Raw genomic sequence first — 263,164 nt, forward strand, 5'->3', positions numbered from 1 at the left:
ATCTAAAGAATTGTATAAATTCTGTCTCGAAGGCCACAGGCGGAGAATTGTCTAGGAGCTGAATCGATAAAGCGTACTTAAACTTGTAACACAATGACCACACGATACTTATTAGACATTATAATTTTGAATGCGTCTGAGCGGCTGTTACTGTTACGCGTTATAATAAAATGTAGCATACAGTTTCGTTATCTGGCCACGGCGTCGCCACTGGCTACGTGTAAACTAAATACGCTTTATCGATAAGCTGAGCCCGCGCGGGGCGTCCACGAGTGTGACTACGATTACAGTAACCTGACGGACACACAAAACGTCACACCGAATATATTTATACTATACTAGGGCCGCTTGCTTCTAAGTCGTCCTGTCACGGTCGCCAAAACTGGCTTATATTATTATTACCGCTTTTACCCGGCAAAATAACGTCCATTGAAAAGTAAACTTTAAAGTGTACTATTTAGACATACTTTACATTGACAACGTATTGCCGACCTGCTGCGAACTGCTCGTTGCCAACTCTTGTCTTGTCAATATAAATAATGTCTACAAAGAACGCTTTAAAGCTCAAAAGGTGAGGTAGAAAAGGAACTAAAACAGCATTTAAGATATCCTGTTCTAGATTTTTTTATTTATCCATCGCTTTACAATCTTCACATATAAAAATGGAGTCCTTATCACAATTACCCTCATAGTCCATTCAAATCGTTCAAACAGTACACGCTCTAAAACTATGCTCACCTAATAGTACAAGCGAAAAACGACTTTACTGCGATGGATATTATAATCATAATAGAACGACTGAGACGAAAACAGCATGATTATAACATATTTATAGACACCGCATTATATAATATTAACGTTGACTTCAGTCGTCGCCCGTCAAGTTAACATAAGAGGTTGTTGCCCTCCAACAATAAGGACTACACTACCGCCGAAATTATATTACAGTATAGGTATGATTGGATCGCTTAAAGAAATAGATTGTATTCTTGAAATTACACTTACACTTAAGATACCTCATGTTTTTAATAATCCTATTGAAATGCACTCTTGGCCTATTCGTCTCACTTAGAAAAGACTGAATAAACTAAACACTAAGCGATATTAAAAATATGTTCTGTCTGTTTTATAAATTTAACAGTTACAGAACTGTATAATCTATATATTTATTTATATTTGTTTTGAAATCTGTTTTAAGTTTTCGTCAGTATTATTATATTATATATTGATGAATAAGTCTAACATTAAACATCATACATACCTGATGCTCAAATTAATCACACATTTTACCTGCGATACTAAATTTACTTTTAAAAAGGAAACTAGGATAAAAATTGTGTGAACTTGTAATGTCGATAATATTGTGCAAAATGCGGACCTTGGTTTCCGACGCTCATTGTCAGCGGAAGCAACCAGGACAACCGCTCGGGCGTGAGACAGAATATTGTGCGATAGAGAAGCACAATTACCAATCCATTTCTTTAAGTTATATATACCTTTAATCTATTAAATGCATATTACCGAATATATTTATTGTACTAATAACAGAGTGGCCAATGATGCAATATTGAAAACATAACACTAAGAAAGTAAACTTGTACTCACATAAATTGATTTGATCAAAATACCAACTATTAAAATAATTCTTCACATACAATATACATTGAATAATATAAAATTCTGCATTTTAATGTGTCATCGCGCACACTCATTGGATCCTGAATGTTTTGAATAATTCTTTTTATGACTGTCAACTTCGTATCCGAAAAGTGACGAATGCTATGTCCACACCGAGCCAAAAAAGGCTAACGAATATGTTTCTTTCTCTTTTAGCATCAATTAGTGCTAAAAAGACATAGGAATACTTTCAGCACAATATAATTTTATCATTTAAGATAGAAAGAAGTTCGATTTTATTCAGTATACAGCTACACCTGTTTTTATAGAACAATTAGCCCCCGTTGTAGTACATACGATTTGTTCTATTAGTAGAACAAACAGGATTCAAAATACCATATTTTTTCTACTGACGCCCTTAGTAAGTAGTACAATAGGGTTTTTTTTTTTCAAAACAAAAGGGTCCAATAAGATAACGCGAATCACGCTGAAGTCAAATCCTCTCCACAAAATACAACACGGGACCATACCGGGAGACCTCGCATTTTATACTTATGAAATTGTTCTTTTGATCACAGCTCTAGCGCGTAACTGAGGATTGTTGAAACTTTTATATTGAGCCTCCGTTGTCTGTGGAACCTTTGCAGCGTTTGCGTCGAAAGATAATAAAGACTAATTCGTCCATATTGACAGTATAACAATGTCAAGCTATAATACTTTTACAACAAATTAAAAAATAAACTTAAAGTTACACATCAGCTTGTCTAGTTTAATATGACGAGCGCTACTATATTTTTTCTAATATGATAATTTTTCTAAACATTTTAACTTAGACTAACAAATTTCTGTTGAAGTTTCATAAAATTGTTCTAGAATGTTCCCGAAGACGCAAACGCTTCAAAAAAGACAAACGCGCATCGATCAATCAAATACCTCTACTACGAGACCGCTGACTGTCACGGTCGCTATCGTTGTCGTTAGCGATTCCTCCGGGAGTAGCGACAGCGAAGCGATACGGTGGTACGTGGTAGCGCGCGCTCAGGCGTCAGTTTCGGCACCTTTAAGCCGTAGCCGCGCGAAGTCTTCAAAGATTATATCGTCGTCCTGCTCTTGACCGTTTTCGTCTCTGCAACCATATGAATTTATAATTTAAATTCTCTGCTTTAGTAAACTCAAGGCTATGACAGTCAATAATACATTTAGTAATAAAATATCGTGACAAATTGAGAACGTCCTTCTTGTTTCTGAAGTCAGTTAAAAATATACGTATGATAACAGTAATGTTGGACCTTCAGTCAGTAACTACAGAAATTTATAAGTAAAATGGTAAAAAAACGCAATGATCGAGATGTAATTGAGTTCCAGATCAAGTTAGCTCGATTCGGATGCTGGTAGGCCTGCTGTTCTCGTGATAAATACAAAAACCAGTGTGCGTAGTGCGACATTGTTATTTAGCTGAAATTGCAACACGTAAAAACTACTGGATGGAATTTGATGCGGTTTTCATAGTTATATAGCGTTTGTGAGTTTGTATGTTAGAGGCTCTTCAATCTTCGAAATTACAGAGTCGATTTCAAAAATTCTTTCATCATTAGAAAGGTACATTATCCAAGATTGTTATAGGCTATTAGTATAGTATAGTACGCACGGCACGGGGTCGAGCTGGATGAGGTCGGCCAGAGCGCGAGCAGGCGGGTCCGCGCGAGGCTCGGGCTCCGGCTTGGGGTGCATCAGCACGAACGGCAGCTCCGCGCTCAGCTCGCTGCAACACACGCGTGCTGTGCCAGTGCTTGTCTTACCATCGATGTGACGACAGCGTGGAGCTGGCGCCGTCTCACAATTGCATTAATGCCTTCAAACTTTTTAGTTGCCGATAAACTTTTTGAATGCAGATCTTTAGCTTGTTTCGATCGTTGTTGCTTGCCATTGATGAATCTGTCGGCCCTTGCGCCCCGACCGAATCACACCTCAGTCCCTTTAACTTTTTAGTACACTTACGTATTTTGTTGATTTCGTTGTTAAAATTTCACTATGCCACTTAATACTAAAAAAATATATGTATTTTGAATATTGTTATCTCAACAAAAACATCTTTCAATACCTACTGTTACAATACATACATAATAAATAAAAATACATAATTATTTGTGCTTATTTTTGCACGCAAGTGTACGAGAGCAAACTAAACCCCACTACGTCACTCAATGCTTAAGAAGTTTGCCGGCAACTAAAGATTTTTTTAGCTATTATGACAGTTTGTTTTGTGAAAAAGAATACTACTGACATTTGTTAAAATCAAATAAAATAATTTTTACGAACACCTTTTAAACCAAGCCTTGATCTAATTCATAAAAATCTATCACTTGCTGGTATTTCAAGTTAAAACCATTAAAAAATTGGGCAGCATTGAACTTGGCACTTAATTAGTCGCATTTGAAATCTATTTTGTTGGAAATAAATCTTAAAAATCACGAAGAACTGTAGATGTTACAACATTACTCACCCTCCCAACGGCCCAAGACACAGTTTCACCTTGACTTTGTATTGAACTATGATTCCTAGGTTTTCACGTTGCGACGGGTCTGCAATACTGAAAAAATAAACAAAACATTCAACAAATGACGCAAAATGTCGACATTTCGAGACTAATAAACATAATTATTATGAAATAAAAATATTTCAACCAAAGGAATTTAAATATAGGTAAACAATCTTGATGCCTTTTTGTTGAAAATAAATTTTATTTTATTAGCCAGTTGTGGACAATCCTCTTGGACAAAAGCCAAAAATTTATTATAAAAATTAAATTATTGTAGAAATTTATACATGTAATGTGCAAAAATATCGAATTAATGTTTATATATTTCGATAAAAATATTTATATAAGCGGATTTCGTATAGCTTGTTTCAGTCCCTAAACAAATGGCGTATATGTATGTCTCAAAACTAGAACAGGGTAAGTAATTTTGGTTGTCACTATAATTTTTTCCACATTGCGCTAGTGGAACCTGTAATCCACACAACTGTGAGATAGTCGTGATATTGATGAAGTCAAGTGTCATATCTTTGCCAATGGCCTGACAACTAACGACATGCGAACTGGAGTAAATAGTAAGTTCAGATGAGAGAGAGTGAGAGAAAGAATCGTGATATGGTCCAATGACAACACAGCAAAGTAACGGTAGTCTAGTTGATGCAGCAATATACTAACAGGGTACTGGAGGCGAGGTTAGTGTCCTCATGCTTGAGCTGTCCGTCCAGAGCCAGCCCCCACTTGTCCTTGTTGTTGGCCAGCAGTGGGGTCAGGGAGAACACTTTGCTCAATGTGAACCCTGGGCCCACGGGGCAGCCTTCCCTGGAAATCAATTGATTATTATAAAGATCTTCATTAATTTGTAAAACTAATTATTAAATAATCAACTTCATAACAAGCATGTAGCTGAGGCTCGCAATAATTATGAAAACCTGTAGCCTGCGAGTACGAGAATTACCTCAAAATAACAGTATGTTATATATAGTTTATAGTCATATGAACAAAGCAAGGAAATCTACAACAGTGAAAAACACGCCGTGCCTTGAGACACACAATTTGAACCCATTTTGAAATAGGCATTTTTTGTTTTTTTTTTTTTCATGTAAAATCCCAGACCTCGACTTTGTTTTCCATCAGACTAGATTGATATCACACGCTCCCAAATTAGAAATTTAAAAAATATCTCACGGCCGAAACACGATCGTATCGACTATAGATATATAAAAACCTTTGCCTAAGACCTAACAAATTCATCAAATTTTTGAATATACTTATTAAAACAAATGTAGTTTAACTTTTACAAGTAATAGAATCAAAAAGTAAAATTTATTTTTAAAATTAGTTCAGCTATTGAGATAATGTGTTGCTAAATATAATAATGATAATACATTATATTATGTCAGAATATAAATGATTTCTTTTTATTAATAAAAAAAGTAAATCAGTGAAAAATATGTTAAACTCCCAAATATTGTTATATTTTTATTCAGGCCAAGTAAAAATTTTTTGGTTGAATCTTACTTTGATCTCTAACGTCAATAAAAAACACTTATTAGCGACAAAGCAGACAGCCCACTTGACGGTAAGCGATTACTGTCACTAGGATTGTAGTTCATTTACATCTACCTACTATGACGTAGAAATTTGTTTGGTTTCTTCAATTTATACCACGAGGTCACATATACGTGTACACGTTTATGCTGAAATATTGGTCTACTAAGGCAATCAAACTCCAATGCTATTGAAAGGGAGGCAAACTTGGGACAAATGTAAAAATGCATGCGAATTCACACGCAAAGATTACTTACGGAGACTGTACTTTATTTTTTTTACGGGACACCCCAATGACGGGGAATCTACACAATTTCTTCAAACTCCATTTGTGTTTCCTGAATAAAATTTCTCAATTTTATGACTGTGTGTTACAAATTTTGAAAATAAATTTTTGTTTTTGTGTATAGGAATTTCTATTTACTGTTTCTTGTTTATAGATAAATTAATATATCGTTGTTCTATTAATTGTTAGGTATCATCAGGTGGGATGTTGTATATTAAAAAAATATTGTGATATTGTGAAATTTAGTGGATGAAAATAAATTTACATTTATTAATATTAATTATTAACTACTCAGTTCCATAAATCAATCGGATTGCGATTCAATTGTTGATCGATTGTCTTTATTATATTATGATTATATTATTATTATGACTCGAAGGGTTAATTTTTTTTGTCGTTATCATTAATTCTCAACTAGAACTCACTCGCTCTCAGCTTCGGCGACGGTGCACTTGTACTGCGCGGTGGAGAACAGACAGATGTCGGCGAACTGTCTCACCGACACCTTGATGCGTTTCACCGACCGGTTCGAGTTGTTCGCGATGTGGACGTTCACTGCTATGTTCTCGCCGTGGTGGTACAGCTCCTGGGTAATAAAAAACAAATAAATTATATTTTGTATTCATATTACGTACCAACTGAGAACAGCTGAGAACTTATCTACTTCTTGTGGTCACACTAGATGATTTTATTGGGTTATTTATAGTTTCCAAATGAAATGTGATACTTTTTTTAAATGTCAAAAACAAATAAATACAGGGTCACTTTTTATACATTGGCAATATTTTGTCTACATGCTCAGTCCTACAACTTTTTGTATGAGAGTAACTCCAAAATCTCGAAAAAAAAAAATCATCGGTTCTATACAAAATTTAATACCTTACTTGTGGAAAGTGTTTTCACGATTTCAAGATTGCTTGTAGATAAAATTATGCCAATGTATAACAAATCACCCTGTATATACGGGACAAGAAGAACTGGTAATAGGACACATTTCTTGGTGTCAAAGAGCGTTTCAATTATACTTTAATGGATAAAAAGAAAATACTAAAAAACTAAAAAATACTAAAATATACAATAAATAAAATCAATGAATTAAAGCTATTTATTAAAGCTTATTTATTGAGGCTATTTTGTAAAGCATTATGTGGGTGCATTTTACATTTTATTTTTTATCCAGGCAACTATCCGTAGACAGAGAAAACCACAGATTTATATATTACTTAGACGAGAAAACTAACTTTCGTTCAAGTGCCCGGCTTCCAACGCCTCTATGTATTAGATGGGCCGGAAAGTTGTATAGAAATTATCTACCCAAATTGGCTACGCTAACTTGTCTTTAATTTTCAATGTTGGATATATTTATTAACAGTTAGTTTTATTTGTATAAATTATTACATAATTAGTTGCTACATGCTTCGTCGAAACGTATACAGAAAAGTATCCGCAAGAAGCTTCGACAAAATGTTTACATGAAGAAATCTGCAACATGCTTCGTCAAAAAGTTAATCTATGAGACCACTCCGTGCCCAACCCTGTCCCAAGGTCCCCATAATACTAGCTGCATTCCCATATATTATTGTTATTATTATTTGTATCTCTAAATTAACACACTAGCAGCTTAAAGCTGATGCGTGTGCACTTGTGTCTTTAAATGTTCATAAAGTCTATTTTTAAAAGTGTTTATATATTAGGATCACTTATCACAGTTTCTGGTAGAGAATTCCACAAACCCACAACACGGTTTGGCAGAAAGTGTTTTTTAGGGTTAATATCAAAATCAAATCATTTATTCAGTAATTAGGCCTTCACAGGCACTTTTTCACGTCATATTCTAAATTAAATAATGTTTACCAAAGCTACAAACTACTATCATTTCGGAACGACCACTGAGAAGACATGCCGAAAGAAACCCATTCAAACAATGTTGGTCCCTATTATGCTAGAAAGACTTACAATTGTTTAAAAATAAATGTATGTATAATTTTTTATCAGTAATATAACAATGGAAATACACAAAGTACACGTTCAAAAGGTATACTGAAACATATTATGATTACTAGCACACGGAAGCTTGCTTAGTTTCATAGAATGTCCTCTCAGTTGTCATATATATTTTTTCAGTGTCATTGCAACAATTATATTCGACAAAGAAAATCCAATACTGAAAGAAAGTGTACCTTATCGAGCGAGGCTTCCAGATACAACTTGTTGGGGCTCATCATGAACTCCTTGGAGACCTCCACCGACGGCTGTTCGCCCTGCTTGCTCGGCGCGTACATGATCTTGCGGATCGCCAGCCGGACAGAATTCCTGACAAATCAAATGTATTTATTCACTTATCGTCGTCAAAAATTTACTACTTCCTCTAGTTTGCGTGCCGACAACGACATCTAAATTAGAAAATTTCTCCCGAAGAAATTTACTTCAATTTAAAGCCAAGTTTTACAGACACTTCCAAAAATGAAATATAAAGTATTCAACTCTCTCTCGTTTGACCGTGGTCCCGGTATCATACAGGGCTGTGATGTTCCGGGTCCGTTTAAAAATATGCCCTAACATTTTAAAGTATAAAAATAAATTTATTCAACTCAAATACTTACAAATACAAGCTTGTAAGTCATTTTGTGGGGATTAAAGATGGGGCAATGATTTTATGACCGGCCGCCTGCATGACGGCAATAATAGTCTCGGACGGCTCTATTCCAGGACAGAAACCACACGTCACATGGAAGGAGGTTAATGTATTCCATGTTCTGATAATCTGAAAATTTTGCTGGTGCTTAAAAAAGCATTTAAATATGACTTCCAGCTCCAAAGTCAGCACTCAACTAGGATGTATGGACCAAATAAGTGGTCGAATCTTAAAACTTGTTGTTTTCAGCATCTTCTGAGCACTAATGAAAGAGTAGCCAACGTATCGTAGAGCTACTGAGGAAGAGAGATATACATACAAACTTGTTGTGTGGCTCTTCAGTCCAAACCACTTTGAGCTTGTAGTCCATAATAAGATCGTATCCCAGTTTATTTTCCTAACTTCATTTGCAGGCGTAGACGTGAACAAACTTATGGTCTGACCTCTTCTGACCTTCAGCTCATAGTCTACTCGACAAGGGTTTCCAGTATCGCCTGCAGCTGGTCTAGATGACGTCATAGGTAGCTAGAGGCAGCTCGGAGATGCTACCCTTACCACGCACACAGCTACAACAAATCAATTGTCTTACCTCTTACGAAGCTTGTAATCCTGAGTCTGCTGCCTTCAGCTCATAGTCCACTCCACAAGGGGTTTCCAGTGTCGTCTGTCACTGCTTGTGATGATGTCAAGGTAGCTAGAGGCATCTTTAAGAAGCCATCACTACCATGCACACAGCTACAAACAAACCTATTGTCTGACCTCTTATGAGGCTTGTCATCCTGAGTGTCGGCTACGAACGCCTTCAGCTCGTAGTCCACTCCGCAAGGTTTCCCGGTATCTCCCGGCGCAGGTTGTAGCGTAACAGAGGCGGGGCAGTGTGGGGGGAGTTCGAAGTAGAAGGGATGAGCCGCAGGACCCAGTTTTCGGACCAGTCGCTCTTGAAGTCGCGTGAGTGGCCTCTTCGTCGTCGACATCGGGGGGTATATCTGAAATGACGGAGACAAAGTTGACACATTTGTTTTTATACATATATTGCTTCGTCAGGAAGTCTTCTTTATTAAAACGTTTTACATGGATTTAAAAGACATTGTAATAACATATAAATTTATTTTCAACACAAAAAAATTGTTTTTGAAGCCTATTCCTATAAAACTAGCGAATTCTTTTCCATCTGTTTATTAATTCTAGAAGCTTATAAAATCCGTTCTAAGCACACGGTAATGCAGACCATCTACTAAAATTAAACAATTTAGCGTTCACAGTTGCTTATCAATCTTTGCATTTCAACAACAAATTGTCAATCATACTATGGTATGTATACCATATACATTATGCTCTACATGTCTCCCTTATGGTTACGACATTTAATTATTATAACGTCCTTAACCTCGGCTGATTTCAACCATGCATGAAATTCATACGTCAAAGCCGCAAAATGTCTCCCACTCGCAAAATGTAACGATCTCAAATATTTGTACCGGATCAGGGCCCTCGCAGCCAGACGTAACTTCAAATTGCTAAACTTGCATCTTAGGAGTAAGTAACAAATAAACACTTTACATGAATTGGTTAGGGCCTAGCAGTGGGTTTATGCTGAGTATTTGCCCAGATTGATCTGAAAAAGTCCGGCGCAGACTGGTCTAATCGTTTTTTTTTGCGCTCAACTATTTAGGAAGAATTTTGAAAAATATTGGGCCACATCACATCTCATTTAACGAAATATTTTTTTTCCGAGACTTTTGAATAAACTTATTTAAAATTTCTATTCTATTCTACTTTAATATTTACACAATATTGCCGAACTAAGAAAAAATGCTAATTCATTGCACAGTTTCTATGAGAGCTTTTATTTACGGCAAAGAAAACTGACAATGTATGCTGTATCCGCCAAAGTTTGGCGTACTGTTTGCCGTTAATGTATAGTCGGCATAACGTTTATATATTCTTTGGCGCATTTTCAGGGATTTCAGTAATATGTATGTAATTAGAATAATTGATTCTCATAGAAGCCAAGCACGAAACATGCTTGTTAATAGCATGACAAATGTTGCATTCATTTACTGATTTCAACCATCACAAAATGAGAAATGGAAACAGGCGAACTAAGTGTAAAGATTAGGAATTTCATTCCAGGAAAAATAATATAAGATGCACAGAGACAGATTTTAATTAGTTGAAAATTAATGCTACCAAATTATAAAATAAATAAACAGAGTGTACGTAATGAATCAATAGCTCTTTATATAACTGAAATAAAATTAATATATTAAAAAAACAAATAACACCTAAATTGATAGCCCTATCAACGAGCTACGAGTATTACCTAAAAATAGACACATCTAAAATCTAATTCAAAAATTAATAAAAAGTTAAAATCTAATCTAGTTAAAAAACTAAGAGAGTAAACAACTTAAGACATCTAAATTGTCAATCAAAAACCATCCATGACCCACAACCAAAAGTCGAAAGCTAAAAAATCCTAAAACATAAACGCAATCAAAGTTAATCAATCAATGCAAGAAAAAGTAACCATAAACCATAACCAAAACGCCAAAAGCCTATAAAGAAGAAGACACATGTAACAAATTACCGTTTTCTTGGTTACCTGTTCAGCGGCCAGGTAGAGGTCCTTCCTAAAGGTCAGACCGAGCACGTCCAGGTCCTCGCGCCCGTAGCGGAACGCCGCCAGCACGTGGCCGAACACTTTGCGGTCCTTTACGTACTCCGGGTCTATTAGGACCACCCCGTCTGGAATTCATAAGAAATATAATTACTTGTTAGCACTATCCACTGTGGAAGTTTTTAGGAGAGGCCTATGTCCAGCAGTGGACTTCTTGTGGCTGAGATGATGATGATGATGACTATCCAATGTCGAGAGGTGCCCAGGGCGCAGTGGTTCGCTTGGTGATTCTTGTCCTGTCTTGCGCAATGGTCGGTCATTGGATGAGTAACATGTATGTATGAGATTTTCCCCGTGCTTCGGAAGCCACGTTATATTATACAATAGTCGTTGACCAAAGCTAGCTGTGTAGCTAGTATTATCTAAAAAATATTAAATCTGAAATACTTGTTGTATTTTACAGGGTAATTAATTTACATTTATTTATTTATTTTGGAAGTTGTAGTATTTAATTGTTTGTACTGAGTTAAATTAGTTGTTCGCCACGAACTTAAGACCTCGCGAACACAATATTTTTTTTATGAAATTGTGAATATTTCAAAAACGACTTAGCCGATTTTGATGCCCCACGAACATAAAATTCTATTGACCGATCCTACTTACCTTTTAAATTTCATCAAAATCAGACCAACAACAATTCGAAATTTATCGCCTTACAAACATACACACAAAATGTATTTTTGCTCCAAGTAGAATTGCAAAAAAAAACTTATATTATATTTAAATATATTATATGTATATTTATATTATATCTAACATTTACTTTAGGCAAAATATACACAAAGAGCATCGTACGTACCAATCGGGTCTACATGTGTGATGTGATCGACGAAGTCCCTCTTCCCTAAATACACTGTTATCTGAAAAAAAAAAACATTACTATTTAATTTTCCGTATTCAGTTTCATAAAAAAGAAAACCCAACAACTGTACAAATACAAATCATAGCGTGCCTAATAAATGTGAAACGCGAGGAAAGAATATCGATTCCAATCAACATATTAAATATACAACGTTTCGTGTAATATCTAATATTCTTCTCTGTAAGTCCAATTAAGTTCTTCGTCCGCGTTGTTAATAAATATTACGTTCCAAATAATGGAAAATGAGGAAAGTAGCTTGAGGTTCGAATGTCGTTGAGCTAATTTTGAGCTTTGACAGGCGACTCCCGCGGTCGTGAAAATTAGGGCTCACGCGCGCAATAGAGGCTCCGCACAAGCCTCCTTTTCATTTGATTTCATGTCTCAAAGAAAATCTCCTTTTAAAGCATGAAAATAGACATTGGGTATTATTTCTATAAATAAAAGCCTTATTCTATTCTTGATGTCGTGTCTTGTACCTTCAAACAGCTGACGATATTTTCGTATATTTTTCCGTTGAATCTCAAGATCTTTTGAATTGAAACCTAGGTAACAAATCGGTACCTCGTATCTAGTACATATTAGGACTTCACTTTTAAAAATTGAATTTTATAGCCCCGATTCAGCAATACGATGATGTTGGCAACGACAATGTTGATGACAACACAAAGATAACACACAATTTAAAATTTGTGGTCTAAGAAAGAATTGTGGCTGAATTCTCCCGGAACAGTCTAAGATGAGAGAAAGAGAAGGAAAGCTCTGGAAGCTCACCTTTCCATTTGGCGAGCTCTTCTTGAACACTCGCGTGGCTTGCCGCTGCTTGTTGCTGCCGGCGTCGTCCATTCTGCCGCCGCGCCCTCCGGAACACTGCACAAGAAGCTTATATATTTAATTTATTTAATAATCAAATATATATTTGTATATCACCGAAACTCCTAAACATATCTTGACATTGTACATTGTGTGTAAAGTGATCATTGAAAGATTATTCTTAATCATTGCTCAACAAGGAGAAGGTGAGACGAAATAGACAAAATTTATTTAAGTTGACGCACACGTTAAAAAAAAAAAGGAAACATTTGGAAAGTTTTACTCATTATTTCAGCAACACAACAAACGGCCGGAACGCACATATCTGTAATGAGCTAATGAAAAACTATTGAGATCAAAAATAAGAAACCCAGGAACGTCACATATGGTAGGTATACTGGCTGAGGCCCGGGGCTTCACTCCCGTGAGTATTTTGTGGTGAAAAGTCCCCTATGTGTTATTACAGGTTATATTCTACCCGTGTACCAAATTTCTTAACAATCGGTCATATAGATTTTGCGTAAAAGAGTAACAAACATACATACACACATCCTCGCAAACTTTCGCATTTATAATATTAGTAGGACCACAGATATATAATACCCCAATAGGACATGTTGGTACTCACATGGACCCTTTTGCGGCTCCAGGTTGCGCGCTACCCAAAACGGCAATGTTGCGCAGCCACGCCGCCCTGTAACAAAGCAAGAAATAATTAAACATATATAAAATCATACTCAATCATTATATGTAGTGTCAAAGGCTTTATGATAATCCAAAAGGGAAGCGCTACCAGCATAATGGATACTTTTGGCTCTGGGTACGATTCGGGGATTAATTTCGATAGAGGGTTATTTATTGCTCATTTTGATGATGAAAAATCTGCAGACACCGATAAGTAAAAATATGACATTGACCATATGCCGAATATATTTTTCCTGTTTATTACCGTTACTCCTCATTCATATTTAACCTTCTTGTGCATGACTATGACTGACAGTCCCACCAAGTAGTGGAACCACGAACCTTATTTTATACCTGTGACTGGTAGGCCCACTAGGTTGTGGGACCACGAACCCTAGGTGTTTAAGATTCGTGGGACCATGAGTCAAAAATCTAATTTCTGTAAAAAAAGGTTTTGACAAAACATGTTGTTCATTTTCAATCTGTTAATTTTGGATGAGGCATGCGCTGGTGAAGATTTTTGATAAATTTGATGATATATTTGTGAAGATTCTGATCAATTATATTAATAGTCCACCGATTTCTGAAAAATATGCAAAATCATTATTTATTTACTCGTATACATTTTGAAGCACAAACATACCTACATTCCAAAGTTATGTAAAGCTACATGACTTTATTCTTTATTTCAAAAACAATGCTAGCATTATAATGTTAAGAACCGAGTGGAACTCCCAACAGACTTAATAGAGTTAAATTGTTAAAGCGACCAGTTCTCCGAATACTAAGTGATTTAAAATTTCAACTTCAAAGTAGTGTATTCAGAACTACTCATTGTAATAACGCTAATGGTCAAACTTTTACAACTGACATAATAACTGCCGTAAAGCTCCACTGAGACTTCGTGCTATTACGATAATAATATTTTTACGGCGTTTTGCGAAATCTTTTTTACGAATTGAGTTGTGTCTTCGTAAAATTATCTACCAAATTCTGTCTATCTGTCAAATTCGAACATAACATTATCAGTCACTGACGTCCGACTTGTTATAAAATAAATGTAGATGATGGACAAAATCATATAGGAACAAAGAACTCAACAGGTACAAATATAATAAAAAACAACATTATTTTAATAATGGAAAACAAAACACATTCCGATAGGAATTTAATGTCAAACAATATATAATAACAGCCACTTGTAAAAAATTGTCGTTTTAAAATTATACTTTTTTTATATGTAATAGAGTAAGAGTAGGTGATATTGATGTCTAAATAAATCTGAAACTTTACATGTCTCAATAAAGCATAATCTGCTGAAAGGGTTTCAATGGCAATTCCGAAGGAAATAGCACACAATCCTATATCCCGAAATTTCTTCGGGAGGGTTAGGTAGAGTAAATGTAAAATATTTTTTTTATTATCGTCCTTAGAAACTACAAAACAAGTCCTTTGTCGCGTGTCTGTGTGTTCGCGATAAACACAAAAACTACTGCGCGAGTTTTCAAACCGTTTTCACCAGTAGACAGTGTATACAAGATATACACTGTCTTGACTGGAAGGGTTACGTGTATAATTTATTATGATTTAACCCAAGCGAAGCCGAGACGAACCGCTAGTACAGAAATAAAAGCAACATAAAGTTTAGCGAATATGAAAGCAAACAGGAAAATAAATTAGATATATCATTTTCTACTTGGCAGGTCATTTTATGCATGAGAGCTATTGTTTTAATGGAACTCTTCGTTTTATTTTCATACGTCTTCCCCCGGATACGGAAAGGCGAACGTTGTTATTTGTATGATTGGATGAAAAATCTCTATATTTACAAAATAAACGTTTTTTAAATTGTCTAAAGTGTTCCGACTGCTGGGCAAACGGCTTACAACAGACCAGATTTTTGTTTGATTAAAAATAAAATGTTTAAAAATTTATGTTACTATATGACTAATCGGATGACTATAACTAATTGGACAGATAAGAAAACAAATGAAGAAGTTCTAGACAAGATCAAAGAAAGAAGAACGTTATTGAAAGCAATAGAGGCAAGAAGGGGAAAGATGTTTGGCCACCTTATACGACACGAAAACTTTATGAAATACCTGATTGAAGGAAACATCGAAGCAAGAAGAGGAAAAGGAAAGCCAAGAAGGGCATTCCTAGATGAAATAAAAGAGAAGGCAAAGGTCGTGTCGTATAGGAAGGTGAAATCGATGGTTGAGGACAGAATTAGATGGAAAATGCTCCACCGACAAGAACAAAGTTCTTAAATTAATTGATGATGATGGTGATGACATAACTAAAAATGAAATAATAACGTACAGAGGAACGTGGTTTCCTAGCATCGAGTATGCGTGTCATGTCAATTTGTCATAACTCCGGCCGTGTCACACATTTCAAGAATAGGGTTACAGTTATCCGACCTGACGTTTTTTACGCGTCACCACGTATCATTAAGTTATGAATTTTTTTCGATTTACTTACCATTTTTCTTGTAAAAATATTACGCTTTTCATTGTATTATATTTTATGTTTCAACTCAAATTGTATCGTTCATTTTGTTTCACCCAATAATGTTAGAATATCATCCATACAAATATTATAGAGAGATAACAATTGTATTTTCGTTTGGCATGAACAAATCCAAAAACGACTGAAGCGATTTTGATGAAATTTTACACAGAGACAGGTGAAACATTCTGGAGTAACATAGCCCACCCGAGCGAAACCGAGACAGGCCGTTAGTTATATTTAAATCTAAGACTATCTAGAACACCTTTTACGTGATATTAAAATCGATCCGATCCATACAATGGACGTTGTCAAGGATACAGAAAAGGAAATATCTCTGATCATGAAAAAAGCTTTAACCCTAGATTAACTCAGATTTATCAAATGTGATTTTTAATTGAAAATATATGAGCATTCAGTAAAAATGAAATATTACATAGTTATCCCTTAGTTGCGAGATAGACAAACCCGCAAACTAGGTATATTCATATATATTAGTTTACAGACAAAACTTCTTTACAGTTTCCCAAATTTATGCTCTAACTTAGTCTTAAGCCCATAATTAACATAGGAATACTTATAATTTCCATTTATAATCTAAAGGCGACTTCTGTGAATTTCTGCAGTCCGCACGAAAATACTATGATATAATTGTGAAAACCCAGGATTGTAATATATAGTTCAATTTATTTAGCAATACAACAATAAAGTGCCTTCCACTTAATAGAGACATTAAGAAAAGTGCTGATTGAATGATATTTATTAAACTAAGTTAAAATAATATAAGAAACTAGACTAGATTGTAACAGTCTTAACGCACTCTATAATTTATTTAAATAAAGTACGCTAACAAAAAACGTATATATTTAGTGAAACATATGTATGTATACGTACCATAAGCAGACGACAAGTATAGATCTAAGAATAAAACAGATAGTCGCATAGGCACGCATTGACTGAACAAACGATTTTCATTGATTTCGTTATCTCATTAACTCGAATCCCGATAACCCTAATCGAGATTTCGCGTAATAAATTAATTATGATACATTCGACGAGCTTAAAAATGTATGCTCACGGCTGCTGCAGGCTAATTTGTAACAAGTGCAACCATGTATAGTATGTTATGTTACATCGAATTTGGAATAAATAAATGGACAAAACTCAACGGCTCACACTAAGCACTAAATTTGTATCGCGGATCCGAAAGCACCCATAGTCGCAGACAAATATCTGTGATCACGAAGTACAAATATTTCGTCACGCTGTGAATCGAACCTAGGACCTAGGTGTGGTAGCCATTAAGCCATGGCCGTCGAGGAGGAATGGGCGAAAGCGCCATCTTTCGCATTTTTTAAATGAATATACTATAGTGGCATCCTGCCGCGTCGCTCCCGTGGTAATTTCGGGATCCAAGTTTAATTCTAGGTGTATACAAAATTACATCGCGATCCGTTAAGTAATTTTTGTGTGAAACAGTAATAAACATCCTCGGTCACTCACATAGAAACTTATGTGACAAAATAACACTACTTTTTATTTGACTTATTATTCCAAATTCTGTACTGGCATGAAATTAACGATACAACTTCAACGTACTCGATTTCATTAGAGAGCATAATTAATCTATTTATAAAGTGCCCCTTATACCGTCGTAAGTTGCTTAGCTCCGAATCAAAGCGAATTAACTGATCATTATTCTAAATCAGGCGAAACTCTAAAAATATTAAAGATCTAAATTGCGTCAATTCAAATTCAAAATTCTTTATTCAATTTAGGATGATGTATATCACTTATTGACGTAAAAAATTACTTAAGTACATAATTTTTAGTTACTGCCGACTTCCAAAGCACCGGTGAAGAAGAAGCGGCGCAACAAACTTCACCGCAAGCCTTTTCTCTAAAGACGTCAATTAACAAATGTAGGTATTATATTAAAAACCAAGAGGACGAATTTACATCATCATTAAAAATGACAAAATTTAGATAAATGAAAAAAGAAATTACTACTTTCAATAAAATTAATGAAAATGGTCAAAAAATATATAAATAAAAAGTGAAATGTAGAAAACGTACGTAATCATGTCAACGTAAAAAAAAGTTGTTAGTATACACGAGTATTTAGTATTGATTGGCATACAAACTTATGCGACACGAGCTTAGATCATTTAACGAGTGTAATACTTCTCACAATGGCATCGACAATTATCAATACATATAATATTCATTTATTTTTTGAAATCAGCGCCTATCATTTCTTTCATTTATGGATCAAATTGAATCCAAAGTACAAAGAAGGATCAAGTCTTGATGGAGCCCAGATGGAGCAGTTGCCCCTAGGCCTTTGCATATCTAGCTACGCCACTGCTTTCACCTAACCTAGCTTTAATTTAAACTTCACCTGTCTATCTTGCACCCCGTCTATCACGTTCTCCAAGTGTCTCAAAGGAAAACTAGCAGACAATGCTTATCAATTCTACATATAATATTATAACATCAAATACAATTTGAGTGCTATTAAAATGTACATAAATATAGAATAAAAATGTAACATGAATCTGTAAAGTATTAGTTTCATTCCGTATGTAATGTTTATTATAGACATTAATGTCAATTAACTGACAAGTCGAGCTCGGGAATGTGAGCGGATGGAATGGCTGCCATGAATACTTAAATAATACAGAAATTACACGATAAATTGTACTTTATTAAATTCATTAAAGAGAAAATTAAAAAAAAAACACGACTTTGCATTATTTCTAGTGTGACAGGGCATTTACGTCAGTAATAACTCGAAGTTAATTAAACATTTATAAAATAAACTATGTATTACATACATGAATACCACAACAATTGTTATCGAAAGTAAGGTTGTTTGTTACTCTTCACGCATATAGTTTCGAGTATGGAAAAATACTTTTCATTCCGGAATAAATATTTTTTAATAAAAATGAAGATATTTCATGGATTAATAATATTTCATGGATTTTTGTCCGGGTGATAATGAATATTATCAAAGTCACCCGGACAAAAATCCAAAGTAACCGAATGAAAACCATAAAACTAATATGTTCTGATATATATATAAATTCATATCAGGAGGTTTATGTTTTTTGAATTTGACTGTACCCTGAAATTGCATATAATGGAGCGAAATTAAAATACACGATCGTAAAATAAACTTGGAGGATTAGATTTCATCTTCCATGATATTGTTCTAGAAAAGAAAATGTTCCCACTTCAAAGCGAAATAGCTGCATATTTATGAAAATTGAAAATATATTTTATATCAAGTAATTTATTTAAAAAACGAACTATCTTCTGTAAAATTGTTGAAGAGATTGCGTATTACGGCAGTCTAGAGCTATTTCAGAGTGCATTGTAAGCGCTCAACTCTACAATAATCTCATAAACTTCTGTAAACTTTTGTTTATTGGATCAACCAAATTAATGAAAGACTATTTCATAAAAATTACAATATCTAAAAACCTTTACTACTAAATTGGTAACCATTTTCCAACTATTTAAACCATATACCAATGTCTAAAACAAAAAATATAATGAAGCTTGTATGACAGTGATGTGCTATGACGTCACGAGTTTTGGAGTCAAATTTCATTCCTAATATATTTTAATGAGACCAAAGAATAGTATATCACTTAACTAGCGACCCGCCCCGACTTCGCACGGGTGCAATATTATGCATACTATTTACATACAAATCACTCCATGTATTAGAAAAATCCGCATGATCTAAGCATACATAGGGACAGACAGCGGGAAGTGACTTTGTTTTATCAATCACTTCATCAAAGTGATAATTAATTATTGTGTTTGGTTATTACTTAAACTTATTTTCATGCCCAGCCAAGGGGCCAATTGGGTTTTATTCGACATTCTCGATCTTCATGGAGCAAACAAGATAGCCAATGACGATCAAGGAGACTACCAATATATTCAATAGAATATAGTAACTCAATCCAGACACCCCGACACCTTAATAACCTTAGCCTTCTTCAAGGCGCGTATGTTGAATCTGATAAAGGTTGGTAACTCAATTCTCTCATCACACAAATGTATAAGATATGTCGGGTTTAGATCATAGATAAAAGAAAAAATATTTAACTATGGTTTAGATCTTTATAGAGCAGTTAACTTTAAATCTGTTTCAAATAATAAATCTCTTTCATTTTATCACTTCATCATCATTATCACTGACCGCCTTCTTTCCCCCACTGTTGGGAATAGGCCTCCCTTAATCAACGCCATTCTTCTCCGTGTTTAAATTCTATTTTTATGATTTTTAGAAGTGTTCCCATTTTACACAAAAATCCGCAATCGATTTATGTTTTTATACTCTTATATCGGCTTGATTCAGGATAAGAAAGATAATATTACAGTACAGTGTCTATTTTTTCATCAAAAAGATCATGGACCTGTGGCATATCACCACGTTTCAAGATAACATGTTATCGCTCATCTCAGAACGTGGTGATCTGCCACAGACATCTCGATATCCTAAATGGAATCAAACGTGGACGTTTTTTGGCGTGAAAAATAAAAAAAAATGTGTAATAAAAAAAATAAAAAAACAATTGGCGTCGAAGTAAAAGCGCTCAGCAGCGTCATAAATAACCGTGGAGTAAATAACCGACGTTGATAATATCCAGACAGCGTTGAAACGAGATAAAAGAAAAATGCTATGGTAAACAGATGGCGAAAACTCGGGACGATTCGTCCGGCCGGGTCGCGAGATATTTTACTGATTGATAATCAGTATCCGGTATTAGGTAAAAAGGTCGGAGATTTTTCGAAGGAACTTCTTTAGGTCACAGTATAACCAGTATTGATAAAACGATCTCGTTATTATACGTTTGTGCGTACCATATTTGTGCGAGTGAGATAAGACACTAGGATTGCCGCCATTATTCGCAGTGCGTTCGGGAACTTTTGAGGCGGTAGGGTTGAACGTAATAATACCTACTAGGTAATTGTAGGTAACGTAGATAGTTTTACGATGACTGAATATAAGCGTATTATACAAGACCACAAAGACCGACCGACTGGTTTGGAGTTTAGGATCGGGACGGGATGGCCACATACGTTGACAGAGCCGTAAATAGGAGCGTGTGGCAGCCCTACTGATTAGCAAAATCGGTGACGGTTCGACTGCTGTACATCCGGGAAGCCATTGTTGATTTTCCTCTTTTAGAAATTGATAGACATCGATCGACCTATATCCTATAACTATATTGTTGATCGGTGTTGATAGACGATTTTGTGAACGTTGACTTTCTATTCGTTTATGTTCAAATAAGCGGAGACTGAGATAGAATTACATTAAAATGTTGATTTATTTATTCAGTAAGAAATAGTAATATCTATCTATGTACTTGTTATACAATTCTGTAAATGTCGTTAAAGCGAATGATTATTAGCTTAAATTTACGGTAATATACAGTCTATTGACTGTCTATTCGTTTACGTAGATGATTTATTTATTCAGTAAGAAATAGTAATATCTATCTATGTACTTGTTATACGATTATGTAAATGTCGTTAAAGCGAATGATTATTAGCTTAAATTTACGGTATATATACAGTCTATTGACTGTCTTACGTAGATGACATGAAACTGAAGTTTATTTTCATAACTCTTTATAGTAAAAGTATGTCATAAAACTGCCATCTCCCATCACTGACCCTGATTTAATGGTTAAACTTAAAGAGTAAAGTTTATCCGCTCTTTTTACAAAGTGGAATACATTTCAATGTGTAATATGTTCCATATATTTATCTTCTTATTTTAACGTTTTCCCGGGTGCTTTCGCCGGCGTTGAGTGTCCGAGTCCAGGGTTTGCTTACTTTCAATACTATGCATTGTAATCCGTATTAATCCACTTCCAAAATACTTCTATATACTTATGTCCAGGATTTGCTTACTTTCAATACTATGCATTGTAATCCGTATTAATCCACTTCCAAAGTACTACTATATACTTAAATATGAAAGTGTTTTTTGTCTTTCTTTCACAGTGGTTTTTGATGTGGAGTAGTCGAGAGCTGGATAGTGACAAAGGCAAATTTTTACTACGCGGACAAACTAGTATGTAATATTATAAAGATTAATAGATTTTTAGGTTTGATTATTGTATTTTTGTATGTAACCGATAACGAATTTTAACTGTAAATGGACAAAAAAACACAATAGCAATGACCCAAAAAAATGCTCGACAGATATGTCGATTTAGAATGGGTCAACAAAGACGCAGAAATTGACATGTTTTCATTAAACAACACCCCTGTGCAGAATAAGACGTGACAGCTTCACCGAGGGGCAATATTACACGTCAATATTCGACGGCGAGGGGTCCTATCTCGACCAAGTAATTGATTTTACCTCGTAATTGACAATACCTGTAAACAACTATAACAAGTTGCGATAGCTGATTAAATATATCTTACAACATCAGTTATAATTTGATACGTGAAAGAACCAATCTTTCTTCAAGATTGATATACCTCTTAAATGTCATTTTCCTATGACGTGGCATGAATTAAAAATAAAGAATACTGAATTACGCTAATTGCAACAAATCTTAAAATATAATTTTTAAAATTTAGATTTCAAGCTTATAAATATCGTCTTCTAATATAACAAATAATATCATAATATGGCAGGTAACCGAACTCTTTGCAATAGCCCATTCTCAGTCCATCCAAATTTCATTCTATAGACCAGTACTTCTATCCATTATTCTGCAATAGTTCACACTCATTGGTATATCCGCGAGCGGGTCTTGGCGGGAGACCTACACAACATCAAAACTCTCCAAAGGGCCTCTACGTGTTGGATCCATATCCCCACGCAAGCCTCTCAAAGGACCGGACTTAGTGCCGTGAATTTATAAAAGGAGATACATATAATATTATCTACTAATATTACAAATGTGAAATTTGTCCATATTTTGCGACAAAACAGAGCATTGGTTTGAGGTGATTCTTGGTGGGAGATACATAGTTGTAAACTGACATACCAACAGCTATGAATATATAATTTAGGATGAGGCATTATTGAGAAATAAAATTTACCTCAATGCCGAAAAAGAACGTACACAAATCAAACTATTAACCTAACTAAAATATCAAATATTAGTTTTATTTTAATACAAATGCGCATCACTTAATTAAATTGAAAATAAAATCTTTCCGTAGGAGTAACAGCTTGCTCACAATCACATCCCACTTTACGACAACGTTTCATAGCTCCTCATAACACGGGACGCGTCACGTGGCGCGTAAAAATATTTGCTTCCAGACATTGTGTACGTTACGCAAATGACTGGGCTAAAACTAGACTTTTACAAAAAAAATCGCTATAATTGAAAGCCCGCCCTGGCGGCGTATGATTCGCGCATTCGCGCATTAAACACGCATTACCAAAGAGAGCTAAGTAGTCCGGTCTACTAGCATTCTATCCACATAGTTCAAGCCAACTAGCCCTTCTTGGCAATAATTCAATAGCCGTCCGTTTGTAACGTACGTTACGTTACGTTAACGCAACGGTACGTTAAGAGATCTCCACAGATACTGTCATCTCACATTTAAATAAAATTTCGCCAATGAGCCTGCAGCTTAAAAAGCATACCAACATAATAACAAGTCCAGTTAACCTAACAAAGCAAACAATATTGATTTACATGTTAATTATTAGCCCAAACAATAAGCTTAAATATTGGGGCAGAGATTTTACATCGTCGAAAAAATCCATTTTTAGTCCAAGCACAATTATGGCGGTATTTAATAACACAAATTGGCTGTGTATTGTTCACTTAGAGCGGCGAGGCAGCGGCACTTAGCTTATAATTAGATTTGTACGTAATGCCTTCAGGATGTTATTTCAAATTACCATCAATTACTATAAAAATAACGTGTATTTACAAATAAAACAATCTTGTATTGTGATAAATATTTAATACTTCTATCTTATTATCTTGATAGCACAATCATGAATTTTGTTACAAATTTAGAATTTGTGACAAATCAATGTGAAGACAATAAAGCCAGAAAATTGAAGCAAATTTAATTGAACAACATCGTTCGTTAGACACATCAACATTCGTTTCTTCTTCAAATTTATAGAATTTAATATTATATAGTAAGAAATAAAATTAGACGATAATAATGAAATGAACCTGTTGACATACTTAAATACTGAATACTTGAATACACATAGGGAAGTCTATGACCTACTTAACCTCCGTCCAAGATTATACCATTGTTAACATCATTACTTTGGAAAAGTTCCGTGCTGCTTTGTCGTCTGAACCTTTGTGAACTCTCAACGTCACGTCTAAAAAGATCGCCTAATGTTGTTCTATCCCAGTGTTGAGTTTCTTTTGAAACATTATGCTTTACCATAGTGGTCTTTCTGCTAAGTAAATATAATGTTCAAACTTTTCCTGGTCGTATGGCGTAAAAGTCTGTGAGGCAGGTGTCGAAATATTGTATAGTTTTGTATTCTAATATCATCATGGCATCGTCTGTAAACTTTCATATTGTTCTATAGAGTTGAAATTTTCCACTTTGCTTATCATAATAATGCACTATCATGGATACTGACCCGATGGTGCACCCAGAATCAACTCCAAAAGAGGGAACTTCTCAACGGATTACTGCACGGATATGACATTGATACGTATTGAATGCTACGAGATCTCTCAGACGACAAAGAAGCGTGTGTCAAAAATTACATTCTTGTAAAAAAAAACGTAACGATTCTAATCCTATACCTATAAACAATAAATACGTTATTCATACGTTATCTGTATCAGAAATTGCTGAAGAATGGGTAATTCGTTGACTGTCCGTATGCGTCTTGAAAAGATCAGAGTGACAAATATCCTTTGGTTTGGTCGAACACGCAGAGATAGAACGTATAATACAACAATTGCCATTCAACTGCGATCTTACGGTTTATGACACAGGAAGTCCATTTCAAAGGGAAAATACGGTCGCCTTTGAAGATAAGCCCAGTGTACTCCAGGTTCATAAAAATATATAGCTATAAAGTTTTATAAGGTTATTGCTTGAGCACAAAACTTTATTTACTGAGATGAATTAGGTCACCAGATTGTTACGTTTGAAATTGAAGTCGAGTCATCAAAATATACATTAATTATCTTCACATTAACTGTAGATATGGTACAATGTATTAGACACTAATGCTCATGCTTCGTACCACGAATAGTTTGTTATGAATACTGACCATCAATCTGCTTAGAGCCCGCGTGGTGTATCATGTTCTCATGGTCTCATGGGCTCTCATCTTCATCCATCCATAACGAATGCTAGTAGTGCTCCAATAGCGCGGACATTAAAATGGCTATGATAATGATGAAGGAATTATAAAAACCATTACATATGATGGGACTTGAAGAATATTCAATAGTAGAAACTACATGGTATAAATGTCATCCTGCGCGTCTATCTGTTTCTAAGCTTAGTTCTTTTAAACCACGCATCGGACTTTTTATCAAACATTTAATTCACGAAAGTTTATTACAGACATAGTCCGAAGGCGGGCCGGGTCGCTAGTATATATGTTAAATATTTTTAGAGAAATAATTTTGACCAATTTTTGTATGCCTGTGCCTGACAGAAAACAGAAAGCTATATAATAACATTATACTATCTATATGTACCTCTTCTCACAAATAAACGATTTGATTGACTGAGTATATAGAAAGAAGCTAACTCTGGCCACAAGCATAACCCTGCAACAGACACTGCCACTACATGATAAATATACCAAATTTTATTTGAAACGGTGTGAAGAATAGCAGAAGATTTATTTTTTTCTGTCCATGCGAGCTATCGCTGACAGGTGAAGTGTTAAGTCACGTACGTGTAGACGATGGGAGTTGATTGTACGTGCGTGCACCAACAATGAGCTATTTTTTACGCTTCACGCGTGATTAGATTACAATACAACAGATCAAATGAACATATATGATAGTGTATTTCTTGGCAATCTTTTGAAATATATTTTTATTTTATCATTTGGACCACAGCGCTAGAGGGTACGAAAAGATTCTACGCAGTTACTGTAGACTCGAATTGGCCCAGTCAGTCACCCAATGATATTTTAAATTCATAATTAGTAATCAACGTGTCACAGTTATATTTATATCTTACGGTGTGGACAGAACCAAAAGTTATACTACTAGCCACTATTATAGCGGGGCCGATTGGTAGAACTGAAATTTTAAAAGGAAGATAAAACTATCGGAATAACGAATAAGAAAAAAGTATTTCTGCAGGATCCAAAACAATTCAACATGCAATATTCTTCTCCATATCAATACATAATAAAACAGTAAATAAAGTTTGTCCGTGCATTTACCTATTATATTAAAAAAAAAAATAGGGCGATAAAGAAACAATAAGACTTGTAGATTAAGAATTAAAACTTGGGGGAGTACATCCACGTGGCGGTGAAGGCGGTAACAGTTTAGGCCAAATTTTCGATGACGATAGAACATATAATCTTTTATTCAATATGTCCAGCTGGTTTGGCACATCTAAGTAACAAACATCCGCACTTTCTCCGTATTTATAATTCACTGCAGTCATAGAGTCCACGCGAACGAAGTCGTGGACATCAGCTAGTATGATATACGCATTACACATTCATGATTACAATGAACAGATAGAATAAGGGTTGCCATGACAGGTCCAAAACATAAACTTCGGACTCTGCACTCAATTTGGCCGGACATTTTACCAACATGGAAATTTAACACGTTCGGCTTTTTATTGGCGAGTCCAGCCTTTAGTGTGTTTTTTAAAGCTGGACGAGATAAATGTTGATAATAAAGCTGGATACTCGGAACCCTAAAGGTGTATTCAACAATGTTTACTCATCAACAAATCAGTTTACCAAAATTCATTGCAAAATTCTCGTCTATTACCACCGTATAGAAGTCCACAGAGGGTGCCTTCACATGCAGTAGACTGTCCGTAATAATGTATCCCCGTTTCCCCACGAGGTTTAATATCGTGCGACCTTCGTGCGTGACGTCATTGCTCCCTTTATGGACCGTAAAATTGTGACAATGTGGCCATTGTTATATTTAAGCTTTACACATTAATTTTGAGGTGAAAATTCGCATCTCATCTGAGCGGTTGAACAAAAAAATTCTCTCTAAAAGGCACAAAAGACTGTCACCTTAACAAAATGATTTATATAGCGAATATAAACAGGTCTTGATCGATCCTCTGGGCTTTCCAAGAAAGCTCATGAAAATTCAGATGTTTTCGCGATACACAAAGATAAAAATATGAGAAGTTTACTATCTATACGTAAATCTTTCAGGTTTATAGTTTATATCTAAAAAGATTCGCCTGGTAGTTTATTTTATGAACACCTGGAAACATCAGTAAATTATTTATAGAACAGCATTTTAGTGAAATTTATCATTACAACAGATTCCTTGCGGAAATGGTGAGACTATTATAATGTGGCATCAGAAAATATTCGCCAGATTGACGATGACCATCGACAGAAGAAAGAGTAATAAAATATAAACCGTACCATTTAAAAGAACAGCTTGGTTTTAAAAGGTCGCAGACTGCGACCGTTCAACTAAAATATCAAATATTAGTTTTGGCTTTCTCGACCGAATTAATCTGGGGAATTAATTCAGTCTTTAATCTTAACTGCGAACAGTATTGTCATTACTCTGTATAATTATGTACCCTGTTAGCGGCTTTGACTTTGCTGCGAGTCGCAGCTTGGTTTTGAATTTTCGTCATTTACAGAAAAACTGAAATTATTCTTCTTAAGTTCCGTAAAATTTCAGTTTTTCTTTCACTCCACATATTTTACAATTTGGATGGTGATAATGGATTGGTTTCCGAAGATATCAATGTCAAAAAATGACGAAAATGTTTAGTTCTCGTTTTTGTATTCGATATACTGAACATGTTTACAAATTTTCATTACATTACATTACATAAATAAATAAAATGTAAAACGTAATGACCACAATTAAACATGCTCAACAAGATATTTCCCCGTCTTTGCAAGCGTAACGACAAACGATCTGAAGCCAACAATACATCGGAAATAGGAAGAGGAGACCGGACCTGCGTGTCATCCAGGTTCTGGTACGTGACAACACAATACAGAGCTCTTCCCGTCGATTTGTCTGTCAGTTCTGTTTCCTGTCGTGATAATGCCGCTCATTTTGTAACAGATTGTGTGGCAAATTCACCTGATAAAAAGGTGATTGGTTAGATAAAATATATGGAAAGTTATTGAGAGTACGACATGATATCAGCTGTTTATAGAGTACTTCACATAATTTGTTGCTTCATTCAAACCACAAAATTGTTTAAAAGTGTTAACAATAAAACGAAAAATATGACATGTCAAAAAATCTATATTAAATTGCCTATTGTTTTCACCAACGCAATCTCCAAATTGTGTTATTACTGCAGATAATATTGATAAACAAATGGAGAAACAAAAATACTCGTACGCTGCTGATAAGCTTATCAAAACACATAGTTGAATGACATTAGTATCAATAATAAATAAAATAAACTCAAATCGAGCTCCACTATAAACGGCCCGTATTTACAATAATAGTGACTTTTGAAGCTACAAAAAGCTATGCTAATTGCTAAATTTACGTTACCTTGCATAATTTGTTGTCGAGTGCACAAGAACCTAATATAATCTTCGATATTGCTACATTAATGTCTTAATTATTTTTCAAAGTTTATGTAAATATAAACTATTGAAAAATCATTGAGACAGCACACTAACTCAAACTTATCAGAATTAACACCCAGTTCGCGACACAGTTGAAACAAACTGTGTTATCTCAGCAATTCAGCAAACTCGATTGAGTAAATTTGAGTAATTCACGTTGTTGACGTTGCGACAACCGTGTTTGATGCGAGTACGCACAAATACATAATAAAACCATACTAATATTATAAAGAGAAAATATTTGTATTTGTTTGTAAAGAATAAACTCAAAAACTACTGGACCGATTTTGATGAAATTTGGCATAGAGATAGACGAAACCTTCGGAAGTAACATAAGACTACTTTGTTATTATAGTTTTACCAGAGCGAAACCGGGGGTTTCTCTAGTAATTTATAAAAACGTTTAATCTTATACTAACAAGCATGCTATACTGATTACATACCTAATATCTACCCACACGATTGTAACTCTGTGAAGAGAGAAGTGTATTACAGGTAACTGACATTCGTGAGAATAACATATATAATATTTAGTGATTCATGTTGTCAATACCAAAAATAAAACATATTGTGAAAAAGCAACTAATAATAAAAGACAAACGTTTAAAAATCCATTGTCCATTCATATTTTATTAATAAATGTCAGCGCATTGTAATATTCATTATCCCATCGTCCATTATCATAATTTTAGGCAATATCTGACCGCTGTTGAGCAGAGCGTAGGCCCCGCTTCGTGTGTAATGTGTATACTCACTCGTGGCTGTGCAACTTGATCCACGTCAAATAAGCTTTTCAACTTTTATTTTTAATTATTTAACCCAAACATTAGCGAATAATTAAACCCGACAAACTCTAAATTTGCAAGGTTTTAAAGGGTCGACAATGTCGACATGGGCGGTATCATTCGAAACGAACAGGGACAGGGCGGCGTTCCGGTGCTAGTTCAACCATTAATCGCAAAACTCCACCGCTGTATACAGTCCACAGCACATCAACCTATCCATGATCATTGCACATTTACCTCAATTACCATGACATAGACCGCACTCACATTTAGCAGCACATCACACATGTTTCCAAATGTAGCGATGGATGACTTCTTCGCGATCATGCGCAAGAACTTTCTATCATTTATACGCAGGGTTAGGGGAAGCCAGAACAGAGTCTTGACGATGTCAGCGGCCTACGTGATTGATCAATCGGCTAATTGTCAAAAAATACACGTGAGATGGATGATTTTTTAAAGGACAAGCTCTAATGTGATTTATTACTGACCTTTAATTTTTGACCTGTTAAATTGTATTTTTTCTTTTATATTTGTACGCCGCTGTGGCAGAATACAGAGCACTTTTAAATGTTCATTTTTATCATGTATACCTGTATTTATAAATAAATATTTTTGATTTGAGATCCAAAATATAAACTTCAGAATTGTGACAACCGTGCAATAAATTAAATTGTGACAACCGTGTAATAAATTAAAAAGTTAAGCCAAAAAATTTTTACACATTTCAAAGCACTATATAATTTCTTGAGCGACACACGATAGCGCGTTCTAAAAGTAGATATCGCCATCTAGTGACATAAATATTCAATTTTAATATTGGCGATTAAACACATATCATCCATGTGATGAAGTGACCTTTTGAAAATCTTACCTAATTTCAATATTTAATGTAATATTTTAAAAATCTAATAACATTTTTGTGTAATTACTAGCGCCCCGTCCCGGTTTCGCCCGGGTAAAACCACAACAAATAATACACCTAAACCATACTCAGGAATCATACTATCTATTTGTGAAAATAGGACAAAAAAAACCCTCTGGATATTTTCGAATTTCTCGCGTTCATATACAGACGCGACATGGCTACTATTTGTAATATGTAAGGATATTTTTATAAAGGCCTAGTCAGGGTAACTTGACATGCAGTTGACTGTACTTTATCCGCTGTTTAGATTCCGTTCCCACGATCCGCACATGTAGTGTAGATCAATATACAACATTCTGCTATGCCTCCATGTGTCTGCTAGAACTCATTCCTAAATAGGAATAAAATTAGGTATGAGCTCAGTTTATAGTACCAAAATATAAACAAATACATATGCACAAACAATTACAGTTATTTTAAGGTACAAACCAAACGCAAGGCAAGATATTCTGCATGGAACTCTGTGCGACTGTTGTTAACTGTGAGTACCAATAACATAATACAGTAATATTTAATTGATAAGAATATATCAATTCCCTTTTTGTACATACTTATCAATTATAAACATTTTACAAAATATATATACATTACATATAATAAAACTGTAAGTGGGCTACATAGCAGATATTTATGTCTTTGTGGGACTAAATAGAGGACAAAACATTCGCTTGTTCACGCAAATTGTTCGCACATAACCCAAAAACTACTAGATGGTTGAATTTGACGCGGTGTTCACAGTTCTTTGGCGGATGGTCTAACTTAAAATCTGGTATAATTTTCATCACGATACGTTGCTTAGAACCCAAGATATTGTTTACAATAATAAATTATGATCTGACGCGCGAAAAAAACGCGGGCGAAGCCGCGGGGCAAAAGTTGTAAAACAACAATAAAAACATTTCTGTTTTCGACAAAAGTGATTTGGGTACCTAATTGATACTGATATTGATTGACTGATATTTATAGAATCTGACGTTAAAATCAAGCGTTTATAGATTCTGCTATTCACAGTAGGCGTTTAAATCGTCTGTATTATATATAATCTGCCAATCTTTATGATACCGTAATTTGGCTTTAAAAAAAGACATTTAGGATAAGCGAGGGACTTCAACTGATTTTGTACATTTTCTTCATCCTTTCCGAATTTCCTGAATTTACATACATACACCTAAACATTTCATAACAGAACTATCGTTACATTTCTGGAATTATTCAAATTTGCACACATATAATCCGCATTAGCGGAGTGGAATATGGAAATAGTCACGTTTCACCGCGAGCAAATAATGTACCGAGGATTTGGGATTTTCGGGATCAAGGGGATCGGTAAACGTAACCTCAGAAAGCCTAATAATATTATGTAATGCTAAGGAGGTTTTACAATGAATCCAGTATTGCTGAGGCGGCGGAAAGGGAAAGGAAGCTGCTACAAAGAAAAGTAAATCTTTTTACACATTTGATATCTTCTTTGGAATTAATATTTTAAAGTCCAATTGTTAAAAACAAAAAATTTAAACATTAAAATAAAATATTGTTTCACAGCTTGCTGATAAACTATATGATAGTCTATATACAACATACTAGATGTTGCCCGGGGTTTCGCTCCCGTGGATATTTTGAAATAAAATATAGCCTATAGCAATATTGGATAAAGTACCTTTCTAATGATGAATGAATTTTTGAAATAGGTTCGGTAGCTTCGGAGATTACACGCCTCAAACATACAAACACACTCTTTATAATAATCGTATAGATAGAACAGAAAGCGTGGAAAGGGCCAACTGACCAATCACTTCAGGCAGATATGTCTAGCAGTTTATCTGTCATTTATAACATGATAATTTATAGGAAAATGGTGAAACAGATTATACATAGATTCCGTTTCATTCGAAATGAGAACCCAAAGCAATATAGCGTGATAATCAAAAGGATTAAACATTTTCCATCCAATGACTGGTGGCTCACAACTCTCACAAGTCGACAGCCGAAACGTCAAGAGTTCAAAGTTACCTTTCTCAACTTTAATGAAAACGTTTGTAAATTATTAATTTCCATTCGTAAGCTTATTGGGTGCGGTGAGGTTCAGATGGCTTACGAGGGTAATTACCATCACGTTATATACTCGATTTCATAAATGGTAAAGATGCGCGTGGGCTTCTTTTTTGTATGGAATTCTAAAAATTCCATAGAATTTCCCGGTTCCTTCCTCGACCATAAAAGCGTCGAACCCAAGACCTGCTTTCCTACATTTTGTTTACGTCTCACGGTCCTTGGCATCAGTGCAAAGGCAACAACTAAGTAATGGTAATCCAAAACGCCAAAGTTTTCAACGGGATCTAATTGGGAGAACGTTTATCTTGTGCTATAAGCACTTAAGTGTCTGTAAAACAGTGTTTATCCAAATTTAAGTGAGAAGTATATCATAATAACGGGATAAAAAGCGTTTGTAGAACTTGTATTATGGGATATTTCTCTTAGTTGATCTAGATTAGATGATTGTTTTTCTTCACGGTATACAGATTTTTTTCTTCAGAGTAACACTATCACATTTTAAGTATTATACTTTAACTGGTCACTAATAATTTCCATGTCACGCCATGACGTGTATGTTTCTATGTGCTTATTTATTTTTTGCTGTATGCTGTTTCATTGTACGCGTGTCTTAATCTTAACCTATTAACGAAATAGGAGGAATAATAGGATGCCACATCCACAAATACATAACGTACTTTTTACTATTTGTTAAATCCCCATCCTAACTGATATTATACACGCTAAAGTAAGTTTGTTTATTTGTTACCTCTTCACGCTCTATAGCTAAACCAGTTTTCCAAAAATTGTGCATACAGTGAGTAGCTCAGAGTAGAGAGAAGGAGGATAGATTCATCCCGGAAAAAAGAACTGATTCCGTTGGAAATCCTCGTGGGCTCAGTCGCGGTTTACAGCTAATCGATAATAAAACACAGACGTGCAAACATTTACAGTTATGACTCATCAAGTTTACGTAACAAACAACTAGGCAGGTAGTCAATAAAATACGGATACTAAAAAGCTGAAAATAAATATAACAGAGCATCAGGGTTTTGGCGAATTGAACACAGTCGTATAATTCATCGTTAACCGACCAAACTGGCGGCGTTCGCAAAAAGATATTCTAGAAATTGCCAATGACTACGCACTGTATTCTATTTCGTCGGTTAGCAACTGGATATTTTGATATCCTCCACTTTCTAAATGGCTTGTACACCTGGCTGTCTACTTTTGTATGAAGAAATAAAGGTACGTTACTTATAAAGAGTGTTTATTTAATTTTGAAAAGTCGCTCATGGAACTGAAACTTACGAAAGTCGAATTTACCACACGATCGTGCTCGTGCGAACCTGCCAGTTGAGTGTAATAAAAAAAAACGGGTAGCACTCCGGGAGTGCCGGCAGAAGTGAAAACTTGAATAATATTAACGCTGTTCATTTTTGACGTCTTACGAATTTTCGATTAGGGTCACGTGCCCTGACGCGACTTGAACATTTTCGACCCATCACAAAAATACACAATGCCGCTAAAGAAGTTTTCACTTCAAAAATAAAAAAAAACAGGTTGCACCCGGGGGTGCCGGCAGAAGTGAAAATTTGAATATTAACGTTGTGCATTTTTGACGTCTTACGAATTTTCGATCAGGTCACGTGTCCTGACGGAAGTTTAACAATTTTTACCCATCACAAAAAGTGCACAAAGCCACTAAGAAGTTTTCTCTTCAAAAATCCATGACGCTTTTATAAATAACTGAAGTATATTGTTTTCATAGAGGCGAAGTACGAGTAAGAAGCTTCAGCAAGCGAATTATCATTTATTTCATAACACTCAGTCTCTGATATTGAAAGTTACGACACTTTCAAAATTTTACGACACACTGACGCATATGGACAACGGTTATTTACATTTAGTGGGTATATAAAACCGTATTTATGCTAGTGCGTCTGGCGACCGAACAAACAATTTTACGACTTTCAGACCAAAACTATGGCTTTAAATACAACTCTATGACAACACGACAGGGTCAAGTTTTATCCTTAACTTTTACTGACTAAATTTAAAATAAATAAAGAGACAACGTTCATAAATCATTTTATACTAAAGCAAATTCTTCTTATCTCTTACCAAATCCCATTTGAAATGGGTTCGGCGCGTAATGATTTTCCTTTCACAATATACTATAGCCAATACCGCAAAAATATGTTATCACTTGCTGCAGAATACTGCAGCAAATGTAATAAATAATTACACTACTTTTTTTGATTTATTCACTCTTGATCATATACAGGTTTACGGCCATTTTAATCCGATAAAGTCAGACAAATCTATCAATTAGTTGGTTTTGCGACGGACTTTTTTGGAAGAAATCGATGATAATCAAAAAATATATTGATGTTACATTCCGACTCCGAGTCTTGTTATGTAAAATCCAACAAAATAACTACTACAGAGTGGTAACCATACACGCGTAGTCGTCGGAAATTTATTGCGTAAAGAAAATGTATCCTACAAGTGACACGAGTCACGTGGGAACTGTAAATGGCTACGGCGTAGCAAACAGCTACGACGCGTAGCTCTCGTAGCGCTCGTAGCACCCGCTCAAGTGGGTCAAACTGCGTTTACTTATTTATTTGTGTTGTTACAATTAATTGGTTGAACAAAAGTTAATTCGTTTTTGTTATAATTACGTTTGATATGTAGATTGTAGAGTGGTTGAATAGAATAGTTAAGTAATTGGTAGCTAAGACGTTTATTACCGGTACCGCGCGATGAAATATCGCAGTGTGGACATAGCTTTAGTGTTGATACTTTTAAATAGTTGCATTTAATAAGATGATAGAAAAATCATACGCTCTCCAACAGGTTATATTCAGAAAAACTGCAGATAGAGACGGCACAACCACTTAATAAACATTTAATAAACTCCCTCTAAGAATTGTAGTGCTGGAGCAAACAGCATTAGATTGCAGATATTTCATATCGACGTTGATTGCGTTCTGCAGTTGGCAGTTGGAGATATCGATCAGATTATGAGCGATCGTTTTAATTGAGACATCGCATCGGTTGCCGATCTCTCGGACATAAAACAACGCGAATACGGAAGTGAAGCTTTATATCTAAACTTGCTTATTGCTTCGCGTACCGTAACCTCAGGTTTGGTTATGTAAGTATTTTTTGTCTTCGATACACTTGAGTTATCTTCTAACTATCGAGTGTATTATTAAGAAACGATTTCATTCATTCAAGTCACACAAAGTTAAACCTTTGTCATAATTAGGTAAAAAGAGACAAAAAAATTAAATTAAGTTCTTAGGATCGCTGTTTGGGCAGATCGAGATAGCTGACGGTTAAAAAAGCGCCGTGTTCACTCGTATAAACAAATACAAATTATTGTCTAAAAGCGATCGTCGCCTTTTATTGTACAGTCATATTACTAACCTGTGCATAATGTACGTCCAGTCCATTACACTAAACTATATATCTATACTCTCACGTTCTGTGCCATGTATAATTGAGTGTGACGTCCCGACTGCCTCGAGGTACTGCCTCGTTCCTCCGCAGTCCATGGATTGCCATAATTTAATCGTTGATGATTGAGAATGCCACTATATTCAATTTCCTTGTCTCTCTGTGCATTCTCAGTATTATCCGTGAATCTATAGGTAACACTGGTGTCCACAATGTTAAAACCACTGTTAAAGAACTTTTTGATACAAAATATTTACATATATTGCGGTTACATTTGGAGCTGTGACTCCACAAAGCCCAATGTAACACGTAAAAAATATCTGTGATTTTACAACCGGCAGCCTGCATGATGTCAACTCTCTTTGGGAATGCTATTGTATATGTTAGGGCTATGTATCCCATAGTTGCCTCGTACGACATCCACGGGAAAATATGGAGTAGTCCTATTCTAGGGCGGAGCCACATGACTCAAGTACATATATTGCTATTTTTCTTTCATTGTTCTTATAAGTGCAGGCTCCTGTAGCTTAACGGTATTATACAGTAGACCGAGCTACTTGGTTTATACAGTCATTTATCGAATACCTCTATGTGAGGGAATCGTGGGGAGTCTGAAAGGTGACGTCGGGTGGGGCGCTCCCGACATACCATACTAATAAACGTACTTATTGGAACCTCGGGAGCTGCTGGACAGGTCAGTGTCAGACTTGTCTACTACTGGCGGTTGCCACGTCTATATAAAGTCCGATGGAACTGAAGGCTTAGTGCTACTTTGCTATATACATCTCACCATCGAGTTGTTTTGAAGGGAGACGCCGCTAACCAATCACAGTGCGCCACGCAATGACAACAACACCGCTATGTGATTGGTTCGCTGCGTCTCACTTCGAATCGATTCGATAGTGAGAAGTGAAATGCAAGCCCGCACTAAGCCTAAGGTATGAATTATTAAACTATGGTACCATGTTGGTAACATTTCCTCTCCTTTCCTTAATTTTTCATCCAAGCAATGAACACCACACATTCCTAGATATGGCTGTGTTCGTGCACTTTCAGGGTTTTTATTTATTTCTTACAAGCTTATGCCCGCGGCTTCGCCCTCGCAACTCGGGCTCTAATAGCAATATATCGCGATGAAACCTATACAATATTTTAAGTTGCACCATCCGCTATACAATTAAGAAAATAACATCAAATTCTATACAGTATTTTTTTACGTCGTGCGCGAACAAACATAGCCCACTTCGACTCGAACACTTTGCTTCACCAAATCTCACTTTCAAATACACTATTACGTAAAACTTAAGCAAAATTGAAAGAACAACATCGTAATTGTTTCCGACGCTGCCGCGTCTATGATAGAATGAAAAAGGACGTCGCTCCAAGGAAATTTGATTTTGCGCCGGTACAAGAGCAATATCCGGCTGTTAAAAGCGGTTTATTACGTAGGGTGGGAGCCGTGTGGGGGAGGGGGGGTCAAGCAGTGACGGGTGTCCCTAAGTCTGCAACTTACCGGACGCCTCGCCATGTGTTAATTGTGTGACCCAATTTTGAGCTGTTATAACTAAGTTTTGATTTCCGTACGGTGCAATTGCAGTTTCGGAGGTGTCGATTTTAGATGATGATTATTTGAATTTAATTTGATGTTTATGGCCTCGATGCCACACACAAACGTGTACTTGTGTGTGAGTGAGTAACTGTAATGCTAAGTTTACATGATCGCCTAGTCGAAACATACGATGCACAGTTTTAATATGAGGTATTTAAGCCACTAGCTTTATAGTCTTGCTCTTATTGTTTAAGATCTCTCTGACGCGATCTTGTGGAACATCACGCCTGACAAAAATCCCATGTCCGTGATGCAAGCGGTTGAGGAGTTCCTTCGTTGGGAGCCGATCTTGTGTACACTATCAGGTCATACTTATCATAATAATGCCTTATCATGGAAACTGAAGCGACGTTTTTAACTTTTAACTATGTAGGACAACTGGAAGCAGGAGAAATCAAACTTGCAAGATTTGATTACAGACAGACAAGCAAACATCGGATGAAATTAAACAAATATTGTAAAAATTGCTGCTCTGTGCACATGAGCATAACATACAAAGTTAAAATTTTGTTTGAAAACTAACTTTTCGCTACACCCGCGCCCCTAGTGGGGAATTTGCTTGCGTAAACACATACGGTCTACAGCACCTCAACCTACCCAAATTTATTGCAAACTAACCTCTATCACCGCACCATATAGGTTCATGCAGGGTAATTTGATGTGCTGATTAAAAACTTTTTTTAGTAGCGGTCAAGTAATGCCACGTTTCGCTACGAAATCTACGATGTTTGCAAAAGTTTTGATGCAAAGTACCAACAGCAAGCTAGTATCGTGTTGGCAAAAAAAGAAATCTATACTATTATTATAAAGAGGTAATCGTTTGTGATTTTGTATGTTTGAGGCGGGTAATTTCCGATACTACCGAACCAATTTCAAAAATTCCTTCACCATTTGAAAGGTATTTACATTATCCAAGATTACTATAGACTATGTTTTATCTTAAGATTCCCACGGGAGCGAAGCCCCGGGAAACATCTAGTATTAAATGAAGTATATAAATGGCATAACGGCAGAAATAAATAACAATAAAATACAATCTATATAGTAATAAATATAACCGTTTAAAATTAATTTCGATGTAAATTCAGACAAATTAATAGCTACGCCAAGCTATGAATGGCAAAGCAAATTTAATGAACATTTAAATGACTTCCATCAAATTACTCACAAAAACGTTCCATAAACGTCTTAATTAGGTCAATTGAAGAGGCGAAGGATTGGAAGACTTTCATGTGTTCCAATTTGCAATCAAGGGAGAAATCAATATTTTAACGAATAAAATCAGAATATGGCGTATATTCTGATCCACTACAATTATAGAACTAGTATCATAGACGGGCTCATACACCTGCGATCAATTGCCTGAGATCCAGAAGAGTTAATTTTGTTCTTGTCAAAACACTGTAGATTTGTGAGTGGTAAAAATAAATAAATATATTAGGACAAATCACACAGATTGAGCTAGCCCCAAAGTAAGTTCGAGACTTGTGTTATGGATACTTTCTCAACGATACTATATTTTATAACAAATACATGTATAGATAAACATCCAAGACCCCGGCCAATCAGAAAAAGATCATTTTCCATCATGACCCGACCGGGGATCGCACCCGGGACCTCTCAGTTCAGAGACAAGCACTTTACTTCTGCGCCACCGAGGTCGTCAAAATAAAAACAGATATTTAAATGCTTGTTATATTACGTTCTAATATAATAAGGAAATTTTCAATTAAACATCATTAACGTGAAGGAAACAATAAATGTTTTACCAATAATCTGTGATTTTTAAATGTACGTCAAAATAGGCTTTCCGTTTTAGTTTCTAATGAATTGTAAAAAATCTTACTAAAATACAGTCTAGAAAACATGCATTTTTCGGTTTGAATCGAACACTATAGGTATTATCATGATTAACATTTATCCTCTAGAGAGCAACAGCTAGAGAAAAATTACAATAATTTGGCTTCGTGCCAGGCCGTCCGCATACAACAAATGGTCACAAAACGTTTATAACTTTTAAAATTAATCAGAATACGCAAATGCAAATGTAGTTATTAAAAACGGGAACATTGAAAAACGACGTGATTAAAAAATGACAAATATTTTTAACCTGAATATTTCTGCCTGAATTTGTTTTCAAAATTGCAACGATAGTTTTCCTTTAAGGAAAGAAATTTATTTTTTTCAACAAAGGGTGTTAATCGCTTCTTTTCTTCGAAAGTAACAGACAGTTTATTAAAAATTGAGAGCGTTTTGAACCCTGGCTTTTAATTTGCAGAATAATTTGCTAATGTAATATTAAATATTACAGCTAACTCAAGTAATAAAAACTAAATTAAAAATTTAAGAAACTACGGAGGTAGTTGCTATCTTCATCTCATTTGCTAGAAAAGAGCTGACAGGTTCCAAACAAGCACACAAGCACTAAGCTTATATCGATGGTCCGATGGCTACAAACAGAAATGGACACAATACACCTACAACACACATCGCGGACCAGTTCGCCCAAATTTGGCGGGTTCGGCATACATTGCTGGTTTCTCAATACGGTAAATAAAAGCACTCATACAAACTACGCCATTTTCATGAATTCGCGTCGATAACTGTCAGACTTCAGCGGCTAGTATTTAGCGGGTTGGATTATTGGAGAAAGTTTTCAGGACCAACTTCAAGAGGCGGATTGCCAGCCAGGAATGAGGTTACATCAAAAGATATATCCTAACACAAATATCTAACTCAAAAATTCTCAGTAAGTAATATTAAAATGTTCCAATTGGAACGCTTTCCCGGTTTTGTGGCTTAGCCAGACATTTGTTCCCTATTTGTTTATTTATCTAAAGGTCAAAAACACATAGGATTATTTGTACTTAAATGTTGCATAAAGTAATCTTTTCCAATAAACCCGAGAGTTAAGTGAATTTTCCGGGTGTTAATGATATCACAATACTGTAACTTCACGAACTTTGAAGTCTCGGTAAGTAAGCGTGATATAATTTACTAGTGTATAAAAGAGCAAAGTTTTACAAGAAGATAGCGTAAAATCCTACGATTGCGTAAGTCGTCGTCGAGAGAGCAGTACCTGTGGTGTTAATTGTGACATCCGTGGTACAGAGTCCACCGAAAAGAAACATCTCGTATTACTGACGACGTGACGATTACTGAAATAATTTTACGCTTGCACGTCTTCGAAAGGACCTCGATCAAGAAGTGATATGCTCCATTCCATGAAATTTGTCATGTATACAGCTTATTCTCGACACTATGACCTTGACTGAACAATGTGAACATATATATTAAGATACTTCGTATATAGCAACTCCTACTGGACGGAACTAATCTCTTTAGAAACGGGTTATCCTTAAGATTATTAAATTATACATTTAGTAATACATAATACCACACACAGATTACTCTAAAACCAAGATTCAAGTACGAAATATGAGAAAACTTCCTCTGGGAGTTCACAACGACCACACATTCTTTGGAGCTCCCCTCGGTCGGTCCATTTTATGTATAATCTGTAGCACATCAACCTACGGAAATTAAATGCCAATTCAAGGGTATCAACGTTGCATGGAGGTCCATACACGGTACTTAACTGGACATACTGTTGACTGTATGTAACAATATTGCTCGTAAATAAAACAGACCCGAAAGATTAATGAAAGGAAAAGTTATGAATAGGTATCTGATGAGTTCCAACAGGAAAGTAGGTCGGCTCTTTTATTTAAAGAATAATGATAAATACTGAAAATATATCTCAAGTCATGGTAGAAAAAGGGATGCCTTGTCTAAAGAGCAAGTCAGATTCAAGTGGCTAAAAAAGTGGATAAACAAAAGCAAATTCTAAATGGTACTTATTACTTTAAAGTCCTCACTGTTTTAGAAGACATTTTGATAGTTTTGAAATCGCCTCCCAAATATGGCGAATATTTCAACAAAATTGTGCGAATCGTGTTAACACGGCGACAATCGGTCATGTAGCTGTGAGATATTTACAAACAACAACACGACACAGAGAGTACTCGTACGTAGTGTAATAGCTTCGATGCGTACAAAGAGGATGTCACATTTGATGGATGGCCAATGTTGCACGGTGGATGACTACATTTTATTTACAAGTGGTTCTGTTATAAAGATTATAAAGAATACAGATAGATTTAACATGACAGTCTCTTTCTTTGGCCGAGCGTCGGAGCCCAAGGCCCGCTTTCCTACTTTAACTTCTAAACTTCGCATGGTTTTCGGTATTTAGTTGTCACACAAATCATCCTTGACGATCTCAAGATATATTGCCTCTTCTGCCAGTACCAAGAGAAAGGGTAGGTAGTCAAGTACGATATAAACCTGTATTCTTCACAAAATTATCATTTATAAGAGCTATATATAGTAAGTAAATAAATATAATGTAGAAACGAATTATCCTGTTGAGAAGACCGATCGAGGACGCGTCCCGCGGGATTCCGGTTCAAGAAATAAATTCTGTCGGTGACTTTCGTTTATTCTCATCACAATTTAAAGAAAGGTACAGGTAGAACACTCCGCATGGCAACACTTTTAAATTTGTTGATGTCCATAATATTGAAGTAAGCCTTGAGAATAAAGAGATTGCTAACGTAATAGCAATCTACCCAACTAGTACTTTGTGTCTTTGAGTCTACAGCTAAATGTAGGGCCAACATTTTAGTGCATTAGTGCTTGTCAATACTTGATGTACAAAAATGTGCATCAGTGTATTTGTCTAATTAGGTAATGAAGTAATTAGCGTGACATTTAACTGGTCTTTTTTTATACTACTGAAAAAGCAAATAGGCATGCGGCGCTGATGGGAAGTGGTCACCACAATCTGTGATCAAATCCTGTTAAGATCATGACTTAATTAAAAGCCTTCTAAACTAAACGACCTATACTTCTGAAAATAATAATGTGATCAAAAAATTCTGGAATCGAGCGGGAATTGAACCCGTTCAATTTCAATTTCGGGTCCAATTCCCGCTCGATTCCAGATTTTCTTCATCTCAACATTATTTACAAAAAATAATTAAAAAGCATGTGTGACATGTATAAAAAATCAATTTAGACCTATACTTCTGTACCACTCTGGTCATTTTTTGTCTCTATCTATACACTTTTAATGGGATTATCCTCAGAGGTGTTTGCGGACAACTCCTCGAGATAAAGGTAAATAAATATTTTCGATTTGTAGTACGCGTATTGCCTCTCGTCTCTCTCATACTTTAATACTCTCATACTCTCCACTCTCGTCATACTTTAGATAGATTTTTACTCTTTTTAGCATGATTTCCTTATTGATACTGTATACGTTTCGAATTTTTAAAGGATTATGAGAGGACAGTAATGATAAACACTTTGACATAAATTATGACAACAGGAAACAAAATAGCTCAATAGACATGGTGGCATTTTTAGAAATCTATAACAATAAATGAGCAAAGCTAATTAAAACACTTAATAATCTCATCACAATTTGCCATGGAGCTTCTCGTCCGTCTAATTTCAATTTCATACAAAGAACTTATTGAACTACTCTAAAATTGATGTAACATTTCAGAGCCCAGAATGGCTGAGAAAATTAGACGTTGTAGAGCACTAAACGTGTCACTGCGTTAAATTGATCGCAGGCAATCTTTAGTGGAGGTCTGGTCTCTTAAATAAAATTTAATATTGAACGTAGCTGTACTTTAATGACGATATTAAAACCTAAACAACTGAAACCTAAACCTAAAACACTTCGAAACAAAAGTGATTACTGTAATAGGTTCGTAGAGTTTCATACATTTAACAATTTTAAAGGTGATACAGTGGCTACTTGGGTCCCGACTGATGGGAAAAAATCGCAAGGCAAGCCGAAGGTGCGATGGTCCGACGAACTGTCGGCCTTCGATAAGGAATGGCAACAACTGGCGGGGAATAGAAGTAGTTGGAAACAAAAAGGGGAGGCTTTTTCCCAGCAGTGAGACTTGAGAGCTACATAAAAAAAGGTGATACATGCTTATTCAGCCTGTATCACCTTTTTTTATGTTGCCAATTAATGAAAGTAAAATAATATTACATACATTTCATCATGTAGCTATAGTTACAATTAGGTGGTCTGATGATGTTGTCACAGAAATACGAAAGGGATATATATAAGGCTACTAAATAAATCTATCTACTAGTAACTTACGAGTTTTTGGCGGCTAGGCAGCGCAGCGAAACCGCGGGTCACTCCCGCGCAGTCGGTGCATCCAACTGCAACAGAAATACAAGTTAAAACTATATGTTATTACTTCAATATATTATTTGTAAATTGGAACGTTTTCTTGAGTGTCAATTGTATGATAAATGAGAGTATGTGAAAAATCATGTGCCTATATCTATGCCGCAGTAATAGATGCAAATTTTCAATGAATTTGGGTAGTTCAATGTGTCGTTGTTGTACATCCAAGCGCTGATTAGTTACATTTCCTGTTATTCAATTATTATACACAGCATAAGTCATATTGCAAAACTCTTCCTCAAAAAGGGAAATTTAGATATTAATTTAATTTAATTAAATGAGATTTATTATATTTTTATCACGACAGTTCTATGCTATTTTTATTATCTGTCTCCATACTAACACTGACACGCACACAAAAAATTGATAACATGATTGGCATTGACACAAATTGGCTACATGTAAATATCAAATAACGTAAACAGACGGATCGTACTACAAATATTTATTTCCTGTACGTATACTAAACAAGCTCTTTTTGTTTCAGAGAGGAATCTCAAAGTTACGGTTATGACAATATTGTATAATAAGATAATAGCTTGTTATATTATCATATTATTATCTTTAAATAATTATAGATATAATAATTATAGATTTAGTATTCGACAGGAAAAAAAGAATATCATAAACTAACCACAAAATTTTCACGCAGAAGCATGTTGAAGACAATGATTTCATTAAAGTTTCACGTTTTTTTTCACAGAGATAGACAAAGACCAAAGATTTCCAACATCTAAGACCATATCACATCTCTATGGCTCATTCATACTAAGTGTCTTTCAATTTAATAAAAAATTCTAATGAAAATCCACTCAGTTGTGGATCAATATCAGCATTTTTTATTAGCGACGTATGTATGTAAATACATTATGCAAATTACTCGAACATTGATAGGCGACGTGGAGGATCAGATGATAAATTCCATTATTCCCCCTCAACTCTTGAGTTTTCGTCTTGCTCCGGTGATTTCGTTTCCCTGTATATTGACATGAAATACATGTTTGATTGATATTGATCGTTCGAAGTAAATGGGATTCTGTTCTGTCGTCTGTTTCTATATACTATACATAATATGTTTTGGAATTAATAGGTCGTTTTTTTTCACATATATTATCTGTAATAACGATGGCACAAAACCGTAACTGAAGCGACGCCTCACGAAAAGATGAGCCATAAATCTGGGTTTATTGCAAGAAACCTAATTTCGCCAACAAAAGGTTATTCTTGAGTGTTATCTACGGCTATAATGAAACTAAATAGCGAGTATATTCTAGTTATTGAAAAGGTACCTATAGGTAAAGACATACGCTTACGACCACGTGTCTTTCATACTTAGTTTGTCTGTCAAGTTTTCAGAGCTCATTTCATTCGGTATACGATACGAATATAAAGGTTCCAAGTCAAAGTCGACTACGTTCTGTTCTTTTCAAATTGCCTCCCAAATGGCTGCAAAAAGTACACATTAACATAATGTATTTTGCGTGCGGTGTCCCAGGCTACCACTAGTCTCAGATAGTTATTAGATTTCCTCGACATCAATACTGGCGGGAAAACCAATAATGTGCTCCCATTGGACGTCTCAATATGCCGCACGGAGTCTGCGTTTATTTTTCTAAAGCCGGTGGATACGATACTATATATTGTGTTTTCTTTTACCTGACCGTATTATGTCGATTTTTCAGTGTTCTTTATATACAATGCCACTTGGGCATAAGTAGCTTGTAACGATTGCTTTTATTTTTCTGTATGTTGTCTGCTTTTGCTTCGTTACATATGCAATTTTCACGATATTAACAGTTACGAAACTATTTTTGAAACCTTACAATTCCACAATCTCGCGTGATATTTTTCGAAATATGTAATTATAATGAGAAAGTGAGTAAAACAAATAATATTTAGTCATTCGCGTTTTATTTATTTATTCAAGACGCCTCAACTGTAGAGCCTCTATAACCTAAAGGGCTGTAACCGCAACGCACCGTGGTAACCACAAACGTACACTCCGGCCGATAATGCGGTGGCTACGTCGAGGTAGCCATAGCTCAGAAACCCGACCCGACCAAACATTGGATTCAGGTGCTTTAGTTTCAGGTCATTTTGTGAATTGCATTGTTTCTTTATAATCCATCACAGAATATTACATTTAGTAATAAAAAAGCGTACAAGCTTTTGGGTTGACTATATTCGATGATTGTATGCAAAATTTAGTTTCTGAATAAATATTTGCGAGCTCACATAACTCTTCTAACTTAAAATAACTTATTACTATCACATGCACACAAATATCCTGAAGTATGTCTAAAGTTAAGAAGCCATGTAGAATAGAATACATTAAAACTTTCAGACAGTAATTTCTTGGCATGATGATTAATGAAATGATGTGAGCAAAACACGCGGGTGAAATTTATAAAATTTAATTATCATTTACGAGATTAACAATCTTGTCTTATCTCGTTATTGAATTTATCTAAATTGTTGTTGATAACGTCACAACCACACCTTTAGTTAAATATATTCTGATCGGTTCCTTTGGCGCTATGAGAATCACCGGATATGTATCGTAGACCCCAGCAGTTGATGCGTAACCAACCTTAACAAGGGATACCGTGTATTACCGTTGGAATAATAATATTGTTACAAATGTACTATTATTTTAAACGAACTACACTATTAACTAACTAAAATAGTCTTTTTGTAAAATAGTCTACAGCCTATATAGTGAGAGTCTGTTACATAGAGATCGTGTCACAATGATTTTAATCCCTTTTTTGGCCTTGTTTGTTGGTTTACCAATAAATTTGTTTCATTAAAGAAGATGTCATCAACGATTGCCCTGGCCAGAAAAAGACACGCGTTGAGGTGTCGAAAAAAATCACTTACTTGGTAACGACGAATATGTGACAATATATAAACGAATAAATGCAACAAAATGCAGCGACATGACGACGTGCTGAGTGCAATGTCGCGTTGCATTAAAATTCAGCATAGTTAAACTTACACAAAGACGGTTTTTTGTTGTTTACTGCTAGAAATATTACGACCCACGGGCATTAACGCCACCATTTTTCATCGCGTTTGTATGGAGATTTTTTTTTGTATTTTTTAATACGGGTACTTGCATATAACACCTTCATTCTGTTTACCTTGTATTCCAGTTATTTATAAACCACGGTCTTGGTGCCCTTTAGGGCTGTTGTTTCACTCACTTTGCGAATTTTTAATCACCCAACTGAAATATTAAAGCCTTATCACAGCATCCCATCCCTTGACGCCTATTTAGCCCTTAGTCTTTTACACAAATTACTGCTGACATAATACCATTTTCAGATGAGGTAACGTATATCTATACGTTATATCGATATATGGTTAAGTGTTAGGCATACCATATACCCAACTAAAAAGTGATTTAGTACGCATGATACAAACTATTTGGATAAAAGTACCCACAGAAATCAGAATAATTTGTTAAGAAACCTTGCTCTCTCTCCCAACACGACCTACGCAGATTCTGAAAGCCTGACTGGAGGTTCAACCTATCACGATTTGATCTGAATTCCACCAATAACTCCGCCGTGCAGTTAAAGGAGGCTTTAATAGTCAAAGACGTGATAATTTATCCATACATGTACTAACTAATCAATAAACGATTTCTCAATGCTTACAATCCGTGTGTTTGAAGGTACCAAGTTAGCGCACAAAAACAAGTAGGTGTCACTGTCGTTGTTACGGCCGTCCTACGCACAGATGCATCAGATAGCCTTGCAATAAGCAGCTGACGTCAACCTCCCGCTGCAGCTGCGAGCCCTGCATGCTTATGACAGTTTTTATAGCGGCCTTATGCCATGAACAACCTAGATCTGTTGTCATCTACGTATAAAGTTGATCGATACTGACAAACGAAATACAATTACAAGTATTTACGAATATTCTGTATTCATTAAATAATTCTGACTGTACTTTACTTAACTTATATCGCACACAGCACAAGGTCCACACCGCTGCCTCTTGTTTGTTCTAGAAACGTCTCGTTTGTTTTTGTTTGTATGCCAACGTTTTTGTACAATTTGAAAGCGAACGTGATGCTAAAACACAACGCTCCAATGGCGCTTCGGTACAGCCAACAACGAAAACATGTAAACACGACTGTTCTTAAGTCTGTGCGATAGGGTTGAAACTGAATGTAGTTCTACGAGTATCGCTGTTGATCGTACGCTCAATAGCTCCATTATGGAAATTGGACATAAATATTTAACTGAAATTCAAAACAACACAAGTATGTCACATTATATGGGCATCTATTTGTGATAGCACTTTGTTATACGACCTCGTTATACTTATTTTTAATTCTGTTACGATCTAAGCTACATTCATAGATTTCATTCGTGCTATAAAATAATCGTAGAATTTATGAGTCAGAACATAAATTTAGATTGCCTATTAAAAAAATGGAGCATTTGTACCACTCTTCTTTCAAGAACACTGAACATCTGAGGATGATGAATTACGAGTACTCCGTCTATTTCGGTTAACATAAATATGATTTTTTTAACAAGCGAATCATTGGTCCTGTATTGTTTAAGGAATACAAGTTCAATCAGAATTCGGAAAAGAAACCATGAAATTTCTTTGTCAACATATACAGAATGTATCTTTCGAACAGGCGAATACGGAATAGATAAATCGTGTAAAAGAAATGCTTGTAAAAGATTCTATCGCCAAAGTCGAATATAAGAAAAATCCTTTTTCAGCGACAAAACAATGCATACTTTACGTAACATTTCTCTCACTTTCTCACAATTATATCGTATCATTTGTATCGAATTTTGCATGAATGATATTGAGAATTCAATGTATGAATTCCGATAAATTCGATATCCTACAAATACCAGTTGTATAATAATATGTTGTAGCACTTGCATTTATCCCGAAAAATAGATTTCGCTGCGGATTTGTTTTACCTGATAGCTTAAAACGTTTTAACGCTATCAGGTAAAACAAATCCGCAGGGAAATCTATTTTTCGGGATAAATGCAAGTTAGTAGTTTTTTCAAGAGAAGAATCACGACATTCATTGTCGTGATTCTTCTCTTGAAAACACAATGAATGAAAAATCTTTTCAGAAATTACCGACTAGAGACATTGTGCGAAATACCTTATATAATTACCAAGTCTAATAGGATCAAATATTCAATGACTACATTTGCACAGAGCGGCTGCGTCATTGCGAATAACTTGAAACATGACGCTCGATACTATTTATGTTTTAGAATCACGTTCGTCGCTGGAAGTTGTTTAACAAGAAGTAAAGTAAAACAATGGAGTGACGCCATTCAAAGAGTTGACAAAACCGCACAGGGCTGGTACATTTTTATCCTAGCTAGTCAGCTGAGCGATCTACTATGTATGGTTATGGTTGCTAGGAGGAAAAGTTAAGGATGGATTATTGAAAATGTAAAACTCAATGGGAGGACAATGAACTGTATTATTTGACAATGGGTATATGACATTCGTGAATTGGCAAGTTGATCTAAAGAAAAACGAGTTTCTATTTATCTTTATCGCACCACCTTGCTAGATCTCTGTTTGGTCTTTTGGTTGACTAGTAGAAAATGTCATATTTTTTGTGATGGTGTGCAAAAACCTTTTTGAACAAAATAAACATTTAGATTAAAGAAGGGGTAGCATTTGTTCCACATTAGACTAGCAACGATATCATGTTGAATTAGATATGAAATACGGTCGCGTACAAAGATTTAATATAACTAAATCAGCATAAGACTCTAAGTAAAAATAGGAGACAAATGCTTTTTAAATTTTGGCAGGATTTTGATGTTTCGGATTTAAGTAGAATGATCTCCTTACAAAGGTTTTCTCGTATTCGTGTATTAATCCGTCCACTTGTGTCTCGAATTTGGGGACTTGAACAAAAACCTTATTGTATTAATGGCTTGAAGCATCATCCACGTTTAATTGGAAGGCTATAAGTAGTCGTCAGCGCATTGTTCAGATTATTCGAATATTCGCGCGAGTCTATACACTGCTTTGTTTCAATGGCTATTGTTTCTGTGCTTTATACATTACATTGTTTTATTGGATTCGATTAATTAATTTATTTTTTTATATATTCTATCACAATTATGAACATCAGTGCATTAGTCGTTGATTTTGTCGCTGCAACAGTTTTTTTTTTTGGTTAGACTGTACTTGGACGAATGCTTGTAATTGCTAAATACTGGTGGAACAATCAAGTAAGATAAAAAGTAGGAAAGCCGACCATGGACTCTAATGCTCTAAACCTGGGAAAGGTACCTGGAATACGCTCTAATGAGAGAGAGACACGTGCAACCTCAAAACCAACCGATCAAACGCAAGGAAAAAGTGTAATCACAAGTACTTGGTCGAGTTTCTAGCTAGCAGAAGAAAATCATTTATACGTATAAGTGATTTTCTTCTGCTAGCTAGATGCAGTGTGAATCAGCGTTTATGATATGGGATGACCGCATCAGAAATCGAATTAGGTCCCAGACCGAGGGCAGAATAATGCACACGTAACTTGAAGCAATGTTATCTCTAGCAGCACTTGTACATTTCAAGCGCAGCTGTTAAAATGCCAAAAAGCACTATTAACAGACACACAATTGAACAGTCAGAACGCCTCGTTGTGACTAGCACCATCAATAGTTCCATGATTACTACTCCCATCAGAACATAACACGTCTAGATATAGGATTTTGTTTTTGTGTATGTACACACTTAAGAAGAAACGTTACTTCTAGAAGCAGACCTGTAAAAGATATAAGAACTTAGCGGTAAAAGTGCATGACAAAAAGCAATCACGGTCGCACAATTCAACAAAACTATAAACAGACAGATACGCGAGCCAAGTCCGTTAATGGTGCACTATCGCTGACGTCAAGCATTACATTGCGCATATCTCCCGCTACAACAATCAGAATTATACCGCATGTAAAGCGAGTCGATATCGACAGGCGATTTTGCATTTCGGACGATATCCGAATGAATGCGTGATGGTAATTTATAATTGGATGATTGTAAATGCGCGGTATTTGCATGACAAATTTTAATAACAAATTGTTTAAAAAAATTAACGATCTACTCTACGATACAGAGATAGAGATTAAATCTTATATAATTTATTCAATCATCTTATATAACTTATAGCATTTATATATATATATATATATATATATATATATATATATATATATATATATATATATATATATATATGTTTTAGAATTTATAGTTAATAAATCTCCCACGCCCAAGACTTTCTTCTAAGAATTCTAAATCCGTGCTTTCGAAGAAAAAGTATATTATTCAGGTTAAGATGTGTTTCGTTTCAGACTACTCTTGAAGAACGAAATGGAAATTAAATTGGGAATTTAAGACATTTTTATCTTTGCCTTTAACTTGACATTATTTCGAAATGTCGAAATAATTTTCACGATTTTCATTTATATAGAAACACTAGGTTAGCCGCGGGGCTTCGCTCCCGTGGGAATCAGTTTTGCATACAAACTCATGTGGCACGAGTGGGATTCAAACCTGGGACCTTTCGGTTCACAGGCGTGGGCTAGGGCCTCTTATCTATTACACCACCACCGCTATAATTATAATTATGGGAGCTGCAAACATGAAGTGAAACCCGAAATCCTTTATCTAAGCCTATTACAATCTGTGGCCTCGACGGGAAGTTTTAATGATCAGCAAGCTGGAATAGATGGATCGTTATATATTGTACAACATCAAGCTATATAATCTATACAGTCCAACAGTAGTTCTAAGAATCGCGGAATAGACAACAATTATGGAAACAAAAAATAATTAATGCAATAGGTTAAGGCAAGGAAAAGTAAGCAAATCAATTTTCCTGCAGTGTTCAATTTAATTATAAATCTTATCTCGCGTTGAGTTGGAAGTGTACATTTTTACAGCTTCAGGGAATTGTAAATGATAGAATCAATTTTGACTTGATGTCCAAGCGATGTTTTATTGTTGACCCACACTCGTCAAAATTGTGTCTCAATCGTCTCAATGGATTTTCAATCCTGTTTCGATACTTATTAATATCGTTTACAGGGCAATAGGAAAATCGACACTCTATAAGTTGCGGTTCCCATTTCCAACGTAGTCGAATATATTGTATTTACTGTCGCATTTTTTTATTATATTTGCTTTTTGAGACATATATAGAATCGAATAAATATGTAACGTTATAATGAAGTACAAGCTACTGAATGCCATGAAAACGATCCACTTTGTGACTCCAGCCGCGTCACCGGCCCAGTCCCTTTGATCTACATCATACGAGCTCGTCAATTTGCGATATTAGTACCTGTTGCCCTGGGGTTCAGCGAACGCTATTATTTATTCAGAATACAAATAATATATCCTTCGGAGCTGGCTACAATAAACCTTGTGTACCAACATGAGAAAATTCGGGTTTTAAAAGGTTTTGCTTAGGATGTAGGATTAGGTGGTCAGGCTGAAATAGGACTGGGCGGGACGTGGTTGTAACATGAGGCCAGAAGTGTTGAATACATTCTTCAGGTTGGTACCCAAATAGTTATTTGGGTACCAACCAGAAGAATGTAGAAGCGGGACAGTGAGGAGACAGCGGGACGAGCTTATTATCAAAAGAATGGCCAGACTTTGCCTTGTGAGCTGGAGAGCTCTATTTGATAAGACCTATATTTGACCTATATTGCCGTCCTTGGAAAAAGGCTGCGGTGAAGTTTGTTGCGCCCTTCTTCTTCACCGGCGCTTTGGAAGTCGGCAGTAGACTTAGTTTAAGTAATTTTTTGACGTCAATAAGTGATGTATATCATCCTAAATTGAATAAAGAATTTTGATTTTGAGCTGGAGAGCGACGTAGGTTACTTATTGCCATAGACGGAGCTACGGACAACAGCTAGTAATTGAATAAGTCTTGGAATAGTTTAAGCTCAGCTGGCGTCAAGCAGGTGGCCGGCCCGTGTCAAGGTCTGGTTTTATGGCCAAGGCTGCATCAAGCATGTTCGTTAATGAACTATGTGGTTTGCAACGTGTTTCCTAAATACGTAATAACACCTGTCACTGGCACAGATGATATAATGAACGAAGGTGCGCTTGCGCATATGCCATTTTTTAAATAGTCCATCTATTTCTGACTCGAAAATACGTAAATAACTTATCGACCCTATCTTTTCTGTGCTCAATCATGAGCATGACCTCTACTCTTTTTGTATCTATATCCTTGCTTTGTGCTCCTCATAATGCTGAATTATTAGAACACCATCAATCTCGCCAATATAAAATAATATTTACCAATTTTAAATAACTATTACCAGCTAAATAAGCAAATAATAACTACTCTAGCAGCAAGTCCGATTTTTTTTTAAATCCATGAGATACACCTCAATGTTGTATGCTACCACCTTAATGTAGACCTTTTTAAAAATCGAATGTAGTCAGTCGGGTATGTGAGAATAACTACTCGCTACCCATTCAGGCGACTCTAGTTTCGTCAAATTTAACCGCCTTCTTTCGGTTATTCACTTTTTGGGAGAACGATTTCTGCTTCGTTGACTAATATCAAAGGAGTCTTTCGGCCTCAATTCTGCATAATTCGCACGAAAGCCCAGTCGAGCAAAATCGACTCTTATATTTGTGTTTTGTGTTTCCATGCGATCTTGATAAGGTTGGAACTTGTGGTTTTCGCCATAGAGTAGGACCACTCTATAACCTCTCTGGAAGTCGTTCGAGGCGACTAAATGATATAAAGCCTGATATGCTACAAAAGTATTCCATCAACAGGCTGGTAAGCAGAAGGAGAGATCATAAAATCATTGCCTATCCTTGAAAAAACTTTGTTCTTCTTCGCCTTGCAGTAGATTTTATAAACTCCAATAAAATCTCTAATCAATAACAAATGAATAATGTCAATCTTTGGATTCATGGGATCTTGTTAATTGTGAAATTTGACTATTCACAGACTGCTAATCAAAAAATGCCAAAGCATTAGACGTAACAGCAGTGTCTAGACAATGTCTAAATATTTACGGGTATTGCGATGAATAAAGAGTTATAGAGAATGTTTAGCATGAAGAATTGATGAACTTACTGTCGTGCTCGCAAAAGCACATCAAATACAATCCGATTTTAAGACTGTTGTTTGGTACCGTGAAAAAGTATGTCTATAATTTTGAACGCTTGGTTCCGGTCTAATCTATCTGTCGAATGAATACAGGTGTTATTAGTTTAAAAAATAAATAATTTCGGTAAATCAGAATTTTTCTTCTTTCCTCAAGCAATAATTAGAACTTGCATAATAAATACGGACGATCTAAAAATAAATAGGCTACATTTGTTGGAAACAATTGGATAAAATGTTATAACCTTAAGAAATCATAAGGCCACCATGGTACATGTACCTTAGTAGTTAACAGATTTTCAGTACAAGAGGCAAAGAAAACCGTTGTGCACAGTCACAACAATAGCAAGGGTGAAAGAAAATGTACAACGGTTTTTCGAAAAATGGTCCGTAAATACTTATATTCCTGGCGAATCTTTGGACAGGTAGATAGTGTCATAGATAGATATTATCATAGATCACGACGTCTTTATCTTTAAAGAGGTAAACAGAGCCACGATTCACGAGATTGAAACCACCATCGGTACGATTCAAAATACATAGAGTATTAAACGGAATACCTGTAATCACGTTTAGCTAGAAATCAATCTTTTTATAGGAATTGAGTATAAAGTTCATTTCATATATGAGAAGAATCCATAATTAACTTGAATACTTACAAATATCTGATTAAATACGATATTGATTCCTTTAAAACTTTCAGCTCTTAATCGTCTTATCTAAATTGCGTAATTATTTGTGCCATAATTAGACAACCGTAGATCGATCAAAGAACACGACATTAGCGTATCATCCAAGTAGATAGAAGCAATTCATCAAACCATCCCCGCCGAAAACATCAAGGAAAACGATCTGTTATCTCTCAGTTTGTTTGTTTATAATAACTTTAACGAAGTACATACATAAAAAATTCTACAAGTTAGATACACGTACAATGACAGACTTATCCCATGTAGGGATCTCTTACAGCCACCGGCGATAGTTTTGCCTGGTTCGACGCAATGCGTCTTGTGTTAAACGTAATCTAGTTATATCCATCAGTTTCAAAATTTGTTCCCTTGAATCATTAAAGATTTTCAAGCATGTGGTATGGCATTTTGATGTCTGTGAAGAGAATTATGGTCAAAACTTCCAACGTTGAAAACAGCTATTGTTTCGGACGCATGCATGGTAGAAAATCACATTGTCTTTATTATCCACAATAAAACTGAGCTTTTGAACGTGCTGTCTAGTCTCTAAACAATTCTCAGTTTGTCTTTGGCGTCACTTAAACATTTTCTGTTTAACTGTCTGTCGTCTGATACTTTAACTGAGCCGTTTGACGTCACCGGCCATATTGAGTCGAGTACTCCTGCTTATCTGTTTTCGGTTGAAGGCACATTCTTCGCTGTAACCACAGATTTGTGTACCGCTAGATATATGACATCAAGATCAGGATTTTATGAAGTGGCTTGTATTCATTTCACTGCGTTTGAAATAGAAGATAAATCATGCCGAAATCTGATTTGTAAACCAAATCGAAGAGTTTATTTACTTGTTGGTATAACAAATAATTTATGCTCCTTTCTATAGCATATGCTGTCTTTTTCTCTTATCGGTTTACCATACAATTGTATATAATTATATTGATGTACAAACTCTAGGCACGTCTATGAGTGTAACCTGGGACGTATAACCGCAGTACTGCCACTTGCGGACGTCTTAACCACGCCACTATAACCACAAACGAATACGATATCTAGTCTAATATAAGTCTGTGGAAGTTCTCCCTATACGATATTTATAGTTTACGCTATCGAGAAACTATGTGGAACAGATAAACACACTGGATATAGACTGCTTGGGCTCCACTGCGTGGGTAAAGGTATTAATTGAGAGCGCACTCCCGAACTATTTCGATTTCAGGCGAAATATTAGGTTCAGTTTCTGAACTTTAGATACACGTTCTCAGCCATGTTGTGATCAGTTTACTGTTTCGAGAACAGTAGGGTCAACAGTAAATAAGGTACTCAATTTGATTTGCAAATTCGCCTCTGTTGCTGTAACACATACGTCAATGCAATGCCAAATTCAGATTCAAGACAAAAATAAATTCAAGCAAATAATAACTTTAACGAAAGACAGTAACCAGAATAGCGTCATAGCAGCTGATACATACATTATTTTGACGTACATATATCTTTACTTACAAAATGAGAATCTTCTCATTTAAAAATAATGATATCTACGGTAATGGTAAAAACAGGCGAGGTTAGAACAAGCTTAAAATTTTCGTCGAATAAAGATAAGAAAGCCGTAGTACCTGAAACTTTAAATCCTAAGGATTACGCGTCAAATCTGCAAGACAGGATAAATAAAACCAAAGTACTTTTTGGAAAATAGAAACAAAATATTGGTGAATAACATTTTCCTGTAATCTATCAAGAGAACGAATAGATGGGATTGCTCCCGCAATATATCAAGCGTTGAATTTGACAAAATCAGGTGGCGCGTAGTAGAATTTATTTATTTAGTTGCGATCGGAGGCGAGCAGACGGAAAACGTCGCTCATGCATACTTGATGGGCCACGGTTGACGCTCCCCTCTTTCCGACACTGACGAATGAGTTGTCCATAAAACGGGTGACGACACACAATATTCCATTTGATAACATTCTTCACAATACATAGATCATGATCTAGTTGGGAGAAAGCGTGTTAGTAATAAGATGGGCGGATGACAAGGATAGCAATATAGCTCTGGCGTCTAGAGTTCCATGTTCGGCAGAAAACGACTATGGGTGATGATGCTCTAGCTACAATAAATTAATAAAAAAAAAATTTCAAATACTATATCAGGCTTTATACAAAATATTGAGAACTAGCTTTTGCACGTAACGTAATTTCGCCTGTATAAATTTCCCTTGGTAGCATTACGCTTTTTCTGGATGGTACCTTATGTCTTCTGTACTCCAACTATACGTATGCCAAATTTCAAGAAGATTGGTCGAGTAGATAAAGCGTGAAGGGGTAAAAACCAAACTTACTTTCGCATTTCTAATATTAATTAGGAGTAGGACAAAGTGTACAGCTTCACGATAACCAACGCCTATCATAAAATTCTTGATTACAATTTTTTTTTTGTATAGAGTAGGCAAATGTTGTTTCGGGTAATAAATAGGGTTTAAATGGGATGAAATGTTGAAGCTCACAACTTTTTATTAGATTGAGAGTGCGAAAGTGCGAGTCAAGTTAAAGGACCGTAAACCAAACTTGAAGGAGTAAATTAATTTACCCAACACAATTCATCCCAAAATTTCTCATTTCCTTAATGTTGAATAGAATAGCTTCGTCCTTTAACTTGTTTAATTCCAGTAAACTGCTTGTATGGAAAATAATTGAAGTGAAGTTATTTCGGTACTTTATTAACATTTACGAAGTATTATTTTCATTAGGTCGAGTAGTGGCTCTAATGACTAACTTATTAAATATCCAAAAAGCTTATGCTCACCTCGAAAAAAAGAACCCAAAATGACTAGAATTACAGTGAGATATTGTGGCAACATATCGTTCATCATGAAACAAAAACAGTCTTTGTGTGGTGGCGCTACGTGCCTAAAGATCAAAGGTGCCTCCACAATGGAATGACGACAAGCACTGGAGTACTGGAGACAAAGGCCACCGGGTCACTTGGCTTATTTTGACTACTTTTACCTGAAACGTCGCATTTTACTCCCATTGTGCACTTTTGTCTAACAGTTTAATGTCCACTTCAGGTAGAAAATCTAGGTAGTACCTACGTAATTGCAAATAAAAGTGTATTGTAATATTAAACTATCTGAACGTATTTCTGGTGTCATACTAAGCTACCACTTTCCCAAGTTTCATTTCGCAGTACATTTGACATAATTTGAAACATCTCTGACGATGTCAAGCCATCGTTTCTTGCGTCTACTACACTTAGGTTTTCAAGGTTTATTTCTCGCAATTCTGAGAAATATCACAGTGCGGACAGGGCCTTACCACTGAAGAGGTAACGATTTCACTTCTTATAAAACCTGACAACAAGCTATTTGTATCATAAAGAAAACAAGGCCCTCCATATTAACAAAATAAAGACACAATCCCATACTTGTAACGAGCGTATCTTGTAACTTGGCAAATAAACCGAAGCAAAATTGTTGCGGTCACTAGCGGTTCGTCGAACGGAACAATGAATAAGGCAATCTGGCCCCACACGTGGAGATAATAAGGTCGTGATTGCCATATCCTGAACGCAGCCCGTGGGAAATATCCGAGATGATCAGGTTGGCAGGAATGATGACGTAGCGCTCTATCCTCGTAGATAATTATGTTAACTCTTTGTTTTGTTGTGTTAGCGATACTAATCCAGGAGATGACGTGACTGTTTCATACCATTAGAAAAACTAATTAACTTCTGCGTTTGAAAAGACAGCTCTTTAGTCAACTCATCCCATTCGAACTTAGGTTGGGACCATAGGTTGAGTTTACCCTTATATTTAATCGGACGTGTTGACTCATTCATTACATTAAATTTGAACTGCAGCAATCATATCCAATTTTTCTAAATTTTTCGACTAATCCAATATTTGAATTTTATTTTTATGTAGGCTGAGTTATTTGAGCTGATAAATAATTTTAATTGGTCAACTTATCCGATAGTAAACATTTTCTGAAAAGACTGGTTTATTTATCGGCTTCGTCTCGAACTTGTAAACTTACAAATTCGACGAGGTAACTCGAAACGTAGCTTCAAGTTATCAAATAACTGTTGAATCGAAATGGTTATTTAATTAAACCATTTGAAACTATGAAGGTGGAAGGGTGGTTCAATTAGAACAAAACTTTTCTATGATATATACAGGATTGAAACACAGATTATTGCCTAAAGATAATTTAAATCAAGTAATAATCTAACTAGACAATTTTTACTTTAGAATGCATATTTTTGAAATATCTAATTACTATCTACTATTAAGTGTTGAGTTTTTTTTAAGTAAATCAGATTTACCGGCCAAATGCGCGTCGTGTAGTGTTCGATATTTTCCATGGAGTTTTATAGTGTACTAGATATCCATACCTCCATACTCTCATCTGAGCGTATTCCTGGTTCCTTCCTAGCCATTGAGCCTTCCATACTAATACTAATAATATTATAAAGAGAAAATACTTGTATATGTTTTCAATGAATAAACTCAAAAACTACTGGGCCGATTTTAAATGACAATCAGAAAACGGTGTGCCTCCATGATGGCACGACTGCGTGGCGGCTCCAACAGTATCCTGAAAGTATTTGTTGAACCAAAGCGGTATTCCCCCTTTGATTCAGCGCTTTGGTTCAGCGGTGGTTTCAGAATCCAAGATCAGTTTTTGTTAGTATTTTATAAATCATGCTCTAACCGAAAGGAAGTCGCATGCCATTGCAAATAAAAGATGAAGATATCAAACCAATACCTAGATCATAAAAGTGCTTTCTCATAAAAATATTTACAACTAGACACTAAAATCACGTATAAATGTGCATTAAAACTTGATTTATTATTGCCGTCATTCTAATTGCTGCGGTGTCAATGACTGCGTAATTTATACCCAATCCAATTGCAATATTCTACAAGCTATTAAAAATGATATCGAATTGGGGCCCTTTAATATTACAATGAGGTAGATAAGGGACTACTATCAGCTCTACCTACCGGTGATGTTGATAAGTAATGCAAATATTGCAATGTATTGGAAACAAGAGCACTCTGTACGAGTCTTTATCTATACACGTGAATGTATCCAAGTGGACCCCGAGGATGTAATGGAATCCACTCAAATCAAACGATAAATCCGTAGTGTTTTAAAAATACAGATACAGTATAACCTCTATCCCCTTAAAGGGGTAGACAGAGTCAAGAGATGATGGTCTAGCAGCTTGGGATTCCAACGACTGTGCGCAGTGAAGACAAAAAAGTTGAAAAGAGGACCCTGGGTTTGCGGAAGAAACCGGTAGAACGCTCAGAGAGAGAAAATTAAGAGTTTTGCAACTTGCAGATTACGATTAGCTGTATGGTGGACAAACATTGAGGTGGCACAGGTGCAGGTGGTAGGACACGCAGGGCAAGACAGCAAGTGTGCCATGGGTTAGGGAGAGTCACCACACAGACCAGGAGTTTTTATTTACTTTGTGTCTCCTTTATTGCATTTGCTGAGCGAAAGGCATTTTAGTACAATATGTAATACTATTTATTACATGTACAGTGAGATTTATGTCATGTCTGTAGTGCTAAATAAACGTTTTTTTCTTTCTTTAAATTTCGTGCATCCCCATTTGAACATAATTTTCTTTGCTTCGGCCGACTTGTGTCCGGAACCTGTTTAATGAATTCCATATCGGAAAAGAGAAATTGAATCCAGGGGGAAGGTGCTTTGATGGGTTAAGGGACGACACGCTAAGAAGAAGATTAGGACATGTGAAACTAAGAGCCTGTATCACCGCTTGCTGATAAAGTATCTGATATGATAGTCCATATGTAACATATAGTGTTAAAAATGTATTTGATAAGGTGTTGATGAAGGTGTTGGCTAACTGGCCAATTACATCAAGCAGATTTATGCAGCAGGTAAGTTTATCTCTCCGGTGAAGGAAAACATCGTGAGAAAACCTGCACACTGGTTGATTATTATTAACTTGTGTGTGAAATGGAGATGGAGAGGCAATGGCAAACGACTCCATTAATAATGCCAAGAAAGTTGTTGTGTGTGTTTCATTCCACGTAATGACCACGACCCTCAGCCATGAGGAATACGACTATGAAGAAGAAGTTTATCTGTCAGATTACAATATGATATTTTATCAGAAACTAAACAGACCCTAAAGCTTGTTAAAAAGTCACAAAATAATTGAAACGGTAACAATGTTACGAGGTAAAATAACTATCCGTATTATTCCGGTTTGCTCAGTTTTAGTTTAGAGTAAATTGCAAAATGTTAGCCATAGAATTTATTCTCACGATTCACGCATCGTGACATGATGTTTAGAATGTTATGAAAATTGCGTCATAAATAAATTGTTAAAAACTCACAATGAATAATTTACGTATTATGGATCATGCTCAGGAGATTACTTATCTTTCCTCTTCTATGAATTTCACAGAAGAAAACTGGTAGAGTTAGAAAATCGACATGTTTGTTTGCTTGCTCAATCAGTTGTACAAAAAAATTGATAAAACTGACTTGAGTCAAGAATTAAACTTAAGTGTTACAAAAATTCTTTTGGTGTTACTAAGAAACATGAATATGAAAAATTAAAGATAACATACATCAAAGACACAGGATTTCATCCAGCCCTGCCGGACTATGGGCGTGTGTATGAGTAATCACTTAAGGATTTAATCTCGGAATGGTGCTTGAACGGCGCTTGATGAGTCACGGAACAGATATATAGGTAACTTGGACTCGTCATGCGCTAATCAATTCTATCATTTCGATAGAAACAGACGATACGATTAATGTAATTAGTGACAGATAAACATTTTCTTTAATATGGGACATAGATACCTAGAACATAGAACTCTTTTGGAAACTGTTTTATGACGTGAAAAATGCCTGTGTAGGCCTAATTTAATGTCTTTCTCAACATTGATATAGGCCATAAGGATAGAGTTGAACATTGAAGTCCGAAACATGGCTTTATAGCGTTTTAAAGAAGACACGACGAATCCTAATCACCTAATAATAGACTCGATTTTAGCCCTTGTCCTTCACAAGGATGTCTAATATAGAAAGTGGTATTGGAAATGTGGCTATAATTATTATTTTTCCATACTCGTATGCCTAAGAAACTTATTTTTGTCTTTAGAACAAATACATTTTACGGAACCCTCGGTGCGCAAGTTCAGCTGGACGTATGACGTTTTTTCTCATTAATAATCCATTATACCTAATGGGTATGAAGGTTATTAAGCATGTATTAATTAAACAAGTGTGTCATACATAGATAGACGCGTCCATTAATAGTTAGGTACAAGGAAATTGAGATGAACTATTCACGATCATTAAATAGGTACCACCGCATTGACGTTATTGAGATAAAAAGTCATGACCACATGTTTACGTTAAATTAGAAAAAAAAAACGAATGACGATAACTATATTGTGAATGTTTCTTTAAATGTACCAAGTACTCTCTATGTCTTCCAGTTCAACATATTTTTTTTAAACATTTAAGCAAACAGTAGTTTAAACAGCAGTGTGTTTTACGATGTTGCTGGCGTACCTAGGTACCTACCTAACATGGTGTCACGCGAGCGTTGTCGTCCTGAATGAATCCTTTCACAGAATTAGGTAGTTCTAAATGGTTTCACTAACATGAGGAAGGCTCAAAAAATATATGTATTTTTACTATTCTTCCAAACTGCATTTAAGAGAAAATATTGCTGTCCTCTCACACATATTGTAAATGTCAAAGGGGAAACTGGAAATTCATCAAAAAATATATTAATTTAATTTGTATTTTTACAAGTGTGTGGCCATGAATGTAATCTGTCTACTTCAAGTGGGGAGAGGCTGATGATCTGAGATACAAGCATCTGATTAGTTTGGATCGGACATCAGTCTCTCACAATCGAATTGTGCCTGTGCATTGTTATATAGCTTTAATTGTGTACTAGATTTAAGGATTTGTGAGAGAGAATAAATAATTATTTTCGGCGCGTATTTCTCATGGCTGACGGGTCAGGATCGTTACATGGAATTAAAAACACACAACAAATTTCTTGCCATTAATGGAGTGGCCCGCCATTGCCTTCTCAAACAACAGCGTGTGTCTAAAGTTTATCTCAATCGATATCGTGGTGATGCATCCTGACGCGTCGCATATCCTGTCACAAAAACACCACATAATCGTAGTCGAAACAACAACTGATACGGGCCCAATGTGAATTTACCTAGAAAGAATTTATGATAGGAATCGAGATTCGCGTCACGGAGGGCGTTGTGAGTAACAGACTGGTAATGCGTTGAGGCGCGCCGGGCCGAATGCGCCGTAAATATTAATTACCCACGACAAGGCAGCCCCTACTTATGTGTACCCCCTAGTGAACAATTAACAGCAATATTTAACGATTTTTCATGTCCAGAAGCATGAACCTGATGATGGACAGATGAATTATTTATTGCAACATTTACAGAAGAAATGTATAGGTATGTTAAACAAGATTAAATGCAAATAATGTTCATATAATGAAAAGTATGGAGCAAGTAATAGCTATTCTAATATCTATTAATATATAATAGCAATAGGTATTCTTCATTTATTTTCCTGGATACCTGGAAAACCTGTCACGGGCACCTGAAAAGTCGGACGAGATATTGCTATTCTCCAAAATTGTTTGATTACAACTGATTTGGTTTAAGCAAGGTTTGCAATTCATCAACTTTATAGTTTAACCCAGGCTCTTGATTGGCTGAAGCCTGGATCCCACCCAGACCCTCATTCCGCACTGAGTGCTAGTAACTATGTTAGGGCTTAGGAAAATTGGATTCTAGTGTATTGATTGGTCAGTGAAAAGTTATTAAAATCAATTATTGGCAACAACAATAAATAAAAAATAAAAAAAAGTTTGTATGAACACACCATACACTCATTTACTCTTGTTTTGTAAACCTTGATAACCAACAGCAAAGGAATATGATTATGCTAAGAATGGCTCTTGCTGTGACATTTTACTCAATATGAAACAACACAGATAAACAAAGTTTTGTGCATATAATGTATTACCTATGGTTTTTTCTTTTAGGGTTTTTGTAGATTTTATCATATATCTTTAGCACAACTTTAAATATTATATTATAAATCTGAAATGGCAGAAACTACCACAGTTAGAGCAGGGAAGATAGGAATAAATATCCCATTCCATGTATGCATGTCCAGTAAATGTTAATGAAAAGAGATGAAAGAATGCCAACGTCATGATTGTTGCTTAGTATTTCAATGATCTCTCTATTTATGGTGAGTTTTTAATAAACTAAATAAACACTAGCATGCAACTATATAATTTACAAGTATTTTAGATAAATACCTATTTGAATATAATGAAAAAATATACCAGTTGACACAAGACAAGATAGAATAGGTACCTATATCTGTGTGGAATTTATATTTTAGTATCAGCAGGTAGGCGCCTCATTAGCATACATATACATACATGCGTGTTGGACAGTGTGATTGCCATTCAAGGCCCTTGTGACGTTCTGTTATATATCACCGCATCACGGCTATAACAAGTTTTAAACAAATTCGCACATCATATGAAGAAAGAACACTGAATATCGTTAATCCACTCATAAAATAGACCATCTTCGACATACTATTATGACACAATAACAAACGGACAACACGTTTTTGATACAATATTACTTACGGTTAAAAGACTGCGGACAGTATATAGGTGCACTTTATTTAATTATCACTGGAAGTCCACCATTGACCACATAGCATTGTACAAGCAAAGTACAGTGAATTACCGATTGCTCACAGCTAAATAAAATGTGTACCGAACTGTGTCGAGTCGCTATAGAAAAGGGTACAAAAACTACACTATGTTTTTGAATGCAGACATCCAAATGTTTTGATCAGTCACACAAAAATAAACTGTTTAATAACCAACTGAAATATCTAAAATCAACACTCGACACAGCACACAACCACCACACATTAATTGCGCACGCAGCAGGCAAGGCAGGAGGCAGTTGCTGGACTCACTGGTGCTTGCTATTCGTTCGTTCGTACAATCAACCTGTCTGTCGAATCCGTATCGTCGCCGCCGCGCCGCCTGTCTACTGACATTTCAACATGACAATGTTGCCATGACGTGAAGTTGCTTTTTTCAGGGCATATTACGCAAAGCTCAGCGCAGATGGCGCTACTGGCACAACTAAGGTACACAAACATTGCCAATGTAGGCAAAAAGAGCCAATTTTCAATATTGTTGCAGATTTACGATCAAAAATACCTTCTACGCAATCGTGGTGCGATTTCAAAGGAAAAATAATAAAAAATAATAAATATATTAGGACAAATCACACAGATTGAGCTAGCCCTAAAGTAAGTTCGAGACTTGTGTAATGGTACTAACTCAACAATACTATATTTTATAACAAAGTGTGTATAAAGTTTTGAACGTAAAATCAAATGTCTGCTCAATAATTTCAGTCAGTGTCAGTCAAGGCCAAGTCAACTGCCAAACCAAACATAATGTCAACAAAACTGACGTGTACTTGTACTTGTAAATACTCTGAGAAAATTATGTGAAAAAGTTAATTTTATCATCCCATGTAGCATCTTAGTAAAATCTCTACATAATGTCAGATGCTGATAGACGGCAACCCGACGGAGAAACATCTGGAGAGGGTCCAGAGCGGCGAGGAGAGGGTGACGCGCCACCAACTGTTTCAGAACGCGAAGCGTATTTCCAGGCTCTTCGGCTATGGATGCAACAAGCGCAGATGTTTCAGAACCTGTCGACATGTTTTCCGTATTATATGATGACCTTTCAGGGCCTTCAGAACACGGCTACAAACGTGCCTTTACTGAATAATAACTATCAGTTCCAAGGGCAACAATTCCCCTTTCAAGTACCAAATCCACCCAGAAACGCACCAGATCCGCAGCCACCGGCTGAGACTGTGACTCCAGCTGAAGGTAAGTTTCTAAAGACATAAATTAACTAGTTGCTTTTAAAATAAATATGTATAGGCAATATTAAAACAATAATAAGACTAATCAAAAAAAAAAGGACAGGAATCTGTAAAAAGTCTTATTTTTCTAGGCTGGCTATATTTATATTATTGCTACTAAGTTTAAAACTTTTTGTGTAATTTTAATTCGTTACTGTATTATTTTCAGCTATTGCTAGACATGGGGGTTATGAGTATGTGATACCACCATTGTACAAGAGACTAGCTGCCGAGTTCATTGACTTCATGTTGCTGTTTATTTTGAAACTCATTGTCACTTTTATTGCTGTTGACATGTTTGAATTGATGTAAGTTATGACTCAATGGTTCTGTTTGCACCTCCCCATAAAAATGAAAAAATAATTTTATTGTGTCAAGGTGTAACAAAAAACAATGAACATTTTTTGGTGATTTACAACTCATACCTATATGTAAAGGCATGATACATATTCTATCATGTTATTGAATATTTTTGAATATTCTTGTCTTTCGTCAACGCACATAAAGATATTGCAATTAATAAGATGCTAATTAATGAATTTTGGCCTCCTAACTTAGCATAAAAGAAATGTAAATGATTAAACAATATTCTTAATTTGAGTAGTAAGTTACATGTAGATCCAGATTAATTTTTATTTCTCATTTCAGTGATTTGGATAAATTTGATTTCTACAAGTTCAGTGAGCATTATGATGACTATAAGTATGCAATGGAGCTGACATCTGAAATATTGTTCTTGGAGATTATCTATCGGATTCTTGTGTGCATATTTGAGGTTAGCACGACTTGTTTTAAATACTTTGATCGCTCTGAATCGAGACACAATAGTTGGCACCAGTTTGTATGGTGCATATTTTTCTTTAATTCTAGTTGCATTTTGACCCTTTATACTGGTGATCATACTAAATTATAATTGAACTTTGAAAATATTATTTTCAGGCTGTTTGCTTGAGTGGCAGCATTGGTCGCACTGGCGGTGCTACTCCTGGAAAAGCACTGTTAGGTCTCCGTGTAGTGACTGCTTCCGCCGTTCTTCCCGTTGAAGGGAGACGTAAAGAAACTGTGTTACTCTACCCAGGGAAACCCCTCAGTTTTGCTATAGCTTTACTTAGGTCTGTAATGAAAAATTTCCTCATTTCTTTGCTTTTCCCTTTGTGTGTTGTCCTTTTTGTGTTTAGACACAATCGCACTGGCTATGATTTGTTGTGTGGCGTTATTGTCGTCGAAGAAAACATGTACCCCCCTCGGAGACATGTTCCTTGAAAATCAGTTTTTAATTATGAGGTAAAACTTATTAGTGCAAATATTTATAAGTAATTTTGTGGTTCATATTTGTTAGGATTTTGGCAATTATAAGCAGAAGAAGATAAAAAAGGTTGGTTACTTTTAAAATTAAAATTTAATAAAGTTAATCAAATATCAATGGAGATCTTTAGTTAAGTTGTATTTATTTTTTTGGTATACCAAAAATTTTATTTGTTTGTATAAATTGGTTAGCATTTTTAATTTTAACAAATTCATAAGTCTACCTAAAACAGTTTTACTTAGTGGGTGGGTGTTCAGTGATTTTATGCATGTGATTTAGTTCGTTAGTAGGTTTTGTTACAGTTATATATGGAAAGCCCTGTTTGGTATTTTATTATACTTACTTTGTAAAATTGTAAATATTTAAAGAATAAAAAGTGTACAACTGAAATTCTATTTATTAATACGATATATCCTATAAAATAGAATGACCAACTCAGAAAATATTTGGGCTGGCAGAGGATATCTGATATTATATAGGTACTACTTAACATGTAGACCCTGGTTAATGTATATATTGCACGTCTGAAATTAAATCCAGACAAAAAATCTTTTATGAACGCGTCTTGTTCTTCCCATGGTTCAGAGCCATAAATTAACAGCATTCCACGGAATTTTAAATACGCCGCAAACAAAATCTAGTATACTCTGCTTAATCCTCTTCTGTCCTGTGTCTTTCGTAAACGTAAACCATGGATTTAGTAAGTACTTCGTACAAGGAATACCTACTAATTCCATGTATAAAATAGACGCGCGCGGGGCCGTTCTAAATGTATGGTATAAAAGAAACACAAATATAAAAACATGTTTGTAAAACTATGAAAAGAAATTACATTACCGTACATGTGCCATTAAAGATTTTTAATCACCAACCAACAAAACTGGACAGCCTGCGCTGTGTGTCTCTGCTGATTCAGAAACAGTAATGTTGAGCAGGACAAGAGTTGTCAAAGTCACTGTCTGTAGACGCTTAGGAAAGTCACTCTAGTCGAGTGACGAAAAATTATTAAAGATTCTGCAAACAAAAATTGAATATTTGCCAATGTTTTATTTTAACGTGATTTATTTATTTTAAGACCAAATTCCTCGTATGTAATTTAAATTTAATAAATGTTCAATTAAATTAGTGCGAAGGTTGGTTAGATGAGAACAAAATCCGCAAACGGTAGCAGCCAAATCAATGCAATTAGGCCGCTAAATTATTTTGTTTGAGGCTAATCTAAAAGAACACCATGAGTTCTCGAGGGTTATCCAAGAGGGAGTTGGAGGAATTGCGGAAGAAGGAGGAGGAGGAAGCCGCAGCTCATGTAAGTAAATATTGAGGTTGGAATGTGTACCTTCACCTTGTTTTGTAATCTTCCCAATTCCACTTTTATGTGGGGTTGTCAATGTACCTCATGCTTAGTACATAAATATTAGAAAAATGCAAATCTCTACTAATTCTATCTTCATTATGCAGGAGTGTATATTGAAAATACATGGCCCTTGTGTTATCATAGTAGTTTTAATTCAACATTGTTATGTGTTTCCCAAAAATTTTGTTCAAGTTTTCGTTTATTTGGAAAATCTCCTGTTTATGGTTGTAGTATTTAGACCACTAAAATTGAAATATCACATACAAAAACAGCAAACAATTCATAATGCTTTATGTGAAATACAATTATTTTAATCTTTTAATTTCTATTATTTCTACAAAGCACCTCTACCGCCAATAAAATATTTGGCTCCAATATCTCAAAAACTTACTGTGTGGGTAAGGCATGTGACCGAACTGTGTCAACCAAATGTATCAAGTAATGTTTTCTGTTTATTCCATAGGTATTCAAAGAATTTGTTGAAACATTTCAAGAGGTGCCAACCCCTACCTCCAAAGTGTGGGTGAAGGCTGGCACTTATGATGCAGGAGCTAGAAGTGAGTAACATCAGTGAAGTGAATCTAATAATACTTTACGGTCATTAAAAACTGTTTTTATTTATTAAATAAATATTTATTTCAATAAAACTAACATAGTGGGAACATTTTACATACCATTATTTTTATGAATATATTACATGTCTGTCAGTAATCTGTGTTTTACATGTTTGGCCCCAATGTTGAACAATTTATGGGTATTAAACAATGCAGTGGTAAATATAAAATATAGCCTATTATTATTTTTTCATGGAACCGAAAAAATACAGCAAAAAAAATTGATAGAAAGAGATATAGATTAAGTAACATTTTTAAGTAACTTATGTATATGAGTTTATTTCTTTTTATTTGGTTGAATGTTTCTCAAAATAGCTGAAAATTGTATTAGTAGTTCCCTTCCGAGCTTTATTGTTTTATCAACCATTATAATTATGAAAGTGAAAATTATTGTGGAAGCTGAATTTGCGCAACAATGCAACATAAACTAGAAACGAATAAAAATGCGAAAGTATTGGTACCTCTTTTTTTATGTTTTATTTAGTCAAACTAAGTGGACCAAAAGTGATAATTTTATAACCAATCACATGTGGTGTGACTGTTGTTGCAATCAACTCTGTTAACTGACTCGATAGTTACGAATTGCAAACCCATACTAAGCCTAGCTGCAACACACAGGCAAAGATATGTGCTCAAAGCAAAGCAAATATTTAAATTTCCTCATCAGAGGAGGACACATCGGAGCGAGGCAAGCTGTACAAGCCGGTGTCCCGGCTGGAGGACAAGCGCAGCGTGGAGCTGGAGCTGGCCCGGCCGGAGCCCGCCGGCCGCCCGCGCGCCAAGCTGAAGGGGCAGGATAAAAAGAAGAGCAATCTGGAGCTGTTCAAGGAGGAGCTCAGACAGTGAGTCGTTTATTATTTCATTAAACTTTATTTTCGTCAAGACTGCAACGGTCAAGTGGAATTGGGCGGGTCATATTTGCCGCATGCCGCCAGATAGATGGCATGGATCACCATAGCTTGGGTTCCCGAAGGACATAGGCGTCGAAGTAGACCACGAACAAGATGGCGAGAATATCTAGACAAGTTTCGTCTCAGTTGGCAAGAAAAGTTTGATCCAAGTAAAAGGTACTTGTGTTATGGGATACTAACTCAATGATACTATATTTCATAATATATACTTATAAATATGTTGTTTATTGGGACGGAAATATAATTTCTATTAACCTATCAATTCCCGCGCGGTCTGATCTGACGCGATCCTATTGTTGTTCAATTGTTTTTATTATCTCCAGGATCGAAGGTTAATTAATCACCTAGACGCCTGTTCTGTTAGCAATAACCCACTTGAAAATATTGATATATTTACTTTTCCCAGGATTCAGGAGGAGAGGTCAGAACGTCACAAGTACAAGAATGTACTGCGCGAGCGAGGAGTGGTGGGGGTTGAGCCTGTGGTCGACGTTATTCCCGATATCGGCTCTTACGACACCGGGGACCCGAACACTACTAATTTATATTTAGGAAATCTCAATCCAAAGGTATTTTTAACTAATTTTAGATGGATACAATATTATTTTGTATATGTAGTTGCGAACATGACTGTTTTTGTATGCAAAAAGATCCCATGGACAACAAAATTAAAATTTTGTATAATTTTTTTTTTAATTACTAGTTTTGGGTATTGATTATATTTAAATAGCCAATTCTGAATTCAAATTAAAGGAAGAACACGTAATTTTTATGTTTGGCCCAGGATGACTGTTAGATCATGCTTAACGTGCGATTACATTTTATTTTGTACAATAAAGTTCAAATAAATAAAAAGATGGAGAAATAACAATAAATAAAATAATAAATATTTTTTTATTATTATCAGCTTATTTGTTCTTACAATGCTATTCTATGCTATTCCCCAATACAGATAACAGAGCAACAACTGATGGAGATATTTGGTCGGTATGGCCCACTAGCCAGCATCAAGATCATGTGGCCGCGGTCTGATGAGGAGAAGGCTCGAGGCAGAAACTGCGGATTTGTGGCTTTCATGTCCAGGAGGGATGGGGAGCGGGCACTCGCTAGGATCAATGGTGAGTTTTTTTTCTTATTAGCAAGTCAGATCTGTCAAGACTAATAAGATGCCTCCGTCACTATCAACGGCTTTATATTACGTATTTGACGATCTTCGTGGCATAGTAGTCACCAACCAGCAGGCCTACCATTAAATTTTAGGCAGCGATTCCAATGCAATTCAGTTTAATTTAGGAACTTAAACTAAATCACATAATAAAAAAAAAATTAACTCGAAGGTACGGCGATGCAGATCAGTTTAGGTCGCAAAGTGGATCGCGTCGGTGTGCGCTATCTGGAGCTCCTGGGTTCGATTCTTAGCGCGGGCAAATATTTGTACTTGTAATCACAAATATTTGTCTACGGTTCTGGGTGTGTAGTGCCGGTTTTTGTGTTTGTGACCATCGGACCCGCAATACAGGGTTTAATAGTAAAAGTATACATACATTGGGTGAAATGGTTCCAGTATGTAAGGACTGATCATCCGTTTGGTGGCTTGCACTGGCGTCTCTAACTGGAAAATTAATGGCGTCGTACAGGTTCTTCAGCGCGTGTGGTAGGACACGCAGGGCAAGACAGTTTGGGTGCCAGGGTTGGGGGGAGGTACCAATATTTCCCAAATTTTAATCATAATAACTTGGCACCCGAAGGAAAGACCTCCAAAATAGTATACAAAGATTATTTTTAAACTCTAATAATTTTGACTCCTTATCAAAAATTGTTCGGCCGCGCGAACGAAGTCGTGGGCATCATCAGCATCAGTATAAAAATAAAGTACGAGCTCGATAATATCCTGAAAATCGTATCGATGGCACAAATGCACTCTTCAACCAGGCAAAGAGATAATGAACTATGAGATGAAGTTGGGCTGGGGCAAGGCGGTGGTGATCCCGCCCGTGCCGATCTACATCCCGCCGTCGCTGCAGCAGCCGAGCCAGCCGCCGCCGCGCTCCGGGTTGCCCTTCAACGCGCAGCCGCCCAAACACCTCGCCAACAAGGTTATATCATAACTTCCCTACACTACGTTCCATACTGATATTGTATCCTACTAATGTTGTAAATGCGAAAGTTTGGGTGGATGTGTATGTGTGTATGTTTGTTACTCTTTCACGCAAAATCTACTGGGCGGATTGTTATGAAATTTGGTATATTAGTAGAATTTAACCTGGAATAACACATAGGGTGGAATAACACTTTTTATCTCGAAATTCCCACGGGAGCGAAGCTAGTATATTAGGAATGCCTTCGCGTGTCGATGACACGAGAATAAGTCAGATCATATCTTTTCATAGAAAATGGGCTATTTCAATGATTTTCGTGTGCTGAGGAGAGCTAGAAAGTGACAAAGGTCTTTTTGTTGCGAACAAAGCCACGGCAACTGCTAGTCGGCAGCAAGGACAAGTTTCATTTTCATATAAATCACTAAGTAGACACTTATATGTAAACTTTCTGTTCAAACTATCAACTGAAAATTAATCTTATGTTAGTGAACTTAAGACTGGTTTTTATATGCGCATTTTTTTTAGAGTAAAACGGTTACCATGTCGATAGCAAGAATTTTCGTGCTTACGTCTCATGTTTTGTGATGCGTGACTCGAATTTTGGCTATATATTATTTTATCAATTTCAGATACCACGCGTAAGACCTGGAGAATATTATCCTAGTGATCCCGAGGACAAAGAAAATTATGAACAGATATTGTCACAGTCTATTGTCAAAGTGGTGGTGCCTACAGAAAGGTAACATTCGGTAATTTGTTAAAGTAATACATCCATAGAAATTATTTATTTATTATTTATTAGTTCATTATTTACAAGTGTGCAAATTTTGAAGAAATGTAGATAATTTGCTTTGAAATAAATTAAAATGTGATAGGCAACAACAGCATTCACAAAGATTGTTACCGTCAGGCCGGCGGCCGGTCATAAGAATGGTCGAATTTTAATTTAGGATAATTATATTTATAATAATAAGGTTTAATTTTACGCGGGCTTCGGGCGCCATAGCCAACTAGTAGCAAATGAGTATGACAGCGCATTAATCATAAAAATAACCATCGTTCTAGAAACATCCTAATGCTGATTCATCGAATGGTGGAGTTCGTGATCCGCGAGGGTCCCATGTTCGAAGCCATCATCATGAACAAGGAGATGAACAACCCCTTCTTCCGGTTCCTGTTTGAGAACCAGTCGCCGGCGCACGTCTACTATAGATGGAAACTGTTCTCATTATTACAAGGAGATTCTCCTAAACAATGGTCGTTGGAAGACTTTAGGATGTTCAAAGGTAAGTCTCATTGCATCAGATAATTTAAATAGTCTCAAATCGCATTTACGTTTGGTCCTTCGAGCCGGATCCGGTAGCCGGTAATATCGATAAGCAAACCGGAACCGGCTGAGGGTCGTGGTCATTACGTGGAATTATACACACACAACAATTTTCTTGGCATTAGTTATGGAGTGGTTTGCCATTGCTTTCTCCATTTCACACACAAGTTAATATAATCAACCAGTGTGCAGGTCTCCTCACGATGTTTTCCTTCACCGGAAGCAAGTGGTGGTCGATGAAAACAACTATACATGAGTCAGATTGGTATACAAACTCATGTGGTACGAGTAGGATTCGAACCTGGGACCTTTCGATCCAAAGGCGTCTTAACTATTACACCACCACCGCTTCGCATAGATACCAAATAATAATAATAATATACGCTTCTAGATACCAAAGCCCTGTATAAATCTCCCCAGGTGGGTCCGTGTGGCGGCCGCCTGTGATGAACCTGTACACCGCTGGTATGCCTGAAGAGCTGGTGGAGGAAGACGATGCCAAAGACAACATTCGGGGCACGCTGTCCAATAAGTAAGTGACATTTCGATCTTTTTCACTACTAATTATAACATACGTACATAACGTGTCAATCTCAACCTTGACGTTGGCAAAATCATCGTTTTGGCGAACGATGGAGCCATGACACAAAAAAAAAGTCGGAAATCAGTTGTCAAACTTGTAATAGAGATGTTACATAATTATTGTGCGCAATTCAACTAAGGATGTGCGGCGTGTGGTTCCGCCCTAAAATCCATATCCTCCCGTGGATGTCGTACGAGGCGACTAAGAGAGACAAAGCATTAAAACATGATAGGCAACGAAAGCATTCCCGAAGAGGGTTGATATCAGGTGGGCGGCCGGTTCGAAATATCATTGCCAAATCTTCAAAATTTAATGGCAATTTTTTTACGCTAAATTTGGGGCGTCACAGTTCCGAATGAAACCGTGAACACGCGAAGAAGAGAGAGAGAGAGATGCCGAAGACCGTGCCAAGTGAGAAGAAAAATAGAAGCGGTATTTGGGCTTCGACGGTTAACGGCTAAGGAAGAAACCGGCAATACGGTCAGATGACAGAAATTTTGTCTGTTCGGTTGAATTTTACTTCGATTGCTCATCTTGTCAATGGACCGATAGGAATTCATTAAATTCTCCTATAACTATTTAAACATCTAAAAAATCTCGTCTTGTTTTGGTTACGAGTGGGTTCAATAAAGTTGGGTACTGTCCTTATTTTAATTTTGTTAATGTCTTAACTTTTCGAACTTCCAAAACCAAAATACGTCCATGAAAAATATGAAAAAATGTTCCTTAACTTTTTTAATTAAAAAAAAAGCTCACGAAAATAAAACGTATATTTTATTACAGCCAACGCGATCGTTTAGAAGAACTAATTCGCGGCTTGACGTGCAGCCGGGAGAGTATCGGCACCGCCATGGCGTGGTGCCTGGAGCACGCGGAGGCCGCGGGCGAGGTCGCCGGCTGCCTGGCCGAGAGCCTCAGCGGGGACCACACCGCGCCGCACAAGCGCGTCGCCCGGCTTTACCTGCTGTCGGACATACTGCACAACGCCGGCGCCAAATTGACTAACGCGAGCGCTTTCAGATCCGCGTAAGTATAGTTGGGTGAATTTTCGAGCATTTTGGTCATTACCTTCCTTAAAAAATAAAGAACCTTTCTAAAATCTTAAAAATCTAATATTGATAAAATTTCACACTACCCACCAACACAGATTTATAAATTAGGGTTGTAAAAGATTATTGTCTTTGTTGAAATTTGAAGGAGGGTAATAACCGTGATCGAAATGCTCAAAAAATATATAGATAGGTATACTAATAGCTCAAATTATTGAGAATCATATAATTGTTCGACGGCCTAAAAAAATACTTTATACGGGTAAAAAAGCCATTTCGATCAGAAGGCTATTTATATCTTACCATCGAGTCGATTCGAAGTGAATCGCAGCGAATCAATCACATTGCGCCATTGTGACGCCACGACAATCACACTGCAATGCGATTGGTCCGCTGCGTCTCACTTCATAGTGGGAAATGAAAAGCATACCCGCACTAAGCCTTCAGTTGTGATATGACGATGGTCTTTCTCGCTACAGGTTCCAGCAGAGGCTGGTGGAGATCATGCGCGCGTGCCACGTGTCGTGGGCGGGGATGACGTCACGCCTGCAGCGCGAGGGGTTCAGGGCGCGGGTCACACGCACGCTGCAGGCCTGGGCCGACTGGGCCGTCTACCCCACTGACTTCCTCATGCACATCAATGACGTCTTCCTCGGACAAGATAAGGTGAATTTTTCGATTTAATTTTTGTAATGTCCGATTGTTTAGTTTCTATCTATAATGATTTTTGTTATCGTTATCAACGCCCCTGGTGTGGCAGGCGCTGATAGGCTGTGGTGATCACTTACTATGAAGTGGGCCGCTTGTCTGTTTGCTTGCTTGGTGGCATAAAAAAAACAAATAATACATGTATGTTTACAACAAAATCTCCATTGATTTTGTTGCGTCAAAAAAAATTATTGGAAAATATGTTGCGATGATTTTGTTTAGTTTCAGCGTTCTGAAATGTAACGCCACAAAACCAAAAAATAAATTATACAATTTTGAAGATTGATCTATCAGCTGCCGAGGCTGTGTCCCGCAGTCAACTCGTGCGACATCTACTTTGCACGACCTTCTTTATCTATATTCGTCTAACTTAAACGAGCACTTTATTATTTAAAAATGAACCATCTTGTTCCGGGGTTCTCACAGAAGAGGAAGAGAATATTTTAATAGTTGCCATGTACAAAAATATGTTGCCATATGCAAATCTTATCAAAAACAACTTTTGTTGTCTATGGTGAATTTTAATTGAACACTAGTTATAAGTGCAGATACATTTTGAAATGTTTTATTTTTATTTATTTTTTAATTAATTGAATGTGTTTGTTTGTTAGTTATATGTATATTTGTGAATGGCAGGAGTCCGTAGCCCGCTCGGGTTCGGGGTCGGAGTCGGGCGCGGAGGAGGAGGAGGCCGGCAACGCCTCCCCGCGGTCCTCCTCCTCCGGGGAGTGGGGCGGAGGCGCGGGCGGAGGCCCGCTGGACGGCGCCGCGCTGCGTCGGCTGGCGGCCGGGAGGAGGCACGGCGCTGACAACGTCACTGATTTCAATATGGACATCGACGGTATTCCCGGTGAGAATTGTGTTTTATTATTTGAGAATTTAATGAATGAATGAAATGTTGATTCACTTGAAACGTCGAATAGAAGATTATTATATAGTTTAAGTTCACAACGGATTAGAAATTCTGGGGTCGTTGGTGTTTATAGAGGACTTGTACTCGAGACTGATCTGAATAAGTGTATTTTGTTACAAGGTATATTCTTGTTTTACTAGTTGCACGAAATTCAAAGTAAAATGTATCGCATGTAGTACAATTGATTCTGCTTTACCTGGGAAAGACATTTCGATAAAAGAGAGAGAGGAAGTTATTCGTGCCACGTAAAAATTTGTTGGCGAACGTAATAGCAGAAATTATTGCTAGGATACGATATGCGTGCTAATAGTCTCTTTGGATGCCGAAGACTGTGTTTCCATTGCTTTATCGTGCTTTGTTGCGACGACGCAGCACGTTGGAGCTCCGTTGCGCTCCGTTGTTTTTTATAGTTGTTGTTGCATGCGTCGAAACGTCATAAGATTTCTAGGTTCTTCATTGATACCTCCTAATACGAAGAAAGTAAGAAAGTTAAGCTGCTGCTTAAGGTCTCAGGAATCGGTCGAGACAATGGTAAAATATAATAATAAATATATTAGGACAAATCACACAGATTGAGCTGGCCCCGAGTAGAATAAGTTCGAGACTTGTGTTATGGTATGGCATACTAATTCAACGATATTATATTTTATAACAAATACATATATTTATCTATATGTATTTTTTATAAAATATAATATCGTTACATCCAAGACCCGGACCAATCAGAAAAATATCATTTTTCATCATGACCCGACCGGGGATCTCGGTTCAGAGGCAAGCACTTTACCACCGCGTCACGAGTCTATAAATGAGAGAGATATATGTCAATATATTCTTCAGTGGACGAAGACATAGACGGCGTGCCGTTAGAAGCCGAGGCGGACTCGGAAGGCAAGGAGGCGCGGCCGGCGGCGGGCGCCTTCGTGCCCTCGCGCTGGGAGAGCGTGGAGCTCGGCGCCCCCGCGCCCTCCCCCACCGCGTGCCCCTCCCCCGGCGGCGCCCCCGCGCCCGGCGCCCCCGCGTCCGCCGCCACGCCCGAGCGCCGCCAGGGCTCCGCATCGCCGCCCGTCGCCTCGGCCACGCCGCTCAACGACGGGTAACTATCAACACAAACACTATGATACATACATTATCCTACAGATGATAAGAACAGAATTATAATTTAATTAACGACTCCATTGCAATGGGTAACACTGTAATGATAGGGCTAGTTATTAATAAATAAATAAAAATAAAATAAATAAAACACTGACTAAATATTATGTTATTTTCTGATTAAATGGTAGATAAATCTCTGCAGTGTTTGACTAGTTAGCCCTAACCGACACATCTGTTTGATATTTTACATATAGACTATCTGTTGCATACCGCGGTGTTACCCGTAAAATTATCGAAGATTTCAGCACGCGACTTAGCTTTTTTAACTTAGCTCCTAGATTGCAACTTTTCGAAAAATTAACTACGTTCAGACTATTAACTACATTAAATGCATTCCGTTTTACTTTTTGCGATTATACATATATTCATTTTTCGTAAAACATGACACATAAATATAACCTAGTTAAATTATATCGTTTAAAGTTTTTGCGTGATGAAGATTATAAATATACAAACACATAGACGGACAAAAAATTGTTTTCTTCTATGAGTCCCATAAGACCCCAATTACATTTATATAATATATATATATATTATATAAATGTATATATATATATATATATATATATATATATATATATATATATATATATATATAATGTATTCCGCAGCGAAGAACAGCAGCTGAAGCGGTCGACCCTCCGCGACATCGAAGTGAGAGTGCTGAAGTACGCGGACGAGCTGGAAGCGGGCGTCCGGCAGCGGAGGCCGACGCTGACGGCGCACCAGCAGATACAGCACTACAGGCGGAAACTTATCAAGAAGGTGAGCTAAAAGCTCAGCTCAATCTATGTATATAAAAGAACTTAAACTTTAGTACGTAGTTTCCTTATGTGGTCTAGGGAGGGGTGCACTAAGAAAGGATTTTTCAAAATTCATCCTCTAAGGGAGTTCAAAGTTTGTATAGGAAACCAGATTAGTTAGAATTTCAATATTACACTGAACCAAACCAACCAATCCTGAAATTTTGCATACATATAGTTTGAAGTATGGAGAAGGACATAGGGCACCTTTCATCCCAGAAAATTTTACACGTAAATTCACGCGGGCAAAAGTTAGTATTTTTATAAATCCCAACTAATATTATAAATTTGAAAGTAAGTTTGTTTGTTACACGCATTATCTATTGGACCGATCATATAGAAATTATTGCATCGATAGAAATAACCTGAACAACTTTTATCCCGAAATTCCCACGGGAGCGAAGCCCCGGGGCGCAGCTAGTATTTATATGAACAAGTTATGGTTGTTGTATAAAGTGTAGACAATGTGTGCAGGCGGCGCGCGAGGCGCGCGAGGCCGCGGACGCGCGGGAGTCGCCCGCAGACGACGACGCCTACTCCACGTCAGTACAGCTCCCACGCACATACACATACTTATATTATGATATCATACATGCGAAAATGTCTATCTGTCTGTCTGTCTGTTCCGCTTTCACGGCTGAACCGCTAGACCGATTTTGAAGAAACTTGGTATGCGTGTAGTTAAAGATCCCCGTTCAGACATATACTACTTTTTCTTTTCTTCAAAAATCAACCCCCATATGATTATTACGTGTCTGTTCCGCTTTTGCAGAGAAATTCACGCTGACGAAGCCGCGGTCAAGAGCTAGTACACACATACACATGCTAATAGCACAGTTTCATGAGATTCATATAGTTCGGCGGCCTTGCTGAGCCAAAACCGCCAGAATTGTTACAAAATATTTTCATATTAAGTTAAGGAACGTGATATTGTACTTATAAGTTTTTTCAGAACTATTCTGTGTTCCACTGCTGGGCAAAAATGTCAAAGTGTTTCAGGCAGAGTCCATATAAATACGAAATTTGCATGCCCACGTGTGTAAAACATACACGCAAACATCAAAATTATGTTGATTATTTCAGATCATCCAAAAAATCTAAGAAATCTCGAGACGCCTCACAATCGCCGCCCGCCAAACGACGCTATACGTAAGTTAGAAATTTTAAATCCATAATTTCATTTGTGTGGAGGTAGTTGGAAGGGTGAGAAAGGAAAACAACTAAAGGGTGGAGTGTGACGTAAATAAATAAATAATTTATATTTAAAAATATTTCGAGGGTGATATAAAAGCTAAATAGAGGAAAGCCATAGACAAAATAAAGGACGCATATTGGTGTGTTGTGGAAAAATCAAAAAATAAATTATTGAAGTAAACCAATAAATAAGTTATATTTATTGGTATAAGCTCTTAAAATATCGATACGATCATAAATATCGTATGATCATTTATAGTTTATGAAAATTTCTGCAAAATTGATTGTTTTCAGTGATCGCAAATCTCGGTCGCGATCACGTTCCCGCGAGCGCGAACGAGAACGAGAAAGAGAGCGCGAACGCGAGCGAGAACGGGAGCGGGAGAGGGAGAGGGAGAGGGAACGCGAGAGGGAGAGAGACAGGGAGACGCGGCGGCGACGCTCGCCCGCCACACCGCCGCATCACCATCGCAAACACAAGCATGGGAAATACAAGTACTGATGGACTATGTAAATAAATTTATTTATAAGACGACCATATTGTTTTATATTTTCTCATTTCCCTTTAAAATATTCTTAACCAAGGAATAGTAATTCTTGTTGTCTTGTTAAAAGAGAGAAAGAGACAAAATTAAGAATTTTATAAAATAGGAATAAAATAGGAACTACAATAACACAATCAAGTTTATACCGCACTTTTGTGATATTGTTTTCCTTCAAAAAAATCGCAACATCTAAATTAAATTATGCTTTTATTTTAACATTTTCGGCTTTTAGGGTAAAATCCATTAGGTATAAAATATGTTGAAAAATTATATAATTCTAAATAAAATCGTTACCAATTGAGTTACATTTAGATACATAGGTATATAAAATCATGAAATTATTACAAATAAAAAAATAATTACATACAATAAAAAAAATCGAACTAAATATTAAATCTAAATATAAAAATGGTATTCATAAAAATACAGCTGCAAATAATACGCAATCCAATCTTCTACAACCAAGTAATTTCAATTAAAGAGCTACTTACTAACTCTATAACTTCGTTTCATGTAATACTACTTGCAAGAAAATAACTTCAAGAGACAAAAATTATCCTCATCGATAAATTAAATTTACAGATATATCAAAAATATAGATGTAAAGTAGGTAACACAAAATTATCTATGACCCTATATATATACGATACTAAGGGCGTATATCTCCCTCTTGCTAATAAAGGATCTGATTGTACACTGCGCAAGTTTTAATTTGTTCTTTATTTGATCTAGCTATACGCAAATATATTGAGCTAAATCTTAAAAAAAAACCACTCGACACTAATCCACCAGCAGCAAAAATGACTAGCTACTAGCGATGTGAATAAAATATAAAAACATAGCTTTGTTTCAGAGGCCAAGCATAACATTATATACATATATTAGTAACAACACGAATATATCCTTTAATAAAGCTAGCATACTCATAGCCTCAACTCTGCAGCTACAGGGAAACTAGGAGAGATCAATTTCCAAACTCTAATGTTTACTTTAATGACGACATGGGACGCTTTTAAAAAATATTTTCTTACAATTAAAATACTAAACAAAAAAATCTCTAAGTATTGAGTATAAATAAAAAAAAAATACTGAAATCAAATATATTTTCACATAAACGTCATTGATATTTGACGAAAATAATAAATTCGATAATCGATCTATGTCTTCTAGTATATGAGTGTATAAAAAGTAATACTCAACGCTAGACGCTGAATACGTCACACCCGTAGCGTAGGAATGTATTAAAATATCTAAATCCCTAATCACAGATACATACAATTGATGTTCTAATCTAGGACATATTAAAATTTTAATTAAATAGAGGAATACAATAATTGCAAATACATGCCTTAAATAAGTTTAATTTAAATAATATTTTCCTTAGAAACATTATAACTTCGTATTTCGTTTGAAGTTAATATAATACTTGTGCGGAGAATTTGGCAAAATGCATTGGCTTTAAAATATTAATTTACATATTCATATAAAAAGAAATTATGATATACATATAAACATGAGAGGTATGAGTCATGTTATATCTTTACTAATAATGAAATAAAAAATAACAAACCAAGCAAAATACAATTTTTAATGGTTCTTTTATAAGATACCTATCTACGCCTATGTATTCCATTTGGAAACATAACTTATTATCTTTATGAAGGCCATTGTTGTGAACTAGCAGTATACTTGTGATCATGATTACATCAAGATTAATGCTTAACTAACGTTACTACTTCTATGCACTACGATACACTAATAGCTAATAGTTAACTTATATTTTAGGCCATAAGAATGTCCAGTCTACTTATTAAAATTGATACAAGGAATTGCTTTATGTAGTCTTTTTGTTGTGTATTATACAGGGTTACTGTATCTAACGCATAACCTTCCAAAGGCGAATACCTTATGAGCCTTTGGAAGGTTGTGCGTAAGCGTAAGAGACTAACATACCAATACAAAAAAATCATTTTTTTAGTTCTAATGTCGTTTCTATAAAACGTTAGATTCATGTTCGATTATGCTACATAACGCTACTGTACTGTCTCGTGTTGCTTGACTATTACATAAAGTTAAGATGTGTATAATCGCAAATTAGATTGTATTTTTTATATGAAAAAAAAATACGAATCACGAAAAGTCGTAGAATCAAAGTTGCTTGTTTTTGCGTTTGATACCAACCAGAAACCCTGTATAATGGCGTTTTCTCCATTTCACTGTAGTAATATTTTTTATTATGAAAATATCTTTCGACATTAAAAAAAAGTAATTTTTCATTTCATGCATCTCATTAGATCAGTTTGATAACTAGTCAATTAATTCATTAAAATGTTTTAGAAAATGCTATCACACTATTTTTAAGATCACCTAATAAAATTAGTGTCTTTTTGGTCCTAAAGGCCCTTATTATTATGAATAACTGGGACGGTAGGTAATCGACTATTTGAGCTTATCGTGATGTCTTTTGGATGGCAAACACCTGACAAATATTCCAGAATTTTAGGTAAATTTAGAACAACTACCTAATTATAACAAACCCATTCAAAGAAGTATTTAGTTAGTTGATTTATGAAATTGCCAAAAATTGCTGCACAATTTCTATTTTAACTATACCACCTTCTAAATCCACCTACGCACAAAAACACGTCTTCCAAATACACAAAATCGTGCGTCCCTTTCATTTGAATCATATTTAGAGCGACAATACTGTCACCTCCAAGCTCTGCGGTTGCGTGGCGTCGCGTCGCGCGTCGTTATGAGTCTTGACATCGTCCCCGGGCTGATGCTTGAAGCTAGCGGCGTTCCCGAGTTGATGCGTGACGCAAGCGGCGTTCCCGAGCTGACGCGCGGTATCCGCGCCGGCGGTGACGTCACGCCCGCAGGTGATTGTCATCTGCCTGAGCGTAGCACGTAACATTTGATGCGGCCATCGCTATTGGATAAATATATTGTTATATTGGTATATACATGTCACACATGCTTTTTAAACTTAATTAAAAATAACGAGATTACAAAATTCAGGACTCGAGCGGGAAACCAACAAACAACCAACAACATATGGATGTTTGTTGGATGCCTATCCGGGACAATATAACTTGAGTGAGTCCAATTTCCGATCGAAACCTGATTTTTTTTAGCTGAATTGCTTCAAATATTGTTACGTTATCACAGCAATATCAACTGTTTATTAAGTCAGTTCCTTGAATTTTAACATGTACGACTTGTGTCTGATTAAACACAAAGCTTTTTTCAAATCAAATGATAGGTAGCTACTTATAGTTCGATTAAAAAACTCAGCAAAACATTAGATAAAACAAATTAGATTGAAAATATCTTCTTAACTATCTACGACAAAAAATATTTAAATAATGTTACATATCAAAAATATTTTACAAGTGTTAATAGTGTATTAAAATAAATTTCTAAAACGAACAATCAAAGCTAAACAGGTTAGTGACAACTACGATGAAGGTTAGTGACGCTTGAAGGGTACAGTAAAGTTTGGAAAAAACAACTTTATGGCTTTGCTCCAAGGAAGAAAATAGCTACGCACGCTTGTTCGTTGTGTGAAGCGACGGCGACAATGCCTGCAAGCTGAAATCTCACCACCGATGTCGTCATGTGAGTAAATATACACTATGATAAATGACAGAAGCCCAAATCCGTTGGTCACAGCGTTCGGACGGGTTCTGTCCGTCTCAGTCACAAATGTTACGTGCGAAAGAGATAAACAATCCGCGACGGATTTGTTCATCATGTAGTCTGATAAATTCTCTTTCGCACGTTTGATTTGTGTCTGAGACGAATAGAACCCGTCCAAGGATGAACTCGTAAATTAATTTCAAGCCTAATGCATCTTCCCCTCATTTAACGACACGATACCGCCTGCGCATGCGATTCTTGAAACCTATTGAAATCGCCTCTTATATCTGGTACATTTTGCCGGGGCGTGCTGTACTAAATTTAAGTGGGGAGAAATCAACAAGGTTCAAAGTCGCATGCTACGTGCGAGTTGGGGCTGTGTTGTTAAATGAGCTATGTTATATAAAGTATAAAAAGTGATATGAAGATATTTTAGTGAAAATGCCAACACCGTATTTTATCAGGAAATAAAGTCAATATTGATTGTTCCTGACAGAGTTCCTGAATACTTTCTTGAGTGAATATATGGGATTAATTAAAAAGCGAAATGATGACGTGCGTCTGTGGGATGGCGTTGCGTCAAAATGCGTGATTGCTGTTGGTTTGCTATTATATACCTTATTGCGTGTGTAATAAAGTCCACCTTTCTCACTTTATGTGTGTACACAGGCTGTATGGTGGAAGGCCTTTTCTGTTTTTTAAAAACATTGAAATTTTACCACAGTAGTATATTTTCGACGTTTTACGAGTAGTCGATTTCAAGTGTTAAAAAACGACGGCTTTATTATCGCGCTTCTCTTGCCGTTGTGCGAAAATTCCGTCAACAATTGTCCGTGTAGGTACGTCATAATGCATATTATTGAGTTGAACTTTGTAACAAAATACTACGAGTAACTATGCTTTCTGTGAAATTGTTACTAAGTTTATGTAACTTCAAAACTGTTTGTATAAAATAGCAAAAGGTGTATGAAAATGTTCTGCAATTTCCAGTTCTATCTACATGTTATCCTACAATCCAAAATCAGAAACAACTTTATTACTGAAGCAATAAGGTCTACAATTGGCTACCCTAACCTGAGCTCACTGGTCGCGGACGAGCCGCCACGCGCGCACATCGCCGCCGCTGCAACACATGTTACGTCACTTCCACTTCAAACAACAATAAACATACGGCGATTTACACACGATTTAATTTTGTGAGGCACTGCCCTGAATTGTACAAGTACGCAGACCTAATGTTGTACACAATATGACAGCTGTTATGTACTGTAATTCTATTCAAGCCACAGATATAAGAAAATTACATCGAAGATGTTCTTATATCTGTCTAATAAACTTCTCCGATAAATAGATTGCTGTATCGGTGGCATCTTCTTCGACGATTCGACACGCTAAGAAGAACTTTGGTTGATTATATCATATGGCTCCATCGTTCGCCAAAACGATGATTTTGCCAACGTCAAGGTTGCGATTGACACGGTATATAATATATTATAATGATATATGAAATACTGATCAGTGTGTAACCTAAAATATAAAAGTATATAAATATATTATAGATACATACATACGGATAAAGTAAATAAAAATTATAAGTAGATATTATTATTTTTGACGATTGGAATCGCCCGATATCTTGGGTACTAAAAAGGACACTTGATGCAAATGACCGTTGGACGCGTCTTTAATAATTTTTGTGACATTTTGTGTGAATCGTGAAACACTTTGTGCATTTTTTCTGTTTGTTTTGACATTTTTATCATACGATTATTCGTATTTTGTGCATTTAGCTATCAAAATATTAGTTCCATGGACGCTCGGCTTTCAGTTGAGCGCTAAAATGGCGAAAATCAAATGGATAATTTAGGCATAATCAATATGATGTCTAAGGTACTTGTATTATTCACGTCAGTGATGTAAGGTCAATGCGACATGAGTTGCGCTTCACCGTCTACCGATGCAGTGCGCTGCTGTGTGTAAATCGCCTACACCATGGCCAGCCTAAGAAAGATGAGAGGCCGTAGTGAGTTTGCAGTTCCTCAATGGCTGTCGAAACTTCTAATTAAAACCAGAATGAAGGAATGAATGTTTCCCATTGTACAATATGGCCAGACTAACTTCTGTCTAAGCTCTGGTGCGGTGTGCGAAACGAGTAAATAAAATATCACCCGATCCGGATTCTCACGCAATCAAAGTTTATTCGATCAATTTTCTCTAATTTCTATCGAAGGTTGGATTTATGTTTTTCGATAATGATTTTCTGTTAGAATGGTCGAAAAAATTGTAGAAAATTGGTGAAAATTTCGATTGCCACTTGGCAAGAGTCAATTTGGCCGTATTAAATACTCGTATGTGTGTAACCATGAGAGACATTAATATAGCCATGATGGTGATGGAATTAATAAGGAATCTGATCAGCCCCCAGCTTATACCGACTGTGACACAAATTTGGAGAACTCTACGTCGACAAATTTTTGGAAATTCGGTAATTTATAATAGTCACTTAAGTATATTTATCACTTATCTTTTCGTTTTAATAATACAACGTAAGGACGTTTTTTTTTCATCTTCTGTTTAGTCCGTAGGTATGTCTGGCATATGCCAGGCATGATGTCATGCCTTACGGTATAATTCCACAAAGCTTCAATATATTTTTTGACGATGCTTTTTACGGATTTATTTCAGTGATTTTTTTATCGATAGCGGATTTTATAAATACACCTTCTACATAATTATTCGTAAATAGATTCAATACTACATAAATACTCACTTTCCGGCAGTGTACAGCGTCATTCTCCTAGGATCGGGGTGCGACTTGAGCGCATGCGCAGCATCGGTCATGGGCGCGGTGGCCAGCGGGCGGAGGGCGGCGCTCCACACGCGCAGGGTGCCGTCGCGGCCGCACGAGGCCAGCGCGGGGGCGCCCGGGGGCGCGGGGGCGCCCGGGGGCGCTCCCACGGCGCACACGCCCGTCACCCAGCCTTTGTGTGCGTTCATCGCAGTCTACACAACGGAAATACCATTTTTAATGGCGGCTCCATACTATCGGCAGTTTTTCCGGTTTCGACGTACATTGCTGGTTTTCCTTGCGGTAAATATAGCAGTTCTCATACAAACTGCGCAATCTTAGTCCATTTGCCGGATAACGTCTGTCTAAGACGATAGTATGTAGCCGGCATTAGACTACGCAAAACCATCAGATCAAACACTCAGATGAGACAGAGATTAGTATCGTAACGATAATTAGGTCTAAACTGAAGTCAGACACTAGTACTCTCATCATCTTTAGTCACACTCGTCCGTCATCTCCAGCAGGCGGCGGCCGCTGAGCTCGCAGCCACCTGGATACAACAATGGTGTCATGGTACACACGTGTGTCAGCGTGTAGTCCCGCAGCCCCCAGCGCTTGATGCTGGTGTCGCGCGAGGCGCTGTACAGCACGTCGCCGGCCAGCGCCAGCGCCTGCACGCCGTCGTAGTGCGGCGGCTCCAGCAGCCGTCGCCCGCTCGCCTCGCACCCACCTGCAACGGTGAGAAGAGTTCAGTCACATATCTTCCATTTCGCTTGCACAAGTATGTCATATGCCTATTAGAAATACACATGGAAATAGTAAGTACTTCGTGGAGTACCTACTAATTCCATGGAAACATGGCGGTACGCGACGAGTCTGAAACGGTTCTCCGACAATTGCTTCGTCTACGAACGTTTCGTCGACAGAATGTTTCGACATTGGGCGTTTGAACGACAGAATCCTTCATCTACGAACGATTCGCCGACAGAATAGAGGACATTCTTCGTTCGTAGACGAAGCAATTGTCGGAGAACCGTTTCAGACTCGTACGAGACAGAGCGTTGACCTCTTTTGTCTTATCACTTGTCAGTTTTGCCGCTATACACTTGTCAGTTACGCTATACTCTTATATATATTTGGTTACACTCGATACGATACACCTGGATACAAAAACATAGGATGCTTGCTCGAATATACTCATTCATTGGCTTCTTTCCAATTAGTCAAATCAGACACTTTTTTCCAATGTCAAAAACAAATTAAGCTTGTAAGAGCTTGTCTTTAGTTACATGTTACCTATTAATGCGGGATCAGGTGCGTTTAGAATCAAATTAGGTAACGAACACAATCACCTGTGTCTAAGGTATGCAGATCCAGTGTCCTGACGTAGTGGTCCTTGGAGCCAGTGACCACCAGGTCGCCGGCGCCCGCTTGGCCCAGGGCCAGGCACATCACAGCTGCCGCGTGCCCCGACCACACTTTACACACACATTCTAACCTGAAATTTATAGTCTATTTTACCTCAAGGCAAGTCAGATACTTAGTCCAAATGACAAAAATCAAAATGGCTTGCTTATGTGTAAAAGAGGACAGTTTATGTCAGATCTCATGAAGTTAAACAGTGTAAAAATGCCGCCAAATATATTTTAAGACTGGGCCAACCAGCACCTATCATGTTTTCATACATTTCTTTGATTTCTTAGCGATAACTAAAAACAGGTACTACAATATAGGAATAAATAACACAAATTTTAAAGTGACATTTAATTATCGTTATTCAGTGAATGCATTATTTTAATTATTACCCAAGCAATTATTATTATTATTGTTCGTGGGAAGAATATGCAAATTATATCGCGGGTCAGATGGCATCTTCAGAGTCGTCGATGTTATGACGAACAAGGGAAGAGCAGTCTCCAATTTGTGCCCTTTACCAGTGTTTTATTCTTAATCTTGAAAGCCATGCATTTCAAGGGGGGCAGCATGTTAACAACCTCGGCCTTCTTCGTGTGCATCTTTGCATCGGTTGCTAGGTAACACGACAGTTGACATAAATAAACAACGTTGAGTCGTAATGTTTTTAAGTACATACATTCTCAAATCCCACAGTCTCAGCTTGTCCCCGGCGGCGGTGAACAAGCGGTGCGGGGGGGAGGCGAGGGCGAGTGCAGTGACCGCCACCTCGCCCCCCGCCCCGCGGCTGGCCGGGCACGCCCCTGTGGCGCCTGAAGACCTGCGAATACGGTTCAAAATCGTTTATTCGGAAAAGTCAGGTTATTTGTCACTTTGAAAATTTATTATATTCGTATATATATACGAATTTTAAAATTTAAAATATGAACGTAATTGTTTCTTAGATTTAATTAATTTTAAATATAATGATTTTTCAAAGGCACGAGCATTTCGCAACACAACTACAGCTACAATTATTTTAAACCTGCACGCTGTTTATTTTTCCTGTGTGTACGCGACTTGCCACTAGATGGCGGTATGGGGCCAAAAAAGTCATGTCAGTTGCCTTGAATTAAATCTCATACCAGTTTTAGAAATAACGCTCTTGATGATGATATTTATACAATATTTTATACCCGGAATTATTTTTGCAAGTCATAATTTCAAAGTTTAATTTAATGATTACTACCATGAACATCAAATTTAAAATAAACTCCTACCATAAAGTGGTCAGCGGAGCTCTGGTCCTGGTGTCGAACAGGCGTACGGCCCCTCCCGCGGCCGCCAGTAGAAGTCGTCCGTCTTCCGGGTCAGAAGTCCCGACCCCCCCGGCCGCCAGCGCAGACACAGCTCCACCACACCACCCGCGCCACACTTCGCGACCCGCTGATAGATCCCAACCTCGGACTGTACGATCTAGAAGAAGTTTATATCCAAAATTTTAAGATGAAATAGACACGTATTTGGCAATCTGATTTGTTATACCAATAATATTAAATTTGACTTTTTGTACCAATCTGACACTTGCCCTTTTCTTTCGATGAAGGAAAACATCGTCAGGAAATCCTAGGCTTATATTAGTAATCAACATTCAAACTTTATTTACATAATTGGTACAAAAAGATGGATTTAATGCTAAATGCATTTTCTACGACTCTATTTTTGGGAAAACTTCCAAAGTCTTCTTGGCATCACAGCCGGAATGGCATACGAGGTCGAGAAAGAGACGGCATATATTTACCGACTCCGCCGCTGTACAACATGTGTGAAGTGGCGGCCAGCGACAACGCCGCGCCTGCGTGGCCCTCCGCCACGTGCGTACACTGCAGCCACACGCCGCTGCCGCACCCGGCTCGCTACAAATATATACAATTTTGAAATAAAAAGATAATTAAAATGCAGCAGGAATTGAACCTCTGCCTAACCGGAACAGTGTTCTTAACACAGGTGTCCAGGCTCCTGACGTGAAAATCTCATCTGAAATCGTTGGAGAGCGTTGATACACAAAGAAGAATGGAAATACATTTGCAGCGACCGTTATGAATCAGCGCTATCAATCGAACGTGATTGGTATAAGGAAATATAAATTATATCAATAATAGTTTGTCTACTATTTCAAGGTAACGGAAACAGATTATTTTACAAAATAAGAAGTAATTTCACAAAATATTCTTCAGTGTTCACTCGACTCTCTGGCATCATTTACCAAGGACAACCAAGTGGTTTGCCTCACAGTGGTGAAAACACATTGGTGACACCCGCAAATGAATATGATATTAATTTACCTTAGCGGCCATTTCCTTGACGGTCCCCTGCGGGGAGTTCTCGTGCGCGGCGCCAGCCAGCCTCAGGAAGACGTCATCATCTCTCGCGCGTCGCATAGCGCCCGGGGACGCGGGGGGAGTCCCCGCCACTACACCACTCGCCTCTCTGCACCATACCAGATTGAACAATGCTTGTGATTTGTTAGGAAGCTTGGCATGTTTTAGTTTCGTTCTTATGAGATATGAAAGGCTAAGCTCTGCATGAAAGGGGAAAGAATGCTGTCCATTTGAATTTTATTTTTAACGCTTGTACCTAATTCCTATTCCGAATATAATAAGGGTCGGTACCCTTAAGCAAAATAACGGTTTATTTTGCTCATTTCACACCACTGTTGAGCAAGGTCTTCACTACGAATGATAATTGAGATTACTAAACAACTTAACCTGGTGTGAAGGCTAAGTGTGAAGATGGGTAATTAGTGAAAAAACCAAGTCCCTACATATGCATGTATAAAAACCTCACTGTACACCAGCGCTCCTAGCGGAAAATTCAATTACATTAGCCCTTATTATGTAGAATCATGTAAGAAACCTTTTCGTGCATATAGCATAACAGCATTTGACAGTCTTTTACAGAAATAGGGATTTTTTGGAACAAAAGATAATCTTCGTAAGACAGAGTTTGTCGGACACTATTGTTAATTAGGTCACATATAAAATTGATTGGACAACAACCCACAATATAAAGACATATGAAAACACAACCCGTCAGTATGAAGCTACAATGGTAAGCGTTTATTTACACGGAGAAGCAGTACAATGGACGGCACGAAAACAAAAATAATAATATATACTTACTGGGAAAAAATGCACTATCTTAAATATTTTGGAAAAACGTTTGTTTTTGATATATATATTGCTGATTCAAGATCACTTTGGAAAAAAACATCTTTTTCATAATATGGGTAGTAGTTGATTAGGTGCTAGCTGCGTCTCGGGGCCTTTTTTATTCTTATAATAATTCCCACGAAGGAGGGAACCTTCGTGGGTATTATTATAAGAATAAAAAAGGTTTTCTATTCCAGGACATATTCCACCCAATTTTCCGTACAAATTTCATCGAAATTAGTCCAGTAGAATTTTTGTAATTGAGTAACAATCACACTTCGATCACATCAAAATTTTCATTTAATAGTGGGACATAGCCTAAAACATTTTATATGCCAATAAATCAGTCGTGGCACACTATATGTAACATGTTTGGAAAATTATTTTAACAGCAATCTCATAGCTATACTATTCACGATTTTCTACTGGCATAGCATTATTTAATATGGAATATCCTACAAAATGCACTTATGTACAAAAGCGGAGGCATTATAAGGCATGCACGCACTACACAAACCACTACTTTGCCGCTGTATGGGCTGGTATATTGTATATTTTTAGACTACGGTGCATACATAGTTCCGCGTTTGTACTACCATGCAATAACGACCATATTCACAAACAAAACATTTACATTATTATTTTTTATTTATAAATAAAACTTATTAAAGATATACCAATATTAAAATATTCAGCGCCACCTCAATTTTCTGGGCGCATGTAATTATGAACTTTATTCAAAATCGCATGCAAAATAGCTATGGGGCGATGACACGCGAAAAAATTAATGAACAAGTCATATATATATTTATGTTATTTTCTAAATTACATTGCCAAACACAGATTTTGCTATTCAGTTATGATTATGTTTGTGAATATGGACGTATCTAGCGGCGAAAAAGGGGTGCGGCATGCAGGTTTGAGACAAACACAGGCTTCTTTACCAAAACTTTATTCTTTACACATTTATATACAACTCATATTGATTGACTGTTTACTTAAAAGCAACTTACCTTCCCATAAAAATATATTACTTTGTAAGTTAATTGATTTACCTCTAAATTATACAAGTTGGCAATGATTTATTAATAAATGACTTAGAATATGTTATTTAGGTACTTATTCATATTGGTCGACTCATAAGTACACAGATGTCAATTAAAGCTTACGTTATACATTGTGACAATGGTGTTATACTACAAATTATACTAATCTACGTTTAGTGATTAGAAACATAGAAAGACTCCCAAAATCGAATTACATTATTTAAGAATAGGAAAGAAGTAGTCCAAAAGCCTTAACTTTTACGGACAATTATTTTAAATCGAAAGTCATATCACATACATTAACACAGAATACGATTTATTGTTATATCTGCTATAGCAGTTTGTGTCGCCAGTGTTAAGTTTAACTTTGTGAAAAAACTTATACTTATAACTAGTGCATTAGTAACTTGAAATTAAACAAGTAAATAAATGGTAAAGTTACTAAATTGTCGAAATTTTCTATATAATTTCACTGTGTTTCTGGTTTCATTTTGTCGATATCGCTTATGAAAAATGGTTTTATAATTATGATATTATTTCTGCTTAGAAAGATAATAAATGCGTCGAACTACAACTTTTTATTTATTTCTTATACAAGACTTATTCTATTCTTAAATAATTTATTCCAAAGTAGCCGCTTCTATGTTTGTAATCATCTTTCCATATTTACTTGGCGTGTAGCTTAGCTATATAGAATGCCTTTGGCTCATTAGTATTTGGATTAGTTATATAAAGTTACAAGTATTAAAAAAATGTAACGTGGATTTGCTTGTAGAAATTTGATTTCGTAACAAGAATATTTTAAGTACTGAGATACTATCTATTACTTACTTTTATGAACTACAACTTTGGATATGAGGTAGGGATAGACATTAGTAATTACTATTTTAGTTAGATTAATAAGTAAAATCCCCATTGGAATATTGATTAATTACGGTGAGAAAACATAAAAGACCGTACCGACACCCGAGGTGAGCAGACGTGTCATTTGTTAATTTCGAGATTGTAATTACGCTGTCACACGATTCTGAACTATAATTAAAAATCATAAAGTGCATTATACCTATCGAGTTCATATAACTAGTGGGCACTGAGCAACCTACGGTGCGAAAAGGACAACCTACAGTTCGGCCTTATCCCGCCTATTACCTGAGAATCATCCGAGCGACGCCCCGTATGCAGCGTGCGTATAAGGTACGTACACAGTGACGAACTGAGCGTTTTAACAATAGTCCGCTTTGGAAATAAGTTTTATGGAAGGCAATAGCAGCTCGCAACCTGACTTATCGAAAATGGGCGATAGAGACTTAGAATCAAAAAATATCTCTTATCGAAAGAGAAAAGTACCAGATGATAGCTTTTCATTCCAATTCATCGAATTTAAAAAAGAAATTTTGGGTATCTTAAAGGATTCTGCCAAATCTCATAATGAAAAAATTGATTCTATTAATATGAATGTTTCTTCGATAAAAGACCAATTAACTGAGATTAAAAACACAACCCAGCACTTGATTGCGGAAAACGCCAATTTCAAAGTTCAAATCTCTAGTTTGACAAATAGCATTGATGCCACAAATGAAAAGGTAAAATCCCTAGAAAATGATTTTCAACAGATCAAATCAAGTACACCGACAGCACCGCTGGCACAAAAAGCTATTCAAACCATGTGCAACGATCTAATTGCTGAACTCCAAGAGCGTGAAGAGCGGAAAAAGAATATAATAATAGTCGGTATTCCTGAACCTCACTGTGAAGATATGTCCGAAAAAAGAAAAGCTGATAGAGAGAAAGTACACGAAATTACATCTTCCATATATGCAGAGTGTCCAAAGTCAGACAAAATTATACGACTAGGCAAATATGATCCTAATAAAATGCGCCCATTGAAAGTTTGCTTTGCATCCCCTGATGTAACACTATCGATATTAAAGAACAAAGTAAACAATAAAGATGAAACAGTGAAAATTTACTCAGATAAGACTCCTTACGAACAAGAATGTATGAAAAATCTCAGATACGAGTTACAAGAGCGTGAAAAAAATGGAGAGAAAAATCTTATCATAAAATATATAAAAGGTATACCTAAAATCATAAAATCCCAGCCAAAAAACTAATTACAAGAGAAAATACATTAAGCTTCACCAAAAAAGGTGAAAATTCAATAACCTATGAAGTCGTCGACAACTATTCTAAAATAACGACTAAAGATAAGTCATTAAAATTTTTATACGCAAACGCATGCAGTCTTGTTAAGGAAGGAAAATTGGATGAGATTAGATGTATTATAGATTCATTTAAATCAACTATGCATGTATTAGTGGTAGCAGAAACATGGATAAAAACTGAACAGGATGCACAAAAGCTAAAAATACCAAACTATACACATTATTATAATTATAGAGCAAAAAATATGGGAGATGGTGGAGGTGGAGGAATTTCTATATATGTGCACAATGATCTAAAGCATGAAGTACTAGATGATCAACATGAAAATGGCAATCATTATCTATGGATACGCTTGAAGAAGTTTTCTTTGGACATTGGAGCTATATATAAACCACCTTCTGCCAACACAACCAATTTCTTAGAAACATATGCAAATCATCTATCAAAAAGGAAAAGAGTTCTTATATTTGGTGACTTCAATTTTAACTTGCTAAGCAACAAGGGATGTGTCAAAGAGTATAAAATGCTTCTACGAGAAAATGGAATACAAGTACTAAACAAAATACATAAGAACTATTGCACTCGTGTAACAGACAAAACAGCAACAATTGTAGATCACATTTGCACAAGCCTACAAAATAACACATTTCATGTCGCAATTATTGAGAATGCTTTATCGGACCACAGGCAAATTTACTTTGAGATGAGTATTAATAAACCTGAACGACCAAAACGAATGAAATACGAAGCAATCGACTATGTTAATTTGCGTGAAACAATTAAGGAGACCATGTCCTCAAATTTAGATTATAATTACGAAAAATTAGAAAGTGATATCATTGAAGCAATTTCGAAAAATAAAGTAACCAAGATGAAGGTACAAAACCAACCAAGAAAGGATTGGATTAACAAAACCCTAATAGCATCGATTAATGAAAGAAATATGCTTGGACATAAACTAAAACTTGCTCCTAATGACGATTCACTAAAAAATGATTTTGTAAAACATAGAAACAAAGTACATGAAAATATCCAATCAGCTAAGAATCTGTATTACTACCAAGAATTCAAAAATTGTAAGAGATCTCCTTTAAAAATGTGGCAACTCATAAATGATTTAGCAACCAATAGAAGTAAAAATCAATGTGCCCCCTTGAAACTAAACTCATCGGAAGGTGAGATTACAAATATTGAAGAAATATGTAACTGTTTTAATGTATTCTTTTCTACCATAGGGTCGGAACTTGCTGAAAAAATACCCAAACATTATCACAACGATCAAACTTCTTCTAGCACAGTTACCATAGATCATGCAGGATTAACTGAGCTAAGGCCAGCTACAATTGATGAAGTAATCCAAATAATAAATAATTTAAAAGCAAACACAAGTTGTGGGTTAGACGGAATAAGCACTAAAGTTATTAAATGTATTAAGGACTTAATCGCTGATAAATTAACATCATGTATTAATAAGTGTCTCTGTATAGGTTATTTTCCGAATTCTTTGAAAACAGCCAAAGTAACTCCTATTTTCAAATCAGGAGATAAGAAAGATCCCGGTAACTATCGTCCAGTATCTGTATTGCCTATTATATCCAAAATATTTGAAAAAATAATATACAACCGTCTTGATAAATATCTCACTTCTTTAGATTTCATATTTAAAAAGCAATATGGTTTCAGACCTAAATCCAACACGCTGTCAGCCTGTGTTGATCTAGTTACCAACATAAAATATAATATTGATAACAAAAACATAGCACTAGGTATTTTCATAGACTTAAAGAAAGCCTTTGACACAGTCAGTCATAAAAAGCTTCTTAATAAATTAAAAGACTTGGGTATAACGGGAACAGCCTATAAAATATTTGAATCGTATCTGACGAATAGATATCAAATCGTTAAAATTGAAAACACACTTAGTAAACCTCAATTAATAACGTGTGGTGTCCCTCAGGGATCGATTTTGGGCCCATTATTGTTTTTAATCTATATAAACAGTATGCACGATATTGGATTGAAAGGTGATATTACTTTATATGCGGATGATACTAGTCTTTTTTACTTTGGACAGTCCATAGACACATTAGTTGAACACGCACAACATGATTTAAATATCTTGCATACTTGGCTCCAGACAAACCTACTAACTATAAATACTACAAAGACCAAATATATAATCTTTGCTGCCAAAAATAAACCGATAGGCACGTATGATGAGTTACAAATAAATGGTGAAATAATACAAAGAGTAAAGAAAGAAAAGTATCTTGGTCTAGTTATGGACAGTCAACTTACATGGAGACCACATATTGATAAAATCCGGGCAAAGCTCTCATCCTTGACAGGGGCCCTGCGAGGTATAACAAAATGCCTTCCAAAGTATGTACGGTACACAATTTATAATTCTTTAATAAAATCTCAAATAAACTATTTAATTGAAATATGGGGAACAGCGAGTAAAACAGTCTTAGAAAAACTTCAAAGATCGCAAAATAAAATAATAAAACGTTTATTTAAATATGCCTATTTAACACCAACAATGACAATTTATAAAGAAACGAAGCTGCTCAATCTCCGGCAACTGTATAAATATAGCACATGTGTTTTAATAAGAAAGATTCTCACCAAAGATATACACTCGCACATAAACTTCACAAAAAAGATACAAATCCAAAAACGTATTACTAGACAAGCCAATAACATATATTTAAGAACTCCCAGGACTAACTATGGAAAAAAGAATATTATGTATGAAGGTGCACAGTTTTATAACAAATTGCCAAAGGATATAAAAGAATCGAAATCACTTTTCACATTTAAAAAGTTGCTAAAAAGTCACATATTAAAGGACCTCTCATAATAATGTGTATAAATATAGTATATATATATGTAAAATAAGTATAAAAAGCAAATTCTTATAATATATGTTAAATATTTATACTTGCATTTATATAAGTATGTAACGTTTTACTAATAAATAATATATTGTGATAGGGATATTGAGATTGATATTGATACGTATAATTATAGTGATTTGAATTATGTTATAAACTAATTATAGATCACTGTTAAATTTGCAAAAATATATCACTCGTTATAGAAATATGCTATTCCGCTACAGCTTATACACTAATGTACACGCCTTAATAAACAAGTGTAAGTAGTTGTCTTTAGAACACGAATGCAGTCTACCCTCTTTGTTACTTGCTCATTGATTTTAAGAGTATTTTATGTTCAGATGCTTGCTTCACATAAAAAGAAAAAGAAAAAAAAAAAATAATGAAATGTTTCGTTTAAAAGTTAATACCGAAATCCTAATTTTTAGCTGCATTGCATTTTATTTTGTTTATTGTTAAGTGATGTGTCATCAGTGATAGTTTATATAGTGCAAATATGTCCAGATGGCACGAAAGATATGTAAAATCTTATTGATTAGGTACGTACAATAGTTTAATTATATCTTTGTATTTTCTCGGTAAGTGAATTATGTAATTCTTTTGAGAAAATAAATTCTTTAAACCTTAAACCTTAAAAGACCTTGAAGCTTTAATTGTGAGTTAATTTTCCTTTTTGACATCAATATTATTTAGTACGAGAAACTGGTGAGAAACATACTTTATTTAAGCTGGAAATTATAAATTAAATTGTCTTTTTATTAGATTATTTACTAGAGAGTTTAAAGTTCATTTGCTGGAAGCATATTAAATGTTCTAAGCACTTCATGCATCGCTTGTTTCCCCACTGTATATACAAGTCGTCTTCACCCGGCGTTGCTCAGTCCTCGACTATGAACAGGTCAGTCAGGAGGCTGCAACCAACAGTGCCAGTGAGCCCTGGCCCACACCTACCACATCACAGGTACCAGGTCCCATACGAGGGGCTATCGCGCATGCTAAATTTTAACGATTGCAAAGCGTGAACGTATTAGTTTTAACTTTAAAAGAAAGAGTTGCACAGCGACGTTTTTCTATAGTATTTGAAGTGGTGAATTTTAACACAATTTTGCAAATCAACGTATTAATTATTAAAGAAGTCAGATAATATATGGTTTTGTAATATTTATATAATATTATAAATAATTAATGCGTTTAAATGTAATTGCAAACAAACTGTGTGGCGAATAAAAAATGAAGTGCTTGAAATATTTTCGTAAAACTATTAGCATGTGCGATAACTATACTCGTAACACATATAACATAAAAAATAACCCATAAAGCGTCTTCATATTCAAAGGGGGGACCCTTTACTACATTTACGAAACTGTTTGTGAAATTTAATACTGTTCATGTTAAATCTTGTAGCCTCTAAAATGCAAATTAAAAATATTATATACATACGTAATAAAATCAGCGTTTGGGTTTCCAATAATGGCTCAAAGCTGATCTGCAATCCTTTTTGGTATAGATCTTATTCGTTTATAGGCAAATGTATTTTTTTTTTGCCAACTAGAGTATATTTTTCAAATTTTTATTGCTTTCACAAACAATTTGGCAAAGAACATTCACCTCTAATTCCATCTAATTTCAAGTAGCACATATACCCAAGCGTATTGTTCATGCAAACTATAATACGGGTAAAATAGAGATAGTCGACTACGCAGGCACTAGAGCATTGAATGGTGGACACTGTAATTGTTTTGTATCTTTAAAGTTGTTTTTTTATGTAATTTCTAAGAACGTTTTGGAATAAATGAAATCTAATTTGTAAATAAATTATAGAAGAGCGTAAATTCAACAATAATATGTACCTCTATATAGTTATATATACCATAGTAAGTACGATCATTGTCAAATATGAACCGCACTTTTATTGAACAAAAAGTTAGCAAGATTTTGCAGAACATAACAAACAAATTGTATATTTTACATTTGTTTATATTCTGTTTAAAAATACTTCCTAGAATTATAAGAAAAATACTTTAGAACTGGTCTTTCGAGGGTGATATTATTGCCTCTAAACGAGTCAGTATTAAAATGGAAATTGTTTGAAATACAATGTAATAATAATGCAGTTATAAGTCAATATCAAAATAAGATAAAACTTCATAATCCTCAAAGTCCACTAAAGTTGTTTCTGGACGAAAATTAATTCATTTATTCTGCCGTATACAAGAACTCTGAAATGTGCATTCCACACACGAGCCCAAGGCAATGTTTATACCAAACTCTTACATTTGAGCCAATTTAAATTTATATTTCATTATAACGTTTGATATGAACATAGCCTAAAGCCGTGTACGCAAGGAGGAACAATCTTGAACTAACGAACGCATTTTATACAAAAGTAAATAAACCAACATCTATTGTCCACTTGAAGGAAAGCGATCACCGCATCTTCACACTCGATCAAAGTTAATCACGTCAATTTGTTTAACAGATTCTCCGTCCGTGCGTACTCGTCTAAGTGTGTACTCTTTCGCACAACCGTCTCATGCGCATAGGAGTGTGTACGTACAAGGAAGCGGGCGCGGGTTTGCTGCCGCTGAGCTGGCGGCGCGCGGGCCGCGGGCTGGCGGGCGCCGCGCGACGCGGCGTCAGCGGCGACGCCAGCCCCAGCGGCTGGAGGCCTCTGCGCGGGAGTACGTTGCTGGTGTCAACTTTGGTTTTTTCTTACAAGTATTATTTTGTAATTAATTTTACTATGCCTTTTCATGCTTTTACACCATATACGGAATATATTTTTTAGGAAATCAATTTCGCTGTCAATAAAGTTTAACTTTAAAATATTTATTTGATTCTTTTTGAACAAAATTCAACAATAAATATTATGAAGATACTTGTTAGGACTCGTAAGAAAAAACTAATTATAGATACTGCATGTGATTGCTAAGTGAACAATTCGTACAATTTAACTACTTTACTTCTAAGGACATTTTACAGAATACAGATACTACTCAACAAATTATTAAGATAATTACTTATTAAAATTTAAATTTGATGCATTTCTATGATTTAGCAACTTAATATTATTGAACACAAATTTTGTGAGAATTTGGACAAATATTACAACAGTACATATTTAGCTAAATATGGAAGTAAAAAATTGTGTGACAATACTTTAATAGACCATTAAGATATACGACAAGAATAACACATTAATATAATATTAATTACATTTTGCAACTTCTAAAGCATTCCATAATTTCTTGCATGTTTCTCGTAAAGATTAGCCAAATAGACTCATGCGCGGATTCACGGCGGCGCGAGAAAGATAGAGAGAGATAGGTCGTGAGTCAAATAGTTTATAATTCGATTTAACAACCTATGGTCATTATTTAAATTTATGGTCATTATAGAAATTTTTATCGATAAGAATGTATTTAATTATATTTTCTATTTATTGATTATTACGATGTACTAAATGAAGGTATGATAGGAAACAGACAGTCGTGGAAGGAAAATACCTCTTGCGCGGTCCCCATATACAATGGGATTTAATAAGGGACAAGACGACTACCTGCCACTAGATGGCGTGGTAAGTAAGGCGATGTGTTAGCAATAACACACTCTCGATATGATGATGATGAGGGACAAGAACAAGAATGATACAATAAAGAGATCATTCATTCAACAAAGACAAATAGATATAACGAAGACTCAAATCTAAATTCGCGTTTCGAGCTCGAGTATCTTTGGTATTGTAATGATCTTTCAAACTTGTTCACTCGATAACATCAATGACAGTTGGTATACCCCATACCTGAGGCTGCCGGGCGCGGAGGGCACGCGGCTGAGGGGCGCGGGACGCGGGGAGGAGGGCTCCATCAGCGACTGCGTCATGGGGTCCTCGTCGGAGGGCAACACGCCTAAATCGCGGAGGCGCACGGACCCGCGCCGGACACTGAATAAGTTTAAAATCACAATTTTGAAAACATATTTTTGTATGCTTGTTCAATTTTCCCCCAAACTAGCCTGGAAGAGATTGCGTATTGAAAGTTTTTAATTATTCTGTTGTGTTTTGTGGGTGCAATAAAGTGTTTACGAGCATTCGGGTTGCCAAACACCGCACAAACTTTATTTAAGTCTCAACATTACATTAATTTTAGTATAGTAAATCACTGTAAATAAGCTTGATAATACATCTCAAACTGACGGAATAAATATAACCCGCCAACTACCTTTGATTGTTTCAAAAGTCAGTCCTAATTTTCCTCCAGCTGTTTCACAACCAGTTGTTAAACAATAATGAAATATGTGATTACACAACTATTTATTCAAAAATCAAGTGATTTTTGAATAAATAGTTGTGTAATAACAAGAATATTTTTATGAGAAACCGGTCAATATCTAACAAATAAATAGAAGGAAAGTACTCACGTGTTTCGTTGGAATGGTGAGTTGACGATGTCATCTGGCGGGGAAGTAGGTGCAGTGTTCACTTCTCTCACGCCATTTGGCGGCAGTCTGTCCAATAACGAGCTGAAAGTTTACAAATAATAATAATAATGTTATTTGCCAACTGTCTGCTAGTTCGCGTTAAACTCAAAAACTACTTCACGGATTTTCATGTGGTTTTAACCAATAGATAGTGTGACTTCTTTATAATTTATTACGTTTTTACTTGAGTGAAGTCGGGGCGACCCACTAGTTTTACATTTTGTGGTAATTTCTCAAAAAATTACATTACAAAATTACTAGCATTTCGGAACGGCCACTGCTGAGAAGTAATGCCAAAAGAAATTGGATAATCAAGCCAGAAGGGCTAACCATTATTGTTGCCTATACTATAAACTAAAAATTAAAATAAAATTTTAGGTAGCCTCCTTCCGAAATTGCAGGCATCATCCGTCAGAAAAGAGTTTACATTTTCCAAACACAGCTATGATCATTCTCGATTAAATTTTCTTTCAAATAAAAAAATACTAGATCAAAATCAGTTCATCCATTGATCTGGTACGACGCCCCAGGCAGGCATAGATAAATATGATAGACCTAAAGTAAGTTCGAGACTTGTGTTATATGATACTAACACAACGATACTATATTTTATATCATATACATATATAGTTAAACATCAAAGACCCGAGTCAAGTAGCGCCTCCCCCCCCAGCACTGACCTGTCGGTGGGGGACACGCAGCGGGTGGAGGTGCCGGAGGACACGTGCGCGAGCAGCGCGCCGAGCGCGTGCGCGGACACGCCCCACGCGCCCGGGCTCTGCGAGTCCGCCGCGCGCAGTGCGCTCGCTGCGCGCTCCGTGCTCTCCTCCATCTGGAGACACCCACCACTTACTACTATGGATAGTAGATTAGTAACCAAGGGCTGTAAGGCATCAATTGCAGCCCGAGATATTTAGCTAGTATAGTTCGAGGGTGCAATTGATGCTTACGCCCGAGCTAACTACTCTGCTCTATATCTCGATTGTGAGGTGTGAAGTAAGTAGAAAAAAAACTGGCACTACAAGAATAAAATATTTTAAAGTAAAAGTTTTCTATTCCCACCTTTTTTATTTAAAAACAACCAAGTAAACCCACCAACCAACCAAGTAAAACCAATATCACGCCATCAAAAACACGCTGTAAAAAACCCAAGTCTCGCAAGCTCAGTTTTTCTACCGTAAAAATTTGTGAGGTCCATGCTACCAAGTCGATTAATTTATTTAGTCCTTACTTAAGAGACCTTCTGTCTTAAGTTATTACGCAAGTTATTATCATATCAATATTAAAAATCTTAAATAAATAGCTGCGAGACTTGGGTTTTTTTACAGCATGTTTTGATGGCATCTCACTTCTTTTTGTAGTCATAAGTCGAATTTGTATGAAAAGTATCTTTTTTCATATTTCAACATATTTTCCTATGGGAATGTTGTTCAATTCCATGGGCCGAATACACCCTTTCCATTATACAATGATTCATTAACTGCAAATGTAACTTTGTAATTTCCTATGTTTATATGGGATTACAATTTATTAATGCAGTTGGTGTATCTAGAAAACTGGACCGAAATTCCAAAATTTTTAGGTTTTCCCTTGATTTAGACACTTAACACTAATTGTATTCTAAATTGGAAGCTTCTATGTCTGCTAGAAATGCCTTAGACTTTTGATGATCGGTCAGTCAGTGAGTGAGTGACAAAATCAAGAAACTTTAACAAGTTAAAATTATTTTACTACTGGTTCAAATTGAATGAAATTCGAAATTAACAGTGATTATACAATACCTGCTTAATTACCGAAAATGCAGACTTCCTGTTTTATCCACAACGATGTTCGAAATTGACCTGAATTGTTGCTTCGAGAAAAGGATGGTACGGCCGTGACTTTTTTTGCTCGACTTGCGGCGACACTGCCGTGCACCCAGATTTAATTTAGAACGTGAAAAAGTTCCTGTGAAGGCCTCATTTCTGAATAAATGATTTGATTTTGATTTTGAACGCCGCCATCTCTTTCATTTTCGCATTGTCGATTGCGTTCGAGGGTGTGCCGCCGCGGGGTAGATTCGTCAGTGATTTTGCAACTGGCCGACTAAAATGGTATAGCTTGCTTGTTGCTTATGACCGGCCCGGGTTATGTGTCACTTGATCGTCTCATGCTACGTCCATGGAATGAATATAATACACACAAAGCGGCCGAGTTGAATTTAATTGATAAATAGCCTCTGTTAAAAGCCGATTCTGTTATAGGAAATACAAAATTCGTAGCACGTACATATCATATGCAATGTTCGTAACCCGCTCGTAGTATATACGTATGCATTTGTCTGCGATTGTTAGTATAAAAATACATCCTGATTTGTTAAAATCTGAAACCTGAATGATAATCTTACTTTTAACATAAATCTTACTTTTAAAAAAATCTTTGTCAGGATTATGAATTCATATAACTGACCTCTTTGAGTTGAGCCCTGGTGTCATGTAACAGCTTGAGATGTCTGGCGGCGTCTTGCGCGTGCTGCAAGGTCAGTGCCGCCATCCTCTCCAGTGCGTATCTCCCGGCTTCTGTTGTGTCCACGTGTTCTAATAATCGCGGTAATTCGCTCTCTTCGTTCTCTTCCTGCGGGTAAAGGGAATAAATACTTCTTGTTTTTTATTTCAGTTATATATTCTGTGTTGACAGCTGTTGGTTCTCCTAAATAAAATAAAATAATAATCAGTTCGCATGTGACATGTTCTCTCTCACATCTAAACGTTTTTCTGGTTTCTTCGTTAGCCACAGAACGTCGGAAACCAGGTTGGTTATTTCCGCACGTGTACAGTCTGACTTTACTGTTTCTCCTTCATGTGACATGTTTTATCCTATATTGAAAAATACATATTTTGCATCAAAGATACCATGTTCGCTGTCTCCTTTCCGCAAAGGTATTTCCAGCCCCCACTTACGAATTATGTAAATTTTATAAGTGCAAAATTATTTAGAGTACAGTTGTCTTGCATTACACGTATTGAGTGGTTCCTTAAGTCTTAGTGGTTCTTTCGATAACTTAAAGAAATATATATTTTAAATGTGATTATAATTTTTACTATTTTCTTTTCTTATATTGATTGTTAATTTGTGATTATTGTAGCTTTTAACGCCTGAAACACAGGGTGATTTATTTACATCCTAGTTCAGGCACCTTATTAATTTGTGATCCTTTTATTTATATGCTTATTTCTGTTAATTATTGATGTTGTAAGAATTGAATAAATAAATTTATTTATTATTTATTTATAAGAAACGCAATAAGCCATACCATAATCAGGGATCTCTAGTTGAACAAGTTACCTCAATCTGCATGATCTGCGCTTGAGTGTCCGCAATGGCGCTTCTGAGATAGTCCAAATGCAGACATGCGTCGGGGTCTGGGGCGGCGGCGGCGGAGGCGGCGGAGGCGAGGGCGCGCGCGGCGCGGTCGCGCTGTCGCAGCTGGCGCTCCAGCGCGGCCTCCAGCTCGCCCAGCGTGCAGCGCGCCGCGCACGACCGCGACACCCAGCACTCCAGCTTGTTCCACGCCTCGCGGAAGTTGCGGCTGTTGCGCCGGTTACGGTCTACAGATTTCAATATCGTTTTTTTTTTTTAATAAGGCTACTTTTCCGGCCAGTATTTTGATTTACTCGTAGAAAGCAAACACTCTTATTTATAGAAAAAAAAATGTTCTGGTTCCCTTTAGGTAGAAGGATAAAGAGGCCGAGGAAGACCAAGAGATCAGAGAAAGTGAGTGTCGTGTCATATCAAGAAGTGAAGGCATTAGCTTTGGAGAGAAAACCAGGGAAGGAACTCCACCGATAAGAGCCTAGCTCTCAAATTACATGATGATAATGATGGCTCCTTCTGTCAATGTTGTTGTATTGAAAGTGTGATAAGGAAAAAACATTTTTTTTTACAGTAACTTTAAACTTTTTTATGAATAAGAGATCTAGAAGTAAACAATAAACTTCAAAGAAAAATGTTACAATTTCCGATTGTAATAACCATTTTGATATCCATACTATCATACGATTATAATAAATGTGAAAGTGTGTTTATTTATTTGTCCTTCTTTCACGGCAAACCTGAATACTAATCTGTGGTGATTTTTGGTGTGGAGATAGCTGGAGAGCTGGAGAGTAACATAAACTACTTTTTGTTTTTGCTAACAACTAGTTTGGACAATATAATATTTTAAAAATGAGTATAATATTACTCACCATGTAAACGTCCAGCTGCTCTAATACTCAACTTGTCACGATGACCTCTTCTGAGTAACGATACCTCCTCTTGTTTACGACGTAATACCTAAAAAACAAGCTCAGATTATCTTACTAATATTATAAATGCGAAAGTTTGTGAGGATGTATGTATGTTACTTGAAATTTGGTACACGCTTAGAATTTAACCTAGAATAACACATAGGGTACTTTTTAGAGAAGCCCCTAGTTTATGCTAATTTGGGCGTTTATCTCAACAGTGTAACATTTATGTTTTAAATACCTGTTCTTTAAGTCTAGTTTCAGCTTCCAGCGACTTGATGATGTTCGCATTTTTCCTAGATTCCTTGCGAAGTTGTGCCACCTATAAAAATATAATAGCATGTCAGTCAAAATACGTAAAATAGCAATATTCTATATATATATATATATTAAACTCTTGCGTTACTGAGTGACTGACTGACTGACAGACAACGCACTGCCGAAATTACTGGGCATAGAAAGCTGAAATATGGTGTGTAAGTTCCTAGAACAGTGTTGGGGAGCACTAAGAAGGGATTTCCTGAAATCCCCATGGGAAACGGATTTTTACTCACATGCGAAGTTGTGGGCAAAAGCTAGTCAAATACAAAGGTCTTTGCATTATCAGTGCAAGTCATACCTCTTTAGCCCTAGCAGCTTCGGCTTGAGCGTGACGTTTCGCTTCAGCACGCATTTTTTGCACTAATTTAACCTGGAAGAAAAAATATTATTTTTATGTCTGTCTTTTATTGTGCACATCGGTTTTATAACGTCTATCTTAGACAGGCGTTGTATGGAAATGTTTTCTCTTATTCGGCTACGTCAGCTCGTTGTCTTTATTTAAAAGTATCTAATTTGTCTTTGGGTATAATAATAGCCAATTTCATGTATTATTAGTGGCCAGTCATTTCATTTATACGGCACCTGATCGGAAATAATTATATTTCAGGCTTGAACTTACATTTAAAAGTAGTGTGTAGTGAAATCAAACAAAAAGTTGGACGAAAAACTGTATGCAAATCCATTATTCCCTTAGGAACAAAATCAATTACAATCCGATGAAAGTACGATTCAAAACTCGTGTATTTTCGGTGCTCGACACTGTGTCGTGCTCACCCTTATTAGAAATTATTACTTTATTTTATCGGTGTACAATGTACTATCGTAGAATTTTAGATTTTATTTTCTTAGCAGTTCTTATTAAATAAGTCAAATTATTTTCTCTATTAAATATTAATTAATAATTTTCTGTACAGCATTTTCCCCGTGTCATACACGATCACAGTACTAACTTTGTCCCGCTTCATGTTCTGCAGCTCGGCCCGCAGCGCCTGCAGCTGCTGCACGGTGAGCTGCTGCGAGCGCTGCAGCCGCGTGTTCTCGCGCTGCGCCGCTTGGAGCCGCTTCAGTTCGCGCGACATCGCCGACACTCGCCGCTCGTACTCGTCCTTAACGCGTTTGAGTTTCTCACTGGGCTGAGATGATTGGCTCGCTGTTGATAGTGAGAAACACTATACTAAATTCTTCCTTGCTCGTTATTTTAGGTATACACACAAAAATGTATTATGCCGGATGCTAAAAATACCTATATACATATGAAGTTATACGGGGTGCTACAAAATATCTTACATACGAAGTGGTAGGATACGGTACCAAAACTAAAAATGTTTAAATTAATTCGGCCGAACTGGCATGGTCTCGATAGCTCAGTGATTATTAGCTCAGAGCTATTTAAAAATTTCAGCTTTGTTAACAGTCCCCGGATAGACAGAGGCGTTAAGTTCAATTACCGCCCGATTCCAGATTTTTTAAAATCTTATTATTATTTTCAAAACTGTTTTTATTTCTTTCAGCAATTGTCGATTGTCGATCCAAAATGCCAGTAGTTTAGTAGCTTTTTGAGAAATACTACAAATTTAAAATTTGACGTAGAAAAATGCTTGTGAAGGTCTAAAGTCTGAATGAATACCTTTGACTTTGAAATACCAAGTTGTGCCTCTGTTGAGAAACTTATGCAACCTATGAGAAATATGTCAGACTTACTCAGAGAAGCTAAAACTTTGTCCTTCTCATCATTAGTGGCCTTAATCTGATGGTGGAGGGTGTCCAATCTCTGCTCGTAGTGTTGCCGCAGGGCTGCCAACCGTCGTTGAGAAGCTTCTAACTGTTCGATAAGACGCGCTTTGGTATCGATCTCTTCGCTTAGGGCTGCCAGTTGTGCTGATAACGCGCGTTGACCTAATAAATGAGGAATTATATTTTATTAAACCGGGACGCGTTCAAGGCCTCGTTTAGTAATGCGTTAGTGCCTACATTAGGGATTGGGATACATATGTATTTAAATATAACATTCCGAGATTCATTAGTATACTAAACAATTGTAGAAAAATGAGTTATTTTAATATGAAGTGAGAAACATTTATTGACCAATATTGGACCAAACACTATATTGGTTGAGAAGTAGCGCGAAAACGGCTTATCAGCAGTGGACTAACGTAAGCTGAAAATTGTAATGACTGTGAAAAAAAAAAAAATTTTTGCCGTATATCAAAGGTACCTGTGGCCTCTTCATCATCAGTAGAATCGGTGGAGTCTGAGTCCTCAGGCTCGGAATCTTCCGCACTTTCCCCTTCTGCCCTCTCCCTCTCTCCTATAGTACTGGTAGTCATGCTATCGCTCATGTTTAGTTTCCGTTGGAATTCTAGTTCACCCATACTGCGCGCTAGAAGTTCTTTCTCCTGAGAAATAAAAATAAATTATAAAACGCTCTCCGTTATTTAAATACCTAATGCGTATAAAACATTTGATACAATATCTATATTCTACAAGTTTTAAACCCATATTTTACGAAAGTATCAATGTTGGTCAATGAGGTAAGAAACGCGATTTCTATACAGTGAAAAGTGTGTACTGTCTACGCAGTGTCCGCGCTCGACGCGCACTTGTCGTCTCGATCACACACGTTTTGCTTGTTACGAGAAAATAAAACCAGCTTTGTTAACAGTCCACGTATTTTAATTTAGCTAGGGTCCCATTCAGTACAAAGATAATCCAATACGACTTCTTAAGATATTCAAGGTCTCAGGGAAAGGCCAACGAAACGATGACGCGTTGAATAGTAAATTGTAGGAGTAAGTACAAATTTTTGCCCACCAGTGGCACAACAAAAAATATCTTGAGTAAAAATTATGACATGACAAGTTTCTAACCTTGTACAACTCGCGCTTGGCATCGTCCAGCACTGCAGAGGGGTCGTTGGCCATGGAGTCGTGCCTGGCCCGAGCGGCCAAAGCTTCTCGTTTCCGACTGCCTTCGTATAAAGCAGTCGCTTCCATCAGTTGCGCACGCAGTTCTTCTATTTCACTCACATAGCCCTAAAATGAAGAAAATTTTTAAAATCTTGATTGAATATTTATTGGGTGTTTTGTCACAGTAGCACTTTATAATTATTGACATTGACAGAATGAGACAAAACAATGTATAGCTAATAAGATATTAATAATAATAAGCGTTAAAATATGAAAAGATTAAAATACAGGATTTAATATGTCTGAAATAAACTGATATATTGGACTATCTCCACATTTTTTTATAAAAATGAAACTAGATATAATACCGTAAGACCACATTAAACAAATAAATAGAATAATGCATTTCAGTGTTACCTGTACTAAGGTAGTAAGGGAACAATCAGCAGTGTCGGGACTGCCATCTTTGGGGGCCCAGTTGTTCAGCGCTTTCTCAGCTAAGAGTTCACTATTTCGAGCCGAGAGTTGGTCGATTGTGCCCTGTAATAATGTGAGAAATTTACACAATGTTTCGACAAAAAAATGTAAAAATTGTAGAAATTTTATTGAAATCGTTTCATTTTAGTTCATGAGAAAAAATCTCATTCAGTAACAGAAAAGAAAATTAATAATATCCCACTTTAAATGTAAGGCAAATACTCTGTCTCCTGACCTGCATAGCCTTGACCCTTCTTCTGAGAGACTCCACTTCTCCCGTCAGAATAGCATTTTCTTGTACAACATCGCTCCAGCCCTCTTCGCCATTCTCAGATATCACACGCTTGCCCTGGAAATACAATTATTTTTGATATGAAGCTATTTAAGATATAAAATATAAGGTTATAAGTTAGATGTAGGATTCAAAGTTATACAAGCTCGTCACACACTAAGAAAACAAATTATACCGAAAATAGCGTTAAATTATTACGTATTACGAGATGTTCGGTTCATTTGTGTATGCGTACGTGTAGTACATAATACATAGATAAAATATGTTCATAACTTGAAATTATGTTGCCTACAGGCGTTTCTCGCATTGGACCTTGTTGTTTCTCACTGTTTCTCGACCGGTATAATACTTGTTCACTTGGATGGTCTGCGCCGTCAGATTCTAGTTACATCCGTTATTGACGTTTCTCAACTGTCATTTATACAAAAATAATATTTATTTATTAAGTACCTGCTTGAACTCTGCTAATTCCAGCTGCAGTTTAGCAACTTCCTGCCTCAACACTCTGATGGTCTGTGACGTCAGATCTTGGTTGACAATACACCTGTTCTTTATGTTTCTCGCTCGGTTCGCGTACTTCAACGTATTTAGAGTTTCCATGAAATCTCGGTCGCTGGGGGAGACGCACGCTATCATCACCGTGTTGCTGTTACCTGGATATGAAAAGCATAGCTTTATTAGTTTGAGAACACATATTTTGTTAAAGAAATGAATACTTTTTTAAATATTTATTTATTTATTAATCCTTCGAGGGCTGATGCGCGGATTTGCGCAAGATTTGTCAATATCAAATATTGGAAAGTGCAACAAAACATATGTTAACTTAAAGTATGCATTAAGAGGACTAGTGTTTAGGATTCCACATTTTGAAGTATTTCGAATGAGATGTTAAAATATATTCTTTTCGTACCTCCCAAGGAGTCCTGAAGGAGTCTAGTTAGTTTAGAGTCCCTGTACGGCACGTGGAGGACTTTCCGGGATTTGTCTCCCAGCGCTGATATAACATTGCCGAGAGCCAGCAGACCGCAGTTGATGGATATGCCCTCGCGCGCTCGTTCGCCGGTTGCACCTGCAATCACAATGTTTTATTAACAACTAGCGACCGGCTTCGCTCTTATTTACTACTCATTAAGTCAGTAATCGACTCAGAAATAAATTATATTAATGTACTGAAGGAGACGTGTTATTTTTTTGTAAAATTGCTTCCTCTAACCTGTTCTTTTGAGACGCTCGGAGCCGGCCAAGTCTACGAAATGGAACTTGGCGGTGAGGATCTCGTACTGCTCGGGCGCTTCGCCCTCCGGCTGGGGCTCCGCCATCTCCTGGTCTGCTGCGAGGCGACGCATTCTCATCATGAGGGTGAATACTGCGTGTGATCTGAAATAATATTTATGTTTAAACATTGTAATTTAGAGTACTGTAGGTGTGAAGAACATGATTGATTTCGTTCTCGTAAGGAGAAGGACTTTTTATCTCGGTAAAAAGTACTGTTCCCGTGGGAAATTCACGCAACCGAAGCTGCGGGAAAACTCTAGATTTTATCCGAGGCGGTAGAATACTAATTTTATAATCTATTATTAAATTTTGTAGCTATGTATTTTTTGATGCCAACGTCTCTCAACAAAGCACCTGTTATCGGGCTACCGGTGTCTATTGACACCATTCCAGATCAGTTTTTGCTTACCATCAGGAAAATTGCATGCTCGTTTCCTTTAAATAGTGTACCTTGCGGTTAAATACGAATCTAACCTGGAGGACGAGGAGTTCATATTGGTAGCGGCCGTGGTGCGCGCCAGGGCGCCGGCGCGCAGGGCTCCCAGGGCGTCCCCGACGCCCCTCACTGTCCGCGTCGAAGCACCCACTACTCGCACTCCTCCGCAACCGTCCTCTGTTATCCTGAGAGCGCCCTGGAATGTTTACATTTATGATGAGACTAGCTTTTGCCCGCGGCTTCGCACGCGTCAATTTCAGTTCTTAAAAGGAATCGAAGTAAAATTTCAGTTGTTCTTTTAGTAAAATTTATTTATTACTATGATTCAAAGTCGTATTTTTGTCATCTTTAGTTCAATTCCCAGTTTCCCGCTACGATTGATAGATGCATATGCGGCAGAAGATGTAGTGGTGTATATAGTACATTAATATGAAATAAATTCACAGAAGAAATATTCTACATATCCCTGTTGAGCTACCTTCGCTTGAATTGTTATACGGTGAAGTCGATAACGAAAATGTACTTTGTAAAAATGTCGTTATGTATCTAAATTCATCAAAAGTTTTTATAAGAAAACGAAAGAAAAGAAATTCACTTTGGACAGTCATTTTAGAGTTCCGTATCCAAAGGACAAAACGAGATAATAAATAAGACTCCGCTGTTCACCTACCACCAGGCTGTATCGGACCGTACCGTAATAGTTAGACAGTTGAAATTTTCACAGACGATATATTTTTGTTGACAAACAACAAATACTAAAAATCAGAAAAAAAACATATACAGCATACAACAGACATGACATCTTAAAAAAAAGATATATGGAATAACACCATGCCGGTTTTTTTTTTATTTTTTTCATTTAGGTTAACAAAACGGACATGGCAATACAGAGGGTTCTTCGCAACATAAAGACAGCGACACAATAAGCTAAGTGCCCTGAAGACCTACTGCGGGTCGACTCACGCGTCAATACATTTACAATGCACGGATGAATTACGAACGATGAGTTGCATGTATTTTGACCGCTTGTAACAACGAACACAATGGAAAGTTTAATGTAAACATAATAAGCGACAATTTGCGTCGGTACTATAGGTACTAATGTTTTATTACTCATTAAGTGGACACAATTTATATCCAACTTAAATCAGAGAGAAACTACTAAGTTTATTCCCTTTTGGAACACATTGTTTAAAAGTTTCAGTTAGACATATCAAAAAGTTTATAATGCCATGCCAGAACATCATTGTGAAAAACAGTGATTTGGAAAATAGAATGGAATTGATAAAAAAATCAAAAATCTTGTACTGTCTTGATCCACAAGAGTGGTATTATTAGGAAGTAAGGAATATTTTTTTCTATGAATTTCCATAATGTCATGCCATAAAAGAGATTTTATCGGACGTGCACTTGTTTTCATGTGCATCTGTGTAATTTCTTAAAAAAAGTAATAAAAAAAAAATATTATTTCAAAATTGGGATCAAAATTTGCCTTATCTGTACTATATCTAGTACTGTCTACTGCATATTAAGTCTGCGTAGCTTTTGACATTTATATGGTGGTAATAAAGGCGATTAGCAATGATATTTAGCAAGTGTATGTGCTATTGAGTTTACGGTGGTTGGCACGCTTGGTTACGCTGCACTGCAGTGTTATGCTATGCTCTATGGGCACTGGCAAACACTGATTAAGTATTACATCGTGCCAGTTACAAAACGAAATAAAATTGAACGCAACTCTTGTTTTTCATACAATTTAAATTATCATCATAACAATATGAAACTTGTGGTAGATGGCATTACATTCCTGTAAAGATGTTTTATCTGTATTTGACAGTAAATAGGTGTAATTATATTTGAAATGATTAAATAGGTTGATGGAGTTCGAACAAAGAAACACTGTTAGACACTGAGAATAACCCAATTTTAAAAAAAAGGTATTTCTTTATTTGATAAAAAATTACACTTAAAGCAATTTAAAATTCACGTTTGCATCGATTAGATATAATCTTAATATCATTCAAATTAGTTTTAGATCAGTCCCCTTTGCTAAGGGGGCTGAAATCGACGGGGTTTGTCGGAAGTTCCGACGCGAGTGAGTCAGTGAGTCATTTCATTACCATTAATTAAGACACGCGAAATCTCCACATGAAATGCTAATTTATGTTTCTATTGAGTAGACTAAAATCATACTAAATGGGTTCGTTTTAATTTGCCTAATTAATTAGACAACTTCATTATATGCGCGTGCAGTATTTTTAATAATACATGCTGGATTCCAATACATAATTTTATATATATATATATATATATAATTAATAGATCTATATATATATATAATTTCCATGTTTACACCGTTATCATGACACTGTGATTTCTCGAAAGATAATGTATTCAAACATGTCAAGAAACGGGCACCTAGGGATGGGTCACCGCAATGGTTGCTTATTCTAATAGAAGATCGAAGGTCCTTGCTGTAGCAAGGACCTTCGATCCTGGATATAATAAAAACAATTGAACAACAATAGCTTTGTGCTTTTCATAGCAGTAGACTACATTTCTAAGAAATGGCTGATGAGATGATGGCCCGTCTCTCTCTCCAGCTATATCGCCTTGTCTGTATAGTTACCTTCGAGAAGGGATCCTTGGCAGGGTCGAGCAGGTCAACAATATCCTCATTGTACAGTTCGATGAACTGCGCCTGCACCGACAGCTCCGGCGGCAGCTGCCCCTGCGACCTGGCCATCTCCGCCCTCTGCTCCGCGCCGGAGAACAGATGTCTGATGGCGCGGGGGATGATGCCGCGTCTCTCTTCGTCTCCGTCACCTTCTCCTTCCCAACCGCTGCCCATCGTGTAAGTCTTGCCGGAGCCAGTCTGTGAAATATTAACATTTAATTAATATCACGTTCATTTTTCACAATGTAAAGGAGACAAGTCTCTATGAGATCAGGTAGACAAAGCTACTTAGTAGAATGTATTTTTTACATTTCTTAGCAGTGTAGGTACGTTTCGAAATGCTAGTATTTGAGGTAATTTTTTTTTAAATAGTACCTGTGACGGTATAATTTCTTGATAAATGTTGTATTTTAATAAAATTTTTGCGAGAAATCTGAGCTGTTTCTATGAGTAGTATCAACTGGGTTTGACTATTGAAGCAACCAGGCCTCTCTAGATTAACATTATTATTGTGGTCAATTGGCGTGCAATTTATGCAAGGAAATTGTCGGCAATCGTTTTTTTGTTTGCTCGTTACTTCGATATTTCTTTTACCGTTTTTGTTTTAAGATTTTTTTATGAGCTATCACCGCTTAATAATAATTCTAATAAAGCAGTTGTTATGTTGTAATCAGATGGTGTGATTCTTTTGAATCTTCTTCTTCTGTATCAACTGAGGCGGGTAAATTTATGATGACCAGTCCGTCCGAGAGATTCGTCTCGGCATAATTTTTCTAATTATGAAAGAACTTCTCACTTTCAAAATTTAGAATCAATTATTCGCCGTTTTGAAGATCCCCAGTAGACAGATTAAGATAAATCCCACGTCACGATTCGTGACGTCACATCCCATCCCACGGTCACGCCGAGTGGCCGCCGAATTCACTTTCTAACTCGTGACTTACTTGTGTGTACTATGGGACTTGCCGAACACTTATGTCCAGAAAAGGTATGAGAGAGTTTTGAATTACTAAAGAAATATTTGTTTGCTGTAATCAAATTGTTAAACTGTACTCGATACAACATGCCATGCATGTAGATTTAGATGAGTGTAATGTAGGTGATCAAAATAACAAACCACTTTTGTCACGTAATTGTGTTGACGAAACTAAAGTTGTCAATTTTGTTGGGGTAGCTTATACTACCACCACCACTACAATCAAGTTTTATTCCATTTCTGCTTAGGATTTTCAAGCAAATTACCATTTATTTTTATTGAAATTATTTACTTTCATTTTATCGCAGCTGCCTTCAGACCGTGTGAATTAAATTCCACAAACTTTAATGAAGCAATTTTCAAATTACGCTTTTATTGCGCATAATGGCCGCTCATATCTCGGATCCATGCCTAGTACGGCCGCCGTCATTACTTGTAACTTGAACTGCAAACTCATTACTATCCATAAAACCTTCAAGTATTATTCCTATGCCAATTATTTTATCATCATCTTTAAAAAAGAATAATGTTTACTCGCGAATTGTCTTTATATATCATGTGTTTTTCCAACACTATAAACTTTATTGTCTCGATTTCAGACTAGACTTATTTACAGGTGAACTAAAAGATAAGTAAAAGTTTCATTATTAAAATATTAATTAGTTAGTCAATTCCGAACACTAGTCCAACTCTTGTTAAAATCCTATTCACCAATTTTGTTACAAAGCGAAAGCAGATGCGGCTTTTCGATATTTAAAAGAAAAAAGAATTTAACATAGAGAGCAAATTATATCTTTATACCAAAATATTTACGAAAGTGACCGGAATCGCAGCTTCTTTATTATTTATGGATTTTTTTTTAAAACTCGACATCAATTACAAGAGTCTCATCTTGTACAAATGTATAAATCAAGCCAGTAAAAGTTTCAACGTCCGAAAAAGCAATTACGGCAATGTAGATTACTTCGGTTTGGAACATCACGCCGACGAAAGTAAAATCATATTGTAATTATTATACTCATTAACATTATCTTTATTACTTAAGAGTAGGTTGAATGTAATTACACACACAACAGGCACTAGTATTATAACTATTCAAGATTGATTAATTATCTTTAAGCCATTAAGCCATTTCGAAAATTAGCAGGTATAATATTCACTTTTAGCACATATTGAGTTGAGCACAGTCAATTGCAATTTTTTATCTAGGCAACAGTAATAGGAAATATACAAAGAAATTTTGGTAGGTTGATGATCTATTGACGATACATAGAAAAAAGACTTGGCAGAAATTAGCTAACATATCAACGAAGGGCGCTTTAAACCGTATAAACTCGTTGAATATATTACTGTTAATAAGAATTGTACCAAGACAATCAGACCGTGCCCAGGCCCAAGGTAACTTCATTATATAAACTCATGGAATGAGTCTGTGTATGTCAGTTTGTCATAATAAATCTAGTTCATATAGTTCTTAACAAGACGTTGAGTATATATAAATTAACGTGAAGGAGATTTTTTTAGACACAATCGTAAGACTGGAAGTTCCAAACGTTGAAGAAATAAGACAAGAGGATGAAATTAGCGAACTAGAAACTAAATCTCAAAATAACAAAGTAAATCATGAATAGAAACATAATCATGTCGAGTCATCCAAGAGCGAAGTTAATTATTATTCTGTAGCGAAGCGGAGCCAAATGTTCCTTACATTTGAAACTAATTTAAATTACTTGAATCAGGCATATATAAAAGACATACGGGTCACATTAAAGTCATCTATTATAGACTGCATCAAACAACATAAGCAACAACACAGAGATGGAAACAGGCGTCTATTTGTCTGTGCCGGCGCGCGCGTGACTGACATCCGAATGGTCTGTATTGAATTCACTCACATTGATAATTCTCATAGTGTTCAGTTCTACAATAGTTAAGACGTCAAGGAATATATCTAGATGACATAATATTGTAATATAATCAGAATCATTTGCATTTGATACTAGTTGTTTTTCGTAGTAATAATAAAGTTTGTATGATTCTTAGCTAGAAATTCATTCTTCATTACAATCACAAGAAATATATTTTTGAAAAAACGATTAATAAAAATTTGAGAGGCTTTCTACGATTTTACTTTTCAATGGTTTAAAGATTAGGTTGGGATTTCATCAAGAAACAATGAATACTGAAAAGCATGATTCAAAACTTGAATTATACGAAGTGTTTGAATAAACCATTCAAATATTATTATTTTAATGAAGACATGTTTCCAGACAGGTTAATCGCCATTGCACCTGCGTGATTCACCAAGAACAAGTCGTGCTTTCAATCAGATACTGAACAAAGGGAGAAAGTGTGGTCAGTGAGGCGGCACTAAAACCACCAATTCGCTGTAGTTAAATACTCCTTCATTTCATGCCAGATTGGATGAAAGGAGGAGATAGAAATATTGATATTTACAATAAAGTAATTGAAGTTAGTAGATTCAATTCGTTGTAAAACAATTCAAAAAAAGGGTAACACAAGGAAAGCCAAACAAGATATGGACGATGAAAGAAAAACTTGATCTTCTTAACGAAATGGTTTCCATTCTCTCCTATGCTGCACATGAAACAGATCCTTTACGACATAAAATATAGGAAAATTTTAAGGAGCAAGAATATCTATTTCTGTTTAGTTTACGTAGGTATGTAAAAGTGTAACCCTCATCTCGAGAAAATCGAGATGAAGTACGAAACCCCTATTGTTGTGACAACGACGATGGTGAGATTCTGACGAGAGAGCGCCATTAGGATATTATTACAAGAGAACGCAGCCTGGGTGGTATTCGAGTGTTTGCTGTTTCAACGATGTCTGTTAGTGGTCTTTCTTGTTTCGTAAATACGGTTAATTTGCTACTGCTTTTTATGCTTGAAAATAAACGGAACTATTCTTATATTATACGAAAATATTACTTTGTGACTGGCATATGCCTTTTTTGCTGATCTAGTCGACGACTGGAGATGAACATTTTTCAGTCGATTTGTTGTAAATATATCTAACTCAAGTCATAATATTTCAGTCTTTATGTTAGTTCGATTGTATGAAGACTACACAGTGTTGTTTCGAAACAAAAATAAAGGTGAAATTGCACATATTGACAATAATAAATTTATCTAATTACTCATGAAATAACATATACGCTATCGCACGACGGGATTATGCAACGGTACATGGACATTATGTGTGCAAATTTGCGAGTTGTACGACAAACAAGCTAGGTACATCATGTATGTCCAATTACTGCAGCGAGGATTACTTGAGCACACTTTGTGATAGCTTTGTACAGTAAACAGCATAGCTACCCGAAAAACATTGCAAATTCGCCACTACTACTATTGGACAAAGCCCAAGCAGTGTTGTTACACTGCATGATATGCAGACTGTATAGTACAATGTACGAGCCTTTAACCCAGAATCTAGACAGCAGAAGGCTTAGTGTTTCAAGATAATTCAGGCCTACAAAATATAATACACAGTTAAATTTGTACAATGAACAGAGTTTTATGAAGTAAAATTAAATAGAAAAAGTTCTAAAATAAGCAGAAATAGATTTTGATCCAAAATTTAACATTTCATTTACAAATGAATCCTTCATGCCTTTATTAGCAATGCGGACCAAAGTGAAAGGCCTACCCTTTAAGTCCGACCAATTCTACGCAGATGTTCTAGAAATATCTGACACCTGACATATCCCTCGAACTGATTTGCGTTCCAGTTAGCACTAATAATACGCATCGTGACGAATCCATCTGCCTCGGACGATGACGAATGGTACCATTTCCTAAGGGCTAGTTGCTATATTTTATCGAATTGTTACGTCTATATCATTGAGGCAAAAAAAAAAATTACAAACATCGCAAATTAATTTATTTATTTATTGGAGATAGTAGAGGAGACCTAATCATAAGATGTCAAAACAGACTTTTAGTACAAAATCACTTCAAAATTATATCACTATTTAAACCAATTAGAATAACTCTTTGCTACAGTTGAAAAAAATAAGGGCGCTGTGTGGTTTTGACTGCATTAGTCCAATGGCGAAAAATGAAGTTTATTAAACGTTTAGTAGTAAAAGTATAGGTAATTATAAAATCGATTGTTCATAAGTTACTAATAAATATATGTAAATTGGAAGTTTCAATTATTGTTACATGACATTTTACTATACAAAATCGTATACGTGCAACTTGAATCATGATGATTCAAGTAGTTTGAAGGAAAACTTCACAAATATGTTAACTAGTAGAATGTGAAGAGAGATATGTTTTAAAAATTAATTACATTCAATTTACGGATTATCTTCTTTTTTATATCTATTTTTTTTGTTGCAAGTATTTTATTTTACGTTGTTTTAGTTAGCAGCTCCATTGTTTAATTAGCACTTTGTGAATAACGCTGTAGCTATACTACTGTTAAAATAACTTATTTACATTAGGTTTATGTATGTTTGTGTTATTGCTGTTTGTGATTCCCGCGGAGTACGCTGTTCGTAGTAATTCCTAAAAAATAAATAAAAAATTATATCACCATACAGACCCGTATAAGTTTGAGCTTAATTAGCAATAAATTCATCAATCATGAATCTATCTTTCAATCAGTCGGTTCCTCTTTCAGTTTCGTTTTATAAAGTACTTTAAAGTTTGCACTTGGACATAACGTCGTGCGAAGTATATAGAAAAATAAGAAATAGAGAATCATCGCTTAAGTTTATAGCTTGAGTAATACTTAGGGACCTTAGCACGAGCCTCTGTGTTTGTTCTGATGTCATCTGCAACCTTGCAAATTACGCTAGTATGTGCTGTCTGAGGACCTATTGTAAATGGTGCGTTTGTAACTTATCATTATTGTACCTCTAGTCTACAGTTTGTCGAGTACAATAGAGCTTGCAGAGTTTGTTTGGGCTAATTAATCTCATGACAGTACAGAAACTATTTGAAAATATAGCCATAACAATCATAATGAAACTTAATTTTTACGGCAACGAAGTCGCGGGCCTTGGCTAGATAGTTAACAAAAATAAAATAAAATATGGTCAGATTTTTTTGTTCAAAATCAAGAGATCTGGCGTCATATCCGCAAGAAAGATCTTGTGATTGATTGACAAGTAACCATAAATTGAATTTAATCAAGAAATCAGCACAAGAAATCCCCGATTGATAAATAAGTAGGCACTGTCAACCGCATAACAAGTTACTCTGCATGGTCGACTGTAATAAAGGCGAATTTACAATAATTTCGGGTAGGTTGATACCTTGTCATGCTGATGATACTGAACAACTTTAAGTACGAGAGCAAACACGAAATCGCGAAATAAAATCAACTAGTTTACAATAAAACGAAACTAGGTTCAACTAAGACTCTTTGATTACATGAGTATTACCCTCATTTTGTATAACACAGTGACCAGAAAACTTTGTTTGCCAACTCGCCTGATACAAAGTCATGCAAAGATAAGCAACAAAACAGCATATATTACGTATTAATTAAAAACTTTGCTGAAATCGTACGATATCCGTAAGGGTAATAAGGTCTTCCATTAAAATTCTAAACGGGATCTCATAGATTCTATTTTATGTATTGTCAATATTCATGTACCTCTGAACAGTCTGGAAGTCTATCTCATCTGAGCGCATTCCCGGGTTTTTCCATAGATTTTCTTATCCACTCCTTACAACGTTCATATTGTTACGCATACTTGACGACATCAAAACAACCTTATTAAAATTTTGAATCGAGGTTTGAAAATTATCTTTTTGTATATGATAGCAAAATTTAAAGAATTCCGGAACCACGAAAGCGCTTGTGAGCTACTACTAGGAAGTTTAAACACCAAAACTTTATGGCTATTAACACTTTATTTTCCGTCTATATTATCGTCAATTTTCACATATTCGACCTTACCTTCAAGGTGATAAGGACAGATTGCACGATGTTATCATAGATGGCCTAGCCTTTTAACATAACTATTTCTTGTTTATAGGTAGTTCACGATTATAGAAGCAATTGAATATAATGCTGCATATGATACAATTCGTTCAAAGAGTGCATTCAACGCTATAGGTACATTATATACGCTATATTTTTACCGAACAGGAAAATAAAAGTGCAAAGAAAATTAATTATTGATTGTTTTTACAAATACTATGTTAATATTAGCATTACAAGATCGTGACAAGTTAGCGTGACATTGTATTGTATATTATATCAAGTAATAATTACAACAAAAAGTTACATATTGGAAAATATATAATGAAAACGTGGAAATCCTATTGAAAATACTCGATAGCAAATGAACAATGATAGAAAATGGTTTACATGATTCATAATAATAAATTATCATCAGAATAGTAGCTTCTGTTCGATATCGAAGCAATCGATAAATATTATCACTCACATAGTTGTGAAAGTAAGTAAACAGATACGACGCAAAATATTCCTGCAATGGAAATCTAAATAATGAGGCATTAGAAACAGCAAGCACACGTGACTTTTGTAGCCATTTGAATAAATTTCTGAACATCAGGTTTGATAAACAAAGAACACAAATGAGTGATATAAATTTCCTTTTCTTTAAAATACTACTTCTTAATGCTCGACAAATTGTGAGACAATTAAGAGGTGTGTATAGGTAGGTTAATTAATTAATGCATAAATTGAAATTATTGTGTACGCGTTAGCGAAATCCATCAAAGAGCAGATGAAATTTCTATAGACTTATTATTTCGATGTCTGTGCTTGAAATCGTGAAGACAGAATTAGTTCAAATGGCTCACGATTACGCATTGTTTTAGAAGACTCGCTTTACTATTGCCGGCTGACAACATTCATCATATATGGTGGTCTACTTGGCCTTCCACTGCTACCTTGCAAAATGACTCAGTTGTACCTAACACACGTACATCAGCAAGGATTAGAAGTGATTTTAATGGTACAGTAGGGGGCAGATAAAATTAAACCAATATAAGTTGTTTGTGAAGTTATAATACAGTTTTACTGGCCATGGATGTATTTATGTTTATACTTGCTTATAGCAAATAATTTTATGCGATTCTGTTGTGGTAGCTTTGTGGGGTAGAATCTTGAGATTAAGGAAAAACATCCTAGTTTTCAATTTATCGTAACAATTTATTGTTTAGTTTTTAGTAGGTTAACTGTTAAAGCCTACTAAAGAAACTATAGGAAGTAATAGGAATGCGCGGTGCCAACAGCATTCTTGAGATACACATCATTGCTACAGCCTTATATGGTGTTGGAGTAGACAATATCTATGACCAACATTATGTACTTGTCAAATAGGCAGGAGAAGGTACGTGCCGTAAGTAGCCGGACTACGTTTCTTTCAATTCTGCCTAGTCATAACCAAAGCGGCAATACCAAAAAGTGATGGCTCCACATCAATCTGGTCAATATGCGCGCTAATGATCGGACAAAGGACGCCGGAAACCTTGCGAAATGGGAGAAAAAGTGGGATAGAGATGGAAACGGCCCAATGCAGATGAAATTGTCCTCGAGGAAAATAGATCCTAGACTCCGATGCTTTATGGCTTAGGAAACAAACAGGTCATCACTCAGATGAGATAGATGATTCTACGTGCGACAGTGATAGTTGATTCAGTAAAGCCTCTTCCTGATATTGTGGTATGCGCTAACACGAGACTAAGCAATGTAAGACTATTGACAATGTTGTGAAGAGCAGCGTTGTCCTAGTCAAAGTAACTTTGGAAAATGTGTCAACAGAATAATTGATATGTGTAGAACAGGGCTCCCTACATACAAGTACTTTAGATAGAGATCAAGTGTGGCGCCCAGCGCTCGCCTTAAATGGGGGAGGACTGGGCCCAGTACTCAGTCCTCCCTCATTTAAGGCGATTTTTGTTCAGTATGCTATGCTTGTACTCTTATCGGTAAACTAGTGGATATGATTTGCCTAATAAAGAGCATTGCAAACTTGGCAGTCTCGGCCTTGAAATTCTCTTTGAAATAAGCAGCAGAATATTGAACTAGTATTCTCTATAAGGTCTCCATCTATATTTTATCGTAAATCAAAGTTAAATCAGTTGTAACTAATTACAAGAATTCATAAAATCCATAACAGGCTGAAGTAAGGTCACCCAAAGTTACCAAAGATCTGACATATTTATAGGAAACGCCTATTAAAGTATTGGCACGAATGCAAATTAAACTGATGGAATGTTTGAATTTCAAGTTTCCATAATAAGTATAATATAAAAACCGTTGGATATTGCGCGTAACATCTCATTGATAGAATTGAGCGATTGATAGAATATAAGGATATCTTTTTGACATTGTGAACTTTCGTGGTAGGACATAGCGTACTTTATATTGTACTAATACCACCTTATGTCACCTATGTTAGATCACCTTGTGAATTTATTTATTTATATATCCATTGCCATATGTTGAGTTTGTTCATTCTCATATACAAGCCTTTTAAAAAGTTCAATTACTATACTAGCGGTGTCTTGTGAATCAGAACTGGTCGGACTCGCTGAATATTTGCGGAGAGTTCGGAAGTCAACTGACATTCAACGGCGGGCCTTCCCGGTGTCAAATATTACGTAATTAACCTTGTCATTTGCGTAACCAACGTGTTTAATTCGACTTTTTTAACCGACCAAAATACATAGAATTCGATCGAAACCATTAGATTAGATTAATCGAAAGCATAGGAATAAACATAAATGTCAAAATTAAAGTGCGTAAATTCTTAAGTATCACTTCATTAATCACTTCATCAATTCTTAAGTAAAAATAGTCTTTCAAAAGTTACTTTTCTGATATGAAGTGACAGAAATATCAGAAAACAAAGAAGTTTGTACACATTTAGCAATTTCATCTATGCTATATAAGCCAATAGGAAATGCAATGCATGTAGGTGTAGGCCGGATATCCGCTGATAAGTTCATAGATAAAGACACAATGAGACTTAGAGCGATTACACTAAGAATACTAGAACACACACGCGAACTATTGAATAAATCAAATAGAGATAATAGGGGGTAAGTTAACCCGTCTTTAGGTGTCGTAAATACATTTGTATGAAGGTAGTTAAGTTAATAATAAAGAAGTAGACAAGATATTTTCACAGATAGAAGAACAATATTTTGTCGCTATCATATAATCCTCGGCATGAAGAATCTCCTTGATTTTAAATCTAATCAAGCCCATATCGATTATATTTGGATTCCTGAAAAACATAGCTATAACTATTTTAATAAGGAACGTATTACATTAAATGTAGAAAATTTTTGACGTAATAAAATATCCGTTTCCAGAGTGGGATAACGTTACCTCAAATTTAAATAGTTAACTACGCTATCAGCGCGCGATATAGCAATATCCATTAATGTTCCACTAAGTGTCTGGCTGGTGCGAATGGTAGATTAAAAGGCATGAGAGAATTCGTAATAGTTTTCTGCACGAGGGTCGCAGGGGCGACGACCGCATTGCACTAATCTGCTCAATTGACCAGCACTTATTTAATGTCTAGTTCGTTTGCATCACCTTTGTAATTTATGATTTGTCAGGATGTTGGGAGAATTTAAAACGAAATATTATGTACGAGATAGTTTTTGACAGTTTTCTGTATGGGGCCACACGGCATAATTGTCGGCCGCATTGTGCTCAATTAACCGGCTTTTGTTTATTATCGTATTTTCCTATATAATATCCTATCGCCTATTCCCTTTTAGGGTAACTTTTACAAGATGATTAACTTTAAAGAACAATTTAAACAGATTTTTGGAAGCTGTGGGATTCATGACCTTGTCGCATTCATGTGACCTACGTATCTTATCTGATATTTTGAAAGTAAATCCACCAATCAATAATTTGGAATTAATCTTGTTTATGATGTTCATGCAAGAAACTGACCCATTTTAGATTTTTCTTATCTTCCTGGCTTATATTTCTCATATGAAGTATGAGAATGTTTTAAAAAAATCAATTAATTTTAAAAGCGGCAACTTTTTAATCGTAGCCGTATAAGGAAGGCTCTAGGCTTGCGTGGGCGCAAGGATCGCCGCGCCGCCCACCGTTCCGTTCCACCATCAAGTCATTGTTTTGACACCGCGCGCCGCATGCAAATCATATCGCTGCCATTGGGACGTTTTTGTAACGGATCGTAATTAGCAAGAATTGTGGGCGACAGGAATTCGGCTCGAAGGCTGTTGAATACTACTACTACTATAGATTTTTCGATTAATATGGTTATGACAAGAAGCTTAAGCTCTTGCTTTAACTATTGGTACAAGCTCGCTTGTGATAAGATCAAAGATTGCACTAGTAAGGCAAGTAGGGCAAAGTTTCACACTACTCAACAGATAAAAGTTTATTTGGCTGTTCGTAAAAGGGAGTGGGGTGGCAGACCAATAGAGCTAATACTGAGAAAGCCAAACAGTTCCAAACAAATATTAAAAATTAGAAACCATCTTGTTCATAGAACAATAAATAATTTTAATGCATAAATACCTAGTTCCTCGTTTTCGACTTAATAAAAAACAAATAACAACTCAACAGCTTATTATTAATGTTTAACTTATTATTAATAATTATGCCAAATATGTAATTCAACGTGTTCAAACATTTGATTTCAATTAGGGTTCCGGGCGAGTGGGCGAGGCGATTATGCGGAACATTAACACGACAGTCGGAATGAATGTTGGTGCACTGGATTTAACAGGTCGAAAAGCAGGGTAATTGTGCGAAAGATTGATGAAGTTTTCTAAGGAAGGAAATTGTCAACATACATAATTTAGGGAAACCAAATATGATTATAGAAGCTAGAAGCACATAGAACGAATAAGCGATGCACTGAATTTTAAACAGGTTGAAAAGCGGGATAATTATATGAGGAATTGGAAGTTGAACTATGTAATTAAAGGAAAGACAACGTTGACATATAAAGCTGATAACACAAATATTGAAGTGAATCACAAGAGTCATTAAAGATAGATCACCATAAATTCTTTGAAATGGAGTAGGGAAGATATTATTTAAAATGAAAATAAATTGCATAATATAAGTTTCGGAAAGGATTATTACATAAGTTTACGAGCCGAGTTAGAAGATGATGAAATTGATAACTTATTCCAATTTCAAAATATGATTCGAACAAACATATGTAGAATATGATGTAATAACTTATTAGTTATTGCAATGAGAGGACATAACGATCTCGCAGATCATTAACAATTAAGAGCCGTCGCGCGGTCTGCTGGATGAAACGGATCGGGTCGCCTGCAAATTGCCAGTGACCGCAATGCAGGTGCAGGTATTGAAGGGAAGCTTACAGGAACAAAATAGTATGAATCGTGTATGAAATTTGCCAATGCTCCCAAACATATCTATAATTTGAATAAAAAAAAAATTCAGTTCTTTTGTAATGATGTGCCTATAGATATATGAAGAACAAAAAAACTAAAATGTTATGAACGTTTTCTGTGTGGATTAAGGTGTCTTACTTTTCACTTATTGTAACACCACGGTGGCTTAAGCAATAAGAGCAAGTGACATAATATACCATCAAACATGAATATTCAGCACTATATTTTTAAGTAACGATGATTGGAAAATTGCGTGAGAAACACGCCTCAAAACAGCAAGACATTAGCAGCAAATGCAGCCACATTAAACTGTGCAATTAGGCAATTGTCTTGAGTGGGTCTAAGCTACGATACCCTGCATCCTTACAACTCACTGCGTTTATCCCTAAATTGCAGAATATTCCTTTTAACTACTCGCAGTGTCCAAAATAGAAACGTCTAGTGACAGAACAGATAATACTGAATGCTCGAGACTAAATGTACTAAAAATAGAATACTCATTATCTTGTCATTATGATACATTAAGAATTGATGAAAGCTTCCTTAATGTATAAGACGGAAACGTTTGTGACTTCTAATATAAACCAGCAATGTAAAGAAAGCAAATCAATACTTCAACTTCAAAGGATATTTTTGGATTTCCTCTTTCGACTCAAGCCCCATCTCTGGTGAGGAAATATGGTACGCGAAATTGCGATCGCAACTTATTTATTTACGGCAATAGTATTTCATATAAGACTAATTCAAGCACTTATGCGAAAACAGAAAAGAGGTACAATTAGATCCGCGAGGAGATTGCGGGTATTAGGAGCACCCATAACCGGAGTCTTTATTAATCTAAGATGCGCGGCGAACATTTTTGAAGATAGTGACAAGTACTTATCAATCCCTAGTTTTTGACTAAACCAATCAGAAACGGGTGTGATAATATATAAGTAGAGTTAGGCGAGGAAAGCCAGTAAAGTGGGGCTTATTTGGACTAAATTAAGATTAAGGTAAGAGTAGTGTCTTAGAACGATGTTCAAACGATGGCTAAAGAAAATAATAAGAGAACCCATGTTTTTGAATTATGATAAATGAACATTCTGCGAACATAAAGATTTGAGCAGATAAACACCTGACACTAATTTGAATATTAATATGACGTTATTAACGTAATCACCTTGACCGACCCGCTACGTTTCCCACTGGGTCAATTAATTATATCATACAAATTGAGTTTCTTGTCTCGAGTATGATTTTTATCACCTGATTAGGGATGACCTTAACATTATGTAACAAAATAAATATGTAACACGTATGTTTCCTATCTTCTATTTCTTTAATGAATATTTCCATCGCCCAATTCGTTATCGATAACGTTTGATGTGAAACTATTTTATCTGAATTTAACTATTATTAAAATTTGATGATAGCATATGTCACATCATTCTCTTCTCAATAGTTATGAAATCGTGGTCTACAATTCTTTATCACACAAAGACGAATAAATTAATAGTTTTTGTCATACTCATCCTAAAATTCTAATGAAACCGAGGTGTCACCTCGTTTTTAGGAACCTTATAGCTATATAGCATCCATCTTGATAAATAAACTACAAGACATAGGGGTTAGAGGGGTCCAGTTGCAGATCTTCGAAAGCTATCTCTCGGGCCGTAGCCAACAAGTAAAGATAGGCACGTACTTAAGTGACGCCATGCCCATTACTCACGGAGTCCCTCAGGGCAGCATACTGGGTCCCACTCTCTTTCTCATTTATATAAATGATATATGTCTTACTGAATTAACACATGGTAAACTTGTAGCATATGCAGACGATACAGCGCTTGTGTTTGCTGCTGATTCCTGGAGAGAGGTTTTTGAGGCTGCTCAGAATGGACTTAATGATATAACAGCTATGCTAAATAACAATGATCTATCCCTTAATACAAATAAAACAAAATACATTTGCTTTTCCATTAGAAATACCATCAGTAGTCAAAACTTAAAATCAAATTTGATAATACATAAATGCGCTTTAGATTCTAACTCTTGTAATTGTCCACATTTAGAAAATACAACTTATCTAAAATATTTAGGTGTAATATATGATAATAATCTTAGCTTCAAAAGACATATAAATTCTGTCACAAACAGACTACGGAAACTCATGGTGGTTTTTAAGAAACTAAGACACTGTGTGAAGCCTAAAACTCTAAAAACAATATACTTTGCTTTATGTCTAACCGTAGCAACATACTGCATCTTGATATGGGGTGGTGCTCCTAAAACAATTCTGAAACCACTTGAGGTTGCACAAAGAGGAATTTTAAAAATATCTAAATTTAAAAATATTCTTTATCCCACTAAAACTCTGTATCAAGAATGTGAAGTTCTTACAATCCGACAACTGTTCATTGTAGCAACTATTCTCACACAACATGGAAAGATGCATTTCGATGAAGCCTTATTAAAAAAACGCAAATCTCATAATATTTGTAAAATAAAAGGATGTAATACTTTTTTTGCACATAAATTTTTCTCCTTTTTAGGACCTTACCTATATAGTAAAATACATAAAAAGATTTCTATTTACACAAGTACAAAATACCAGTGCAAAAGGAATGTTTCTGCATGGTTACTTACCTTATCTTATGAGGATACTGAAAACTTGTTAGATGTTTTAAAATAAGATCATAGGACTGTTATTTGTACACATACTACTCATTTTTTGTAATCATTTAATGGGAACTAAAAAGAAAAATATATTATAAATATTTAACTTCTTTTCAAAGCATGTATTTTTTCTTTCATATTTGAACGTTCACTTTCTTACAAAATGTTGATCACTTGATTATGTATTGGGAGGGAGCCTGGAGATCTGTAGTACAGGTTTTGACCTAGTTCAGACTCCAGACTCTCACAAGGACTAGGTATTTCTCTTTGCACAACATGTATGTAAACCTTGAAATTGTAACTACTTATGTACCCATATCCTTGTGAGAAGTGAATAAAGAAATTATTATTATTATGTTTCTCCTCTTTTGGAATTCACGGCACTAAGTCCGGTCCTTTGAGAGGCTTGCGTGGGGATATGGATCCAACACGTAGAGGCCCTTTGGAGAGTTTTGATGTTGTGTAGGTCTCCCGCCAAAACCCGCTCGCGGATATACCAATGAAATGATATGCCCATGAGCAGGTCTCGGCGGGAGTGTGAACTATTGCAGAATAATGGATAGAAGTACTGGTCTATAGAATGAAATTTGGATGAACTAAGAATGGGCTATTGCAAAGAGTTCGGTCACCTGCCATAATCATGATAACTGACTATTCAGTGGCAGGTGGTGACTCGCCGCTCACTGGATGGGCCCCTCAAATCAGTCGCCGCGATTGGCGACAAAGGGGCAACATTGGCGTGGGCGGCTAAGGGTGTAGAGAGGTGAGTCTGCGGGGCGCGAAATCATGGTGATCCAGTCAGACGCCCCCGGCGTTATGACATTTTACACTTCCACCCTTCGAGCATATAGCTCTCGCGACTCCACTCTGGCCGGCCGGTGAAGGCAAGCCAGAGGTAGGGGTCCTGTTACCTCTCGGTTTCCACTCCGACCTTGGGGAAGGAAGGCGGAGGTGAGGAACAGGGGCCTCCCCTGAGAGCACTCAGGTCCGTGGGGTCGCTACTCCCCAACAGCTCGCCACAAGCTGCCCTGCGGGCTTATTATTATTATTATTATAGTGTAGGCAGTGAGGTAATTAACGATCGGCAGCCTTCACGGTGCTTACGTAGGATTGTTGTCGTAACTTTATATCAGCGGTTGAGATGACAAGTACCTACTGTAGGCTCTATGCCGAGTTCGAAAGCCAAGTTCATTATGCTGACTGCGATCCCTATACTCATTCCCGGACATCTTAAATATAAAATTTCTAAGCAGTAATACAATTTTATACCAAGTTGCATCAGAAAAAAAATCATAATATTCCAAAATATGTCATGTCAGTCATATGAAAAACGTAATCAAAAGCTCGCCTTTTTATTACTTACTATAACTACATATCTTATGGAAAGGCAACAGTCACATAAATATAACAATAAATAAAATAGCATCATTGCAGACCGTTGACCGCATTTGTGGTGTAGGCCGCGAAACAATCGCAGCTGTGACATTTCAGAGAAATGCGGCCAATTGTTGCTGCACAAGTCCACACACCTTGGGTCTAGCTCGATCCCATAACCGGCTACAATGGAGTACTCGTAATATTCTATTTTAGGACAATAATTTGTTTTCGATCGATATCAAAATTTGGTGACACGTAACAGCTGTTGGATCTAGAAGAATTCTCAGAAATGATATTAATTAAAGATTTTTCTTGAAAGAAATGTTCTGGTAACTGAACATGTGTACATCTAGGAATATGCCTCTGCCTATAGTCCTTTTGTGAGCAGCATAAGTGGAGTTTCAGGTCTCTCCTTCAAGGTTCCCTTAGTTCTACCTACCATACTAAAATATCATTGAAAATTCTAATAACAGTTGTGTAAAGTCACAGTCAAAATCAAAGCATTAAATATTCACAGACAGTTTTTTACGTCAAATTTTAAATAACATATTATTTCTCAAGAAGCTACTAACTACTGGCGTTTCATCATGACCACGGCTCTGAAGAAATGCCGAATGTAGTAGACAAAACATTCATATTTGTAACTTTGCTAGTTTAGTCTAGAACACCTCTAGTGAGGTAAACTGCAGCGGTCACATGCATGCACTTTAAAAAGCGCATTCCTCAACAGTCAATGTGCGACATGTGCGTGCCTTATAAGGCAATGTTACTGGCTTCACTTTGACACCGCTGGTAATGCATACTTTTTCTACCGTGGGATGTTGGTAGATGTCAAACAAACACGACTCAAATCTATATTTGTGTTGTATGTAATAAATCTTAGAAGTAACATATTAGAAAATGTATGTATCACTTGAGCTAGACTCTTGTTCCCACGTTATCAAATAATTTCTTTTACTATGTTTATTCTCCTTATGCTTTGTCACTAGATATCGGCGAGACAAAGGACGGACGTGTCGTGTGATTGCTTTTGAATCTGAATTGGACTTTTACAACTGCAATCATTATTTTATGTAGCTCTCAGTCTACAATAAAAATTCTGATTGGATTTGGTAGTAAATTTTTGGGAGAGTGATATAGCGAGGCATGAGTGGATAGTTTAGATATTTTTGAGTGTTGAAGAGTTTTCTCAACGGGAATCGAATCTGGTTGCACAGACTGTATGAAAGTAACTAGAACAAACCTATTTATTTCCATACGAATATAAATTGCAAGTTAAATAAAAGCTTGTAAAAAGAACTTAAAATAAAAATCGACAAACCTGTCCATAAGCGAGTACTGTGGCGTTGTATCCATCCAAGGTAGCTTCCACCAGCTTCTTGACGCAGGTCTCATACACCTCCTCCTGGCAGACGCCAGGGTCGAAAGCGTAGTCGAAGGAGAAGGCGCGCTCGGTGCCCAGGGCTACGCCACCCTCGCCGGCGGCGCCACCTGCGCGCGCGCATATCCCGCAGCCTTCGAGGACCTCGGCGGGGGTCTGGGGCCTGATCCTGGAAAATAAACGGGATATTACAACATATTGAAAGGGCCAGATAGAGTTTCCGTAAGTAATAAGTAGGCACGAAAAAGATTTTTTGGAATACTTCGTCTAAAAGTTTTAGATGGGTCAATGATTTACATTCTTTATTGGAAATTCACGTCATTATTGCAGCACGTTATAGATTAATTATTTTTTTGCTACAGTTGATTTGATATCATGCAATTTATGCAGATAAACTTGTGGCTCCATATTTATTTATTTACGTTTAAGTAACGTTTGTTATATCATTCGTTTCGGATTACACGTTCCTCACCAGTTTCCAGAACAAGCCTTTTAAATATTCCACTTAGAACACGGATTTCGCCGCTTGCATTGCTTGTAACCCGATCGGTGCATACAGTGAACAAATAAAGGAAGTACAATAGTTGCATTACAGCGACTCGTAATGGATTCCCCGCCATTGTTCTGTATGTACAGTCGCGTACAATTCAATGAATCGCAGGCGTCCGCGGCGGAAGTTCCAATTATTAACGCTATACACTTGACGGACGTAGGGTCAAAATAAATTAGGTAGATGATTGAACTTGAGCCTCTATATATATTAATTGGACTAGGATTTGGATATGATAGACACGAATATAGAAACGTGAAAATACTTGGGCAATGCAATGCCATTGATAAGATTTAATTAGTACGCTCATGAAAATGGTATGGAAGTAATGGTAAATTGATTCTATTTCTACATTGCAAAATTAAAATGAAAAAAAAAATAAAATAAAGAAACACCTAAAAATTACAAAGATTCTGTATTTTTAAAATTGATTACTGACACAATGGAATTTCTGCATTGTATTTGTTGTTTAGGTATGCGTGCTCAAGTTTAGTTCAAGTTCACCTCATTTTAACCCACGCTTTTTTACATAGCATGAAATAATATGAACTTGGCGTATACTTACTCATCAAGTGATTTTGCGGCATGATGCCAATTTAGTTTAACAACATTGCTACAGTCTTTAGTAGCTCGAGAATTTCATTGTTGGTATTACATATTTTTCATATCTTTCGGTCTATAATATTAGCTTTGTCAAAATTAATTGCATTGACAGAGTAAAACGCTAATAATAATCTATACGTATTATGAATCCAAGGAGCTTATGTCATATTATTGCCAAATTTTGGTTTGGTGATTCGGTTATACGTATACCGAATCCGCAAAAAGTTTGGTTTGCTGGTTTTTTATTGAGATAAATATTATAAAAGCACACCTACTAACGACGCAATGTTCACGCATTTGCGTCGCCATTTGTCTGAATTCGGCAACAGTGGAGCTGTCATTATATCAATCACAATTAGATGTACTAAGTAGACTTATTTTACATGTGATAAGACGATGTAGATACTGTTTAGGTACAATAAACAATGCCTGTTTGACATTTGTAATGACGTATTATGTCGTAATTGGCAGTGTTTCAATCCTTTCTTGTCGTGTCGCTAATACATACATGATTAGGTTCCTTCAATGAAAGGAAGCGGGTGTGGGCGGCCTAAAGTAGTTCGGTATAGGATTTGGAATCAATACTATTGATTAGAGTCTGTAGTTAGATAAAAGCTGTAAGTTATTATTAAAATCTCTATAATGATTGACCGTGAGTTCACGAGTTGACGCAAGGGTCAGCCACTCGTGAACAGAGGCTCACAGTCAGTTTGATCTTCAGATATTTTGTTTGGTTTATCGTTTATATCTATATATTCCTTGTCCGCACTGGTTCATAATCATAACATGTAGGTTTTGGACCATGTACTTTTTTCAGAAAAAATAATTAAAAAATAGGTGCCACTAGAGCTCTACTGACGTGATAGGGACCAACATGTCAGTGTCACCAGGGGTCGTTCTGAAATGCCCGTAGTCTATAGCTTTTTGAGAGTATAATAAAGTTATTATACTGTTGTGGCGGGAATTATTACAAATTTAGAGTTGACCACAGACAAAAATAGTAATAATACTGCGGCTTCGCCCGCGTTAATGTTCCAGGAATAAACAAACTTACTTTCACATTTATAATATTAGTTAGTATTAGATTGGGATATATAGTGTATATTTATTTGATGGTGATAAGAATTTCAAAGTTGGATTAGACCGATTATTATTTATTTAACTTTATTGGGAAAACGTGTAAAAGCCGGACTTAAAGCCTGAGGTTTTTTGTACTGCTCAACTAATCTGTGACGCTGAGAGAAAAAAAACATTTTTGGGGTTAGTGCAAATGGAAGAAATAAAACAAACGGACTATCTAATAAAAACTGATAATAAGCATATTCAATGAAGTGAATGAATGAATGAATTAATTAATTAATGTTAATATTACTGCAACAAGTATTAGTCTGTAAAGCCTTAAAATACACGCATTATTAGACTAGACATTTTTACTTTAATCACGGTTCGGTCATGTTACACAGCATTTAGTCTGCACTCTGCAATACTCCCACTTCCTGTACAATGAAGTTCGAAATTTAAAGGAAAGAAGGGAAAAGGGGGAAGGGAGGGAAAGGTTTTCAAACGTTATGTTATCTTTCTATACTAACAAATCTCCCTATCTTAGTAAAAGTCGAAAAATTTTAACATACTGTACTGGATAGTTCTAGGCATTGATAAAAGAAATAATGGTTCTAGATAATCTTTTTATTTTTATTTTTAACATGTAATAAGATCATTTTTTATATATTAACACACTCTAAAAGAAAGAAAGATGATCTCCTTTTTGTTGGGGCAAGGGGTAGAAGAAGACACTCTGGCCACGATCGACTTTGTCCTACCGATCGGATGACGTGGACTTCTTTTCAGAGGGTGTGTCGTCGACCTAATAGCACGTGTGGCAATCTCCACTGCAGCCATTGTGCAGCGGCTGACAATACGCTGCACTGCGCACGCGAACGTCTAGCTACAAAATATGGACAGTGCAGAACTAAAGATGGCTTATTTTATTACTACCTCTGTATTTATTTTCTGATTTCCTACATTAATGAGGACATAAGGAATCAAGGGTATGACAACTGGTTCAGAGTATTATGTGATACCATTAATCCTAGTTTTCTACTTAGATCGTTTACGCATGTATGATAAACTTAAAACGTTGAGAAATTAATATCATATGAAATGCGCTCAATATCTGGAGTTAATGATAGACTAACATCTTATAGTCAAGGAGGATATACACGCCAATGATTTAACGACTACCGCAATGTAGAGATGAAAAAGTAGGTATGCAAACCCTTGGCTTCGATGCTTAACGGCTGAGGAAGGAACCGGGAAAATACAGACACTCAAACTATCATTGTTTGACCACGACTCTTAGCCATCAGGAATACGACTGTGTGTTCGCTAGGTAAATGAGCTTTTATTCTTGGTTCTCAGTGTTTTTCTAACATGGCAACATAACCACCAGCGGCTCGGACACGCGAGACTACAAACTATGATTATTTTGAAAGTCGTTGAACCAATTTCTTCGGAAAATGTAGTGGAAACCATATTGCATTGTTCGCTATATCATTTTATTTATTAAATACGAAAGTGTGGATGTTAGTTTGTTGGAAATATCTTTATTGCTCACAACAACACATAAAAATAGTACGATGCGTCTTATATGTCTCTCTGTAACGCCAAAATGGCTGGACCGATTTCCATGAAATTTGTTACACCCGATAGAGACACGCGTTGTTGACACGCAGAACATATTCTACTTTTACAATTAGCACGTGTTCAGAGTTTCCCTGCACAATAAGCGCCAATGCACACTGCACTACATTATGTCATGTGTGGTCGAAAAGAAAAAAATCATTTGTCATGCACATGCATTTTTCCAAGTAAGGCGAGGCGTTAAACCAAGGAATTTACGCCTTAATAGGAAAAACCAGTTCGCATTAAATCTATGGGACCTAACTAAATAGCGCTTAGCTAGACGTTTGAGATATGAGAATTTCGCGTGCATGTGGATCTTGATCGTTAAATAAGTATGACAGTTTCATAGGTTGCCGATATAGTCGTGACGATTATTGCGGCAAAGATTTGTTGCAATCTTTTCGTCGTCATAATAGTGTTGGGAGACGCCTCTGTCTGAGGAGGATGAAAGAGATATTGCCTTGTTGATATAAGCGTGGAGCGTCTGAGAAATATTGGATCTAAATAGTTTAGGATATTACAAATGTCCTCACAATAATATTACAGAAAATATCGCGGATATTTTATACAAAACACATAAATATTACAGGAGTAGAGTAGGTAATATAAGAAGCATTATTATTTAATACAAAAATCTATACCAGTAGACTATGAGAGGAGAAGCGCCATAGTGGCAGACTGGCGTGTGTATAAATATATTTTTATGTTTTTTTTTCACAACACAGTAAAAGAAATCGTCTGATAGTAAAAAATATCGCATCTAGCGATCTAATTCCGATTACGTTTTCATTACCGCGATTAAAAAACAAGTTTACTGGGCCACGGCCAAACCTAACTTTAACCCTATTTCTGTTTTCTTATCGCTCTTCGCTACTTCTATTTCTTTTTGGGGATATTACGACAAATCGCCTGGTTATTAGAGGCGACTACATTTTCCAAATTGTTGGCTTGGATTACTATAGCCTAAAGACTACTGACACAACTTTTACGCTTACCCACAATTTGTGACACGTAGTCGCATATAGTGAACAAAACTGTCAACCAGAGTGCAGGTTTCCTCACGATGTTTTCCTTCACCGGAACCAAGTGGATGTTTATGAAAACTATACATGAGTTAAATTGGTATAAAAACTCACGTGACATGAGTAAATTCGAATCTGGGACCTTTAGATCACAGGTCAACGGTAATAATCACTAGACCGCACTAGAAGTTCTGAACGGGAGCACCTATAGGAAGGAATCCTAGGAAGGAATCCTATTATATGAATAAAGCTATAGGTTGTAAGCATAGGACTATAGAAATCAATGGATATTTCATACTGGTGTTAAATAACCAATTTGCTGAATAGAAAATTGCCAATCATCGGCGTGGTTCCACTTGTAAAGGGCGGATATGGCCAATAATAGCTTCAATGCGAGCCTTTTTGGACCGTGATTTTGTTCATTTTGCCGTGGCAAGTGTTAAAATTACATCAATCTTTATTTTACTAGTAGCATTTGCCCGCGACTTGACTCGCGTGACTTGAGTGAGTCTCACGGGAATAGTATTTACTCATTTCCGATATAAAGACAGCCTATGTCTTTCTTAGTACTCTAAGTAGATAATACGGAAAGGTAAGAAATTCATTTTGCATTACAACATTAGTTGGGATTTTAGTAATTACCTATAAAAATCAAATCGAAATGAAGAAACAGTTGAATTGAGGAAACTTTTTCTTCCTTATTACAGACTAGTTCAATTTAGACTTAACGGAATAATGTCAATAACGCTTAAACAACACAGATATTTTGATGAAATTTGGTATAACTGAAAAAGTAGAACTTGGAATAGGCTATATTAATCCCAAAATTTCCGCAAAAGCCGCAAGTAACAGTTAGTAACTAACTGACTAACAAAACTGCACGAATTAATTGTTGTATTCGCTGTTTCTATTAACCACCATACGGCTAAATAAATAAATAATAATTCATCGAAATTATAAATGTCACAAGTTTCGATATGCGCCAAGGGGAAGTGACCAAACTAGATTATGCAAAAGAACAGCATTCGCGAACTGCATAAGGTTATGTAGAACGCGCGTGGGTTATCCTAAATATTTAGCGAGAATCGCCCACTACCAGCCGTGGGTCGATTGACCGAGTAGCATAGCCCTTTCCTATTCCGACGTCATATTGTAATAAATTGTACTATATAACCATACCACTTCCTGCCTCACAGAGCTACGAGTACATTCAGTTGTCTTGTTCTACAGTTTACGGCTGAATAGGGGGACGAAAGTCGGCTGCGCAATCAGAGGAATGCCTCCATACGTTCCCGAACACACTGCGACTAAAGCGCCAACCCTGGTGTCTTATCGTATTCTTATCACACAAGAATATTATATAACACTTTCATCAGTGCAAACCATTGGACAGCGTGCATAACAAAGCGTTTGTTCTATATTGCAATAGAGATTTTGTTCCACACTTCCAAGCACCGAATATGCAATGCAAAGACAGAAAGACTTGCGTTTTTATTCACTTTCTACTTAAAGACAAAAAACAGTACCTAATTAATTATTTTCAGGGGTAGAAACACATTCAACAAACAAAGTTAGTTATCAGTCATAACAAATATGAAATGTTAATGTAAGTTACACAGTATATATAAAGCCTGTTTTATTAAAAATTACTCGCTTAATTCCATAAGATCATTACTTGTTGTTTTATACGGATATTATCATATTATGAATGGCTGTTCAATCGCTAATTGATATGTCACATCTATATATGTTCATTGGTTTTTCCTTATTCTAAGTACACTGCATTCTTGTCTACGATGAACTTTGATGGATGTAGAGGAGAGGAAGACACGGGAGGAAGAGCTAAAAAGAGATGGACATGAAGTTGTTTAGGGGTGGCCATGATCATGATATGCCAATAGACAATTGTGGAGTAGACATTCTGCGCCGACCACAGATGATGGAAAAAGATAAGCTGAATTATGATGATTGGATTGAAAACCTTGATAACCTAATCGATTTTAATTCACATTCTGACGGAGGTTCGTTGACTAACAATATCATCCATCACAAACACACTGCGTAATATAATATAGTAGTACAATAGTGATATCCATGAACCAAATAGAATATTTGCCTCATGGTAATTAGCTATGATGTGTCAGAAAATAATATCTTAGTTAATTCCTATAAACATAACAATTCCTTCACGCGATATCAATCTGGCGGAAGTAACGACGGAGAATGCGTATTTTTGGACATTTTATTGTTGACGTGCACGTGGAATTGACATTCGATAAAGAACCTTATTGTTTCGCAATACGAATCGTATTGTATTTCTGTGTGAGAGGATGCAATACATCAAACGATAAACATGTCACATTTTATTGTCGCGCCACGTGAGGTGAGTACAATCGTCGGACGTAACGGCTACCTTTCTTTGACAAATCTATGTATCTAAACCAAACAAAACATAGATATTAAAAACTCTTTACTCCGTTCAAGCATTGCCATAATTTCTTACTTTTATTCTCTTCCAAGAAACAGAAAGTTATCGCTTATTAAAAATGTATAATTGCTATTTGGGGTAAATTCCCAGGGGAAATGGAAGGAAGCCCCGATGTTTAATATGCCCGGTGACCAAATGAAACCGCATGAAAGGTTCTAGTATAATTTATTCTTCATTTTTGGAAAACTTACAGCTAAAGACATAAGTAGAACTTGAACAACTAAAATATATCCCCACATACACAGCTGTGGGATTAGCACTGCGGGTGACGCTAGCGCAGTGACAGCCGCTGTTTGGCAATTTTCTTGGCATGCAGTAGGATTCGACTATAGTCACACGACCTATCAAATTGCTTCTTTATCTGTCCTGCGTGTTTGGAAACTTGCGTGGGCGATGGCATTTACATAATCTCAGTTTATTATCTGAGAGCAAAGGTTTGCAAGTGAACGCGAATTGCATGTATCGGTATCCTATCTTATTTTCTACTAATTATTATCTACGAGTTCTTATTCTAATCATACTAATAATATAAATGCGAAAGATTGTTAAGCTGTATGTGTATATGTATGTTAGTTACTCTTTCACGCAAAATCTACTGGAGGGATCGTTATGAAATTTGGTACACGTGTAGAATATAGCCTGAAACAACACATTAGGTACTTTTATCCCGAAATTCCCACGGGAGCGAAGCCCAAGAGCGCAGAAAATATAGTATCCAAAAATACTAGATCAATACAAAACCAGACCAGCCCAGTATCGATTAAGTTTCCTCAGGCGACTCGTTCTTGTTTTACCACGATTATTGTGGATTAATATTTAAACCATTTTCTATTGAACTATGTTTGACATGCTTTATTGATGGAACTAGTCCAGTTTCGACAGTAATTATTACTTATTATTTATTTACGTTCGGAGTCTCCAACGCACGCGCTCTGGATGAGGAAGAAACCTAGAATACGTATATGAGATAATGAGAGCTAACTTTTGTCTGAGGCTTCGCCCGCGTTAATCGTGCGCAATTCACGAATAACTTATTATTGTTAATATCTTGGCTTCTAAGCAAAGTACATACTTTGCTATCATCAAATAAATCTGGTATAGGTATAATGAGATGTATCTCGATGATACCTATACCAGAATTTAAGTTAGACCTTTTTGGGTGATGCGAAACAAAAAAAAAAATTTTTGGCTTCTATTAGTCACATAAAGACCATATTTTAATATCTGATATGTACATACATAGCTCACTTACACTTTTATTATAAAGGGCGGAACGAAGCGGGAACTAAGGGAAGATCTTCCCGCCAGGCTAGGTGTTGCGCCTGAGGAGCCGTGCGGTTTCCCAGGCCATGCTCGACCGCCACAAAGGAAGATCTTTCCTTCGTGGCGGTCGACCTACCCTAACTCCCGCTACAAGGTATGTATATACGAAAGCGCAACAGTATTTCACATTTATTTGTGGTCAACAAGTATTGTCATCACAATTCGCAACATAATTGTATCTCCACCATTTGCTTGGCAAATATTTGACATTGGCGTTACTATGTTTACTTGCCGCAAACCTGATTAGCATTTGCGGTTATTCAATGTTTTTAGGAAAGCGTGAGTAACAGCGTTCAAGGTCGACAGGTGACATGACAACCAAAAAAAACATCTTACAGGTATGACTGGCAACATTTTTGAAATGTGGAAAATTTTACTTTCGAAATCCAAGCTGAGATAGATAATGATTTTCTATCACCGTTTCATGGGCTTACTCGCAAAATTTCCTAATTGTAAAACGTCGGAATTTTGACTATAACAATTGCATGTAGGCTAGACATATGTCAAACCTAATTGTAATGTGTCCACTACGACATTAAACATATATCGAATCTACTATTATATAGAAAATATGATTATATAGAATTATGATGAGCTACTACTATCAATAAATGCGAAGCGATGTTCAAAGTCAGGTCGTGAAATCACAATCAAAATCTAACCTAACACTAGAATTCTAATTCTGAAATTCAACGTCAGGATGTGAGAGAATAATGTGAATTATATAGCAACATTCCTGTTACATAGACCTCATTTTTCACATAGCACCATGTCCGAAAATCCCGTACGGCCATTGATAAATAGACGCATTATGTTGTAAACGCCCATTAATGTAATTAGGTGCTAGTTCAGCACAGGTGCAGGTTAACTACATACACAACTCTGGTAAATATCGTATATTGCCAAGACAAGGCTAATGTGAGACCTGGGGTCATTGCAGCTGGCAAAATTGAAATCGTTATTTTATTGGTCAGAATTATACATTTATAGAATTGAAGGTTTAAGTATTCCAATATTGGTAAGTTCATCTAAAGTTTGCTGCTTCTTGAAATTGGATATTGCTTTGTTCACGTCTGAAGATCACAAACACATTCTCCAAATTCATTACGAATTCGTCGTCATTATCATTTGCTGTTTAATGTACACCGAACAATAGGATCTAACAAGGCAAGTCGATCTTTGTCAATCCTACTAATTGCACAGACATTACTGCGTTGCACTACCTGTAAAACTTTGTTTATTCAGTCGATTCAAATGAATGGTCAGCCGTCAAATAAAGCCATATTATCACTAGCTGCGTCCCGGGATTTCGTACCCGTGGGAGTATAGGGATAAAAAGTACCATGTCGCTCAGAAATAATTGAACTTCTTACTGGAGAATGACTTTTGGAAACTGGTTGACTATTTCCGAAGATTACCTATTACGATTTATAACCAATTCCTCTTTATAATATTAGCGTAGATAAGTGTAGATAAAATATTGTATACAAGCCAATAACAAATACCATATCACAGCGGTTTATCTTTGTGTGGTCTAGTCCTCATTGGGTTACTTATCTGATGCCACAATAGAAAAATCTATTTTTAGTTATGACAATAATATTGAGGCTCGACATGTGAACATAATGTGTGAACGAACATTAACACCCACAATGACGTCAGCTCTCGATTTCATTGGTTATCTTGCATTTATTGACATACTTAAGGTCCTACCTACCAGGCCTGGTGCTGAGCTGCCTTGGGTTTAAGAGGATGCTTAACAGACTGTGGGGTTTAATAGACAATACGTTGAACCCAGTTTGGGGTCTTGCCTGCTTCTGCTTTCATAATGATTTAATGCTGGCCACCGACAAAGCCGTGGTCATGGCACAACACTTGACCAGAAAAATGTAATTCTGATATCATTGAAGAGCGTCGACACGCAAAGAAGAAGAACCATTAAGTTTACAGAGATCTTAAGTTCTTGACAATAAGCCATTCCCATGGGATTGAAGACACGTCCAACTCCGCGTGACAAATTTGCGGAGTTGCTTCGATATACGAATATAGTTTATCTGTTTATTTGAAACATCCTGATATGGGAAATGATTTATAAAAACTGAGTAGGTTTAAGTAGACAGTCAAGGCCCTAAAAATAGAAAAAAGAAAACAGTCATATTCGCAATAATATGGCGAATTAGAAATAGAAAATCTGAAATATTTTCCGTTACATACACGTGAACGTGTGTATGTATGAGAGTACTACGGCGTAGATCCACTAATCTGTTGACATAGGCTTTTTGCGTCATTTGTGATAATAAATCTCATTACCTTATACGGCGTTACATAGATCTATATTAATATAGAATAGAACTGTCATTAGTAATTGCATAAATATAGACCTATATTTTGTATAGAACTGACAGTTCGATACGTCACGCAAAACTGACATAAAATCCGCCCCTTGCGTGTGTAGGAAAGGGGGCAATGCTAAAAGTTGGTAAATGAAAACTCGTTCATCAATCGCTCATGAAGTTCATGTCTTTGTATAACATTTTCAAAATATTATCGGATAATTTATTTATTGGCGCGTCCGTTCAGCTTCTGCACAATATATCTTGAAGCTGTTGTCAATATATTGCCGGACGGTTACTCAATAAACAAAGCTATTCTCCGTACTAGGTCTTTGGGTCAAGCGTGTTCACACATTACACGCATGAATTTACAGAATAATACTTCAGACATTACAGAATAGGCAGTCGCAATATAGTGTCATAATGCAAGTGTGAAAATTATCTAAACAACTGAACGAAAATACCAGTCTTAGCCAATAGGAGGACAGGACAATAAAAATATTTTTTTTATATGTAAGCATGTTATCCACAATGACCTCTATTATGCGGCAGTATAGCAGCTAATTTGCAATTATGGTTGCAATTTGTATTACTTGGTATGTTGTAATTGTAAACTGTACGTATGTAGATTTAAATTTCTGAATAGCTGTGAACTTTTCCATATAAATATAGTAATAATTATGTATAAAAATGTATCGTTCGTCAACTAGGTGCACATAGACAGATACAAAGCCCACGCCTGTCATGACTTGCATTTTCCAAACCTAAGTCACAGCTGCGTGATTTGCAAGTTATTTAAAAGAAACTACATTAAGATCTGAGACAATAAGTCTTGTGAAAGTGATCTAAAGTCTGAGGCCAAACAACTACGTCGAAACTATACAATTTCTGCGATGTTCTGAGTTGTTTGTCGACGAATATCAAAACCACGGAGCGCGACTGAGCAATGGGTCATGGCTCGAATGTCATCAGTCACAATAATAGCATTACTGACCAGTTAGTGTCATTAATGGTATATAACTGCTAGTACCAATGGTTTCCGCACTAGCGATATATTGCAATCTGATTATTGACAAAATATTACTTAAGTAAAAAGTTTCCGAAAGAACACCATGAGAGATATCGACTGAACAAACTGTATGAAATATTTAGATTCCCGGCAATAACAACAGAGCTGTGCAAGTGACACGAGGACGCCATTAGGGCTCCCTGATTTATTCCACCAACTTCACAAACGGGAAGTGGAGTCGTGGGGGAGACACTAGCTTACGCGTTTTCGAGTTTTGAGTTATATGCCCGGGCTAAAAAATGTTAGATGGGGATTTGACGTTATGATACAGATACAGCGAGCTAAACAGTACTAAGAGATTCGAAACATTTTCTTTTGAATACCTAATATGACTATTACAGTATCACGTCTTTATCTTGTACAGGGTAGAGAGAGCCGAGGGTCGTAAAACTCGAAGGCCACGTTTAGGTGGATAGCGGGCTTATTGGTGGAAGTGATATTCAGAAATGGTGACAAGTGATATTTTCGCTTGTAGAAAATGTCCTATTTATAGTATAGCCAGCATAGCATTTTCAAGATTAAGTAGCTGGCACTTCTTTATTTCATTAGCTCCGACAGTAGAATGGAAAACTGTGTTACTGGGTACTGTATGAAAAAGAAATCATTTGGAAACAGAGTAAGAATCAAATATTAAACGGTAAGTTTTGGCGACTAGATTACAAAATACAATAAACAAAACTTTGTATATGCTTAATTACTAATTGTATTTTAATTGATCCATGTTACAACATGGATCAATTAAACGAAGGTTGAACAATTAATAATCAATTAAATGAAGGTTTTTGATCGATCCACCCCTATTAATAGGGGTGGATCGATCAAAAACCTTTTCCACTCTAATGGAAAAACTACAGATTCCGAATTAGGTAGAACATCTTCACCAAATCACCAAGGTCAAACTCATACGTGTGAAAATAAGAATAATATGATGACGTTGTAACAATTTAGATTGTGTTTGAAGTCCATTACCATCGACAACATTTATGTGCTGTGCAGTGTGCAAGGGTTCCGCGTTCCTAGCGCGTTTAAGCTTGAGCTAACGGATCATTTGAAGTAAACGGAGAGTAGATTGATCGATGCATTTCTTACCGTCTCTGTCATATCACTTTAAATTTTTGAAATTTCGGCTGTGATTTGAAGACCAGTTGCTAGCCTGGCTTTTTGGGGATGATGTTGTTGCCTTTCAACTGTCAAGGGTTTTTATCTCTTTCGGTATGTTCTTTTTAGGCCCATCTCTGTGGCATGAAAGCTGCGTGACAGAGACAGGTAAAATATGCGTTGCAAAGCATTACGCAACGGGCACCCAGTTCGAGCACAGCCGAGGCGGGTGAGTCGGTCCTACAAATTCAAGTGGTGCTGGACCGGCTAGATTGCAATTTGTTTTTTCGTTGCCTGCATCGACCCCGTTGATATTAAACTGTGGTTGGAATATGGCCACAGTGTAATAAATAGTGGTGTATATGTAGTATAGCTAGTCTCTGCCTCACGCGGAAAGTGGCCACGTTCGCATTCAGGTTTATGAGGGATGAGTATGCGCACCGTAATTCACGAAACCCCTCATACGTTCCCAAACGCACTGCGCTTATGGCGCCAACCCCGGCGTCTGCATCATACAACCACGAACGTACCTATTAACCTGCAGGATCTTATGATTGTGTGCAACAATGTGCTTGTTTTATATGTTTTGTCGGGAGTGTCCGACCAGTGGTAATTAGAGTAGTGTCTCTCTCACAACGATTTACCTCAGCGGTTAAGCGTCGGAGCCGAGGCTTCGCTTGCCTACTTTTGCCCAGGGCTACGTTTTCGTCACCTCGTCACTCCGTCGTCGGCATCCCTAGTTGTCAGACCATTGGCAAACATATCATCGTTGACGACGTGAATGGTAAAGATAAAAATCTCTTACCTTACAGCCACCCGCACGCTGGACTCGTCGCTCGCCATGACTGCAGCTCACCTGAACAAATATACACATACATTGACTATTGTAATGTGTTGTACCAACAGTTAATTGCATAACAATTCTGCATTAATGACATTTGTTTTATGCACAACCTTGTGCCATTTTTGTATCTCTTTTGTGGGTGTTTAAGTATTCTTATGGTTCGTTGACAGATTAATGTTTTCAGGTCACTACGGTATATATTACCAAATGTCATTGTTATTCTAAGATGGCATTTTTCTCTGCTTTGTTTTTATTCACTGATTTGTAGTTACTCCAGATTTTCCGGGTCATAATTTATTTTTTGTCTGTTCCCATTACTTGGGATCGGCCCTCCTAGTGCTCAGGCACCAGAATGTTTATTTCTATTTTTAGACATAATTTTTATACCTTATTGTAAAAGAGCATATAAAACAAGTAAAAAAATAATAAAAGTAATATTTATGAAAATTTATCTTCGGTCTAATTCCAAAAGGTGACTTGCAAAACCAGGATTGAAATGGTTTTTCACTTGCCAAATGTCTCTCAATATAGAAATAATAGTTATTCTTTCTGTTTGTTATGTTTTACATGTTCTGTTTGTTATGATCAAATTTTTATGAACTGGTACTTGTTTTATGAGACAAAGAGAAATGAAAGTAGGAGTAAGAGTTCTACTATTTATATAAAAACAAAAGTTATGATCCTAATTTGTCCATGGAGTGCAATAGTTTTGGACTGGCATGTTGAACCTCAAGACTATGATCCTTATTCTTCACAGTGTACAATTGATTTGGTAGTCACAACACTTTGGCAACAGAGATGTTAAAATAGTAATGTTTTGGTATCCAGATTCAAAGTAAAATAATGTTCTGTCACAGACAGAAATTACAGTAAAAACATTAGAAGAAGAAGATATTATCTATATTTTTTAATAGTATAGTAGTGGTATTGTGTAGTTTGCATTACTGAAAATAATATATACAAGTAGGTAATTAATTCAATTAATATTACTTAAAAAATTTATGATTTTTATGAGAAAACATATTGCAATGATACAGATAAATAATAAATTAAAGATTCTTGGCTTTACGAATATTTTGAGGCTTAAGAAAATAAAAAACTAGAAACACATGAGAACATTATTTTTTATAGTAATGGGTTTTCAAACTGGCGATATTATAAATCCAACGTTTTATAATAAGAAGCAATGATACTTATGTCATAAAAACGAAGATAAGTTTTTATGTAAGTACTTAGAATTTTTGTGTTCGTAGTAGACCATGGTTATGGCAACCAACCAAGGATATGGCATTTTCTAAGCGTATAAGTTAGAATAACGGAACAGCTGAGAGCAACGATAGATATATTATATACTTACACAGAGCTTAGAAATCCTTAGTATTACTTCCAATACATCACATTTCACAAAAAAATCTTCGTAACTAAGCGTCAATTCGAAAGAACAGAGATTTTTAGTCCATCTTTCACTAATGTAGCATTGTAAGTTCGACCAGCAAATTCACAATTCTCTTGTATTAATTTAGAACACAATTTTTAACTCTAGCTTTCATTTTCTATAAACGCAGCAGCAAACAATTGAATAAACGGAAATTAGTATTTAGAAAAGCCGCATTACCATTCACCGAGCCGTTCACAAACGAAAATAATGAATGTTGAAACGAGACGGCAACATGCTATCAAAATTAAAAACGTCAAAACCCAGCCGTCCAATGTCAAATTGACATTTTAAAGAGTATTACCAGTAATACCTTACCTTACTAACTACTATTTTCTACTAAATATAAAGTGAGCGAGTGTACAGGTACTAACTGAAGCAGAAACTTATCTCGTTGGGAACTTGGGATGTGATGGATGATGTTAGATCGTACTACGCTTTTACAATTTTTCATTTTAGAGAAATCATGTTTATCTTATTTCCACTTACACTAATTATAATACATTATTTTGTTTGTATAGGTTTTTGGAGTTTAGTAAAAAATGCTGTGAAGAACCATGAATTTTGGATGTTTTTACTGAAAATTCATGGCTTTTAATACAGTCAGGTCACAAGATAATATTCTCTCTCATCTCTGCATGTTGCCGGTTGCGTTCCGGGTTGTAAAGCCGCGAAGCCTGATGTCAGCGTAAGAGAAACTTAAAATTTTTAAGATTCGGCTGTGAAAGTTTATTAGCGGTTGCGTGCAGCTCCTCTCGTGGTAGCATATATTAACAATTATTTTTCCGGGATGAAAGGCTTTCTCCATACTTTAAAATATTGGTAATACATATAAATGTAAATTTCAAGAAGATTATCTGAGGTAACAAACAAAGAAACTTACTTTCGCATTTATAATATTAGGATATTAGTTTTTATTAGCATTAAATTTACGATAATTTATTAACGTGTCTAACTTTTAAATAAATGCTTTGACTTTGACATTAAATTTCAAATTTTATTCAAATGGTTTAGCCATTAAAGCGTGACAGATATACAGTACAAGATAGACTTTATGATTTATAATGGATAAAAGGGTTTTCTTTTAATTTAAAACTACTGTGACAATATTACTCTAAATGGCAATACTTGAATCACGACAGTAGCGCCATCATAAACTTATTCCTGGAACTAATAAGTTTTTGAATATGTTATACAGTATTATTAATTTGTCACAGTCACAGTAGAGGTCACTATTTATGTTGGCTACACATTGTCGAACTCTGACAGATTTTGATGAGAATGTATGAACCTTAGATAAAAGAAATATATATGTATGAACGTACATTGCATAGTTTGTATGAGAGCTTTTAATAGAAGAGAAAGAAGGGAAGTATCTATTGTATAATCTGCCATTACTCTTTCTTGAATATTGTTTTCCAATAGTAAGTACGTATAACAAAGTAAGTCAAAAACTATTTTTAAAAACATGTTATGATTGTAATCTAGTGCTACTAGAAAAAAATATATATGTGAAACATGATTATCCAAAGGAAATAAGAGAATCGAGCTGATCACTTTCCCGGCAGCAGATCATCTCGAAGCGACTTGACCAGTTTTCAAACACACAGCAGTGGACCAGAAAGAAACTAACAACTTAGATTATTGATGTTTATTACCATATATTAATTCATAGTAGTTAGGTTGGTAACAAGGTGACTCACCGTTGGGTCCACAAAGCCTCCCAACAAATTATAGACCAGCTGTTTGTTACGTGAATACTAGTTTGAGTCGTAATGATATTTGTCCACCTGGACTCGTAGCCTATAGAGATTAAAGGCATTTGAAATAGATATGTTTAACTTGGTTGCTGTGCTTGGTTGTGACCGACAGTAGTTAGATATTTGTGATTGAAAGAAAATAAAATATTGTATAATGAAAATAGTGTGGGATAAAATTGCGTTTTGTGATATAAAGTTCAATTTATTAGATGTTTTTTACTTTCCCGTTATGTTTATTTTCAATAATTTGGTTTGTCTCAGTTTGAGACAAACCGAATTACCCCCGTGCCGCGGAGGAAAAAGTCTTCAGCTTTTTGGTCTTGTGAGTGTTTGATCGTGATGTGATGAGGGTAACACCCTTGCATCTCCTGGTACCAGGATATGGTTAAAAGCTTCAAAATTATACTCCACCCGGCGATGTCAGAAATCTGGTTTACAGTAATTTCGCAAGTAATCAGTTTTTGTAACTATAGAAATATACATTTTAAATGACCACGCGAAATTTCATTACTGCTCCTCTGGTCGATCTGTTCAATCTTCTATCGGTAAACTTTTATTGAGTTTATGTGGCACTCATTAGAATTTAGTGATATAGAAATCTAGTTTTATTATAGTCCCGTTAATGTTTACTACCATTTAGTACCAGTATAGACATAACGCAACTTCAGGCGAAGTTGTATGGTGATTAAGGCACCAAGACTGTGATCGAAAAGTCCTATCTTCAAATCCTTTTAGAGTTTCGTGGTTTTTGCAAATGAAAAATGTATTTTTTTTTGACAGCAAAAAGGGCGTGAAAAGATATGAGAAAAGCGCGTGTGACACGACTGGCGTTGCAGGCATCCATATGTTGCGGTAACCACTTCCCATCAGGTGGGCCGCATGCCTGTTTGCTTGCTCAGAAGTATAAACAATAACGGCAATTTTAAGCTTTTAGTCTGTATGTACCGGTAACTAAATATTGCATGTTTAATTTCATATGCTTCCGGCAGTCCTACAAAGTTGAAATTTCCCCCACTAAATCGCTTCAGTTTCATAGTGAACCAAGAATGAGCTCCCATAATGGGGGAACTCCTCACAGAGGTTGTTACATCGATATCATATTTTGTCTCGTGTGGTTCCGTCCTAGAATAGGACCACATGCTCCCTTGGATGTCGTACGAAGCGACGAACGGACACATCCTAGGTAGCCGATAGGCAATAATAACATTCTCAAGGAGGGTGGACGTCGAAGGAGGTTGAGTAAATTACACCTAGGTGTAACCATCAGCGACGGGCTGCACCTAAGTCTAGATGAAGACGCACCTAACATAAGATATACAATACATGTATGTTTTTGACGACTTCGGTGGCGAAATGGTAAAGTGCTTGCCACTGAACCGAGAGGTCCCGGGTTCGATCCCCGGTCGGGTCATGATGGAAAATGATCTTTTTCTGATTGGACCGGGTCTTGGATGTTTATCTATATATGTATTTGTTATAAAATATAGTATCGTTGAGTTAGTATCCCATAACACAAGTCTCGAACTTACTTTGGGGCTAGCTTAATCTGTGTGATTTGTCCTAATATATTTATTTATTTATTTATTTATATAAGTAATTATACTAAAAATGTTGGTGACTATAAGTTTTATACGTATTAACCTAACAACCTGATAAAAATATGTGAGCTACAATTTTCTGTTATCCTGTGGAAGAAAGTATATAGGTTCTTGAGTTTGAATTTATTTCATATCATATCCGAAATATATCAGCGCATGGCAAAGATTTATATAAAATACTAGATAAGCTGCTTTTCTTTTTCTTGCGGATCGAAAAATTTGATAAACGAATGAGAAATTGATTATTGATATTATTTATCGCAAAACTAACTGCATCTCTCTCTCATCTGCGGGTATCCTCAGTTTGCGCTCTCTCTCTCTCAGTTTTTTCAGCACAGGGTCCCCTTTCTCACTTTGTCTTCACCATTTCGCACAAACTTCGACATACTTAGTTGTCAGACTGTTTATTGGCACGCATATTTCACCCTTGACGACATCAAGCCAGAATATCTTGAGTTTGCTGCATCTGCTAAGGCGGTGGTGGTCACCGCTTTGAGAGTGTCAGTTTAGTTCACTAGTGTGTACGCGACTACCTGCCACTAGATGGCGGTAAGTATTCATAAAAATCATGTCAGATGCCTTTAGGCGACTTGAATGAAATCTAACACAAGTGTTAGCAATAACACACTCGATATGATGATGATCTGCCAAGGCCACGCTTAGTGAATGAGGATAGACCCGGAAAAGCGCTCAGATAAGGAGTGGGTGATGATGAAAAGCGAATTGACAAATGAACTCGTCTAGTCTAGGACAAATCAAGCAATAGAATTACACGGTCGACTGCAGTGGATACACTGGTTTGCATCGATCTGGCGTCGTCCCAGCGATCCGTCATACTTGCACCACATAATATACATATAACGTATTAACCAGCAAGATGTTTGTATCCATGAGAACCTCGGCTTTGCATCGACGATACTGGAAAAATATTTTAACGGAGCGTTTCTGGGGAAATATTTGCATAAGACGGATTTACGAGTAACGCCCGCCGACAACGAGCGGTGTTGGTGTCATTATTTTTTTTTAATTAGAGCACGTTTAATCTAAAACTAGCCTGATGGGAAGCAAAGATGAGGTCTAGGGTGGTTGTGGCGCATACAAATATCGTGTATTGGCTGAAAAAATGCATGTTATTAATCATTAGGAAAAATTTGGCAAATACAATGTGACCGCCCACTTATCTTAATAGCATATAATCTATGCTATTAAGATAAGTGTTATATATATATATATATATATATATATATATATATATATATATATATATATATAACCACTTGCTTGAACCAAGTGCTTGAACCACTCGCAGGAATCGCACTATATATTGGTGAAAAACGACACACAGACAGATATATATATATATATATAACCACTTGCTTGAACCAAGTGCTTGAACCACTCGCAGGAATCGCACTATATATTGGTGAAAAACGACACACAGACACGGCAAAGAACTATGTTTTTATAATAGGTATAAGGATAATATACAAGAGGCCAATCCAATTTCCTTTAGTTCGCTCGTAGTTCGTGTTTTATTGAACTCTTTTTCAAAGCTATGAAAAACAAATCCTATTCGTAGGCTCAATATTATTTTATGTGCACATTTATGTTTGGAAGGGTCCCACGACGTGCGCTAACGCATGTCGGGGCGAACGTCCGCCTCAAACAATACGCAATGGTTTATTACTAAGCTCAAGACACGCTATAACGAGGTTAGAGGACTATCACTCATGGATATATTAATCTGGAATAATCTATCACTCATGGATATATTAGATAAGTTTTTGCTTGTCGGGTTTCTACATTTTATTTTAAAAACGAGTAAAATTCGTTCGCGAATATTTGACTTCGACTTGATGAGTTCGACTTGGTGAGATGTAAATATCAAACTCGCACAACGCACGCAGATCCATGAGTGACCCTTCTGTGTTCTTTTTAATTTGAGCTGAAATGTTCAGCAAGTGTGACCTGCCAGGGGCCAGTGACTGGGTCCTTGGTTTCACACACTTCAACCAGCTAAGTAAGGTTATGTTTAGATTATATACTTGTTTAACGTTCTTAGGAAAATTATTATTCCCATTATTTTTAATAGGTTTAACTTCAATATACTAAACGGCTTCCGATCGTTATGACGTGCAGTAACTTGGAATATAAATGGGTTTTACGAAGGGAAGCCAATTATAAACGAGGAAAATTAAATGCAATGGAGTAAGATTTTTACATTTAATTGTACTGAATTTATATAATTTTACGGATAGTTTTTTTCTTACGTTTGGGGTCACATATTTCTGAAGATTACGTTCGTTCAGCATGCATTCAAAAACTATTGCACGGATTTTCATGTGGTTTTCACAAATAGATAGATAAATACAAGTACATTTCTAAGGAAGGTTTAGTGGTATCATTTTTATGTTTTAGGTACCCTAACGGAGTCGGGACAGGCTGCTAGTATTACATATTATGTTTTATTTTATTCTGTGGTAGGTTTCCAGGATCAGATTTTTCAGACGTGCTATCAGGAACCCTGTGTGGTCTACGATCATCGCCGACGGTGGCAAGCGTCCAGTACCTAATGGCAATCATAAAAAGCCCTTTATCCGGTTAACTACTTACATCTAGTTAAATTATAGTTTACGTGAGTACTTAACTTCCACTGATTGCATTTGCTCACTATCGAAAACCTTATCTCTTCATAGTCGTATTTTCTCATGGCACTATTAATGGAGTGGTTTGCCATTGCCTACCATTTCACGCACACGTTAATCTAATTGACCAGTGTGCAGGTCTCCATACGATGTACAGGTGGTGGTCTTTGAAAACTACTATACACAAGTCAGATTGGTATGCAAATTCATGTACACATCCTACTCGTGTAGATAGGATTTGAACCTGGGACCAATCGATCCAATTACACCACCATCGCTTCAAAAAAAACTTTTTTGCAGAAATTAATCAGGAAACAATGTTTTATACTTGTAAACTTTCAGTAATAAATTGCTAAGTTTTAATAATCTGTCTGTGTTAGTAACGCGAGTAGTTTACCTGATGCGGTGTCGCCAACTCAACTCAAATGTCAATAATAATAATTTATTGCATCTCATGTGTTACATACGTTTGATCATATGGTTTTAAAGGTAACATTTGGCAACTGTGAAGGCATAGCAAAACAAAATTCTATCAAAATTTTGACAAGTAAAATAATTTTTTTGAATTAAAATGTGTCGTCTTACAAACTCAAACTCAAATAATCTTTATTTTTCTCTACAATCCTGGTTGTATGATATACAGATCTTTTTAACGACACGATTGTTACACGATTGTTGAACAATGATACAAGTCAAATTTTCATTAGGTTGCGTTTATTTTAAAAGTATTTTAATTTAATATATTTTTTTAAGGATATTGGTCACATAACACTTCTTTACGGAAGGAGGACTACCACCACCATGTATGTAGATCGTAGATTTATGAAAAAATATCTTTTTCTAAGCGAACGCTGATTTGGGCATAGGAAATTCTATTAACCCCACAGACATTCAATTTATCTTATGATTAGTTCACATTTTTATAAGTAAATAAATCTTTATATTAAAAAAAAATAAGAGAAATAAATAAATAATACGTATTTATATGACAACAATAAAAAAATAAATGTTAGAATGTAACATTCGATGTTATGAAGTAAATTTTGTTATTTTTCTTAAACCTGAACAGGAATTTTAAAGTTTAATTAATTTATGGACCTTTTTTTTATTTACCTCATTATGGGAACAGATAAAAAATAAATAAAATATTGACAAATCTCACCATAAAAACCGTATAGACGCTAACCTAATCAAATACCTAAAGTATTTAATAGTAATTACAAACCGATGTGGTTTATATTGACAGATTTGTGACTCCCCTTTACATTTAATTTCCAATAGCATTTTCTGTAATGTGTTAGCTTAGTTTTACAACTCATAAACAAGGAGACGTGAAATTGTATGTGTGAACGCTGCGACTGCGACACTAAGGAGATGCGCAGGAGTTGCGGCGTGCTAGATGAGCGACGGAACGCTGTACGACCCGATGTAACGCAGTGCGTGCATTGTAATTGCGGTGACAATAAAAGTCATAATTAACGACGAGTGTATCTAGGACACCGGATAAGTCAAAACGTGGATATTTCTCACATTTGGCTCACTTATTGAGTGATGATATAGAGCTGGCGATGCGCCACACGCAGCTCGTCGTGTTTACATTGATTCAATGGCGCCCAGACAGTTTCAGGTCAGCCATTACAAACAATATATAAGTGTAAGTATTATCATTTGTTCTCGCTGTACTAATAAAAGTACAGACGGTACGGTGTTGTGTTAGTGATAGTGCCATTAAAATTTAAAATTAAATTTAAATTTTAATAAAAAACGGCCAAGTGATATAGAGTGAAATTTTTAAACAAGCTAACAGTTAAAGCATGTAAGGAAAAATATTATATATTGTTCTGTCAATGTCAAATATTGTATAATCTGTCAAGCAAGTGAAGAAAAATAATGAGAGCGCTGCTGTTTGTTGTCTGCTTCTTCTTTTTAGCCAACAGGTGGCTGGCAACTCTGGGTGTTTATCAACCAATCTTGTTCTTAACCAGTGACCATGACCATGACCATGATATTTGATATTGCAATGGCAATAAAAAGTAGTTTGTTTAAAATTCATTTACTTCTCAATCTGACAAACTGTAAAGTGCTATAGTGACAAAACATATTTTAAATTAAAAGTAGCTTAGCTTTAACTATGAGTAATTGTAATTGTATAAATGAATAGGGGAAAAACCTCTTGTTGCGAAAGCACGATTGGAAAGCTCCCTTGATATGTATAGATCATCTTGTCTGGGGACAGGACGACACGACCTCATCTGATACATTATAAATATCAAGAAAATATTCATGAAATCAATCTTCAGGTTTCGGTGACACTATATAAGGACGCATTCGGGATGTAGATGAGATAATCTTGTTTGGCATTCATCTCGATGAATGAATTGCCATGTTATGTGCCATTTCTAGAACATTTTTTTCCTTAGAGTATGAGGATTGACGTTTAGCACCTCTTTGTATCAAAGGCTCTGACATTGTTTATCGTGAAATTGTGTGGAGAAATTATGAATTAATCCGATTTTCACAGTAAAGAAATTTAATTTTAAATTTTAATAGCACAATCACTAACACAACACCGTAACGTCTGTACTTTTATTAATACAGCGAGAACAAATGATAATACTTACACTTATATATTGTTTGTAATGGCTGACCTGAAACTGTCTGGGCGCCATTGAATCAATGTAAACACGACGAGCTGCGTGTGGCGCATCGCCAGCTGGGAACAAAGTGCAGGCTGCACTTCGCAGGTCCCTGCGCCGCCTGGCCGCCTATAATAAAATAAATATATCGTAGCGGTAAACGTTTTATAGCGGCGGGGGTAGCGGCGAGCGGGGCGGCAGCGCGGGGAGGGTGTGCGTTGACCTCGGGCCGGGTTTACGAGTGCATTTGCACAGTGACACCCCCCCGCGCACCGCGCCCCGCCGACGTCTCCATGCGTGCACGCAGCGACGCGATTCTCGAAATCGCAAAAAACGGCCAATTATGATTGATATGGCCAAGATCGGCGATGGCGAGAAAAAGTTGAAAATTGCCCGCCAAATTGGATTGCTTTCCAGTTTATTATCGTGTAGACAGGAATCTAGACTTAAAAAGCTACCTGTATATTAACATTTATTCAGGTTTCGTAAAGAGAAGGCCTCTCGTTTATTTATACTTTATGGGTTTTGACCTGCGATCGAGTCGCTATTATAATGTAGGATATCGGAGCGTCCAGTCGGCGTTAATGAAGGCTATGCTTATAGACACGCAATGATGTTATTAGTATTCTGAATACAGCTATCGCAATGCTGGGTACGACTGGCCTGAGCCGCCCCGAGTACATTCTCCGCTTCATTGAGGTTGAGGCTAACAAAACTAGAGATCTACCGCGAAAGCGCATAACCATTCAAAGCTTTCACGTCTCGTGAATGCTTTGCTCGACCACACAGCACGCTGGTGCGACGGCCTTGGAGCTACAAAGCTAATAGACGGAAGACATGGAAAAAAGTTTAAGTAGTGTGTGAAACAGCTCCTAGTTGCCGTGTTATTTGTGTAGGGGGCGTGAGCGGCGGAGACGTAAGAGGGGAGGGTTTGTCGAGCAAACAGCAGCTTCCCCGGGCCAACTCGCGACCTCCTATTGTCCCGAAAGCACATCTCTAGTACATACAATAGCGTAGCTAGGTAACCATCGGCTCTGGTGCTAGAAATTTCGGGGCTTGGTTAACATCGGAAATTTGGTTAACCAACAACTTGTTTAACCCGTCGATCGCGCAGTTCATAAGGTAGACCGTGTTTTATTAATGAATGAGAATCCAGGTCCTGGGGCAGAAAAGCTCTACCCCATCTAATGTGTTTGTCTTATACTAGCTGTAGCCCGCTGTAGTTTTTTCCACAGCTAAAATAAGCCTATGTCACTCTCTAGCTCTCAAATTAACAAAAATCAATCTAATGCACCGTTTTGGCGTAAAAGAAGGACAATCAAACACACTTTCACATTTGAAAAATAAATATGGCTTTATTTTTCCAAGTGATTTTAATCTACCCATTCCATACATTGGACCATTCAAACAGTCCCTATGGAATTCTGATAATTGGGGCTAGGACCGCGCTGTGAATATCTTGCGATTTAATAACGCCTATCCTAACACCTCACGGGTGAAGATTAAAGAGCCCCTAACACTTGGCCCCGGGCCTCATCACTGCCTAGCCCTTCGATAGCTACGCCACTGGGCACACATTACAAATGCGTACAAAGCACCGCTTACCGCTTTAACATAACTACACGTTTGGACCGTTGTGGATTTCGTCATTGATGGTTTTAACATGATTTTTAAATACTCATAACTGTTTATTTATAATAATTAATTAAAAGCAGTTTTCAGTGTTTAACTTTTATGTTAGGCACCAGCAAATTATTGCTTTTAATTTTTTTTTCTCAACAAACAAGGCAAAAATCTATCTAAGCTAAGTTCCATGACTAAGAAAATTAGTTTTTTTTTTTTCATGTTTCCACAATATATATATATATATATACGAGATACGCTCGATGCCTCGGTTTTATGTCGTGGAAACATGAAAAAAAAAACTTTATATATAGAGTGTTTGTTTGGCAGCAGCCGTGGGCAACAACTAGTGGGCAATAAAAACAGCTAAGCAAGCATAAAACCTTTTGCACGTAATTTTAATTTCCCTCTTGGCTAAAATTGTGAGGACCAATGCATCGCCACCGACACTAAAGTTATTTAATATGAAACATAAATATTACATACAGTACATATTAATAGGTGTCTCGCTATTTTAGGGGGACATGGGCAAGTTTTTTATCGGCAGTTTATATACCGTAAATAATATCGTCTTCGGTAATACCAGACCTTCTGTCTTCTGTGTTGGCAGGTTGACAGTCTTAGGATCCAATCAGAAATAAAAAAAACGCGCTTTGTTTAATCTAATCTAATATTTTTGACGGCCACTGAACCGGTCCCGGGTTCGATTCCCGGTCGGGTCATGATGGAAAATGATCTTTTTTTTCTGATTGGCCCGGATCTTGGATGGTTATCTATATATGTATATGTTATAACATATAGTATCGTTGAGTTAGTATCCCATAACACAAGTCTCGAACTTACTTTGGAGCTAGCTCAATCTGTGTGATTCGTCCTAATATATTTATTTATATTTTATTTATATTACATACATAGGTCGTTGGTCAATTTTAAAACTCTTATTAAAATATACAATCTTTGTGAATGATAAAATCAATATGCCAATAACACAATAGACACATAATAATCCAAATAATGTTCTAGAAAAAGGAAGAAAAACATAGAATGTACCGGTTCTATGTCGATCTAGTAAGGAAGACGTGATACTGTGTTTAGATATGTAATTTGATAGGTAACAACAGCATTCCCAATGAAGTCAACCTTCATTGGGAATGCTGTTGTTACCTATCAGATATCAAGGCCTATGGAGTGGTCGTAATATAGAGTGAAACCATACGCAGAAGGGCTCCATCCTCAAGTTTTCTTGGGCATAAAATATACCTACATTGATTGAATAGGCTAGTTGTCAAATTTTTGTTTTGATGACTATTCGAAGGCTATAATATTAGAAACGCATGGGAAAAAATACTGTGATAATGACAATGCTTTCAAAGATAAGTATGTCAAAAATAAAATCACACATTTCTGGACTCGTCCAAACGCCCCATACTAAATGACATGGAGGAGTGACGTCACAACGTGCTAAAATATTCGCTATAAAAACTATGCTTGTTCGACAGCTACCTTAAATATAGTACGTTTATGGTGATGACTTCGTAATAAAAGTTGTTAAAAATTATTGTTTTCTTAGATGGTTAAATTTATTTTTATGATTTCATACTATTTTTAAACGGATTTTCCAACCAACCAACCAACTTTAAATCTTCGTATTTAGATCCAGCTACATTGTTACAGTCTATGAATTATTATGGTGATCCTAAATATATTTGTTTTATCTAAATTAAACATATTTTTTACAATTTTCTGACCTTGTCAACTACCCTATTCTTTTTAGTGTTTGCAGACGGAAGTTAATACGCATTAAAACTTTTTATTATTCAGTTAAATGGTTTACTTGCATACTCGGTAGATGCACATTAGGATAACGTTAGGTTAGCGTAAAGCCACGCATAGATCGAGCTACTAACTTTATCACACGGCGAGCATTCGCGCTTAATTTATCATCACGATTATTTTGGCGAACGTACTCGCCAATTATATATGCTGCTAGCTCTTTATCCGCGACTTCGTCAACGTAGAATATAACTTAAACTTAAATATAACTTATTAGATAATAGTGAATAGAATAGTAGTATAATTGTAAATGTTACCAGATTACTAATTTCTAGGAGCTGCTTTTGTGTGATACTTTCACCCCCCATAGGCTTGGGGATGATTTTTTAAAATAAAATCAATTGACATACCAAATTTTATCAAAATTAGTCCAGCGGGTAAGCCGTGAAAACGAAATAGACAGACAGGCATTCGCATTTATAATATTAGTTATGTATGGATTTTCAAACTCTAACGTATATCTAAGTCATCTGCAAAAATAAAGTTATTATTTCTTTGAGATAACTTTATTGCACACAATAAAATACAAAAAAGTACCAAAATTTATAAAGAAAATTTAATGACAACGGCGAATTCATCCCATAAAGGAATCTCAGGAAAGCACTGAAGTAAAGAAGAAACGGCGCAACAAACACCGCAACAAATGTGGTTCTTATAAGTATTCTAGCTATGCCCGCGGCTCCGCCCGCGTGATTTTCCCCACAGGAGAAGTTATTTTTCCGAGATAAAAGGTATCCTATGTACTTCTCCATACTTCAAACTTCATATCTGCAAAATTTCAAAAAAATTGGTTGAGTAGATAGAGCGTGAAGAGGTAACAAACAAAACTTACTTTCGCATGTATTAGGTATATAATTAGTTAGAATTATGACGATTTTAAAAAGAACGAATGTAGGTATATTACGTCATCATTAAAATCGCTCGCTAGAATGATCATGAGTTTATACTGCAGTCTATCAGCGGCTTAATGCTAACTAGAGAATCGATCGGAAGTAGATTTGCATATATACTTAGCAACCAGCTAAGCTAACCAGTTATTGGCTAATACTGTTAAAGACATTTATGTGCAGTCAATCAATGAATGGGTTAAGTTAAAGATTGTACAATGTCCCGAATTTCTCTATTGCCTATGAACAAGTTGACGGATCGTTTAAAAAGAATATATGACTTCGAGAAATATAGGCGACAATACCGCACTGTTGTTTTCGATTTAGAAACGGCGGACTTAGTTAAGAAAGTGGGTAGTAGGTACCCTATAATACAATTATTATGAAACCAGAACGTCAACTTTGTATCCGTAGGAAACTGGTTGACTTTTCATTCTCTTATTTCCTGTTTGAAACGTAGTCAAACAACTGTAAAAAGTGAAGTTTGCAAAGAGATAGAAGAGTCTACAATAGCATCGTTCTCAGGAACATTTTTTAGCTAAAATAGTATTTACAGTAATTTTTACTTTATTTTTAAATCAACTATGAAAGACCGATAACATTTATCCGCACCGAAAATCGCAAGATGTTTGGCAAATAATTTTTTATGCGGGCGTGTGATTTGATGTGGAATGTTGGACCCATGTAAGAATGTTTACTCCCAATTTCAACCTATCTCTACATGTGATACTTGATATTCGTTTTATTCTCGTTATTTGTTTTCAGATAAAATTGCAAATATAATGTATAATTATATATAGTAAGTACCTATACTTAGTTTTCAAAAAAATATGAAATAGGTCATCAGCTACACTATTTCTGAAGGAATCTTGAGCACCCCGCTGCACAGGGCACAGGCCTTCCTTATGAACGGATAGGTTTATTATAACTATTCCTTTATTAACTTTCTGATCTCACTTTGCTGTGACATGCACATAACAGGTTTTCATGAAAGCGTTGGTCGTTCACAGGAACTGTGCCTTCGTTCGCCGCGACACTGCCTTGATAAATCTAAACCCTTATTTTGCTTTCACATAACCGTCCCTTAGTTATAATTTGATTTCCTTTGCAGAAACACCAGATTGTTCAGATTCGAGTAGCAATATATTGGATGCTCTGGTTTGAGCAGATTTGTTGGAATGATATGATTGATAATTAAGATTTATATAATAGGATCTTGGAATAATGCCAGCGCTTTTGAAACTAAGCAACCTCTTACACTAAGAAGTCGCACATAGACTAGACTTGGAAAATAAGTTTTTTTTAATGATAATATGTATTTTTTTAGGTTTTCACCATGAAAAGACCTTTCCATACATAATATAAGAATTGTTTTTAGAGAAGTTTGATCCACAGATGAGCCACTTTGTATGTGAGAAAAAGTAACAGTTTTTGATATAGATTTTTCTTAGGAAACTCAGTTTAATTAAACGACTTACACCCACAATCAAACTGAGCCTTCACACCAGTGTTAAGGTGGGAAAATATGTTTTTGCATATTAAATCTCACGCATAACTGTACAGATTCAGCGAACTCGCATGCAATAACCGATGCCATTGCCATTTTAATGGCAATTCACTTCGGAATTTATTAGTATCCTATAGTTTTAGTTTAGTTATAGCTGCCCGGGCTATGAAACAGAGTTAGGGCCCCTAGACAATGCCTGCCTTAAACAGTTGTATTTTAGTATCGACGAGCGGAAAATTATTTCAGACATGTAAGCAATTTGATTTTATTTAGCCGTTTGAGCTGCTGGTGGTCTGAGCTGGATTTTAAAATATGGATTTCGGAGCGTTCGGGATAAAACGTTTTAAATTTTATGATACCGAATATGGGAAAGTACATTCTTTTATTGTAAAAAAAAAATGTGTAGCGCGCAGACTCGTTTCCTTTCATGTGTGTTCGGAAGGAATCGTAATTATGATACTGTCTAGATCATTGCGAGCATCAAATCGATGTTTTTATAATTTTCACTATCATGCGCTACAAAGGTATTTTTTTTTTACCAAACGGGCAAACAGATAAGAGGCCCACCTGATGGGAAGGGGTCGACACAGCATATGAACGCCTTCAACAGATGTAACTCACGTCCGTTACTAACGTTGTAAACTTTAACCGTGTCATTTTAAACACATTGCCTCGTCACCCTTCAATTCAGAACAACAATACAAGCACTGCTGTTTGGCTGTAGAAATAGAAGTGTGGTTTCTATACAGACGTTTATACCAACAGGCAGACGGTCCACCCGATGGGAGGTGGTCACCGCGTCTGCAACACTAGGGGTCTTCACTTCAGCTTATGTGCATTTGACATTAGGTATTTTATATTTGAAGCGGTGGTGGTGTAATCGTTAAGCCTGTGGATCGAAAGGTCTCAGGTTCGAATCCTACTCGTGCCACATGAGTTCGTATACCAATCTGAGTCATTTACTTAGTTTTCATCGATCACCACTTGCTTCCGGTTAAGGAAAACATCGTGAGGAAACCTGCACACTGGTTGATTATTATTAACTTGTATGTGAAATGGAGAAGGCAGTGGCACTCCATTAATAATGCCAAGAAAATTGTTGTGTGTGTATCATTCCACTACCCTCAAGTGACCCTATGCCATGAGGAATACGACTATGAAGAAGAATTAATTTTATATTTATTTTTTGCTGAAGTACGGTCCTGGCTGGTATTAAAGTTAAAACTGTTATTGTAAGTAAACTGACGGCACAGGAACTTAGCCATCTTTACGGGTTTATAACTATTGTAACACGCGACATTACGTACGCCGAATGACCGCCCGCAGTGAATTCTATTAATTTAATAAATGTGAATGTTTTATCTTGGTACTAGGTACTTCGTACTAATATTATAAGTGAGTTAGTTTGTGAGGATGCAAGTAACATCAATCATCATGTTATCAGGATGTGACAAGTATGTATTGTTACTCTTTCGCGCAAAATCTATTGGACCGATTGTTATGGATTTAGGTACACGGGTAGAATATAACTTATGAGTACATACACAAAGGGTATTTTTATCCAGAAATTCTCAGGAGAGCGAAGCCCCTGGCGCGCAGCGAGTAGTCTATGTATTTATCTTACACCTGATCCGAATCTATGCCTCTTGCCAAGGAAAATCATGGGATTACACAGTCTTTTTACAGCATATATGGATGAGGAAATAGAGCAAGTAAGAAGCAAAATTTACAACAACAATATTTGGTACACTTATACAAATGGACCGATGATTAGGTAATGCAGACTTTTATGGACAGTCCAATATTAATATTCTTTTTATTTTATTTTTTGCATTTACCATGTACTTAGCATGTTATAAAAATTTTGATACGTTTCTAGAAAGCTCTGTAGAAAGAATGCACATGCGATATCTTTAAACGTATATGTTTATTACTACATGTTGCCCGGGGCTTCGCTCCCGTGGGAATTTTGAGCTAAACTATAGCCTTTAGCAATCTTGATTAATGTAACTTTCTGATGGTGAAGAAATTTTTGAAATCGGTTCGGTAGTTTCGGAGATTGCCCGGCTCAAACATACAAACTCACAAACGTTTATCTCTTTATAATAATAGTATAGATTATATTGTACCTATAATTTTATATTCCGGCGTCCCAGCCCCTAATGCAACAACGCTGAAAATTAAGGGGGAAAAGATTAATTTATATTCCTTTAGTTTTCGTGTCTTTGTTCTTACTTTCGTTCCATATCAAATACCTATCTGGCCCTAGTTATCACCTTAAACTACAATAAGCCTTTTCTTAATGATAGCATACCGGTCTAACTAATCAAGATTTATCCACTCAGCTGTACTGTACCTAATCGGAATAGTTATACTCTATGCCAGCGTTTCTCAAACTTTCGGGAACTAGTTTTCATTTATACTTTTGTTTTTATACACATACATTTAAACAAAAATATCATGACAAGTAGACGGCTTCTTTCTATTTTTATTTCATTGATTTCTGAATAAAATGTTATTATTTGAGAAATCACATTTTTTAAGTCTGAAACAATGGTTTCAAACTCGCGCAATGGCGCGAAGTTGTAAATAATTTTGTTTCAGAATGGATAACGAAACTTTTAAGATACTGTTTGGTACCATTTTGTATTTAGACTAATATATGAATATACTTGATTGAAACAATTTTATTTTTTTAAATTTGTTTGAAAAGGTTTTCGTGGTACCTACCGAGCGTCACGAGATTTTAGAGGATAGTTGAGTACCACTGGACTAGCCTAGTGAACGGTTATGACACGCACTATGTAACAGCCTGTGACGAATGGATCCCGTAGTTAATTCGTCAGAATTCCTCGTTTTGTAACAACTAATAACACGTGGAACAGTTTTTGCTAGTTATTGTCTGTCCATTCATTAATCGATGTATGCAAGAAAACAACTAATTTATCTACTAAATTGTATTTGATTTTTCTTTGCATCTCGGAACAAAAAAGAAAAGAAAACCTTGTTAGCTTTTTTCTTAGATACTATATACAACGATACTTCATAAAATGGGAGACATAGAGTAAGTACATACTTTAGCTTTTTGTTTATTAACAGAAATTAGTAAAAAGAAACAATATATGAGAAACATGCATGAGTAACACTGGCTAGCAAATTCGAAGAAAGAATAATACATAAATGAGAAAAATCTGTAACCATCCAGACTAAAAGAGAAAAATAATTTAAAAAAAAAACTCCAAATAAAGAACAAACTTTAATCGAAAATGACGCAACGCTCATTCCTTATTCCGGCCAGTACGCGCCAAAAAAAGTTGTATACAAACGGGACGAGAAGAAGTGCACTCACTACCTACCTACTTAAGATTCGGGAGCAGCCTACCTGTGTCCTGGATGCGCGCGAGTTGCAAAAACTGCGTCTGCCGCTCCCACGCTTTGCCCAGGTCAACGACCGCGTGCATCCATGCTAATTTGACGAATATAGACTTGAGATAACGACGTCAATGCCTTCCGAAGATCCATCGATTATGGTGGGAGACACTTTTTTCTGCTACATTGTTGGTTTAATTGCTTTTATAATTAATCACTTTAATAAAAAAGTTTTCTTTTTTCACAATAAGCATTAGGATTATGCACTTCACTGGATAACGCTGGGTGAATCTATTTTTGTGAACCCTACTTGGCATTTGTCAAGTAGGATTTATGAAATTATGTCTAAATAAGTGAAAACGAGTTATTTTCACTTTTGTTGACTTGGGTCACCTAAATATTTTTATTTCATCATTTTTGCTAACGACGGGAATCGTAAAACAAACTCGTTTTTCGCATGCTCGAGAATCTTTTTTATTTTTTAATTTAGAAAAAAATACTTAGTCTCTTTCAATTTTAGTAGTTGGCGTTTCATTAGGACCACCTTAGCTTTAAACGAAATGTATAAGTTAGTTCACATGTCTACACCTGTGCTCTGGAAGTCGGCGGTAGACTTAGGGTGAGTTGCACCGTCAAATTTAACGTTGATTTTAACCGACGACGCTGACGTTTAGACAAAATGGCGTACTTTGCGTTTTCTGCGCACGTTAAAGTTGATGGTGCAACCCATAAGTAAGTTATTTTTGACGTCAATATGTGATGTTAAGTCATATTAAATTGATTAAAGAATTTTGAATTTTCACCTCACGCCAATTCATATTAGACATGGTGCAATTTGTTGATTGTGAGGAAGACATTGAGAAAAAATGTTTTCGTCACGTTTCTTGCATTACTTACTTCATTTGTAGGACTTAAATTGCATTGCATTGGAATAAGCTGCAAAGCTGCATGACAATTTTTCACAAAAATCTAGTGTGGAAATCCTAGCAAGATAGTATTATTAATTCTGTGGCATCAACCTAAAATTTATTGATTTAACTTTATTACTGCTACACACAGTGCACACAGGTCCTCGTCAGACCTAAACTTGACTGTAGGTCTTTAGATATGCGAAAATTGTGCTTTAGTTTTAAGGCTCCAGTATGATTTGGTTTTAAGGCAGATAAACTTGTGTTTTCTTAGATTCAAATTTTAAATAACATGCTTGACGATTGTGAAATTTAGATACGCATATATTTTCTTGAATCTTCTTCTAAGATTTGTCTTAGTTTGAAGAAAGTTTAGAAAAAACACAATTTATTGACTTTTGTTCGATACTTTTATGGAAGGAAAACAGGCATTTTACTGGCTAGATAGCCTCGAAAGTTGACTACAACAGGAATGTAGTCCTAGCGTTATCTGCTTCCTTTTTAGAAGCATCAGCATCACCTGTCCGGTCTCATGTCGGTGCAATTGGACCTCCTTCCTAGTTGCACACTGCGCTGAGATAACTTTACAATGTATCCAAATATTATAAATGCGAAATTAAGTTTGTTACCTCTTTACGTTCTGTCTACTCAACCTATCTTCTTGAAATGTTACATACATATAGTTTGAAGTATGGAGACGGACATAGGTTATAGCTTTCATCTCGGAAAAATAACTGTTCGCATGGGAAATTCACGCGGCGAAGTCTGGTATATTATAAATCGGATAATAATGCAACATTGTAATGATATGGAATTGTTTTGTGATTTGATTACATAACGAATTTAACTTTGCAATATCTTTGAATGTATTGAACATAATGAGTAATTACGTGGCGTATTACTGCAGTACCGAATCATCAATAATCATTCGATCGTTTGAAAAATTGCAATAAAAATTTAATGACAATAAATTCCTCACTTAATCACCTCAATCTCCATTGATTATAAAATAACTATAGTTAATAACCATCCCAAGTCAAGATTGTTCGCCAAAATTCAGGACAATTGCCACAGAAAAAGTACTAATTGAGTTCCGGAACTCGGTTGCAATTTTCTGTGGCAGTTAAGAGGTTTTTTTCCTGACTTGCGCTGGGAACAGGCCGTCCCGAAATGTCACCTAATTGGCTTGGCATACATGAACACGTTTTTCACTCCTTATTTTAAACTTTGAAGACGCAACCGTGCCTCTTTCATGTACCGACTGCTTCGGCGTTCAACCTCCTACATATTCATAACAGGAGGCAAAAAATAAGGACTATTGAAGATGAATGTTTTCGAAATTCTTATGTTGTGGCGCGCTTTAGATGTTTATGAAATAACGGTATTGACGTTATTCAATGGGTTTGTTTTGCGTGTATCAAATAAGAAGTATTTGATACACGATCCCATTTAAGATCAGTGTCATTGATATGGAACACGTACGTCTTTTTGGGTTATATAAATTTTGGCATTTTCATTCAAAATTTCACACAATAGTTTCCATGTTGTGAAGTTTAATAAATTCACGACTTGGAATCTAGTTGTTTGATTCTTTGTTGTTATAGAAAAGAAAGAACTGCGGTTATTTGGTTGAAATTTATTATATAAGATAGGTATGTAATTTAATAGACTTCTATAACATTAATCAGCTGTACGAGCGGCGACAGCCGCAACAGTTCATGAACGCCTCAGAGCTCGACAGCACGGGCGCTTTTTCATGGTGCATGAAAATGTTGCAGTTAGAATATAAATATCCAATGTTCGAAACGCTTTGTCAAAGTAAGAGCATTTAATGAGACGTTAATTATACATTAGTTAGCAAGCGAGCATGAAAAACCCATTACAGACACTTTTTCACGTAAAATTTTAACTATATACACACATTTATTTCAACAAGATATAAACAAAAAATATCGATATGACACATTTAAATAGTAATTGGCCTATTATTTTTACTATGGCTTATTTTTGCTTTGCTGTGCTTTGGGCGGATGTTGAATACCACTTATATTTACGATGAAAGTGATAACGATACGCCAAAATCGAGAGACATTTCAAGCCCGTGCGAACGAATGATAAATGTCAGAAGCACAAGGAGACAGGCAGTGTCAATATTAACCTCTGCGCTGCGTGAACTTTCCGGAAACGCACCTGACCACACAGTGTCTTGCACACCAGCGCTCAGCTTACATGGTGTTTGGTTCACGTGCTTTTATGTCCAAGTATTTGGAAGATAAAATGTATAGGGCCTTACCACATATTAGGTACAAAATACTTCCAGTAGCCTTACTCAAATTTCGAAACAGAGAACATTTTATTTCTCTATATTGTTCTAAATACAAACTGTGAAAATGTATTTCATGGCTTTGGTACTGACAGAAGCTGTAACTATCTTCTCGTTTCCTGTTTGCATTCGCGGATGTGGACGTCTCGAAGCCTCAAGAGTAAACCTTAAGATTCTGAACATTCGGCTGTGGTTTTAGATATTTCATTCTAATTCAGCAGTACTTTGTACTCACTTTCCTATTTACCGTCTGTCTGTTTCTTGTATCTCTGTGTACATAACATCTGTTAAATAAATACAAGTGAAAAGGAGTTAACATTCTCGCTGACTTCAGGAAACAATGGGTCTAGTTATAAGACTTTGTGGAATTAAATGACGTAAATAATATTATCTATCGCTTTCTCATGTTTTGATAAAGTGATTTACTAACAGGTCTGTGTCCCTGTCTCCGTCATTGCTGATGATGATGATGAGCGATGGATGAGACTGGCACAAGGGGCTTACATCTCCTAACGCGATCCATACTTTGGGACCTAAACTGATCTGCATCGCAAATTCGTACCATCAACTTAAATTTAGTATGGATACGATTCATTTTAGGTTCCGAAATAGAACTGAAGTTGCATTGGAATCGTTCAAATAAGGTAGTATATTCATCATGGAGTATAATCTAGCAATGCGTTGATGTAGGCTGAAGGTTATGATGATGAGGTAATTTCATAGAAATTCCATGATATTATGCTCCATGGTGTACCGTTGCAAATCATTAGCTGTAAAGAAATGATCGGTTATTAAAAAAGTGGCCGGTTTTTGATGTAATGTCTTGGTATTTACTGATTGGTTGCATGCAGAAGTCTAATAATGGCTAATTTTATGTTAGATTATTACCTACCAATTTTGATTAGAGCAAAAAAAAAGTTACTAAAAAAATTTAGTTACTGTAATTTTTGTTGCGTAGTTAAACACAATTCCTGCTGACAACATAGTAAATTATGATGATATTAGCTGAGCAAAGATCATATAAATCTATGCGATAGTTTTTAACACGGCAATACTTTTAAGATCTTGTATACTGCACAGTTTAATTTACTCTCTGACGTTGCGGTTTCCTGAGAACATGTAAGTACTTGACTTTGTTCACTGATTGAATTAACTAAATATTTACAATAATTTATAACTAATTAGCTTTTGTCCGGAACTTCGCTCGCGTGCAGTTAGGATGCGCCACGTTGTAGTTATCCCGAGGTAATCCATTTTGCGTTTCACAAAGGTTGAAGAATATACCCAGGTGATTTATCTGTGTACTAACAAGTATATTGTGCTAGCTGTTCTGTGTTAGGAAATTAGTTATATTTCACTCGCAAAACGTCTCATATTTTACCTTGTACAGTCAACAGCACATCAAGTTACCCCGCACGAACCTCTATGGCGCATGGCGCTGGCGGGGCAATAGCGGCGTGATTTCAATGAGTTTGAGTGGGTTGATGTGCTATTGACTGTACGCATAGAAATTATTTTTTACTAGCGACCCGCCCCAGCTTCGCTCGGGTAAAAATAATAAATTATACACTTAAACCTTCCTCAGGTGTCCCACTATCTATTGGTGGAAACTGCATACAAATCCGTGAAGTAGTTTTTGAGTTTATCGCGAACAGACAGACAGACTGACAGACGCGGCAGAAGACTTTGTTTTATAATATGTAAAAATTGTATCTGCTGAAGATTCTGTTTTTCATTCTAACATTCTTGCTTGGACTCAAAGTAGATCAACTTGTAACCGCTAAAGCAATGTGCGGTAACACGTGTGGGGTTACGACTGGCCTAGGCAGTTATCCCGGAGGGCTTCAGATTGAGACTATTGTTGTGGTGTGTGAGGTTAAAGGGGGAAGTACTCAGAGTATGAGGTTTAGCTTTAACGGGTAAGTAAATGTAGAAGTTTTTGTTGAGTATAATTTGCCTTTTATTTAGAGACTAGATGACTTGGGTTGGGTTTTATATAAATACTGTCTATATGATTTGATTTTCTTAGTTAGGCTTGTGTATAAACTACAAAGTATTAGATACTTCTATCATATACTTTGCTACTCTCATTTACAATTAATACTAGAGGCTCGGACCGGCTTCGCTTGAATAAAACCATAATAATTTATAAATCTAAATCTTCATCAGGTTGAAACGATACAGAAATGCCTCGGCTCGTTTTTGAGTTTATCGCGCTCATACAGACAAGGGTAGTTTTCTATAGTATGTGAGGTTATTTTTTTTATTTTCTATATGTTTATCACAATTTTTAAATTGATGTCTATTACTCTATACAATGTCTCTTTCATTTATTCTTGTTTTAGTACCGCATTGTACTGAACTTCCTTCAAACAACAGGTGCATAGCTTGAAAAATATTCCAGTGCCTGCACTATTATATGTTAAGCTACGTTACTGACTTATCTTGAGGACTGCCATCTAATAATTACTCTTGGTACCAAAGCCAAACGTGCCGTCCGTATCACCGAGAAGCTTAGCATAATTTACATCTAGTGCGTGACTGTCCAAGCTGTTTCTGCTAAAATAACAGTTTTGAAAATTCTAATCTCTTTATGTATGTATATATAACACAAATTTGTGCCAACATTTGTGTTTTCTTCATCAGGGTAATCTTATACTACTAATATTGTAAATGCGAAAGATTGTGAAGATGTATTTGTATATATATTTGTTACTTTATCACGCAAAATCTACTGGATGAAATTTGGTACTCGGGTAAGAAGATAACTTGGAATAACACATAGCGTACTTTTTATTCGAACGAAATTCCTACGGCAGCGAATCCCCGGAGCGCAGCTAATCATTTTATATTTATTTTACATATAAATACTTTCACCAATTATAATAATATGTAACTTTCCACCTGTTTCCAAAAAAAAACACATTTGTGTATTGCTCAGTTGGACGTGAAAGAAGGAAAAACACATTGACACGCTTATACCTAATATTAGTACCTATGGAGTATGAATAGTAACTTAGCACCGTTTCATGAAATCCTATTTTATTAATGTATTCCATGCGAATGTCGAAGTTACTTATTAGAAGGTACCGACATTCAGTTAATTTATCACGTACATGCAACAGCATAATCTAACGAGTTTATCGAGAGGCTTTATTTTATAGGTTATGTCATTATTACCGGGAATCAGCTGCGTGGCAATTTATCAAGATGCTTTACGGCGACAGCTCGCTAAAATATTGAGCGCGAGACATGCTATCCATAACCACGAATTATTAGAAATGAGTAGTTTGAAATGAAAATCCCTCTGATTAAATCAAAGTTATATTTAATGTTAATAGTAAATGGGTGGCGATAGGAATGCAAATAAAACGATTTTACACTAAAACTATACTTAAATAACAAAGTGAGCGTGGCGGTGAGATCACTGTTGGGGTTGTGGGGGTGCGAGCCTCGCCGCTAGGAGGAGGATGTCGCGTTTTTCCTTGGGGAATCTGAGTTCTCGAGCGGCCAGTCGAGCGGCGCGGAGTTCTCGTTCAGCGCGGGCTAGTTCTGTCCTTATCACACCGCCTGCGCTGGTCGCTGCGTCTCTTTCCCTCGCGGCCCACTCGCGCGCCATCTGCTCGCGCATGGCGTCGTCTAGCGCACGCGCAGAGTAGTGCGCAACCACCTCCTGCCTCGAGCATTGACGCTCCCGCATCGCACGCAAGGAGCCGTTCCAGTGCAGCAGCTGGAATACCGTCATCAGCTCTTGAAACTCCAGCATCGTCCGCCCCTTGTTTGCTTCCAGCATAAATCTGTGGATTGAGAAAAAACAGTTAACTAAACAAGCAGTGAGAAGTTACGATTGGCTGATATATTATCTGCGATTTTAAGTATTTATCTTCTTAAATATTTTGATTTGTTGATTGGAAATATTCTGCCCTTTATCCTTTCTGCTATGAATGGTGGGGACGATACTTACGCTCATTAACACTCTCAACCCTCACACTAGTACGTCATTCATACCCGGCCTCCATTTTCTCATATACTTATTTTAAATGATATATTACAAACAGCAAACCTAAAGGCAGCGATGCCAGCACTCGGGTCCTGATGATGCGCAGCCGCATCCCCAGCAAACGACGCGCGCGCCTCAGCCACGGCCTTCTCGATGAAGTGCTCGGAGATCCTCCGGGACTCGTGCTCGTTGAACACGCTGTTCATCAACGCGATCTTGGCCGCGCTGCGTCGCGCTTCCGCCTTCGTCGGGCAATTCTGGAAACAAAAGTATTGGGTAACTAAACTATTGAAAACACTTATCTCTATTGACAAAATTGGATTAGAAGATGACCAGTTAATAGTTCAAGCGTCAATAATTTAGTCTAATTCGATAGTGTTCCAGAAATATTTCTCACAAGAATACATCACCCGTGCGAATCCACAATCGCAAAGAGTCTATTAAATCTAATCAAATTTATATGTTTGCCTTAAAATACGCTGGGAAAAGGTAGTGGCAATGTCTGCCAGGAAAGTGAAGAAATTAAATGAAAGCGCTGTCTCCTGCCGGCTGGCAACATTGGTGTTTATCAACCAATCTTGACCAACCAACCAATATAGACCGAATACATAATTCAGTCTATAGTTTAACAGATTATAGTTAGTCAGTGTTACAGATAGATTCCTCCAGAGCATGTACTTAATTGAAAGATCAGCAATGCTAGCAGCATCTGTTCGTGCCCACTTTGCATCCCGCGAGAACCAGCATTAACATTCAATGTCGGTTGCTTGTTGTAACGGAACAACGAGGCAACAGATAGAAATCTCTTTGGTGTGTTGTTATCAGGTTTCTCTAGATGTTTTGATCAATTTGATCAATTGGCCTAAAGATATTATCTAAGATATCTGCGTTATATGTAACTTACATACAGGGGGTATGTACTTACGTCATCTGTTTTGGTGATTCAAAAAAACCAAAGATATATTTTTTCAAATAAGTTACTAAATACTTTGACTATCACAGCTATCTTAGATTGACTATTCACAAAATAAAATTAACAATAAAAATACGAAAATTATATTAATTTAAATTAAAAAGTATCTAAAGGATACCTACTAACTATTTATTGTTTACTTTGTTATTTTGTTGCAGATATCATGCTAATAGCATGCTGCATATTTATATATTTTTTCGGTAAAACACGTATGTAAGTCGGTTTAATTTATTTTACACACAAATTTGTATGCTTTTTGCAAATATTTTTTCTATTATATTTATTTCTATTTACAGCAAGAAGAAGATCATTACTAAAAAACGTTATTTAGAATGTCTGAATATCACTGAACAGCTATACTTCTATATTTCTGTACCCCGATGAATTGTGTCACTCGCATCAAAGGACAATACGAGAATATCTGATGCAAGGTCGCGCGGTATTTGCGAGTCAATTCGATGCAAACGCGATACAAGACCCGAGATTCAAACCTCGGCCAAATGAACGATGACTATGTTCTTTCTAAAGCTCTATAATACTATAAATCCTATTAATCCTACTAATATTATATATGCGAAAGTTTGTGAGGATATATGTTTGTCACTCTTTCACGCAAAATCTACTGAATGGATCGTTACGCAAACGCAGGCTGCGTTTGCGCAAAGCAAAAGAGCTTAACTGTACTGTACATGAATCGACCAATCGCAATGCTAAGAAATCTCCGCTCCGCATTAGGCTGCGTTTCCATTAGAGATGTGCGAGGATTAGTAGCGAGGGATGTGTTTTTGAAGAATCAATAAAATTGCTTCATTTACCTAAACTCGCTTAGCACAGTTTTGGTGAAAACGGCTTTGCGGCGCTCCTCTAGGTAAATGAAACAATTCTATCGGTTCTTCAAAACGTGGAAACGCAGCCTTAATCCGTGCGAAGCTTCTACCGCAAGAACTATAGTGAAGCTAACCTGAAAGCTGCCAAAGCAGGCTCCTCCGGGCAGCGTGACATAGCACACGTAGGGCGGATGAGCGGCCGGCACGGACTCGTAGATGACGAGGGCGCCGCCCCCGCCAGCCGCGCCGCCCCCCCGCGCCGCCTTCATCTGCCAGAACTCTTGGAGAGCTTCCACCACGTTCACTGTCGACAGCACGCCATCTGCTACAGAGAGATGAGACAGTAGTAGGCACGTATCTCTTTTTAAATCACAAATTTGGAGATGGAGGAAGACATCAAATCGAGTATGTTATTGCTAACGCTGGTGTCAGATGTTATTCAAGTCGTCTAAAGGAATCTGACATGACTTTTACGACTACTGATCGCCATCTAGTGGTAGGTAGTCGCATACACACTAGTGAACTAAACTGTCCACCAGTGTGCAGGTTTCACGATGTTTTCCTTCACCGGAAGTAAGTGGTGGTCTACGAAAACTATTATAGGTATATGAGGCACATTGGTATACAAACTCATATGGCACGAGTAGGATACGAACCTGAGACCTTCCAATCCACAGGCGGGCGTCGTAACCCTTACACTACCATGGAGTAAGCAAGTAACCTTATGGTACCCAAGAGGGAACATCAGAAGGCAGAGAACAAGATTGATAGGCGACATGTTAAAGTTAGCGTTAAAGTTGACTGGTGCACATATACTATATGTGCCAATTACATTGCGGCTTAAATTTTTATGCTTATAGACCTGTGAGAGTGTCTTAACCGCCACTATCACAAGCCGAGCGCGCTAACCACTGCATCATAATAATGAAATAATATTAAATTATAATACTAATTAGTTCAAATGCCGAAATATTCGAATACAAATGTGCAGCAGCTGCGTGCATCGTGTAGAAATTAAGCAACAATTCCACTGGTTGAATGCGAATTTCAAAATTAAATTACGTTTTAATATTTGAGCATCCATTTTGCTGTTCACCACACAAAATTTAATATACCTAAACGATTTTATATATTTTTTTATGGATCACTAGAACAGACACTAATGCAATACAATTCTGAACAATGTGACTTCATTCTAGATCAAACAAGCACTAACCGATATCCATTCAGAGGGTTTCCACAGTCTCCTTCGATGGGAGCTCTGAGACTTTGTCTCAAGCTGTAGAAAGCGGAGACTTTCTAGTTCAACGCGTTTCTTAAGGCGCAGTACTCACGGTAGATGGGGCAACTAACTTCGCATTCGTATGTACAAATACGAACTCGAGAGTACGTCATTTTGTCTGTCCTATTGACTACAAAAATGCCCAAATCTGGACGTGAGTGTGTGAAGATGGTTATTAATTAATCTCACGAAATATACTGAACAGATTTCGATGAAAGGTACCTTTGTAAAATATAACCTGGAATAGCATATGGGCTTAGCTTTCTTGCTTTTTATAAGAGTTATTTTTTCAATTCTTAGTTTCTTTATCACATCTGATAGTCTAACAACTACCTCAGGTACATTGTCGAGTCAGAAAAACCATTTAAAAGACGGTATTCGACCAGTATGTGGCCACGCTGATAACCTATCTTTGGCTTCGTTAAAATCTCCCATAATTTAAATTTAGAAGGTGAGACAGAGATAGATGGACCTTTACGAAAATCCTTTGCTATTGCATCAACACTTCAGCTGACCACATTTGTTTGCACTAGAGGGTCTAGAGCCTCCGTTGTAAATGCTATATCTGCAGAATACATTTCAATCAAAGCTTTATTTCTTAATTCTCGAATAAATAAAGTGGCACTTGGTTGCATATAAATCAATACCTATAAAAAAACCTACGCGGCTTTCACAAAGCTATACGGCTAAAAAACTAGACATCTATACCAAATAGGTCTGTCTCGTTTTATGTTCATGCAAATTATACAACATTAGCATGAATAACGAATATGATTTTGTTAATTCGCCCACGACTAAAAGTGTCAACTTCGCACGTCTCTACGCTGTATTTAATTAGCGTAAATTGGTGAGATTTATCCGTACAAGTCTTCACGTCATTTTAAGAAATTACATATTATTATTTTATTTCACTTATTTATTCTTTTTTACTTAAAAAAGGCATCCCCTAGTTATATCCATAGGGTTAGGACTCAAGCTACAGATAGTCAGAGCTCCATCGAGAGGAATCTCCTCACAATACAGGCCATGTATGTGCAAGAGCACCGCCTTCTGGATCTGACCCTTGATCCAACTGCCAAGCGAGACGAGACCTCTTAAGATGACGGTCGAGACTCTTCGCTATAAGTCCGTTTGTGCTCACGACCATCGGGACAATAATTATTTTGTTTATTATACTTATATTTAATTTATTATACTTTCGTATAGCATTCTTACACAGTCGTTTTAGTGTGTGTTCCTTGCAATTACAATGTAATAATAATCTTTGATTTAAATCCTTTAATTGAAATCGGAATTTGTATTATACCTATGTTAAATATGTTAAATTAAATGTATATCATCCTTCTTTGATCCAGTTACTTGACGATAAGCACGCGAAATAGTTTAAAACAGTCACCTTTTAGGGTAAATTTTTCTACATCATAATAATGTTCTTGGTTGGTTTGTATAAAACTTTCAGAAAATCATTTCTAATCTATAATACATTTATAATACTATATGTTTACGACATCAAGCTACGAGTCATGGTCATTTTCTTAACGTTTATTTGCCGATAAACAGAAGACAATGGAATTTTCAGTTTCCCATCCTATTTTATTACACAAGTGTACAGTCAACAGTACATCAAGTTACCCAGCATGAACCTCTATGGCATGGCGCGGTGATAGCGGCAAGTTTGCGATGAATTTGTGTAGGTTGGTGTGCTCTTGACTGTACATAGAAAAGTATTTTTATGTCTGTTGAATGCCACACGTCTGTAATGAAATAGAATGAGTTACCCACTATGTTTATATTTTCTATTATTTCATAAATCTGTATGTTGGGTAGGTACGTGTAATAAACGACTCGTTATTTATCTGTATGATTTTGGTACCTTGTGCAGTATTTCTTAGTTTAAGTATTTCATTATCTGTTGGTTTATTGCTTAGCTTAATAACCTGTGTGATTTGTTAAACCAAGGAAATACTGCTTAGGTAATTAGAAATAAATGTTAGCAAACTTTTTAAACTACCCAGTTTACTAACCTAGAGCTTAGCTGGATAATACACCAGGATCGTCGCAAAGATGACATAAATTAGGTAATATGAAAATATTTAAGATTCCGTAACACGAATAAAATAAACTCTTTTTTTAAATTTTAAATTTTTACATTATAAAATATAAAAAAACAATACGCCTGTTCGCGATTTCGGTATACACATAGGTAAATTGCGAGACTTGTAGGCATGAGCCTCCAAATATTTACATAGTAGTATGTATGAACATACTACCATGTAAATATTTGGATTAAGTATATACAGAAAACATTAGTTTTACGCGCTCAGAAAATATTCAGATTTAAAATATAACATGGTATTTTATTTAGGTTTTTTCGTATACAATAAAAATTTTAATTGTTGTTCATTACGAAACTGGACACTAGACAGTGCGTCTATACGAGTCTCATGCGCAGGTGCAGGTGAAACTAGTGTAGGACGTTAAGCTTTTTAATTACAAACCCGTTTAAAAATAACTGCAACTTGTCAGTGTCTTGAGCAATAAATTGAATTCTGTGTGCGAAGTGCGACTTTGCTATTCACATACAACCATCGAGTCGATTCGCAGTGAGACGCAGCTAACCAATCACAGCGCACCATTATGACGCAACGACAACTACACAGCAATATGATTGGTTCGCTGGGTCTCACTTCGAATCGACTCAGTGAGAAGTGAAAAGCAAACCCGCGCCTCGCCCTCTGTTTATTATCCAGTAAGGTAACAATAATAAACGTAACACGGTGAGTTATTTCGTCGAATTTTATTGCGAAAACTCCCACAAAAATTATTGACATTATCAAAATGAATTTAATGCGAATTGTGGCACTTTGAATAGGGTCCATATATTTGAAAGTAAAATATAGTATAATATATAGTTTAAATGCCTATTTTCCACAGGTGTCAATTTCAATGGAACTGTAAAAAAAAATCTCCTTGCACAAGCGTAATACAAAATCGATGATTCTAGGTTCAAAATAATCTGAGTGACCGCGGGCGCAATTAGTTAGACGAAAATCACATGCAAAGCCGGCCGTAATCGGATTATATTTTTTGCACTGGCGTGATGTCTTTATCTGTTATATGACAACACCGCGGACCAAGCAAAACCAAGAAAACTATATAGTTTTATTCGTCTATATAGACGACCGACGAGTGTAACCAAATGGGATAAAAGATTTCCATACAACTTCCCGGCCAGATACGGCTAATCACATACAAAGTGGAAGATTTGACCGGGCTCGTGATGAGGGACAAAGTATGATAGCTCTCTGTCTTATTTCTTCTCATCTATTTCTAATACGCGCATCTCTGTTACAAAAGAGTTGAGAAGTTAAATTTTGGATTTTCAGAGCAGATTTAATTATTTTCGAATCAAATTTTATTACATTCAAAAATATTTCGCCACCAACCAGAATAATAGTATATATATTTATACAGAACAAAATATTTTATTCATAAGTATTAATTCCATAGGACCATGATAAATTATCCACATCTCAGTTAAGTACCTAAACGAAAGATTTACTTAAAAAAATTCTAGAAAATCCATTTACAAATTTACTCATTATGACAAAAATATTTGTATATAATTTGCAACTAAATATTGACACTAATTACGCTTTAAGCTCAATTTGCAGCACTCGTTCGGAGCTTTCACCTGATTAGAGGCGCGCTCGCTGAACCAGTACCAATCAAGCTGATTGGTTAATGGTTGATTGTGGACTGTAAACTTCAAATACTATTCTATCTATTGACTAGGGATCTGATTCTGGAGAAATTTCAGAATTAGCTTTTCCAAGTTATCTTCTAAGTAGGTAACCTTGTATCAAATTTCATCGATATTCTTCTTAGTATGCATGACTGATTAACAAAATTACATTCTCATTTACAACGTTCATAGGATAAACTGAGGTAACTACGAATAGTTTGATCTATTCACGATTTGAAACTAAATTATTTTGCACATTTATCATTCATTTTAAATTTTATCTTCTTGTCGTTATTAGATTTCTTACTTTGCAGAAAGTAGCACACATGGCACAATTGATTTTCTTACTGTTTGGAATAAAGGCATAGGAACCAACATGTATAGGTCATTCCACCTTTCAACCCAAAGAAAACTTGAATACCTTTCTTTATTATTGAATTAGAAAATAATAATAATTCGTGAGAAAGCAATATGTTTCTATTTGAAACAGCGCTATAAAATACTAGTTCCCAATACGATAGACATGTTCACTCAGTGGTAAGCCTTGCGTTAACACATAGATTTGACAATTGTCGTAGAAAGTTGTGAAAAATATTGTAATAATTATAAGTTAAAAAGTAAATTATATTAAATTATTTTTTGATCTGTAAAAATAGAGACAGTTATTATAAATGACACCTTGAATGGAAAGTACTAATTATATATTTGGGTTACAGAAGTTGTATATTAAAGGTTTTGTTTTTATTGCAATTGATTAATTCAAACTTCGTTTTAAGAAAATGATCTGGGTTCGCTCATATTAAGTCTAATATAGATTTTGATCAGAATAGACGTAGATTTGCCCATAACAGTGTTAACAATAGATCTAATAAGACTATAAAACGCTTGGGAAAAACATCTTTTGTCTTCGCATTAACAGTTAATGATGGAGTAAAAGGCGTACTTCCCAAACGCTTGAACTATTTGCTTGTCAGCGTCTGTATAGTTATTATTTGCTTTTTTAACCGCCCTAGTAAAAGGAAGGTATATCTAATTTTGCCAAATTTGACAAATGGTTGGTACACTTGTTTTATGAATGCAGTAGAAATTTTATTGGATTAGAGATTACTGCGACAGACTGCTTTAATAACAAGAGTACATATAATATTTTAGTGGAGAACTTTAAGAAATAATATACAGCTTATAATTAACGTGACCAAGGTCTGTTTAATTTCTGAATAAATGCTTGGAATTTGACTTTACTTATTTTCTTCCTGAATTCAAAATCGAGTATCCCATATGTGTCTAGCTTGATTCAAATATCTAGTTGGAAACAAGAGTGGTGTTACATTAGCTATATAAATAAATGCAAAACAATATTTATTTAGAAACGAAAACCGAACAAAAACAACAAAAATAAATAAATGTTGACTCATTTTTTTTGTAATAAAAAGATAAAATCATGGACATGCTGAAAATATACAGCTAATGTAACACCACTCTTGTTTCCAACTAGATATTTGAATCAAGCTAGACAGAAGGGAAGAATGCTCTATTGCCAAAATTAACGGTTTTACGCTAAAAACCAACACATAAAAATTTAGAAAGGAAATTTAAAGAGTAACTTCAATAGTCAAATAAGATTTGTATAAAACGCGGAAGTGTGTCTTCACCGAAGCAGTTATGAGAGTAAACAGTCTAACAACCGTTTGAGAAACCCAGGGAAGAGCGTATTGTCTTGAAGATAACAGTATCATTGTGGGACGCGAACGAGCCTTGTCAAAGGAAGCTTTGCGGTAAAAGTTCTTTTACGTAGAGTACAGCGAGGAAACTCCTTCGAATATTCACTGTGGCAACTTTAATTGAAGTTATGTCGGAGTATGTACTGAAGAATAAATATATACATGTGTCCATTGTTTTAACCTACCAAATATTAGTAATTTTTAATATAAAAAAATATTATCTTAGTTTTGATAATTATATATTTTGTATATACACATGAAATGAATAACAAATCTAACAATGTTAGCAATAACATACTCGAAAAGAAAGAGAAAAGTAGTTTTTAATGAAAGTCAAAACTAAAATGAAGCACTTATACTCCTATCAGTACATATTAAAGAAAAGGTGCCCACGTTTGTCTGTTTCTAAGATTTCTTCTTTCAAACTACGCAAAGGATTTTGCAGTTTTCAATTGTTATATAGACAATTTATTCTCGAAGGTTTATAGATATATAGACAAACCCGTGTGAAGCCGGACCGGGTTGGCTAGTCTAACTATATAAAAGAGGCCAGTGCTCCAGCAGTGGGGACATTGAAATGGTGGATGAGACTGCTAAACGTGTTCAAACCCAAATACTATTTATTAATTTTATTTAGGAGAACCAACTTCTATCAATACAAAATATATAGGTAACTTAAATAAGATCAGGAAGCCAATTATAGGTTCCCTCAATAGCGAACTATATTACGACGACCTCGGTGGCGCAGTGGCAAAGTGCTTGCCTCTCAACCGAGAGGGTTCGATCCCCGGTCGGGTCATGATGGAAAATGTTTTTTTTTTCAGATTGACCCGGGTCTTGGATGTTTATCTATATATGTGTATTTGATATAAAAATATAGTATCGTCGAGTTAGTATCCCAAAACACAAGTCTTGAACTTACTTTGGCGCTAGCGCAAATTGTGTGATTTGTTAAAAAAATCTATGTTTAACATGATTTTAATTGCATTCAGTATCCTGTCGAGCTTGAAATTTACATGCGCTCCCACGAATATTAACATGCAAACACCGCATCAAATATCCCACACATATAGTTTACAGGCTCAATAATAAGAGTTACAAGATCTTTTACGATGCAAACTTTATGAAAATAATTAATGGTACAAGAGGACTCCCGTTCCTTACATTTTCACACCTGAATCGGCGAGCATATATTTGGCTGGGACAAAACATCCACAGAAGGGAAGAGCCATAGAATTCAAATAAACAACGAAAACTTTTGACGACAGCAAAATTTTTAACGATAAAAGACAACTTATAATAGTTATCTGCCGAATCGAAACCAATCATCGGAAATTATTATAATCACCTGTCATCATATTATTTGAAGAACAATTTATGGCTTTTATATATTTTTACGACGGAACAAAAACCGACGTTTCTATCATAGCGACCAATCTACAATTGTTGAAACCGCAAACAACACGCACTTTATGGGCTTTCCGAGTATTTATTGCATATATTACTCGGACTCATTAATAAATATTTAAATGTCTATTGAGCAGAAATCAGCTGCTCCGGAGCAGGCTAGACTCGACACAGACCGGTGTCGCAAGCGGCAAGCGACCGCTTGTGCAATTTCGCGAAGCTTGCAAAACTTGCAATGAGACCGGATATAAATCAAGATGCCGCTCTGTCTCAGCTACTCTACTGATTTTCTGAGCTTTGTTCAACATCAACTTTCACGCGACACATTATTTTGTCAACACCAAATAAAAATTTAAAACTAAAACTCACCGCTGATCAAGTTATTATACTTCTCAAAGCTATCTACAAAAGGCATATTTTCCGGGATAAAAATCGAGTAAACAAGCAGGTTTACGGGAGCGAGTGGGAACAAAGGATCTTGATGTTTGCAAAATCAGCTGACCTCTGTAGACGGTGTCGTAGAGGGGCGCGAGCGCCGCGTCCTGGTCGGAAGCGCCCCATCGGGCCGCCTCTGGGTACACCATGGCGGCGGCGCCCCCTACGGCATGTCGTCGCGGACGTGCGCCTGCGTCGGCCACCGCGCGCGGACTGCCGTCCTCGCACACCACCACACTGCTCTCACGCAGCCCGAGGACTCCACAGAATAATTAAATACGCTGAACTCAGATGACTTTATGAATCATACAGGTAACAAGTCTGGACGCGACTGCTGCATGGGCTGGCATCGGATTGGTTTAACCTAGTCGCAGAGTACTTTTAATATAGTCTGGACTTCTGGAGGATACCAGCTATACCCACAAGGTTCTTTGTTGATGGCATTTGACAATGAGAACCGATCAAATCATATGTCTTGCCAATAATGAGCTACCTCTAACGCTTATAAGAAACTTATAAGAAATGATTTATAAGAATCTTACAGTTGGGGGAAGAACCTCATCAGCCTATTTTGACCCACATGTGGAATCTTTTTGTAAAGTTGAAATGATACATAAATACAATAAGTGATGCTGATAGAGCATTTATTTATACTGGTAAGTTAAGGCTTAGGTGTTTAATCTATTTATTATTAAAATCACTCTTCAATGAGACTTTTAAACTTCAAATACCTACCCAAAAGTGATCTTATTGGGGCGGTAGCATCGATGTGGCCCTCAGCTGATGAATTAATGAGACGAACAGTTGTAGAATTTAAAAATACAAAACTCTTATTTGACCACAAATTTGAATTTTTTTTTTTGAGAGAATGGAAGTTTGAGTTTGTACCCAAACTGGAGTCGCATCGCACACTCTGTGCCGCTTCACTTTCGCACGGTCCCAGCCGCGACACTACTTTAATTGCGACCCGCGCCTGCACACAACCGGCTTTATTGTCCCCTTTGTGTCACCGCCTTAACCCGTCCATCCCAAACCCGACAAGCCATACCACAGCACACGACCGCTTGTTGCCAACCCTGCCAATAGACTTGCGCAGGAGTGGATTGAATTTATCTCCCTTCAAAAGACATCAACGATACATGATAACCAAGTTGTGAAGTTAGATTAACTTTCCGATTATGATTACAAATACGGAAGGCGTTGCTGATTAGGCGGACCTGGTTTGGCTTAATGATCACTACGGCCCAAATATAGTTATAACTAATGATTAAGATGTTTGCAAATGAGCGTGATTAAAGCAAGCGAAAGGTGTCGATCGCCGCGCGCGATGAGGAACGGTGAACTATGCAGAGGTGCACACGGGGGAGGGGCAGCGCTGCTCGGAGGGGGGGAGGGGACTGCTACCGCCGCAACCAGTTTATGTTTTAAATTCGCGATAAAAAATATCTGCACCGCGCGTGTCATTAGCCGCTCCCCGCGCCTGCATTTATTAATCTTATTCGGCGAATTCGACGCATCACCCCCTCTCCCCTCCCGCCTGCCCTAGCCTCCCAGGGCTGGCGACACCGCGAGTTAGTTTGCTTTTTATGTAATGACCGAAAGTTGTTGGCCGCTGTTGACCTTTGAGCTCGTTAATTGAGATGCCATTGCAAATTTGAGACAGCTTTTGATTATATTGTACCTACTTATGAGAGTAGACATCTAATATAGGCATACAAATACATACGTCGCTCGGAAATACTAGTGGTTTGCAGTTTTAAAAATAATAATTTAAATTATTACTAGCTTTTGCCCGCGACTTCGTCCGCGTGATTTTTGCTGCGAAAACGTAATAGACACAAATTTATTTTTATACAAACTTTCACCCCCATTATTGTAATTATTGGGTTGATTAAAAAAAATAGTCTATGTTTGTACGTAGTTCTGCATACCTACCAATTAAAAATTGCGATAAATACACCTATGTGCCTTTTTGTATAAGTATAATTGTTATTATGTAATAAAGAGTATTTATTGTATCTGAAGCCCTAAGAAATCGGAAAAAAATATTTTCTTTTATTTACGGAACCGTCAAAAACTGTATCACAGCAGCCTACAGCCCTGGCGCTCACTCAGCGTGCGACAACGCCTGTGCATGGAGGCGACACACCGACACACTTGCGACGGCGACGCACACCCGACCAGTGGAAAAATACAGTCCCTCATATACACATAAAGAAACGTTCTTATTGTAAATTACTATGTTCTGCCAATAAACAACTTTTTTATAAATTTATTTAATTTTACAGACTGTTACAATATCCTTATAATTTTCCGAATTGACGCTACAACTTGTGAGCCCATAATTAATTTCCATACAAAATCATTTTTACATCCGAAGGCGACTTTTGTGATTTGTAAATATTTTTATACTTTTCTCCGTTATTTTGTGAAAGAAATCAAGTAACTAAGTAGGGTTTTATATTTTCACTTGTTTAGTTGTTTACCAACAGATATATTCTATATATAAGGCTTCTAGGCAATGTCCACAATAAATACGGGCATCGTTGTAACCAAAAAGTATCTATATATATTTACTTTCACTAGCGTCCATCGTTTTCCTACATTTTTTACACTACATTGTGTACATGTGTGCAGGAGATTTGTGTTTGTATTCTCAAAAGATGCGTACGCACATTAATACTTTATGAATTATTTATATCGTAATTAATTTCTCCTATATATCGGTACCACAGGTCAAAAGTACAGTGCCAGTATGCTCTTAGATATATGTACCCTATATTCGTCGGTTTCGAAAGGTCAACTTATATCTACTGTTAGGCGGAACAATCTCGATTAAATTTTGGCAATCGAGTTACGCACTGCACTAGTGGAGACAGCGCGCGACGTGTCCCATCCCTATAATTTTATGCAGTGTGACGTTTGTGTCTCGCGGTTACTGCCCGGGGTTTAAAAGTGTGTTAGAATTTTGATTTAGAATAAATGTCTTCAGATTAAGTATATTCCCATTGTTTTAATATTCTTATCACTACCTAGATATTACTGAACAACTTCCTACTTCCGTTATATTTGCCGATCATTTCTCATTTCTTAATTAGACAAATTATAAAAATAATTTATACAGTTTGACGAAGAAAGGTCATTCCTTCCCATATTGTTATGTAAGGCTGACATTTGGTGTATAGTTACCTTACCTAGTGAATTTAATATATAGGTACTGATGTTAGGCTGGCATTTAATTAACCTTTAGATAGGTAAGCAGATTCTACTACTAGAAATACCTTAGAAATTAAGTTTCTTGGGAATATCTCTTGAAAAGCACATTCATTTCACTCGTTAACACGCTGTGTAAGTGAATCTAATCTTTAACGGGAGGAACATGGATTGTAAGTAATGATTTAGGATCCATTTGTGTAAAGTCAAGGTCTTGAAAAATGAGCTAAACAGGAGACAGGCGATAGCCAATCGATCACGGCTCACCAGCTAATCGCCGAACGGTAAAGTTTAAGCTGGACTTCCATTACGCACCGCTGTATCTCACTTTTTACTGAAGTTAGATAAGTATTTCATTATTTCAAAATACCTATACAGGAATAGTGATATTTTAACTTTATGAATACAGGATGAAGCAATATAAACAAAACTGTCTGATAATCCTAATAATATTTCTGCTCTAATAACCATCATCGGTTAGAAATTTGGAACCCAGACCCGTCGAATCCCACTTCGGCATATGACTTCATATGATTTAAGAACGTTTTATACACAATGGAAAGGGATAAGACTAGGCAGAGATGTGTGAATAAGGGGAACTTTGCCCAAAGGGATGTAAATAGTACAATACGAGCCAATACGAGCCATGTTCATAAGGAATACGAGAGTCAGAAACAGTTGCCAAAATCTCTCGTAATTTAATTTGGAAGAATAATCCGTAAATTGAATTGTACAGACATGGGCACAGAAACCTAACCCGCTGTGGTAAGTAACTGATTACTTATGTGTGGGGTTAGATTTATCTACCTCCGACTGTACCTAGAACGCGTAACGGAAACTCAGCTTAAAATATAATGTTCATCATCCGTTCTCGCGGCGTTCAGCAAATGAGCCGGCGTGAAAACAATTTGTACTTGCCCTTTGATATCTCCGCATTCTGTTGCCGTTTAAAGGTTTGCAACTCCTAATTGAGTTATAGTCTTCGTCTGTTTGCTAGAGCGCGCGCAACCAACTAGAAGGCCTACCAAGAAACCACGTACCTAGCACGTTACTAAGGACCAGGACCACATGCTGTCTCTTTTACCCATATCGTGTACGCGTCGTGTAAAAAAAGATAGAATGTGTGACCGCAATGACGTGCTGTGTGTTTAATTGTTTGTGTTTCATGTCTTAGTAGCCCCCATCTTTGATCAAAGGTCGTCAACGTGGGTATTATCTCATTTATTACTACCGCCATACTGAATACCTAACTTTTACTATTTTAATGTTTCGGTGTGCCACAGTTTCCTGTAATTACGCTGCCTCGTTGTAATTACAGGGAACTGTAAAAGGTCTATGTCTTGATAAATTATTTTGTTCAATTTTCAGGTAATGTAGTAGGTCTGTACCAAACTTTCCCAAGACAATTAAAAAAACAACAGAAAAAGATATCCGTTAAACCCGCGCTCTAAAAATTGTTGTAATTCATCTAAGTACTTTAGTTAAACAGTACGCATGATGTGACACATAAATATAACAAAATAAATATGACTCGGCATTAAAAGCATCGAACCGTTCGGGCTCTATAGGTCAGTTACTCTAAGATTGACCTAATAAATCCGTTTTGCGATGACTGTTATTGGAATTTCAGCTATAAATTTTAGTTTTATACTTAACAGGCTTCTTGGAAAGGGTGAAATCCATTAAGCCGAAAGAAGTTCAAAGCACCAACCCATTAAAACTAACTTTTACAACCTATAACCGTAAATCGATAACCGTTTTCCATTTCCTTTTTTGGGTATTGTGATAAAAATCATAAGACGATTACTAGAAATACCTAATTTCCGTAACAGTTTTCAAACAGGCCGATAAAGAAATTATGCTAGAACTCGAAGAAAAGAAGAATAGAACATTTAATAATTTCGGGGTTAAGTAACTTAGGCAAAAAAATCCATTGTTTTTGCATTACACAAAAGCATTGGAATTTTTTTTTCATAGAGAGAAGCCTATTATTTTCCTAGTTTCTTCCCAAACAGTCCGGCGCAAACACATTCTTTTACAAAAATGCAAACAGCGGACTTAAGCCCAGGGCCCTTGCATAGCCTAGCAAATTGTTGTTTGAAGGTGTTTACGACACAGCGCCATGCGAAATATGTTAAGATATTCATTACCCTAAAATGTGTGAGGGGAAGTCTCAAGGTAGCACTAAGCATAGGAAAATTGGAAAGTAATAGGCTTCGATGGTATGGTCACATTATGAAAAGGGAGGAAAATAATATTGTAAGAAAGGTTTTGGATTTGAAATTGAATGGGAAAAGAAATAGGGGCAGGCCGAAGAAGAGGTGGATTGATTGCATTAGGCAGGATATGGCTAAAAAGGAAGTAACAGATCGATTAACATCAGACAGGGAGAAGTGGAGGAGACTGACATGCTGTACCGACCCCACATAAAGTGGGATAAGGGTAGGTTGATGATGATGATTAAATACCCTAAAAATACTATCTATAATATGTCCCTCGGGCTACCTTCCCGCAGGAATTTCTAGATAAAAAGTACCTATGCTCTATTACCATATGTTCTACCCGTGTACCAAGATTCATCAAAAAATTTCCGAGTACATTTTAGTGATTAAATAACAAACATGCTTACATCTTCATACTATCAGTAGAATTCACATTATATCTAAGTACACAACTTTCCTTTACACATTCTTCCGCCAAGCAAGGGGAGTCAAATCAAAACGAATTCTAAACACATCTATGCTACTATCTCATTCAAGAATTCGTATCTTTCTAGTTTCTGGTAGACGATCGTAGATTAGATGCATCGTCTAGATGTCGCGACTAACGGCACTAAACGCGACCTTGTCTCACTAGATTTGTTGAGTCTCTCTCTCATCTGAGCACATTCCTGGCTGCTAGGAGCATCAGAAACCAGGGTCAGTTTTCCTAATTTTTCTCCTCCACTATGTACGGTCAGCAGCTCCTTAGATATCAGACCATTGGATCGTATATCCTATTTAATCACATCCTATAGCATTTCATGAAGCATTGCAGGGTAACTGGATAAGGATGGCCCCTATTAAAATTTCTTACAAATAAATGTAGTACAAATTTGTTGAAATTTTATCAGACATAAGAGTAGGCTATTAAAATATAAAAAGAGTATATAGTAGCATAAATTAACAACACTTTTATATTTAGAAATTCACTGGAGTCATCTGCAATCTATGAAGAAGTTGCACTTAGCATTTAATAATATAAAAAGATTTTAGTATCAAGAACTAGCACTGGCAGTTCTGAAAATCTAGGTATAGTATTATTTTGGAATATGAGTAGGTACTAGGTGATACTAGATATGAACAATATATATTTAAAATTGTTATCAAATAATCTTACTAGGTACGTTTGTTTTATATGTAGTTTTGGAGAAAAAAAGTAACTAAATTACTTGTTTTAGATGCAAATTGTGTAGGTAATAATTCACTCCTAAAAATAGGATTTCATAATCTTTGGGTGTTTTATAAAATAAAAAAATAGCAAAATACTTAAGTAAATAAAATGATTGGCATTTGTTTTAAAATACATTTACAAATTACAACACTAATTCATATTTTACGATAGTTGCAAGTCCGGTAAATAATATATATTTATATACTAATTACAGAGGATATGTTCATTATAATCTGTTGTGGGGAATCGCCTAGGTAGTTAACAAACAATTTATAAAAATAACAATCATTTACTTGTTTTAGTACACTTAAAATCTTAAATAGGTAAGTAACAGTGATAGTTTGCAACAGGTAACGATAGATTACACTTGTTAAATTTACAACAAGAACGTGGAAAACATCGTTTTTCTCACTTTCGCTGCACAAGTCCTCAGTGTAATTTATAGGTTATGTTTCACTTCGCAGGCGCGGGTGCTTTTGGTGCTTTAGCTACGTGTTGCTGGGCTGCCGACAGTTCTCCTGAGCTGGTAGCTAGAGCCCGGAGCTGCTGCTCAGCCTGTGCATTCACCATCTTCGTCACTTTAGCCTTCATCTTGTTGCGCTCAACCGCGATATTTTTGCTTTTTACAGGCGCGTTGTTACGTTTTGTTACAGGTTTCCCTTTGCCCTTCTTTGTTTTTGTTCCAGTTGGCAGTTTGCTTTTCACTTTCAGCTTGCCTTGGGCCATTTTTATTTAGTTTTATTTAGTAAATAAACAATCAGCGCAGTTGAAGTTCTCAATCACGTTTATTTGATTGACGTCTACTTTTGAGACATTGACACTAGACTTGACATTGACATGGATGGGTGTTGCCAATAAAAAAAACAACGTTCAAAAATTTAAACGAAAGCATTCAAATCTTTATTAATTTTTACTATCTCTTTCATACATAGCCGGACCTCTCTTTTTTGATGTATATCTCTCTAGAGATATCTCTTATTGTCTTGTTTTTCTCATGTATGTTTAATATGCAATGCAGATCTTATTCTTGTATGAGCGAAATGGAAGATGATGGAGTATATAGTTTCCTCTGTCCAGTGTCTGTAGCAGTCTGGATATTTTATGGGTTTATTATAAGGTTGACTTAGTAGTTATTGGGTTTATTATTACTTACCATATAAAATTTCATCAAAATCGGTTAAGTCGTTTCGGAGGAGTATGATAACTGGAAAATGGGGAAAATAAAACACGTTACCTTAGGTAATATATTTATCGGACTTTTATTCATAAATCGACTGTTGCAGTATATGAATTCGAGATTCAAGTTAAGAAATATACATAATATATAATATCTAAATATATTTTATGTACAGATAAATAGAAAAGTAGTCAAGTATAATAATCGGCTATCGATAGATCGAGCGGCGAGAGTGCAGGCGACCGGCGAGAAGCAGTGCGGACGAGGCGCACCTCGCCATAAAACGTCTAGAAAAATAGATAAATCGCTCAAAAATGTCAGAGTCAGTCGAAAGATAGAAGAGTGGAGTGGCGTTGTTGAAGGCAGCCATTGGTTGAACTGTTTCCTCACGCGTACTCCGTATCGGTTGATAGCGAACGCTCGGCGGGGGACCTTCGGCCGGCATCGGTTGCGGTCGGCTCGCCCACCTGCGTCTGGGCGTACGCCAGGCTCTTCTGATAGCTGAACAGTTGCCTCTCCAGGGAATAGTTTTCAGCCTGCAAAGCGGCTATTTCACGTCTGCAACAAAAAACGTTAAAGATTACCATATCAAGGTGTAGTGAACCGTATGAAAATTGAAACCCTGCGTGGACCTATATGCCATGGTAGGTAGGTTTATACGCTGCCAACGGTATACGAGAGTTGAAGCTAAGACGATAAAGTAATAATTTGATTTGATGCATGAAGTGAAGTAAGTACGCGTGAATGCCTGACTTACTAACATCATTGTGGCATCACGACCAAACTAGTAAACTCTATCTAAATCATTGCTTTAATTTGTTTCGAAATATACGTTACCTATTATATGCATGTAATCAAGTAGGTAGTTAGCAAGAAGTATTCTAAATAACATCTATCAAAAGTAATCACCTCATTTGATGTCCTTGTAGACGACAGAGATCGTCATAGACATGATAAGTAGCTTGGAAGAGTAAGTAGGTGTCGCCCCATTCCAGGCGAACCCGAAGCTCACCGCCGGGATGAAGAAAAGGACATCCCGGCCGCGAAACATCTTCCACTCGAAGTGAAGTCTCCATCATGAGCCCCTCATCCGCGCTCTCCTGTGCGTAGTAATGCTCGAAGGGGGCACCTGGCAATTCTTCGGCATCTGGCTCTCCAGGAGCTGGGTTCGCGCGCACTAGCCAAGCAGACCAGCTTACATAACGTAGGTGATTGCGCGGCACATGATGCACATCTCTATAAAGCATATGAAGTCGTACAGATTCAGAGTGCATGTCACAGCGGATTGACCAGGCTTGCTTGTCCCGGTCGTAGCACGTGGCGGCGCGGCCGGCCGCTGGGACAGCCAGCTCGGCCAGCGCTCTCGCCCACACCAGTTCTACTGTCAGACGCACTCCTTTACTCGGAAGACGAGAAGGCGGCCGAGGGGTCCAGGGAGGGGTGCGGCCATCAGCGTCGCACACATATTCAAGAGGGCCGGAGTGCAGCCGTCTTTCTCCCTCTCCAAGAGCGAGGGCATAGCGCACTCGGCACTTCTGGCCTTCGCCCGATAGACGGAGTAGTCGAAGTGTAAGTGGGTCCTTGTTGTTGCCGCCAGAGGCTGACACCGACCAGTCGAAGCCGGCGAAGGCTATGGGCGGCGTGTCGAGTCGCGGGGCCCGCAGCTCGCACGAGTATAGAGTGCGCACTTTGGACATGCTAAGCTCGAGTTGGAACTCGCCACGAGCGTCTGCGAACTTGGAGGTGAGCTCGGCGAGTGAGACGCAACGGCCGCGGCCATGTGCCGCGTTGCCCGCGATGAACCGCACCTGCTTGCCCGAGAAGCTTTCATTGGCGGTGAAGTGATCCCTACTCAGTAGTGTGAAGGTAAAGTCGACGTATATACGCATACCGTCGCAAGCGCCACGCCATACTAGGAATACACCTGCAAAAGAAACGAAATACCTAGTTAATGATGTTTCAAATGAAAAGTCACCAATCATAATAAGTGCCAGATGTTATAAAAAGTTATTGCTGTTATTGCCACTCGCGAGGAAGAGTTATCTTTGGAGGAGAATATTGCTAATACGTGCTCCCATCGGAATATAAATTGTAAATTTATTACGTCGACTGTAACGTAAATACATGTATGTAAGTATACCTATGGACTTTTCAAGACATTCAGGTCTAAAAATCCGAACAATGGCTGTGAACTTATGTACCTACCTACTTGGGAATAATTAATTATTGATAGCATGTCTCTCGAATTAATTGTCCAATAGTCAGTGGTTAAAAATAAAAACAAGCTGCCATGTGTCCCTTGGTGATGACAAAACTGACATCGACTAGGTTAAATTAACTCTGACGTTGATGAAGTCACGTCTACACGGCTGGTACGGTGTGCAAAACAAGCAACAAAATGGCTAGCAGTATTTATGCAACGGGATGAGATGAGAATACGAAACGGGAAAGGGCTTTCGCGTTCCAGCTAGTTTCAGAATTAATTCGGCCGGCCACAGGACTTGTGTGCGATACAGACCTAGTGAAGCATCGGACCAGCTGAAGGCTAACATGCATCGCTGGTGCGCAAAGTAGTTCGGCACCGCCATACAGCCGTGATCACAGAGTATTTACAAGAGCTGTGTGAGATACAGACCTAGTGAGGCATCGGAGCGGCTGAAGGCTACCGCCCATCGCTGATGCGCGCAGCAGAAGTCTTTGGAGGTGACGTCACGGTCGGGCTCGCGCGTGGCAGAGCGCGTCACCACAAACGTGAACACGTGGGTGTCGGCGCGGTCTTTGAGCCGCGTGGCGCGGTACAGCAGCGCCATGCGAGCGCGCGCCGCTCGCCGGCCCCGCCTGCGCCGACTGCGCCTGCGCCTGTCAACAATCATTTCGAATTTAGAAAACTTTTGAAGTTAAAATAAGTATTTGCTTTGTATTTAAACATCAGAAAATACGAAACTCGCTTGTCTTTGTATACCTCTCACGGAACTACTAGAATATATTTTTAGAGAGAATAGATTATTTCCTGTAATATAGTATAGGTACTTAAGTTAGTATATACGTATACCTATTAGCTACCTAACCTAAGCGTAAATAAGAAACCTGATAAACGAGCTATTCAAACTTTATGACGCGACAAAATCCTTTCAAAAACTAATTTAAAGAATTCAAAACGTCACAGGTTGTGACAAAATTAATTAGTGGCATTCCAGTGCTGGAATCATGTTACAAACCAGACAGCGTCAGTTAGAAAATAATTCGAAAAAATATATAGAATTACTTAATAACTATATATTTTCTTTAACTTTATGTGACAATGCTGGATTCCGGAAAATACAGTTATTTAAATAAAGCTCTCCAGTTAGTGGTTCCGTAAATCAGCGCCGTCAAGCGGGAGTAGCTAAGGCTTCCCGAAGAAAATATGAGCGGCTGGGGCGAGGTAACTCCAATTGACATGTGACTTTATGAGTCTGGCGAATATTCCGATATTTACCTGTCATTTGCTTTAGTTTCATTCGACCATGTAAGTTAGAATATTACTTCCGCAGATTACCGAATAACTTATTTATTTCATGCAACTTCCACCGGTTATAATTTTACAAAAACTCTAGTTTTAACTATATCTACTCCAAAATTCATTTCATCGGTCCAACGGTTTAGCTATGACCGTGTGACAAACAGACTTTCGTATTTATAATATTAGTATAGACATATTTTGCGAACCTTAAAAACAAATTTCCTACAATTAGAACACGCACTATCTCAATTTAAACTTTATTAGAACTTTCTACAAAGAACGATTAATCTTTAATATCTTTTCACCACAGGTAAACAATCCATTAAAGATAAATATTTACAGGGCCCACTTTTAATTAAAATTATGAAAAATGGTCCGTTAATTACTTTATAACTTTTTAATTGGTAAATTATATTTTTTGTGGGTGAAATACGAATTTTCTTCGTCTAATTTTCTTCTGTTATTTAAGAGAGTATTTATGAAATAAGTTTCCCTTCCCAGAAGAAACTTCGCTGGAGAGTCGGCGTTGGAACTAATTTGCTTCCAATTACAGCAAAAAATATGAACATCCCGTCATAATACCAGAATCATGAGAAAAATAACGCGTATGTCTCGCTTTTGAACAATATTTAGTTAATAAATAAAGTCCTTTCACAATTCTTTTGAAATGTTCACTAAATCCCAAGCATAATTTCATAGAATTTCAAGAAGTGATGTTTCACTTCTTGAAATTCTATGAAATACTCAGGGCCCACTTCCGGCCACACGCACATAGTCAAGTTTATTATAATATTATTATTGTTTTGTACAAAAATAAGCTGTAACTCCACAGACATTCTATATTTGTAATATTAATTCTATTTCTGACTAATGTTATTGTAAACCGAACGGCATCAATACAACTTCATGTAGTAATGTTATAGTGAAATCCGTTACTTAAGCGATATTTATGGATATATGACATAACAATATCAGTAAAAATAGATGTCAGTTTGTTATTTAAAAATTTATTATATAAATAATAATATTATTTATTATCATGAAATCTTGCATAACTTATATAGGAATACGGAAAAGGACATTGGTTAACATTTATCCTGGAGAACTCGTACTGTTGTAGTGGGAAATTGAAGCGAGCGAAGACGCAGGCCAAAGCTAAAAGGGAAAAATAAGAATGTCCGTAAGAATATGAAATAAATATAAAACCGTTTTTTAAGCTAATACCTACTGTCACAAATATGAGAGGACAACAGAAATGAGACACAAAGGGGTCTAAACAAAGGTCTAGCTCACGGAGAACGTACGCAACCGCAGATCCGGCACGGGAACGGTTCCAGCGCCGGACCGAACCATCTTTTCTTACCTTTTCTTCTTATCAGGCAGAGGCATCCGGTCGTCTCCGGATTAATATTCCGGTAACGTACATACGTATATCACGACGCGAATATAGCCGTTCTTCGACCGGCTATGCCCTACTTAATCAAATTTTCAATTTTTTTTCTTTCTTGCAGTTACATCCGATTCGTACGCACGTGACTATTTTGCGTAATACTTTCTAAACTTGGAAATTAGCTTTTTATAGAAAGTAATGTTACGTAAGTATAGAAAGATCAAAATCAGAGACCGAAAAAGAAATTTTTGTATTGAATGAAATGATAAAATATGTAGGTATGTATTATTTTTTTATTAATTGAGTAACATTATACATAATAGGACAACAATACTTTTTTTTGTTGTGAAAGAGATAATTTCCAGATGCCTTTTTCAATTTGTTAACACCATAATAACCATGTCCAAAATTATTAATTTAAACACTGCTGTTGTATATTTTCTCGTTGTGTAATTTACATTCTGTTAATAGAGTAAATGTTAATTTGAATGCTATCAGTGAAAACATACCCAGGACCATTGATGGTTTTGCAATCATGATATGAAATGTACATAAATTAAATGAATTTGTTTTAAAAATAGATGAAACGTTTATTTTAGAAAAAAAAAATTGTTATTTTATTACAAAAGCTTCATAAAGCAACTTAAATAATAGATGAATGGACAACACTACACGGTCCACAAATCCACATGATGCACTTAGTTCCGATGGATACAAACACAAAAACTGGCTCAATACACCCGCAGACAAATACCAATTTGCCCGCGCATTGTATCGAACCTGGACCCCACGGATGGTGACTACTATTATTACAGTAATATTATAAAGTATAGATATGGTAGTTTGTATGTGGAAATCGTATGTGTGGTATCGTATGTAGCAGAGAAAAATATTCATATCAAATTTGAATGAGATGAGCTACGTAAAGATTTCTACTTTCAAAACCGAAGTTATTACAAGAGTAATATTAGAAAACTAAGGATCAACCCTAATATAACAAAAACAAAATACGACACTACAGTATTTGAGTCTTCAGAACAAAATCCACAATAAATTGAAAGAAGCCGACAAAAGCTTGGTGCCAGTCATCCGCGTTGACGGAAGTACGGAAGTATCAGTCGAGTGTCACCGCCGCGACATGAAAGGATTCTGGAGTCACATTCAAGCACTTATTTATACCAGAATATTTCCACGGATACCTGAGAATTTTGAATAATGTGAATGAATAGAAATGCAATCTGTCGCTGTCGGCGCTCAATGAAAGACAACTGTGGAGAAAGACAACGACACTTGACCGGCGAAAAAAATCGTTTGTCACACACTTTAGGAACCCAAGTGTCTGTTTTTTATTTTATTTTTTAAATTCGCGGATGTACTGTAAGATTTTTTAAGATAACTAAATATAATATAACCTACTATAGGTTTATACTTAGTTTTTACGTGGTTAGGTGTACTATATTTAGTTTTTTAGATTATGCGCTGTCAGGTTTTTGGAAACGGAGATTTTCAAACTAAGTTTTAAAAAAATAGAACAAACATAACTAGAACGAATATTAAACAATAAAACTAAGCTACCATAGACCCAGTAAATCACCGGACCACTGAAGCAGCGCCGTAAGGTTTATAGTACAAAGCTTCATATAAATAATATAACATCGCGTTGGCAAAGCATCGTTAGAACAAAGCATTCTACTATGAAAATATCGGAATAATGTGTTCGGTATAACATTAATCGATCGCAGTATGAAGTCTCGCAGACACGAAGGGAAACGAAAGTCCGGCTGCCGGCGTCCAATTAGTAGAATTTTGACGAAGAGATCCCGACCCTATAAAAGTTTGTTTCCCTTAACAAAGAAAATGATAAATCTAACGTCTATATGCCACTTCAAATAAATTTACATTACCAATTTCAAATTCTGTGATTCCACCGATACCTCTTACTGCTACTTCAGCGGAGATTTCCAGAAAATAAAGCAAAGTATAATTTAAATTTTGCGTACTGCCGACCGACAGATTTATAAAGAGATCTCTTCTTTAATGAATCCAAGCTTTGAGCTCAGATTAGGTTAATTAAAACAAGACGCCGCGCCCGGTAAGTCTTGTAGTAAATAAACAAACTAATTATTATTTTTTTTCCCCTTCGAAATATATTATGTCAGTAGGGGATGAAACGAACAAAACATATTATTGACGACCTCGGTGGCGCAGCGGTAAAGTTCTTGCCACTGAACCGAAAGGTCCCGGGTTCGATCCCCGGTCGGGTCATGATGGAAAATGATCTTTTTCTGATTGGCCCGGGTCTTGGATGTCTATTTATATATGTATCTATTTATAAAATATAGTATCGTTGAGTTAGTATCCCATAACACAAGTCTCGAACTTACTTTGGGGCTAGCTCAATCTGTGTGATTTGTCCTAATATATTTATTTATTTTATCTAAAGTTAGTAAAAGAACTCTTTCACCATTCTAACTATTACTATACTAAAAGGCTTAATTTATTTTCCTTTTAGTTTTAAACGTTCAATGTATAAAATATTCTGACTTTTTAACCTACATAAAACGTAAGCATTTTACGGATGAAGGTATACGTTAATTGAAGTCATGAATCAATTTATTTCTTCATTAACATTTACAAAGACATCAAAACACTCGCAATTACTTAGTTAATTAACCTTCAAACAAACAGAAACGATGACTCAACTTTATACCCAAGTTTGCATTGTTAGTAAACTTGTCGCGGGCACTCAGCCTGAACTTTATACTGCGTTGCTGGTTTCCACTTAGTTATTACCAAATCGCAAGGGAGACCACCCTAAAATTCGGCATTCCAAGTCCTATAAATATGTATTATGTTTTTGATGGTTTCATAACGGGCGCTTCAGACGAACACCTCTGTAAATACAGCCTAGGGGATGTAATTTTTATTCATAAATCCCAACGACAGAACCCGGCCTTTGACCTGCCCCGTACGCATAAATCATTGAAAATAGGTATGCCTACGTTTTATTTTTTGTAATTAATTACGGCCAGATATAAATTTGACGTCAAGAAAGAATGACATCACCAAAATAACATTTTAAAAATGGAAGCGATGCTGTATGAATTATAGTAATATTCGTAAGGACATATGTTTACATATATAGTATTTTTTTATTTTCGTAAACATATGAAATTAAAATTAAAGTGATATATTATACTTACGTGGAAAATATAGACTAGTCGATTATACCATAAGTATTTTACTGTCATTTAAATATATGCATGAGTATTTTCTGGGGAGTACTCGAAAATCAGACGAGACCAGAGACACAGCTGATAAAGTTTGTCATTGGTTATTATTTGTTGATGCACCACGTTCATTTGGCTAATTTCCATATAGATTCAGTATAATCATGTCCAAATGTCATGCTTCTAAAAATCTTATATATGAAATATTATTATAAATACATATATCCATACTAATATTATAAAGAGGAAAGATTTGTATTTTTCTTTTTTTTATCTGTAATGAATAAACTCCAAAATTACTAGGCCGATTTTGATGAAATTTGGCACAGAGATATGCGAAACTTTCAGGAGTGACATAGGCTGGAGTGACTTTATATTATGGTTTTACAAGAGCGAAGCCGGGGCGAGCTGCTTGTTTGTTATAAAATCGTTCGAGGACGTATCGAGTACGTATAAATTGAGTTTGCTATTCCATATTATGTGTACCAAATTTAATCGAAATTCGATTAGCTCTCTTCGGCTTCATCAAACATTCATCCATCCATCCATGGAGTACCTTTACATAAAATACACGAGAAACTGAATAATTGTATCAAAATATTTTGCTCTGGTAAAAACATAATACCTTAGTTATACACTTAATCCTTCCTCAGGTATAACACTATTTATTGGTGAAAGCGCATGAAAATTCGTGCGGTTGTTTTTGAGTTTATCGCGAAGAGACAGAAAGACAGACGTGGCTTTGTTTAATATTATGTAATGCCGGCTCCACACTGACGTCGAACTGTTCCCCAAACTTTGGCGGTTTCGGTATACATTGCTCTTCATTGCGGTAAATAAAAGCACTCATACTAACTACGCAATGTTCACGCATCACGTCGGCATGTGTACGTGTAAGATTAAAATATATCCCGTTTATTCGTTATTAGAGAAATAAACTCATCTTTTGCATTAATATAACGAAAAGGATCCATTAACATTACCTAATTATGTATGAACAGCCCGAATTCCTAATGAGTGCACACATATTGCATCTCTCTCTAGCAGGATAAAGGCAGGCTTAATTAAACTTAGTCCGGGAGCTAGCGGCGCACGGGAGTAAAGTAAAAAAAATCTATCTACTTTCACGAGACTCATACATACCGAAGTATAGGTACATTTACAGTTAAAACAAATTACCTTCGACGTACGCAGGTGGTAAAGTACATGACTAAGAGTGAGTTGCACCAGTCAACTTTGATATTAACTTTAACCTGCGCAAAAAATGCAAAGTACGCCATTTTGTCTAAACAAAGACGTCAGCAGGTTAAAAATAACGTAAAAGTTGACCGACCCTAGGTAGGCTGGTGTTATCATGGTCAGAAAAAGCCAAACAATCATATTTCATTCCAAAATTGCCGCGTAATACAGATATTACAGATACAGCCAGTAATATTTTCATGAATAAATGAGTACGTAATCATCGAATTTAGTGTCCTGTGTCCACAAATTGATGTATTACGTAGGGAGCCATAGCAACACGTTCGACGCTTAGTAATTAGCAAAGCAGTGTAGGTAGGTAGTGGCTGTCACGATGTAGGACTATTGTCCGCCCTGTCCACGTTACATGTGCAACACTGATGACACAATCCTTGGACGTGGCACGAAAAACCATTTTAGCTGTATAAATAACTATCTGCGCCCCGGAGAGCTACGCTCCCGTGGAAATTTCAGAATAAAAAGTACCTTATGTGTCATTACAGGTTATATTCTACCCGTGTACCAAATTACATAGCAATAGCTGATCCAGTAGATTTTACGTGAAAGAATAGCAAACTTACACAAATCCTCGAAAATTTTCGCATTTCAGGATCAGGATCAATGGGATGATGATCAAATACTATATTTTTTAATCTCACATAGCAACTTTAAGAACTCATTTTGTGCCCACAGTTAGCAGACATTTTTACCGCGCATTTTTAGCGGAATGCAGTTATACGTGTATTTAGAATAGTTCATACTTCATCAAACTTAAAATTTGAAACGTCTCCGTTAGTCTCTGTCGCAATTAAAATCATATATTTCAGCACTTTTCTTGAAGCTTAGAAAATGTAATATTGTCTTGTAGCTACAAGGTTGTGTTACAAAAAGTAGCAAAAACGGCGCGCTTTGAACCGTACACACCCCGAAAATATGAGTGCTCTCAAAATCTGAGCGAAATTACGTGCTGTGTTTTATGTAAAGTAAGTAGTCTAGTTTTATATAATTTGTGGCAGCAGGCAGGACGAAAGCATGAAAGGTGCGTCCTCAGAGCAAAATAAACGTGAAAGCTATGCATATAAAATTGCAATGTGTGTATATTAATTTTTCATTCGCGGGTCTACTGGAAGAAATTTCTATAGAAATAAGTTATACATAATACATAATTACCTATTTGTAAATTTTATATTTATGCTGTAATGTTGTGTATTTAATAAATAAACAAAAATATACATATTCAATACAATAATACACCAACTATGAAGGATTTCCTTTAATCCTAATCGGCTTGTAACTCTGCTGGGGTACCATATCAGATACTGATACCCAAATAATTATGATAAAAATTATAATTACTTTGTTAATTGTCTCTATATACTTACTTTATCATTTCATTTCGAGTGTGTTTATTGCTAACACTGGTGTCAGATTTTATTCAAGTCGTCTTATTTCTTCGTCGTCTTAGTTCTTTTGACGACCTCGGTGACGCAGTGGTAAGGTTCTTGCCACTAAACCGAGAGGTCCCGGGTTCGATCCCCGGTCGGGTCACGATGGAAAATGATCTTTTTCTGATTGGCCCGGGTCTTGGATGTTTATCTATATATGTATTTGTTATAAAATATCATTCATAGTATCATTGAGTTAGTATCCCATACCACAAGTCTCGAACTTACTTTGGGGCTAGCTCAAGCTGTGTGATTTGTCCTAATATATTTATTTATTATTTATTTATGCATCTGAGATGACTTTTACGGCTACTTATCGCGTCTAGTGGCAAGTATCACATACACACTAATAAACTTAAACTGTCAACTATATAAAGTATAGGTTTCCTCACGATGTTTTCCTTCATACTACATACTACATACTAATCATACTGACTGATGACGGACACACTGTGTGAAGATTGATATGAATGTGTTTGAGGGTGAGTACAAGTATGACAAGAAATATGGACTTATGGAAAGATAAAACTTAATTACGCCAACCCCAAATAATGTGATGTGGGAAGAAAGATGACGGATTGTTACTCATAAATACAAAATATCAGTTAATGAGATACAATAGCGTTCATGAATACTTTTACAAACTTATCTAATGTAATGCGTAATAAGAAATAACGTTAATGTTTTAATTATCAAATCAAATAGTACTAATTTTAATTCCACTAATAAACCCATTATCCAGTATGTGGCCGGTGGTGAATCTCTCGGCTCTTGGCTCCTAACCCCAGAAGGAAGTGCTGTGTGAATGCACCTTAAAGAAAACAAAATGTACGGAACCTAAGTTTCCACCCGACTGGCCTTTAATTTGTGAACTGGTTATTATTTCAAAGAGGAAACCTCGAGCGCGCACCCATTGAGTTACCAGATTAAATTGCATTCATAAAATGGAGGAAACTTCAGTTTATTTTGAATAAAACTGTCCTTGTTTAATGCAATTAAATAAAGCGGAGCATATTTATAGCAAAAAGGCACGGATGCGGGCAAATTGCTTTTCATTTTAATGTAATTTATGATCTAATTTTATCTTAAGTTTTCTAGCTGAAAGATCTGTTTTTTAAACCTGAATAGCGCGTTGCGAATATTTTACTTTGTAATACATTTTGTACACTAAGTAGTATGAATGAATAACTCCTAAAAATAAATATTTAATGCCAGATCTTTTTAAAAGAATTTTTTTTGAAATTATAATGACAAAAGTTTTATGTAAATTTTATGAATAAAGTGAACGACAAATTGGCCGTGTTTGTGAGTACAAAATAAATCATATGATTTTCGCAACATATTTCATGAAAGGATCCGATTTTTGATGGATGAGGGGATCAGATAATATTTTTATGAGGACACATTTTATTATCACCAAAATATCAGTTTTGTGAAAAGAAAGATTTGTGTATTTATCGACGCCCATATTTTTTAAAGAAAACACTTACTTATTTTGAAGCACCCGTTTGCAAATAAATAAGGCAAGGTGTAGACGATCCTCCCTTTGAGCCTGCCGACATAGGTTTTGACCTACATCATTTCAGAAACCATTTAAAACTCATAAATAAGTCATAAAATTTACTTATTCATAAAGACATTTAGAATTAAGTATATGTAAATGATGAAAGCTCTTTATAGAGACCGGAAATCGAAGGGCGCGTCTCATTATTTCCATAAAGTATTTTAGGGGAACCCTATTTTAGTGGTACCTTAAAATATAAAAACAGTAACCTTACAGACAAGCGGATAAAAAAAGTGATCTACTCTGTTCGCTTAGCTGTCCACTTGTCCATCTGTCAAGAATTCTTTTTTCGAGGTCTGGGCTCTGTTTCAGCTGTAAACATATCGCACTTGTAAATCAATGTGATAACAAGATATGACCATTTATGCTGATCTAGAATCATGAAAGATTTTAAAAAATCGTATTACAGATAGGTAAAGGAAATATCCGATAACCATAAATATGAAATTACATTAACAAAAAAGCGGCTTTCATGGTACCCTCTGTGTTTTATAAAATTAATGTCACTAGAGTAGTATCAATATTGCCATCATTAGGAAAATTCAACTGAAATAGTATGCAATTTTCGTTCAGAGCTATATTGGTAATGATGCGCCAACCTCAATTTACATCACTGATCACGGTTACTACTGATAATGTACGGTTGCATTAAATGTAAAATGGGTGCGTTGCATCAGTCAACTTTTACGTTAATTTTAACCTGCAAAGTTTGTCATTCAGTCTAAAAATATGTAGGGCGTAGGTTAAAATCAAAGTCAAAGTTGACTGGTGCACCTCACCCCTAAAACCTTAATTTAAATTTAGACAGCAAGCCTATATAAATTCGGTGTCATTAGTCGGGAGTGTATCCAAACATATCCTACACATGTTTTGTGTGGAATTTTACCGGCAAGTAGACTGTTTATATCCGAACACCCACGGAGGCTGGATACACCACAGATAATTAATTTTAGGCTTGATAGACGTGCAAGACGCCCGGCGTGACGGGTAAGGCCAGGTGACGTTTTGTGGGGCGCTTCATCATTTTCACCTAGAGTAATAGGTTGTATTTTGTATTTTCTTGTAGTTTCGTTTTGTTTTTTTTACATTTTGGCCCACGAATATTTTCATACAAAAGAGGTTGTGTTCAGATTCTTGGTTTGTAAACGGATGAAGAGAAACGTATGCATAAATCCTTAATAGGTACTTCATATATGTTCTTCTTTCTTTTGTCAAAACTGCTATTCAATTAGGCCAAGAGTTAACTTTGATTAATAATAAATACACGTTCATAATAGATTTTCATATTTTTAGCAGGTTAAATTCCAACATAAAAACATGCATCCGGTTGGCACCGGTAGGTACATTTAATTTTGAAATAGTAAATCATATATTGAAAAATAATAATCATAGCCTCTTTCAATGACTAAATGTCCATTATACCAATAATACAAGCTTTGAACTGAAAAATCATATTCATGCGAACATGTCAAAGCTTTTATGAACGCACAAATAAAATCCTATTTTATGCTAAAAATGAGATCAATTTGCGCGAAAATGTCAAAGGCTATATACTATAGAATAAACAGAAACAAAAATAATAAAACTGCTGAAGCCCCCATCCCCTCTGCTTCCGGTGGGGTGGGGGAGATTATTAATGGTGGAGATTTAAAATGTTAAAAACACAAAATGCTGTAGTTTCATTTCGGCATTTGAAGAAAGATTTTATGTTGTTTGCTTTACAGACTAGCCCTGTTATTTATAAAAAAAGTTAAAGCATACATTAAGCTTAAGTATTTTTTGTCTCTTTTTGACAATTTCAAATGTTATAAAGCGCAAAGGTGTGGTGTGTCAATAACTCAACTACAACATATACATTAAAAAAAACTATATTTTCGACATAGATCAATACAAATAAAAACAATTAATAATCTTGTCATACGCAAACACAGTCGTCGACTTGTTGCTCTGAAAGTGTTATAAACACAATTTACACAATGACCGGACTCCTAGTCCCTAGGCGTTACATGAATATGAAACAGTGAGGTGAGAACTGACCGCATTAAAATTCAAAACTTAGGTATAATTAGTCGGCGAAGAAGATTTAATATGTATATGGATCATAGACAATCCATTTATTTTACTCTATCAATACACAATAAACCACTATTTCTCTACTAGGGTACTATTATGTACTTATTTACCCATGTAAATAAGTACATAATAGTACCCTTGTAGATACTCATTATTACTCTGCGAAGCGGTAGTGGTGAGTGGTTAAGACCGTCCCAGGTCCCAAGTTCGAACCCTACTCGTGCCACACTAGTTCGCATACCAATCTGACTCGTGTACAGTTAATTTTTATACACCACCACTTGCTTGAGGAAAGCATTGTGAGGAAACTGAAGTTCACTAGCGTGTATACCCACGCTTTAGAGGCGAATTTTGAATTGAATTTTCAATTAATTGTGTGATAAAATCAGAAATAAAAAACCTGTAAAACATTTTTCTACCAATTGAACATTTTCTAAACATCGCCTTTAAAGGAAACAATATATAAATGAATAAATATAAAAATATACTTTTATTGTATAAAACTAAGAGGAGCGCTGCTGCGTCTTTGTGAACGAGATTGTGTGTTGATTTTTTCCGACTGCGAACCTCTTTTACGGCGTCATACATGTACGTCCTCAGGCACTGTTTTACAAGGTAAATGCTTCACATGAACGAGACTTACGCATTTATTTAATGTTGACATCTTGATAGCCTCGTTAAAGGAGAATAGACAAAAATATCGATTCCATAATGTAAGATGGTCTATTTAAATTATTAAATATCTATTTAATCTATTAAATATCTGCATATTGCCTTAAAAAAACTGTAATTTTATCCGAAAAAAGACGACTAAGTTTTCTATTTATTAAATGAACTTTTTAGCATTAACTTAATATCTCTTTTCGGTTTAAAGGTTGACTAGTAAATATGTCATGTGGGTGTTAAGTCAAAAAATTTCAAAAAGTTTGTGAGGACGTATGTCCATGCATAATGCATATGGTATGCGTGTACGTTTCTTACTCTTTCACGTGAAATCTACTGGACGAATTATTGTCTAATTTGGTATACGGGTAGAATATTACCTGGAATAATACATAGGGTACTTTTTATACTTTTTATTTAAGCCCCGGGGTAGTAGTTATATATTCTATTTCTTAATTATTATGGTGTACTGAACAATAAATAATATTCGTACATTCATACTAAAATGTTCTGTTAGTTCGCTTAACAGATATACTCAGTTTGTACTGACCAGTTATTCACCAAGAAGTTTGTTGTGAGCTCACAACTTACGTTGTCGACGTCCAATGTAGACTAACAAAATTACAGAGTACCAAACTTTATATCGGACAATGGAAACGGAGGATAATGAAGTTATCCTGAATCTTCCACTGCATTTATCGAACTAATGTAGTGAAACTGTGGAGTGAGAAACGCAAAATGACTGATCTTTTTAATCTAATCAATTTTTTTTGTTTAAGTCTCACTGGCTGCGAAAAGTTGCATATTTTTCTGATAACCGTTCTCTTTAGCATTCTTAAATTATAATATACAGATAAACTTCTTATTATAGTTATGTGAACGTAAATAATACCGTTCCACATATCACAATCACACGACTCACGGATCCAGCAGATTAGTTCAAATCGATTACCGGTGTTCGGTGTTCCGGGCATGTTCATTAAATATCGATACATACACACAACACAGACGCATACTGCACAAATTAGAAGGAATATTTAACAGATCATCATCATTTTCAGCTATCATAAAGACAGGCGTCTTATTATTGTAAATGTTAAAAGAATGAATACAGTACCGAAAAGATTTCCTCTGTATTGTGTGAAAGAAACTTAACTTTTTATAAATACAATAATTAAACAAAATTACAATAATTTCGCAATAGTCGACAAGTATACAGAGGGGCTACCATTAAACAACACACGTAGCACGTCTCTTCTTAGGAAAATTCTGACTTTATCGAGAAATAGACAACCGTGATAATCTGTAGTCGTATCATGCACTCTATATTCACTTAGTAATTGAAATCTATTTATTTTCAGTCTAATATAATGACTTGTTTAATTTCTTATGAAGGTAGTATAAAATTAAAAACTTAAAATACTTATAATCTAAACTAAAACCAAAAAAGAACTGCGAATTTAAGAAATATTTAAATAAAATGTAACGTACAAGTTTATTGTTGTACTTGGTCTTTGTTGAAACAACAAAAGAGACATTTATTATGTTCCACGTTTAAATTTAGTTTAATTATGGTATAATTTAATTAGAAACTTCTACGCAACTTCAAACTCGATTCGTCTTTTGAAATCTCTGGTGACGCTACTACAAAACCATTGTGTCTGTAGAGATATAAGTATTACAACAATAGGATTTCTTGCGACATGTCAAAAGTCATGATACGTGTCAGATACTGTTCTTTTATTATATAAAATGTCGACGTCGTAATGATGTTTAGAGCAAAATCAATATGAGATACGGAAAGTGTACATGAAAATGTGAAAATTTTGACAAAAGTTGAATTATTATTCATCCAGCACCTCCCTGAATTCAAAAATGGAATCCGATCTGATTAAATTAAAATTAATTGCGATTCTATGATTATTATGAGAGAGCAAACACAAATCAAAATTGGTACTAGCTACATATAAATTCGATCGTCATGTCATGTCAATCTCGCCTGACCCAGTAAGGTTCACGAGCCTATCCAACGCTAGGTTTCAAGCAATACCTTGAGGAGCTCATTTATTTCCGGCACCCATACTATATAATACGATCCAAAAAATATGTAACATTCGGTTTCCGACGCCCCCCGAACTTAGAATCTGTAGGGCCGACCCTGCACGGTAGCTGTCATCGAAAATACAATTTCTGACATTCCATTATGTATTTTACACAGACCGCCCTGTCAATATGTAGCATTGTGACCGTAGTGAGCCTTGTCAATTTATGATGAATGTTTTCAATCAGGTCATCAATTTTCCACGACCCTTTACAATGCCCATCCCAAAACTGGTTTTGGAACTACATTATAATTGATTGATCAATTGCTTTGGAACACATTAACAATTTATGACTCATTACATAAGTATTCTAGGCTTCAAATAAAATGGTTGTTTGTACGAATATTTGATACTGGCCGGAAATAACTGTACCATAAATAAATAAATAAATAAATATATTAGGACAAATCACACAGATTGAGCTAGCCCCAAAGTAAGTTCGAGACTAGTTATGGGATACTAAATCAACGATACTATATTTTATATCAAATACATATATAGATAAACATCCAAGACCCGGATCAATCAGAAAAAGATCATTTTCAATCATGACCCGACCGGGGATCGAACCCAGGACCTCTCGGTTCAGTGGCAAGAACTTTACCACTGCGCCACCGAGGTCGTCTTGAGATATACAATCTAAAGGTACATTATTAATTACTTAAATATAAGTATTGTGTTAGAATGGGTAAAAAGTTGGAAGTGCTGAAGTGTGTCCAAGGGAGGAAGAACAGGAAAGATATCGCTTTCTTTTATAAGCATGAAGATTTTGTTGCCATGATAAAAAATACCACTACGTAAATTCGTAGTATATGTTGGTACCTAATGGAGACGTAATCATATATTAATTGAGGAAAATGCCGAGCCCTTGTTAAAAGTTCGCTGGTACAACATTTTAAAAGGGTTGTTAGCGCGTTCTTTCAAACAATATTTCCCTCTGACAAAACGGGGAAAATTTCATATTTGTAAGAATCTAGAACGTACATACACAATAAAGAGAGACGAGACAACTATAGTGCATTATTCAGTGTTAAAAGCATGCTCATTCTACACACCAGATGGCGGTAAATTGTTGTAAAACTCATAATAGATGCCTTGAGGCAGTTTGGATATAATCTGACATGAGTTTTGGCAAAATAACACACTCAATATACCGAAGAAAAGAATTAAAAGTAGGATTCTATGTAATAGTCTAGAAAACAATAGTCTCTTAAATCTTTTGTTTCCCAATTCGAATTAGTTGCTCGATTGATCAGATAGTTTTAAAAGTATTCTGTGGAAGTTAAGCGAGGCGTGAGCGACCATCTGGCGTGGAATCAATAGATATGTTAGGAACTGGAAATAGAGAACTAGTGCATGGATTGGAAACCTTCCATAATGGTTATTCCGTTTTATGATGATTGCGTAAAAAAACTGTTTTTAGGATTCCGTACCCAAAAATCCTTTTACGAACGGAACCTTATGTATCCTCAGCCTATCAGAGGGCTGATATTTTGATCTGAATTAATGTTCAATAATGCTACTTATAGTTCCCGCTAGCTATCACGACGATGAACAGAAAAATATTAAATAAAATGTAGGTAGCCATATTTACGCGACAGCATGGAAACATATGTACAGTCTGCCACAGATAAATCTGACACCCCCGCGATTTTAACACCATCTCTTAGAGGGTTAGATTTCTCTGTGGCAGACTGTACTCGCTATTTGAGAAAATGTAATTGATAAAATTCGTTTAAACATTTCTTATAAGAATTGAGTCATTCAGTACCGACGGAACCCTACATGTAAGAACGAATGCAACTCGCGCTTGACCGGTTTAGTATGTATCAAAACGCAATTACGTTTATCCTTATAACGAGTCCGATTTATGAACGTGATTCTGTTCTCGGATTTTCTCCATTTGCGTTCCATTATTAGGTCAATTTCATTTTAATAACAGGCCTTCTGCGGCTTAGGGATTAAATTAAGTACAAAATATGGTTTCTGGCTGTACTCGTAATGTTTTTTGTATGAATAAAGTGTTTGTTCGTATTCACAGTCTTGTTTATCTAAGAACGTATTAAATTTTCCCCAAACACGCAAAAATTATATAAATGTTATATACTAACTAGGGCTATCCTAGCGAAATACTTTTTATAAATGCGAAATGCGTTTATTTAATTGTGTTTTTTTACTTCGATACGCTATGTCTAATCAACAAGTTTTACTTTAATTATGTAAAAAGGACCCAGGGCAATGTATCGGGAAAAACACGGCGCATAATTTAGTTTAGTAAAAGTTTTTCAAAGAAAATAAAATTATAATCTAAATAGCCATAGACGTTATGAAATTACTAGTATTTTCTTGTCCGTACAACATTTTCCCCTTTAGTCGTTAGTAGGTTTAAGGGTGCGTTGTACTAGTCAATTTTGGATTTAACTTTAACGTGCGCAGAAAAACGCAAAGTGCGCCATTTTTCCAAGTAGGTACGGCGGCGCTCTGGTTAAAGTTGACGTCAAAGTTGACCGGCGCAACCCAGTCTTAGTCAGCAGGTGGTTGTCCGTAGTTTGTCCTCCGGGATTTGAACCCTGATCGTTTGTGCTGATTTAGATTGCGGTTTTTAACATTGGGCCTTTATGGTAGTGTTGGAAATAACAATATATAACTTTTAATGTTGTATTTTTACCGTTTTCTTTTTCAATAAAATACATGTTAACGTGTTAAATATTTTACGGCTAAAGTTACTTGTTGTCAAGCCATATGTGTACAAGAATGAGCTGATATTTATTTATGATGTATACGTAAACACCACAACAGGTTAATATGAAATGGGTCGATGTTCAATAGACTCGTATAAGTCTATCCAACACCGACCCATTCCATTAATCATAATAATATATGTGTATATAATTTTGATTGGTATCAACATTAGAATTGTTACAGCAATGCTATACTTAAGACAAAAGATTAAAATTTGGAAAGCGGTCATATCTTTTCAAAGACACATATTTCAATTGTAAAATTTAAAGATTTGTAAATATAACATTGGGAAAATCTTTAATATTTTGTATTTTAAAAGATAGTAGAAAAGTTCTGCAAATTAAGGGAGGGCCGAGCGGTCGATCCAATTTCTAACGCCCTCGGATTTTTTTTAACAATTTCTCCGAGGAAAAGTCGAGGGTAACGGAATGAATATTATTTAGGAATGTTCAGTCAGTTTTACTTTCCGGATAAAAATCTGCCGACAACATTACTCGGGTACTTTGAATATTATTGGTGAAGTTGATTCAGTTAGAACCCATTCGTTTTTACAAATTTTTCATTATTATCTTGTTATGTTATTACAGGAGTTGTGTTGTTTAACTGTTTTTTTTTACAAATGATATCTTCATAGTCGTATTCTACATGGTTAAGGGACGTGGAATGAAACACACACAACAACTTTCTTGGCACAAACAAACCTAAATAAATAATGGAGAGGTTTGCCATTGCCTTTTCCATTTTACACACCTCATAATGTGTGCCTTCACCAGAAGCAAGTGGTGATTGATGACAACATAGTAGTTTCATCATGAGCCCCACGAATCATATTAATATACGAACTTATTAAGTTCGTATTCCATATATGGTATACCATTATCATACCATATACCATTTCGTGTAGACATTTCGTTCTATAAAGTGAAACTGCGATGATTAACTATTCGATTTATTAAGAAAAATAAAATATTGAAAATCGTGGAATGGTTTTCTGGGAAATTAAAATCGATGTCGAGAAAATCTGCGTTCTGATAGACTCTCCGTTTTAATGAGTATATTGTGGGAAATTTGAATTTTTCCTAACTAATAAATATAGCATTGCTGCTGACAGAAATAGAAAATAGAAGGGGAAGAACGATTGGCCACTTGATACGATACGACACGACGCCTTATTTAAAACCATTTTTGAAGGAAAGGTGAAAGGAAGAAGAGCTATGCAAGCCAACTGAAAGAGAAGGCAGGCGTTGTGTCGTACTATTTATATATTATACCTTAAAAGCAAAGCCGAGGATAGAGAGACGTGGCGTATACTCCACCGACATAGTCTCGACTCCAAGAGCATAGCTCTTAATTAAGAAGAAGAAGAGAATACAATATAACGAAATTTTTATTACGTGTACATATTTTTGTAAATGTTGTAAGTTGAGCTTTCTGGCCTGGCCCGCAGTATGTTGCTGGCAACACAAGTAAATTAATTTTTAAATTTTTATAAGGTTGTTATTCTAAGAAAATTTTCGCCTACGAAGTCTGTCATATGTGTGTCCCAATATTAATATAAAAATAAAATACATTTTATACAGCAGTCTTTGGAATTAAACAAGATCCTAACAAATGCAACAAACAAATTAGGAAACACCACATGTCAATAACATTAATGCGTAATGTTGCGACCCAAGACGTGATGTGTTAGAGGAAATAACATAATCTATGTCAGTCCTTTTTTATGTAACGTTGTTGAAACAACACATCACGTTTAAGAGAAATGTGTAACTACAGGTTCGATGCAACCATGTCATAATTATTAATAGTATATAAGCTAAGAGTTAAGTAAAATAAAGAGTCATTTATTCACCGGTCTCACTGGTATCATTTACCAAGAACTCCTAAGATTTTGGACCCAATACACGTAACTATTTGTAACTTTTAATACGGTGACCGACTTTATATATAGTCTTAATGAGTGAGTTATGTCGCCTAGCGCCTGTAGTAATCAGCGTTGTGCAGCCACTAAGCTTTAAGTCCCCCAACTTGACCCAATAACACAGGCTAACGACTACTCTTCCTGCTGGAAGTTACAAGTACTGTTAACATTTGAAATCAACCTACGCAATGTTATTGCAATTACACTGCTATTTCTTCAGCTTACGGTAACATACAATGGTGAGAAATTCTTCTCACATGCAAGGAGCTTCGATTTTCAACCTCGAAAGGGATTAATTCATTAATTCACATCGAGTGTGTTATTACTATTAGAGCCACTCGATATCATTACGACGATACCATACGAGGCGACTAAGTGACATACAGCATTAATATCTGATAGGCTACAAAAGCATTTTCAAGAAGGGTTATCATCAGGAAGCCGGCGGCGCGGAGAATCACAGACTTATGGTTTTCAAATCGTTTGTACCGCTGCGGCCGCGCTATCCTTACAATTTTCAAATTTTAACTAAGACAAGAATTAGTTTTACTATCTGACTTTAAAATAACACAGCCACACAAAAAAAAAAAGTTTTGGCCTGGGGGTCTGACTATGTCTACTATATGTTTTTGGGGTCGCTGAATCCGAATCCGAAGTCAATTTAACCCCAGCACGTCAGGGTTTGGACATAACCTCAAAAAACACTCTAAGATCCACTAAAAAAAAAAAATTTCGAATTTCGAGCTTTGGGTCTGACCATGTATACTATATGTTTTTGGGATTGCTGAATCCGAATCCGAGGTCAATGTAACCCCTGCACGTCAGGCTTTGGACATAACCTCAAAAAACACTCTAAAATCCATTAAAAATGAAAAAAAAAAAATTTTTTTCGAGCTTTGGGTCTCACCATGTATACTATATGTTTTTCTGATCGCTAAATCCGAATCCGAGGTCAATTTTACCCCAGCACATCAGGTTTTTGACATAACCTCAAAAAACACTTTAACATCCACTAAAACCATATAAAAAAAAAATTTCCAGCCTGGGAGTCTGTATAACGTATGGATAATGTATAATTCAACGTACGGCAACGCCACAGGCGCGAACCACGTATGGGCCATTCGGTCAGAGACACCGACCCGTGGTAATGCTGTAAAATAGCGCCGTGCCCGACAAGTGGACCGACCCATAAGACCGACTCATAAGACTAAGTGTTCAAAATTTTAAGGTTCATTGTTAAAATGACCCCGGGATACGCGGCGTTGTGTACAGCCCAGACAGAAGCCGGAACATGCCAAGATTACACAGAGAGAGTTACGAGTTTAACAGCTTGTATTATTTATTTATTGCTACATATCAGATGCAGATACACCTGCATATAACGTAAAGATTTGAATGAATATATGAATACCATATGCTTCTAGTTCCCTCGTGAGAAACCTATTCTGATTGACATTTTATTGTTAGATAAATTCAACAATGTAATTCAGACAATGTAATTCAGACAATGTATTGTGTAATTAATAGCCGATTTACACTTATTCTAAACTAATATTACAAAGAGGAAGTGTTTGTAAAATTGTGTATTTGTATTTATGGTGGGTATTCTTCGAACCTACTCAAATGATTTCCAAAATTCTTTCACGGAAATATTGCGTAAAAATATCTAGAAAAATTTATGTGACTCATGAGTAATATAGTAAGAGTAGCATCCTATTGCTACATTCTTCCTGATAGTCACATACGGTAGATTTATTCCGATATTTCCACGGAAGCGAAACCCCGGGACGTAGCTAGTCATCAGTAGCAACAAATCATCATATATACCATGCCCATCGTTTACAGACTCAATAATAACAGTTACAAGATAATTTACGATGCAAACTTTAAGAAAATAATTTAAAATATTTTTAGTTTCAATGAAAATAATTACTTGAAAGTTCTACTGCTACAGGAGGACTCCTATTCCTTACATTTTCACACCAGAATCGTGGAACAAATATTTGGCTGAATGAATTCTAAAAAAAATCATATTGTCAATTCAGTGCCCCGTTTTGACGTGAAAGAATGACAAAATGACATTTTTAATATTAATGTGTATAATGTGTGGATTTTACCGAACCCAACTAATAAGGTTTAGATTAATAAACATTTATACCAGTTTAATTAAAGAGCCAATCGAGTAAATACGAAATCAATTCACCAAATGAACTCTGGTTGTAACTATAAAGTAGCGTTGTCCATGCTTTAATGACGTCATTACACAAATTAAATGAGGGTTGTTTAATTGTCAATAAATTTTCAATTTCATTTTTGAAAGAAATTAAGAAAATTTTTACATAATACAGTGCATACATCAAGTAATTGTTACTAGGTACGTGAATAATGATTGTGTCAAAATGGTCTTCGCTCAGCGTGTCTTGGCGCGAACCATACTTCCTTCATACAACATAACACTAAATTTAAGCACTAGTTTTTTTAAATTTTTAAATGGCAAACCGCAATTGAACGTTGTATGTGTATCTGGGATTTACTACTTATTTCGATAATCGTTTCTTTTGGTCTCATTTTAAATCAAATGGTATATACCTTCGATCAGATATAAGTATATAAAAACCTATATTTATATATTATTTATATACTAGTTGATGCCCGCAACTTCGTTCGCGTGGCCGAATTATTTCTGGTAAGGAGTCAAAATTAGGTATTAGGGAAATTTAATTGTACAGACAAATGTAACGATACCTATACATACAGAAGATGCTAATAAGACTGATTTTTTTTTTCCAATTCTTACTCTGTTGCTGTGACTCTATCGCCTAATTTTATTTTTATGTAAATTTATTTACTGTACAGATATTTTTTGTACTGTTTTATTAAATGTACAGATTGTTTCTGTAAAATTTGATCATTGTATACAATTTGGTACAAACATTTTAAGTTCTTATGTAAAATTTCATTAACATTTCAATACCCATATTACTACAATGTACGAGTATGCTCATATAAACTAAAATATATGGTTTTCATAAAACCCTTTCATAAACAAACTAGGTTACAGCGATATGAAAACATATGCATATAAAATTAAAGTATGACAAAGGTGTTCTTTCAGTTGATCCCTTTGCCTGTCCTGATAGGGAGATTCATAATAAAAAGCCTTTTTAGGGCCATCAATTTGTCGGGAAGTGCAGGAGCCGCTATTCACAAAATAAATGTTCTGTATGTTACCTACGAAATTGTGCTCTTGCTTTTCTCGTATTTTTGTTTCGAAGTTGTTTTTAGAAGATTAAAATTGATGCTGCTAAGCTCAGTTTCACTTTTTTTTTTAATTTACTTATCACTTTAGTAAATTGATAACAAAAATTTAATTCGGATAAGTGAAGCAGGATTTTGTAAAATTCTCAACGTGCTGTTTGTTACAAAATCTGATTCAATTTATCTTGCTTATGTAGTGAATATTTTCGTTTGAAAAATATGATTTATGAGATTAATGAGGGTTACAAAGGTTGATTCGTGGAACAACGGAAAGATTAGCATTCTTGTTTAGGGTAATTTATCAAATTTTCCTAGAAATCCACTTCAACTAAATAACTCGACAAATATTGATATATTCATGCGAAATTGAGAATGAAAAGCAGAAAGGCAAAGGCTTTAATACTGAGAAATATTTAGGTTACCCGCTGAAATGAGAGGAAAATTAATCTCAAGCTAGTAATTATATGCTTTTTTATTAACTTAATGATATAAAAATAAAGTGAAACCACAACAAAGGCACGCATTGTTACAGCGTCAGAAAATTTTAAAGGTCATTAGAAGTTTGTTAGTGTTGCGTCGCGGTAACTGAACAAACTTAATTAACTTGTTAACATAATGGCATACGTGTTAAGTTATTTTGTAGTCAAGTACGATTTCGTTCGCCCGAGTTATTATTTGAAAGTAGCTTTATCACGCGAATAATAAAATCTTAACTGCCAAACACACCTGAAATATTGTGCTGTCGGGAAAAAGTCGCATCTGACTTTTTTCGGCAATTAATTGTTTAGGATCCGTTATCCTAAAATCAGAGTTTCAGTATCGTAAGCGGAGTCCAAAACCTATATTATGCTATTTTAAGCATTAGTCTACCGTATCTAATAATGTGAAAACCTTTCTGTAAACTTGTCTGTAGAATAATTATAAACATCGTTACAACTTTTACTTTCGTTGTATTAACAGTACATACAGGGTGAATATGCATTAAGTAAATAAACTGATTATAATATTATCAGCCATAGCAACAAACGTGTGTATCAGGTTATTTACCCAACATTTCAACTATCGTTTCATTTGCACAGCACACAGAGCTCATTGAACTAAACGCACATGTACGGTTAGCATTATAGCACAAGAACACACCAAAATACATTGGAAATTCTCCGCTTTCGCCGCATAGAGGACACTGGTCTACTCAACATACGTTATATATACATATAACTCCACAAATACGCAAACTAAAAGCCGTATAGCTATATGGCCGCATATCCTCGCTTGTAGGGTAACTCTAACATATAATTTACTGTTCCAAAATACTGTCCACTCGTTTTGTTTCAATAGCATTGTGCGTAACACAATACAGTCCAAATCTCCTTTCAATCCGGCTGGATTGCGCAATTTTTATCCCCAAATTCCCAAAGAGAGAAGTTTTGCTAAAGTATTTACGAAATTCGCAGGTGAGCCCCCGTGAATGGAAAACATTGGTTGCGGTAAAAATGTCACCGTATAGGTAACTTATCTCACAAACTCACTTTTCTTTCAAGATCCCGGTTTTTACGATCATAGGTTTTTCCTAAGTCATATTATTTTAATACATGTTTAAGATACCTACTTACTCACTTTTAGTTGCTGAGAATATCTTTTTCAGATGGATACTGTGCAATTTGTGACATAAATAAAATCATATTGCAAGATCCAAGGCGCTTGCGGGATCAAAATCAAAATCAAAATCAAATCATTTATTCAGAAATTAGGCCTTCACAGGCACTTTTTCACGTCATAATCTAAATTAAATGATGTTTACCAAAGCTACAAACTACTAGCATTTCGGAACGACCACTGCTGAGAAGAAATGCCGAAAGAAACTCATTCAAACAGTGTTGGTCCCTATTATGCCAGAAGGGCTTACCATTTTTTATATATAAATTTATGTATAATTTTTTATCAGTAATATAACATTAAGTACATAATAAAGTACATGGTCAAAAGGTATACTGAAACATATTATGATTGTGATCAAGTGCCGATGAAAGGAAAATATATATATACTTATATATATATGTATAATTAACCAAACAAAAAAAAAACTTTTAATAAAAGATCGAGCTGACCAGTTCCCCCGGCAGCACCCGTTCACGAGTTGACGCGTGAGTCAGCCATCGCGAAGCTCAACCACAATAGAGGGAACCTCCCGACCCGATCCACGATGCCGCTACCGGTTTGACCATTTGAATGTGCATGACATACTCGATCTCCATAATCTAACATAATAGATACCTATGTTACTTTCAGACACTTGGAGATCACAAATCACGTATATGTTTTACAATAAATGTCAAAATATATGTAATAAACATGTCAAGAAAATATATAAATAATAATAAAAAAAAAATTAAAATCAAGTGTGAGAGGTGGAAGTTTTAGGAAGGGTCCAAGGTTTTTTATCATTTAAATAGTCGCTAATCGTGTAATAAGCATTAGCCATTAAAGCATTTTTAAAATATGATTTAAATTTTGGCATTGGCAAGTTAATAGCCTCTACAGGGAGTTTATTGAACAATTTAACACTTTGACCCACGAAAGACCGCCTAACCTTTTTAAGATCCGTTTTATGATCCTCAAACAACTTTAGTATCCTAATTTATTAAATAATTAATTACATATTACAGTCGTTTCAAGTCAAAACTTTGGGCCCCGGGGACCATCAGCCGACGAACTTTATATCACCGTGACTAGGGGGTAACAACGGGTAGAAATTTCCTGTGATCAGAATCGTTATTCCATAACATGCAATTCATATTCGTTACGAACAGTTTCCTCACTCGTCAGTTTTCTTAATTCATTTTACACACCTCGTCAAGTACGATCGCTGTTCCGATATGGTGGACTAGTTATTATTCGAGAAATTACATTCAAAGCCCCAACGTTAACATCCATCCGGGCATGTTATGGGACGACATGCACATAAATTATGACGACAAACATACTAATGGACACAAACGCGGAAACTAACAGCACACAAAATTGCAAATTTGTCAAAACAAATACAAAATATTTGCACTGGGTATCAAGACGAAGGAATGCAACAACAACAAACGGGCGCGAACTTTGCCACCAACACAGTGTTGTCTGTAGCGTAGTATACCAGTAATACGCTAATTAAATAAATTATATTTGGGGAAACACAAAGAAACAACTGGGCTACTTAGAATCTCGGCCCCAAAGCAGCTTCCGCGTGCGATATCCAAACAACCGAAGTTACGGTCCATGATCCAGTACCTAATCAGTGCTCAAAGTAATTGCAGTCATTCCGCGCGACACATAATACACAGTATTGCCCTTTATCCCGAAAATACAAGAGATAAAAATAAACATACACCCTAAAATAGATCATTCCGAATTTTTTCAATTCTCTACTTATTACATTTTCATGTCCCTTTTTGGGGTTGCGTAGGACAAACAAGACACCCCCAATAGTTTCACCTTGTTTGTCTATCCGTCGCTATTTGGATTTAGTAAACCGTTCGTAAATTATTAAACTTTAAAGTTCCATTTTTCTTTACAGTCACACTTGTTTGGTTGTTGTAGTAAACTACGGAACCCTACACTGTGCGGCCCGACACGCACTTAGCCATTTTAAATTTTAGATTATCCGTTCCACAAGGAAACTTGATTAAAATACTGAATTATAGGATTTTCCAAAGTAGATACTTCCGTGATACTAACATAAGGACGATGCAATGGAATGATATAGCCTCCTATAGATACGTGAAAATACGGTAACGACGTATGACACACATATTCTATAAATAGACTACTTTAGATCAAGCGTATAGCCGGAACAGTAGGTAGATTTGCTAATATAAATGTTAAATAAGCGATAGATTTTACTCTCTCGATGCTGTGCGAGACTTAAACATATCAGTTGCAAACATTTGCTCGTTTCATGAAACAGGATATTGCCGTTTCAAATAGTTATAGGTACGAACTATATCTATATCAGCTATATACCTTGAAAGCTGTATACTTATAGCGGAGCTTTCAGTAGCTTTTTGCAAAAATATTGTTTAACTAACTGCGCCCCGACGCATCGCTCCCGTGACAATTTCGGGATCAAAATTACGCTATGTGTTATTACAGGTTATATTCTACCCGTGTACCAAACTTCATAACAATCCCCCAAATAGATTAAACGTGAAAGAGTAACAAACATACACACATACATCTTCACAAACTTTCGCATTTATAATGTTGGTAGGATAGGATGTAGCCAGGGACTGACGCTGTTCCACTGGGTTTCATTATTTTGTTATGATGTCATTTGGATAGAGGGTGCTTCTGATCTATTTCTATGAATAAACCTAGTGTTTAAATATGTATTTATATAGCTAATTCTAATAAAATATTGAACTTCATGATTTGATAAGAAAAAACCTCACGACTGAAGGTACGCTGAGAAATATCAAATTATGAAAAAGCCTATGATTTTAATATACCATTATTCTTAACGGTATTTTAAAATGAATTTTATACAAAACAGCCCTTTGTTATTATCGTAAACATTTAATATTAATAGGCCTTAAATTAATGAAAATTTGTTACAAACACAATAACAAAATTGAAGCTTTCCGGAGGATAGGAAAGATTGTCTGGGCTTAGTGAGTGCGGCGACTGACAAATTAGCTGGAGTGGAAAGGAATTTACCTCAAACGGGGGGATTTCTCGGGTATAAAGCCGTTTGAAAGAACACTATTCAAGAACAATATTCGAATACGATTTTTTTAAATAATAAAATAATATTTATTGACTTAGCATTTACCACCTCTAAACCTAAATAGCCATGCAGCTGTTGCGTATCAGACAATCAAGATAAGTACCTACTGTCTCTCTAGATGCAGTTCTTTACAAATCAATCTCATGAATAAGAATCATAAAAAGTCAATAAATAAATTAAAAAAAAAACAAATTAAGTTAGTAAAAAAGATAAGTTTTAATGAGAAAGAAGCTTAGCACTAACGAGGTAGTCCTTTTCATCGACTTCCATCCACTCCCGTCGTTTCAATTCAACTCGAGTATAGCGAGGTCTGTTGAGTGTGTACAAGTATACTTAAACCTTCAGCCGGCTAAAACCAGGACCCGAAGCAAATTGAAACATGAGGCCCTTACGACCTACTTTTAACAATCAACAAACAACTTGTTATAATGTTTCTACTATTTGTTCGATTTGTTACTCAATATCGATAATGGAATTTGGAACTTCCATGGAAATCCCACGCGAGCAGCCCGGCCTAAGATGTAATAGAATGTCTAATAACCAAACCCACATTTTATACCGAATTTTGCAAACATTTCCGGAATGCAACTTGTTGAGATAAAAACATCTCTGAAGGTCGAATCCTTAAGAATAGAACAAGTCTATCTTCTCCATAACCAGCAATTGGATGCTTTTCAATTTTAAAAAAAGAAATCATTATTTTATTGGTTTTGATTTAGCAACACTGGCAGTTTGTAATGTCCTTTTGATTGGTATATTAATTTTTTGGACTTGAATTGGACTATCCAAAGGCCGTGACAAAACTTAATTTTTGGAATAAATAAAAATACTTATTAATAATAAAAATATTTATGTTTTCTAAAGAAGTAAGGCACAGCCTACCAGTATATTTATACGATTTAGCTACGTATATGAGAAGACGGCGAACTAAATATTTCAATGTATTCAATTTATAATTTAATCAGCTACGGATAGTTCGATTCTGAAGTACAGTCTAGCGCAACCGAACCTTCCAAATTCGTCGTTCGCCGGTATTAACACTGCATAAAGATCTTCGAGTAATATGACAAAAAGGTGACTGTACTATGGCCCTGTTACAGGATTCAGGCTTCCTGTCACTCTGGTTAACTCAATGTTATTGATATAGGTCTTTATCCAACCCAGTGGCGTAATATATTATTTAAGATGTAAAAACGTACTGTTGCGCAATATCTCATCCATTATCATGTTTACGTTCGTTATTTTCTTGTCAGATTAATATATTTAGATTACATCATTTTAATAAAACGCCATTAGAGTTAACGGTTAACCTTTTATCGGCAATTTATATCCTTTCCTTGATTTTTAGTTTAGCATTTCATGAAGTCAAGCCTTCTTAGAAGTAATGTAAGAAAAATGCATAAAAGTAGTTTCTTCTCAACTTTTACCCAATCTCAGAGTCCAGCCAAAGTGTAATAGGAAAGTTAAGTAAATAATCGAGCTGATAAAACCTCATCAGAGTTGCAGCGGCACGACGTCTCAGTTTAATCACAGTCCTGCACAATTTAACAAGTCTGTGACTTCACCTCTTTGTAGATACGAGTATCAATCGACGAATCGAAGAATTCAAATTGAGACTCCTCTCTGTTAATTGCACGGGGAAAATTGAATGAAAGTAGTTAAGTTACTTAACAGTAATATAAATAAATCAGGCCAGTATTGATTAATGTTTGTGATGATGATCAATCATTTTAGGACTGCCGTGAGGCAATAACGCTCCCCTATCAGTATGGCCTGTAGTCTATTATCATCGGTACACAGTATCAACTCCTAAGTTTTACAAAAAATGACATTTTTGACACAAGCTTTTATTGTTGTCAAAGAGGTTTTATTACAATCAATGTGTGACAAAAAAATCATATCCGCGTAGTTAACTGTTGAGGAGTTCCCACGTAGCCGTTCCTGGGTGCACCCAGGAACGGCTACGTACTACGTACTACAATGTCATGCTTATCATAATAATGCATTGTCATCCAAACAAAACGTGCGTATTAAATTTCAGCTCGGTGTTGCAAGATGCCACTGAAATAGAGGGACGTACATAGTTACATTTTAAGTTAATTAAACGCTTGTAAATAAAACTATATATATACATAATAAATATACAATTTAGTACCATTTAGTTTCTACAAATATTTACAAGTGTAAACAATGTAATGCTGCTATAAATAAAATACCTTTGAATAAATTTTGGTTATTTGTGTTTGCCCAATTCAAACCCAAATAATTCAAAAAGCGGCCTATTTTTCCTGAGGTTCTATTTGCGTGTAATATCTACCGCTACGCGTCGATATTATTTTTTTCATTTCAGCCTAAATTTAATTTTTTTTTATCGTCTTGATATCAATCATGCGTAAATTGAAATCAGGGATAAAAAGGGTCTGTTCTTATTTTAGATAAATAATAATAAACTAGCTATTATAGCCCGCGGCTTCGCCTGCGCATGAATTTCCCACGGCGACATTAATTTTTCCGGGACGAAAGGTAGGGTAGGATCTTTCATCCCGGAAAAATAAATGTTGCCGTAGATGAAAAATGAGGTATGTCTTTCCCAACTGTAAAGGTATAACGTTTCTCCGTACTTCAAACTACGTGTAGGTGCAAAATTTCAAAGTAAAGCGTGAATCATCACGTCATCACGTCATTAATACTTACTCAGTTTACATAATTTTCATTCGTTAATTAGCTGTTGAACGCGACCCAATATAACAATTTTTTTCATAAAAAGTTTTGTTGTATCTAGTCGGTGTCAAAATCCGTTGCGTAGTTTTAATATAATCATACATAAGGACAGATAGACTGTGGCAAGCGACCTTGTTAGATACTATGTAATTATAGTGTAGTATACAGGATTAGCGGGTAGCACAATAGTACATTACTATTATTATATATAATAGGTTTTGCTTTATATCTCTTCTAGATTGTTCGTATGTAGTTTTCACATTACATTTAGATATAAAAATTCTTCCCTGGCATATCCTGAAAAGGCCCTGGGATTTTCCGACTGCTTAGTTTCGCTATCAGTTTTACTACGGTAATATATTCAGAAACTTTTGACAACACTTCAAAGGTCAGATATACCGTTCGGTTTATTTATCTCTACTCTACACTTGTTATATGACACTGCGATGGATATTGGTTGCCACCAATGGTAGATATTGGATCGACAATTTTCAGAATATTTCAATAAATCACACGCAAACTAATCTCCCTGACCCAATATTTCATCAGGAAGGATATGAAACTTCGTACGTATAGTGGTAAAAAGCAAAACTGAATGCATTTAAAAACGAAAATTTAATTTGCCAATTTTAAATATAGATTTCGAGTCCAACGTTGTAAAAGAACATTTCTTACTGGCCAGTGTCTTGAAATAAAATAATTCTGTTTGTATACGCCAAAAGGAACACGGTTCTATTGGTTCCCACGCGCCTGAAGGAGTTACCGGAATACAGATAGAATAGACGTGATTTTATTTCAAAAGTGCTTGGAGAAATGCACAAATCTATTTATTTCTGTGTGACACAGTAAGTATCTACTTGGAAATCGAGGAGATGGAAACATAATATTTGCACAAGTTGTAATTATTTTTATTTGCAGAGGTGCTGTGATAATAAAACGGCTTTTTAAATTTTCCAATTTTAGTCGCCGGGATCAGTGGGTTTGTTTCAATTTCCTTTCTCATTACAATGTTAAAATAAAGTACATAATGTATTGTGGACGTTTACATGTAATGTAGCCCTCGAATTGCATGACCAAAGAGTGTTAAATATTATCGTTTAAATCATAACCAATAATAAAAGCCTTATCGCCAACGTGGCATCAACTCAGGCCACGGGGGCTTTTAAAAAAGCCAAACGTAAAAATACATTCTATCGTTTATAAACCGTTTATTAAGTTAAATTTTCTTGATAAGGTGCTTTTTCTTTTTAATAATGTCATACTTTTGATATGCCTTTGACATTAGCAATCAACGTACATATTTAAGTGTATAATATTAAGTAGTTGCAGAAAAGTCGTTGATTATAATATAAAACTAGGGCAATCGGAAAAACCATATGGTGTAACATATGGTTTTTCCCAAGAATTGCAAAATTATATAAAGACAATTACGTCGATGAAGGAATGTCTAGATAATGACTCCCATGAACATAACGGAACGTATGGCATATGTCCATACAAGCCATAACTTCATTCTGAAATTGTGCTACCAGAAAATAATATATCTATACTAATATTCTAAATGAAAGTGTGTTTGTTAGTCTTTATTTCATGTCAAAACGATGTAATAAATTATGTGATGTTTTATGCGGCATAGGCGCTAGGGTGGAGAATGACATAAGCTACTTTTTGCCGCAAGCAGAGCAGCGATCGACTGCTAGTATTATAAATACATTTATGTGTACAAAGAAACGTTTAATAGTGAGTAAAACTAGTAAGTTTATCGATCTATCCTATCCTATGCCCGTATAGGGCAATATTCGTGCCGCATTTTTGATAACGACTCGTTTTTGTTGTTATATGAAACAAATATTAGTGTATATTTCAAAGGCCACAACATTGATATAGATATAGATCCACAATATAGATCATTGGAAACAAAAGCATGTTTATGGAAACATTTAATTTAAAAAAACCGAACCCAGGTGCAACAGGTCTGTATTCATGTCTTTGTTTAACGGCGTGGATCTCAGGAATGCACTAGGGGAAATTCTCTTGTTCCACAAACGGATGTGTTCTAAGAATACTCACTATATACTACATGCCATCTATTCACACCGTACCTATATTCCAAGAAAAGAGCCGTACAAAGCAGCTATCATATACTTCAGCGCACACTCTTACAAAATTACTAACGCCTAAAGGCAAGAATAAGATTGGTGTTATTGTTTATTGGATTGGTGTATGTTAGAAACACCTCGACTTTGTTAGCGTGGTTTATTCATTCTATTTTCGGAGAATGATGTGGGTACACACGATCGGTTTAATAATGAAAATTAATGACGACGCAACTCACGTCAAAAATATAGCAAACAAATTATGATATCTTCGTAAAAAATATTTAGGACAGAGTTTATCTATGGATTAAACGTGCCTAAATTGGGATTTGGCCTTCTGGTTCCATCATCATAAGCGTCAAGTTATAATAAATGTTGATATAAATACCTACAGGTATATTTTATTAAATGTCTACGCCCGAAATAAATAAATATATAAGGACAAATCACACAGATTGAACTAGCCCCAAAGTAAGTTCGAGACTTGTGTTATGGAATACTGACTCAACGGTACTATATTTTATAACAAATACATATATAGATAAACATCCAAGACCCGGGCCAATCAGAAAAATATCATTTTCCATCATGACCGGACCGGGGATCGAAACCGGGACCTCTCGGTTTAGAGGCAAGCACATTACCACTGCGCCACCGAGGTCATCTAGGTCGAGGTCGTCTATTTAGTTGTTACCTATCTCCTAATCTATATAAACAAGTAGTTATATCTTCCGTAGTTGACTGATAGACCAAACACCGCCAAAACTACTGGGTGTAGAAAACGAAATTTGGTATAGGTTCCTTGGGGAGTAGAAAGCACTAAGGGTAGATTTTCAAAATTCCCACGGGAACAGTGCAAAATACTATTTTTACACGCCACCGAAGTCGCGAGACAAAAATTTAATAAATTCTGATCTAATTTAAGTGAATAAAAAATATAAATTGCTCAGAATAATTAGCTACTAAGATAATATAAATATTTCAATTGATATTCAACTGTATTGTACTAAAACTAACTAACGAGCATTACATTTATCAATTAATAAAATTAATTATATTAATCAAAAGTTTGATAACTAATTTAACTTTTAAATTATATGGAGACAACAAACTTGTGTAAGTAACAACTTTTAGTCGAAATTAATGCATTTAATTACGTTTTGGGCCCCGCGGGAGTTCCCCTAATTGTGACGTCACAGCTCGCTGCAACATTTCTCAAATACAACCACTGGGTACGACATAGCTTGGCACATATCATTCAGAAATACGTAGAATTATATTAACTGATAATTTACTTGTATGCAATGTTATTTATTTATATGTAATATTCTATTTATCGTATATATACTTATAACGTTGCTTAGTGTGAACACTGTTATAAAGTTTTAAATAAAAAAATACTAGTTTTTAATTTTATTTATTTTAACCAAAAAAAAGATCGCGTGGCAAGCCGTAGGTGCGGTGGTCCGACGAACTGTCCGCCTTCGATAAGGAATGGCAACAACTGGCGAGGAATGGAAGTGGTTGGAAACACACAACAAACAGAAAAGAGGGGAGCCCAGCAGTGGGAACTGAGTACTATATAATAATAATTATTATTATTTTAACCATTATATTTAAATTATGTCACATTTTATTTAATTCAATCCTCTATACGATTTGATATCTCGCAAGGCTATCTGACTGAATAATGAACGTCTCTGAAGTGTCAGCCCTCCACCTGGGTCGTACCGGAGAATATTATGAGACGGCCATTTCGATTGCTGAAGATGTACACATTACTTCTCATCTGCGAACAAGGTTGGTTGTGTGCCAGAAATGATCACAGGTGGAATACGAATTCATAAAAAATCCAGAAGTATTGTTTAAAATGAACGTAAATTGGCGAATGCGAGCAAAGAAGAGAGGAATAAAAAAAAACCCCGAAAGGGAAAAATTATAACAGTCTCTTCACAATTTCAGTTCACATCGTACCAAGAAGTTTTTGTACTCGTACTGTCCCAAAAGAGAAGCAGAGTATGACACTTAATTTATCTCCAAATATTTCTTTATTACTGTTTATATTTATTAGAATTCGTCGGTCCAAATGAAGTTATCCACAGATCAATAAATTGGATATCTACGTCCTGCAAAAAGTTTGAGTGGTGGAAAAACAAATGGAAACGGAGCGTGCCGCGGAATTCCCGAATGCAAATTGTGGCTCGGGAAATATCGAAATGTACCGCCGGTTCATGTTCACTGTTTGTATATTGGAATGAAATTGGAGATAACATCGTATAAAAAAAACGGCACAATGTTGCATCTGCTCGTGACGCAACTTTATTATTGAGGCGTTTTTTTTATTAAAATACAAATATAACCAGAAATAATCATTTAGGTCACGCCAAACTATATTTTAGTGGTCCACTATATTTTCGTTGTCTTTACAAATCATATATCTGATATCTCAGGTGGCATATAACGATACCATGACAAAAAGTAATATTATTCATAGCATAGATTTATAATATACTATGGCATTTTGGAAGATAGGTTGTCGAATTAAACGTATTAGGCTTACTCTGTAATGATATCTGTATATAAATAAATAAATAAATATATTAGGACAAATCACACAGATTGAGCTAACCCCAAAGTAAGTTCGAGACTTGTGTTATGGGATACTGACTCAACGATACTATATTTTATAACAAATACATATATAGATAACCATCCAAGACCCGGGCCAATCAGAAAAAGATCATTTTCCATCATGACCCGACCGGGGATCGAACCCGGGACCTCTCGGTCCAGAGGAAAGCACTTTACCACTGCGCCACCGAAGTGGTCTCGTGTAAGTTTGACATATAAATAAGTAAATAAATAAAAAAAACACAATTGCCGAATAGAGATATAAAAAGTATATGTTCACGACATTTTATGATTTGTCCCGAATTTCCCATTTTAGAGACGTGAGCCACGTCAATAGCTAGAACATGTTAGAATTCAATATTTTTCAACCTCTCAACGAATTCGCCGTACAGTCGATTTCTTCCAATTTTGTAGAATTGAAAGCAGCATGCATCAATTTCTAAGCTTTTAGCAGATATTTATAACAAATGTGTATCACTATCACTACATAGTATAAAACGAAGTCGCTGGTCACTGTCTGTCTCTATGTATGCTTAGATCTTTAAAACTACGCAACGGATTTTGATGCGGGATTTTTAATAGTTAGTGTGATTCCTGAGGAATGTTTAGATGTACTTATAATTTATTATGGTTTTACCGGTGCGAAACCGGGACGGGCCACTAGTGAAATATATAAGAAACAAACCAATTCTCATCTCATTTTACCAAATAATTCCCACAGATCTCATAAGAGAAGGAGGTATAATGTAACACATCAATAAACTTGTAAAACGCATATTTATTTAAACGCGGTTGTCCTGTAAATTGTCGAAGCAATCCCGCAATATATCCTGTCCTGATAGCGGCATATTATCTGTTCAAATATTGATATCTGTTTGAGAGCTCTAGCATAAATAAAACTAGTAGATCCACAACCACTTAGCAAATTCGCTTAAGGAAAATAACAGAATTCCCTCACACAAACTTTCTTGCCATTGGGGACTATAGGCGGTCTATTTCATAAAAAAAATACTCGTAAACATTTACCTCAGTAAATTATGTTCTGAATTTAATAAGATAGTTCATTTGTGTTACAAATGAAGGTGAAATTTTCGATGTTAAACATCAATCGTATTCGATATTGAATTTTCTTCATAAAATATCCGAGCTCAAAATATTGATCTTGAAGAAATTGCTTTGCCGAGCCGTTTTCTGCCGCCATTTCATCACTAATTACAATTCAATTGGCCATATTATTAATCAGTTCTCAGAAGACGAAAGTCAACATTCATTCAATTGTAAATCTTGTTTGTTATTCATAAAAATTAATACATTTCTTCATCATTTGTTTTAAAATGAAAGATTTACATAAAGATTCACATTTTTTTCAAGTTCAATTTACGTGAATATCTATATAATACTCCTACTAATACTACTAATATTATAAATGCGAAATGTGAGAAAGCAAGTGCGTATATGCACGTGTGTATGTTTGTTACTCCCTTTCTCCCAAAATCATCTCAACGGATATTTATGAAATTTGGTAAGTACAAGTAAGAATATAACCTGGAGTAACACATAGGGCACTTTTTATCCCGAAATTTCCACGGAAGCGAATCCCCGGGGCGCAGCTAGAATTCTATAAAAGCGAGATATTTAAAACCTCTTCCTTATGATCAAACAAAGGACATTATATTTAGTATTATTAAATTACTAGCTTATGCCCGCGGCTTCTCCTGCGTGAATTTCTTAGCTTAGCAAAACTTATATATTAACCCGGAATTCCGAGGAATTTTTGTTCCATAATTAGTTTTTCAATTATCCTACAGGAACCTGACCATTTACCGGGATGAAATGTATCTAATTTTTCTACAGGACCCTCCTCATTTTTCGGGATGAAATGTCTATAAGATGTTAACCCGGTATATAAGGTACCTACATAACAAATTTCAAGCAAATCGGTCCAGTACATTTCGAGTGATGCGCGTTCAGACAGACAGACAGACAGACAAATATTTCCAAAACTATATTTTCATCATCTATATCAGTTAGTAAGTATATTCCATGAAGAATTTTGAAAAAATATCCAATGTACAAATTTGACCTTTCTTCAATTTTATTATATGTATTGATGATATTTCAATATCATATTTAAATATTTAAATTTCATATTTAAAGGTTTTTTCATCATTAGAAATCTAATTATGGACTGATGAATAATTTTATTTTCATGGGGTTATTTCTGTTCATGTCCTAGAGGTCACCTTCAGGTCACCCTAACGTAGTGCATATGCGAACGTGGTCTCCACCGACCTTCGTTACAAATCTGATAAGGCATTTGTATTTAAATCGTTAGATTGTTCCAATTAATCGTACGATGGAACAGATAAGAATGCACGCCACCCCGGAACTGCATTGTCATCAATCAAGCTGTGCAATCAGTACGAGTACTCTGCATGTGCAATTGTGCATACACAAAAGATCACAAAATAAAAATAGTGCAGAAAGAATTTACATATACATTGTTTTTCTAGCTATGTAAGACCCATTGCTGGGCAAAAGTCCCCCAACTTCTACCACACATTAATGTCTTTGGTGTTCTCTTCCTATTTCTTATCGAATCTTTTTAAGAGTATTTTTATATTACGGCTTAACCCCGAAGTACAGCTACAATTAAGTTTAGCCAGCTTTGACCTAGGTGTCAGTTTCAGTTGGTTAAAACTAGATGTAGTTGCTTACTTCCGTCTTCGTTGGGTACCGTGTTTATCTTCGGCACATACGTAATATTTTTCCTATATTTTAACTGTGACATATTACTATTAATTTGAAGGTTGAAGATTACAATAGCTTTAAAAAAGGAACAAACACGCATGTGTTATGTTATGGGCGTCGCTACTGTTAAATTAATATAACAAGAAAACTAATATTTACAATTTTTCCCTTGCCCAACGGCGGGTGAAACATCTCTGTGAACTGAAGCTTTTCTTCAAGACATTGTTAATCATTATGGCTTTACGAAAGCTGAGTTGCAAACTTGTACCTAACCAAATAATGTAAATGACATTATTTATACGATATATATTTCGTGTTATATCAATGTACCGACAATTTTCACCCCATCGGCACTGAAAAGTCAGTCAGGCAGGACTCAAATAGATAGCGGCCGAATACGGTGTTCATTTGTATCTGATATTCGATCGCTGTCAATCGGTATTGTGTTTGTTACCAGAATTATCAATACATGACACATAAATGAATACAATGGAATAGAACCATTTTTTTAATCGACGTAGATAATACAAGCGTTATTCAAATCATATTCCAGTTTCAACTCTTAACATTTTTATGGCCAGTAGTAAAGATACGAACTTTGAGATGAAAATTTTATCGACGATATTTCTATAGGCTGACAATAAATTTTGTAACACATAGGTAACATTATTTAAAAAATCCCAAAATTCAAACTTATTTCATAATTAAAAGGAGCACAGCTTACATATTACAATAATTTGATTTCATAATAATTTAAAATAACCCATGATTTATTTACCAGGAAATTAAATATTCTATGTACCTAATGTGGCGCAGTTATGATATAATTTTTTAAAATTCAAAATTCATAAATATTCATTGTTCCAAATTTCAATTTGTCGAAGAATGAGTACGCGGTCGCACAACACAGGAGTATTTACATTTTTTACAGCCAGTAAAGCATGATAGCCAAAAATGTCACAGGTTATAGAAAAAGTATAAAGGCGGTAACGGTATGAGGGCGAGCACAATGGCTGAGGTCGAGGCAATTCTCGTAAATTCGCACTACAACGGCCATTTGTTAAATTATACGCGAAAGTATGTTTATTGCCGGAAAATTTAAATAATAGCCGTTTATTGCTGTTCTACAGAAGGGACAATGCATTATTATTTCATTTAAAAAGATGACAGAGATGCATTGAGCTGTTGTTATGATTTTTTTTTATGTTCTCGTAAAGAAGAGCTCGGGTTAAGTTTTTTTCTAAAGTTCAATGTTGTTTAATTGAGAATAGAGTAGAAGACATGCAACACAAAACCTGGGTCATTTTCGTTCAGAAAAAGTCCCAAAGAGACTTTTCTCTCTATTTTTTCTTATTCTTTTCTATCTTTCTCTCGCTTTATTACTTATTATTTAAATTTATTCTTCTTCTTGCGTGTGGATTCTCTCAAACGATTTAGATTTTCTCAGACAAGTATTGTGCCACGGAAACAGCCTAAAAAATCAGGTGGGACGCTTGTCTGTTTGGTATTATATAAAAAATACCCTTTGTCTCCTTTATGGTTATAGACAACATTTATATTTTGAAATTACAGGTTTTCTAAAGGGTTTTGAATATCTGGATTTTATATGAACAGAATCTTTACATATTATTTTAAAAAGTACGAGAAGAAGAGGAAAGTTCTCTCATAAAAACGATAAATCAATTGACCGAAAGAGTATTCACTGGCTGGTGGTGGTAATGACAATAAAACTTCACGATCCGTAAAAGAATTTATGTCACAATCAATATGTAATTAACTTCATGTCTTTTTCGATCGTCATTTTTAACAAATAAAATCGAAAAAAAACGGGAAACGAGCAAAAAAAGACCTAATTAAATACCTATCCAGTGACGCAGAGAGCGGGTCCCAACCAGCGTGTTTTGATTGCCTCTCTGAAGGACTCAAACTTTTGTTATTGCCAGGTACCACACTCATTAGAGGCCTTTTTGATTAATGATTTTTATCGATTCGTTCTAAATACAAAAACAAACGTATTGTTTAGGTTCTTAATTTGAGCTTCTTAAATATGAATGAAACAATGTAACACACTATTTAAATTAATGTTAATTTAGGTTAATCAACTAAATTAAAATTTTGGAAGAAACTTAACGATATTGTAAATGGCCGTATTTGAAGATTTGTGTGTAAAAACAAATATATATTTTTTACACTTAAACACCATCCTATCCCGCAGTACACACCAATATGCATTTACACGAAGACAAGTCAGGAAAATGTATGAAAAGCGATCTATTGACATCGCAAAATGCAAGGTTATCACAGAAAATTTCTAAAACGCCGCGTAAAAAGCGCGGGAAAATCTTTGCAATTTAAATTTGGAATTTTCGTGTCTATTGACGTGTGGAATTCTCATGCATTATTTACATAGAGTTGATTGGTGTCGTAGAGGAGCATAAACATCGGTGTGCAATGCGCAACAGGGTGGCGCGGCGTACCTGAAGGCGGGTGCCGGCCGCGGGAGGGGGGGAGTTGTGTGCTGCGGGCGGAGGTTGCCAGCGCGCCGCCGCTCGCGGACTGACGCGAAACGCTCAAAGATGCCCCGATGCCGCCGCCCGCCCTACGGTGTTGCCAGCTCGATAGGAGATTTGCCCGGATTTCAGGTAAGGAAATAATATTACACTTTTTTCTTCGTCTTTTAGCGATGAAGCGGAAAATAATAAAACGCAGCTTCAAGCCGAATTGCCAGCTCAAGGATTTGCTCAGCCCATTCAATGTTGTTTGTGTCTGGTAATTCTGATATTCATTCATCATATAAACAATTTTAAAATCGTGTCGTGTTTCTGAAAATACATCTAAGAAAATTAAAATCAACAGTTCCTAAACAATGACGATGTGAATTTACCTAACGATCAGCACCCTAAATGAGTTCGCACTTCGCAAACAACTTAACCTAAACACTCAACGATACAATAACCGTTAATATTTGCATATATATTCAAATATGACGGTAGAACAAAAGCGGTTCTTTGAAAGGTTAGTCAATTACTACTATTACAGGACTAAATTGGAAGGGGTGCAGGCAACTCTGTATTCTATGTACCACAGTTAGGGTTACCTCAACTCTCATAATTCAGTCTCCCGAGCCCTAAAATAGTAAAAAAAAGGCGTAAACAACCTGGCTCGACAGTGGCCAATGTCTTCTCGATTTCTGTGGTTATCGACCGCACATAATACCTTTCTATCTTTATCTCACCCGCTCCAATTTTTATCGCTCTCCCGGATATTGGCAACTCAGAGATGGTAACCCTGCCCCCGCCCGACGACCCGGCAGGGAATAATGAAGCGGGGGAAAGTGATTGCGGGGCGGGAAGCCGGAAGATGCGAGTCGGACCGGACGGGCGTCCGGTCCCGTACCCGGCTGCGCCTTGCAACACTTCCATCCTTAGAAAATACATGCAACTCCTCTTTTTTTATTGACTTAAATACATATTCGGAATCGTCTCCTGCTGATTCCAAAATACGATTATTATAACTCTGTTTTGATAGATATGTATTTTATTTTACTGATAAATATAACATAAGTAATGTTATAATTAAAGCATGTTGCAGATTCCTTCATGTAAACATTTTGATGAAGCTTCTTGTTAATGTTTCTGTTGTATATTTTGACGAAGCATGTTGCGATAACACTTCTGTAAACTTTCATGAAATAAATGTAGATTATAACATCCCAAACCGACTCTATAACCTATAAGTCCATGATAAACAAAGGACTTCTAATCACAAATATTTTTAAATGTTCAAAATATTTCAGTTGATCCTTTCTTACGGTAGAGCAAGAGCAAGTTCGCAAACATTCGCGTGGGGATGTCAAAGGTCCGTCGGTTGCACTGCACTGCACTGCAACCTACGTTAGTTATTCATTTGCACTCAACTGTTGCTATCGAATTCCATGTAACGAGCGTGGAAAACTTCTGAGTTTGTTATTCTCAAATACAGTTGTATTGTATGCTTTCAGCATTCTAATATACATATTACGTCAAAATTAAAATTAAATTAAAGTTTGTATTTCAGGAGAACACATACTTAGAAGAATAATGTGTTTTTGTTGATTACATTTGTTTCATTTATATTCATCATATATTGATACATACACTTCCTTGGTTACAAATTTACATTAAATTTAAACTAATTAGGTACAACATTAATTACTAACAATTCATTAATGAAAAGTAACACAACATTTGTATTAGGTTCCACAACATTTGATAATAGGATACATTTATCCGGTGTGGGTGAACCTTTAGAAAGTAATCCCAAACTCGTGGAGGTTATTTTTAGTACATAATATAGATTGTGTTTATTTGGTGCTCCATATGAAAATAACGAACCAAAAAGTTACACAATAATCCTATATGTTTCATTATTTCTATATAAATAGCTTTTCCCAGAAACTGAAGGCTGAAAGGCAAGGCAATTGTTACTTATTATTATTAATAATACTAATAGGTAGGTAATTGATATTACATTTCACTCTTTGTGTAGCCATTTGCGCAACAAAAGAGCCTTTTATCTTGGCCACTAGAAAATCCCTTACATCTTCGACGAAATAACCAATATTGAAAAAGTAGTAGAAGTTTCCTCGGCGGCGCCGTAAGTTTGCCAAGGTATAATAAAGGTAGAGCTACGAGTACACAGGTAAGAACAGTATAGTGTTCCCTTATTCCTTTTGTCTATATTCTGCCTTTGTGTGAGAAACCTACACCTAATAAATAGTCCAGGGAAACGAAACGTTTTTAAAAGAATTCGTTTCTTAGATGTGAAAAATTAATGTCTATGGAAAAAGGAAAAAATAATTTGCTAACGCTGGAAACATATATATGAACAACATTATCTAATTTGTGAATTGTTACTATTACAAAAAGAAAGTTTTATACGTTTTCTTGTTTTTATTATCAGACTAGATCTAATAAAAAAGAGAGTAGGATTTGCCCGGCAGTATCTGGAACAAAATGATGAAATATTTACTTTTTAATATTTCAAGAGGAAAATGCTAAAACGTACTATATTACCTCAGCTCAGATAACAAATTAAGTGTAAAATATACTTCGGCAAAACTCCAAAAGTAATTTCAGTCCACTCTTTCATTGTAAAAAAAAGTTAGCATTTGATCAATTTTTAAAATCCTTTCCGAAGTGAATATCTGAAAGTTGAACAGGGGTACACTATGAAACTTTTCTAATTTTTCATTGCGAGGGCAGAAGTTGGAAAATTGCGTATGAGATGACGGAATGAAAGTAATTTGTGAGAAGTTTAACTTTACGTTTGGCCCATAGACTTGTTTAGCTATAGAGGTTCACATAGTTATTTAATTTTCCTCATCATATTTATGAAAATAATGTAAATTTTGGTTTATATATCCTCAACATACCATTTACATCTATTCATGGCACACAAAAAACAAGTATATTCTATAAATGAACTGCGCCCCGGGGCCTCGCTCCCGTGGGAATTTCGGGATAAAAAATACCCTATGTGTTATTCTAGGTTATATTCTATCAGTGTACCAAATTTCATAACAATCCATCCAGTAGATTTTGCGTGAAAGAGTAACAAATATACACTCATGTACCCTCACAAACTTTCGCATAGGAATAGCTACATTTATATATGTCAAATACGATATGACCCTGGTAGAAAGGGCAAACCCATGAAATGCTGGCTTGATATCGTCAGGGATGATATGTGTGCCAATGGTCTGACAACTAGGGATGCCGTCCACGCTAAGTAGAGGAGAAAAAGAAAGAAAGCGGACCCCGGGCACCGACGCTCAATGGCGACCGAAGCGACCGGGAAAAAACTGAAATGAGAAAGAGATAAAATGATCATTGAATAGAGAGCAAAATATAATTTGTCCGTGTAAATTGTTTCCCCAACGCACAGCTTTGAGCACGAACGCTTCCTGATGAGAAACCTGAGCTTTAAGCTAAGAGTATTAAGCCAGAATTGCGGCCGAAGCTTTGCTAGAGCTTACGTTTTATCACGGTACATTAGATACAATTTCAGGATACCTAAGAAATTGCGTATTAATGAACCTAGACAAAAGCGGTATATATTTATTCTAAAATTTTGTCTGGCACTGGCAGCTGCATCTCTTTTATACTATCTTCCTTTCTCTTTCGTGCAAAGGGTGAAAAAATATAGCTCCCGATACGGTCCATAGCTGAGACGGAAACCAGGATAACACTTACATGAGAAAGATATTCAATCTATACTATTATTATAAAGAGATAAGCGTTTGTGAGTTTGTATGTTTGAGGCGGGTAATCTCCGAAACTACCGGATCGATTTCAAAAATTCTTTCACCATTAGAATGGGTCATTAGCCAAGATAGGCGGTGGTGGTGTAATGGTTAAAACGCCCGCCTGTGGATCGAAAGGTCTCATGTTCGTATCACTTGAGTTTGTATACTAATCTGACTCATATATTGTAGTTTTCATAGACCACCTGCTTCCGGTGAAGGAAAACATCGTGACTTGAATAAAATCTGACACCAGTGTTAGCGATAACACACTCGATTTGATGATGATGATGCTATAGGCTATATTTTAAAATTCCCACGTGAGCGAAGCCCCGGGCAATATCTAGTCACTAATATATTTGTCCTTCATCAGAGATTTTCGTTAATATCCCATAACACAAGTCTCGATCTTACTATGAAGCTAACTCAATAAGTGTGGTTTATCCATATATATTTATTGTTATTATTTTTAATGGTTTCTTCCATATCCATAGACACATTTTAATTACTAATTTATGAAATGTAAGATTAAATAATTTCAATAATTACAGGTACTACCCGTGATACTAATTTCTAATGTTTACCACCACCTAAAATTTAAATTAACTGACATGTTAAGCTCGTCTTGTTTTAAGGCTTAATACCAGCAATTTCATTTTCAGCAGATTGTAATGCCGGCTCCACACTGTCGTCGAACAGTTTGCCAAACTTTGGCAGATTCGGTATACATTGCTGAACTTTTCATTGCGGTAAATAAAAACACTCGTACACACTACGCCATAAGCGTGGGTATGTGTCTGAGTTCGACGATAGTGTGGAGCTGGCGTAATATAATATTATAAGCTATGCACAGCTTCAATAAAGAGGAGGTTAGCGTATTTGTATTCGTCTTTGCTGTAGAATTATAATAAAAAAATAATATTTTTTTTTTATGTCAATGAAAAATGCAAACACTAGCCACTAATTAAGTGTTGTGAGCAAAAGAAAAAAATAAAAAGATATAACAAAAACATATAACAGATCCTTGGATCCTAAAGTAGTAGATCAAACAGCGTGAAAAGTATCCTTCGATCCGTCACTTTGACTTTGGATCCGAGTCCAAGTCGAATTCAAGTCGAAAGTGAAGAAAAAATACAAGTTCGAGTCATTATTTTCTTTCACTTTTTATTAATGTCGGTGGTTCCATTATTCGATTAAGTACCCAGACGAAGTTATAGTCAATGTTATAATCGTCTTGACCTTAACAAAATAGCCTTCAGCTGAACGGGTGTCCTAGGTGGGTGATAAACGCGGGAAAGCATCGCGATGTCTTCAAAGCATATATCCATATATTAGGCATTTTTATTAAGACGCCCGCCTATGGATCGAAGGGTCCCAGGTTCGAATCCTACTCGTGCCACATGAGTTTGTATACCAATCTGACTCTCTGACTCATGTATAGTAGTTTTCATCGACCACCGCACTTGCTCCCGGTGAAGGAAAACATCGTGAAGAAACTGGATGATTCTTATTAACTGGTGTGTGAAATAGAGAAAGCAATGGCAAGCCACTCCATTAATAATGCCAAGAAAGTTGTCCTGTATGTTTCATTCCACGTAATAACCACGACCCTCAGCCGTGAGGAATACGACTGAAGAAGAGGCAACAAAAGCAATAAATAAATAAAAATACTAACAATTTTGACAAATTCAAAGTCAATAATGAACAAAAAAATTATACAAACTGCGGTGCGATTGGTCAACATGAAAATGTATGTATTGTTTTGTTATGTAGTGGTGTATGTATTGGTTTATTGTCGCCGCTCTCACTTATACTCGCACAGCGTCGAGCACCACTCCGTCGCTCACTAAGGACGAGATAACTTGTAACCGCAATTGATGGCTTATATCGTGTAATGGGTTTTACGATAATTACCGTTTTCCGAATTATGTTTTACATCCCGCTTGAGTACTTCAGGCTGAGCAAAATGTTTCATTTACATAATAATGTATCTGCTTAATAAAACCAGACAGAAGATGAACAATATTGTAATGTCGAATATAATAACTTATATAAATTCTGAGGTTTGTCCTTATATTATTTTTCAGTATAAGTCCTCTTTCATCTGAACGTTATCCTAGTTTCTTGCTCAGCCCTTGAGCGTTGGAATTATAAGCCCAGGGTATACGTTTTTATCAAATTATTTATGATCATATCCCACTGGTCCTTAGGTATTTATTTGTATTTATCTTTGTCTGTCTTCATTTGGAAAGTACCACCCTTTTTGCCATTTTCTGTTTGGTACTTAGGGTTTGACTGGCAAAAAATGCCTTACAACATGTATGGTCAACTATTGTAATATTAAAGTTTAAATAAACAAATAAAAGTATTATCCTTGAAGAATTTAGAATACTCACAATGCGACATGATGTGACACTTTATATCCCCAGATACAAGTTGTGAGCTGTACATATCATATTAATGGGACATAACAACATATTGTGGGACGTAAACGCTGTTGTCGTAAAAACATTAATGACATATGATGATAATGTCATTTTAATCGGTTTTATATTAGAGCCGACAAAAATCGGATAAAAATACAATGTTTTTTTTGCTTTAATGGAAGATACATATAACAGTATTGAATTTGTATATGAGATTTGTTGTGCTCTGGATTGGGTGTTGGTTATAGTTTAATTACGTTGTATTTTACGCACATTTCATACAAGGACCTGACTGGTGCTATAGTAAACTGGCCAAAATGCTAATTTATTCCCACGCCTTTGTGATGTTGTGTTAAGAAATCATCGGGATAATTATAGACTATGTTTACACTCTTCTAAAACGGCATTACTCAGTAAAAGTATTGTACCTATGTATGGTAGGTACCTAAAATTTATAACAAAATTCCACAACAAGTTAAAGATCAGAATTTAAATTTATTTAAAAAGCACCTCAGGTCCTTTCGCTGATTGATAAATGTTATTATAATTTGAACGATTTTTTAATGATAGATTTAGATAAAATTTTGTTAAATTAGTTACTTTTATTTATTCGGTTTTGTTTCGTGGGATGATACCCCTTACCGTACCGTACCCCCAAAATTTGCATACCCGTGGACTGTGAAACATGTAGGATTAAGTTTTCTTTTAAAACCACATTGTAAAAAAAATTAAACTTATATTTTTGCAAATAAATAATCTTTGTCTTTGTAAAAAATAATGCAAGAATCGGATCAGTGTGAAGTATCACCTCACCTCACACTTGCTAAGTGTGAGATGACGTGTGGACTATATAAAGAATGAAACATTTTCCTTCTTCGAAAGCTATTCTACTGTTCAGACGATCGCTTCCCGTGTCCAAAACAAACACATGATTATTTAAACCATCAACTTGCACAATAGGGAGTGACAGAGTCGTATGACATGACAACATAATCGCCATTTGTCGAGATCCTCCGGTTTGTCCTGAAGACATCAAATATGCCATTAATAAACGTTATTAGCTCGGTTAGTTCGTTCGGATCATATTACCACATTAATAGACATATTAGACGGCTTGCTTCGTGCATGATAATTTTAAGGAAAACCGCGTTCAGTTTGGAATAATAGAATAGTTAGTGGAACTCCATATTTTTTTCGTTTCTCCATTTTTTGAGTTTTATTTATTTGTACATGTTATAATAAATAATATACAAAAAGATGGAGAAACGAAAAGTAATAATAAATGTGAACATATTACAAATAGACTGGAAAATTATTAGTATATTGTTTAGTTTGTATGCGAGCTATGTGTTAACGCAACGAAGATCCAGCAATGTACGTCGACTTCGCCACGATTCGGCTAACTCTTCGCCGATTGTGAATATTTGGCATCTATATCCATCATTATAAACTATCATAACATATAATTTCTTAGAATGGTATTAGTAGGAAATTGTAAAGAATTTGGTAAGTACTTCGTTCAAAACGGAATAATGATTTACATCTTTAAAGTAAACGTTAAAAAATAAGCAAGTTATTCTTCCAACACTTGCGTGTGATATGTGAAATAAAATACATGTAGAAATACCTACATTACAAAAAAATGGGACAAGCGTCAACTGAATGGGTTATAACTTCCACATGTTGCATATTAAATTCGCACACAAATGTCCATGATCTCACGGGATGCTGGCTTTCAGGTCACGCTTGCCATTACAATGCACAGTCGTTGCAACTCAACTGACATTTACGGCATTGTAAAAATTATTCTACATGTAAATTTGAAAATATCGCAATGTGATTTTGTTTGTCTTCCTAGTTACGGGAAGTATTTCGTTTTTCTTTTAAACTAAGGTTAGTTTAGTAATTGATGTTAAATTTATGGCATACGTTACATATGTTATACCAGAAATTAGAGAATACTTCCAGTTTATTTTTAGGCAAAAATAAACTATATCAAAAATATGTTACTATTTAATTTGATCCCTAGATTTAGAGGATGTATTATATACCTATATCTTACTTTAGTCAACGAGATACAACCTAAATACCCAAAAACATTTACAGGTATAATTACAATTTAAATATAAATTTTGTGAAAAACATACTTACCTACATGTTATAAAATAATCCCGGTATAGCTTGCATAAAACATTGTTAACAAACCACTTAAAAAACCTTCAGATATGAACACATAGGAAATAAGTTGAAGGTAAACAACGAAATTTGTTAATAAACATCAACAAACATAAACACAAACTCATGTTCAACAGGTGCATTGTTGAGTCTTGGACGAGTGCCAAAAGATGGTCGAAAGGCCGACAAATTCTGTTATTCACGCAAACTTTTGCACCCATTCATTAAAAAGGACAGTGTAGTACTCCTGGGAAAAGATCTGTAGAAACAATACTAAAGCATGTCCAAAAATATTTGATTGTAAGTGAAAATAATAAGTTACGCTCTATCTTTACCTAAATATACCAGAAAATTTCATTAGGTAGTAGAAATTGTTTATACTATTATTGTTCTGCATTCTAACAAGATTAAAATTATTTGTAGGTTAATATTTTCATCATCATAATTTAGGAACTCTTGTCGGTGGAGTGCCTTAGATTTATTTCCTTCCATTGCCAACTGTTCCACTTGTTTGTAATGACACAACGCCAGATATATCATATTCACATAATAATCAATTTTAACCTAACTTTATTTTGTTTTAAAAATGGGAGCTACAGGAATCCCGCATTAACAATAAAAATTTTACAACCCGTAAACCGAGCAAACGAGCCCCCTGGTGCGTTCGGGACGACAGAATTTATCTGCGTTGGTCTAGTCAGGGGAGACGTTAAAAATTGATCCAGCTTACTGCAGTGACGAGCCACGAGCCCGCTGATGCGTTATAAATACGCTGGACGGAGTGGTCTAAGCTATACCTGAAAATATAAACATTACGAAGAAATTAGATCGTATAACCGACAAAAAGTTAGCATGACGAGCTACCTAGTAATTAAAAAAAATCGGAAACGTTTATCTTTTCTGGTATCTTATCCTGTACTACTTTGTTGGAAATGGTCTGATTCTTTGAGATAGTAAGTAATAATAATTCATAATACTTACACAAAACTTCAATTAAAAATTGACGTCTATAAAGTACCCATTACACTTTAAACTGCATATGATCAAGTTTCATTTCATTACAAAATTTGGGTAAAGTTGGATTGATAGTTCTATCCAACGTTACGCAAAATATGAAATTACCCGAATAGATTGCAACGTAGGTGCGTAATTTGTGGCCATCCGGAGACGGACGGACGCTACAGCGGAGTCAGAACTTTACCGAGCTGATAGCTGCACGGATCGGAACTCATCTCATCAATCATTACTGCAAATTTGGAGCGTCATTTTATTTCATTTTTTATTTGCTTTCTCTCATCTCACTTGTGCCCCGTTTTCATCAGCTATGGAGAGTCTGTGAAAGTCTCGCTTCCACGGTTAAACCGCTCAGCTGATTTTTATAATATCTATTTAGATTAGATATAGTAATAGATCCAAGATCAAACAAAGGCCTGCGAATGGGGCTGCGATAAACAGCGAGATTTTAAATAAATCTTTCGCAAAAAAATTATATTTTGTGTTCATAGATGGGATGAACATTAAACACAAAAACGAACGAAAACTGAATTGTGGTGAAGGGTATTTCCCGAATAAACCAATAAGTGTGTATCCCCCGGGATGATGAATCGGGGTAGGAAAGTACTTTTAAGTCCTCAGGGCATGGCACGAATGGATTGCCACGATTTAAAAAAAAATGTAGCTTATATCAATCAGTAAAAACGTAAAGCTTTTTGCGGAGAATATGCTTAATAAAGTTTTCTTGTTTTGCAATTTTGTTGTAGGTAGGTTATGTTTGTAACTCGATTTATTAATAAATCTATAGGACAGATTTAATACATGATATCTATATGTTAGTTTTCATCCAAAAGTAATTTTGTAAGTACATTATTTTTATTTGTACCAACATTTTAAAACAATTTCACTCGCATTGTAATGGTTTGTTTTATATATAATCCATGGCACCGAACCTTGGTTATCCGTGTTACTATCAGTAGTAACACAATTACAACCCCAGTGTTTGACCTCATTAACCTATTTGTTTACGGGGGCCTATTTTCAGTTGTCCAATTTAAATGACTTGATGTAGTATGATGGATGGGGCGTGAACGAGTGAAACGTTGGAAGATATTCGGCTAAGCCGTCAGGACGGCGACATATGAAAAAGTAATAACTTTCCTGATGGAAACATCCTTTTGGGGCAGTGTTAGTTTATCAGACTTGTCCATCATATCGAGGGTCTTAAGTTCGAAGACCAAAGGTCCATTATGAATAAATACATTTTAAATTTGTTAAACGGTTACGGGTACTTCGTCAAATATGCTCGGTATTATGAACTATTTAACATATATTCATACGTTAACGGTCATTTGCAAATGCATCTGTGGAATGCTCAAAAACACATAAACAAAAGTAATAATGATTGTACTTAACACCTCTATACATTACACTTAACTCTATTAATGAAATGAATCATTGAGTTAAGTGGGATTTCTCGACTTTGTTTGTGTGACTGTGATCATTTATCTTGCCCAAATTCCTGCTCCATAGGGAACACAAGGCAAATATTGTTGTGGCTATTTATTTAGTCTTTAATAGAAATTAATATAATTTATCGACAATTTGGACTATGGACTTGAAATATTAGAAGGAGATTGTCATGCCCATGCAAACTCAGGAATAGATCTTCCATTAATTGACTTTCAATACGAGTCGTGGAAAACAATTTCATGAGCCGCTGCTTCACTGAGGCAAATTTATATCTCCATTCGTTTTCTTTGAAAAATAAATCTTTCAACTTAAATCTACTGTCAAACTCTGCGGTGAAAAAGTTCTTATTCAAGATGACACGCGCAGTCTTTATACAGGGCGCCATTTTTATGTGGCATCCCTATGAAAACTTGAAGCCTTAAATTACAGATACGGGGTGAAACATCACGTTTTCTGTTTCACAAAATGCGAAAATTGTACGAAAATACATAATTTCTAAGAAAGCGTTTTCAGAGTTCCTTCCCTCATTTACTTTTTAATTTGTTTTTCTTGTAAACCGGCACTGATATAACCACATAAATGTATCTACCTTCCAAATGTGTTTAGTCTTTCTTTGACGACCTCGGTGGCGCAGTAGTAAAGTTCTTGTCACTGAACCGACAGGTTCGGGGTTCGATCCCCGGTCGAGTCATGATGGAAAATGATCTTTTTTTGATTGACTTAGATGTTTATCTATATATGTATTTGTTATAAAATATAGTATCGTTGAGTTAGTATCCCATAACACAAGTCACGAGCTTACTTTGGGGCTAGCTCAATCTGTGTGATTTGTCCTAATATATTTATTTAATTCTGTTATTGCTAACACTGGTGTTAGATTTTATTGAAATCGCCTCGATCACAAGCACACCTTACCATTTATGCCTTCCAAGGTCACACTGGACCACCACCACCGCTTCAAATCAATGCATAACAACTCGCTACTATCTACTACTACTACTCGCACTTAATTAAAGCAATATCTGTTCTCCCGTTGGCAGTAAAATCGGCCCTGTTTTATTTGTTTCTATCGACCACCTCCCAACACAATACCGTCCTTTTCACTCGGAAACCAATCGCCAGCGGAGCCCTGAGAGATGTATTATCTCGTTAAGCGGCAATAACTTGCGTTCCCTAGTAGACTATCAAACATAGACTGCTTTATAAATAGAAAACGAAACAGTGTCTTTTAGTTGTAAGAAAATCCTGTCATTTTCTTTTCGGTTGGTTTGTTGTTTGGATTATGAATGGTCTTTCTGTTATACGAAAGCATTGACATTCAATTTAATTTATAATTGAATTATAACTGAAATAAAATTTTATATAAGATCATTTTTCATATTTTCTTTTCTTATTCGTCTATTTCATTCGATGTCTTTGATAAAAGGACGTCCGTCGACACAATTTTAGCACTCTTTATCTCCAATCTATATTTACTCGCAAAAAAACTATTTAGGAAGCTACTTAAATTATTTTGACTTCAATTAGCAAAGGGGACTGAGAAAATAAATCCTACTTATGTAACTTTATCCTAGAATAACCCATAAATACAAGTACCTACTGCCTACGACAATTATAGCTCCATTAAAATACTGTTTACTTAACGCTTAGTACATTGATGGAAAGTTAAGAAAATACGCTTACTTGAACATATATTCCACTTCAGAGCAAACATGAAGATCCCAGGGGAGTAGGTACCTAAATTTGGCGTCGAAATGAACGCATGTATTGGTATATAAAGATACTGTTTTGTTAACATTTTAACCTACAGACGTGTAAAAAACTGATAAAAGAAAAACTGGACGTATTTTGGCGTAACAAGAAATGAGTGAATCATGCTATGAAGAGTTTCTCGCGTTTAAGCGTTTTAGCGGGAGTTAGCGGTATCCCTGTAGGGAACAAATGTCTGGCTATACCTCAAAGGCTGAGAAAGGTACCGGTAATACGCACGAATAAAAGAGAGAGAGAGAGAGAGAGATATGAAAACTAAACTAGAATGTGATGTACCTCGTTAATATTACCATTTGTAGTGCTTTTTTACCCGAGCATGCAAACAGAAAATTCAGTCAAGTTTATAAATCTAGCGAGATATTCATATAACTAATTAAAATAACTAATATTATATAATATAATATTAGTATGGAAGTTTATAAAAAACTAAAAACTACTACCGACTTAGATGAAATTTAACATAGAGATAGATGAAACCTTCCGGAGTGACATAAGCTACTTTTTTATTATGGTTTTACCATAATGTAGTGAATATAGTGAATAAAAATTAGGCTGCCACATACATTTGTTACTAACACTAGATTAGAAGCTTCTTTGTATACTACTAACATTTTTTTATATGAGTCCTGGATGCTCGAAATAAAGATTTTTATTATTATAATAAAAAAGTTGAGGCGGGCCGATATTCGTTAATTTATAAAGTCACGAAGATACAGGTTTCGAAGGTACATGAAATCTTCATCGAAATAATTCTAACTAAACTATAGTTCTCTATGTATAGCTGTCACTATTTCTTTTTTTTTCTTTTCTTTTCAAAACACGTTACATATTTTGTCTGCCTGAAATACACTTAAATCTAAATGGGAAGATACAGGCACTTTTGTGTACACATAACAGTAACATTTGGAACTCACTTCATTGCGAACCTTAGCATCAACCCGACACAAGACACGGGTCTTACACCTTGGAAATTCCTAAAAACCTATCCTATCCTGGCCGCACGATTTCCCTGTCAATTCATGTACCTATATTGATGGACAAGGTACTTACCCTACTTATACATATAAGATTCAAAATTTTTCGTTAAAAACCTTTCAGACGACGTTACAGACAAAAGCATTTTCCTTTATATCCAATTTATGGACTAACGATTGACAGCTTAAAGATTAGTTTATCCAATGAAGCTGATAAAAAGATACGGCTCAATTTAGGTGAAAAACTGGAGCGTTTTATAAAATGGAACTGGGAGATTCGTTAGAGGCATTTAACAAGTAAATTGGATTGAACGAGTGGACAGAGGCGTGTTAGCGGCCATTCCGATCACGTACAAAACCAAGGGATACCGTGAATACAAACTTAGGGGATGATCCTACTCATATTTTTATTAATATCACATGCAAATGATAATGCATGGGAATGCATGGTTTTTGTTGAAAACCAGTAGGACATTATATATCAGACGTTACGTATATAACGATCGATTCATGTAACTCAACCATCCAGTGGATTTAGTAATATAATAATAGTAATATAATATAATTATACTTTATTACACAAAACACAATTAGTAAAAGTTGGACTTGATGCCAAAAAAATCTGCAGTCAAAGCATTGCGGCATAAAGAGAAAGCTTTGTAGATGCAAAACTTATAATAATGAAGCAATAACTGTGCTGTATATACATTTATATGATTTTTTATAACGTGCTAAAATACTGCAATTAGATGGAAATGGTATCTTTTATTTAAATTAACCGGAACACAGTCTGCAACTAATCTCAATGTTTACGACTTCAATTAATGAGGTAAAACTAATTGAGCGGACGCCTAAGGGAGTAATCGAAAATACGTATACGAGTATTATCATTTGATATATAACGGGATTTCCTTGTCATAATGTGTTGTTTAATGAAATTTACGAACCCTATAGATAGTCTATAATCTTGAGGCATCCAATCTAGTGCCTAATAAATAATGTACTAAAATTTACATCAGAACAATACTAGTAACCATTCAACTCAGAATGCTTAGTCGCAAATCAACTTTACTGTAATTACTTGTTGAAACAAACGGTTCATCAAAATGTTTTCATTCTCGGCTGTGGGGCCCTGTCACCGCGATTCACTGAAATAATATTTATCATTTTATTTATTTATTGGTACCTACCGATTGACTTATAGTTAATTTGAAATAACTATTTAAAAAAAGATTATCTACTTAATCTTGTCGAACACGCAAACGGCTCATTATTTATACATTTATAACAACAGCGTTTAGTTCAGAATTGGGATTAAGTTTGCTCCTCCAACGGGGTACAAATTAGACAATATCGCAGTCATCAATCTAGGAACTTAAGCCAGATCAAGGGACCGTCAGTCTTCAGTTTAAGTACAGTCAACAGCACATCAACCTACCCAAGTTAATTGCAAACTCGCCGCTATTACCTCGAGGTTCATGCAGAGTAACTTGATGTGCTTTTGACTGTACACTATAGTCACCACACCCCATGAGGGGCTCACTTCCCTTGAGAAATTTTTTTGCAGTCACATCTCTTGAGAATAGTAGGTAACTCGAAATAACATGGGTTAAAGTCCCTCAAGAAGCAATGTGAATTTTGTGCATCTTGCGGAGTTTGCCATTTTGATTATTTGTACTTTTGTTAATTATGACTATTACTTAATAACGAATTTTTTCACCATTGTACATTGAGCGTTTGAACCCAAGTACAAGTTGACTTCTACTTACTGAAGTTCCAGCGCGTTGTATGACTGGCTGCAGGAGCGGCATAGCCATCATTTTTAATCGCATATATATCGCAATATTTTTGGTTTCACCAAAATTACCTCTTGTTCCTTTTATACCATCTATACGGTATTCCTAGACTAAATCTATGCTCACACATCGCTAATGCTAGGAAATTAACGTGCCATTTAGAGGGTTTGCTACAATCGTCATTCCGGCGCGGACTACGATTTCATTAGTGATTCGCTAAACCTGTTTCGATGTGCCTCTAATGTATGTAGCATATTATACATGTTCCTTCGATAACATAAGCTAGGGAAACTTGAGGTTCAATTAATCTGATTTATGAGCGTTTAAAAGTCATAACTATGTATAATATCAACAATTTAAAACGAGGGGCTGTGGTGTGAATAACATAAAAAATCCAAAATCAGATTATGCAGGCCGTAGAATAAATGCATAATGCCATACTAATATTATAAAAAGAAAAGATTTGTATTTTGTTTGTAATGAATAAACGCACCAATTTTGATGAAATTTGGCACACAGATATACTAAACCTTCAGGAGATATACTTTTTATTATGATTTTAACCAAGCGAATTAGCGAAGCCGATATATGCCGCTGGTATATAAATAAAGGTTTTAAAACATTACAATGGGTGCTGTAGTGGCCAGTCCTATTAATTTATATTAAGTTGGCCTCGTGAGAGTATTATTTGTTGTTCAGAATATTGGAATTAATTGGAGTATAATAACCTTTTAGCAAAATGGCGTAGGAGTGTCTAATAATATAGTTTCAATAGCTACTTGAATGCATGCAACATTAGCATTATACAAGTACACTATAACGTAACTTTATGATTTTTTCTTTCTGTTAATTCAGTAAAAGGGGCAAGGGTTTACCCGGAAGGCTAATAAATCAGCAGATTTGGTATATTTCCCGGTAAAACCGAAATTGGGGCTGCTGTCTTTTAGCCCGAGTTTTCAAAGAAAATATAAAAGTTATTACGAACTTACGTTCGTAATTCAAGACATTGTTTTCAAGATAATTTTGGTGAGAAACATCTCCTAATGAAGATGTTTCTTTAGTTCGTCCAGCCAAATGATAAGAGAGTCATGTGAAAGAATACCTACCCAGTTAATAGAACAGAAACGACATGAACACGAGAGTAATGTCTACCAATAAAATCCAATGATAATAAACAATATAATGATGGCGACAAACAGCTTGTAACGAATTAGGCGACCGAGTTTGAGATGTAATTTGTTACATTGAGAGTTACGGTCTCGTGACGCACACCTAATTTATGTTATTTACTAGCTGCTCCCTGGGGCTTCGCTCTCGTGGGAAATTCGGGATAAAAAGTGCCCTATGTTAAGACATAGGGCACTTTTTTCTAGTTCTTTTCACACTGGAATAAGTTACAGCTTATATTCTAACCGAGTAACAAATTTCACAACAACCCGTCCAGTAGATTTTGCGTGAAAGAGTGACAAACATACATAATGTTTTACGTTTAGTTCAGACATAGTCTTATTGATTTACCGCCCAGAACGCTTAATACTGTCAAGGAGAATTTGCGTACTAACTGACTGTGCGCTGAAAAAGTAGGAAACCAGACCAGATCAGCGGAGCTCCGCTTGCTGAGAAACCGGAACAGATGAGACAATTTAATAATTTTGATATCTATAAAGAAATAACAAAATCACTTCCTGCTTCTGTCTATCTGCTCATGTCAATACTTTCTTCTGAATTGTTAATAGAATAAAGCGAATGCGGTGACAAACGAAACGACCAAAACCCTTTTTAACATACATCGCAAAATAGTCATTCATATAAATTAATATTTTATATTCTATTTATTTGTATTATTTCTATCTTAGTGTCTGTCCGTTAGTTGGCTGAAGTTGGTTTTCCCTCGTGGCGACTGTGAACAAATTAGCATAAAATATACAGATAACGAATGGTTTAACAACTGATTTATTACCCTTGTTCTTGTATATTCCCGCCAAATTGAAGCCTTGTTAACATCAACCCTCGATGAACAATCTCATATTATTACGTGTAAACTAAACACATCTTTTAAAATAATTTTAAATATATTTTTTTATATAACACTAACAGCCCGTCTCGGCTTCCTTCCTCAGTAATGTATACTACATATTAGTCATAATCGTAGAAAAATCCGTCGGATAGTTTTTGAGTTTATCGCGTTCATACGGACAGACGCGGCAGATCGATATATTTTTTGTAATATGTAAGGATATTTCTAGAATACATCCCAATATTTAATAATATTTTTTGTATGTATAAATACTTATTTATCAGGGTGACTGGTAAAATAATGTTGTGTATAAAATATAACTTAGATGTCATTTTCTGATTTAAATCAGTTACAGTGTAGCTACTAAAAGTATATACTCGTAATATGTCTCGTATATATTTGCACAACATTTTACTTACGTTTATGTACCATTTAGTTAATTGGATTGCTAGCTCTCCTAAACATCACCACGTCTCATGAAAATTTATATTTTCATTAAGTATTTATGAGATAAATGAATTTTATAAATGTTATTAATATAGTTAAATAAAATACTTAATTTAAAAAATCCAACATTACATTTTACTATTCAAGTTACTTATATTGTAAGTTTTAATGGATTAAATACAAGGACTAGAACTTTATTATTCTTTTAAAATGCTGTTTCCAACTTTTCTTCAACTCTTAAAACAGCTACATTAAAATTGAACGAACTTTTCTGCGATTATATTCAACTACAAAAAAAAACAGCGTGTAAATTCTCTCAATATTTTTTATTTTCTCCAAGACTATTAAAAATTAGCCTTAATCAAGTGTTATTATGTTATCAAATTATGTTCTAATTTGATGAAATATTTACCCATTTAATTAGATAATTATCTCTCTCATCTGAGCTTTTCATGAAAAGCCTTATAAAGGAGGCTGAAGGAGAAACATGCAAGTTCCTTCCTCAACTAACCTGATACTTTGGAGCCCAGGTTCTACTTCGCCTTATTCACTTCTCGTGGTGTTCCTCTTCAATTCTAAGTGCACTTACGGACGAACGAACACGGAAATATCACTAAGTTTCTGTTTACCTAATATATAGCAATATATATTAGGTAAACAGAACCTCATATATAGCAATCGATACCAAATACCAGTTACTCAACTCCAATCAATAAACAACGGTTAACATGTGCCAGAAACTTCTATTTACGGAGCCTTTTTAATGAAATTGAAAGTGCGATCGAGCTCCTAAGTCAACTACATCGAGTCACTTTTCGTTTGTATTTCAGATTTCGGGGTCCGATGGTTACAAAGTTACGAATAAATTTACTTTAGATGATAGGGTACTCTACTGTAATTAACATTCCCTGAAATGCTAAAATGCTTCATTTCTATCTCTCTAATGTGTCCAGGTTACTTTGTCAGTCATGAAGCGATGGAGCCCATAGTACGCTTTCCTACGCTTCACTCCTCAACTCCGTACTCTCAGTTGTTAGACCATTGGCACGGTTTTAACGGCGTCAAGGATAACATATCCTTGACGACAATAAACCCTCACTGGGTTTGCCGTTAAAAGCATTTCAATAATCATTATATACCTACACAGGCTGTATAAGAGTCTCTTATTATACTTATTTCTTTCCATCTTCGAACGTTTTCGACATTTCTCCGTCAATCAATATTTCAGACGTCATAAACATACAAAACATATCCAAAATAATGATTAATTTTACTATGCACAATACAGGCGAGATTTACACATAACTAGCTGTGCCCCAGGGCTTCGCTCCCTTGGAAATGATTGGTTATCGGCGTTCTATCAGTATACTAAATTACATAGAAATCTTTCCAGTAAGTTTTGCGTCAACATTCAAACGAACATCCTCACACCGTCTCGCATTCTCACTCGCATCAAAAATTTCGCATAGAAGATTCATAATAGTCCAGCTAAACTATAGGAAATATAGTCTTTCAGTCTGATGAGAATCTTCTGTATGTATAGGTATCTTTACGGTTTGTCTGTACAATTAAATTTCACTAATAATGTTGACTCCTCACCTAATATTTTAAGACAAATAACACAAACTGCTCTAACTGTATAAGAAAAAACGTCGCGTACAAATCAAAGAATAGGCATACACGTACATATACTTGGGACGATTTTTATGGTAAACTTATTTGGGTGATTTGGAATCTGTCATTCACGACGCGTGACGCTCCTAACCCGTCCTAGGAGGGCGACGGAACGCTACAAGTCTATATTCGAGGTTGTGCGTTTATTAGAGACTAGATGTTCCCCGGGGCTTCGCTCCCTTGGAAATTTTGAGATAAAATATAGCCTATAGCAATCTTGCACCTTCGTAATGATGAAATCATTTTTGAAATCGGTTCGGTAGTTTCGGAGATTATCCGCCTCAGACATACAATCTCACAAACGGTTACCTCTTTATAATAATAGTATAGATTACAGCGATATCATTGCCATATGTAAAAACGTATTATTATTGAATACTTTCTAAACAATCAATAGTGTTCGATAGCTTTTGAATGACATCTTCGGATAGGTATGTACTTGTCTATATCCATTTCATTTATAGTCTTTAACGACGACACCATAATAATAAAATGAACAATGTGCTGCTTTGAAAAAAAATACGATAATAACAGTCCTGTGCAAAAATTAAACTTTATATGTATACCCATCACAACAATGTTATTGACACGTCGCGCAGCGTCTCGCTCTGTCTTGCCGTTTTTTTCTAGCAGCTAGGATGGCAACGTTTCTTAAAAATGATGTCTCGTTCGTACCTCGTTGACGGCGGTACGCGAAAAGCAAAATAAATTCACACCTCTTTCGACGCGTGAACACAAATATCTTCTCATCTACCACATAGGTTTATATTATACACTAGATTAAATACAACTTTTGAAACTTGTGTTCCATGCAAATAATTGATATTAGTTATTTTTATTAGTACTCATATAATTTTCTTTGTAAAAACAAAGCATGTAATTAATTTGCCAAGGAATACACTATATTTAACAAAGAATCAAATTGATTCTTTGTTAAATATAGTTGGTTATATTGTTACTAATATTTATATGAATGAATAGTCTAAATTAAATGTATTATTATTATATTAAACGCATAAGAAGTAGGTACATACAGCTATCCGTAACGGTTAACATAAAAAAATACATTCGTATTGTCCATTATTTTTATATTTTACTAACGGCCTGTTGGCCGGCTTCGCTCGGGTAAAAACATAACAAATTATACACCTCAACCTCAGGAACCACACTATCTATTGGTGAAAACTGCATAAAAATCCGGGCAGTAGTTTTTGAGTTTATCGCGGCAGAAGACTTTGTTTTATAATATGTAAGTATGGTTATGTGTTATTGTTAGTCACTTTTTTTTAATTATACATTTCTTCGAAACATTTCTTCAAATGATACCAAATCTAGTATATAATAGACTACACATCAATGGTATAAACAAGCCTGTATGAGTCGTGCTAGCTACGATAACCAATTTAATTAGAGCCTGCGCTGAACGCTTGTTGAGCTCTACTCTAAGTGACTCGCGTTAACGTAAACATCGATTTAGAAGCGCACTATTGATTGATTAGATGCATTATATATATAGATTTGTACAATTAGAGCTAAAGTTGAGTATTGAGTTTCGGGAAAGATGTTGATGATCTTATATGTTTTTTTTATTTAAAGATTGCCTTTACGAATAAAATGGCGGGATGATTTAGACAGGTTTTGGCGTGGTTGGCTCAGGATACAGACCTTTGGAAGACAGAAGGGGAGAAGGGAGGCCTTTGCCCAGCAGTGGGACACAAAATATGGTAAATGCATATGCAACTAAACTGCTCCTAACAAATCCAAAAGTTTTGAAAGTTTTAGTTTAAGAAAAATTGCGGCAATTGGACGTTATAGCTCATCATACACATGAGATTTGATATTGGTTAATCAAATTATATATAACTAGCGGTCTTTCTCGGCTTCGCTCGGTAAAACCATAACAAGTACAAATACCGAAACCTTTCTCAGGAATCACTGTATTTATTGGTGAAAACCGTATATTTTTTTTTAGTTTATCGCGTTTATACAGTATTTAAAACAGACGCGACAGGGGACTTCTTTATATTATACAAAGAAAGTCTTTTCACAATCCATACTAATATTATAAAAATATAGAAAATATATATATATATATATAAAAGTAAGTAGGTAAAAGTTTTCGAATTCAACTTAGTAAATATAGATACAGATTTCACTAAGCAATATTCATTATTTCACACGTTCCTCGTCTGTTTGATGACGTTACGATGTATATTTTTTATCAGATCAATATTTTGCTATATTTAATTATAATTAAACCAAATGTTGCATTACGGTAAATAAAGGGAAGTTACGAATACAATCCAGCCAATTTCAGGAGAACTGTCAAAATGTCTCCTTCCGTGGCTATCGCCCGCCATCGGTGTTTAATTAAGGGGCACAATGTAAGTTCGCCGATGTAACACGAAGTCGCGATCTCCTCGGAAGTACGGAGAACGACGCTCCAATATTACAAATGAAAATGTATTAAGACCTTCTATTATCAAGGTGAATTAAATTTAAGTTGTGTACATTTTTTAAATGGATGTTTCTTACATTTGTTAAATATTATCAAATTTTAACAAAGACAAGAATTAATTTTGCTATCTGACTTGAGAATAATTAATCTGTACTGTGTTAATGTCAATTTTATGAATGATTGATTTTCAGCCAAATAATAATTATCAGCCATTTTTAATATCCTCGCTATTTGGGCACTGGTCTCTTATGGACGGATAGAAAGGATGGGCTCCACCAACCGTGCCCAATGCAGGTGATGGTGAGGTTGATGCTTTGGTAGTAGTCACTACAAATACAGACAAGACAAACGGCTTCATTTGATGTCATAACTTATCATAATTGTGCTTATAAATATAAGATAAGTTTTAAATGAAAGTTGAGGAGTTACTCATCGGGAGCCGTACATATCCAAAAAAAAATACAAAATTTCAGCTCGGTCGAAGATATCTGCTTCAAAATTGAGTTACAAGATTCCACCCGAACTTACGTACGTATAATAATAGTATAAATTTATTTTCCATATTAGGACAAATCACACAGATTGAGATAGCCCCAAAGTAAGTTCGAAACTTGTGTTATGGGATACTAACTCAACGATACTATATTTTATAACAAATACATATATATAGATAAACATCCAGGACCCCGATCAATCAGAAAAAGATCATTTTCCATCATGACTCGACCGGGGATCGAAGTCGGGACCTCTCGGTTCAGAGGCAAGCACTTTACCATTGCGCCACCGAAATCGTCAAACGTATACATTGCAACTTAAATAGAAGCTTGTGATAATGGCGTCGGTAAACTGAATTGTACAGTTTGTAGCCAAACTAGGTCCCCTCAAATATTTAACACTAGCTTTCACCCGCGGTTTCGCCCGCATGTGTTAATCTCCGAAAACGGAACACAAACTTTCACCTCACATTAGAGACAATTGGGGGTTGATTTTTGAAATAAATCTAAAGGCTCTCGGTCTTTAACTATATGCATACCAAATTTCATTAAAATCGGTCCAGTGGTTTAGCCGGAACAGACAGATTAACAGACAGATAGACAGACTTTCGCATGTATATTATTTAAATGGAAGTGTGGATATTAGCATGGATAGTATGGATATGCTTTTATAAATAAATAAATAATTCAATATATTAGGACAAATCACACAGATTGAGCTAGCCCCAAAGTAAGTTCGAGACTTGTGTTATGGGATACTAACTCAACGATACTATATTTTATAACAAATACATATATAAATAAACATCCAAGACCCGGGCCAATCAGAAAAAGATCATTTTGCATCATGACCCGACCGGGGATCGAACCCGGGACCTCTCGGTTCAGTGGCAAGAACTTTACCACTGCGCCACCGAGGTCGTCGTAAAAATGCAACTAATTTATTTTCATGATTGTTTTCATTTTCTTTGTACACACAGTGTTCATGTCAAGAAATACAGAATCTGTAAAGGATAAATAACTCAAAGCCCTAGGGATAGTTTGCTATTTGTAGACTCCTTTCCAATAAAACGCTGCAAAATACCAGGTTTTAAACCTTCAGTTAAACGTTTCTGACTTTGACAGTACAGAGAAAACCACTTGAGCTTTTCCCCAAATATAAGCTACGTGTTTGAAAGTTAAATACTAAGTTAGAAAACCAAGCTTTTGGTGCATATAAATACTTTACGAAGTGAATCACGCCTATGAAACTGCATTGTAAACAAATATAAATAAAGTACCAATATTTTAGAATGTATTTTTATTGCCTAATTTCAAAGCAATTTCAGTTCAGTACAGCGTGGTCACTGCTTCGATATGTTAATAAATATTAACTAACGTAAAGGCCCGTGCACACTGAACGCACATCCACAAAGTGCGTTACAATACAATACAAACGTGCAGCAGAAATACTGCAAAGGAAATCAGCGTGTGGGCTTTAAAGGTAATTTACACAACTAATAAAATTGTACTAGAAGCGTAACTAAACGTAGCAGTGCTACGAAGCATTCGTAGCAAGAGAAATGGCTACAATATTTTATTAGCTACGTCGTAGTAACAGCTACAATTATGCTACGAAATCTACCATCGAGAAACTTTTTAACATTGTAAGTACCCAATAGCATAACTTTAAACGTTTCAATTACAAACAAATGAATGAGGAACGAACAAAGACAAAACTTTAGCAAGGCATTAGGGCACAATACAATTAATTTTGTTATTGAAACAACTCCGGACCAAAGGCCGAAACACGCGTTTGGCTTTCAAAGTAATAAAGAACTAATTAAGGATTATTTCCTATGGAATTTACAATATTTATTTATATTTTCTGTCAGCTTTCTGACCTAACGAGTTCCGGATAACTGTAAATATTTATATTTTAATTCTGAGTTTTAGTTATTTGATTTGCGTTTGACTCTATCTATCCCACAAGAGATTTAACAAATACAAATTCCATTGTTGTTTTTTTTTATTCTTCTTTTGCTCATGTGAAGAGGATGAGAAAAAGTAGGAAAGCGAATCATTGAAACCGAGAAAACAGATGAGAGAGTATGTTATTATATTTTTTGTATTTCCATCACTGCTGTCGGATTCATTCAATTCTTTAGTCGACTTATTTAGTTACGAAACAAAGTAACTTTTTGAACAACCTATAAATGTGCCTAAATTGTTTCAAACCCAATTAATGCTGTAATAAATTGTTAAGAGTGCGTAAACAGGAAGTTAAAGTACAATTTCGTTTATTGAAGTCGGATATTAATTTGGGACAACGGCGGCTCACGGCGGAACATAAAACTAATTGCGGTTGTTTTGTAAGGAATGCCTTCCTGTCCTCGCTGTGTGAGGGAGAAGGGAAAAACAATTAAATAGTTTCCACAAAATGTAGCTAACATATTTCATTTACTTTTTTCGACTAATATAATATTTCGTGAGACTGTGAAACAATTAAATCTATGGCTGATATTTTGTCATGACATGACATAAGTGAGTCTGCTTGACTATGGTCCTCCTGCACCATGTTGACTAAAAGAGGGAGAGGAGAAGAAATAAGAAAGGAGAGATATACGGAAATTACGGATAAGTGGAAATCAATGATTTCGCATATAATTAATCGATAGTATTATTTATATTCCTAACTGCGGCAAATACCTAGTTATCCCGAAATATTAAAAAAGATGAAGCATTTGTTTTTATAAATCGAAAATCAAGAGCAAGTCGAAAAGCGCCTATACGTAGTAAATATGGTAAATATAAATACAGTATGTACACAATATACTGAAAATGGTAAATGTGGCTGACTTTTAAGTTAAAACTTAAAAGAGTTCTAAGTTAGCATAAACTTATGAGAAGAACTATTTTATAAATATTGACACCGCACAACACAAATCGGGATACATCTACAAATAAACTAGTAATATTCGCCATTAAGAAAAAAGTCTAGTCTAAAAAAGCTTTAACTAAAAAAATCGTCAACGCATCTGTGATCCGCATAGGCCTGTTGGTTTCCATGGGCTGCGTGCTTACCATCACACCGCTCTTCTGTCCACTATTATATAAAGAATATGACTCTGCGCCCTGTAGCAGCGAGTAACCTCATTCCACGCTTCATTACAATAGTTTATACATTCATAGTCCATTGTCAGCGAATAAACGTCGCCTGAGCGCCAACCGCGAAGTTTAAAATCAATATTAAAATGGAACCTCCTATTGTTCTTTCCAGGGAACCGTTGAACAAAGACTGTTATACTGATACGATTAATTACTCTTCAAACTGGCATGTTTGTACTTAGTCAAATCAAATCAAATAATTTATTCAGAAATTAGGCCTTCACAGGCATTTTTTCACGTCATATTCTAAATTAAATGATATTTACCAAAGCTACAAACTACTATTGCTGCTATTATATAAAGCTGCATTTCGGAACGACCACTACTGAGAAGAAATGCCGAAAGAAACTCATTCAAACAGTTTTGGTCCCTATTATGCCAGAAGGGCTTACCATTTTTTAAACATAAACTTATGTATATTTTTTATCAGTAATATAACAATGTAAGTACACAATAAAGTACATGGTCATTGAGTAGAAAATGATAATTTTTCTTATAAATAATATTCCCAATACTGGAATTTGAATAACAAAAGCATCTCCCAAGTTCTTACTTATACAGTTACGTTTATAAATATTAATAGACTTTTGAAAATGGTAGCAAAAAAAATTCTTTCCTTCCAGAATCATCTCAGAATCATGACCAATTTATTTTCAAATGGAATGACAGTCACAGGAAAATATTTAAATTAATGTCAACGACATGCCATAGTGATCAGAAATAAATAGATTTTCTATTTTCCGAATAGAGAAAATTGAATGTGCGATGCACTTTGAAATCTAAAACTTCTAGGAAACATCGTATTCTGCATACCAATGTCACTTCGAAATGTATTCAAGATAAATTGCAGCGGGCTCAATGTAAAACAAAGCCCTACTTAAATTCATTTGTTTCTCAAGATTTGTACGTGACGTTCAACAGAACCTAGTGTATTATGCTAAACGGCAGCTCTCTGTTTAAACAGTTACCGAGTAGCGAATTTCAAATTTGAATAATCCAGTCTGCACCGTAATTGGGTCGTATGAAATCGCATAAAAAAACGCTGATGAGCTCCTCAGAGAAATATCCCCAAATATAGGAGCAAATCTTAACAAAAACAAACAATTTACGAGCGTAAACAAGTCATAAAGCGCGTTAAACCGTAAAGGAAGTCGAGCTAAGTTAATGCCACTTCAATAACCTACTTTCCCTGGGAAGACGTGTGGAAATACAAATCACCTGCAATTATAACATTGGTTTAAGGTGGCATCATTTCCCGCGCTGTAGCATATGTCAGTTTGATTATAGGGGGTGGGGGACGAGCAACAGGCGAGGCTGATCAATGAGAGCCCCGCGCACCCCGCCACCTGCGCCGCACTTGTTGCGCGCGTACCAACCTGACAGCATATACAGGCTGCAGTGGCACACTGCCAACCTTACAGGCACGAGACAAGGGTCCTGCCGGCCGCAGTGAAGCCTCCGCACAGACGTGCCGCGTATGCGCCTTGCCGAAAAAGATCCAGCGTATAGAAAGGCCTCATGTTGTGGCATAAAAACTAAGTAATTTTCTGTTTTCTAGGTGATCCAAGTACAGGAAAATCTCGAAGTAAAACTTGCGACCCCTATTTCTCCCTATTAAGGTAGAAATTTCCACAAGTCCTTTCTTATCGGACGTCTCCTAATCATAATTTACTTTCTTGCCAAATATCATCTATATTGGCTTAGTAGGTTTGAGATTTTTAATGAGAAATGAAGAAAACATTACACACAATAAGTACTAACAGTTGCCCAACACACGCTGTGAACCAACATTACTTACTAGACAAAAACATAACACATTGATAAGTTATGTTTCTATATCAATTTTAATTTATATTTGTCACGTATTATCTAAGCCTCGTAATGCCACTGCGTCACAGCGTATCGGGATGCCAGGAGCGTACCCGCGATAAAGATACGCTGATGACCACTTCAGGTACCCTTTACAGCCCCCCGGCACTTCCTAACGACAGTTATACCAAGAACCTACCTACCTACCCTTATGCCTTACAGGTAAGAGTACATAATGTTGAAGAGCGCTCGTTTTACTCTAACGGTAAACTATGCATAGCGCGCCATATAGTTATCTCTTTTTTATCGACATTAGAGTTCAGATCAAAATACACAATTCACCTTTTATGGCGTGGGGTTCCGCCCTAAAATATGACTACTTCATATCTCGCCGTGAATGTCGTATGTGGGGGAGACACGTAGCTTTGGCTGTTGATAAAAATAAGGAAAGGTAAAGATGAGGACGCTACATCGGAATCTTTCGCAGTGGTGTCAGTTAAGGAAGCAAGAGCCTCATTCGATAAATTACAAGGCAGCAGAGTGCTTTGCAGCAAACCACAATATAACAGAGTACTTTCGAAAGATTAATTAATGCACATAATGAATAAGTACATATAATATGTAAGGACACATACTTCAATTCAACAAATCTGTCTGTTCTCGATAAACTCAAAAATTACTGCACGGATTTTAATGCGGTTTTCACCAATATATAGAGTGAGGAAGGTTTAGGGGTATAATATATTATGTTTTTACGCGAACGAAGCCGGGACGGGCTGCAAGTGTATCTCTAAACTTTTGTCATTATTAAAGAACAGCAGTTAATAAAACTGATCAACACTCAATAATTTGAAGTTTTATTTATCTTCTCTCAGAAATTTCGTACAATTTGACATTTCAAACATTATATAGTTCGTAATATTTAAGAAGCCCTCGAGTTTCGAATTAATGTGATCAGATTGTACTTTTACCATGTGTTCTTTGTACAATAAAGAAACAATAATCGCGCCTAGATAGCTTATTTATTACACTACTAATTAAAACGAGATATTCGTAGTTCTTGGCGGTATTTCAATTAGCGAGCGAATTATTGCAGCGACTGCATTTAAGGTGTTCTTCCATTGGCACATAAAAGTTAAAATCTAACTAGAAATATGGGAGAGACCTATCTCTCTTAATGTATAAGTCTGTGTATCTCTCTCTCAATAGTCAAAGTAAAAGCAAAAGCATATACTTATACTTTTATTTATCTCAAAAAGCCACAAAGTACGGAGAGTCCTCTATCTCACTCTCTCTATCTCTCTCCTGAACAGTTTCTGGTTAGCTTCGTCTGAGCCCAGGGTCCGCTTTTCTATGTACTTACTTGTGAAAAACTATTACAAGTATACAAACAACATTAGATATATTTCCGAAAATATTTTTAAATTAAAATCAATAAAAATTGTTTGATGTTATACTTAGACAAATTAGTATTCCTCGATTTCTTAAAAGCAATGGAAATGTAGTTAGATAAAGTCTAAAGCTTCGGTAAAGCTCTCTTTGCATTGATTTGCATCGTCAAATAGAAACGGGAAATTATTCAACACTTCCTCATTGAAAATCTCTAAATAATTCCAACTATGCCACTTGTTTTTACCTAAGTACATATATATATGTTTATTCATAACTACTGTTGTACATTTTTAGAAGCAAACTCAAAAACTACACACTCGAAGTTTAGAACATTGTCTAGCAATTATCCTACCATTCCTAATTATCACAATAAGAAACACAAAGTCTACTTCAAAAAATACCTAATATACCTAATGATCACAGAATTGCTGATTGTTTCAACAATC

The 263,164-nt window shown here is 35.9% G+C and overlaps 7 protein-coding genes across 17 annotated transcripts; 2 read left to right on the forward strand and 5 right to left on the reverse strand.

Annotated features, from left to right (window-relative positions):
- Window positions 1-599: 599 nt before the first annotated feature.
- Window positions 600-65,031, reverse strand: krz (kurtz). Of its 8 annotated transcripts, none has more exons than XM_053753359.2 (14): window positions 64,612-65,031; window positions 43,959-44,023; window positions 13,603-13,668; window positions 12,936-13,031; window positions 12,102-12,162; window positions 11,228-11,370; window positions 9,382-9,608; window positions 8,168-8,300; window positions 6,413-6,573; window positions 5,959-6,039; window positions 4,829-4,972; window positions 4,121-4,207; window positions 3,266-3,379; window positions 1,739-2,743 (listed from the first exon to the last, which is right to left on the reverse strand). In XM_053753359.2, the coding sequence occupies exons 4-14, from the start codon at window positions 13,005-13,007 to the stop codon at window positions 2,656-2,658; spliced, it is 1,311 nt and encodes a 436-aa protein (XP_053609334.1). In that variant the 5' UTR covers window positions 13,008-13,031; window positions 13,603-13,668; window positions 43,959-44,023; window positions 64,612-65,031; the 3' UTR covers window positions 1,739-2,655. The 8 variants fall into 8 exon arrangements, with proteins under 8 accessions (XP_053609365.1, XP_053609334.1, XP_053609349.1 ...); XM_053753349.2 differs by having other exon boundaries at window positions 2,514-2,743; window positions 9,370-9,608; window positions 64,612-64,925; XM_053753342.2 differs by having other exon boundaries at window positions 2,514-2,743; window positions 11,213-11,370; window positions 64,612-64,925.
- A 396-nt stretch (window positions 65,032-65,427) lies between these two features.
- LOC128679858 (uncharacterized protein) lies at window positions 65,428-67,622 on the forward strand. The gene is made up of 4 exons (XM_053762337.2): window positions 65,428-65,891; window positions 66,096-66,234; window positions 66,575-66,701; window positions 66,866-67,622. The coding sequence occupies exons 1-4, from the start codon at window positions 65,552-65,554 to the stop codon at window positions 67,187-67,189; spliced, it is 930 nt and encodes a 309-aa protein (XP_053618312.1). The 5' UTR covers window positions 65,428-65,551; the 3' UTR covers window positions 67,190-67,622.
- Window positions 67,623-68,200: 578 nt separating this feature from the next.
- LOC128681967 (uncharacterized protein) lies at window positions 68,201-80,483 on the forward strand. Its single transcript, XM_053766356.2, has 17 exons — window positions 68,201-68,538; window positions 69,050-69,143; window positions 69,868-70,042; window positions 70,518-70,680; window positions 71,064-71,229; window positions 72,044-72,207; window positions 72,840-72,949; window positions 73,276-73,496; window positions 73,958-74,069; window positions 74,904-75,146; window positions 75,649-75,835; window positions 76,514-76,727; window positions 77,631-77,886; window positions 78,560-78,713; window positions 79,226-79,293; window positions 79,835-79,900; window positions 80,240-80,483. Exons 1-17 carry the CDS (start codon window positions 68,464-68,466, stop codon window positions 80,445-80,447), a joined length of 2,676 nt encoding a protein of 891 aa, XP_053622331.1. The 5' UTR covers window positions 68,201-68,463; the 3' UTR covers window positions 80,448-80,483.
- A 197-nt stretch (window positions 80,484-80,680) lies between these two features.
- On the reverse strand, window positions 80,681-148,216 carry LOC128681950 (kinesin-like protein KIF21A). Of its 3 annotated transcripts, XM_053766324.2 has the most exons (32): window positions 147,913-148,216; window positions 146,517-146,567; window positions 132,484-132,712; window positions 114,723-114,968; window positions 112,132-112,289; window positions 111,596-111,759; window positions 111,293-111,451; window positions 110,833-111,035; window positions 110,326-110,439; window positions 110,031-110,153; window positions 109,575-109,739; window positions 108,923-109,103; window positions 108,409-108,603; window positions 107,658-107,857; window positions 107,006-107,077; window positions 106,628-106,708; window positions 106,345-106,432; window positions 105,443-105,705; window positions 104,567-104,731; window positions 102,799-102,950; window positions 102,059-102,160; window positions 101,442-101,582; window positions 100,197-100,310; window positions 90,661-90,805; window positions 90,117-90,231; window positions 89,596-89,791; window positions 89,016-89,156; window positions 88,276-88,421; window positions 87,505-87,653; window positions 86,903-87,135; window positions 85,207-85,255; window positions 80,681-83,422 (listed from the first exon to the last, which is right to left on the reverse strand). In XM_053766324.2, the coding sequence occupies exons 2-31, from the start codon at window positions 146,552-146,554 to the stop codon at window positions 85,213-85,215; spliced, it is 4,521 nt and encodes a 1,506-aa protein (XP_053622299.1). In that variant the 5' UTR covers window positions 146,555-146,567; window positions 147,913-148,216; the 3' UTR covers window positions 80,681-83,422; window positions 85,207-85,212. The 3 variants fall into 3 exon arrangements, with proteins under 3 accessions (XP_053622299.1, XP_053622308.1, XP_053622318.1); XM_053766333.2 differs by lacking the exon at window positions 85,207-85,255; XM_053766343.2 differs by lacking the exon at window positions 100,197-100,310 and having other exon boundaries at window positions 147,913-148,215.
- A 24,171-nt stretch (window positions 148,217-172,387) lies between these two features.
- Window positions 172,388-183,734, reverse strand: lft (lowfat). 2 transcript variants are annotated; one of them, XM_053760071.1, is made up of 4 exons: window positions 183,537-183,734; window positions 175,014-175,201; window positions 173,143-173,336; window positions 172,388-172,876 (listed from the first exon to the last, which is right to left on the reverse strand). In XM_053760071.1, exons 1-4 carry the CDS (start codon window positions 183,616-183,618, stop codon window positions 172,504-172,506), a joined length of 837 nt encoding a protein of 278 aa, XP_053616046.1. In that variant the 5' UTR covers window positions 183,619-183,734; the 3' UTR covers window positions 172,388-172,503. The 2 variants fall into 2 exon arrangements, with proteins under 2 accessions (XP_053616046.1, XP_053616038.1); XM_053760063.1 differs by having other exon boundaries at window positions 175,014-175,204; window positions 183,537-183,729.
- A 5,573-nt stretch (window positions 183,735-189,307) lies between these two features.
- On the reverse strand, window positions 189,308-190,919 carry LOC128676642 (uncharacterized). The gene has a single exon (XM_053756847.1). It carries the CDS (start codon window positions 190,838-190,840, stop codon window positions 190,568-190,570), a length of 273 nt encoding a protein of 90 aa, XP_053612822.1. The 5' UTR covers window positions 190,841-190,919; the 3' UTR covers window positions 189,308-190,567.
- A 429-nt stretch (window positions 190,920-191,348) lies between these two features.
- Window positions 191,349-233,962, reverse strand: LOC128679986 (uncharacterized). Its single transcript, XM_053762572.2, has 4 exons — window positions 233,868-233,962; window positions 193,927-194,150; window positions 192,201-193,215; window positions 191,349-191,849 (listed from the first exon to the last, which is right to left on the reverse strand). The coding sequence occupies exons 2-4, from the start codon at window positions 194,099-194,101 to the stop codon at window positions 191,678-191,680; spliced, it is 1,362 nt and encodes a 453-aa protein (XP_053618547.1). The 5' UTR covers window positions 194,102-194,150; window positions 233,868-233,962; the 3' UTR covers window positions 191,349-191,677.
- Between the last annotated feature and the right edge of the window lie 29,202 nt (window positions 233,963-263,164).

The sequence above is a fragment of the Plodia interpunctella genome, chromosome 2, assembly GCF_027563975.2.
Source record: "Plodia interpunctella isolate USDA-ARS_2022_Savannah chromosome 2, ilPloInte3.2, whole genome shotgun sequence".
NCBI lineage: Eukaryota > Metazoa > Arthropoda > Insecta > Lepidoptera > Pyralidae > Plodia > Plodia interpunctella.

Excerpts from the sequence above, each read along its gene's own strand:
- LOC128679986 (XM_053762572.2), bottom strand. The coding sequence starts at position 194,101 with ATGGCGCTGCTGTACCGCGCCACGCGGCTCAAAGACCGCGCCGACACC. Across the intron at positions 193,216-193,926 it reads CCGCTCCGATGCCTCACTAG|GTGTATTCCTAGTATGGCGT; the intron begins GTCTGTATCTCA and ends TTTCTTTTGCAG. Across the intron at positions 191,850-192,200 it reads CTACAAGGACATCAAATGAG|ACGTGAAATAGCCGCTTTGC; the intron begins GTGATTACTTTT and ends TTTTTGTTGCAG.
- LOC128681967 (XM_053766356.2), top strand. The coding sequence starts at position 68,464 with ATGAGTTCTCGAGGGTTATCCAAGAGGGAGTTGGAGGAATTGCGGAAG. Across the intron at positions 73,497-73,957 it reads AGACTTTAGGATGTTCAAAG|GTGGGTCCGTGTGGCGGCCG; the intron begins GTAAGTCTCATT and ends AAATCTCCCCAG. Across the intron at positions 77,887-78,559 it reads GCCACGCCGCTCAACGACGG|CGAAGAACAGCAGCTGAAGC; the intron begins GTAACTATCAAC and ends TGTATTCCGCAG.
- krz (XM_053753333.2), bottom strand. The coding sequence starts at position 13,007 with ATGGACGACGCCGGCAGCAACAAGCAGCGGCAAGCCACGCGAGTGTTC. Across the intron at positions 12,163-12,935 it reads AGAGCTCGCCAAATGGAAAG|ATAACAGTGTATTTAGGGAA; the intron begins GTGAGCTTCCAG and ends TTTTTTTTTCAG. Across the intron at positions 3,380-4,120 it reads TGTCTTGGGCCGTTGGGAGG|CGAGCTGAGCGCGGAGCTGC; the intron begins GTGAGTAATGTT and ends CGTGTGTTGCAG.
- lft (XM_053760063.1), bottom strand. The coding sequence starts at position 183,618 with ATGGTGTACCCAGAGGCGGCCCGATGGGGCGCTTCCGACCAGGACGCG. Across the intron at positions 175,205-183,536 it reads CTACGACACCGTCTACAGAG|CAGATGGCGTGCTGTCGACA; the intron begins GTCAGCTGATTT and ends ATCTCTCTGTAG. Across the intron at positions 172,877-173,142 it reads GCTGGCATCGCTGCCTTTAG|ATTTATGCTGGAAGCAAACA; the intron begins GTTTGCTGTTTG and ends CTCAATCCACAG.
- LOC128681950 (XM_053766333.2), bottom strand. The coding sequence starts at position 146,554 with ATGGCGAGCGACGAGTCCAGCGTGCGGGTGGCTGTAAG. Across the intron at positions 89,157-89,595 it reads GCTCCGCTGACCACTTTATG|GTCTTCAGGCGCCACAGGGG; the intron begins GTAGGAGTTTAT and ends CCGTATTCGCAG. Across the intron at positions 87,654-88,275 it reads TCTGCATACCTTAGACACAG|GTGGGTGCGAGGCGAGCGGG; the intron begins GTGATTGTGTTC and ends TCACCGTTGCAG.
- LOC128679858 (XM_053762337.2), top strand. The coding sequence starts at position 65,552 with ATGTCAGATGCTGATAGACGGCAACCCGACGGAGAAACATCTGGAGAG. Across the intron at positions 65,892-66,095 it reads GACTGTGACTCCAGCTGAAG|CTATTGCTAGACATGGGGGT; the intron begins GTAAGTTTCTAA and ends TATTATTTTCAG. Across the intron at positions 66,702-66,865 it reads TTCTTGTGTGCATATTTGAG|GCTGTTTGCTTGAGTGGCAG; the intron begins GTTAGCACGACT and ends TATTATTTTCAG.
- LOC128676642 (XM_053756847.1), bottom strand. The coding sequence starts at position 190,840 with ATGGCCCAAGGCAAGCTGAAAGTGAAAAGCAAACTGCCAACTGGAACA.